Genomic DNA, 288,358 nt, shown 5'->3' with positions numbered 1-288,358 from the left:
CAGCACATCCGGTTTTTACGAAATTTGCGCAGGTGTGCCACAGGGCTCAGTCCTCGGACCCGTCCTGTACACACTGTATACATACGACCTACCACAGAGCCCAGAGATTACTATCGCCACCTTCGCTGATGACACGGCTCTACTTACCTCCAACAGAAGTCCCATTCTAGCCTCTAAAATCCTACAAAATGGCTTAAATAAGGTAGAAGACTGGTTGGCCAAATGGAGAATTGCAGTTAGTGTGTCCAAATCGGTGCACGTCACTTTCACGCTCCAGAAGGAAGACTGCCCCCCTGTCACTCTAAATGGCACCCAATTACCACATCAAAACACAGTCAAATATTTAGGAATGCATTTAGACCGCAGACTCACCTGAAAAAAACATATTCAAACAAAGCGAGACGAAATTAACCACAAATACAAGGGTCTCTACTGGCTAATGGGACGAAATTCAAAACTATTCACTGACAATAAGTTGCTCTTGTACAAAACCATTCTCAAACCCATATGGACATACGGAATACAGCTTTGGGGATCTGCTAGTGCCTCAAATATAATAATAATACAAAGAGCTCAAAATTACATACCCAACCAAATATCAAACACCCCATGGTTTCTCAAAACTACAGAAGTCCATGAATTTCTTAATATGCCCATGGTAAAAGAGGAAATAATTACATATGGGTATAACTACAAACTAAGACTTCAAAAGCACCCCAATCAGCTAGCAGGACAGCTAACTATACCAGAAACTACTCGACGACTAAAAAAGCGGCGAGACATTTTTGATCAGGACAACCCAACAGACTGAGTTTAAATAAGAATAGGCAGGCTCCGCTGGGAGTAGCGCCTAACACGTCAAAAAGCTCTCAACGTATCTACTTATAGTCGCAAAGACTGATTGTATGATTAATAAAAAAAAAAAAAATATTTGACACAATTCTAACAGATGGCGCTGTGTTGAAAGTATCAACGTTTCACATAAGCTACTATTTAATGGCATAACCACCAAAAAAGCATGGTCCCTATGGGTATATATATATAAAAGTCTATCTTTTGCATGCTGTCGCAACATTTTTCATAGATAGTGATGTGTCCTGAAAAATTGTGATACATCATTTTGTTCTATCATTAATAGTTTTCGCAGCGCACACGATTAAAGGAAATTTTTTGTTTATTTTTTTACACCTTGGGTTAGATTATTCAAGTTTTAGTAAGCATCCCTAATTTTTTTGAAAATGAAACATAGCCTTTGTCACTTAGGAATAGTGTAGCTTGCCAACGGTGAAAGAATTTTTAAAATCGGTCCAGTAGTTTCGGAGCCTATTCATTTTAAACAAACAAAAAATCAAACCTTTCCTCTTTATAATATTAGTATAGAAAAGGTTTAGGCGTCTTATTCCCGTTGTGTCAAGAAGTTCGATTGCCTCAGCATTCACGTGGCTATGTAGCCTGTTTAAGTGAGCTAAGGCTAACCGTTTCGCCGTATTAAAACTATATCCAAATTAAGATCCTTGAGGATACTTTCATTTTTAATATACCATGGTGCAATGACAATGTCCCGAAGATCCTTGTTCTGAAACCTTTATGTCTTCACTGTCAACAACAAAGGTTATCCTCAAAACGTGTTCACCTGTGCGGTGCTAGCTTGTTCAATTGGATATTGAAAAGACAATCCGTTGGTACGGGATTTGGGGAGGGATAGAAATAAATAAATGTTCATTTGTTTCAGGGTACTTTTCTGACAGCAAATGTGGGGTTAGGAAACTTCATTGATCCACTTAGAATTATTGATTCTGTGAATATCAAGTATCCAAATGGAAAGGACGATGTTAAATACACGTTATTTATGTTAGGTAAGTAGCAACTGAACGTGTAAGTCGAGTATTGTAAAAGATATCTTTATATATATAATTCTTCTGTGAGTGTGTATGTCACTGAACTTCTCTCAAACGACTGGACTGATTTTGATGAAATTTTTTGTGTGTGTTCAAGGGGATCTGGGAATGGTTTAGATTCAAATCAGCCCGGCAGATGGCGCTGCAGTCGGTACTTTCATACTTTGCTTAATATCCTAATCACTTGAAATATCATGCAGGACAACGTCTGTGGGGTCCGCTAGTCTCTATATACCTATATCAAATTCTCGAGTCACAATGTTCGTTCCCATACTCCCGAAACGGCTCGACCGATTGTTATGAATTTTTGTATGCATATTCAGTAAGTCTGAGAATCGGCTACTATCTATATTTCAAACCCCTAATTGATAAGGGGTGTCCACCCCTAAATTTTTATTTGTTAGATAAAAAGTTTTGGTTTAATTTTTTTATGATACAACAAAATACATACAACATTTAATTTCCGCCTCTACAATCAACCCTTATTTATTAATTAAACACTTATGAATTAACTCTGAGGTTTATACAGAGAACAATTCACAGAAAAAACTAAAAAGTTTGAATTCCGCAAAACCGAACAGTCTCTGGGGTAGCATAGCAAAATATTCCATGTTTGTATGTACTAAAAAGGTAGGCTAAGTAAAATCACATTAAGAAGAATTCGCGGGGCCACCTAGTTTAGTTATAAAATACTATAAGTCGGAGTTCTCAATTAAGTCATAAATATGTCGGGCATGACTCGTAATATCGTATCTGAAGAGAGTGGGATTTCGATTTGTAGGAAATATATATAATAGATGTGATAAATTTTTCTACGTTTTTTTTTTTACGAAAAAAAAAATTCTTCTACGTTTCCAGATTTTGATGCACCCCGAAGTCATCAACCTAATGTGTACATCATTGGGCTTTACGTGAATGCACCAAGTAGCAATCTAATCACCGATAGTGACCACGTTGTTACCTACGTGCCGCCCTTGCCGGGTTTGGGAACTGGTACCCATCGACCAACGGCTCTTTTATATGAGCAAAACGAGCACATAGACCCTGAACAACCTGAATTGACGAAGTAAGTTGTTTGATGCAATGAATATAAAACAAAAGCCTTAGGCCAAACTTCTGTCTTCGCAGAAGTCCCATAGCTAGTGCATGATGAATTCAGTTACGAAGGTGTTAACTAATTATTTTTTTGAAGTGAAACTTCTTTATCGGGGTTGGAAAAAAATTTAGTGTAAAATTTTTTCGTTACGCGTCACATTTTTCCGTTACGCGCCATCTTTTTGAAGTGAAACTTCTTTATCGACGTATGGGAGAAATTTTGTAGCAAATCGTCACGTTTTTCGGTTACGCGCCATGTTGCTTTTTGAAGTCAAACTTCTTTATCGGCGTTGGAAAAAAAATTACCGTCACATTTTTCGGTTACGCGCCATCTTTTTCTTGTCCCTACCATGGTTGATCCGAAGAGATTCGAAGCCATTAATAACAAAAATATATAATTACGATAACAATGATAGTAATACATAATTATATTACAATTAATGAAATTCTGTAATAATCTTAGTAGTAATAAGGTAAAATGAAATAATTGTATTTGTATTCATGTCTATGATAATAAAAGCCTTTTGTTAAACTTTATCTAATATAACTTTATTTAACCAATTTCTGTAAAGTTGCATATAGTAGATAATTTTTCGAAAAATAAGGTCATAGAGAAGTTTCACTTCTTACGTGTGTACACCTAGTACACGCACACATTTTTTAATTTGAACGATGTTCTAATTATAATTATTAAAATAAAGTTTTTAGTTTATATCACTGCTTGGGATAAATGAGCAAAAGTCTGAAAGTAAAAGGGGGGCAACGAGACTTATTTTTATAAATTTATCTAATTTACTAACTGCTAAATTATTATTAGCTTGTTAAGACATTTTGATTCACACCATAATACAATTTATAATTGTTGCAGACTGTTGAAAACTCGTGTATTTCAAGTGGAACAATTCGTAAAGAAATACAATCTCAAAGCTGAGCCTGCAGCGGGGAACTTCTTCACGACTTCATTGTCGCGTTGCGGAGATGTTTAATTAATTAGTGTGGTGTCCTGGAAGAGATCGCTTCTTAGCGATAAGGCCGCCTGTTGAATCTCTTATAATTTTATGTGTTATTTGTTGTTCTTAAAATGTAACGAAGTGTAGTGTAGTAAATTTAGAATTAATATACCAAGTTTTTTATTGGAAAACAAAATTTTTGTTCACTATACCCGTGTCACAAAAACCTTGCTTACATTTATTATTTTTTTATTTAAAGTATTCATATTCTCAGCATATACACAATTAGAGGAAAGAGGTAAAATGGTACAACGATTTGATCTGTTCTAACTATGTCGGAGCAATGGCGCTTGTATAAGCTGCCGTTGTCATTATAATATAATAACATCAAAATAAAATAAGTTCTAAACCGGCTAATATTTATAGTTCCACAAATTCATAGTCTGTAGTAATTACATAGTCTTTATTATTAATGTTGAAGCAATGGTGTTAGTGTAATTATGGTATGTAAAATTTTAATTAAAGGTATGGTTTTAATTAACAAATAAAATTCAGACATATGAATTTACTAATAAGGATTTTTAATTTTCTATGTCACTTAAATAACTTGATAACATTGTCATGACGTTAAAATACCTAATTATTTTAGATATTAAAACATTTTGCTGGAGTATTGAAAAACATATAGTTATATATTTCTTAGGTAATAATTAAAAATATATTAATGATTAAAAATTGTGGTGTATAAAAAGGAAATTCGCTGATGTATAATAACAATTGATATTTTCCTATTCACGTCAATCTACAATTGACAACTGCGAACTGACAAAGACATTTCTGTCAACTGTCATGTCGAGATCTTATTTAGAATATTATAGTCCGGGATCCATCGCCCATTTTTGCACTTGATTACTATCAAGCTAATTTTCCGTGAGTAGCTTTATTTTTATGAGACGCCCAATAAGTTCCTGTACGAAACTCTCGATTGTGGTAGCTAACAGAAGTAGCAAGGATAAAATATGTTGATTTGATGATTCTCAAATATTTATTACTAACTGATTTTTTTTTGTAAAATCTCAAGACAATTATCTAAATTATTCGAAAAAATATTTGTCCTACAAAATCTATAGTTTGATCAAAGAGTCCCCTCCTTCCGACATGTATCGATAACGAGGTCATCATAAATGATTACTAACCAGCTGTTTTTTTTTTTTACTTAGTTAATATCTATGTAATTTAACAGACATATTGTCCTACAAATTGCGCGGTACGTTATCCTGGTCCTACGCTCAAAAGTAGTAGTACAGATCCTTGATGTAAAAATAATTACTATCAAGCTGAATCTTCGTGAATAGCTTCGTTTCGATGAGTCGCCCAACAATTTCCTATGCGAAAATTCTCAATTGTGGTAGCTAACAGAGGTAGCAATGATAAAATATGTCGTGGGTTTCTGTATTTTGCTACTACAGCTGAGTCACACCGGTACGGCGGTACGCATGCGCAGAGCATTGCTTACTGCGAATTAGGTATCCCACGTTAGTGTCGACCATAAGCCTGCAACAATATGTGTGTAATGGAGAATGTGGTAAATCACAAAACAGATTTTTTTTTACTTATGTAACTTTCATGACGTTGTGATGACATTTTCCTTTGAATAATTGTAATGTAGATGGAGGGTAAAACTTGCTGAGTTTCTTGCCCGTTCTTCTCAGAACAAGGTCTAGTAGTTGCGAACGAATGGCGTAGTCTTGCTCTTTCGCGAATTGTATAAACGTTTTTGACATCCATAAGCATGCCCTAAGACGCATCTTAACTGAATAAACGTATTTTTATTTGATTGATTGATTGACCAGGGAAAAAATTACACAAGCAACCACAAAATAAAATATAATTAAAACTAAATAAAAAACTTTTTACCGGATTAAAGTTATGTATTAGTATAAATTTACAATTATTTAACATAATTTTAAATTTATCCGACGTTTCGCGTGCTTTACAGCGTGCGTGGTCACGGTGACTGACTAAAATTGTCAAACACCTGCGATCCAATAATATCCAAATTAAAATCTCAAAAAGAAAAACAATCCGCGAAAATAGAGGACACCGTGAGCCATTTTTGCCAAAACCCTCCATCTTTTAGTCGATACCAACTCCGGGGAAATAAATACAGAAAATGCAACTTTCTCTACAGCTGTGATACTTTTTTGACATCCAACACCTTTCGTCTTCAGTCACCGTGACCACGCACGCTGTAAAGCACGCGAAACGTCGGATAAATTTAAAATTATGTCAAATAATTGTAAATTTATAATAATACATAACTTTAATCCGGTAAAAAGATTTTTCTTTAAATGTGTAAAGGTTATGTTAATCAAAGACAATACTATAATTAAAACTAAATAAAAACTTAAACCTCATTAAGATCGTGATACACAATATTACGATAAGTAGAAAGATTGTTGTAAAATATATAATTATTTACATTAATGTTAGTAATTAAGTTGTAAGAGCGAGATAGCCTATTCACTGGACCATATAAAGTAGTAGATTAACGAGCTGTATGTATGTATAGAAGACTTTTAGTCCTTGTAACTCTAGGATTACAAAGATGTTGCAAGAAGATCACTATGAATAGGTATTTAAGTTAAAAGTAAAAATAAAGTAGGTCAATAAAGTCACGTCGGAGTTTCAGAGAAACTAATAACTTAACTACAAATATAATTAAAAATCTAAAGATTTCATTTTAAATTTTAACTATCGAAGTATAAAATACACACACCCATTCACACATACTTAATGTCTTATAAGACTTGTGTTTACACTAAACCTACTTTTACTCAAAAAACTGTTTTAAACAGTACCATTTACCACTTATTGTTATCTAGTTACGCACAACATAGGGATTCCCTAGTGTGGGGAGCAGCGATATATGAATTTTGCCACACCCCATTTCTCATGAATAAAGTTTTTATTAATATTATTATCTAATACTATAGTACTAATAGTACTTCATCACAACTTATATATTTATTTGCGTATAAATTTCTTAGCTTAAATTTTGAGGATATTTTGTAGTATGACAGATGACGAATTTGTTTCTGTATCAGTACAATTATTGATTTAAAATACAAACGAGAAAATCCATCATTTTTGTTTTCTTGTCTTGCACGGTTTGTGCTTCAGCCAATCCATCATTAAATAACCTAACCACGTCTGTACGTGACAGTTGTTAATAACTGTTATACCCATTCATTATGTGCGTCATAATGGCCATTTGAAGCTATTTATTATATGATAAATATTAATTTTTTTCGCTTGTTACAAATAATACTTCTAGCTAATTAAGGTAATTTACCTTCAGCAAAGGCGAGAGGCTTGGTGGCAACCCTGACCAGAACATGCTACGTGTGACTCCAAGCGTAAAAAATACTGTTTTGTATGCACAGATACAAACATTTGAAAGATCTTTGTAATCAACCAGTAATACTTAGCTATACGAGTATTCCTGAAAACAGTTAAAGGGGTTTTTAATAACATTAAAATTTTATTTTTTACAATAGTGTAAGTACGTGCTCCTATTTGAGCATGCCTACTGCTGATAGAGGACAAATTTTTGTTTTTAATTTTTCTTATTATTAATTACTTAAGATGTCATGTGGAACATGGTGTAATGGTTGCAGCTCCTTACAAACATTGTGTAAAACCAAAATGCTTGCCGATTAAAAAGAGCGACGGTGAGTTTCTTGCCAGTTCTTTTCGTCCGTTCTACGACCTTTCTTTGAGAACTGGCAGTAAATGTAAAATTAGAAGCATTTTGATGTATTTCTTTATTGACGTTCATAAGTGTACATTTTGTTACCTAAATTAATAAATGATTTTGAAAATTTGGAGAACGACTGCCGCCTTTCGACGTTGTTAGGTTGGCGAATTAGTCATATCACAACGGACAGCTCCACATAGTATCTACGACAGCCTTGCGATTCTGTAACTCACTTTTCAAAGATTGTTGCAAAGAGAGAGTTTAAAGCGCTCTCTTTTACTCTCAGTTTTCTCGCATCGCCGATCTCATTGCGAGGTGATTCAAAATGCAAACCAGCCAGAGAATGCAACTTCTATTTCATAGAAGACGATAATTAAACAGTTAAAAAGGTGTATTATCATATAAAAGTTTTAATTTAGGTTTTTAAAAGAGAAAATTCCAAATTAGTTCATTTAAAATCATGTTTATGTAATTACATTCAGCATGATAATAAGCTGTGTAATTCGCAATAGTGATTGCGATCACAACTTTAATTTTGAATTATTGCGCGTTTTCCGCTAAAAACACCTTTTGTCGCTAGGTACTCCTCTTTTCGAATCGGAATGCTTGGAGTTGACATGTCGAACGACATTCAGTTTCTTCTTCAAAAGGGAAGAATTAAATAAGCCTCCAAGAAGCTTGGTCTGCTCAATAACACAAGTCGGTACTTCACTCCAGGCCATCGCTTGCAACTGTATAGAGCGCAAATTCGTCCCATAAACAACGTCCAGTAAACATGTCAGAAGTGAAACTTTTTTGTCATACTAATTTTTAAGTCTTCGTTCATATTTATACAAATCTAAGACATTAGATTTCCGAGACTTAGAGGGAGGGAAAAAGGAAAATATGTTAGGAATTTAATTGTTAAAAGGGTCGAACATTAATACAAATGATAAATTTAATTGTTTTTAAAAAACACGTGACACTGTAATTTACAATTCATCTTTTGAGATTTCAATAAATTATTTTGCATAAAATATAAAATACTAATATTTCATAAATTCTCTTTACGAAGTTTTAATTTAAAAAATAGAATTTCTAAGAAGTAATTCATCCTTCTCACTCTTTCTCAATCGGTCTCAAACGCTCTCTCCCCGTTCTTCGACAAAAAGACTGCACATCTTCGTGACGTTTTTTAAAAAAAATTTAAAAGAAGTTTCACTTCAAAAACCTATTGTGTTATTCAGGATTTTGATCCAATTAAATATATTTTTTTTAATATTGCTTTTTTATTCAAAAGCATATTGGTGCGTAATTTGATTGAGCTACTAACATAATATGTATATTGTATATACATAATATTATCAGAAAGGGTTTTAATGTGCGACAATTTATTTTATGAAAGAGTTATTTATTCAATCCGCAATTTGACGGATACAGAAATAAATAACAATAGTACATAGCCTATTATAAAATGGACAATATGACGTCAATGACAGGTAGATACGTAATTAGTTTTTATTTAGGAAATGAATACGTCAGTCCAATAACAATATATAAAGCGTTGTTCTTAGTTGTAGTAAGCACTATTAATTAAGCTATTATAATTAAAATTAAACATGCGAGTTTTACTCAGTTTATTATTTGTAGTAGCGTCATATGGCGTTCTCGGAGATGAAACCTGTTCTTGTATCTCTGGTAACTTAACAGCTCCAATGAAAAAATCCGCCGCTGAAGCTTTTAAGAAGTTTGGGCTTACTCCAAAACACGTACCCATTGCTCCTAAGAATCAGCTAATGGTAAGGTTTTGAATTCCTTTTGACTTTTATCAGTTGGTAATGGAAAGCAGTGTTGGCCTAGTGGCTTAAGCGTGAGGTTGAATCATGGCTTTGAGGTTGAGGTTTTTTCCTACTTAAGTTTACAAAAAAAGAGTGCGACTTTACATTAATTACAATCTAGTCCATATATATATATACCGTGTGTAGTTTGAACTAACTTAAAAGATAGGATAGCTTACATCTTCATTTATACCCGTAATATTATTTTATTGCAAATTATTTGTTTATTATTTGACAGTCACAATTCTAACAATGTCCAGAAGATCCTTGTTCTGAAACCTTTATGTCTTCACTGTCAAGAACAACTCAACTTAACTTAAATAAAACGCTGTTTTGACCGGATTGAAGTTATGTATTATTATAAATTTACAACTATTTAATATAATTTTAAATTTATCCGACGTTTCGCGTGCTTTACAGCGTGCGGGGTCACGGTGACTCAATCAACTTAACTTTTCTATGAGGTTATCCTCAAAATGTGTTCACCACACAAACTTGTTCAATTGGATATTGAAAAGACAATAGCGTACGGGATTAGGGGAGGGATATAAATAAATAAATGTTCATTTGTTTCAGGGTGCTTTTCTGACAGCAAATGTGGAGTTAGGAAACTTCATTGATCCACTTAGAATTATTGATTCTGCGTATATCAAGTATCCAAATGGAAAGAATGATGTTAAATACTCGTTATTACTGTTAGGTAAGGAGCAACTGAACGTGTAAGTCGAGTATTGTAAATTAAGATATTTATTTATAAAATACCTACTGTTAAGTCAGATTCAGTGGCGTACGTTAAGGGGGCAGGGCTGGCAAAATGCCACAGCCTCCCGACCCAAGAGGGCCCCTGCCTAAGAGATATTATGTTCTATGGATGAATGTGAAGTCTACAAATACGTATTGGGCTAGCGTGGGGACTACAGACCATTCCCTCTCGCCTAAGAGAGGAGGCCTATGGCCATTAGTGGGACATATACAACGTGTAATTGAGTACGCTGAAAATCTCGAAGTTTATTAAAATTAAACTGAGTACAACGTGCATTTGAAGAGGGTGGGATATTATTTTGTAGAAAGTAACGCTCAAACCAAACGAGCGTAAATTTTTGAGTCGTGAGTCGCAGAATTTCGGTCGCGTAATTTCTGCTGCATTCGGTTTCATACAAAAGTCCTGTTTCATTCACAGGGCGACGCAAAATGAGTTGTCTGCCGACTCACACGCATTATTCGGCCCGAATTGAGTTTGCGGGGGGCGAGGGGCCAGCGCGGGCCGAGCAAAGCGTCAGTCAGGACTTACCCAGCATCTTTTTCTGGCATTAACTACTTCTTTGTCTTCTAAATATGCTTCGTAAATACACAAAATTTTCAACGGTTCCATTGCACGACACAAACATCCGCTATAAACGTTCGATAGTAACTGAATAAAAGGCGCTCGTCTGGCATCCCAACAGAATTTCTGCCAGGCAGAATTTCTGTGAACGAAATTCTGCGACTCACGACTCAGAAAATTACGCTCGTTTGGCCTCACCCTAAATATTAATAATATTTACTTTCTACAAAATTTAATTCAGAATATAGATGTAGAAGAAATGATAAATTGTTACCATTAAAAATTCCTTGTACATTTCCAGATTTTGATGCACCCCGAAGTCATCACCCAAATGTATACATCATTGCGCTTTACGTGAATGCACCAATTAGCAATCTCATCACCGATGGTGACACAGTTGTAACCTACGTTCCGCCCTTGCCGGGTTTGGGAACTGGTACCCATCGACCAATGGCCCTTTTATATGAGCAAAACGAGCACATAGACCCTGACGAAACGGAATTGACGAAGTTAGTTGTTTGATGCAATAAATACAAAACACTTACAAACACAGCCTTAGGCCAAACTTCTGTCTTCGCAGAAGTCGTTAGCTAGTGCATGATGAATTCAGTTACGAAGGTGTTAACTAATTATTTTTTATACGCTTTATATTAGCTTCACCTGTATGCATGTATGTACGTAAGCGACTCCTCCGGACTCGATTTTGACCCACTTCTAATGGACAGATTTAATTTAAACTTTGCGCACCTGTAAAAGATCGATGACAATGCAATAATCCGAAAAAAAAATTAACTAAAAAATAAATAATAGTTTAAAAAAATATTGTTGCTTGATAGACGAAAAATATGGCACAGAGCGCCCCACGCTTTTTCACAATAATACCAGTATTTTTTGTTCATTACCATTTTCAGCCTAAATTAGGAATTATTTACATTATTCTCAATTAAAATTTATTAAAATTTATTTTCTGTTTATTAGTTTAGTTTTCTATATAAAGCGTGTGTTCTAGTTTTTTTAAACTGTTATTTATTAATTTGAACGATGTTCTAATAATTATTATTAAAATAAAGTATTTTAGTTTCTATCACTGCATGGGATAAAAGAGAAAAAGTCTGAAAGTAAAAGGGGTGCAACGAGACTTGTTTTTATAAATAAAAACCTTTATCTAATTTAGTAACTATAAAAATTGTATTAGCTTGTTAAGACATTTTGATTCACACCATTATACCATTTATAATTGTTGCAGACTGTTAAAAACTCGTGTATTACAAGTGGAACAATTCGTAAAGAAATACAATCTCAAAGCTGAGCCCGCAGCGGGGAATTTCTTCACCACTTCATTGTCGCGTTGCGGAGACGTTTAATTAATTAGTGTGGTTGCCTGGAAGAGATCGCTTGTTAGCGATAAGGCCGCCTGTCGCATCTCTTATAATTTTATGTGTTATTTGTTTTTCCATAAATATAACGAAGTGTAAATAAATAAACAAAATATTTAGAATTAATATATCACGTATTTTTTGGAAAATAAAAATATATTCACTAACGTCTAAGAAAACCTTGCTTACATTTATTATTTTTTTATCAAAGTATTCATATTCTCAGCATATACACAATTAGAGAGAAAGAGGTAAAATGGTGCAATGGTTTGATCTGTTCTATACTATGTCGGAGCACCATTGCCGCTTGTATCAGCTGCCGTTGTCATTATAATATAATAACATCAAAGTCAAATTAGTTTTACACCGTTTATATGTTTTATTTGATTTGCCCATATTAATAGATCTACATATTAATAGTCTGTAGTAATTACATAGTCTTTATTATTAATGTTGAAGCAATGGTGGTAGTGTCGCTGCCGTTGTAATTATAATTTAATAAGATCAAAGTCAATTTAGTTCAATACCGTTAATTCGAATGGTTGCTTTGTTGACAACGGTCCCTGTCAAAGTCAAAGTCAAATCGTTTATTTCAATTAGACCATCTAAAATGGCACTTTTGAACGTCAAAAAAAAAAATATAAAGATGATTCTAGTTGCCCCTTCCAAAAGGTAGTTTCGTGTGGAGAAGAATGGGCAAGAAACTCCACACTTACTCTTTTAAAATAGGTTTACAATATTTTGTTACATTTGTTAAATAATTATATGTGAAGACAATGTACTCTTAGAATAAACTACTATACTAAAAAAGTTAGTATACATGTTCCTCACATATTTACAAATATCGAAACCGTAGAATATTAACATTAAAGAGTAATAAAAATATTAAAAAAACACAACAAAACAATGTGTGAGATAAAAAAAAAATAAAAAAAAATAATTACATTTGTAGCATTATATAAATTAAAAAAAAAAATAATAATAATAACAAAAATATGTTAAACCAAAAAATCAGCAACCAATTTGATTTTGTCCAGGCTATAGAGCCAATCATAGGACTGTCCTATGGAGCAGGACCAGCATGTTTCCAAGCATTCTTATCTTGAATATAATCATCTAATTTGTAATATGCTTGTTTACAAAGTGTACTTTTAATAAAACATTTAAATTTTCGTTCATTTAGTTTTAAAATGTCACAAGGTATTTTATTGTAACATTTCACACCCCATAAATGAATTTTGAACTTTGGCTAATCTGAAAGATGGTTGAGCTATTTTATCTTTATTTCTAGTACTAAAATTATGTCTTTCATTTATTTTACTAAAAAGATGTAGATTCTTTCTTACATACATAATATTTTCATAAATGAATTGGCAAGGTACTGTCATAATATTAATCTTTTTAAATAGTTCCCTGAGAGATTCGCAACGACGTAGATTATAAATGGCTCTGACCGCTCTCTTTTGCAAAATAAAAATAGATTCTATGTCAGCAGCCCGACCCCACAGTAAAATGCCGTAAGACATTATGCTGTGAAAGTAGCTAAAATAGACCAAACGCGCAGTTTCTACATTGGTTAAATATCTTATCTTTCTAACCGCATAAACGGCTGAGCTCAGCCGCCCCGCAAGAGATGTGATATAAGGTCCCCATTGTAACTTCTCGTCTAGCGTGATGCCTAGGAAAACCGTTTGATTAATAAATTCCAGTTTTCCTTCATTCAACATTATGTCACATTCCCTACTTTTAACATTTGGCAACGTAAATCTAATACATTTAGTTTTTTTATCATTCAGTGCCAAATTGTTTACCGTAAACCAATTTTGGACCCGAAGAATAGAGTTATTCACGTCGTCACGATTTTGTGACCGTCGATCTACTTTAAAAATCAATGATGTGTCATCTGCAAATAACACCATCTTTAGTTTATTCTGAACTAATTGGGGTAAATCATTTATGTATACTAAAATAGGAATGGATCCAATATTGAACCTTGAGGAACGCCCATTGTAATTTCAGACCCTAACGAGTTTATGCCGTTAACCTGAACTTTAACCTGTCTGTTTTTCAAGTAAGATCTTAGTAAGTCCAGAGCTTTGTTCTTAATCCCGTAGTGATTAAGTTTCAGCAGAAGAGTCTCATGGTTTACGCAATCGAACGCCTTCGAAAGGTCGCAAAAGATTCCAATGGCATCTTGTGCTTCCTCCCAAGCGTTAAAAATGTTCTTGATTAGGGAGACACCGGCGTCAGTTGTACAACGCCCTTTGGTGAAACCGTACTGTTGTTCATGAAAGATGGAGTTTTTATTAAAGTGACATAACATTTGATTGAGCATTAACTTTTCAAACACCTTACTGAGAGCTGGCAGAATTGACACAGGTCTATAATTATTGGGTTCTTTACTATCACCGGATTTGAACAACGGAACTACTTTACTGTGTTTCATGAGATCCGGAAAGACTCCTTGGTCTATGCTGGTGTTAAATATGAAAGCTAAATAAGGCGCAATAGTTTCGATGATAGAACTACAGACTTTTACAGACAATCCCCAAAGATCTTCTGTAGATTTAATTTTAAGATCTTTAAAAGCTTTCATAACAGCCTGGGGGTTTGTATATTGAAATCGAAACTCCGTAGGGCATGCCCTTACATTCTTCGTAAGTAACGCAAAAGAAAGTGCGGATGATGAACTTAAAGCTTCGGTAGTTTTAAAGGGAATATTGATAAAAAAGTTTTCAAATTCCTGAGCTATTTCTGCATTTGAGTTTATTGGGCCATGTGCAGTCTCTAAGTTAAATTCAGTATTACGCTGTTTTTTTCTACCAGTTTAATTATTTATTATTTGCCTGGTAGTTTTTATTTTGTCATCCGCTGATTTTATTTTATTACTAATATAAAGTGCTTTAGCAATTTTGCACACACTTTTAAAAGTTTTTGAATATTTCGCAACATGCTGATGAAAGTTTGTATTTTTTACATGTTGCCTTAGGCCATACAGTTCAAAAAGTTTATCCCTGCTCTTACGAATACCTGGAGTCGCCCAATCACTAAATAAGAACTTGGTGTAAATACTTTCTGTCTTTTGTGGAACAATGTCATTAAATTGCGATTTTAACAAGGTAAAAAACTCCGCATAGAACTCATTAGGGTCCCAAATATTATTAAAGTTTTGAACACACAATTTACTGGTCAAGGTATTATTTAATTTCTCTAAATTTTTACATGTAATTGGCCTATACCTTATTTGAATTTTTTGTACAGGTATGTAGGCACCAAACGTTACGTAACGTTGTTACAACGTAACGTTGTCTTTGTATATCTCCACTCTTCCGAACTTCCTGTCGTTAGACGAAAATATTCCTATCGTTTAGTTCCTAACTCTGTATTTCTACCTTCCTTTATCCACGCGTAATTCTACGTGTGTATAAATTTTTTAGGTTCATTGCGCATATAGAAAGTAAGTGCACTGCAAAGCATTGGTAATTTAAACTAACATGTAAATTTAACCCCTTTTTTTTTAATTTTTGGAGAAGAGTTGAAAAGTGTTTTAATCAGTACCGTGCGCGCGCAGGAGTTATATTTGCAATCGAGGTTACGTAATGTCAAAATCGTATCGGATTTTCACAAAGTCATACTTAGTCCCGACTGTATCTTACTGTATCTCACTAAGAATTTGGGCGTACAATCATCAAAACTTATATACCGACATGCAAAAGGCTCCCGAGTGCTATACCGGCCTATAAGAATTTGTTAAATTTTTTCTTGAAGGATGGTTGAGATAATAGAAAAATCACAGCGACTAAAATGCTTCGTGTGAAACTCTTCATCCATTGTTAACATATTATAAAAAAAGGAATTCCTTGTTTTTAAAAATATATATGTAATTATGGTTTGTAAAATTTAATTAAAGGTATGGTTTTAATTAACAAATAAAATTCAGACATATGAATTTACTAATAAGGATTTTTAATTTTCTATGTCACTTAAATAACTTGATAACATTGTCATGACGTTAAAATACCTAATTATTTTAGATATTAAAACATTTTGATGGAGTATTGAAAAACGTATATATTTTTCTTAGGTAATGATTAAAAATTGTGGTGTATAAAAAGGAAATTCGCTGATGTATAATAACAATTGATATTTTCCTATTCATGTCAAGCAACAATTGACAACTATCAACTGACAAGAACATTTCTGTCAACTGTCATGTCGAGATCTTATTTAGAATATTATTATCTTTACAATTAAAATATATTTATATTTTGCCGTCTAATGTTTTATTTTTATTTTACAAACGCCTTAAAAACATAATTAATTAATGATAAACTTATGTTAGGGCTGTATTATTAACTACAAATAGTTATTTCGCATGTCCTTTGAGATAGGCCTCCAAGTGCCTTCCATCTCTCTCTTCGAACTTACATTCTCCATTCCTCGGTGAATCTTAAAAAAACAGAAAATTGCATATAACATTTAAAAACGGATATTTGTTTAATTACGCCGAACATCACTTTTTCATTGTTTATAGTCCATTCTGCCATTGGACCAATTTATGAACAAACCCGCGATCTTAAATATTATACAATCTTTGATAAAAAATACAGAAATGACAAAAGCAATTAGTTTTGAGCTAGGTAATTAATGAGTTACTTTAAAAAAAAACAATATATAAAGCGTTGTTCTTTGTAAAAGAACACATTATATTGTATACTTGGAAAGTAATTTACGTAAAATGCGATTTTTAATTATATTATTTGTCGTAGGGTCGTGTGGAGTCTTGGGAGATATTCCTGAGAGTTTACAAAGAGCACTGCCTGTCCGTACCAAGCCATGTACCTGTATCACTTCATACCTGAAAGCCAAGTTAAATATTAATCCCCCAATTGCCTTTAAGAAGTTCGGGATTTCGCCGAAATACTTGCCCGTTCCGCCTAAAGATAAGCTTGTGGTAAGCCATTCATGTATTTTTTTAAATATTCTATCCCGGTTTCCCAACGCTGGAGATTCAAAAAAATGTGGTATTGAGAATTTCATTTTTTAACAAGGATAATGTAGCATTCCTGTTCCAAAAATCATTATCCTTCTTTAAAAAGTCCAAATCCAAAAAAAGGTTTCTCCACAGGAAAGTGGTAAAACATTTTTTGATAGCAATTGCGACTGTAGTTTTTAAATTTTAAAAAAACATACAAAAATAAAAATAACTTTTCTTAGATTATAATATATTTAATTTATTTTTTTTATTTAAGAAGGATATATTTTTAATTTACGATTTTTGCATTCTTATTTCTTTTTTGATTTATCACCCCTATTACTACGACATTTTTTATTTTAAATATAAATTGCTTTTTATGTAGGTATTAATAATAATGATAAAGATAGATTTTATAATAATGGTGTATTAATAACTGCAGGGGGGTTTTGTGACAGCATCTGTAGAGTTGGGAAATTACATTGACCCAATTAGAACTATTGATCCAGAGTCTATTAGTTATCCAAAAGGAAAGGACAGTGCAAAGTACACTCTAATAATAGTAGGTAAGTAGAGATACTACTCCTACTTATGCTAGCATTATCCCGTCCTAAGATCACGGTCACTAAAATTGTGAACTCTAAATCTTTTTGTTATAGAAAATGGTTAATTAGAAAGAACTATATTGAATTGTGGTGTGAACTTCTAAAAGCCTATATTAAATGCTTAGTATCTACTTAAATCGATCCCACCAGAAAATAATTCTTAGCTCAAAATAAAGAAGATTCGGATCAAAACTGCTTGTTTGTTTCACAGATTTCGATGGACATCAGGGCCCTGCTCCGAACGTCCACCTCATCGCTATTTATGTGAATTTACCAAATAGTAAGAATTTATTGGGTAGTGGTGAGGACGCTGTGCCTTACATCTCAGCCGTCCCAAGCTTAGGAACCGGTGTTCACAGAATCGCAGCCATCTTGTATGAGCAGAACGACCGCATAGACCCTGACCAAATTGAATTTTTAAAGTGAGTATAACTACGTATAATTGTAGATAGTGAATTTGGCTAGATACTTTTTGTGTTTGCTGCACAAATTTCCTTTTTTTAATCCTAGTTCTCAAAGGATATTACAGAAGATTTGTTAATAGGATTAAATGTTAATTTGTATTAGACAAAGAATAAGTAAAAAGACAGTTAAAATAACTAACCTTAAAATATAATATCCAAAATACATTATTAAAAGGAGTCCCTATATTAAGGTTCCGAAGATACTGGCAGCGTGCCCCCTTTGAATAGGTAGTTAGACTAATTCTTTGTCCGAGGTAGCTGCCAGCTCTTAGGTCCCCTGTAATACGATTTATATCATAACTGGTAGATAAGTATAGTATAAGATCCCGCTATACAACGACCTTCACCGAGATGCTTATTTAATGAAACTTATTTTATATTTAATTTAATATGTCAATAAATATCATCCATATGCGTTACCTAGCAAATTTCAGTCCAGAGTATGTTTAATTAATATTTAAAAATAATTTTGCGGGATCTTAGACCAGTAGATCAAAATGCACGTGATGGAGCGGGGCATTATTTATTTCATAGGTATTCATGATAACATTGTAAGAATGACGCTTTGAACATTTATTATGATACTCGCATAGTTATATTATCGTTTTAATACTTATAATGATTTGGGATACATATATTGTTATATTGTTTCTTCACAGATTGGCAAAAAGCCGTGTTCTACAACTAGAACAATTCGCAAAGAAATTCAACCTCAAACCTGAGCCTGTGGCGGGATGTTTCTACACCACTGAACTCAAAAGTTGCGGAATTTCCAAACACTAATACTTTATCATTTAAAATTAGTATATGTTCTTGAAAATAAACATTGTTATTGAATTCAACAGATTTTTATTACCACGAAATTAATTATATTTTTTGTAAATAGTGTTATTTCTTTTAAAATTAATTATTTTTATAATTAAAATTGAATTTTAATTATTATTTTAAAGCGTTCCTTTGTGACCAGCCTTGCGATTCTGTAACTCACTTTTCGAACTCTCACGTTTTCGCAGCGGCGGTCGCGCTCAAATCAGTCGTGAAGCGAAAAGTGAGTTACAGAATCGCAAGGCAGTTGACGTTATTTATATCATCGTTAATGGATAATGAATATCCAGAAACACGCAGATAGCGTCTTCCTTGTTCTGATGCACCAAAATCTGGTAAATATAACCCGATACGCCACATCAGCCTTTCCAATTATCAAGATCAAGGAACTGATAGTTCCAATCAATTAGATACTGCGTCTATTTTATTCATACTTTAGGTCTAGTATCAACGCTTTTCCGAGAAACCCAAAACAATTAATGTTTTACCAAGAAAAGAACCCATACCATGGTGATGTGACTTTCATTCCGCGTGCGATTAACTAAATCACGTATGAGGTACAAAGGTATTTGGTGAAATATTGACATTTCGATTTTAGAATCAAAAACCAATTACAGAGTTATGATACTTAAAACATTAACATAATTTTTTTGCCTTTTCCACCAGATGGCCATAAAATATCTTTTTTTTTCAGACTATTTTAAGATAAAGGCGTAGAGGGATGTGTTCGGGTGTGTTGTGTCCAGTAGAGGTCCAGAGGATTGTATAATAACCGGCAGACACAGAAATCAGTTAGATCACCTACTTGCCTTTAAAATATTTTTCCTATAGACATGTAGGGCCAAATTATTATCATTGGTAGTTTAATTAGTTTTTAAATGTTCTTTTAAACAAGTAAATGCAAAATACAATTGGTGAAATTAATTAAATTTTTAATTACTTTTTCTATGACTGACGTAAGTTACACAATAGTGACATTAAAAAACTTAATTACTTTAAAAAACCTTACAAGTTTTAATTACCTTACAATTATTAGAAAGGATAATTATATGGTAATATATATTTTAAAAAACTCGTCGAAATGTAAACTTTAACTTTACTATATAATAAAACCTTTAGAGCCATTTTTATTTCATCCGAAATTAATTAATTGCTCATAGAAAAATAATTAATTAATACTATTGATGAAACTAGCATTAAACTAAAACTCCTCTACAAGATCACTCCCTGACCGGGATTACTGAAAAGCTTTCGAAAGCTCGATTTACGTAAACCATGTAATAAGTTTTATCAATAAAAAAGTGTTTGCCAGATTGTAGGTAAAATTAGAAGATAAATGACGATGAATTTATATATACATATATAAATACGTTTCATATATATCGTATATCCCTGAAATTATAGAAACCCGTCTCCAAGTCTCAAGAATTTAATATCAATCAATAATTTAAAATACCCAAATTGTAACTGTAAAGTGATGGCCGCGATTTCAATGGCAAATCACGTCGCGGGATGCGAACAGACCTGCCCTGCGATTCCGTAACTCACTTTTCGAACTCACACAGCGGTTTTCGCTTCAGCGGTCCGGAGAAAAGGTGGGAGCTTATAGTTTATTGTATATCAGAATACCAAATCATAAAATGACTGCTTCACGACTGATTTGAGAGCGACCGCCGATGCGAAAACCGCTGTGTGAGTTCGAAAAGTGAGTTACAGAATCGCAGACCTGCACTGTTACCGCGTCCTGCCTCGGAGATTGCTGGTGGCGCGTTGGGGTTTCAGTGGTTATGCACAGTAAAGAGTCCCACATAACTCTCCACCACAAGGCAGTCTTTCCGCGGGATGTGAAACCATTTCCCCAGAGGAGAAATAAAAAGTTGAACAAATCTGCGGTATTTCATACTAAATAAAACCTTAAAAAACAACAATGTTACTTCAATGTTACAAGTAATTAATTTTAAGACCAATTAACTCCAAATACCAAAAATAATGTATAAAGAGTATTGTTTTAAGTCAAAGTGACTGTTCTATTGACGACTTGAAAAGTAATTTTACAAAAATGCGAATATTGTTAAGCATATTATTTGTAGTACTAGGATCATATGGGGTATTGGGAGAAAAGCTTTACACCTGTACCTGTGTCCCTGGATTATTAAAGGCCAAACTAGGGCTGTCTGCTCCAAAAGCCTTCATGAAACATGGAATTACTCCGAGATTCATGCCTGTCCCGCCTAAGGACAAACTTAACGTAAGACTTAAAGTTTGACTATATTTGACTGTATTTTAATGTATATGAATGTATTAGATTGATTATACTTTATTATATAAGACTGTTTTTAACTATATTTGACTGTATTTGACCAGAAAATAAGAGGTCCGATATGGTGCTCTTTAATCACCACATTCACTTTGCATTAGCTGCATTGTTTCACTAGGATTTGAGACATATTTAAAATTACGTCTCGAAGTATAAAGGTTGGTCAAAACTCCTAGTTATTGATTTAAGACTAAATATTAAAACCATAACTATTGTTTCAGTGTGCTTTTATGACAGCAAATGTGGAGTTAGGAAATTTCATTGATCCACTCAGAACTATAGACATGAAGTATATTGCGTATCCACATGGAAAGAGTGATGTTAAATACACGTTATTTATTGTTGGTAATAAGACATTAAACTTTTATTTTAAACTTTATTGGTTATAACATAGTGTGGAGTTAAAGATATTTAATAAAAACAGTTTTGAATAAACTGTCAAAACGTTCTTACATTTAAATATCAGGTTCCTGCCTTGCGATTCTGTAACTCACTTTTGGAACTCACACAGCGGTTCTCACAGCGGCGGACGCGCTCAAATCAGTCGTGAACCATTCATTTTATGATTTGGCATTCTGATAAGGAGCGCGACCGTCGCTGCGAAAACCGCTGTGAGAGAATAGTGAGTTACAGAATCGCACGGCTGTATTAAAAAGATAGGAGTAATGGACTGTAGTTTGTAACAGAATTTCATCAAAGTACGCAATACAATAAGTAATATATTCTATACTTTACAGATTTTGATGGTAAACAAGGCGCTCCTCCGAATGCACACCTTATAGGCCTGTATGTAAATGTACCAAACAGCGAGAACTTATTGGTTGGGGGTGACATAGCTGTACCTTATATTAAACCTGTGGCAACTTTAGAAAGTGGTATTCACAGAGTAGCAGCACTCTTGTATGAGCAGAACGACCACATTGACGCTGATGATATGGAATTGATGAAGTATGCCATTGGTTTATAATTATTTTTTATATAATTTTTTTGTATAAACTCGGTTTTTTGACTGGTTACTGCTATGTTTTGTTTTTTCTCTCGTTATTTGTAGTTAAAGTGGGTGAATGATCAAATGGTCTGAACATACTAAATGCAATAGGTGAATCTAATATATAAAATTCTCGTGTCGCGGTGTTTGTAGTTAAACTCCTCCGAAACGGCTTGACCGATTCTCATGAAATTTTGTGTGCATATTGGGTATGTCTGAGAATCGGACAACATCTATTTTTCATCCCCCTAAAAGGGTAGTCCACCCCTAAATTTTATTTTTTAAAGTTTTTTGTTTGTTATTGTTTTTATATTTTTCAACCCTCTACGATCAACCCCTATTTTTTACTATAGTAATTTTTATTGAGCTAAAAAAGAGTTTCCTAAAAATGATATACATGGCAAAACGACGTTTGCCGGATCAGCTAGTATATTTATATATTTCTTTACAGATTGATAAAAACTCGTGTTATACAACTGGAACCAATGGTCAAGAAATATAATCTCAAACCCGAGCCCATAGCGGGGGCTTTCTACACGAGTGAACTAAATCTATGTATCAATAAGCCACTGAAATCTGATCTGTAGATCTTAAAATTAATGTATATTATAAAAACTTATATTAATAAGATTATTTTTTATTCTATGAACCAATGCCTACAAAACTTGTAGTCATTTAATGAACTAGACATTTATCTTGGAGTCGAGAATGCCGCTAAAACTGTCTTGCTATCTGTAAAAATTATGCATGTCTATCTACATTATACATATATACATTTACATTTTAACTACATGAAAACTTTGTAGGTATAACTGTCACAAAAATAATATTAAACGCAACATTCCAATGTTCCAAACTCTACCCTGTTTTTTGATATCCGAGATTATAGCATCGAGTTAATAGCATCTCCCATAGACTACGAAGGTCTGTGGGACTCCACTCTACTCCTCAGAGAGCTGGATGAGCGAAATCCACTAAAACCATCATGGTTCTCCTGCACTGCTGCGCTCAGAGGCTCTCGGGTTCGCTGCCGTATTTTACCGGATGAAATTGACCTCTGGCCATGTTCTGCATTATTATAATATTGCGACCTACGAAAATGACCTGCATCTGCACCTTCAAATAATTAAACCAAAAAAGATATATTTTTAGAAAGACGTCGTGGGTAACATTTTTGTTTTCCGTGGTGAAAGATTTTGGTAGTTCGTTTTTACTGTGTTGTTCATTTGTTTTATAAACAAAAACGGATAAGTATGTATCGGAGTTTTTCAATTCAAAGTACAGATCTGTTTTAAACATAATAATTTGCATAAACAATTAAATACAGATATTACTAGCTGTCGCTGCCTTAATTTGGTCGTTCCTTGGTGCTATACCAAATTATTAAGTATTCACTTCCTGAGATCGCTCTCAAGATGGGGCGTTCAACCTAACTAAATAAACCTCTTACAAGGAAATAATAATTTTTCAACAACATTTTTTCATTAATACTCCGCTCATATTGATCGTAAATTGGTCATAATAAAAATTCTTTCTGCTTTATAATATAAGTGTAGTAGATATACTCTCTCACTTTATAACGTACCTATTGTACATAATATGAAAGAGACGAAAGAGAGCTTTCGCGTTTAGGTTGGGCTGGCGGGGCAGTACCACTGTCTCAAAGAAAACCGGCGTGAAGTGGTGCAATAGGTTCATCTCAATGTATTCGCGTTTCGTGAATTAGACTCCAGGTGAGTGTCTCTCCTATCCGGAGTACAAATTGGAACATTCCTTTGTGCCCCATGTGTCGTACTGTATCTCACTAAGAAGAGCTACACAATCATCAAAAGTTAAGCAATACAGACACGAAAAAGTCTCTCTACTCTACTATAAGAATTTTATTTTTTTCTTGAAGGATGGTTGAGGTTATACATAAATAGATACCTAGCTGATTTCACAACGACTAAAATGCTCCAAGTGAAACTCTTAATCCGTTTTTAACCGATTACAATAAGGAAGATGATGCTGCCTACTGCTGTATATGTATCACAATAATTGATATTTGCCTATTCACATCAAGCTACAATTGCCAACTGAAAAGGACATTTTTGTCAACTGTCATGTCGAGATCTTATTTAGAATAGTATTTACAACAAAAATGTATTCATATTTTGCCCTATAATATTCTTTTAATTTTACAAGCGCCATCTACCAAAAACATAAGATTTTGGTAGATGGCGCAAAATTTAAACGTTATTTAAATGAAATTTAAAACATTCACTATGTTTTAAAGTTAGCGAAACCGTTTCTACACCAGTAGTGACCTAGCACTAACGGAATCGGCTTAAAAGTTAATAAAAAAAAGTGTAACTATTTGTTTAGCTACGTCAGATTTTTAACATGAATGTAAATTATTTACTTGTATATTTTATAAAGTGTGTTTGTAATTGACCTTTGATATCGACTCTCTTGGTCGACCTTTGAGGTCAATAATTATGTTTAATTGACCTATACCTATTGACCTATGCATAAAATACGTTTAAAATAAATTATAATAATATATAATACCAAGAATTCGATTTTGAATATAGTAACATTGTTTTTAAACAAACTACATAATTGAAAAATTAATTATTGCAAAAGTGTTAAGTACTATACAGTAAATTTGAAGTTACTGAAAAAAGTAATCATAGAAAATATTAAATTATATGACTCTACAGTCTACACCTTAAAAAGTAGCCGAGAATTTAACAAATAATCTCAAAAATATCTCTTAAAACTTACTCACTTTTTTATAAAGAGATAAATAATGATGCAAAAATCGTAAATTCTTTTTGCTGTAAAATTTAGTTCTTTTATTTAATAACGGTTTCGAAATCAAGTATGTTATGTTAGGGCTGTATTATTAACTCCAAATAGTTATTTCGTGTGTCCTTTGACATTGGCCTCCCCAACCGCCTTCCATCTCGCTCTTCGAAATACCATTCTCCATCCCTTGTTAAAGGTTAAAAAAACAGAAAATTTCATATAACTTTTGAAAACGGATATACTATTTGTTTAATCACGCCGAACATCACTTTTTCATTCTTATTTCTCTATTTTGCTATTGGCCCAATTTATAAACAAACCCGCGATCTTGAATATTATACAATCTTTGATAAAAAATACAGAAATGACAAAAGCAATTAGTTTTAAGCTAGGTAATTAATGAGTTAATTAAAAAAAACAATATATAAAGCATTGTTCTCTGTCAAAGAATACATTATATTGTATATATACTTGGAAAGTAATTTACCAAAAATGCGATTTATAATTATATTATTTGTCGTAGGGTCGTATGGAGTCTTGGGAGATATTCCTACGAGTTTGAAAAAGGCACTGCCTATAGATGTCAAGGCATGTACCTGTATCTCTTCATACCAGAAAGCCAAGTTGAAAATATCTGCCCCAATGGCCTTTAAAAAGTATGGGCTTTCGCCGCAATACTTGCCCGTTCCGCCTAAAGATAAGCTTAAGGTAAGGCATTCGTGTATTTTTTTTAAATGTTATGCCTGTCCCGATTTCGCAAAGCTGGATATTAAAAAAAAATTGGTATTGAGAATGACCTTTTTTAACAAGGATAGGGTAGCATTCCAGTGGTAAAACATTTTTTGTTATCGATTCTGTAGTTTTTAAATTTATTCGTTAAAAACATACCTACTAAAATATAAAATTCTCGTGTCACAATGTTCGTTCCCATACTCCTCCGAAACGGCTTGACCGATTCTTATGAATTTTTTTATGCATATTCAGTATGTCTGAGAATCGGCAATCTTTCTTTCAAACCCCTAAATGTTAAGGGTGGTCCCCTGAATTTTCATTTTTATTTTTTAGATAAAATTTAAAAAATAAAAATGATACCGCAAACAAAAATACATACAACCCTTAATTTTCACCCCTCTACTGAACTCTGAGGTTATATAGAGAAAAATTCACAGAAAATATGTATGTATATACTAAAAAGGTAGGCTTAGTAAAATCACATTAAGGAGAAACGCAGTTCGCGGGAGCAGCTAGTACTAAAATAAAAATAACTTTTCTTGGGTTATAAGAATATATTTAATTTGAATTTTTTATGTAATAATGATATATTTTTAATGTACGATTATTGCATTCTTATTTATTTTTTGATTTACCACATCCGGACCACCCCGTCACTACGACATTTTTTATTTGAAATATAAATTGTTTTTTATATAGGTATGAATAATAATGATTAAGATAGATTTTATTATAATGGTGTATTAATAATTGCAGGGTGGTTTTGTGACAGCAGCTGTAGAGTTGGGAAATTACATTGAACCAATTAGAACTATTGATCCAGAGTTTGTTAGTTATCCAAAAGGAAAGAATAGTGTCAAATACACTCTAATAATGATAGGTAAGTAGAGATCCTACTCCTACTAACACTAGCATTATCACGTGCTAAGATCACGGTCCTCCTTAAAATTGTGAACTCTAAATCTTTTCTTAATAGAAAATGGTTAATTAGAAAGAACTACAGGTATTGAATTGTGGTGTGAACTTCTAAAAGCCTATATTAAATGGTTAGTATCTACGCTATAGATACAGCCTTATTTCTATTGAACCAGAAAATAATTCTTAGCTCAAAATAAACTATTCAAAATGAGACAAGTCAGAAACAGCACACAACAAAAGGTTCTGTTTGCATGCTCTCTTTAAGAAAATTGCGTGTTTGTTTCACAGATTTCGACAGACATATGGGGCCTGCACCGAACGTCCACCTCATCGCTATTTTTGTGAATGTACCAAATAGTAAGAATTTAATGATTGGTGGTGAGGAAGCTGTGCCTTTCATCTCACCCGTCCCAAACATAGGAACCGGTATTCACAGAATCGCAGGCATCTTGTATGAGCAGAACGACCACATAGACCCTAACCAAATTGAATTTTTAAAGTGAGAATAACTATGTATAATTGTAGATAGTGAATTTGGCTAGAAACTTTTTGTGTTTGCTGCACAAATTTCCTTAATACTATTTATATTATAACTAGCAGTTTTAATAGTATTCATGATAAAATGTAAGAAAGACGCTTTGAACATTTATTACTTTTAATAAGATACTCGCGTCGTTATATTATCGTTTTAATACTAATAATGATTTAGGATACATATATTGTTATACTGTTTCTTCACAGATTGACAAAAAGCCGTGTTCTACATCTGGCAGAATTCGTAAAGACCTACAACCTCAAACCTGAGCCCGTGGCGGGGACTTTCTACACCACTGAACTCAAAAGATGCGGAAATTTTAAACACTAATAATATATCATTTAAAATTAGTATATGTTCTTGAAAATAAACATATTGCTATTGAATTCAACAGATTTTTATTATTACCACAAAATAAATTATAATTTTAATTTTTTTTATCTTTAAAATAATTCTACTAAATAATGGCTCAGCACAAGGAGCCTCGCATGAGGTTTATTAAAAGAATCCAGATGACATGCTGGTGACTTTTGGTTCCTAAATTAAGTCTATGTCATGATCTGCGACGCAGTTCAGGGCAAAACTTCCAAACCACGATTGTTAGAAGACCAAGAACATTTTTTTAACCGTTCTAAAAGGCGGAAGGTTGCAGGAAGCCATTTTTCTATAAGAGGTCCTTAAAAAAATATAGTTAATTCGTATATGTAGGTATTTGTATTTTGTAATTAGTGTTATTTCTTTATAATTAATTATTTTTATAATTAAAATTGGATTTTAATTATTATTGTAAAGCGTCACTTTGTGAGCAGGTGATGTTATTTATATCGTTTTTTATGGAAATAACAAAAAGGTTAGTCGACATCACAGGAGATCGAAGAGCAGCCCTGCGATTCTGTAACTCACTTCACGAACTCACACAGCGGTTTTCGCATCGGCGGTCGCTCTCAAATCAGTCGTGAAGCAGTCATTTTATGATTTGGCATTCTGAAAAGGTGGGAGCTTGTACTTTATTGTTTATCAGAACGCCAAATCATAAAATGACTGCTTCACGACTGATTTGAGAGAGACCGCCGATGCGAAAACCGCTGTGTGAGTTCGTGAAGTGAGTTACAGAATCGCAGGGCTGGCTACCTCGGACAAAGAATTAGTCTAGTTATTCAAAAGAGGAACGCTGCCAGTATCTTCGGAACCTTGCCTAAAAGGACTCCTTTTTAATAATATTGTTTAGTTATTATATTTTAAAGTTAGTTGTTTTTTTTGTTATTAATTTATTGAGTTATTGTTTAATGTGTGAAATTAAATTCTTGACTTATTAAATAACGTTATGATGTAAAAATATATAGCATATATGTTGTTCTTTAAATTCAATTCAAATTCAAATTCAAAAATCATTTAATCATATGGGTAACACATTGTACACTTATGACTTGCCAGTAAAGAAATACATATTAATGCTTCTAATTTTACATTTAGTGCCGGTTCTCAAATCAAGGGCGTAGAACGGAAGAGAAGAACTGGCAATAAACTCTCCGCCACTCTTTTTAATCGCCATGTTTTTTTTTACACAACGTTTGTATTAAACCATGTTTGATGTTCCACATGACATCTTAAGTAATTAATAATAATAACATAAATTAAAAACAAAGAGTTGTCCTCTATCAGCAGGAGGCATGGTGAAATAGGAGCACGCTCTTACATTCTCGTGGGAACAACACGCAAACACATAGTCGAAATATCTCCTCGTTAATGGATAGGTACTGAATATCCAGAAGCACGTAGCACCAAAATGTGGTAAATATATAACCCGATATGCCACATCAGCCTTTCCAATTATCACGATCAAGGTCTTTAACTTTTATGATAGTTCCAATCAATCAGATACTGCGTCCATTTCCTTCATACTAAAGGTCTAGTATCAACGCCTTTAAGAGAAACCCAAAACAATTAATGTTTTACCAAAAAAAACCCATATCATGGTGATGTGACTTTCATTCCGCGTGCGATTAACTAAATCACGTATGAGGTACACAGGTATTTGGTGAAATATTGACATTTCTATTTTAGAATCAAAAACCTATTACAGAGTTATGATTCTTAAAACATTCACATTATTTTTTTGCCTTTTCCACCAGATGGCCATAAAATATTTTTTTTTTCAGACTATTCTAATATAAAGGCGGTGAGGGATGTGTTCGGGTGTGTCGTGTCAAGTAAAGGTCAGGATGATTGTATAATAACCGGCAGACACAGAAATCAGATAGATCACCTACTTGCCTTTAAAATATTTTTCCTATAGAATTGTAGGGCCAAATCATTATCATTGGTAGTTTAATTAGTTTTTAAATGTTCTTTTATACAAGTTAATGCAAAATACAATCGGTAAAATTAATTAATTTTTTAATTTCTTTATCTAGGACTGACGTAAGCTAAATACAATAGTGACATTAAAAAACTTAATTATTGTAAAAAACCTTACAAGTTTTAATTACCTTTCTAATGAAAGTATAATTATATAGTAATATATATATTAAATAACTCGTCAAAATGTAAACCTTGACTTTACTATATAATAAAGCCTTTAGAGCCATCTTTTTATTTCATCCGTATTTAATTAATTGCTCAGAGAAAAATAATAAATGAATACTCTTCATGAAACTAGCATTAAAATAAAACACCTCTACAAGATCACTCCCTGACCGGGATTACTGAAAAGCTTTCGAAAGCTCGAGTTACGTAAACCATGTAATAAATTTTATCAATAAAAAAGTGTTTGCCAGAATGTAGGTAAAATTAGAAGGTAAATGACGAATTAATTTTAATATACATACCACATTAAAAATACGTTTCATATATATCGTATATCCCTCAAATTATAGAAACATGTCTCCAAGTGTCAAGAATTTAATATCAATCGATATTTTAAAATACCCAAATTGTAACTATAAAGTGATACAAGTAAAAACGCTTTCGTTCTTTATTCTTACATCAAAAAATCATGATGATTAGTTCTGCCGTTAGACCAAATGTGGGCACGCAGACGCAAAGAGGGAACAAGGGTTCATGCGACTAAAAGAAGATCCCTTCTCGCTGGCGCATCCTTGCACCCCCAGCTCTACAAGTCAGGGCGAGTTGGCCGATGTGAGTGGCCACATCATTCATGGCCATAGGGGGACGCGATTTCAACGGCTATCGCGGCGTCGCGGGATGCGAACAGGCCTGCGCTGTTACCGCATCCTGCCTTGGAGATTCCTGGTGGCGCCTTGGGGTTTTAGTGGTTATGCACAGTAAAGAGTCCCACATAACTCTCCACCACAAGGCAGTCTTTCCGCGGGATGTGAAACCATTTCCCCAGAGGAGAAATAAAAAGTTGAACAAATCTGCGGTATTTCATACTAAATAAAACCTTAAAAAACAACAATGTTACTTCAATGTTACAAGTAATTAATTTTAAGACCAATTAACTCCAAATACCAAAAATAATGTATAAAGAGTATTGTTTTAAGTCAAAGTGACTGTTCTATTGACGACTTGAAAAGTAATTTTACAAAAATGCGAATATTGTTAAGCATATTATTTGTAGTACTAGGATCATATGGGGTATTGGGAGCATTGCCTCTCACCTGCTCCTGTATCCCTGGATTATTAAAGGCCAAACTAGGGCTGTCTGCTCCAAACGCCTTCATGAAGCATGGAATTACTCCGAGATTCTTGCCGGTCCCGCCTAAGGACAAGCTTGACGTAAGACTTAAAGTTTGACTGTATTTTAATGTTTATGAATGTATTTGACCGGAAAATAAGAGGTGCGATTAGGCGCTCTTTAATCACCACATTCACTTATAATTACTATATATATAACTATTGTTTCAGAGTGCTTTTATGACAGCAAATGTGGAGTTAGGAAATTTCATTGATCCACTCAGAACTATAGACACGAAGTATATTGCGTATCCACATGGAAAGAGTAACGTTAACTACACGTTATTTCTCGTTGGTAATATGACATTAAACTTTTATTTTAAACTTTATTGGTTATAACATAGTGTGGAGTTAAATACATTTAAAAAAAAGACGGGTTGCACTCCGGGAGTGCCGGCAGAAGTGAAAACTTGAATATTAACGTTGTGCAGTTTTAATATTTCGGAATGGTTAGGGAATAATTTTGCACGAATTTTTTTCATTATCAGTATAAAAATACTATCATTTATGTGGTAGAATACAATATTAATTTATTGCGCTATCGTACACAAACATGACAATTTATATTCCATTAAATACGCCGCGCCAGCTGTCTACTCTCCATCCGTCTTACGAATTATCGATCAGGTCACGTGTCCTGACGCGAGTTTACAACATTTATCACTCATTCCAAAAAAAGTTGTACACTTAGGCCTTAGCCCCTAAAGAAGTTTTCACTTCAAAAACAGTTTTGAATAAATTATCAAAACGTTCTTACATTTAAATATTAGGTTCCTGTATTAAAAAGATAGGAGTAATGGACTGTAGTTTGTAACAGAATCTCATCAAAGTACGCAATACAATAAGTAATATGTTCTATACTTTACAGATTTTGATGGTAAACAAGGCCCTCCTCCGAATGCACACCTTATAGGCCTGTATGTAAATGTACCAAACAGCAAGAACCTATTGGTTGGGGGTGACATAGCTGTACCTTTTATTCCACCTATGCCAAATATAGGAACTCGTATTCATAGACTAGCAGCACTCTTGTATGAGCAGAACGACCACATTGACCCTGATGCTATGGAATTGATGAAGTATGTCATTGGTCCATTTTTTATTTTTATCTATTTTTTATATAATGTTTTTGTATGAACTCTGTTTTTTGACTGGTTACTGCTATGGTTTGTTTTTTCTCTCGTTATTTGTAGGTAGTTAAAGTGGGTTATCGAATGGTTTGAACATACTAAATGCAATAGGTGAATATATTTATATAGTAAGTGTTGTTTGATGATTTGCTGTTTTAAAAGTGTACCGAGAGTTTTTTAAGCCGGCTTTTTCTCTCGGCACACCCTCTGTCTTCTTTGCCGATGAGTAGAGATGTCTACCAATTCAAATTTAATGACGTGGAATAAGTGATACCTGTATCCTATGTTCCATAATAAACATATTTTCTTATTTATTTATTTACAGATTGGTCAAAACTCGTGTTATACAACTGGAACAAATCGCCAAGAAGTATAATCTCAAACCCGAGCCCGTAGCGGGGACTTTCTACACGACTGAACTAAGTCTATGTGGAAACATCATACACTAAGATCTCTGTAGATCTTAAAATAGTTGTATGTTATAAAAACTTACATTAATAAGATTATTTTTTATTAACCTAAGAACCGATGCCTATAAAACTTGTAGTCATTTAATGATGAAAAGAACCAGACATTTTGCTTGAAGTCGAGAATGCCGGTAAAACCTTCAAGAAAATAAAATACTTGTACATTGTTTCTTGCTATCTGTAAAAATTATGCATGTCTATCTACATTAAACATATAAATTTACATTTTAACTGCATGAAAACTTTGTAGACATCGTAAAGTAAAAACTCTGACAAAAATAATATTAAACGCAACATTCCAATGTTCCAAAAATCTCCTGTTTTTTGATATCCGAGATGGTAATGGCATCTCCCATAGAGTACGAAGGTCTGTGGGACTCCACTCTACTCCTCAGAGAGCTGGATGAGCGAAATCCACTAAAACCATCTGGGTTCTTCGCACTGCTGCGCTCAGAGGCTCTCGGGTTCGCTGCCGTATTCTACCGGATGAAATTGACCTCTCGCCCTGTTCTGCATTATTATAATATTGCGACCTACGAAAATGACCTGCATCTACACCTACAAATAATTAAACCAAAAAAGATATATTTTTAGAAAGACGTCGTGGGTAACATTTATGTTTTCGTGGTGAAAGGTTTTGGTAGTTTGTTGTTAATGTGTTGTTCATTTGTTTTATAAACAAAAACGGATAAGTATGTATCGGAGTTTTGCAATTCAAATTACAGATATTGACTATTATTATATTATGATATTGAATATGTCCAGCAGACTCAAAGAACACATTGCAGACATAAGACATAGACGACACACAAAATCAGCAGTCTGTGAACACATACTAGATAGGCCTAATCACTACATACGCTTTGACCAACCGAAAGTACTTGCGAAAGAGAAAAGATTCTTCCCAAGATTGGTACGCGAAGCCATTGAAATCAAAAAACACCCCAATTTCAATAGAGAAGACGGCCTAAAATTGTCAAACACCTGGGATCCAATAATATCCAAATTAAAATCTCAAAAAGAAAAACAATCCGCGAAAATAGAGGACACCGTGAGCCATTTTTGCCAAAACCCTCCATCTTTTAGTCGATACCAACTCCGGGGAAACAAATACAGATAAGGCAACTTTCTCTGCAGCTGTGATACCTTTTGACATTCAACATCTTTTGTCTTCAGTCACCGTGACCACGCACGCTGTAAAGCACGCGAAACGTCGGATAAATTTAAAATTATGTCAAATAGTTGTAAATTTATAATAATAATACATAACTTTAATCCGGTAAAAAGCGTTTTTCTTTAAATGTGTAAAGGTTATGTAAATCAAAGACAATACTAGATATTGACTATTGTTAAATACAGTTTTAAACATAATTTGCATAAACAATTAAATACAGATATTACTAGCTGTGCACTGCCTTAATTTGGTCGTTGCTTGGTGTTATACCAAATTATTAAGTATTCACTTCTGAGATCGCTCTCAAGATAGCGCGTTCAACCTAACTGAGTAAACCTCTTACAAGGAAATAATAATTTTTCAACAACATTTTTTCATTAATACTCCGCTCATATTGATCGTAAATTGGTCATAATAAAAATTCTTTCTGCTTTATAATATAAGTGTAGTAGATATACTCTCTCACTTTATAACGTACCTATTGTACATAATATGAAAGAGACGAAAGAGAGCTTTCGCGTTTAGGTTGGGCTGGCGGGGCAGTACCACTGTCTCAAAGAAAACCGGCGTGAAGTGGTGCAATAGGTTCATCTCAATGTATTCGCGTTTCGTGAATTAGACTCCAGGTGAGTGTCTCTCCTATCCGGAGTACAAATTGGAACATTCCTTTGTGCCCCGTGTGTCGTACTGTATCTCACTAAGAAGAGCTAGACAATCATCAAAAGTTAAGCAATACAGACACGAAAAAGTCTCTCTACTCTACTATAAGAATTTTATTTTTTTCTTGAAGGATGGTTGAGGTTATACATAAATAGATACCTAGCTGATTTCACAACGACTAAAATGCTCCAAGTGAAACTCTTAATCCGTTTTTAACCGATTACAATAAGGAAGATGATGCTGCCTACTGCTGTTTATGTATCACAATATTGATATTTGCCTATTCACATCAAGCTACAATTGCCAACTGAAAAGGACATTTTTGTCAACTGTCATGTCAAGATCTTTAGAAGATATTTAGTATAGTCTTTACAACAAAAATGTATTCATATTTTGCCCTATAATATTCTTTTAATTTTACATGCGTGTTAAAAACATAAGATTTAATGATAAACTAATCGCACCTTTATTTCGAAACCGTCACTTAACGAAACCTTTACTAAATATAGTTATCAATGCCATTTTGTTTAAATCGTCAAAATCTACAGAACGAATTTGACATGTCTATTTAATATCCCAGTATTTTGGCGCTAAATGTAAACGTTACTTTAACCTGAAATTTAAAACATTAACTATGTTTTAAAGTTAGCGAAACCGTTACTACACCAGTAGTGACCTAGCACTAACGGAATCGGCTTAAAAGTTAATAAAAAAAAGTGTAACTATTTGTTTAGCTACGTCAGATTTTTAACATTAATGTAAATTATTTACTTGTATATTTTATAAAGTGTGTTTGTAATTGACCTTTGATATCGACTCTCTTGGTCGACCTTTGAGGTCAATAATTATGTTTAATTGACCTATACCTATTGACCTATGCATAAAATACGTTTAAAATAAATTATAATAATATATAATACCAAGAATTCGATTTTGAATATAGTAACATTGTTTTTAAACAAACTACATAATTGAAAAATTAATTATTGCAAAAGTGTTAAGTACTATAAAATTTGAAGTTACTGAAAAAAGTAATCATAGAAAATATTAAATTATATGACTCTACACCTTAAAAACTCAAAAATATCTCTTAAAACTTACTCACTTTTTTATAAAGAGATAAATAATGATGCATAAATCGTAAATTCTTTTTGCTGTAAAATTTAGTTCTTTTATTCAAAAACGGTTTCGAAATCAAGTATGTTATGTTAGGGCTGTATTATTAACTCCAAATAGTTATTTCGTGTGTCCTTTGACATTGGCCTCCCCAACCGCCTTCCATCTCGCTCTTCGAAATACCATTCTCCATCCCTTGTTAAAGGTTAAAAAAACAGAAAATTTCATATAACTTTTGAAAACGGATATACTATTTGTTTAATCACGCCGACCATCACTTTTTCATTCTTATTTCTCTATTTTGCTATTGGACCAATTTATAAACAAACCCGCGATCTTGAATATTATACAATCTTTGATAAAAAATACAGAAATGACAAAAGCAATTAGTTTTAAGCTAGGTAATTAATGAGTTAATTAAAAAAAACAATATATAAAGCATTGTTCTCTGTCAAAGAATACATTATATTGTATACTTGGAAAGTAATTTACCAAAAATGCGATTTTTAATTATATTATTTGTCGTAGGGTCGTATGGAGTCTTGGGAGATGTTCCTACGAGTTTGAAAAGGGCACTGCCTATAGATGTCAAGGCATGTACCTGTATATCTTCATACCAGAAAGCCAAGTTGAAATTATCTGCCCCAATGGCCTTTAAAAAGTATGGGATTTCGCCGCAATACTTGCCCGTTCCGCCTAAAGATAAGCTTAAGGTAAGGCATTCGTGTATTTTTTTTAAATGTTATGCCTGTACCGATTTCGCAAAGCTGGATATTAAAAAAAAATTGGTATTGAGAATGACCTTTTTTAACAAGGATAGGGTAGCATTCCAGTGGTAAAACATTTTTTGATATCGATTCTGTAGTTTTTAAATTTATTCGTTAAAAACATACCTACTAAAATATAAAATTCTCGTGTCACAATGTTCGTTCCCATACTCCTCCGAAACGGCTTGACCGATTCTTATGAATTTTTTTATGCATATTCAGTATGTCTGAGAATCGGCAATCTTTCTTTCAAACCCCTAAATGTTAAGGGTGGTCCCCTGAATTTTCATTTTTATTTTTTAGATAAAATTTAAAAAATGAAAATGATACCGCAAACAAAAATACATACAAGCCTTAATTTTCACCCCTCTACGATCAACCCCTATTTTTATTTGTTTACTAAAAACTTATGACTTGAACTCTGAGGTTATATAGAGAAAAATTCACAGAAAATATGTATGTATATACTAAAAAGGTAGGCTAAGTAAAATCACATTAAGGAGAAACGCAGTTCGCGGGAGCAGCTAGTACTAAAATAAAAATAACTTTTCTTGGGTTATAAGAATATATTTAATTTGAATTTTTTATGTAATAATGATATATTTTTAATGTACGATTATTGCATTTTTATTTATTTTTTTATTTATCACATCGGGACCACCCCGTCACTACGACATTTTTTATTTGAAATATAAATTGTTTTTTATATAGGTATGAATAATAATGATTAAGATAGATTTTATTATAATGGTGTATTAATAATTGCAGGGTGGTTTTGTGACAGCAGCTGTAGAGTTGGGAAATTACATTGAACCAATTAGAACTATTGATCCAGAGTTTGTTAGTTATCCAAAAGGAAAGAATAGTGTCAAATACACTCTAATAATGATAGGTAAGTAGAGATCCTACTCCTACTTATACTAATATTATCACGTGCTAAGATCACGGTCCTCCTTAAAATTGTGAACTCTAAATCTTTTTGTAATAGAAAATGGTTAATTAGAAAGAACTATATTGAATTGTGGTGTGAACTTCTAAAAGCCTATATTAAATGGTTAATATCTTCGATATAGATACAGCCTACGATATCGATTCAACCAGAAAATAATTCTAAGCTCAAAATAAACTGTTCAAAATGAGACAAGTCAGAAACAGCACACAACAAAAGGTTCTGTTTGCACGCTCTCTTTAAGAAAATTGCGTGTTTGTTTCACAGATTTCGACAGACATATGGGGCCTGCACCGAACGTCCACCTCATCGCTATTTTTGTGAATGTACCAAATAGTAAGAATTTAATGATTGGTGGTGAGGAAGCTGTGCCTTTCATCTCACCCGTCCCAAACATAGGAACCGGTATTCACAGAATCGCAGGCATCTTGTATGAGCAGAACGACCACATAGACCCTAACCAAATTGAATTTTTAAAGTGAGAATAACTATGTATAATTGTAGATAGTGAATTTGGCTAGAAACTTTTAGTGTTTGCTGCACAAATTTCCTTTTTTTAATCCTAGATCTGAAAAGATATTTCAAGAGATGTGCAAATACTATTTATTTTATAACTAGCAGTTTTAATAGTATTCATGATAAAATGTAAGAAAAACGCTTTGAACATTTATTACTTTTAATAAGATACTCGCGTAGTTATATTATCATTTTAATACTAATAATGGTTTGGGGTACATATATTGTTATACTGTTTCTTCACAGATTGACAAAAAGCCGTGTTCTACAACTGGCAGAATTCGTAAAGACCTACAACCTCAAACCTGAGCCTGTGGCGGGGACTTTCTACACCACTGAACTCAAAAGATGCGGAAATTTTAAGCACTAATAATATATCATTTAAAATTAGTATATTATGTTCTTGAAAATAAACATATTGCTATTGAATTCAACTGATTTTTATTATTACCACGAAATAAATTATAATTTTATCTTTAAAATAATTCTACTAAATAATGGCTCAGCACAAGGAGCCACGCATGAGGTTATTAAAAGAATCCAGAAGACATTCTGGTGACTTTGGGTTCCTAAATTAAGTCGATGTCATGATCTACGACGCAGTTTAGGGTAAGACTTCCAAACCACGATTGTTAGAAGATCAAGAACATTTTTTTAACCGTTCTAAAAGGCGGAATGTTGCAGGAAGCCATTACTCTATAAGGGGTCCTTAAAAAATGTAGTTAGTTCTTATATGTAGGTATGAGTGTATTTTGTAATAAGTGTTATTTCTTTATAATTAAAATTGAATTTTAATTATTAATTTATTAATTGTGAGCAGGTAATGTTATTTATATCATTTTTTATGGAAATATCAAAAAGATAAGTTTTACCAAGAAAAAAACCCATATCATGGTGATGTGACTTTCATTCTGCTTGCAATTAACTAAATCACGTATGAGGTACACAGGTATTTGGTGAAATATTGACATTCCGATTTTAGAATCAAAAACGAATTACAGAGTTATGATTCTTAAAACATTCACATTATTTTTTTTGCCTCTTCCAAAAGATGGCCATAAAAGTTTTTTTTTTTTCAGACTATTCTAATAATATAAAGGCGGAGAGGGATGTGTTCGGGTGTGTCGTGTCAAGTAAAGGTCAGGATGATTGTATAATAACCGGCAGACACAGAAATCAGATAGACCACCTACTTGCCTTTAAAATATTTTTCCTATAGACTTGTAGGGCCAAATCATTATCATTGGTAGTTTAATTAGTTTTTAAATGTTCTTTTATACAAGTAAATGCAAAATACAATCGGTAAAATTAATTAATTTTTTAATTTCTTTATCTAGGACTGACGTAAGCTAAATACAATAGTGACATTAAAAAACTTAATTATTGTAAAAAACCTTACAAGTTTTAATTACCTTTCTAATAAAAGTATAATTATATAGTAATATATATATTAAATAACTCGTCGAAATGTAAACCTTGACTTTACTATATAATAAAGCCTTTAGAGCCATCTTTTTATTTCATCCGTATTTAATTAATTGCTCAGAGAAAAATAATAAATTAATACTCTTCATGAAACTAGCATTAAAATAAAACTCCTCTACAAGATCACTCCCTGTCCGGGATTACTGAAAAGCTTTCGAAAGCTCGAGTTACGTAAACCATGTAATAAATTGTATCAATAAAAAAGTGTTTGCCAGAATGTAGGTAAAATTAGAAGGTAAATGACGAATTAATTTTAATATACATACCACATTATACGTTTCATATATATCGTATATCCCTCAAATTATAGAAACCTGTCTCCAAGTGTCAAGAATTTAATATCAATCGATATTTTAAAATACCCAAATTGTAACTATAAAGTGATAAAAGTAAAAACGCTTTCGTTCTTTATTCTTACATCAAAAAATCATAATGATTAGTTCTGCCGTTAGACCAAATGTGGGCACGCAGACGCAAAGAGGGAACAAGGGTTCATGCGACCAAAAGAAGATCCCTTCTTGCTGGCGCATCCTTGCACCTCTAGCTATACAAGTCAGGGCGAGTTGGCCGATGTGAGTGGCCACATCATTCATGGACATAGGGGGACGCGATTTCAACGGCTATTTGCTTCGCAGGATGCGAACAGGCCTGCACTGTTACCGCGTCCTGCCTCGGAGATTCCTGGTGGCGCCTTGGGGTTTCAGTGGTTATGCACAGTAAACAGTCCCACATAACTCTCCACCACAAGGCAGTCGTTCCGCGGGATGTGAACCCATTTCCCCAGAGAAGAAATAAAAAGTTAAACAAATCTGCGGTCTTTCATACTACTTAAAGCCTTGAATAACAACAATGTTACTTCAATGTTACATGTAATTAATTTTAAGACCAATTAACTCCAAATACCAAAAATAATGTATAAAGAGTATTGTTTTAAGTCAAAGTGACTATTCTATTGACGAAAAACGACGACTTGAAAAGTAATTTTACAAAAATGCGAATATTGTTAAGTATATTATTTGTTGTACTGGGATCATATGGGGTATTGGGAGCATTGCCTCTCACCTGCTCCTGTATCCCTGGATTATTAAAGGCCAAACTAGGGCTGTCTGCTCCAAACGCCTTCATGAAGCATGGAATTACTCCGAGATTCTTGCCGGTCCCGCCTAAGGACAAGCTTGACGTAAGACTTAAAGTTTGACTATATTTGACTGTATTTAAATGTTTATGAATGTATTTGACCGGAAAATAAGAGGTGCGATTAGGCGCTCTTTAATCACCACATTCACTTATAATTACTATATATATATAACTATTGTTTCAGAGTGCTTTTATGACAGCAAATGTGGAGTTAGGAAATTTCATTGATCCACTCAGAACTATAGACACGAAGTATATTGCGTATCCACATGGAAAGAGTGATGTTAACTACACGCTATTTCTCGTTGGTAATATGACATTAAACTTTATTGGTTTTAACATAGTGTGGAGTTAAAGACATTTAAAAAAAATGACGGGTTGCACTCCGGGAGTGCCGGCAGAAGTGAAAACTTGAATATTAACGTTATGCATTTTTGATATTTCGGAATGGTTAGGGAAAAATTTTGCAAGAATTTATTTCATTATCAGTATAAAAATACTATCATTTATGTGGTAGAATACAATATTAATTTATTGCGCTAAAGATAGGAGTAATGGACTGTAGTTTGTAACAGAATCTCATCAAAGTACGCAATACAATAAGTAATATGTACTATACTTTACAGATTTTGATGGTAAACAAGGCCCTCCTCCGAACGCCTACCTTATAGGCATGTACGTAAATGTACCAAACAGCAAGAACTTATTGGTTGGGGGTGACATCGCTGTACCTTTTATTCCACCTATGCCAAATATAGGAACTCGTATTCATAGACTAGCAGCACTCTTGTATGAGCAGAACGACCACATTGACCCTGATGCTATGGAATTGATGAAGTATGTCATTGGTCCATTTCTTATTGTTATCTATTTTTTATATAATGTTTTTGTATGAACTCTGTTTTTTGACTGGATTGCTATGGTTTGTTATTTCTCTCGTTATTTGTAGGTAGTTAAAGTGGGTTATCGAATGGTTTGAACATACTAAATGCAATAGGTGAATATATTTATATAGTAAGTGTTGTTTGATGATTTGCTGTTTTAAAAGTGTACCGAGAGTTTTTTAAGCCGGCTTTTTCTCTCGGCACACCCTCTGTCTTCTTTGCCGATGAGTACGGATATCTACCATTATATATATAATGACGTGGAATAAGTGATACCTGTATCTTATGTTCCATAATAAACATATTTTCTTTTTTATTCATTTACAGATTGGTCAAAACTCGTGTTATACAACTGGAACAAATCGCCAAGAAGTATAATCTCAAACCCGAGCCCGTAGCGGGGACTTTCTACACGACTGAACTAAGTCTATGTGGAAACATCATACACTAAGATCTCTGTAGATCTTAAAATAATTGTATGTTATAAAAACTTACATTAATTAGATTTTTTTTTATTAACCTATGAACCGATGTCTACAAAACTTGTAGTCATTTAATGATGAAAAGAACCAGACAATTAGCTGTGAGTCGAGAATGCCGGTAAAACCTTCTAGAAAATAAAATTCTTGTACATTGTTTCTTGTTATCTGTAAAAGTTATGCATGTCTACATTAAACATACATTTACATTTTAACTACATGAACTTTGTAGACATCGTAAAGTAAAAACTGTCACAAAAATAATATTAAACGCAACATTCCAATGTTCCAAAGTCTCTCCTGTTTTTTGATATCCGAGATGGTAATGGCATCTCCCATAGAGTACGAAGGAGTGTGGGACTCCACTCTACTCCTCAGAGAGCTGGGTGAGCGAAATCCACTAAAACCATCTGGGTTCTTCGCACTGCTGCGCTCAGAGGCTCTCGGGTTCGCTGCCGTATTCTACCGGATGAAATTGACCTCTCGCCCTGTTCTGCATTATTATAATATTGCAACCTACGAAAATGACCTGCGTCTGCACCTTCAAATAATTAAACCAAAAAAGATATATTTTTAGAAAGACGTCGTGGGACATTTATGTTTTCCGAGATAGAAGGTTTTGGTAGTTTGTTTTTAATGTGTTGTTCATTTGTTTTAAATAAACATAAACGGATAAGTATGTATCGGAGTTTTGCAATTCAAATTATAGATATTGAAAATTATGTTAAATACAGTTTTAAACATAATTTGCATAAACAATTAAATACACAATACATACCTGTTACTAGCTGTGCGCTGCGGTTTCACCTAGCTTACTACTATGTATAACAAAAGAAAAGCAAGCTAGTATGGGAACCTTCCCTCTTTAGTGGAATTTTAATTTGGTTACATGTTACTAGTATGGATTTTCATTTTAAATATAAATATACTAATAACAACATAATTACAAGAATCAGTATAAAATAAAACGAATGAATGCTATCCTAAACCAAGAAACTGACTAAATCAGTTCAAATAATGCACCACTAGATGGCGCTGACGGACTTCTAAAACGCGCTATCGTATTATTTAAAATAGCGGAAACTACGTTTTAGTGTTACTTCCGTCAGAAACAAAATCTGAGTCCCCTAGTCGCGCCTAAAGAAGTTTTACTTCAATACATATTAAATGCTACTAAATTTTACATTTACTGCCAGTTCTGAGTTCTCAAATCAAGGGCGAAGAACGGACGAGAAGAACTGGCAAGCAGACCACTCCTACAGCCGCCGTACATATGCTTTACAAAGCCACGCTAACCTCTTTCAACGATGTTGAGTCACCCCTGAGATTTCTTTTTTCCTAAACAGATTTTTTTCTCACTCAAAAACTGCATAGATTTTCATGTGGTTTTCACCAAAGAGGTCAGCTTGCGTAGGTTGGTTTACGGATTACGATGGAAACCATTCGCAGGTACCGGTCGCTAGTAATCATTATAATTAAACTATGTAAAACATATTTATATTATTTTTTCTGTTCCTATAAACGATACGAGAGCTATACTCATAATAATGCTCTCGTAATTTTATGATTTATAAATCTTAATATATATAAATTACGTGTCACGTTGTTTGTCCGTATGGACTCCTAAACTACCGAACCGATATCAATCAAATTTGCACACCGTGTGCAGTTTGATCTAACTTAAAAGATAGGATAGCTTACATCTCAATTTATACCCGCAATATAATTTTATTGCAAAATATTTGTTTATTATTTAATAGTAACAATTCTAACAGATGGCGCTGTGTTGAAAGTACCAACGTTTCACATAAGCTACAATTTAATGGCATAACCACCAATAAAGCATGGTGGGCCCATGACTGGTGTTCTCCTACCGTTTCCCTTGAATACTACTTTGTAATATAACATAAACCTTAGCCACAGCAACGCTTGGCCGGTCTGCTAGTATGATATAAAAAAACATCCGAATTATATGGGGCTGTCGGTTCATGGGAGTCTAATAAGAATCTGTACAAAAACGTTAAAAGTTTGAAGAATTCTATTGTCAATAATTAACCTATATTTTATTCGACTCATTTTGTTTCTAGCAATTCTATTGATATAATGTTTGACTATTATCTTTGTAGATTTCTTAGCACATATGCTCTTTAGTTTCTATTCTCGAATACGGATTTGCTGTTATTTTGCTGGAAATAAATAAAAATAGTAATATACCATACCCCTATGAAAATGCCATTATTTTTATCCTAACACTATATATATATATTTAAATACTTCATACTATTGTCGTGTTTCTTTTCTTAACGATAAGGCTTTATTACCTAATATAAATAATGATACATAATATTAATAGAATATATAAGTTAACGATCACTAGTGGCAAATCATTCTAGGTATAGTTTAGTTCGTAAATTTGTCTCAAAGACAACTTGCCTATTATAGCTGGTAATTTAAACGTTCTGTTTATTATTTGGTATCTACCATTAGGTTGACATCGTATCGTACGTCAATCTGTATGTATGAATAAGCAAATGCCTGGTACTGGTTGGGCTCTTCATGCAAATATTTTAGACGTTTTATACTTTGTCAAAGTCGTGGTAGATCTTCGACTAATGATTATCATACTAAATTTCAGAGCTGTCAAAATGGAACTTCTTGTCTACGTGCTGTTACTTACTCAAGCAGTTCTTGGAAATGCTAACTTAGACAGCTGTGACGAAGAGTGTACTTGCATATCAGGGATTTTGAAGACCGAAAAATCTTCTACAAGTGTCCCTGAGGCGTTTAGAAATTTCAACATAACTCCGGACTACGTACAAGTCGCACCAAAGGATTTTCTAGAGGTATTATCAATTTTGTCTAAAAGAAATAAAAACTTTATTATACACATCAAAAAGGATAAATAGAAAGTGGCCCACTCCATTCCTTATGTCGACGATCAAACTTGACAATATATAAATCTCACAATGCTTGTTAGTAAACTCTTCTGAAAAGGTTTGACTGATTTCTACAAAGTCCTTGAGTAGCACAAAATAATAATATAAATATATAAATAAATATATTATTTATGTACTATCTGACTTAAATAGTCCTATGTTTTAGGTGGATTATAGGACGGCAAAAGTTAATTTAGGAAATTTCATACCTCCTCTTAGACTTGTTGACCCTAAAACCATAAGTTACAATAAAGGGAAAAAACGTGGATATTACACATTGCTTTCCATCGGTGAGTACATTTTTTTTTAAATGTGGCAAACTGCCAGTAGGCCCGCAAGTGCGTTGCCGGCCTTTAAAATTTTACGCTATTTTCTTGAAGGACCCTAAGTCGAATTGGTTCGGAAATACTTCAGTGGGTAGCTGGTTCCACATAGCGGTGGTGTGTGGCAAAAACTGCCTTAAAAAACGCTCAGTTGTGGAACGACGGACGTCGAGGTGATACAGATGCATACTGCCTTGACGTCCGATAATGAAACTGAGCTGCAGGTACTAGACCGAACAACTCCTCTGAACACCGTGGTAAATGCGGTAGAATATGCAGAGAAACCCCACATCTCTACGCAACGCCAAGGGATCAAGCCGCACGGCAAGTGACTGGTCACTTTCCACCAGTGTTAATAGATTCTTCAATGAGAACAAAATCGAAAAAAAGGCCAAATAATGTCTTTTTACTATGTATTTGTATATATTGCACATGGTAAAAAGAATTTTAATATTAAGTATCATATCTTAAATGACTTTCCGATTGTAACATCGCTTATAGATTTTTTATTTACAGCTCTGCCTTGCGATTCTGTAACTCACTTTTCGAACTCACACAGCGGTTTTAGCATCGGCGGTCGCTCTCAAATTAGTCGTGAAGCAGTCATTTTATGTTTTGGCATTCTGAAAAGGTGGGAGCTTGTTGTTCATTGTTTATCAGAATGCCAAATCATGAATCATGATTTGAGAGCGACCACCGATGCGAAGACCGCCGCTGTGTGAGTTCGAAAAGTGAGTTACAGAATTGCAGGGCTGGAGTTGACTATTGTTTAGTTGTATAAAATCATGATTAGTTGTTTTTCTAGTTTATAGTACTAAATTTACTTTTTAGACTTTGATGGCGAATCAAATGGAAAAATTATCACCCTTTTGATGAATATAAGGGATGTGGAGACCATAGTACCAACATCTGGAGATGTGATTGTCTTGTTTACTCCGCCCTTACCTGCTTTAGGAAGTGGAGTCCATCGTCATGGAAAATTATTGTATGAGCAAAAAGGACCAATTGATGCAAACCAACTAGATCTCTTCAAGTAAGAACTACTGAAGATCTTTTTTTAAGTTGGTTAAAAAAAGGAATAAAATTAGCAATAACTACTGAAGCAAAGAGTCTTCATGACCAATCTTTTAACATGCTCTGTGGTATATTTAACTCAAAAAATATATAAATCTAAAACATTTTCTTGTCATAAATATACAAAACACGTATTTGTATTTAACAGGATGTCAATTGTCGCTTCCACTAATAAAATAATGTGACTCTCATGCCTGAGGTCGTAGGTTCGATCCCCGGCTGTTCACCAATGGTCTCTCTGTATATGTGAGCATTTAATATTCGCTCGAACGGTGAAGCAAAAAGTTTAAAGTCGACTCTTAGACTCAAAAAGTCGGCGTGTGTCAGACAAAGTAGGCTGTTCACCTACTTGCCTATTAGATTGACAAATGATCATGAAACAAATACAGCAAATCTGAGGCCCAGACCTAAAGTTGTTTTGGTTATTTTGATTTCTATTTACAAGTATGTAATCCGCCATTTGTGCAATGCTGCGATGTTTGCGCCTAAGATATGCCGGTTCCCTTCCGATGTTTTCCCTCGCTGACCGAGCCAATTGCATTGATAAAGAAAAAAACACTAATGCAGCTGTGTTTCGACCGATCACTTAGTAGTCTTAGCACGCTTAGCACTCCGTTTGCAGTAAATGTATATTTGTTTCAGATTATCGAGATATCCAGTAATCCCTAACCTTACGAAATTCACGAAGACCTATCACCTTGGAAACCCCGTCGCTGGTAACGTGTATACAACGGAGTTGAGACGCTGTGACAGTTCTGATAAATGTTCAGACCAGGACGATAGTGTAAAACAATGTGAAAGATTATGTAAAATTCTGTCAAACTGCGATGATGATCAAATAGATCACCTGCAATGTGATGCAGTTGATAAATAATTTCTATTGTTAAATGTGTTTTGAATTTGTTTCTGTGTGTATTAAAATAAATAAATATTGGTTATTTTGCAAATTTCACTAAATATAAATCTGTTGACGTTGTCCTGCATGATATTTCAAACAATGAGTATATTAAACAAAGTATGAAAGTACCGACTGCAGCGCCATCTGCCGTGCTGATTTGTGAACTAAACCATCCAGGGCACCACCCAAACGCATACCCAAATAATTTGCAATAATATAATATTTCGGGTATAAATTGTGATGTAAGCTATGATATCCTAACTTTTAAGTTAGATCAAACTGCACACGGTGTGCGTATTTGATTGAAATCGGTTACTTAACCGAAACTACTTAGTTTAGGAGTCCTTAGAGGACCAACAACGCGACGCGTGTTTTATATATATAACTCCATATTTCGAATGCTTTAGAAATGTCTACCTATTGAAACTAACGCTGAGTTTTGTAATTTATTTTAGCCGTTAATTAAACATATAAAAACTTTTTAGGCTAACTTCATAAAGAAATACCACCTTGTGGACCTCGGAACTTCTATCGGACTGAACTCAACTACTGTGCCAACTGGAAGAACGCAGATCAGGACGATGACGTAAATGAACGATGTGAACGATTCTGTAAATTCGTCTCCTGTAAAGATGAAAACAATGATTTAAAATGCAATAATTAAATAAAGATATCCATTTTGATTTATTTGTCTCATTTTTATTTCGCCTAATTGAAAGCTGATGTATTATGCCGTAATGAGTTTCTTTGTTTAAAAGGCATAGACAGATAAAAGAACTGCCCTGCGATTCTGTAACTCACTGTTAATCCGTGAGTCCACTACGCAGTAACAGCGCTCCCTTCGTCACTGACGTAATTTTTGGAATCTCATGGTATTCTGTTAAGAAATTTTACATTACGTCTTGATAAGTGGAGGCAGGTAACCTAGTAAGTTGTTGTCTATTAATATCGTGACAATTGACTCATTTTATTTTATAAAAAGAGTAAATTGTCAAAATTTTCATCATACATAAACAAAATATTTTTAATAAAACAAAATAGAGAACAAAATGGTCGACGTTTGAAATAAAATTAATAATATTAAAAAAAAGATAAACTGCCCTGCGATTCTGTAACTCGCTTCACACACTCTCAGCGCTGAGTTTTGCTGTCAAATCGTTCGTTTCGGTGTCATGTTACAATTTGGTATTCTGTTAAACAATAACCGCGACAAAAGCGCCGCTCAAATAAGATTGTTCACATTTGGAACTAAAATTTGGCACTGCTACACTTACGCTCCAAAATTGTTGGTATTTGGTATTCTGATACATACCATTTGACATCTCATCTCATTTAAATGTACATTTTGTACGTCGAATTAAAAGTTGCTCTTCCCTCGCTGAAATCGTCATTTACCAGTGAGTTAGCCATTTTTAGCGAAGTTAAAACTTGTTTTATGTGAAAATATTCTAACATAGGACAATCTATATGTATCTTGGGGTAAGTTTATAAAATAATATTTATCAATACAGCATTATTTTACGAAAAAAATTATATATATAAACATTAAGCTTCGTGAAATTGAACTTTGTTATTGTTACAGAAGGCCCGTTTCCACTTTTAAAGTTTAAACCTCTATTTCAAGAAATAAATGATGTAATCCATTAAAAAATACTTAATATAATATCTATAGATGGCGAAGAAAATGTAGGCACGAAACGACCAATTGGTTTCTCGGCGTTGGTTATTATCGCTTTTTTCCAATACTCAAGAAATTATATGGTATTGACGAAACCTAGAACAATGCTGCTGAGATGAACGAAGAGTCTAGTAAATACTAAATAGATGATCTAAGGTAAACATTTTGATTACTTTAGCATTAAAAATATAATTTTTATCCAAGAACCAATTTTTCGATGCAGTCTTGATCATGTCTTGTCTCCAGCAGAGATAAGTCGAACAAAAAACGATAAATAAGATAGGTAAATATTGTAATATATGTATTTGTATTTTTCTACTATACTAAAATTATAAATCTAATAATTTCAGAGATCCCCAAATTTTCAAAATTCCTGATAGAAAAATACATTCTGCCTTTGAAGAAGAAGAATATTACATGTGTATCATACAACAAGGCCCCTGGATATAAAAAGACACAATAGTGCAGACATTTTCAAATTATTCAATTTCGACTATCCTTCAATTTATAATAAATGATAACACAGTACAATTTCGGTTCCTATATTTTTATAAAATATATTGATATAACATTAAGGTTTTGGATAAAAACATTATTCTGCTTTACACAAGTATGAAATACCATCATTACATACATGATGGTTTAAGTACTTATTAAGCTTTTTTAAATTTATCGTTCATAACTATTACTTTTTACAAACTAATTAGAAAATATATTAAAATAAATATATGTATCTACAAAATAAAGTAGAGGTTATTGATTAGCTCTATGTGAGGCTGTGTTTTAATTAGTTTTTATTATACTTAAGTTTGTTTTACTGAAAGTTATTTTGTAGTGTGTTAAAAGTTTACTATAATCATTAAATTAAATGTTTAAAGTTATTATATTGTTCTTTTATTCACCTATAAAGTAACATGGCTTATATATTTTTCATTTCGGCTTAGCTATGTATTTAACTCGGTTACTACGTTTTCTATAGGCAGTCATTAAATAAGTGGTAGATTTAATTAATCATTTTATTAATATAATATTATTAGATACAAAAAAAAATATTATGAAGTACACAATTATCTTAAACACGGTAATACAATTTTTCATATAAAAATCATAGTTGTCCAAACTGCATTCAAAATAGATAAGTGGTCTCGGTTTAATATCTCTTCTTAACATTTCAATAATTGGTCATTTTCTTCCTCATTCTTGACAACTACCACTGATGGCTGTAATACAAAGATTATCTGTTAAAATTGTAAATAGGAAAATGTGGTAGGTCACTGTACTGACACAATAATATTGCATAGCAATTTAATTATTGTAAAGTTAAGGTAAATAATAAAAAAACTTGCATAAAACACACAAAAACTTATATATGGGATATCTTTGTATTTCTAAGTAAAGTATCTTAAAAACATGTTTGATAATATTATAACTAAGCCAAATATTATTAAAAGTTTTATGGTAACAAGGCTTAGTAATTTCGCACAGTATTTGATTCAGTACTATGAATAAAAAAAATCTTGAGCAAACCTATATTTAGACTCAAAAATCCAAATCCAAGTATGTACTTTAAAAACAATTATTTATTAATGAAACAAATCCAAGACCCATAAAGGGTATGTTTAGTTTTAAAGTGTAGTCAGCAGCAATAACTATCTTTTGATTGCTTCATTAAATAAGTTATGGCAATGTTGTTTCCAACATTTAAAATTAACGTTGATCACTTGAAATGGTATGAATTTGAGCAATTGAAAGCTTATATATTTGATCCAACATACCTAACATGATTATTTATACTTGTATTCTGAAATCTGAACAATTAAATTAAATTCAACTTGATCAGTTAAAATTAATACTTCTTATATTTCATGAATGGAATTTGAAGTTAGGAAACCTAAAAATATTTTTTTATTTGACATTTTTAACCAACAATTTCATTATTCTTTACAATGTCGCTTCGATTTAACCTATTACATTTGACTTCAAATTTGCCATCAAACAAACAAACTTTGTTAACTGTTTTACTAGTCACTACTTATTCCTATTTATTTACTATGATAGTTATTATATTTCTAAAATAGTTTTAATAGAATTCAGTTTTTATGAGTGTTAGTAAAAACATAGGTAATATTGTTGTTGTGTGTTTGACCTCTGAATCACTTAAAAAGGTTGCAATAGTAGTTTCATGGCATCTAAAAAGTACCAACACTTGCACTTACACAAATGAATAAATATATAAACACTAATTTTTCTTCTTTATAGATAGGTACCCTTTTATTTTATAATTACTCAACAAAATATTATATGAAAACATTGGTATTATTATTATTAACCTTGGTTACCTTTAGTAACATTTTGAAAATTTAAAACACCTATCCATCCTGTTTACTTTGAATCCGTAGCCCATTTGCTGAGAGAATCACTTTTAGCGTGACATCATCTTTTATCTTTTTGTTAAGATAATATTCTTAAATTTTTTACAATATATCCAGATGTTAGGTATCCCTTGTTTCGTGCTGAAACATAATTAATATTTTTAAGTTTCTGTCGCTCATATACACCACGGCTGGTCAGTTGTCGGGTAAATACGAAATATAAACTCTTAATTGGAAGTTATAAACAAAATACGTAACTTACGATTGACTAATAAATAAACTCACTACTTACCTTTAAGCGGCCCCATTGCCAGATGGGTTTTAATAATTTTCCTCGCTATTCTATTATTTTCCATCAGATAAATCATTTTTGAGATATTTTCACGGTTTATCTTTTTTTTTAATATTTTTTTTAATTCAAACGTCGACCTTTTTGTTTTATTAAAAATATTTTGTTTATGTATGATGAAAATTTTGACAATTAACTCTTTTTATAAAATAAAATGAGTCAATTGTCACGATATTAATAGACAACAACTCACTAGGTTACCTCCCTCCACTTATCAAGACGTAATGTAAAATTTATTAACAGAATACCATGAGATTCCAAAAATTACGTCAGTGACGAAGGGAGCGCTGTTACTGCGTAGTGGACTCACGGAATAACTATTATTTTATAAAAAGAGTTAATTGTCAAAATTTTCATCATACATAAACAAAATATTTTTAATAAAACAAAATGGTCGACGTTTGAATTAAAAAAAATATTAAAAAAAAAGATAAACCGACAGAAACTTAAAAATATTAATTATGTTTCAGCACGAAACAAGGGATACCTAACATCTGGATATATTGTAAAAAATTTAAGAATATTATCTTAACAAAAAGATAAAAGATGATGTCACGCTAAAAGTGATTCTCTCAGCAAATGGGCTACGGATTCAAAGTAAACAGGATGGATAGGTGTTTTAAATTTTCAAAATGTTACTAAAGGTAACCAAGGTTAATACCAATGTTTTCATATAATATTTTGTTGAGTAATTATAAAATAAAAGGGTACCTATCTATAAAGAAGAAAAATTAGTGTTTATATATTTATTCATTTGTGTAAGTGCAAGTGTTGGTACTTTTTAGATGCCATGAAACTACTATTGCAACCTTTTTAAGTGATTCAGAGGTCAAACACACAACAACAATATTACCTATGTTTTTACTAACACTCATAAAAACTGAATTCTATTAAAACTATTTTAGAAATATAATATTGTTTAAAGAACTTTATTTCTCATTACAAAAATTATTTTTTATTTACATGAGAAATTTAATATTAAGTATATACGAACGAGATACACGTCGTCATCAGCTAACCCAATTTTAGTCTAATGGGCCCATTCTGATGTGTGTCTTTAATGCCCTTTTGAACTGATCAAACACGCCAATGTTACGAACCTTAGACGGCAACCGATTAAACAATTGCACACCCTCATACCTAATAGATCTCTTTAAATAATTTGTGCGCGGCTTTGGCAAGATAAGCAAACTCGCTCGACGAGTATTGCGTGTAGTGGTGTATTTGATTTTATTAAATGATAAGTTACTATGTAGAGAGTTATTTAAAATTTTTTTAATAAGGATACAGGTACTATAAACATATAGTTGTTTAATCGTCATAATTTTAGTTTCTTGGTAGATTTTATTAGTAGGTGTTAAAAAATTGTATCTGAATAGTGCTTTTATTAATTTATTTTGTAGTGTTTGTATTGTAGAAATTTTGTTTTTGCATGCTGTACCCCATATTTCAATTAGGTATATGAAATGTGGCTTGACTAAACAATTATAGATCAAATGACGTACAGATTGCGAAATGCATTTAGATATTGACCAAAATCTGCCTATAAGTGATTTTAGTTTGGTAATTATGTGTGATATATGAAAGTTCCATTTTAAATTTGTATCCATTCTAAGACCCAGATATTTCTCCCATTTTTTGTTATTGATTTCAACGTCTTGAACTTTAAGCGGTTGAAAGATAGGAATGAGTTTATTTGTTGCCTTGAATATTAAATAAGATGTTTTTGAAATATTAATTGTTAGAAGATTTTGTTGAAACCAAGAAGATAGAACATTTAGGTCTGACTGAGCTTGAGCAACCAAAGTCTGGATATTTGAACCAAAGTAAAATAAGCAGGTGTCATCAGCGTAGAGAGTGATTCGGCCGTGTAAACCGAGTTCGTGAATGTTGTTAATATATATTAAAAATAACAATGGACCTAATATAGATCCTTGTGGGACGCCGCATGTTATTGGTATTTCTGAACTTTGAGCATTACCTATTTTTACTATCTGGGTTCTGTTTGATAGATAAGATTTGAATAATTTTAGTGCACAATCTTTTATTCCTATGCATTCTAATTTTTTAAGCAATAAGTTGTGGCTTACGGTGTCAAACGCTTTTTTCAGATCAATAAAGACACCCAGCGCCATTTTCTTAGAGTCAATATTTTGTTTTATGTCGCTAACGAGATCGGCTGTGGCTGATAAAGTGCTGCTTTTTGATCTAAAACCATATTGGCGTTTAAAAATGAAATTGTTAGTTTGCAAGTAAGTGTCAAGTCGTGAGTAAATAATCTTTTCTAATATTTTTGATATTGTAGGTAGAATAGATATTGGTCTGTAATTGCCGGGTTCGGTTTTGGGGCCAGATTTATGGATAGGAGCAACTCTGGCCTTTTTAAGAGAATCCGGAAATTCACCTTTATGCAGCAGCTTATTAAAGCAGATCGAGAGATATTCAGAAATATGATCAATTACACATTTTATTGTTTTAGTATTGATCCCATCTATTCCAGTACTACAATTCGTGTTTAGTGTTTTTATTATATTAGTGATTTCAAGTGTTGTGCATGGATTAAAGTTAGATAGTTCAGAGTTAAGACTTTGAGGAAGTGCTAGTGTAAAATTAATGTGAAATTGTGTTGGTATTTCATTGGCTAGTTTTAGCCCTATGGTAGAAAAGTATGTATTAAAAGCAGCACAAATATCAGTTGTTTGAGTTAACTCTTTAGTGTCTATAATAAGTTTGGAAGGTGTGCAATCTTTATTTAGCTTGTTACTAGCCAATTTATTTATTAGACTCCACATTTTTTTCGGGTTTTTAGCGTGTTTAATAAATTCATTGGAGAAGTAATTATCTTTAGTTTCCCTTATTTTCCTTTTGACCGTATCTCTTGTAGTAGTATATTGTGCTTGAACAACTATATTTGTAGGATCTTTTTTCAGTTCAGCCCATAATTGGTTTCTAAAGTGAATTGCACTAATGACTTCTCCACTTATCCAATCTTTCTGAGGTGGATTAAGTATCTTTTTCTTTACTTGTTTGCATTTCCTTACACAGTCCTTAATCGTATCTTCTAGTAAAGAATAATCAAGTGTTGCTACATCTAAATTGTAGGTCGTGAATAGTTTGTTAAATTTAGCATAGTCAATGGCTTCATATTCAGAGTATATTAACTGCGGGGCTTTGGATTTTTTTAACTCGATATTAAGTTGCCTATGGTCGGACATTCCTGTCTCAATAAATGCCATATGAAAACGGTCACTTCTTAAATTTGAGCACACGTGGTCGATTATTGATTTACGTGTTTTCGAGTCACGTGTACAATATTTTTTCCTAATTTTATTTATGATGTTATATCCAGCCTCGTCCATTACATCCATATACTGCTTAGTTTGTTTTTCATTCTTTTTCACTAAATCTATATTAAAATCCCCAAAGACTACAGTCCTCTTTCTTTCTCTTAGTTGCAAGCGAAGTTCTTCCAAAAACTTTGAGAAGTTTGTATCTCCAGGATTATACACAAGTCCAATTTCGGTGGCATATCTGTCTAATTTGACCCATAGGTAGTTGTTGCCATCTTTATATGTTGACTCCGACAAACTATGTCTAATACTGTTATGGACATAAGTTGAGACTCCACCACCTCTAAAATCCGATCTATAATTGAAATAATGAGTATAGTTTGGTAGACTCATCTCTTGGGCCTGAGTTTCATTAGTGATCCATGTTTCTGTAATGAGTACGATATGAACAGTTTTAGAAATTGTTTTTAAAATGCATTTGAGTTCATTAAATTTGCCTTTTGCTCGGATACTCCTAGCATTAAGGTATAAAAACGATAAGCGTGACTTGTGTGGTTGTAGCTGATTATGGTTTTGCAAAACTTCATAGGTATTTGTATCTGTGTTGAGGCGTTTGGTTGTATTTGTTACTTCGAGTTTTTTGGAGACATTTTGGTAATAGTGGGTATTCCAGATCTGTATTTAATAGTGATGTCAGTATCTCCCGCAGCCTGACGTCGCACTAGTTCATCTTTTAAATTTTGCAAATATTTTTGCTGAGCTGGAGTTAAGTCTGAATAAATTTTAATGGCTTCTGGAAATTTAGACTTGTTACGTAATAAGTATTTAGCCGTAGTATTTGTTTCGTAACAAACTTTGATTCTACGGTTTTTGCCTGGATTAAATTTTCCTATACGAAAGACCTTAAGGGGTTTTGGTAGACTGGGGTTTATGGTGGAAATCAGTTGTATTATCTTATCTTCATCCTTTAACGGTCCTTCCTCTGCGTTGATCGCTATTTGTTCAGGTATACCTGCAATAATGAGGTGTTTCTCCCTTTGATTACGATCTCGAACCTCATTGATCAGATTTTCATTAGAAAGATGCTTGTCGATAAAATTGTTTGGCAAAGATTCATTGTTAGCCGTTTGATCTTCCACTTGCGACAGTCTGCCCTCCCAGGTACTCATACGAGCTTCAAGAGAGATTATGTCATCCCTAAATTTCCGCGTCACTTCGAAAATTGCAGCGTTGAGGTCGTCCCGCCATTGCTGTCTCAGATCTGCGAGTTTAGTATCCATATATTTTGTAAGCATTTCAGTATCGACGTTTAATGATGATGCTAAACTTGTTTTCGGCGACACGGATGAAGTAGGAGCAGTCTTTTTGCTCTTGCACGCCGAGCACTTCCACTTTTTCCTATTCATCGGAAGAATTTTTTTAAAATCAGCTTCAGATAGATCAGCGCAGAAGAAATGCAACACCGTGAGACAAGATGTGCATTTAATCAATTCAGTATCAGAGGCATTTTTTAGGCATTTACCACAATCCATCTTGGAATATTAGAAAATTAAAAAAAAAAAAAAAAGTATTCGTTTCGTAGGTATGTGCGCGCCAGGATTTGATCCACAATTGACAGTGTGTATGATGTTCCTAACAACTTGTTACATGTGCTAATCAATTCATTACTTGACTTGCGAATAAATCGTATATAACACAATTACGATTTGTCCAAAACAGTGTTTAGGTTTTATTTTAAAGTACTTGATTAGCACAAGACACTTTTAAAAGTCACTTCACTATTTTATGTCAGTTTTTTGCAACAATTATTCTGATGTTTAACCACAAACAAACGAGAAATGTCCATCGCAGTATGGCGGATAACAAATTTGTTCGATCACGACTAACGAATCACTGTTTAATACACTGTATTGATTATTCACAATTTATTACGTGAAACTGTTGCTTAAAATGTCATAGTTCCCGTGTTTTAACCTGTTTTACACACTAGTTCTATTTTTAATTTAAATAAATTTACAGAGGTATGTTAACTGTGACGCGGTACCCGCAAAATAGTAAACTAATAACTATCATAGTAAATAAATAGGAATAAGTAGTGACTAGTAAAACAGTTAACAAAGTTTGTTTGTTTGATGGCAAATTTGAAGTCAAATGTAATAGGTTAAATCGAAGCGACATTGTAAAGAATAATGAAATTGTTGGTTAAAAATGTCAAATAAAACAATATTTTTAGGTTTCCTAACTTCAAATTCCATTCATGAAATATAAGAAGTATTAATTTTAACTGATCAAGTTGAATTTAATTTAATTGTTCAGATTTCAGAATACAAGTATAAATAATCATGTTAGGTATGTTGGATCAAATATATAAGCTTTCAATTGCTCAAATTCATACCATTTCAAGTGATCAACGTTAATTTTAAATGTTGGAAACAACATTGCTATAACTTATTTAATGAAGCAATCAAAAGATAGTTATTGCTGCTGACTACACTTTAAAACTAAACATACCCTTTATGGGTCTTGGATTTGTTTCATTAATAAATAATTGTTTTTAAAGTACATACTTGGATTTGGATTTTTGAGTCTAAATATAGGTTTGCTCAAGATTTTTTTTATTCATAGTACTGAATCAAATACTGTGCGAAATTACTAAGCCTTGTTACCATAAAACTTTTAATAATATTTGGCTTAGTTATAATATTATCAAACATGTTTTTAAGATACTTTACTTAAAAATACAAAGATATCCCATATATAAGTTTTTGTGTGTTTTATGCAAGTTTTTTTATTATTTACCTTAACTTTACAATAATTAAATTGCTATGCAATATTATTGTGTCAGTACAGTGACCTACCACATTTCCCTATTTACAATTTTAACAGATAATCATTGTATTACAGCCATCAGTGGTAGTTGTCAAGAATGAGGAAGAAAATGACCAATTATTGAAATGTTAAGAAGAGATATTAAACCGAGACCACTAATCTATTTTGAATGCAGTTTGGACAACTATGATTTTTATATGAAAAATTGTATTACCGTGTTTAAGATAATTGTGTACTTCATAATAATTTTTTTGTATCTAATAATATTATATTAATAAAATGATTAATTAAATCTACCACTTATTTAATGACTGCCTATAGAAAACGTAGTAACCGAGTTAAATACATAGCTAAGCCGAAATGAAAAATATATAAGCCATGTTACTTTATAGGTGAATAAAAGAACAATATAATAACTTTAAACATTTAATTTAATGATTATAGTAAACTTTTAACACACTACAAAATAACTTTCAGTAAAACAAACTTAAGTATAATAAAAACTAATTAAAACACAGCCTCACATAGAGCTAATCAATAACATCTACTTTATTTTGTAGATAAATATATTTATTTTAATATATTTTCTAATTAGTTTGTAAAAAGTAATAGTTATGAGCGATAAATTTAAAAAAGCTTAATAAGTACTTAAACAATCATGTATGTAATGATGGTATTTCATACTTGTGTAAAGCAGAATAATGTTTTTATCCAAAACCTTAATGTTATATCAATATATTTTATAAAAATATAGGAACCGAAATTGTACTGTGTTATCATTTATTATAAATTGAAGGATAGTCGAAATTCAATAATTTGAAAATGTCTGCACTATTGTGTCTTTTTATATCCAGGGGCCTTGTTGTATGATACACATGTAATATTCTTCTTCTTCAAAGGCAGAATGTATTTTTCTATCAGGAATTTTGAACATTTGGGGATCTCTGAAATTATTAGATTTATAATTTTAGTATAGTAGAAAAATACAAATATATTACAATATTTACCTATCTTATTTATCGTTTTTTGTTCGACTTATCTCTGCTGGAGACAAGACATGATCAAGACTGCATCGAAAAATTGGTTCTTGGATAAAAATTATATTTTTAATGCTAAAGTAATCAAAATGTTTACCTTAGATCATCTATTTAGTATTTACTAGACTCTTCGTTCATCTCAGCAGCATATGTTCTAGGTTTCGTCAATACCATATAATTTCTTGAGTATTGGAAAAAAGCGATAATAACCAACGCCGAGAAACCAATTGGTCGTTTCGTGCCTACATTTTCTTCGCCATCTATAGATATTATATTAAGTATTTTTTAATGGATTACATCATTTATTTCTTGAAATAGAGGTTTAAACTTTAAAAGTGGAAACGGGCCTTCTGTAACAATAACAAAGTTCAATTTCACGAAGCTTAATGTTTATATATATAATTTTTTTCGTAAAATAATGCTGTATTGATAAATATTATTTTATAAACTTACCCCAAGATACATATAGATTGTCCTATGTTAGAATATTTTCACATAAAACAAGTTTTAACTTCGCTAAAAATGGCTAACTCACTGGTAATTGGTAAATGACGATTTCAGCGAAGGAAGAGCAACTTTTAATTTGTCAATTGTCGTACAAAATGTACATTTAAGTGAGATGAGATGTCAAATGGTATGTATCAGAATACCAAATACCAACAATTTTGGAGCGTAAGTGTAGCAGTGCCAAATTTTAGTTCCAAATGTTAACAATCTCATTTGAGCGGCGCTTTTGTCGCGGTTATTGTTTAACAGAATACCAAATTGTAACATGACACCGAAACGAACGATTTGACAGCAAAAATCAGCGCTGAGGGTGTGTGAAGTGAGTTACAGAATCGCAGGGCTGAGTTCGTAGATTCGAACCCCAGCTGTATACGAATGGACTTTCTGTCTATGTGCACATTCAATACTCGCTCGTACGGTGAAGAAAACATTGTGAGGAAAACGGTATTTCTTAGAGTCTAAGGCTTATAATAAATCGTTTATTTGCCAAGATAGTGCTACAATTAGATCGATTAATTATGAAAATCCGCACAATCAGTCATAAATAAATAGGCATGCAAATGTCATATTAATTTTAATAATGTCATATAATATGAACATTAACATAATGTCATAATAATCAGTTAAGTTATTTATAATCCATGTCAAACTTATGGTCTAAATACTCGCCCACGCTGGCCTCTTGCCTTGCCATTAATAACCTTCCTCTTGAAACAATTACACGATAGTGATCTGTAACTTTTAGGTATGTGACTGAATAGTTTAATAATAGTTGAATATATCGTAATGCAGTATGCAAGGACCCACAGCCGTGTTGGATCGATACAGACAAGTTTCTTCGAATGTTTTGAACAATTTTGGATGCTTTTTAACAGTCATAACTAGGCTTCAAGGATATATAAACTTCTTAACTTGACTTCATGTCCTAACCCTAGATGGGGCAGAGGGCGTGAGTGACAGTGAGTCTCCATCGTGTTCGGTCTTGAGCCTCGTATTTCACCTCGCTCCAAGTCTATCCTCACTCTTTGCCTGCGACTGTACGGCGCCAGGTTTACTTGGGACGGCCAGGCTTCCGCTTTCCTTGCGGGTTCCAATTATGCGCCTGCTTGGGAATATGATTGGGATCCCTTCGGAGTGTCCAATCCAATTTCACTTGCGTCGCTTTATCTGCTGGCTGATCGGGGTTTCTCGGCAGCGCACCCAAAGTTGTTCAGGGCAGTAGATGCCCAGAATATGGCGAAGACAGTGGTCGATATATAAACTTGGTACTGTCAAAATACCGAGTTCGTAAAAAAATGGCCTAAAGCTTACTTAATAAGACCGAGAACGCTGACCATCTTGTCTATTAAGAAAAATCATCACGAAATAGATACAGAAATCTGAGGGCCAGACCTAAAAGGTTGCAGTGCTATTGGTTGAAAGGCTCAGTAGGATCTCTTGACAGTCCACTCCAACAGCATGCTTTACAAAGCCTCTGTCAACGATATTAAATCACCCGTAAGATTCATTTTTCCTAAAACAAATTTATGAGGACAAATACACGCGGATTTATTGTACCTTTATTCATTATATTACATTGATATTCAAGTGCACAAGGTCTGATATGAATCTGATGTGACACGAGTTTCTACCATAGCTACAATTTAAGACTACATTAACAATCATTGTAATAATAATTCTACAAAAAATTAGTTTGAATGAAAAGTAATCCATTTTCCGACTATTTCTCAATTGATGAAAATTCTATTGTGCAATTCCAAGCAAATATTTTTAAGCTATACTAATACATTTTTGTCCCACGTTTATTTAACTTATCATACCAACTGTAGATGAACTAAATTCATATTTTTATTTAAAATTCGTCATAATATATGTATAACGTATAACGACATAGATAAAAGTTAAATAGCTTGTTACAGATAACAGCTACTGTCTGAAAAATAAACGAATTCTCCTGCATATTTTTCATTTCCAAATATTTAATTAAAATAATTTTCAATTCACATTCAAAACTATCTAAATCATCTTTGTATGATATTAATTTACATAATCGTTCACGCATTTGGTCTTGGAGCTGACAGAACACTCGCATTTGATAAGTTCAGCCTTGCGATTCTGTAACTCACTTTTCGAACTCACACAGCGGTTTTCGCAGCGGCGGTCGCTCTCAAATCAGTCGTGAAGCAGTCATTTTATGATTTGGCATTCTGATAAACAATAAACTACAAGCTCCCACCTTTTCAACGAGTATTTAATTTAAAAAAAAAAACAATCAAATTTTACACGTCCTTCGCGTCCAAGCACCCGAATGAAAAAGGAGGTGTGATATTTAACGCTTATCCCCTTCCGTCAAAATGACATGAGGTGATCTAGTCAGCAAAAATTTATCCTCTGGGGGTAATGATAACATTATTTAAACTTACCTAAGTTTCTTTCTCTTTAAACCTCAAAGACATTTATTCTCATAACAGACAATAGTCACTTACATGAGAACTTATATACTAAAGATACAATTTATCACGTCGTGGGTCATTGAAGAGCTTTAAGGATGAATTAGCGAAGTAGAACTTGGGTGGACTTTCATTTGCATAGAGAACTGGGATCACTCAAGAGATGGTCTTTTAGTCTTAATTTAAATATTTCCAGGCTGTCTGCTCTTTTTATATTTTATGGAAGTCTATTATACCGCAGCACTCTCCTAACGCTCAATGTTTTTTTACCGTCATTGGGTCTATACTTAGGTAGAATTCGATTATGAGGGTGTCGTGAACTGCGCCTCTGAATTTGAATTATTTTAGTGAAAGTAATGTTAGTGTATAGTCATTTAAAATTTTGTAGATTAATAAGCTGTATTAATCTAGCTATATTTGTTCGCAATTAATGTAATTTAAGATACTTTACTTAGTTCTTGTTTGTCAGGATTTATCCAATCTTTCTGTTCGTACAAGAGGCGAGTGGGGCGATGTTTTCCACTACCTAAAGATATTTTTTTGTGCACTTATAGGTACCACGATATCACGATACCAGTTTCCAACACATGTAAGCGACATTTGGTACATTTAGAGGCAGGTGCTTTAAGAACTACAATATAGGCTTGCGAATAGTCTTCGCATCCCGCAGGATCAAAGTCTGAAAGAAGTTTCTCAAATTACCTAATAAAATAATATGAATCTACTTGAGTACAGTAAAAAAAAATACTTTGGGTAACCATGGTAACTGGGGCCACATTACACGTTCAATTAACTAAAAGGAATAAATACAAAAAACACAAATATGAAAAACAAAGAAGGAATGAAATTGATAATATTAAAATAAAGAAAAACATTTGTTTACGTTTTTCTCTCTTTAGAAAAGGTTCGAGGTGTAATTCTCGAAAAATTAAATAGCTTTCTTTTAAATTAATTTAATTACAAAAATTGTCGGGGCCGCTCAAGTATTAAGCAAGTAGATTTACTGCAATTTATCCCCCCCCCCCTGCTCTTGTCAGTAGCAAAAGTAAGCAAAGCTCTCAAAAATAATAGTCATAAACGTACTAATTTTTTGTATGAATCCTCTAAAATGCTCGAAATTCTCCTTATTTGCATTTTTAAATATATACTCGTAGTAATCAGTCAACAATAATATATTAGCGTCGGGATGTGATAAGGCAAATTTTATGTAAAATGTAGGGAAACGTAATAGATATATTTCTTTTTAAATAATAGACGTACTAGTTGATGCCCGCGTCTTTATGCAATTGGTATAAAAGTGATGGATGCTACATGTCATAAGTCCAACTCGAAGTGTTTATATTCATGGAGGTAACGTATTGTGAGCTTCAAAAAATTTCATTTCTGGTTCGTACATTTCGTTTATCCCTGAACGCACTGCCTTGCGATTCTGTAACTCACTTTTCGAACTCTCACAGCGGTTTTTGCAGCGGTGGTCGCGCTCAAATCAGTCGTGAAGCAGTCATTTTGCGATTTGGCATTCTGATAAACAATAAACTACAAGCTCCCTCCGCTTGTCAAGACGTAATGTGAAATTGCTTAACAGAATAATGAGATTCCAAAAATGACGTGAGTGACGAAGGGAGCGTTATTAGTGCGAGGTGAACTCACGGATTAACAGAATCGCACGGCTGTCCAAATTCAAGATGGCGCCTCGAATGCCCACACGAGACATTTCCTCGGCTCTGATTGGTCGTAACAATATTCGTTAAGTAATGATTCTAAATTATGAAACAAATAAATAATAACAAAACAAAACGAATCAAATTAAATTATGATTCATAAAAGAAGAAGGAATTTACATTATTAACCAAAGTAACAATAATAATCAACGGTCAATTGTTTTGATCACAACATTTCCCGATAATTCGAGCATTTTCCGACATATATTTTTAATTAATATCAGAAGCTATCCCAAATTAATGGGTGCGAAAACTGTTGACAGGACGTTATCACATCGTACAATACGGATTTGCTGTTATTTTGCTGGAAATAAATAAAAATAGTAATGTACCATACCCCCTGTATAATATAATAATAAGAGCATAATAATAAAATGTCAGTATTTTTATCCTAACACTATATATATATTTAAATAATTCATACTACTGCCGTGTTTCTTTTCTTAACGATAAGGCTTTATTACCTAATATAAATAATGATACATAATATTAATAGAATATATAAGTTGACGTTCACTAGTGGGACATCATTCTAGGTATAGTTTGTCTTAAAGGCAACTTACCTATTAATAGTGGTGATAATTTAAACGTTGAATTTATTCTTTTGTATCTCTACCACAAGATTGTCAAAGTACGTTACGTCAATATGTATGGATGAATTAGCAAATGCCTGGTACAGTTTGGGCAAATGTAAAGCATTTCAAATATTTTAGACGTTTTATACTTTGTCAAAGTGGTGGTAGATTTTCGACTAATGATTATCATACAAAATTTCAGAGCTGTCAAAATGGAACTTCTTGTCTACGTGCTGTTTCTTACTCAAGTAGTTCTAGGTTCTAGCAACTTAGACAGCTGTGACGAAGAGTGTACTTGCATATCAGGGATTTTGAAGACCGAAAAATCTTGTACAAGTGTCCCTGAGGCATTTAGAAATTTTAACATAACTCCGGACTACGTACAAGTCGCACCAAAGGATTTTCTAGAGGTATTATCAATTTATTCTGAAAATTGAAAGAAAGATTTTTAGGTAAAAAAGTGCCCCTACACTAGCATTCCTTGTGCCGTGAGCAGCCAGTCTCTTCCTTTTGACATGTAAACACAACACTTACATTAAACTATTGTACCTATATCTATGTATAATTTTCACAATCCTTGTAAGTAAACTCTTCTGAAACGGATCGACTGATTTTTACGAATTCCTTGCGTGATTCTAATAATAAGTCTATCTTTTTTATGTCTTATTTAAAAAAAAACAAATTTTATTTATTAATTAAATTTTATTTTTTATAATTGCTGGCTGATTGTGCGGATTTTAAAAATTCATCGAAAAACGATTTATTGTTATTAAAAATACAGTACAGCCACGGCACACACGCATTGCACACTTGAAACGAACCGAAGGGAAAACAACTTTTTCTTTATATATCTCTCATTATATTTTTATTTCATTTTATTCTTTGATTAATGTTATTTTGTGTATTTATATGTGTGTGTGTGTTTTTGTTTATAATGAATGATATGTATATGTCTATCTATTGCTTGGACAAAGCGAGAATCGTATATCCGTAAAACATTGATTTTATTTTGTAAGTAAATCAATAGATACACACATATTACATTCATATAAACATATTACATTCATATACACATATTACATATTATTATTGTACTACCTGACTCTAATAGTTCTTTGTTTTAGACGGACTATGCAACGGCAACAGTGAATTTAGGAAATTTCATACCACCTCTTAGACTTGTTGACGCTAAAACTGTAAGTTACAATAAAGGGAAAAAACATGGATATTACACATTGATATCCATCGGTGAGTACGTTCCACTATTACATAGTGAATAGATTTCACTTAAATGAGAACAAAATCTAAAAAACTAAAAGGCAGAATAATGTTTTTGTATGTACAATTGTACAATTGTACATGTTGGTTATAATTTTTATAGTATTACTGGCTGACCCCGCGAACTTCGTTTCTCCTTAATGTGGTTTTACATAAACTGAGTTCAAGACATAAGATATATAATTAACAAATAAAAAATAGGGGTTGATCGTAGAGGGGTGAAATTTAAGGGTTGTATGTATTTTTATATGCTGTATTATAAAAGTGAAAACAAGAAAAATTGTCTAAAAATAAAAAAAATTGTGGACACCATTTTCACTTTGTGGTTTGAAAGATAAATATTAGCCGATTCTCAGAATTAGTGAATAAAAAATTCCTAAGAATCGATCGATAAACTCTAAAGTTGATCTATTCCTTACGTCTCTCATAACGCAGATGTATAAATTCATAGTTAAACACCTACATAGTTATATTTATTTTATTCTAGTTTGGAATAATTTAAAAATATTCTTTTTAGACTTCGATGGCGAATCAAATGGAAAAGTTATCGACCTTTTGATGAATGTAAGGGATTTGGAGAACGTGGTACCAACATCTGGAGATGTGATAGTCTTGTTTACTCCGCCCTTACCTGCTTTAGGAAGCGGAGTCCATCGTCATGGAAAATTGTTGTACGAACAAAAAGGACCTATTGATGCAAACCAACTAGATCTTTTAAAGTAAGTACTTATTTTTTAAGTTGGTTAAAATAAGGAATGAAACTTCTTTGACCTGATTAAATATATAGTAATAACCACTGAATGGATTGAAGCAACGAGTCTTCATGACGATAATCTTTAGCATGCTCTGTGGTTTATGTAACTCATTAAAAAATATATAAATCTAAAACATTTTCTTGACATAAATTTACAAAACACGTATTTGTATTTAACAGGATGTCATTTGACAATTTAAAATATTAATCTAAATAGCATTGCAATGAAAATTTTCTAAAACTCTATCACTTACACTAATAAAATAATCCTACTATCCCTGAGGTCGTAGCTTCGATCCCCGCCTGTGCACCAATGGGCTCTCTGTCTACGTGCGCATTTAATATTCGCTCTAACGGAGGTCGTTGAAGGAAAACATCGTGAAGGAATCGGCTTGCCTTAGACCCAAAAACTTGGCGTGTGTCAGGCAAAGAAGGCTGATCACCTACTTGCCTATTAGATTTACAAATAATCATGAAACAGGCCCAGACCTAAAAGTTTCCCTTTCGACGTATTCCTGCGCGGACCGAGAAAATTGCGTTTATAAAGAAAAAATCACTAATGCAGCTGTGATTCGACCGATCTCTTAGTACTAAGTGCGTGCTAAGAGTAGGGTCGGTTGTTGAACAGTGAACCAACCAGGAACATTGAACCACCACCATGTTTAAAAAACTGCGAGGTTGCCAATTCGACCGATCGTGTTAAAACTTCTCTCGTAGGCACCCTTCCCCTCTCCCGTAGTTAGCCGGTGGCCGCGGCTTGAGCGTGACGTGTGACAGCGGTTTGTTTGTTTCTCGCCAAAAAAACATAGAATTCTCACGTAAGTATCTCGATTTTTATATATTTTGATATTAATTCTAGCACCAAAAGCATTATGGTGTCGATATTGTTGTAGTTTTAGACGTTTTATGAGCATATTGCTTTGTGACAATTCAGCCTACAACTTATTTTTTTTTAATATTATATGTTGAATAGTGTGTGTATTGAACAGTGAACCAGGTTCGCATAGTACACAGTGAACCGGTTCACTGTGTACCTTACGATCCTGGTTCACTGTTCAATGATAGTGTTATGCTGAAAATCAATAATATTTTTGATTGTTTTAGGATGCCAAGGCCAAGAAATAAGGAAAGAAAAATTGGAAAACACAATAAAGACGAAATGATGTCAGCATTACTAATGATAGAAAATGGTAGCTCCATTAGGACGGCGGCAAAAACCAGTAAAATTCCCTACCCTACATTGCGCCGTTACGTTAAAAAAAAGCGTGAACATGGTGATAATATATCACTTGAACCGAGGTATGATATTAATAAAGTGTTTACTGAAGAACACGAACAAATATTATTAAAATACTACAAAGACTGTGCACTAATGTTCTACGGTTTGACCATTAAAGAATGTAGGAAGGTGGCTTACGAAATGGCAAAGGTTAATGGCATTAAAATACCCAGCTCATGGGAAAGGGATAAAATGTCAGGTTTGGAATGGTTTCGCTTCTTTAAAAAAAGACATCCTGATATTTCAGTAAAGAAACCAGAAGCTGTAAGTCTCGCACGTGCTACCTCATTCAATCGGGAAGCTGTGGCAATATTTTTTAATAATCTGGAGGAATTGCTAAAACGGGAGCCTAGATTCGTGGATGGAACTCGAATATTTAATCTTGACGAAACCGGCACAACAACCGTCCAGAAACCACAGAGAGTTGTGGCTCCAACAGGAGCTAAAGTAGGTAAAGTGACAAGTGGAGAAAAAGGCACTCTTGTCACTACTTGCTGTATCGTTAGTGCCGCAGGACATGCCCTGCCCCCTGCTTTAATATTTCCTCGGAAAAACTTTAAATACTTAATGATGCACGGTGCACCTCCAAGTAGTTTAGGTCTTGCGAGTCCTTCAGGTTGGATGACTAGTGACTTGTTCGTGGAGGTAATGAAGCATTTCATTAAGTGTTCAAGCACGACACCAGAAAATCCATCTCTGCTTATAATGGATAATCATGAGTCACATTTGTCCATTGAGGCTCTAGACTTAGCGAAAAAATCGGGTGTTGTAATTCTTACTTTTCATCCTCACACTACTAACAAATTACAACCCTTAGATGTAGGTTTGATGGGCCCTTTAAAGACATATTATTATTCCGCACTAGAGTCATGGATGCTGCAAAACCCAGGAAGACCAGTTACAATATACGAAATAGCAAGATTTATTGGTCATGCTTATCCCAGATCTATGACTCCACTAAATATATCGGCAGCTTTCGCAAAATGTGGGATTTTCCGATGAAGATTTCATGCCAAGTAGCGTGACAGATCGCCCCGTAGTAACACAAAGATCCCCTGATGCTGAAACATCTGCAAATTTAGACAAAAATAATCTGCAACCCCATTCTACTCCTCTAGAGACAAGTCGTTCAAGTTTTTATCACGCTATTACCCCTGCTCGAGAAAGTCCATCTATATTATCAGAAGAACAACACAGCTACTACCAAAACGTGACACCGTCAAAGCAACCAGATGAAGAATGCAAAGATGAAATTCATCAATCAAAAGAGCATATCATCACTCCACTAATGTTCCGTACTCTGCTAAAGGCTGGTCCTCGTTCCAACAAACGGAAAGGTAGAAAATTGGGTAAAAGCATGATAGCAACGGACACTCCAGAAAAGGAAAGAATAGCTGAGGAACGCACTGCAGCATTAAATAGAAAAGGTCAGCATAAAAGAAAAGTTCTACAAGACTGTGGAAATAAAATGCTTCCATCAACAAGTAAAATCAGAAAGACACCATATAAGAAAAACATGAAAAAAATAGTTATACCAGATGAAGACAGTGAAACCAGTGCAGGTGGAGATATAATTCTTGAAAGTGAAACGGACCTAGAATCGGATGAAGAGGAAGATAACCAAGGATATGAAATTATTGATGAAGATTTTCCTGATTTACAGCGTAAGCCAATGATTAACGAATACGTCCTAGTCTTGCTGCAATCTAAAAAACGAGCTGTTTATTACGTTGCGAAGATTCTGGAAATAGAAACTGACGATGAATATTGCGTTTCGTACCTAAAATTGAAAGATCGTTTAAATAAAACCTTTATGTTTCCTCTAGAACCCGATATGGCTAATGTGAAAGTCAGTGACATTAAAATGATTCTTCCTCCTCCTTGTGTGTCAGGTACAAAACGTCTGATTAAATATTCCTTCAATGTAAACTTATCTTTACTAAATATGGTGTAAATAATTACCTACTTTGACGCATTTTGATGTTACGAAAGTTAAGAAGCTAACTGCTGTGAGAAGAGAAGAAGAAAACCATTTTTTTTTGTTATTAGAAGTAATATTTTTTTTATTGTATTTTGTACAACAAAAATAAAAGACGATTATCAAAAATTTAATGTTTTTTTTTCACAAATAAGGATTCTTGCTGGTAACGAAATTGTGGTTCACTGTTGAAATACAGGTGGTTCAGTGTATACTCCCTATAGTACACAGTGAGCCAATTTTTGTTTTTTTTTTAAACTTAATTTACGGTCTTTATTTTATTCTCTGGCTTTCTGTAACCTGAATATGAGAAACTGTATAAAATTGCCTAAACTATGACACCAAAACGAAATTCTTAACTTGAATTTCTTACAAGTTATATGACTTAGAAAAAAGGTTGGTTCACTGTTCAACAACGCACCCTACGCTTTTCACTCCTTTTGCAGTAAATGTATATTTTTTTCAGATTATCGAGATATCCAGTAATACCTAACCTTACAAAGTTCACGAAGACCTATCACCTAGGAAACCCCGTTGCTGGTAACTTGTATACAACGGAGTTGAGACGCTGTGACAGTTCTGATAAATGTTCGGACAAGGACGACAGTGTTAAACAATGTGAAAGATTATGTAAAATTCTGTCAAACTGCGATAATGATCAAATAGATCAAATGCAATGTGATGCAGTTGATAAATAATTTATATTTTTAAATGTGTTTTGAATTTGTTTTTGTGTTTATTAAAATAAATAAATAATGGTTATTTTGTAAATTTCACTAAATATAAATCTGTTTCTTCGAAGACAATTATTAAGGCCATCAGATCATTTTGGGCAGTGCAGGCTGTCCTTGTCTTGTTAGAAAAAGGTACTACACGAATAATTTCGAGCTACATTTATTCCTTTGTAAATTATTTGAGCTGGAACTTTATCCCAAGCGAACACAGATCTTGGCACCCATATATACCACGATTATTTATATAATAAATATAAACATATAATGTTAATATGTTTATTATGGAATATAAGATACACGTATCACTTATTCCACGTCATTAGATGTGTCTCGGTAGACATCCCTATTCAGCGGCAAAGAAGACAGAGGGTGTATGCCGAGAGAAAAAGCTGGCGTAATTACTTTTGGTGGCATGTAACATGGCTCTATATTATTTTTAATTATTTAAAAATTATATTTTATCTTAAAAAATGCTGTATTTATTCATATTATTTTATAAATTACCCCAAAATACCTATAAATTAACAAATAAACTTCGCTCAAAAATGGCTAACTCACTTGTAAATCACGAAGTTACCGTAGACCAGTGCCGATAATTTTTGAAACCAAAAAAAATTACAGTAGGATGAAACCCATTAGAAAAGCAGGGGAATATGATCAAAATGAAAGGAAAAATAAATTACGGTCGATCTGAGGTCGGGAAGGGGTAGGGGGGGAGGTTTAAGGGTAAAAAACGGTTTATCTCGATTTCCGGCAAAACTAAAAGTCCTATCGAAGAAAGTTAAATGGCAAAGTTGTAGGTAATAAAAAGATCTAAAACTTTTGTATTCACACATTTTTCATAGAACCTCAAAATTGGTGTGAAAAATTCAAAAAACCAAGTTTTTGGTTTTTTATTTTTATCTTTTACAAAAGTTTATTTTTTTAAACGAAATTTGGTGAAAACTTACCTTATTATGTCCCAAATATACTGTAATTTATTTGAATAAAAATATTTATTTTTTCACCTTATTTTGAATTAATATCGAAAAAACACCCTAATTTTCAATCGAAAATTCTGACGTCAAAATTTCAGCTTTTTTCAAAAAGTTGGTGTGCTTTCAGTTTGTTGAAATCTCTACTTTCCTATGGTAAAAAAATATATATATATTACCATAGTAAATCTTCTCAGAAAATGCAAAACATCGTATGCAGTAACGCCCAGACCCGTCATACCCTTCCCTACTTCTCTATGAAATACGAAAATTTTAGCTCATCTAAAGGCTAAAAAATTTTTTTAGGTCACTCAGGTATATATAAGTTATCTTAAAATAGTAATAAATAGGCATCTAATTATAATTTAAAGAAGATTCATAGAGAAGTAGGGAAGGGTATGACGGGTCTGGGCGTTACTGCATACGATGTTTTGCATTTTCTGAGAAGATTTACTATGGTAATATATATATATTTTTTTACCATAGGAAAGTAGAGATTTCAACGAACTGAAAGCATACCAACTTTTTGAAAAAAGCTGAAATTTTGACGTCAGAATTTTCGATTGAAAATTAGGGTGTTTTTTCGATATTAATTCAAAATAAGGTGAAAAAATAAATATTTTTAATCAAATAAATTACAGTATATTTGGGACATAATAAGGTAAGTTTTCACCAAATTTCGTTTAAAAAAATAAACTTTTGTAAAAGATAAAAATAAAAAACCAAAAACTTGGTTTTTTGAATTTTTCACACCAATTTTGAGGTTCTATGAAAAATGTGTGAATACAAAAGTTTTAGATCTTTTTATTACCTACAACTTTGCCATTTAACTTTCTTCGATAGGACTTTTAGTTTTGCCGGAAATCGAGATAAACCGTTTTTTACCCTTAAAACTCCCCCCCCCCCCCGACCCCTTCCCGACCTCAGATCGACCGTAATTTATTTTTCCTTTCATTTTGATCATATTCCCCTGCTTTTCTAATGGGTTTCATCCTACTGTAATTTTTTTCGCTTTTTATTTATTTTGAAGGCTATCTGCACTGGTCTACCGAGGAAAGAGAAACTTTTAATTTGACGTAAACATTCGACTTCACTTCCGATTTTAATTCACGTTAGATGTCAGATGGCATCATCAGAATACCAAATGCCTTCAATTTTTGGGCGCAAGTGATTTGAGTGTCGAATTTTAGTTCTCACCCGAACGGTGCTTTTGTCTTCAGAATGCAAAATCGTAAAATGATTCTTTCATGAGTGATTTGAGCGCGGAATCCACTGTGAGAGTTTGAAAAGTGAGTTACAGAATCGCAAGGCAGGTCTGTCTTAAAATTACAATTACGACAGGAACACCTACTATGTCGTTTGAGGATTGCTCTTTATGGTTGGCTCTTCTCTTAACAGGCTCTTAGGTCCACAGTCTAGTATGAAAGTAGGTACGTAGTCATCAGAAGTCATGGGTGAGATAGATCATATTTTTTATGTGCAAGTGGCGGATTAATGTAAACAGTTTTCTTTTTATATTACACCCCTTTAGGTAGGTACGCAAATACCAATATTTTATATCCAACTATATTTTTTTCAGACCTTAAAAATTTTGCTTGTGCTGTAACTGGGAACTCTAGGTAAAGACTAACGCTGACAATTGTAAATATGATTGCATTTTCAAAAATCTGAGGTCCAAAAATAGCAGTTTGAGTCTTTCAAAGGCATTTAGAATCGATAATATAACTCCGAAGTCCCAGTCGCTTTGCAATAATTATCAGTTGTAAAATTAAGATTTCGGTGTAAACAATTTTTAAGACGCGAAACAATAGGATTGATAGTATTAAAATGAAAATAATTAATTTTTTATATATTTGTCTCTTCAACCGTATTTATTTTCAAGTGGTATTGTCGTTTAGAAATGGTTCGGGGTTCTCGAAAAATTAAACATCCTTCTTTTATATTAATTTAATTACAAAAATTGTCGCATTAAAGGTTTATGTTCATTCTATTTAAAATCTAGGTATCAAAAAAGCTTTTTTTACTTCATCGAGAATTTGGAGCCGTTTAAGAAGATTTACTGAAATTTATCCCCCCCCCCTCGCCCTTCCTCTTGTCAGCAAAAGTAAACAAAGCTCTCAAAAATAATAGTACACGTATTTATTTTTTGTAGGAACCCTCGAAAATGCAATTAGTTTTCAAGCACAGACAATGTAATGTATTAGCGTCGATAAGGTCATTTTTTTGTAAAATGTATCGAAAACGTTATAGCTATATTTATTTTTAAGTAATAGATGTACTAGTCCATGCCCGCGTCTTTATCCAATTGGTATAAAAGTGATGGATGCGACTTATCATAAGTTCAACTCGAAGTGTTTATATTCATGTACATAGGTACGTATTGTGAGCGTAAAAACGTTCGTGCTTCGTACGTGCACGAATTATCTGCGTAATTCGCCAATATTTCGGTTTTAGCTAACTACAAATTACAATACAATTTATGTAGATGTAGAGCAGTGGTGGCTTTAGCGTGCAGCATTCATACCTGAGGTCGTAGATTCGATCCTCGGCTGAGCACCAATGGACTTTCTTTCTATGTGCGCATTTAACATTTGCTCGAACAGTGAAGGAAAACATCGTGAGGAAACCGACATGTCTTAGACCCAAAAAGTCGACGGCGTGTGTCAGGCACTGGAGGCTGATCACCTACTTGCCTATTAGATTTAAAAATGATCATGAAACAGATTCAGAAATCTGAGGGCAAGACCTAAAAAGAGATTTTTATTTTTTTAGACACATTGTACAATATGGATTTGCTGTTATTTTTCTAGAAATAAATAAAAATAGTAATATACCCCCTGTATGATATAATTATCCAAGCATAATAATAAAATGTCAGTATTTTTATCCTAACACTACGTCATATATATATGTTAATAACTTCACACTATTGTCGTGTTTTTTTTTTCTTAACGATAAGGCTTTATTACCCAGTATAAATAATGAAACATAATATTAATCGAATATATAAGTTGACGATCACTAGTGGGACATCATTCTAGGTAAACCGAAATTTAATTTTTAATACAGTTGCTCAAAAAGTGGCGCATTACAGTACAGGTACATCAATGCAATGCAATATGTGAATAATTATAACTATTATAAGAAATAAATGATTATTTAGGAGTTCATTGTGTTTTTATTATTTTATTAAATTGCTTCATTTTTTCGCAACTATTAACAATAGTTGTTCTGCCCTGCGATTCTGTCACTCACTTTTCAAACTCACACAGCGGTTTTCGGCGGTCGCTCTGCAATCAGTCGTGAAGCAGTCATTTTATGATTTGACATTCTGAAAGGGTGGGAGCTTGTAGCTTATTGTTTATCAGAATGATGCGAAAACCGCTGTGTGATTTCGAAAAGTGAGTTACAGAATCGCAGGGCTGTATTAAAAATAGTTGATCAGTACACGTGCGGAACCATCATTGCAACTTGTTCCGACTGTCAACCCTCACCTTTGGCTGCGCCTCGGTTTGGGTAGACATTTGTCGGAACTCTTTGCAATGACACGCTTTCCGCACTTGTAATGAAAGATACTATTTTATCTCCATAAGATTGACATCGTACATTACGTCAATCTGTATGTATGAATTAGAAAATGCCTGGTACTGGTTGGGCAAAACTAAAGATTTTCATGCAAATATTTTAGACGTTTTATACTTGTTCAAAGTCGTGGTAGATTTTCGACTAATGATTATCATACAAAATTTCAGAGCTGTCAAAATGGAACTTCTTGTCTATGTGCTGTTTCTTACTCAAGTAGTTCTAGGTTCTAGCAACTTAGACAGCTGTGACAAAGAGTGTACTTGCATATCAGGGAATTTGAAGACCGAAAAATCGTCTACAAGTGTCCCGGAGGCATTTAGAAATTTTAACATAACTCCGCACTACGTACAAGTCGCACCAAAGGGTTTTCTAGAGGTATTTTAAATTTAAATTTTCTGAAAAGAAGAAAGAAAAAACTTTATTATACACAATAAAAAGAATATTAAATTAAAAAGAAAGTGCCCCTACACTAATATTCCTTGTGTCGTGGGCAGTCAGTCTTCCTTTTGACATGTAAACGGAACTTGACAACACTTACATTAAACTATTGTATATCTTTATTATATATAGTAAACTCTTCCGAAATGGATCGACTGATTTTTATGAATTCCTTGCGTGATTCTAATAATAAGTGTACCTTTTTTATATTATTAAAAAAAAAAAATATTTATTGATTTATAAAATTTATACATTTATTTTTTATAATTGCTGGCTGATTGTGTGGATTTTAAAACGTAATCGATAAACGATTTATTATTATTAAAAAATACGAAACTCAACCTATCGAGCTGTGGAGCATTCTGTTCCTTAGCATAATGCTGAGCCAGGGCCAATTACAGCCACAGCACACACGAATTACACACTTGAAAGGAACCGAAGGCAAAACAACTTTTTCTTTATATATTTCATTATATTTTTTATTTAATTTTATTCTATGATTATTGTTACTTTATGTGTTTATGTGTGTGTGTTTTTGTTTATAATAAATCTGTCTGTCTGTCTGTCTGTGTGTCTGTCTATCGCTTGGACAAAGTCGAGATTCGTATATCCGTAAAACATTGATTTTATTATGTAAGTAAATCAATAGAAACACATATATTACATATAATTATTGTACTACCTGACTTAAATAGTTCTATGTTTTAGACGAACTATGGCACGGCAAAAGTGAATGTAGGAAATTTCATACCTCCTCTTAGACTTGTTGACCCTAAAACTGTAAGTTACCATAAAGGGAAAAAAAATGGATATTACACATTGCTAGCCATCGGTGAGTACATTCCACTATTACATAGTGCATAGATTTCACTTAAATGAGAACAAAATCTAAAAAACTAAAAAACGGAATAATGTATTTGTACATGTTGAACTTGGTTATAATTTTTGTAATATTACTAGCTGCCCCCGCGAACTTCGTTTCTCCTTAATGTGATATTACTTAGCCTACCTTTGTACCAACATGGAACATTTTGCTATGCTACCCCAGAGACTGTTCGGTTTTCTGTAATGAAAACTTTTTAGGTTTTTCTGTGAATTTTTCTCTACATAAACTTCAGAGTTCAAGACATAAGATATATAATTAACAAATTAAAAAATAGGGGTTGATCCAAGAGGGGTGAACATTAGGGGTTGTGTGTATTTTTATATGTTGTATCATAAAAAAATAAAAACAAGAAAAATTGTTCAAAAAATAAAAATATAAATTTTTGTGGTACCCTTATCACTTTGGGGTTTAAAAGATAGACAGTAGCCGATTTTCAGACTTACTGAACTTAAACTACTAACTATTTATTTTATTCTAGTTTGGTATAATTTAAAAATATTCATTTTAGACTTCGATGGCGAATCAAATGGAAAAGTTATCGACCTTTTGATGAATGTAAGGGATTTGGAGAACGTGGTAGCAACATCTGGAGATGTGATTGTCATGTTTACTCCGCCCTTACCTGCTTTAGGAAGCGGAATCCATCGTCATGGAAAGTTGGCTTACGAGCAAAAAGGACCAATTGATGCAAACCAACTAGATCTTTTAAAGTAAGTACTTATTTTTTTAAGTTGGTTAAAAGGAATGAAACTTCTTTGACATGATTAAATATATAGAAATAACCACTGAACGGATTGAAGTAAAGAATCTTCATGACGATAATCATTACCATGCTCAGTGGTATATTTAACTCATTAAAAAAATATATAAATCTAAAACATTTTCTTGACATAAATTTACAAAACACGTTTTTGTATTTGAAAGGATGTAATTTGACAATTTAAATAGCATAATAACGAAAAATTATTATGCTATTAATAACTCTATATCGTAGATTCGATCCCCGGCTGTGCACCAATGGGCTCTCTGTCTACGTGCGCATTTAATATTCGCTCTAACGGAGGTCGGTGAAGGAAAACATCGTGAAGGAATCGGCTTGCCTTAGAACCAAAAACTTGGTGAAGGCTAATGACCTACTTCTATCTTATTAGATTGACAAATGATGATCATGAAACAGATACAGAAAATCTGAGGCCCAGACCTAAAAAGTTTCCCTTTCGACGTTTTCCTGCGGCGACCGAGAAAATTGCGTTTATAAATAAAAAATCGCAAGAGTACGCTTTTCACTCCTTTTGCAGTAAATGTATATTTTTTTCAGATTATCGAGATATCCAGTAATACCTAACCTTACAAAGTTCACGAAGACCTATCATCTTGGAAACCCCGTCGCTGGTAACGTGTATACAACGGAGTTGAGACGCTGTGACAGTTCTGATAAGGACGACAGTGTATAACTGCGATAGTGATCAAATAGATCAAATGTAATGTGATGCAGTTGATAAATAATTTCAATTTTTAAATATGTTTTGAATTTGTTTTTGTGTGTATTAAAATAAATGTGTGTATAAAAATATTTTAGAGTTATTCCTGGTTATTTTTTAAATTTCACTTAATGTAAATCTTTCTTCGAAGACAATTTTAAGGGCATCAGAACATAGAACATAGTACAGGTTATCCAGTCGTGTTAGAAAAAGGTACTACACGAATAATTTCGAGCTACATTTATTCCTTTGTAAACCATTTGAGCTGGAACTTTGTCCAAGCGAACACAGATCTTGGCACCCATATATACCACGATTATTTTGTCGGTGAAGCCAGAACGACGCATGATTTCATACCAATTTAACAAGGCTCTATAATTTTTTACTTATTTTAAAATGACAAATTATATACTCATAGATATATTTTTTATTAAAAATGCTGTATTATAATATTATTTTATCACTTACCCCAAAATACGTATAAATTGTCCTGTTAGAATATTTTCATATAAAACAACGTTTAACTTCGCTAAAACTCACTTGTGAATCACGAATTCACCGAGGAAAGAGAAACTTCTAATTTGGCGTAAAATTTGACTTCACTGCCGATTTGAATTCACGTGTGATGTCCGATGACATTATCAGAATACCAAATGCCTACAATTTTTGGGCGTAAGTGATTTGAGTGTCGAAATTTAGTTTCAACTCACCAGAGCGGCGCTTTTGTCGCGGTTATTGTTTATCAGAATGCCAAATCATAAAATGATTGATTGAGAGCGGAATCCGCCGTGAGAGTTTGAAAACTGAATTACAAAATCGCACGGCAGGTTAGTCTTAAAATTACAATTACGCAAACACCTTTACTTTTCTCTTAACAAGCTTTTCAGGCTTCACAGTCCAGACTTGTGGTGGTGCGTGCCCAAGATAGCTCTGTAGTCAACAGAAGTGATGGGTGACATAGATCATGTTTTTCATGTACATGTGGCGGATTTATGCAAATAGTTTTTACTCCTAGTTTAGACCCCTGCCTTGCGATTCTGTAATTCACTTTTCGAACTCTCACAGCGGTTTTCGCAGCGGCGGTCGCGGTCAAATCAGTCGTAAAGCAGTCATTTTATATGAGTTTGAAAAGTGAGTAATAGAATCGCAAGGCTGTAGGCAAAAAACAAATATTTAATACTCAACTATAGTTTTATTTCAGAATTTAAAAAGCTGCAACTTCTGCTTGTGATATTACTGCGGTCTGGAAACTGGTCTAGTTTAAGGTAATACTAATGTAAATGTGATTGCATTTTAAGAAATCTGAGGTCCAAAAAAAGCAGTTTGAGTGTTTCAAAGCCATTTAGAATCGATAATATAACTCCGAAGTCCCAGACGCGACAAACGAATGATGTAATGTTAATTAACTTTTTCATTATATCAATTGTTTAAAAAACTTAATGCACATTTTATTAATATTGTTTAAATTGCTTTAATTTACATATTATTACACTTGATAATACTTTCCCTATATACCTAGTATCAGTTGTTTTCTGTTTTACGCGAATTTCGATACGACAAGAATTATAAGATTATTCCATACCTCCACTTAGACTTGTCAATCCTAAAAGTATAAACTACTAGCTGGTGACCGCGACTTCGTCTGCGCAGGGTTAAAATAATATTTGTCCATACGATGTAGCGTGAAAGACATATTTTATCTACTTTAAATACCAGAAGCTATAAAAGTATCTACAAATTATCCTTTGTAGATACTTGATACTTATCCTTGTTCACAATTTTGGCTGTAATGGCTTACACATAAGATATAGATAATAGATATATAATGCACGGGGCTTTTTGGTAGGACTATTTAAGATAAACATTTCCATCATACATTACATATGTGTAACTCTAGCGGTTTTGGCAGCGCACGCCAGAATATCTCGCAGATGGTACATTTTTTCCTGCTTACATGATATTTTGGACAATTCACACAATATCTTTATAAATTGTAACCTATGTGTTATGCTGATGTATAAGTTATATTATTGTACAGTTTCATTAAAATCAGTTGTTTTTAAGCGATAGAGTAACAAACATCCATCCATACTCACAAACTTTCGCGTTTATAATATGAGAAGGACTATAAAGGGATGAAAATGGTTACTACACAGTGTATCGGTAAGTAGTGTTTACGAAGATGATGTTGACGGCGACTTCTTTACTTAAATGCTTTGCTTATAAATTGTTTCATTGCCCACAGTAACATTAACATGTATTGGTTTTCGTCAACGAGCAGTGTTGGCCTGGAATATCTATAAAATAAATCAATGGCGCTACAATCTTTCTTGGTATGGGCCTCAGATTTCTGTATCTGTTTCATCATCATTTGTTAATTGAATAGGCAAGTAGGTGATCAGCCTTCTGTTCCTGCCGCACGCCGTTGACTTTTTGGGTCTAAGGCAAGCCGGTTTCCTCACGATGTTTTCCTTCACCGTTCGAGCGAACGTTTTTTCAGTTTAGCTTAAGTTAACCGAGTAGATTAACAGCCTGGCCACGGGACATTTGCCGACGCGAATATTCGCGCGGTGCGAACCGCGATGCGTCTAGCGACTGAAATAAACTCATAGCAATGTACTAATCAAGCCACGCGCAACGGCGACCAGCGATGCGACCGGCGAAATGTACCGAGCGAATCGCGCGGGCGACTGACGTCGCGACGGGCGAGCGAAACAAATGCATGAATCAGTACGGTGCAAGCCACGGAGTCGAGCGGCAGTCGCGGCGAATAGAGAAGGGAATAAATAAGTTTAGTCGTGGTCGCGGCGAAAAATGAATACAGAGTTTTTGTTACTGAAATACTGGCTAGACCAGCTATTTGGAAGTCTGGCCATCCACAGCATTAATTTAATATACCTTAATCTCAAAAACAATTTTTCAGCGGCACTTAAAATTCTATTTGCATTAACTTTTTTCTCCAATTCTGGTTGAATATTCATAAGAATATAATTGAAGGTTTCAATACTCATTCTGGTATACTCAAAAAAATAATTCTGGATATATTCTGAATTTCTCATACTTCTTGTGGAATTCTCCACAATTTCTCCAAATATTAGGTCTTGCACCAAAAGCTATTACTTTCCAAGCAATATCGAGATGATTTCGATAAAGACATTTCGCTGTCGAACTTCCTTACTGGTCGCGGCGGCAAACGTGACTGGTCCGTGGCCTGCAATCGGCCCCGCGCGAATGGTCGCCTCGCCTCCCGCATCGCAGTTCGCGCCGCCGATCCCCGTGGCCAGGCCGTAAGTGTTTGGCATTGTGCTGTTATGAAATGCTTTGTAAAAGTAGGAATAAATCAATCAAACAATTAAGATGTTGAATTGGTAATTAATTTTTGTTCAATAAAACTTCTCTATAACATGTATGTTATTGACATAAATTTAAGTCTTATAAAAAATATAATTATGTCTTAAATTCATAGGAATAATATTTGAGCTCAACGATTCCGATTTGGTCCGATCAGTTGAAATAATTAGAACACATAAATAATGATGTGTACACAGGTGTGTATTCCAAAATTTTAACACAATACCTGTAAACCTAGCTAACACTGCGAGTTTTACTAAAAATATTTTTAATTAGAATAAGGTATTTTCCGCATTGTGTATTAAATAAAGTAGTCTCACTCTCTTGAATCGGTAGCTCATGTCGGAGCGTGATGGTCAGCAAGGAAACATCTGGAACGAACAATCTGTCTCCAACGGTTTCTCTCCAGCGCCTCTCTTATATCAGTGTATAGTTTTGAGGACGATGTATATGTCAACGTAAAATTGTAAAAACCGTTAGATTGTAATCTATCTCACGAGATTGTAAACTGTCGAAAAATTGTGAACTCAACGTACTGCTTACAACTTAACGTATTATTATTCGGTAGATTATAATCTATCGAAGTGAAATCGTCAAATTGTGAAACGGTACGCACCTCGCGCGCTGATTGGTTATTTTATTTTTATTTTTTCATCATGTGATGTCAGAATGATTGATTACCTACTAAGTAATAAATACTAATTTTTGAAGTGCATTCATTTTATTTGACCGATACCCTTGTTTCATTCCTAACTCTATGGACATATAACGGTCTACTATAAAGCCGACCAATCAGCGCGCGAGGTGCGTACCGCTTCACAATTTGACGATTTCACTTTGATAGATTATAATCTACCGAATAATAGTACGTTAAATTGTAAGCAGTACGTTGAGTTCACAATCTTTCGACAGTTTATAATCTCGCGAGATAGATTACAATCTAACGGTAACGGTAACAGAAGGTTTCATATAAAAAGAATGTGCGTAATTCATACTACATTTCGTATTACATTTGACACTTGAAAGAGAGCGCTATGGTGCCTTTATTCGTTCTTGTTTTGGGGATCGTCGGAGCGCAGGCGCAATGTAGCAATGATTGCTTCTGTATTCCTGGAAGGCTTGAAACTCCAAAATCGCAGTGTTCAGTACCAGACGCGTTCCGTAACTTCAATATTACACCCAATTACCTACCGGTGCCACCGCAGAACTTTTTGGAGGTAATATTATCATTACAATCTTATGATTTTGTAAGATTTCTAACACAGGGCTATTTCATACCCTTCAGATTTAAAGTATTTAAAGAATCTTGTTGTAAATAAATAGCATAGAAGAAAATATATGGAAATAAATGTTTTGTTGCTTTGTCATCTTCAGATGGCGGTAATTGTAATATTTTATAATAAATTTTACAATAAAGCGGAATCTAAAGCCTTTTTTCTAAAACAATTATAATTCTTACAATCAATGCTATGTATATTGTCTTGATGTTTTGATTTGCAAAATCAATTTTAAATAATTAATTATTTTAAAATTAAAAAAATATACGAAGAAGTCCACTCTCCATTCAAGGTTCTTGCTACAAATTCGCAATTTTTTTAACATTATTTTTCAAAATATTTTTCTTCCAAAAATGGAATATGTAGGTTGTATTTTACTTTTTTTAGGCGCCATTTTCTTCAGTAGACGTAAACTTGGGGACTTTCATTTCTCCTCTTAGAATCATAGATCCAGATACCTTTTCCTTCGGAAATGGTAACGCGAACAAATTATACACATTGATCGCGATCGGTGAGTACGTTTTTGTTTTTATTCTTTGTAGAAATACTTCGTGTTTTAAATGTATCTCTTAACATTTTTATTTATTTCTACTCTTCAACCTTCCTGTTGAATTCGTTCCAGCGATCTCTACCGAATTAATTAGAAAATGTTGTAATTCAATTAAGGTTATGAAAATTATTCGTTTAAATCACACCATTTAAAAAGGTCTCTTTCTTTCAATTCTGTTTACACTAAAGTGAAAAAGAGATGTATATACAACTTTGTCACATACAAATGCGAGTATTTTAAATTATTTACATAACTAAGTTTACTTAATTTATAAGTTAAATATTTTTTAGTAAAAAATACATTACGTAAATAATACAACAAACTAATCTGTAATCCTATTAATACATTAAAAAATATATACCCTATATTTGTTCGCTTCCAGACATTGATAGTCCAACGAATCTGCCACGACATAACAGAGGCTTTGTGAACCTATTAGCGATGAACCTTCCAAGCACGCTGGACTTCTGTTCTGGCCATATCATTGTTCCCTTCACGCCAGCCTTTCCTCAAATAGGAACCGGCTTACACCGGGTAATTGCGCTTGTGTACGAACAAGAACGGCCAATAAACACTGAAGATATAAATCTTTATAGGTAAGGTTTCAACTGACGGGTTGATTATCCATTTTACTGTACGCATGTGTTTTGAAAAGGTGGGAGCTTGTAGTTTATTGTTTATCAGAATGCCAAATCATAAAATGACTGCTTCACGACTGATTTGAGAGCGACCGCCGATGCGAAAACCGCTGTGTGAGTTCGAAAAGTGAGTTACAGAATCGCAGGGCTGCAGCTAGTTATTAACGACTTTATCTATTGCCAGGTTGGCCAGGACCCGTATTATAACGCGCATAGCTGATTTCGCAGAGACCTATCGCCTTGGAAACCCACTCGCTGGTAACTTCTTCACCACGCAACTTAATTACTGCAACAACTAAGAACCTATTGAACACACATGTAATAACAACATTGATGATTTATTTTCTAATAAACTCATTTTGAAATTATAACGTTTTTATTACCCTATGCGAAAACTAGGAGTTAGCTGACCCGGCAAACGTCGATTTGCCATGCTTTATACATTTATACTTTATATTTCTAGGAAAAAAATTTTAGCTAATAAAAATAACTATCTACTATAATAAAAAATAGGGGTTAATGGTAGAGGGGTTACAATTAAGGGTTGTATGTATTTTTGTATGCTGTATCATAAAGAAAGAAAACAAAAAGTTTTGCCTAAAAAATAAAAATCTAGGGGTAGGTATATGAGGGACCACCCTTGACATTTTGGTACATTCTCAGACTTTCTGAATATTCATACAAAATTTCATAAGAATCGGTCGAGCCGTTACGGAGGAGTATGGGAACGAACATTGTGACACGAGAATTTTATATTTCAACTATAAATTGATCAATGCCAAAAGATTCGGGGTATTTGTTGTGTTTCTCCGAGGGAGTCGGTACGGAATAAGTTTAAGGAATTAAATATTATGACACTATCTGGTCAATATATTCTTGAAGCCTTGTTGTATGTCCAAAAAAATATAAACGATTTTAAAACAAATGGTGACTTTCACCAGTATAATACGCGAATAAAACTAATTTGAGTGTACGACCAACCAAGCTCCAAAAGATAAACCACTCCTTATATGGAAATTGTATTCGTTTTTACAACAAACTCCCAAGCGAAATTAGAGAATTATCACTAAATAAATTCAAAGCCCTCGTTAAACGAAAATTAATCAACAAAGCTTTTTATAAATTTGAGGACTACTTAAATGATCCTAATCCTTGGGATTGAATTGCTCCAGTTCAAACGATTTGTATGACAATACTTGGCGATTAAAAAGAGTGGCGGAAAGCTTCTTGCCAGTTCTTCTTACCCGCTCTACGCCCTTGACTTGCGAACTGGTAGTAAATGTAAATTTACGATTAATTTAACTTGACGATTCAAAAGTGTACTTGGTTACCCACTTGAATAAAGATATTTTGAGTTTGAGTTTGAGTTTGATGGCTGGAGACAGAAATTAAAAAAAGAAATCTGTATGTTTATGTGTCTATGTATATGACGGCGCGCTGAACATTAATTATTAATTATTATTTAATTTTTTGTTATTGTATAATGTCAGCTGTAGAGGCGTTCCTTTGTAACATTCCAGTACTTTACACCGCATAATAGTAACTTTTAGGTCTAAAGAGTCACTGGGTGGTCACGAAAGGTTTTACTATTGGATAAAGAAAAACGTTACGGCGCGTTACATGAGGGGGGGGTCAATAATCTCCAAAAATTGCTTGACGTAATACTAGAACGCTCCCAAAGAGGAAAATCACTTTTAAGGCGGAAACATACTACCAAAACGCGACGCCACACCACGCCATCCGACGCATGTCAGTACTTATCAATCCCATATATTTAATATGATCAGATGCACATAGACAACACGCCATGTGATCACACGCGGTAACATCCAATCGATTTGGATCGGCGTGTTGTGGATGTTGTGATGATGACGTCATGCGTCAGTCTTTCTAGTTTTTGACACGAATGTCAATTTATATACTTAGATATTTTTGGATTTATTTGGCGAAATGAACGACGAACAATTAATTGAGTTGGTGAAACAATATTCTGTTTTATATGACATGAGATTACCTCAATACAAGGACAAAAACAGGGAGTTAGGATGTTGTTAGTTTAATACAACAACATCCTAACTCCCTAATATAACCTGCTAATCAATTCAGTATATTAGAAAAATACAGGGTGGGCTAGAAAGATATGCGAATTTGAAAAAAATACAATAAAAAAGCTAAATACAATTTTTTATTTCAATTAAAATAGACATCTGGGAAATTTATTTCTTAAAAATAACATCATCCAGGTGTGCACCATTGCGCTGCAAACATTCCTCGAATCTGAACCTCAAATTGGTAAAAACTTGCTGGCACATTGCACGGGGAATAAAAAAATAAATAAATCAGCTAAATGACTTCTGAATTTGCAAGCGTGTCGTGGTGTCGCGTATTGGTAATGTGCACGATGGACATCGGGTGTCGACACGACACGTCGCGTCGCGTTTTAGTAGTATGTTTCCGCCTTTAAGCTCTGCGCCAAAACAGCTCATATGGATTAAACACAATATTAAAATAACCCCGTACACAAACATGGTGAACGAAGAATAACATTTATTTAAGATTAATAAATCACTCAAGGCGTTACGAAAATATTGGTTTATAACGTTTATGGAACAAGGTTTTTATTCTGATTAAACAGTTTAGTATTAAATTCTGATAAAATGTGTGAACACAAATACGTTTTAAAGGGTGCTTTAGGGCTACATTTGAAAATATCGCGTGTTTTTTGTGTTGCCCCGATTACAGTTACGCCAAACGGAATTAAATATTCGAGAATTTATGGTATTTTGAGCAGATTAATTGTACTAGCTTTGAGTAAGTATACCTTTTGTTATTAATTCATATAAGTTACTAGCTGATCCGGCAAACGTCGTTTTGCAATGTATATCATTTATAATAAAAAATAGGGGTTGATCGTAGAGTGGTGAAAATTAGGGGTTGTATGTATTTTTTAATGCTGTATCATTTTTTTTATCTTAACATTAAAAAAAATAATTTAGGGCTGGACTAACATTAACATTTAGGGGGATGAGAAATAGATGTTGTCCTATTCTCAGACATACCCAATATGCACACAAAATTTCATGAGAATCGGTCAAGCCGTTTCGGAGGAGTTTAACTACAAGCACCGCGACACGAGAATTTTATATATTAGATGTTAATTTGGTAAAATTTCTATGATTAAATTCTTGGGACCGAGAACATTTGAGTTTTAACTTTATAAATTATTATTTTACCACATGCATTTTACTCACTACCCCACATGGAGTACTGTTCTCACCTCTGGACGGGAGCTCCCACGTACCAGCTTCTTCCGCTTGACCGTATTCAACGAAGAGCTATTCGAATCGTCAACGACCAGTCACTTTCCTTGCGGCTTGATCCCTTGGCGTTGCATAGAAATGTGGGGTCTGTATCTTCTACCGCATTTACCATGGAGAGTGTTCAGAGGAGTTGTTCGGACTAATACCTGCAGCTGAGTTTCATTATCGGACGTCACGGCAGAATACAAAATACAATCCGTATCACTTCGACGTCCGTCGTTCCACAACTGAGCGTTTCTTAAGGCAGTTTTTGCCGCGCACCACCACTATGTGGAACCAGCTGCCTACTGAAGTATTTCCAAAGCAATGCGACTTAGGGTCCTTCAAGAAAAGAGCGTTCTTATTCTGGCTACATAGGCAACGGTATCACTTAACATCAGATAAGCCTCCTGCCCGTTTGCCTCCTATTACATTAAAAAAATACGTTTTTGCTAACGAGTAGGTACTACACTTTGTATACATATTTTAATACATAGCGACTGACCACGATTTGAAGAAATGCTTAGAAGTTTAATAAATATACATGTTTGTGTCGCAGAATTTTTTTATTTCCTTCCGTAAAACGTTATATATGTTCAAGTATTACAGAAAGTTTCTTATTTTACAGCAATCGTAATGCTAGTTGGCTTCAGCGTTGATCTGTCTGATACAGAACATTCGATTCGTGGACACAGTATTACTTCCCGGGCAGTGTGGATTACTAACATTACCCTCATTACAGCTATAACATTTGTCGGTGTGAATGACGCACGCGGTAGATTCAAATGCGTTATTCATGCCTTGAATATGATCGAAAAGGTATATATTAAGTAGTAAGACTAACTAGTGTAGTGGTCCAGCGGGTGATAGAGACCTGTGCTTTTGGGATTCTTGCCGGTTCCTCCCAATTTATAATGACGTGTATTAGAAAAACAAAGCGAATTTTTAATTTTGTTTATCCTCAAGTATGTTGTTTAAACCCATTTTTCTGTGTCTTTTGTTCTTATCCAGAGGACAAATGGGTAAGAGGTTTACCTGATGCTCCTATCAAGTGATATCGTTGCCTATGGTTATAGATCAGGGGACAAATGATGTCAAACATTAGGTGACAAATGTTAGGTGATGCTGCTGCCCATGGATACTTTCAATCTCAGAGGGCTCGCAAGTACGTTCCTGGCCCTTTAAAGATTGGAACGCTCTTAAAGGACCATAAAACGTCTTAGATAAAGTAAAATATATATTATTAAACCTGCTTTAACTTCAATCTTAATTATTAATAAGGCCACCAATGGATTTGTTAACAATTCAGTTCCGCCATACATTATTTTTACGTAACGTAAAGAACGTAATATTTTTAAGCATATTTTATTCCTCACGTAATACTTGTTTCAGCTCAAGCATAAAATTGGAGCTAAAAAGCGTTCAGAACGAGAAGAGTTTATGACACTCTACGTCTGCTATGTACTAATCAGTATTCTTGTAGCTCTGAACGAGTATACAGATATATCTAAGGAAATTATCGAGAATTACGATGGTATTTATTTAAATGCAATTTTTTTTAAATCGCAATTTTTTGACCTAAATTTTTTAAAAGTAAGGTATTTTCAATATGTCAACATTTTGGTAGTCTATACTAATATTATAAAGGGGAAAGGTTTGATTTTTTGTTTTTTTGAAATGAATAGGCTCCGAAACTACTGGACCGATTTCAAAAATTCTTTCACCGTTAAGCAAGCTACACTATTCCCGAGTGACAAAGGCTATGTTTCATTTTCAAAAAATTAGGGATGCTTACTAAAACTTGAATAATCTAACCCAAGGTGTAAAAAAATAAACAAAAAACTTCCTTCAATCGTGTGCGCTGCGAAAACTATTAATGATAGAACAAAATGATGTATTACAATTTTTCAGGACACATCACTATCTATAAAAAATGATGCGACAGCATGTCTCTATCTTTTATAGTTACGTCACAATAAGCGTCCTTTTATAAATTTTTTTTTATTAAAATACCACCGCTAGAAAAGGATCTTTATTCATACCTAGGTATTGATCCTTATCAAAATAAATACCAACGTTTCACATAAGCTACAATTTAATGGCATAACCACCAAAAAAGCATGGTGGATTGGTGTTCTCCTGCCGTTTCTCTTGAACATTTTACTACTATGTAATATAACAAAAATCTTAGCCACAGCAACGCTTAGTCGAGTCTACTAGTATTCAAATATGTCAACATTTTGGTAATCTAATCATAATTTCAAATCATTATCTGTCAACCTCATCAAGGGGACCACAGTCTATGAATTCAGACGTAGGATAGAAGCACAGTTCTTTTGGGCGCTTAACTTTCGTCGTTCGACTTTAAGAAATAAAGTTTCACCAGATATTTTAAGGAAAAAGTTAATAGAATTAATTAAAAAGTTATTGCAACTTCTTACGTATTGTCGTACTGACATTCCGATATTATATAAAAACAATTCCATCTAAGAATAATATTCACACAATTACGTCACTTACGTAATTTAATGTGCTTGTGCGAGACTTTTTTTCTCTTTTCCTCTCATAATGAAATGATATAACCATCCTGTTTTTGCGTTTCCTTAACAAAAACGTATTAAAATGTTAGCGGGCTCTTTATTATATTTTTATTAAATAAATTTACTTCTATAAATATTTTAAAGTGCCTAAAGGTTAATTTAATATTTTTAGTGAAACTGATCGTAATGATTTCCACCTTCTCATTTGGATATTTGACCCGTGAGGTTTTATTACTACAGTTCACATTACTTGCGGCAGAGGTCAAAAATTTACTAAAACAGATGAACGATAAATTGCAGGATATTAAAGGTAATCAATTTTACTTTTATTAAAAGGCATACTACACATAATAAAATTATGTTTATATCGACATGTCAGGCGTTAATTATAGAAGTATTGAGTTACAATAGACTTTTGTTTAAAATCAGTGGCGCTACAACCTCTTTAGATCTGGGCCTCAGATTTCTGAATCTGTTTCATGATCATTATTCAATTTAATCAAGTAAGTGATCAGCCTCCAGTGCCTGACACACGCCGTCGACTTTTTGGGTCTACGACATGTCGGTTTCCTCACGATGTGTTCCTTTACCGCTTGAGCGAATGTTAAATGCGCACATAGAAAGAAAGTCCATTGGTGCACATCCAGGGATCGAACCTACGACCTCAGGGATGAGAGTCGCACGCTTAAGCCACTAGGCCAACACTGCTCGAATTTAATTTCTATAGTCTATGGTAAATTAAAATTTATCTGTGGATGTGCTTTGTTTGCCACCATTCATATAATTTACTAGATTGGCATGATATTAATTCGGTTAAAACGTGTCTTAAAAAATATTCAAACTCCATTTTAATAGTATTTATTAATCATTTTAGATGAACTTGATCGAGAAAGCACTTTTTTCTCTTACAAAATAAAATCTAAAAATATAAATTGGATTATTGATTCTATGACTATGGAATACAACAGATCGGGTACGTACTATACGAGCTTTCGGGTTCATAACTAAAAACTGCCGTGGCACTATAACTGGTGACTTTCACCAGTATAATACTCGAAACAGAAAAAAATCGTACGTACGACCAACCAGACTCCAGAAGATAAACCACTCCTTCTATAAAAATTCTACACGTTTTTACAACAAATTCAAAAGCGAAATTAAAGAATTATCGCTGAATTAATTCAAAATTCTCATTAAACGTAAATTAATGAGTAAAACTTTTTTTAAATTTGACGATTTAAAGAAAACATTTTTTTAACGAATTGAAGTTATGTATTTATGTATTATAAATTTACAATTATTTTACATAATTTTAAATTTAACCGACGTTTCGTGTGCTTTACAGCGTGCGTGGTCACGGTGACTGAAGACAAAAGGTGTTGAATGTCAAAAAGTATCACAGCTGTAGAAAAAGAAATTATGTAGAATAATAGATTATGTAAATTTATAATACATAACTTCAATCCGGTAAAAAATTGTTTCCTTTAAATGTGTAAAAGTTATGTCAATAAAAGACAATACAATTTGACGATTATTTAAATGATCCTTTGGATTGATTTGCTCCAGTTCAAATATTTATGGCAGCTCTGCCTTACAAACAATTTGTATGACTCAAAACTTGTGGATTAAAAAGCGTGGCGGATAGTTTCTTGCCGTTCTTGTCCGCTCTACGCCCTTGACTTGCGAACTGGTAGTAAATGTAAATTTAGAAACAATTTAACATCTTTTCTGTTGACGTTCATAAGTGTCCTTGGTTACCTATATAAATAAAGTTGTTTTTAAGTTATATACTTCTCTTTCTTATCACAAACTTCAGTGATGAAATAAAACCGTGGAAGTTACGCAAACTAATATAATTCCCTTTTGCTACATATTATACACATTTGAGGGGTAGTTCTTTAAAACTTAAGATCACTCAACATAACACAAATTCCCTTAAGAACTTTCTCCCAAACCGAGTAGTGGCCGACTGGAATAGGCTTCCGGAAAGTGTAATCAGTGCACCATCTTTGAACTCCTTTAAAAATAGATTGGATAGTTTCTCCAAATCTCAAAATACACGTGCATCAGCTTATTAAGCTGCTAGTGTGTTTATATACATAATAATAATAATATATATATAATATTTTGTATTAAGTATCGATATCTTTACTGTCGAACTATAATGACGTGACAGTGTAGTCACCATAATAATACTTTGCTTTTTGAGAAATTATTGACCCAAAAAGCAAGAACCTAATATAACTAGCATGACGTCATCTGCGTACTGTTGCAATAATTAGTGATTTTAATTTGCTTCTGTAATATAAAAACATAACGAATGCACTAGTAACAAAATTGGTGGCAAGAAGCGATAAGAATAACCAGTGGCCTTTAAATTGCTTCCCGATGAAAGAATATTTCTTTTGGAGTTGTAAGTTAAATGGGCATATTTGCGTTGGAGGCTCACTTTTTATTGGACAAAATAATACTTTTAAGATTGTCTTATGTTTCAGAGAAAGAAGTGAATCAAAAATATACACAATCAATTCGAGAGCTGGTTAATATATATTCTTCTATATGTGATATTATAGAACGTCTTGGTACCAAACATGAACCGTTACTTCTACTTCTTTTAGGTTCTTTCTTCCTCTATATAGTTGTTACACCGTACTATCAGATATTTTCGAATATATGTAAGTACTATATACGAACTTTTTAATGTAAAACCAATAACATATCAGAATATTATATGCGCTACAAAAGCAACGGGTATTATTAGATGCTTTAAATTATTATTTATATTTACGCGTAGTAACGTTAACAATAAGTATGTTATACTATTAGGAAGGAAATGAGTCTCCTTGTCGCGATCCCTTCCCTACTTAGGATAAAAACACTAAGTCCAAAGTGCAAGCAGTGAATTACTAAACTAATCAACGTGTACATAAAGACGCAATTCGCTTTTTTTGTAATAGAAGGCAAACGGGCAGTAAGGCTCATCTGATGTTAAGTGACACCGCAACCCATGGACACTCAAATTGCCAGAAGGCTCGCAAATGCGTTGCCAGCCTTTCAAGAATTGGTACGCCCTTTTCTTGGAGGACCCTAATACGGGTTGCAGACCAAGAGCTAAGCTAAGTTAGTTTATCTTAGCTCGCTTAGCTGACGCAGTTTTCCATACTTGTGTGCAGACAGCAAACTATGTGAACTAAGCTATATGAGCTAACTAAAATATGCGAAGCTAAGTTAGTTGCCGATGCGCAGCTACACGAGCTAAGCTAAGCCCCTTCCGATACCCCGCACACCCTTTGCACATCCTTCGCCAGTGCTAAGTAACACTGACTGAGCTTTGGCTTAGCTTTTGGTGTGCACGCTATTTATTTCTAGCTTAGCTTAGTCTAGCTTGCTTGGCATAGCTTAGTTTAGCCTTGGCATAGCTTAGTTTTCTGTCTGTAACCGCCTTAAGTCGAAGTGGTTCGGAAATACTTCAGTGGGCAGCTGGTTCCACATAGAGTTTCTGCTACGTTTATTATACTATTTCTAAATAAAAAAGAGGACCATGATCTATTTATAAGATGTATAAAAACAAGATCTTCAATACATTAATTTCATACACTCATTAATATGACAATTTAAAACTACGCGACCGCAATTTGAAAAAAACTATGGAGTTGTGAGTACTAAATATAAAACCTTGTCCTCCAAAAAACTACTATTATTAAACACTAATATTTAAAAAAAGTTGACACAGATTTAAGTGGCTATTTCCAGCAACACACACAACTATTTAATTATGACCCTTTATTAAGATAGGTGTATAACGAAACAATATAAAGAAATTTTTAAAAAATCTTCTACGCTTTCTACGAAACGCTACGAATGTCTACGAGTTGCTACAAAATTGCCCCTACTTTTTTTTTTTTTTTATGTAATAAGAGGCAAACGGGCAGGAGGCTCACCTGATGTTAAGTGATACCTCCGCCCATGGACACTCACAATGCCAGAAGGCTCGCAAGTGCGTTGCCGGCCTTTCAAGAATTGGTACGCTCTTTTCTTGAAGGACCCTAAGTCGAATTGGTTCGGAAAAACTTCTGTGGGCAGCTGGTTCCACATAGTGGTGGTGCGCGGCAAAAACTGCCTTAGAAAACGCTCTGTTGTGGAACGACGGACGTCGAGGTGATACGGATGGTATTTTGTATTTTGCCTTGACGTCCGATGATGAAACTCAGCTGCAGGTATTAGACCGAACAACTCCTCTGAACACTCTCCATGGTAAATGCGGTAGAAGATGCAGAGAGATCCTACATCTCTACGCAACGCCAATAGTCTAGTCGACAAGTTGAAAATGGAACAAAATAGAGATACTGCTCTTAAAATTATGTACGATAGCTCATTGGAACCGGAATGACGCCTAGAAAAATGTGCTAAAAGCGTGTATTAGCACATAAAAAATTGCAAAAGTTATAGACAATTAAAGATGAAAAAAAAATGGCATTTAGTTTTTTGCCAATATTTAATAAACTATTAATATTTAAGAAATTTCAAATAAAGATTCTGAAAGAAGAGGAAATTTCCAATAAAATACTCCTAACTCTCGGAACTCTATCTCCATTATTTATAACTTTAATTTAACGCTGAAAATAGGTCTGCGGGTGACATTTTTAGGATTCGCGCGTGGCGTCAAAAGCGACTACGGCACATTAATTAATTTATTTAAGGTATAGAATATTTTTTTTTAAATTTGAAAAAATTATAGTGTGTTCTGAACACTATAATTAATTTATTCCCGTTGAAAATTTTATTTAAAGTTAATTTTTCAACAAGTTAAATAATTGTTAACAAACGAAATTTTCTCGAACGACCGTCTTAATTGTAAGTGAAAAAAAATGTTTAAATAATGGTCGTAAAAATATTTCGCTTCGTAGAGCCTTTCTTACATACATACTTAACAAGATCGTGCCATAAAAGTTAAAAAAATATTTATACTTTGTTTATAACATTTTTTTTACTTAAACAAAAACTTAAAAATCCATGTAATGTTGTTAAAAAAATTGTCTTTTTTCTAAATCATCATATAATCGTTTTTTTATTAATACAAGATATTTATTGATTTGCAAAAAAAAAAATTCCCGCCATTTGTTGATAAATTTTTTTTTAACAAATTGAATAAATAAATATTTTTAAAAAAAATTTTAACACAACTTCATTACATTAAAAATTTTATGATTTTTAAAAAAAATTTTTTTCCTAAATAACAATTTTTAATTGTTTATAATAGTTTTTTTTAATTTTCTATTGTTTAAATAATTAGTTAAAAAAATTTTTTTTTCTAAAAGTCATAATTGACAGTCCTCTATAAAGTAACAGAAAAAAAATTTTTTTTTAATCAACAATTCTATTGTTTATTAACTTACCAAGTTGTTATAAACAAATATTCAACTTTTTTTTATTTTTTTTCTAAAACTTCTAAAACTAACAAAAACAACCATATATAACAAAGTATAGAAAAATTTTTTTTGTAAATTTTTTGATTATCATGAATATTACTTTTATTTAAAATTAAAAATTTTTTTTTCTGTACTTTGTTATATATGGTTGTTTTTGTTAATTTTAGAAGTTTTAGAAAAAAAATAAAAAAAAGTTGAATATTTGTTTATAACAACTTGGTAAGTTAATAAACAATAGAATTGTTGATTAAAAAAAAAAAATTTTCTGTTACTTTATAGAAGACTGTCAATTATGACTTTTAGAAAAAAAATTTTTTTTAACTAATTATTTAAACAATAGAAAATTAAAAAAAACTATTATAAACAATTAAAAATTGTTATTTAGGAAAATTTTTTTTTTTTTAAATCATAAAATTTTTAATGTAATAAAGTTGTGTTACAATTTTTTTTAAAAATATTTATTTATTCAATTTGTTAAAAAAAAAATTTATCAACAAATGGCGGGAAATTTTTTTTTTCAAATCAATAAATATCTTGTATTAATAAAAAAACGATTATATGATGATTTAGAAAAAAGACAATTTTTTTAACAACATTACATGGATTTTTAAGTTTTTGTTTAAGTAAAAAAAATGTTATAAACAAAGTATAAATATTTTTTTAACTTTTATGGCACGATCTTGTTAAGTATGTATGTAAGAAAGGCTCTACGAAGCGAAATATTTTTACGACCATTATTTAAACATTTTTTTTCACTTACAATTAAGACGGTCGTTCGAGAAAATTTCGTTTGTTAACAATTATTTAACTTGTTGAAAAATTAACTTTAAGTAAAATTTTCAACGGGAATAAATTAATTATAGTGTTCAGAACACACTATAATTTTTTCAAATTTAAAAAAAAATATTCTATACCTTAAATAAATTAATTAATGTGCCGTAGTCGCTTTTGACGCCACGCGCGAATCCTAAAAATGTCACCCGCAGACCTATTTTCAGCGTTAAATTAAAGTTATAAATAATGGAGATAGAGTTCCGAGAGTTAGGAGTATTTTATTGGAAATTTCCTCTTCTTTCAGAATCTTTATTTGAAATTTCTTAAATATTAATAGTTTATTAAATATTGGCAAAAAACTAAATGCCATTTTTTTTTCATCTTTAATTGTCTATAACTTTTGCAATTTTTTATGTGCTAATACACGCTTTTAGCACATTTTTCTAGGCGTCATTCCGGTTCGAATGAGCTATCGCACATAATTTTAAGAGCAGTATCTCTATTTTGTTCCATTTTCAACTTATCGACTAGACTACAAGGGATCAAGCCGCACGGAAAGATGATGATGATGATTTAAAAATATCAACCACTATGAGGTGGTTTCGATATTTTTAAATGTTAATTAATTGTTTCAGATAATCTTATTGATAATCCTTTTATTTTACTACTACGCGTTGCATGGTTTATATTTAATTTATTTAATCTTGCAATATTCCTTGAACCGTGCCACCAAACTCAAGTCGAGGTAAATTTTTAAGTGTTATTTATAAAAAATTCCAGTCCATACTTAAGCTTAAGCTTTTGATGTCATAAAAAAGATATTTTTTATAAAAAATTAAATTAATCTTAACATTGCTGGAACTTTGTTTAGCCTGACTCGATTAGTTATATTTGCTATTATATTGAAGTCTTTCGGTTAAATGATACTTTATTTCTCAAAGAATTACATTCACTTAGTAAGAAAATGTAGCGTAGGTTAGTTATGTACATCGTGTTATGGCGCGTCTAAACGGGCCATGTTTTGCTGCAATTGATGGCTGCAACACTGTGGCCGGCAACATTGCAAACAATAGCAGCCACACTATGCAATATTGCAGTAATGTCCCGGCCATATAGCCAAACATGTTTTGTATAGCCACATATGGCCGATGTTGCCCCGATGTGTGGCCGGACGATCGCTAGGCTATCGAATTCAACTGCAATATTGCACAGCCAGTTCTCGTGTTGTTTCAGTCACTCTCTTTGTTATGGCATAGTGTATCCTTTTCTACGCGTCATGACGTTTGCTTTGAGTGAAGTGTGCCTGTTGCTTTATTCTGTGTTTTGCGATCAGCTGTATTTGACATTAGATTACTACGTAAAAATGACTACTTTTGACATTCTAGTTCTTGAATAATTTATTATCAAGACTTGTTTCTAGACTCAAATTGTCTACAGTTTCACGCCTATTTAAGTAAGGTCGAATCCAAAATCTCTTCTTTTTCTGTTTCTTTTTTAAAACAATATAAGCTGCTGCGACAAGTGTGATTTCGTCAGCCATTGTTGCCGGTTTGTGTGGCCCGTTTAGGAGTCTGCATCATGGGCCATACTATTGCAACCCATTGCCCAGCCATAGATTGTTTGGCCATCAGCTGCATTAAAATATTTTTGTAATGGCCGGGCAATTAGTGGCCAACAGTGCAGCCATCAATTGCAGCAAAACATGGCCCGTTTAGACGCGCCATTATGAAATTATTTGAAAGTAAGCTATATAAAATAAAAATATTAGTTGCTAACAATATGCACAATATTTAAACAAAAGTGCAGGTAAGTTGCAGGCATTTTGTGACTAATGAATAGTAATCATTTCTTAGACGCTCGTTTACGTTTATCGTTATCGTATCGTAAACGAGCGTCTAAGATTTTAACTGCCTTTTTTGTAATTTATACTGATTTTTTTTATTTATTCATTAATTATATTATATTATATTATATTATATTATATTATATTATATTATATTATATTATATTATATTATATTATATTATATTATATTATATTATATTATATTATATTATATTATATTATATTATATTATATTATATTATATTATATTATATTATATTATATTATATTATATTATATTATATTATATTATATTATATTATATTATATTATATTATATTATATTAAATGTTATACTTACTCATTAAAGTTTAGCTTCTTAGTAATATATTTCAGATACAAAGAACACGGCTACTCATAAGTCAGTTATTCCGGCGCGTGCACACCTATGACACTCTGTATGAGGAGTTGAATGTCTTCTACCGAGTTCTTATGCTGAAAACAACTGTGTATTCACCTTACAGCTTGTGCATACTGGATAGACCATTGATAGTTACGGTACGACCGATATTTGAAATAATCAAATATATATTCATACATATTTATCCCCTAAAAAACCAGTAATGCTACTTGAAGGTCTCAGATTTCTTTATCTATTAATCAGCCTTCTATGCCTGACACACGCCATCGACTTTTTAGTTGAAAAATGCCAGTTTCCTCGCTTTTACCTCGAGTGAATGTTATTCGCACATAGACAGAATGTGCATTGATGCACAGCTGAGGTTCAAACCTACGACATAAGGCCAGCGAGTACGCAAGTGCGTTGCCGGCCTTAAAATTGGTACAGCTTTCCTTGAAGGACCCTAATACTTGTGTTTTCTTGGGGTCAAATTGGACTAGATTTAGTCGACAGTCCGAGAATAGACGTAGCAGGTTTTCGACTTCAGACACAAAATTGGAGATGAAAGTCGCAACGCTAAAGCTACTCCAACACGGCTAACACTAGTCGATATATTATTATGGGGCCAATAGCGTGAGTTTAATGCCCATAATATGCGACACTGTTTCGTACTTGACACGTCTAAGGTGCTACGTTTGCAAATAAATTTGCATTATTTATTTGAAATTTCACTATTCTATAAACGTTTCATGTATTCTAATAAAACAATAATAATTTTGTTATTTTCAGATAATGGGCGTCGTAACAACGTATTTAGTTATTATTTTTCAATTCCGAAGCCCTAATGACAAATAATTGAATGTCAATTATGCAATTAATGTTGTACTAATTATAAGTATGGTGGACTCTCGATAATTGAATGTATCCATAGTTTTTCCAGTCGATTGAAAAATACTCGTCGAAGGAATAGTCGACTGTAAATATATTAGGAGCCGAAAAAGTACGAGTATAATATGACAACAACAATTGATGCATTAAAATTTTTCACGTAATAGGCGTAGCGCCTTTGCAAGTATAAAAAGAAATTTCCTATATCACTGCCACGATGTATGGCTACATTTTCATGTAATAGTAGCCAGTAACTGATATTTAATAATAGTTAATGATTATGGCACAACAATCTTTTATGGGCCTCATATTGCTAATTATTTTTTTTTACGTTTACTGTACGAGCAAGTGTTGTATATAAGGAAAAATGCATTGCCCGTGATTTTTTAAGCTTTTGAGATGTTAACATGTCATCAGAACCTGTCATATGTCATAAGTATTACTCATTAGACGATGATGATGATGATGTTAAATATTTAAACACTTATGATTGTCAAAGTTAAATGTCAAATTATTATCACGAGACATTTGTAACAAAATTTATAGATTTTTGATCAAAGCTTGTATTTTAGTTTAGCGTCATCTATGATTTTGACATTGTATTAAAGTAAATATTGTCGTTGTAAAATTCTACAGCGAGAAGTCTGTCACCATAAAGTAAATTATCGCGTTACTATAAATAATACATAGATGTCGCTTTAAACAAATTATATATGAAATGTAATGACATTAAATATATTAAAACTATGTAAAATTTTATTATGGTGGGTATAAAACTAAGACAAACTTATCTCTTATGATCTCAGTAAATCTGCTACCCTTTTTAATTCATTTATTCAGAAACATTTATATATAATTGCATTTTGGTAATGGTAATGTTTCGTTTTTATCACACAGTACACCCGACAATTAGCTCATTAAATAAGAATAGACGAGTTAGAGGATCAGCCAGATAAATCGGAAATGTCATAGGCAGAAACAGCAACCAAAAATAATGCATTACCCGTCTTTTACGAAACAGCTTGTGGAAGATGGACAGTGTACTGTTTCTCCACCCTAAAGGAAGAATCTTCGACCAGCCTACCAACTGACTGGCCAAAAGGCAATAGTGACTAAGGTCGAAATCACTTTGTTAACGCGTTTCATGTGATGACGTCGTCGTTCTGAGTTGTAGCGAAGATAATAGGTGTCGCTACAAGCGCTTTTATTGTAGACATACAAATCGTCTCATTGGGAAGACTTCCACAGATTTCACAACTTGCTAGCATGTAAGAGAGCATTCTTATTCATGCCTTAATGACAAAAAATGTCAAATGAAATAGTTCATTTCTGAATTTTATATTATTAAAAACAATTTAGAACAAAAATGCTTTAGTTGCACTGGAATGAAAGAACTGACACAATGTTTCACCATATGATGTTATGAACTTGCAAAACTTTAATATTAGATTTTGTGCAAACTATACGCAGGAAAACGCAGACTTTTGGAACGTGAACAATGATATCATTCTTAAAATTACTTGTCATCAGGGCCGCGTTCACCAGGCCAGGATTTTATATGTGCGACGTTAACGCTTGTACGGTAAAGCGAAACATAGTGAGGAATGTGTAGGCACAAATTTACATGTCAGGCACAAAATCACGATTGAACAATTTAAAATTCGAGAAACAGATACACCAATCTGTTTTTTGTAATGTATATACTCATAGAACCACCTAATACCAATCTTTTATTTAAGCGGCAAGGTGATAATGAAGCTTTAAAAATAGCCTATTGCTCTGAACTCTTGTATTGTAAACTGCTATGCAATTACTCAAAGCTTTAACAGACAGAAATAGACAACCAAGAGAAAGCTTTAAGCGTTCTATCTATCTAATCAGCACTATTGGTGCAATTAAAAAATTACGTATTTAAATAATATGTATTTCGGGAATACAAAGCACAAAGTTACCTTTTGATATAGCCTAAGGCTAAGTACTCATGAAGCGGCCCGCGCCCGCGCCCGCCGTGGTTGCGGAATTAAGTTTTATTTTCAAAACTCACGAGACCGGAGTTTTGTGCGGTTACGCAGCCGTCACGGTTCCGATTATCGCTCGAAAACTTGGCGGTAGATTATCGCAAAATGGGCGGTTAGACGATCAGTTGTGTTCTAGACCCCCATGGACGTGTGTCTAGAAACCAGCTGTTGTTGTTGTTGTTGTTGAGCTGTTGCGTTATACTTACTTCACACAAGAATTAAAAAAAGAAGGCCTAAAAGGTTCTGGGTACATCCACTGATTGCGGAAAGAAATCATTATGAATTATTTGTAACTCTTAAAGATAGATGAAGTTCAAAAAAAAGTTCTTTAATTATTTTCGAATGTCCGTATCCGTAATGTGCGGTCGCCCGCCAACCGATCGAAGTTCGCGCGGTTGCAACCCGCCGCGGCTGCGGGACCGCGACCCGCACCCGTCGGTACAAGATGACCGCCAGTGGAGCGGGACTCGCAAACAATCGCACACCCCGCAGGCGTAAAACGCGTCGTGAAATGTGCTTTAAGTTTTTATTTATATATTTAGTTATTAAGCTTACGACATCACACACAGTACTTAATCTACTAATTATTTTACAAAATCTTACATCTAAAATGTGTGACAATTAAATGAAACATACATATAATTAAAACATATACAAGATAATATAAGCACACAACAAAATGGAATAAAATTATAGAAACTTGTTGACACTTAAAGCAGAAAAAAAAGAAAAATCATTAGCAAAACAGCGAATTAGGTTCGAGAAAGGCACCCCAAAATGCTTTCTCTAAAACCGATCAGCCCACTACCGAATAGGTATATCCAGCTCCGGATAAGCTGTGTTCAATCCGTTAAACTCGCGAAGAATTCGAACGAGAGGTGCCTGAACTCTTAGGTTAGTTTTGGCAGAAGGAATTTGGAAAATATTGTTGATTTTATTAAACCTAGGGAATGAGTAAGGTACATAAATATCTGTACAAAGGCTGCGGGCCCAAAACCACGGCGGGTGCGGTTGAAAACCGCTTCGTGAGTCCTTAGCGTAACAGCCTGCAGAGACCTCGATAATACACTTTAATGCCTCAATTTGCGAACTAGCTTCCAACTATTTGGTATGTTCTGGAACTATTGAATAGCTTTCAATAATTTTCAGGATACTTGAGACTTAGAAATTCATAAATAGGTTAAATTTCTATTGCGGTACAAAATGTGAATGTTGTTAGGATAGGGATTTTTTAAGTCTTATTTATTTATTAAAGTTCACCACATCATATATATAGGGTGGCCAAAAAGTCGTGGATAAAACGCAAATAGGGAATAGATGAGGTCATCAGCTGCAAAAAATTGTTCTACGGGAGGTCTCTAAGCTTAACCCCTGCAGAGTTATAATTTATTTTGCGTTTTTCTAAGAAAATTGATTTTCTAACTACTAAATATTTTCATTTGAATCAGATATTTACAGTTTATAAGTATTCTGTTAGTTAGCAATAGTTATTAAGTATAAAGCTTGCTGTTATGTGTGTGTGGTGACAATTCGTTTTATTGTTATTTTTGTGTACCTAAACTTTTATGTCCTAAAACCATTTTTAAATAAATATTTTTTTGATTTTAGATAGTTTTGAGTAATTTTTCAAAATTTGTTATTATAGTTACTATAAAAAAGTCTTAACCTCTCATACCTGAGGTCGTAGGTTCGATCCCCGATTGTGCACCAATGGACTTTCTTTCTATGTGCGCATTTAACATTCGCTTGAATGGTAAAGGAATTCGCCCTAGACCCAAAAATTCAACGGCGTGTCATGCATAGGAGGCTGATTACCTACTTACCTGTTAGATTGACAAATTATCATGAAACAGATACAGAAATCGGAGGTCCAGACCTGAAAAGGTTGTAGCGCCACTGATTTATTTATAAAAAAGTCTACATTTGTTTTGTTAGTAACATACATGATAACTACACAAAGCTTACAAAATAATTCTTTACAATAAAAAATATTGATTGTAAAAGCTCTGCTTTTCAAACATAGTCGTTGTAAATCTTTGTTGCCTACAGCATGCACCGTCGTAAAATGGCGGCATTCGTTCTCGAAATAGTGATGGCTATAAACATCGATAAACGTTTTCATCGTTAAATAAAATGATAAATCGTAATGCCACCTGTCCCATACTCCAAGGAAACAAAGACATTCTATCCGGCTGCCAGCCATTTTCCCTAGCGATGCCTGTTATAATTAATTAAAAATAATTAGATAAAATATATATTTTATCTCTCAATATTCCAGAGGCAAGAGAGCAGCTGAGCGACGAGATGTTGCTGAAGGCAGAAAAATGACTTGCACTCTTTTGGCAATAGAGGCCATGATTTCTAAGGCTACATACTTTAATGGCAACTCCGAAGCGAAGTCTGATGTGCAATTCGAAGTGATTCAGTACTCAAAGGGGTTCCAGCGTTTGGCGACGGACAAGTATTAAACTAATGACCGGCTTCCTTAGACTACTGCTACTGCTAAGAGCCTAATGTGGTGTTCTCCTACGGTTTCCCTTGAATAGTTTACTATTATGTAATATAACAAAAACCTTAGCCACAGCAACGCTTGGCCGGTCTGCTATCTGCGAAAACAGATATATAAGTATATATATCTGTTTTCAAAAAAAAAAGCCGCTGTCGATCTTCTTGCCAACCGAAATTAAATGTATTTTTGACGCCAACCATCGCACATCAAATTTATCATTACTAAAAAGAGTGTGTAAAACGTGTATAGCGGCCTCACAGCCTTTAGTACAAAGCCAAGTTTGTTTTGTTCAATTTATTAATTATACGTTTTGCTGCAATTTTCGAGATTAATGCGAAAACTGCTTTTCAAATAAATTGGTCTGTCCCCACCCTGATATTGCTAAGAGCCACCAAGATTGCCCCATAGAAATTATGGGCAATAGCTGGGTTTATTGCGTGAGATTTTAAATCTTTTAGATGTTCAGTGGGCCGTTCCAGGCCTGCAACTGGACCTGGTTTTGTAGAATAATATAATTAAAAGATGAAATATATTTAAATATTATGTATATTTGATAGTTTGTTGCACGGGAAAAATTTCACTAGAAAAGGAAGCTACGACATGAGTAATGTTAAGTAAGTAGTATGTCAATACAAGTTTAGAGTAATTTCTTAATAGTAATTTGAAAGTTATAGAAGTAAACAGTAAGTAACATATGTTGTAAATAATGTTGCTAAGTCAATAAAACTCTATCGATATCGTATGCACATCACTAAACCTAAACTGTTAAGGGTGCCGCAGAATGTCAACGATGTTATGACACAAAATTGATCACATTTACATACATACTAGATGTTTTGTGCTATAAATAAACATGTAAAGACATTTAACCTTTTGTGAGGCATTTTGTAAGTAAAATTATATAATATGGAATATTCTGGTCTTTTTTTTTTTCTTTTTTTTTATAAAATAGGGGAGCAATTCACAGAGGGATTCACGCCGACGTACAACCCCTTTTTGGTCCCTTATATGCCTCCAGGCAGTTTTCATATTCTAAAATTAAAATAAATAATTAAGTGATTTGTATCGCGATCAAATCCTATAAAATGTTTTCATATTTTTTTTTATAAAAATATTCAGTTTTAAAATATTTTCCCCCCAATTTATAAGTAATGAAGGTTTCTGAAACAACTTCACACTTTATTGAATCTAAAATCGTTTAATGAAAATATACAGTGTCCTTTATTTGTACTTATTTTATTAAGTGGAAAGTTTTGTATTAATCTTACAACGAATAAACACCAAAACCTTTTTATTATAATTCTACATTATCCTTAGTAGGATATAATTCTGAAAGAAAAACAACATCTAACCATGTTAACCGAGATAATCCAGTCATAAACTAAACAAACCGTGAACATTGCCTAAAGAAAATTAAAAAAAAAACGACGAAATATGTTTGCCCCATATACTAATACTACAATGTGAGTAACGTTAAACACTTAAATTTGTCTTTTAGATAGAAACAATTACGATTTTTTAACAATTTTACAATAATCTATAAAAAAAAAATGAATTGCTGTTCGTTTGTCTCGCTAAAACTCGAGAACGACTGGACCAATTTGGCTAATTATGATCATGCAATGTTTGTGGATCTTCAGGGAAGGTTTAAACGTTGGGAAATATAAATAATAAGTAAAGAAAAACACTAAAAAAAGACAGTTGATTTTTCCAATAAAGACTGTTCACACAAATATTTGATGTCTTTTTAGAAATTTATAATTGTCACTTGTGGTCATTATAGATGCCACAAAACAATTTGTGTTTTATAGCTTTAGTATGAGGTCTGATCTCTTTAGTTTTTTTTAAAGTTATGTTGACACAAATGTTTGAAGGTGATACGAAGTTCACTGGGTCTAGTATTATATAAATAAGATATAGGCCAATGTTGCTAGGTAAGAATTAAGCGGCGTAGATACTAGATAGGCTGTAGATGAGCAAGTAAAATTTTTGCTCCATTCTTAGAAGAACCGTCCGGGTTGTGACAATCACGGAAGAGAAAGGGCAACATGTGTCTACTTCACTAATTTTCTCATCAATTGTCAATATGATTAGCCAACGTCGACTCAGAAAAAAAAATGCAGAACGATTATCATACGCATATATTTATATGAAGTTTGCTAGCGAAACCTATTTAATACTTATATATATAATATTATTACGTAACAATACTAATACTAATACAAAAGAAAGCTTATTAATATAAAAATTAAACTACAAACATGTAACATGAAAACATGAAACCTAAACCTTTTTATAACTTATTATAAATAATGCAATTCTTGTGAATTCAGCCAGTGTGCTACGAAATATATCCGTCTCACATGCAATAACATTCAGGGTGCGCAAGACACGCGTAAATGGTTCTCTGAGTAAATTTGTACGCGCTCGAGGCACTGCAAGCAATTGCGACCGCTTACCACGCCGAGTGCGATTATTTGGAACTCCCAGTCTCTCCAACATTTCTGCATTATACATTCTACCTCTAACCTTAAAAAATATAATGTGATATTAAGGTCCCTCTTTACCACTTACTTGTTGTAACCTACTATACCCAAGACTGGGTAAAATGGATTTTTTTTTTTATTATGGGACATAAGATACAGGTATCACTTATTCCACGTCATTAAATTTGAAACTGTAGGCATCCCTACTCATCGGCATAGAAGACAAAGGGTGTGTAGGCGGAGAGAAAAAGCCGGCGTAAAAAAGTCTCGGTACACTTTTAAAATAGCAAAATCGTCAAACAACACTTATTTTTAAACAAATATCACAAATTAATTAGAAGTAGCCTGTCTAGCACTAGTCCCAGGCCCTTTTATCAACTAGATAATCGTTAACTTTAAAGTAAGCCTTTTTACACAGCTTTCCTTTAATACATTCTTAAATTTATTAAAGAAGAGTATCCCTTTTCCCAAAAAAGAATGACTAACTTTAGATAGTCTACTACGGGGAAATTGCAGCCTGCGTTTGTTCCGAGTATTAACATTGTGCGTATGTTCTATTCTAGTAAACTTATCACTATTTTTATATACATACATAATATTTTCATAAATATATTGCGAGGGAAAGGTAAGTATATTAATTTCCTTGAATTTATCTCTCAGATATTCCCTTCATTTTAAATTATAGATTGCACGAATAGCCCTCTTCTGCACACTCGATAATAACCCAAAGCTCGTAAATTTATTTTAAATACGCTCCACCATTAAAAATTTTTTTTCTGATGAGGCCCATATCATAGAGATTGTAGGAAAGTACAACCATTTACACTTTACATATCTTGTTATAACTCAAAACTTACATTTGACATTATTATTATTATATTATTCATTATTACGCCACAAAAACGACGTAACTAAGTTTAATTTTTCTTAATTCATTTGCACGGTGAAGGAAGACAGCGTAAATTGAGCTTGAGCTTCAAAATTATTAATAAATGTATAAACTATAATAATAATACTAATACTATATAATAAATGTGGAGATGGGGTTGTGGGACGAAGCTACAGCTATAGCTAAAACACTGCTTGAAATTCTTAAAATACATAAGTCAGCGGAGTCATAGCTTCAGTTTTAGCATATACATATGTCGCAAAATCCTCTTGAGTCATGAATACCAGACTATTTGCCGACGGGGCATTAAAACATACGCCAGTGTAGACCTTAAGAACAACTGTAGTTACAATATATTTTCCTGTTATAATAGACAAAAGTAAATCCTTTTTTCAGTTACACGTATTTACTAAATTAATAAGCTCCATTTTAAAATTACGTTGAAACAGCCGTAGGCCTTTGTTTACGCTTAACTTGGAGCAATTCTTTTCATTCGCATTTTAATTAATTAAAATCGATGTTAATAAGGTTGAAATTTCCATGAATTATTAGGAATGTATGCATTCAGTTTGTCGAAGGGTGTATGTCTATACATCCCTAATTTATTCTGTTTCAGTTCTCGCGTCGCCCTCGAGTTGATCGGGCGTGTCGCGTGCTCCTCTTGGAAATATTACGGTAATTTAAGGTAAGGTATTAGCTGTTTATATGTTGCATATTGAGACGTTTAAAAAAGCTTTAGATGATATTGTTAAACCCTTTGTTTGAGGTTTTCAACTGAGTAAAATTGAATGCTTACAGACGCTGCATTTATCATTAATTTTATATTTCTCATTCAAGTTGCTATCCTTTTTAACCGCTTAAAAAGGTGGTTCGCTCCATTTGCATGTACTATTTCTGTACCCAATTTAAGACTGCATTTTTTTCGTATTTGTATATTGCAGATAGATTTTGGAATAGTATTAATGTATGGAATAAATTAGCCGTTCACTATCCGGTATAGTCGCTTTTCTTGTGATAAAGATTTTTAACACATAATATTGTAATTTAAAAAAAAACAATGGCGCTACAACCTTTTTAGACCTGGGTCTCAGATTTATGTATCTGTTTCGTGATCATTTGTCAATCTTATAGGCATGTAGGTGATCAGCCTCCTGTGCCTGACACACGCTGTCGATTATTTGGGTCTATGGCAAGCCGGTTTCCTCGCGTTGCTTTCCTCCACCGTTCCAGCGAATGTCAAAAGCGCACATAGAAAGAAAGTGCAGTGCACAGCCGGAGATCGAACCTACGACCTCAGGGATGAGACGATTTTCATATTATATTTATTTATAGTTCTTTAAATAAAACTTCATACAATTTATGGTGATATAGGACAAGTACTCGAAGATTTTCAATTGGCAAGTACACGCCTTCTTCAGCCAAACGACATAAACTGTGTTGCCAGATCCAATGATTTATTTAAAAATAGTTTTTATTCAGAAAAAATAATTTATATTATTTTAAATTTATACCACAACTAACACGTTCTTGTTAATTGGCAGGATAAGGGTTTGATTAACGTACGAAAATACAGAAATGTAATTGTGTTAGGAAAATCCTCCTTTGTATAGAACCTTGAGTTTATTATTATTTAACTAACTTGAAAAGTCTTTTGTTTAATGGATCAGTCTGAAATTCATCTTAAATCTGACTCCATTTCATAATTTTTAAGCACACCTTTATAATATATATATATATATATATATATATATATATATATTATTCTATCGTACGTGTGTATGTCACTGAACTCCTCTTACACGGCTGGACCGATTTGAATGAATTTTTTTGTATGTGTTTGGGTGGTGTTCTGGATGATTTAGGTTCGCAAATCAGCCCCGCAGATGGCGCTGCAGTCGGTACCTATCTAGGTTATTTATATATACAGCAAATAAACAGCTGGTATCTATATATGTTTATAAATCTTCTTAACTCCTAAACACTGAAAACTGGACAGAATTTGATGAAATTGTTTGTGTGTTTTAAGATTTTTATGTATGTACGACGTGTGTATAGGACAACGTCTGTCTGATTAGCTTGTATATGTAAATAATATATATCTTAAAAATGTTTTTATAGCATTTTGGTAAATGTCATGATCCATTTACTATACATTGTCTCTCACGATAAATCAACACAAAGGATTTTGTTAACCTTGGTGTTTCTGAGATTAGCGCAATCAAACACACAGGTTTATGATATATTTTGTATCCTTTTTAACGACTGATATTCTTATTGATAACATTGTTTACTTTTATCATTTGAATTAAATTAATAATAACTGTTATTACAGAGTACTAAGCATTTATTTAAATTTAATTAATTAATTTTTTACATAACTCAAAAACAAAAGACATATTTTTCTTTGTCCCAGAATTATTGCAAACGTCAGTTTTGCGACAATAGATGGCGTAAATATGGCATTTCAATATACTTATCAAAATATATTTGTGAAATTGATGTTGCAGTCCCTTATGGGTCCTATTTATGGGTATTTGTTGGTTCTGGGACATTCTGTAGGAGTTGGCATAACACGTCTCTTGTCCACAATTGCTGAAGAGCATTCGAAGTTTTAATTATTCCTCATTTCGCTACGTTTAAAGTTTCATTTATTTTTAAAAGTAAGTTATATGTTTTATTCACTACCTGTAGCTGAGTTTCATCATATAACGTCAAGGCAGAATATAAAATACCATCCGTATCACCTCGACGTCCGTCGTTCCACAAATGAGCGTTTCTTAAGGTAGTTTTTAAGGTACCACCCATATGTGGAACCAGCTGCCCATTGAACTAATTCCGAACCAATTCGACTTAGGGTTCAAGAAAAGAGCATACCAATTTAAAGGCTGGCAACTCACTTGCGAGCCTTCTGGCAATGTGAGTATCCATGGGTGGTACCATACACACGAGTTGAGGTTCCAGTAAGTTTGCCTGCTGGTATATAAAAAAATCAGGAATTTAAATCGCGAAATTTTACCCCAAGTTGCGTTTAAATCGTTTTGACCTGACCCGACTTCAGAATTGAAGTGTGATTATCTTCTGACCTACATCTACTTTTTGGTTTAATGTCAAGAATTGTTCTCGCTTCAGGGGGTTTTAAATCGCTTATATTAAAATTTTTTCGGACACAGAAGTTTAAACTTAAAAATTCGTTCTAGTTTCATAACCCCATAATATTAATATAAGTAAATTAGAATTAAATTTTGTACTTCTTGCACTCCGTGATAATTCTTTTCATTCGTTTTGCCTGGAAGAGATCGCGATATAATTCGCGATAAGGACATTTAGAAACCATTATATTTTTCATTATTTTATTAAAAGTATATGTATTAAAATATAAATACTAAATTAATAAAACCATAGCTTAACGCTACATAAAAAAGTCTTTATTTTTCATGGGTCTTGTTCAGTTCAGTTTGACAATGTTTATACGTTTATGAATGTCTACTCTAAAAATATCAGAAGAAATTAACTATTCACGATAAATCACAGATTTCAATTCGACAGCTTATAATATATTAATCTGATACTATTTTTACCATTTGTAACAAAATTTATGAAACAAAAATCCTTTAAACCATTTTCTTGGTCAATAACAGTTAAAATTACATATATGTACAATATACATCACACATGTGTATCATATACACCAGAGACAATGCTTTTTTGCAGACATAATCAGCATAGCGATGCAGCGAAGAAATTCTGGTATTCTGCCATCTAAAAAAAATATTGTAGCATTTTTATAAATAAAAAATAAATCAGTGGCGCTATAACCTTTTAAGAGCCTCAGATTTCTGAATCTGTTTCATGATCATTTGTCAATCTAATAGGCAAGTTATCAGCCTCCTGTGCCTGACACTATTCGTCGAGTTCTAAGGCCAGCCGGATTCCTCGCCATGTTTGGAAAGGAAAACTCCTTCACCGTTCGAGCGAATGCCAAATGCGCACATAGAAAGAAAGTTCATTGGTGAACAGCCGGGGATCGAACCTAAGACCTCAGAGATTACAGTCACACGCTGAAGCCATTAGGCCAACACTGCTTTGTAGTTTTTTTATAGTGGTATTAAAAATCATAAAATTATTATAACAAGTTTTATAACTCTAAGTTTTGCGTTAAAGTATGTATAGAACTTTTGTAGATATGATACATGGAGTTGATGACATAATGACGGTATAATGTCCGCATGAAGGACAGATGATCGCTCTAACAATGGAATAATGAGCGACATTGCACTTTATATACTGGGTGTTCTTTGATAACTTTCAATGTATTTTAACGTATTGTTAAATTTATATTAATAATAATTATTATTTATTTATTGCAAGAATATGGTACAAAAATGTGTAAGGTGGTACAATCGTAAGTTCGCATATTCTGCCACACACAATGGCGCGCAAATTTGTCTTTCAAGGAAATTTACATTTTACATTATTAGTCATACTAATTTTGTCAATTCTTATATTATTTGTATCGTACATATCTTATCATACTTTATTAAATTTTTATCAACTACAGTGTCTTACGCAAATAATCATTAATTGAATAGTACATTTTTTCCAAATGTAATACACCAAGTCGCTTTTTAAAGACTCTAGTCGGAAGATGTTTTAATTCTTTTGGTAATTTATTGTAAACCTTAATTGCCATGCAAAAGGTGTTTTTCCTAAACAGATCCAGATTGATTTTTTAAATAATATGTATGTTTCTGTGCACGAAGGACATTTCTAAAATATAAATACAGAGAAGAGATAAAATAATGAGCTTCTTAAATAAAGCTACGCAACTATCAAGACAGTTTGCTCCACAAATTGCTTTAATACATTTCCTTTGACCCTTCAATACCTAGTATTATTAACAGCTTAAAGATGTCTGAAGTAATCTGTCTGTTTTATGTACATTTTTGAAGGCAATTACCCTTTTTTTCATTCAGTTTAAAGAAGAATAATGTATATATGTGTCAGAGAAATATCCCCTCTTCATCGATATTGACATCATTAGCAGGTTTAGTGAGCCTCATGTGGGTAAAGTTCGAGCACAAATGACACGGATAATTATCATACACTATTTGATTTAGATTGATTTCTTTTAACACTACAAATAACACTAAAGCTTAAATTATGAGCTGCGGTTTCAAGGCACCGATCTCACTTTTAATCACAATCTCGGTCTAACCTCATCACCGCACTGCTCCATTGAATACTCAATCAGCACTGTCCCTGTAAGCACGACAAGTAAATTGTCAAAATGGCGCCTCGATTTTGACAATTGACTTGTTGTGCCTTTGACGTGTCGACCGCCTATTTATACTCGTTAAGTAATGATTTCAAACTACATAAAAACAATATAAAAACAAATGAAATTATAATATGACTCCTAAAAGTTAAAAAAGAGATCTCAATGATAAACCAAAGAAACAGTTAAAATCAAGGGACTCGATCATAACATGATAATTCCCATATATGTTACAAGTCCGACTATTAAGCGACAGTGTAGAACAATCAACAACGAGTATACTAAAAGCCTCTGATCCCTTCTAATCCGAAACAAATATAGATTCAAAAGCACCCCCGCTATCAAAGCGCGGTACGTATCTCTGACGTTGAGTAGATAAGTAAAATTCCTATAAATCTCCGCAATGTATGTAATGCTCCTTGAAATGTTTCGTAATTCTTTATATTTGATTTGCGACAATTTAGTTTGATACTCTTGAATCTTAAGAGTTTTATTATGTATGGCGCATGAATTTTATTGTCATGATGTTATTGCAGCAGCATATATATGTGTTGGGTTTTGTGACTTCGGCGTGCGACCTCAGGTCGTAGATCCCTGGTCTTTCTGAGTTTTATGTATACGCATTTATTACTTGCTCTTACGGCGATGTAAAGCATCGGGACCGTCATGCCTTAGACCCAAACAGTCAGCGTGTGTCAAGTACGGAAGGTTAATGACCTTGTTACCGAATAAAAAAACAAATGATCACGAAACAGATACAGAAACAAGCCCAGGCAACTGCATTTTTTATTGTGTCATTGCCATTACGTCTTCTAATTCGTGAAATCAATGCTGGAATACATGAAAGAAAGAAGGTTCTGGAAACATTTGCAATGTTATGTATTATTATCATTTTTTGTTGTTAGGTCTTATTGATGCTTTAAGTTAGTTAATGATACATTAAACAATAAGGTTATTTGTTATTATTAAAGAATTTTATTTTTTATATAGAACAGGAGCAATGATGTTAAGTGATACCGCCGCCCATGACACTCTCAATGCTAGAGGGCTCGCGAGTGCGTTGCCGGCCTTTTAAGAATTGGTACGCTCTTTTCTTGAAGGACCCTAAGTCGAATTGGTTCGGAAATACGTCAGTTATTACTGAGTCACATAGTTTGCATGAAGACAATTTACAAACAATGCTACACTAAATCGGACAAATGAAAATGAATATGGTTTGGTTAAGGACTAGCCTAGTGACGGTGACGGAGTAAAATAAAATGAACGCTTATAATGAGCTCAATTTTTATTCTACACGTCTACCTTTTTTAATAATAATTTCTTGGACAAGCTGGGGTGTGATTTCTTGACTCCTTCATTATATTTAAATGTTTAATGTATATTTTTATTATATTCATTCATTTTGTCTTTTCTCTTTTTATTCGTTGAAAGGAATTTAATGGTACCAAGGTTAAACATTTGTGGGTTTTTTGTTGCTGTACCTTTAGTTAATTAATGTTTAAACAATAAACGAGAAAAAGAGTAACGCATGAATTTTTTTTAATGTTAATCATGTGTCATGTGTCAAAACTGACGGGTTATTAAATTGTAATATTGAGATTTAGTTAGTCTGTGGAAAATGACGCGTGTTATTGCCATTTGCCTGTCACTAGAATTTTTAAAAGAAGCATTATTTGTTAGAATATTTTCGGATTTTAATTAGGAATTTGATTAAAATCATTGTCTTAAAGAACTTTTATGAAATAACAAACTCTAAATGTCCTTAATATAACAATTTCTTCTTTTATTTTACTTGTCTTCACGTATATTAAGTTTTTGGTTAATTATTAATAATAAAATCTTTTGTTTAAATATTAAGGTTAGAATAAATCTATAGTTATTTCAGCAACACATTGGAATTTTATTTATCATATATACTTACAACATTATTAGTCTTTTATCATATAAATGAAGAAAAAAATACATCTTTTATTAATAAAAGACAATTCTAAAATACCTCATATCGTAACAGCTGTGTGCGAATGAAGTTCGGTAAATATTTTCTCATTTCTAAGTATTTTCAAGATAAAATATATCTAATAGCGGTACGTGCTTTAGGTTTCAGTATTAAAAGCTTAAAATTATATAGAAGACTGCTTTTGAATGATTATTATTGCCACAGAGTTGTTTGCGCTATTGTATCACAAATATATGTGATTAAATTACCATAAATAATAAATTTTGCCTGAGACATAGACATCGGAAATACTTAATGCAGACCAACTTAGTAGGTACTTTTAAAAAAAAAACGGAACATTAGTTAATCAGAGTAAAGTAATTTTTAATTGTACAACCTTTATTATAACAATGGTGTAATGGCCTTTGGCAGAACTGTAACAAGAGTCGCAGATATTAGACATAGACATAACATTTATTACAAACGAAAACACACACACAAAATAACAATACTTAATAAAATAAGACATATCAAAAACAATAAAAATTAAAAATTAAAATTAAAAATTCCCTTTTGCCATTCGATTCGCTTCTAGTGTGCAATGTGTGTACTGTGGTTGTAATTGGCCCTGGCTCAGCATTATGCTGAGGAGCAAAAAGTTCCGCAGCGCTGGTCATTCTGCCAGAGTCCACAACAGCTAGTTTGCGCCTCAGTAGCAAAGAAAAATAATAATATTAAAGTTAGCAGTGTGAGCAATGAAAATGGTGTGTAAGGGTGTATAATAAATTAAATTAAATTAAAAGTTAAAAATAAGAATAATTGTAAATAAATAAATAAATATATTGTATAAACAATGCAACCGGCAACGCACTGGCGAGCCCTCCGGCGTTGAGAGTGCCCATGGGCGACGGTACCACTTAGCCCTCTGCCCGTGTCTATAAAAAAAACAATGTGAAATTCATAAGAAGTAAATAAAAATACAATGTCATCACAATACAATCATGTTCATTAGTGAACGTTATGTCACCGATATGAATAGATACACTTTTGTATAATGTATTCATTAAAATCTTCCGAGAAGCAAGTACACACACGTGAGTGTGCTTTGAATGCTATGGATAAACTTAAAGAAAAATCGGATACATTTATAGCATCCGGCTCACCATTGTCTTTGAGTCGGTTATGTTTCGAGAGAATATCCGATAATGATGTGGTAACTGACATTATTAACAACTATACTCCGATTTTATTCCGTAGAATTCTGACAGTTATCATTTTTAGACATGTCAGAGATGGCAAACCTTTTAGGCCGGGCACATTTTTCAATTACAATACGAGTCTGAACATCTGCGTCTATACATACATTTTATTTGTTAGTAAATGTATCCATTTTATTAAGTGCGGTGCTCCATATTAAAAGTGGTTTAACTGGGAGTGATAATTACGTCCCTTTTCATTACAAACAGTAAAAAATGCACAAGTTTAGATAACATTTTATTTTATTAAAAAGTTTTACTAAACCTGGAATTAGTAGACAGTGATGCCAGCTAAAGAACAAAATAAAGTAATTAAAGTTAATTCGATATTTTGTTCGTGATATTGAAATATTTGTTGTTTTTGTATTAGGTCACTTGAGTAAGTAAATATTTAGATTTACCTTTTTGTAGGTAAAACTTAAAAATACGTAGCATTTTATTTTTTATTGCAAATGGGTCAAATTTGTGGGTCAAAAAACTTTTTTAGTAGCAACACTTATGAAATGTCAAAATTCTACGGAATGAAAAATCGGAGTATATTACATTTATTTTTTATCTGTAGTACGAATAAATTAAGCAGTGTTGGTCTAGTGGCTTCATCGTGCGACTCTCATGGAGTCGTAGGTTTGATCTCCGGCCGTGCACTAGCACTCGCTTACGTGATTGAAATGATCTTGAATTCGCCAAGTCTTAAATCCAAAAATCTACGAATTGTGTCAGACAATTGTTGTCCATGGGCGGCGGTATCACTTAACATCAGGTGAGCCTGCTGCCCGTTTGCCCCCTGTTCTTTAAAAAAAAAGACGCCTTATCTCTTTATTAGGGCGGATACAGGTGTCCCTTCAACCCGTTTGTCCACTGCATCTATTATTATATGTTTACTAATCCAAAACGATTATAATTTCCACCGAACTCAATTATATATAACATATATGAAACAGGCAAAGCAATAGGAATACCATCCGTATCACCTCGACCGTCGTTCCACAACTGACCGTTTCTTAAGGAATTTCTTCTTCCACCACTGTGGAAGCTGCCCACTAAAGTATATCCGAACCAATTCGTCTTAGGGTTCAAAAAAAAGAGCGTACCAATTCTTAAAAGGCCGGCAACACACTTGCGAGCCTCCTGGCAATGTGAGTGTCCATGTTACATAAAACATACATAGAATTATCTTGTATAGTAAATAATTATGTACGTATCGGCGTGAATGTTTTTTGTAAACAAAAACTCATATAAGTCTCCCCTGACAATGCGCCATTTTTCTCGTTCCAGCCATAATGGTTGTTAACGGATGCTTTAAAAGCTTCTGGTCCGTGTGATAACGAAAAATGTACGTGAATTTTTAATTTTGCCTACCTGCCCATACGTTGTATACAAATGTAAAAGTCTTTGTGGGCTTCACAGCTTTTATGTTTGAAAACAAAAGTTTCGAGGTCTTAAAAGTAAAAATGTAATTTCATTTATCATTATTTATTTAATACACCTTTTGTTGTATAATCGTTCTATACGCTTTAAGGTAAAGAATGTTACATTTTCTTGACACTTGCAAGAAATATCAGCTTAGCTAAGCGTGTACTTAACCCTAAGAAAACGCGTTTGATTGGCGGCTATAAACCAATGGTTAATGACAATATCGTAAGATTAACACGACTTAGAAATTAAAGTCAAAAGTCAAAATCATTTATTCATATAACACAATGTACATTTATAAACGACAAAAATAAAAAAATATATATTTCAAATGCTTCTAATTTTACATTTACTGCCAGTTCCCAAATCAAGGGCGTAGAACGGAAGAGAAGAACTGGCAATAAACTCTCCCCCACTCTTTTTAATCGCCAAGTTTTTTGTTTTACACAACGTTTGAAAGGAGCTGCAACCATTACACAATGTTCCACATGACATCTTAAGTAATTAATAATAATAAAATAAATTATAAACAAAGATTTTTCCTCTATCAGCAGGAGGAATGGTTAAATTCGAGCTCGTGGAATTAAATCGATTTTTCAAAAACATTTTTCAGAAATTGTTCTCTCTTGTACTAGTTTTCTCTTCAATTCCTAGAACAGCACTGAATTCTCTGTTGGAATATTACGATACAAACGTTCGCCGATGTCAGCTTAGGTTACTCTTGATGCAAAATACACTATAGTTTCTGTTGTTGATTATAAAATAAAATATTCATTTAAATAAAATGTAGAGCAGTGTTGACCTAGTGGCTTCAGCGTGCGACTCTCATACCTGAGGTCGTAGGTTCAATCCCCGGCTGTACACCTATGGACTTTCTTTCTATGTGCGCATTTAACATTTGCTCGAACGGTGAAGGATAACATCGTGAGGAAACCGACATGTCTTAGACCCAAAAAGTCGACGGCGTGTGTCAGGCACTGGAGGCTGATCACCTACTTGCCCATTAGATTTAAAAAATGATCATGAAACAGATTCAGATATTTTTAAAGTGTATCATAATGTTTATTCAATAAAAAATATAATAGGTTTTTTGCACGTGAACAAAGCCATCGTTGCTTATAAAAAAATACATTGAAGCTCGCCGTTCTCGCCCCATGCGAACGACCGAACAGAAATTAGCAGCATTAACATAATAATAAATAAAACATCAGTGATTCATATTATACACGTCTAATACGATGTGGTATGATTCAAACGATTTAATAATTTTTCAAGTAAAATTATACTGTGTTTAGTTTTCATATATAAAAAAAATATTTCCTAATATCCACTTAGTATAAACTAATTCATCATTATAATTTCCACTTAGAAAGTCGGCAATATCTATGGGCACTGGTTAGCACTTTCTTCAAACTTTGGCTCCTGTCTCATAAAAACAACCAGAATCCAGGGTAGCATGCAATTTGGAATCTAGTCTAAATAATTTCCACTTAGAAATTTGGCACCACAGACATTAGTGGTTAGGTGTTGTAGGTTAGTGGTAGGTTAGGTGGTGGTGGTTAGTACATTCTTCAAACGCCTTTTGCCTCCTGTCTCAGAAAAACAACCGGAATCCACGGTATCCACATTATGATAAAATAATTTTTTGACATCGGATAAAATCTCTGAAAATCTTTAACAGTTTAATAGGGATTTACTTTTACGAACTAGTGAACTATCTTCCCAATCTCCAGGTGTTCAAAAAACAAGCGAATTCCCTCAAAAGCAGACAACGCACTAACTGAGTGTCCATGGGCTGCGGCAGTTGTTCTTTATCACAGCGCAAACAGAGTTTCACAAAAAGGACGGAGTTGGTTTTTATTTCATGAAAAACATTTCTCAATAAAACGTACCCTTATCAAACCCTGAATATTATGTCACAAAATTTTCATTGGACCCTTGGTACCTTTCATTTAAATATAGAGTTAATTGAAAAACGTATCTCGTAATTTACAAGATAAAGCTTCAAAAAGAGTGTTTCGATTTTAATAAATTAAAATAAACCTCACTCGACTTCCGGATAGTGGCTTCCGGTTTAATTACAGACGGAAGTTTAAATAGAATCCTTTGAGAAGTTTGAGCTTAAAGAATTCAACTCAATTAAGTACATTTCACTAGGTTTTTATGTCGCTTTTTAATTGACAAATTACACAATTCAAAAATAAACACTTAAAATTACGTAAAGCACTTGAAATGTTACGTAAATAATTTAATTATTGAGCAATTTTTATCGGCCAAATGTTTTTAAAAATTGTAGTAAATCGTGGTGGCCATGAATGTTGACAGTAAGACTGATTTAATATTAGAAATGTTCATTGCAAACTGCACATTTTACAACTTCTCTATAACGTTTTTATCCTAAAACTCCTAGTTACTTAAAGCAAAATTTTATGTTCCTCTCTGGCGGTAGTTTTGATTTGCGTGTCAATCTAATTCTTGAAACCCCTACTCATAAAACTGAATTCTATCACTCCTCCTTTACAGTGCAAAGTATCCTGCTTTGGAACTTCTTACCTCTTGATATCAGGCGAGCTCAGTCTTGTTATTTATTTAAAAATCCTCTATTTGATAATTTATCTTCTGACTCGTAATTAGCTTATATATGTTAACGTAAAATTGTAAAAACCGTTAGATTGTAATCTATCGGTTATCGGTTATCGGTATTCGGTAGATTGTACTACACTAACTTAGTTATCATTCAAACTTCTTTGGTCAATTACAGATTAATTTTACTTCCCAACAATTTCATATAACTACCGAATAATAATACGTTAAATTGCAAGCAGTATATTGAGTTGACAATCTTTCGACAGTTTACAATCTCGCGAGATAGATTACAATCTAACGGTTTTTACAATTTTACGGTGACATATATATATATTAATTTTGACTCATTAACTAACTTTTACATTTTTGTTTATATTAGATTTGATTTTCCTTTATTTTAGTTATAGTTTTACATGTTATTTTATGTTCTTGTTAATTATTTATGCTTGTACTTTACATTATGTAAGTGTTTCTTTTTTATTGATTCATACTAGGGTTGCCTGGAAGAAATCGCTTGTTAGCGATAAGGCCAAACAAACAAAAAACAACAAAAACTAAATATTATTAGTTAAAAATGGAATATTGCTCATTACTAAGTAAGGTTCTTGTTTACTTAAATAATGTAAACGTATTTTTTAAATTTATGTTCTTTTACAAGTGACATAATGTATGTTTTATGAATTAAATGAGATTTGTTCTCACTATGTTGTAAACCGCTAATACTAGACTGATGTACACGAGTATTTATTAAAATATATCGCCAGTACAATAAAGAAAAAATATCTAAGTACAAGCATTTCACGTATTTCTTAGAGAAAACAATACATCTTCGTATTTGTAGCAATTGTGCTCCAACAAAGAGTATAAAATTCCTTTCTTTAATTCACGGAGCGGAAGGAAGTGAAAATCATTAGTCAATGTTTCTATTAGAACGGAAAATGGGAATATGAAATACTGTTTTAAGAACTTCTTTCTTAAGAGCCGTGAACCGACTTTTCTCCTGCATATTCATTATCCTTCCCTTTCTTTACCTAGCATATTAGATAGGCATAGGTTAGCAATGCAGTTTACATAGTAAGTATATAACAGATCTTCAAGAACTAAATCTTAAGACATCTTTTCAAAATTTGCTGTAAATATAATACAAAAAGTCCTTAACAAAAATAAGTGGTACTTAATCGTACTACTTACAAATGCTATTTGGCTAATTATTATAGCTATACGCACATAATTTAATAAATCCCACGACACTTTAGTCGGGGAATTAACTAAAAATATATAAAAAACGAGTATAACAGTACGTTCATGCAATTACTTTTCTATGAGACACCAGGCAATAAACTCTTTGAAAGTATTTTCGTTTGTTAACTGTGTACTAGAAACTATGTAATAATGACTTAACACAGGAATTGAAATTCATGGAATGAAATATTTAAAATTATTCTTTACGCAAAAATAGATTGGCTAGTTGTAACTCTTTTATTTATTTAATAAGAATATACAACATAACGAATACAAACATAATATGTAATAAATAATTAAAACGATGTATTTCTTTAATTACAACAAAAAACATGTCTCAGTATAAAGAATAATAATTAAAGACGAGATTCAAAACCATTTGGCGGTTCTCCAGTTTGACCACAGACTCACTTAATATCTTCTATTGTCTTTGCTTTGACATTTCTGTAATTATTTTTGCCACAGAGTATCATAAACATTAGCGTCTTGTGATGTTGCCAATACTTATTCGAAATTGGATTCATACTGTAACTTATTGGCTTAATTTCTTTAAATAAAATAGGATTAGTGTGCATGTATGTAAATAAAGACGAAACATCGAAACATTCTAATATTTTCCATAACTGTTGAATCGTGACTCTAAGCCGGGTTTTATCTTCTAATTATAAACAATATACTAAATAAAAATCTAGGGCCATCTTATTTTTAATTAATTGGAGCAGTGAGTGCATAAAGATGTATATGTATAGGCTGATCTCTACTTGTATATAAAATAATATAAGAAACGGATGTATTCTCAGGCCCATGTAGGGTTGCGTCATTGTATTATTATTTATGTACTAGTTCTTCGACATCAACATGAGCTAAAAACATTATTGTTTAAACCTAGTTTAAACAATTTAACAGTGGGCACTTTATTTCAATTATATAGATATTTGTTAAAAACGATGACCAAAAGGCATGTTTTTATACCATAGACAATCTGTCTACGTCTACGTCTATAGTCTAGTATAGATATACTTCCCGCTGTACATCTACAGAAAAAGTGCATCACACAGATTAATTACGTTACGCCAGTGTTAAGACATGATCATAAAAGGGAAGTTCAGAACAAAATCCAGCAGAAAGTTCGAGTTCTTTCAACGAAAGCTGAAGTTAAAATGTTCGAGCATAATCCAGAGTTCTTTGTTTCATTAATAATGAACTAAGTTCTGAATTGCGCATAACAGGTGTTCTGGGAATCGATAACAGCTGTTCACGAAAAGGTTCGTTCTTGTTTAGCTGATGTATACATATACCCTTTGTCAATAAGTTTTATGTATCGTTTTACATTCCCTATTAGCATTTTCTTTATTTATGCTTTTGATATCAAATAAAAAAATCAATTAAATTAATTTTGATCTGCGCCCGATCTAAAGCAGTGTTTCCCAAAATTTTTTTTCCTTTAGTCTTTCGAAAATTCTAATGTAAAATTCTAAATTTCCCTATATTATAATTATGTCTATTATAACTCTTATACATAATTTATAATATTAAAAATAATAATAATTGTTCACTTAAGAAACTTAGTAGAAAATTGGTAACGAAACACAATAAGTAAGTAATTATTCAAAATATATAACGAACTTACAACAAAACATATACCATTTTCGAATTTCCCCCTCTGTGGAGCGTGGGCCCCACTACCACACACTGGAAAACTCTGCTTTAAAGTAAATATTGATAATCGCCCGACGTTTTTCTATGCAACTTTCATCCTCTCACTATCCGGAGCGCAGATCGCAATCTTGGATTCGCGTGTTCAATATTGAAGACAGTATCGCTATCGCTATTGAACGTTACAGAGTATCGGTAAAACCTTCTTTTGAATCAGAGTTAAAATATTTTTCTCACATGCGCTATCGACCGTACATTTCCATTGTTTCACTGCTTGAGACGTGCATACATAACACACACTTACAATGAGCGTCAGCAGATAAATTACTAAGCGATTTATAGTTTTGCCAATAATTCTGCTAAATGAGGAAGACTAAATTTCTGGGGCATCTTCTATGTGTTTGAGGAAGTTTAATTCTTTAGATTTTATTAAAGTTGATGGGAGGACAAAGCCGAGCCACAAATGTTGAAAGGAGTAAATTATATTTAATTAAAAAATATTTATTTTTTATATTAAAAAAAACATCATAAATACGTATGCACGACATATCACAACAATCCACAATCAGAAGAATCAGAACAGACCACAAATAACAAATAAAAATTATATCGTTTTAGAAGGGAAAAAATCCTTGTTCAGAACCAGAAGCAAGTTCTGGGTTCCCAGGATATGTTTGTTATTATATAAACGACTGAGAACTATATGTTAACCGTGTCTTCTTTCCACTTATCAGGCTAGAAAGTGCGGGCGCATCGCTGCTAGTGAGGATAAAGGCTTTAGTGGAGAAAAAAGGATGCATTTTTATTACAACCTTAAAGAATTGAGATAATTTTTTTTTCATAATAACGCTCAAAAATTAAAAGTTTCAAAATGAAAGTATATATCTTGATTCAGCCTTCACGCCATATAATGAAAGAGACAACTATTTATTTTGCTAACCATACTGCAATCGCTTAAGCCGTGTGGGTGGCATTATGCCAACGTACTGTATCAGATTTGCTAATAGATAGACCGCTAGTGCATTCGCGACACCTGTTCATTAAATTATATATAACAATTATTAATTTACGAAAAAGAGGAAGACAATTTAGTTAATAGAACAAAGTAAAGATACAGAAGTTACATGGCAGAGTGCGAAGAGGAATGGCAGGATTTGGAGGAGGCCTTTGCCAAAAAGACCTAAAAGATACAGATACAGATACCTAAAAGATGATTGAAATAGAAACGTATTAAAAAGCAGTGTGGCTTCAGCGTGCGACTCTCATACCTGAGGTCATAGGTTCGATCGCCGGCTGTGCACCAATGGACTTTCTTTCTATGTGCGCATTTAACATTTGCTCGAACGGTGAAGGAAAACATCGTGAGGAAACTGACATGTCAGGCACTGGAGGCTGATCACCTACTTGCCCGTTGGATTTAAAAAAAAAATATCATGAAACAGATTCAAAAATCTGAGGCTTTTTTTTATCTGAATTAAAAGGCTATTATTATTATTAATTTACGTTAGAATTGATTCTTAAGTTCATTTTTAATTTCTTCAATATTATGCTTCTTGATGTATACTTATGAACGTCAATGAGAAAGCACGCGAAAATCATAATGCAGATCACCACATACTGAATATCAATTGTGTTAATGTCAATTATTGCATAAAATTATGAGAAAAACAAATATATAGTCATATAAACGAATAAACCTTTAAAAATAATAATATAATAACTAAAATATATTATTAAAAGAAGTCCCTTTAGGCAAGGTTCCGAAGATACTGGCAGCGTTCCCCCTTTGAATAGCTAGACTAATTCTTTGTAGCTGCCAGCTCTTCAGTCTCCTGTGATGTCGACTAACCTTTTTGCTATTTCCTTAAAAACCTTATAGCGCTAGAATATTAACGCTTTAATTAATAGCGCTATTTATTCAAATTTGAAATGTTAATTAGTTAAATTGCTTTAATAAAAATATGTATATGTGTTCGTTGATTTTTTTAAAAGTCCCATGGACACATTAATCGCCAGAAGGCTCGCTACTATGTTTCGGTACTAAGCTTCTTCCATGTCTGTCATGACTCCACGTGTATCATCAGCATTCTTTATAAGCCCACTAACAAATATACTTTAAAAAGGTGTTTACATAAATCTGTATCATTCAAAATTGTATGCATTACATATATAATGCAAATACGCTTCTATAAGTATATATACGAATGTTCCAAATTCTCTCTGAAAACAAAAACTCATCCTAGTTATTATTTTTTACGTTATTTCATGAACTAGTCTATTCAGAAGCTGTGCATATAGAGTGCTTTTACAATTGCACATCGCATGTTATTTAATTCAAATGTAAGTGCATTTATACAGCTGGTAACGTTTTACTGTTTTACTAACAAGTTTTATATTTTTCAGTGTTTTTTAGATAAGTATTATGTTGTTGAGATTTTTTGTAAGATGAGCGCATATAAACTCAATTGGTACACAGCCGGGGATCAAACCTACGGCTTCAGAGTTGCATGCTGAAGCTACTAGGCACTCCTTACTGAAAATAGTCTTAAAAACTAAGTCGTAGCAAAAAAGCCATCACGTTATATTATTACTAGATTTATTAGAAAAAGTTGTTAGGTATGAGAATAGCGTTCATGTATCACTCGTTGAATTGTGATACCTTAGCAATATACCAGTGCTACTAACTTTTAAGGGATAATCCTCAGATTTATCTTTCGTAATCATTTGATAGTTCTAATAAAAAAGTGACCAGCCTTCCCTGTACCTAATCTGTACCTGTACAATCTGTGTGTATAATCATAATCAATGTGTATAATCTGTACCTGGCGCACGCCTGACTTTTTGGGTCTAAGGTTTGTTTTCTCGCGTTTTCCTTCACCGTACGAGCGAGTGTTAAATGCGCACATGGTAAGAAAGTCCATTGGTGCACAGCCGGGGATCGAAACTACCTACAACCTCTGGGATCAAAATCGGGAAAAGAAAGGAAAGACAAAAAAATAAAAGAAAGAAAAAAGAAAAGAAAAGAAAAGACAAGAAAAGAAAAGAAAAAAGAAAAGAAAAGAAAAGAAAAGAAAAAAAGAAAAGAAAAGAATAGAATAGAAAAAAAAGAAAATAAAGTACATAAAGGAAAGAAAAGACATAAAGTATATAAAGGAAAGAAAATAAAGAATGCGGTAAAGTCTAAACTATCCTCATCCGAGATGGATGGGGGAGTCCAGTCATTGCTTCTAGATGTCACAACCGCTCTACCAATTGACATGATATATTATTGTCTTATCAAGTATTGTAGTACAGCAAAGGATGAATGAGGGAAGAGAGACGCCATGTTTTTTTACAATTGCCAAATCCAGACTGTCTGTAAGGTGTACCGCAATTCACAAAAAAGGGTTTTAAAAGTCACAGAAACCAAGTTTCATATTATTTAATAATTTTGGCCATATTGAATGTTTAGACATGGAAAGATTATGATTTTTCACTGAAAGGTTTTTGTCGACTCTTCGTGAGCGGTGGCGTCATCAATATTCAGAGAACGCACGTGTGACGTCATTAATTGCGAATACGTCAACGGCGCGTTTTAATAGACGACTCTCTGATTTTATCTGTATTTTTTATACAATCGCGTATATTTTTAACTTTTATTTGAAATCATAGCTAGCATTTAAAAGAATTTATCGACGATTCATTTACATATTTTTTATTTATTCACAAAAAATATATACATAGATAATGTTGAAAAAAAAATTATAATATTAAAAACCTCAATATCGCTACTGTGAACTAACTCTGCGAACATATACATATAAAGTCGATAGTCGGAGACAGCTCGCGTTTCTGAATCTCCCGTACATATCAAAAAGTTCCTTGGATCATAATTTAAATTGTCCCATATTTTTGCAGATTCGCAGCAGATACGCTGTCAAGAAAAAGGCTTTGGTGAGTACCTTATGGCAGTTTTATCTTGACTTTACGGAAAGTTCTAGTACAATTTATATATAACTGAATAAAAATATATTACTTTCATCTTTATAAAGACTAATTATTTAAGATAAAATTTTAGTTACATTTTTCAAGTAATATATAAAAATGTAAAAATATTCCATGAGCACAGGATATAAATCTTGATACGCCATCTTGGTGCATTTCCCGCGTAGGTAATTTTCTCTGCTGACAACATTTATCACAATTCAACGGATGATACATTAATGCCATTTTCATACCTTTTTATGACGATTTTTTATGTTATTTACTATCCTTATTAATTTCGTGGAATTTATTGCAAATTATAACTTTTATTAACAAATAAATAAAATGTGCAACACGACGTAGTTTTTAAGCCTGCCTGGATATTCTGTAACTCATACAGATAAGGAGGGAGCTTGTAGTTTATTGTTTTTCAGAATGCCAAATCGTAAAATGACTGCTTTATTACTGTTTTGAGCGCGACCGCCGCTGTGAAAACCGCTTTCTGAGTTCGAAAAGTGAGTTACAGAATCGCAAGGCAGACTATTTAAGTGAAAAGTGTTGGCCTAGTAGCTTCTACGGGCGACTCTCATCCCTGAGCTATAGGTTTGAACCTGGGCTGTGTACTAATGGACTTTCGTTCTATATGCGCATTTTACACTCGCTTGTACGGTGATGGAAACGATTGAGAGGAAGCCGATATTTCAGACGCAAAAAGTCAATGGTGTGTGCCAGGCGTTGAAGGATGATTATGAAAACAGATACAGAAATCTGAGGCTAGAAGCAAGGGTTGTAGCGCGGGTGTTTCTTTTTAAACTAAACTATAAATCCTCAATTTACTTAGCTAATTTGGAAAACGAAGTATTGGCCAAATTTCCACTACTAGTATTAATAAGAAATAGTACTGTATGTTAAATTATGTGAAGTTTGGGTGGAATATATAGACCTACCTGCGCCGGTAATCAATGTTGAGATTTCTTACCGCGAGCTGGCTTTGAATAAAGCAACAGCGCTAAGTATGATTCGATGTAATTCTTTCGTTATATCATAAATGTATTTCAGAATACTAATTACAATTATTTAATTAGCCCTATAAATACCTCCGAGTTTATAATTGTAAACAGACAAATTGGTAAAAAGTCTTCTGTCAGACGTAAATGCCACACAACAAATGGAATTGCGAGTATTTATAAATGTCAGATATTATGTCAATGATAAATGATTTCATTACGCTCTAAATATATACATTGTAGAGTATAGTGGTATGCTTTAATATGCATACATTTAGAAAAATCCAAAAACAATTGTACAGAGTTTTAAAAGTAATGAATCATATTTTAAGTCTGTGTTATTTTAGACTATGGTAGTACGTCATTACCATAGACTAGAATAATCAAAGGAGGTCTTACATCAATCTGTAGACTATTAAGGCTGAACATTATCGACTTATAGTCCTTTTCATGAAAGAAGTCCCCCAGACGCGGCGCTGCAATCGCAGAACGTAATGTTGCCATTTATGAGTAAAAAATTTACCTATTTTATTTACATTTAGCAGATGTAATTTATCAAATATTATTTTCTGCATACTTCGATGAAACAATATTTCTGTTATGTAAAAAGTATATTTTTATTTACTTATATTAGCGGTGTTCTACCTACTTACATGGAAAAGATGAGAAAATAGGGTAAAGAAAAGCAATACAATTTTTTATTCAGAGTTTTATTGCATAATTGTTGGGTTACAATTTTTTTCGAAGTACACGCCGCTATTATACCTTCGTTTTTAATTCTTGTAACAGTTTTCTCTGACACACCTGCAATTAAATTATGAACAATAAAAAATAATAGGAACTTTAAGTTTATAATGCTTATGTACTATGTAATAAGTACATGTTTTAATTTCAGTTACCTAGTTTCATCACGTTAAGTATTTATTCAATTTTGTCGCAAAAACGAATTTATATCATAAAAGTCCCATCAATACAGCAAAAAATTATTAAATGGCAACTCTAAAAAGTACCCGTTATGGCGCCAACTCTCTTCCGAACATTGTTTAGTGGTATTAAAACACCTTGATTCTTATGTTCCGCTTCACAGAACTCTTTCACCTTTATATCATTTCTCGAGCCGAACTTTTTACAACTTTTGGCATTGTAATCAATCTTTAAAATGCACTAAGCTAGTTAAAAATTCACAAAAATCTACCACAACAAACGAACTTGATAACATCGACGAATGACAACATTGCCGACCTGTCAAATTTAGTTCCAAAAATCACCGCGGGACTTCTTTCATGAAAAGCACTATACAGCTTCATGTTAAGGTACTACTGTTTATGTATATAGGCTTAACTACTAGCCTGCAAATAGAATCACAGTAACATTCCTAATTTGAATATTCCGAGCTTGAAAAAAATTCCAATAAAACCTCTTTGTTTAAAAATGCTTTGTAACCTAATTCAATTGTTCATACATTCAATTTGCTAATTGACAAATATGATAGAACCATTACAAATTTGATTAGTTTTCAGTCTTTGTTCGTGCCTTCGATCCATTTGTTAATTACATTGTAAATTAATAACTTATGATGCTTCACGTTAGTTTAAGACATGTACGGTACGTCAGTCAACGGGATGCTTCAAAGAAGGAGGATTCATTTCACTCTATATTCACTTCAAAAAATAAAAATAAAATAAAATATGTTTATTATGGAACATAAGATACAGGTATCACTTATTCCATGTCATTAAATTTGAATTTGTAGGCATCCCTACTCATCAGCAAAGAAGACAGAGGGTGTAGGCCGAGAGAAAAAGCCGGCGTAAAAAACTCTCGGTACTCTTAAAATAGCAAATCATCAAATAACACTTATTTTAAAACAAATATCGCAAATTAATTAGAAGTAGCCTGTCTAGCACTAGTCCCAGGCCCTTTTATCAACTACATAGATATTCGTTAACTTTATAGTAAGCTTTTTTGCTAATTAATTAAATACTATTAATGCTAAATTAAATACTATGCTGTGCTTATAAAAAGCTTAAGAGAGTGCCCACGTCTGGCTACACTCTCGGGGCGTAACTCCAACGATTTTGGTTATAAAACTAAGCAAGCCAGCGCAAAATATACAACCTTGGCTCGTACAAGACAGTTCATCTACCTTTTGACGAACAAATATTTTGTTATAAATCAAATTTTGAAAAGGAAACTTTTATTGCTCAATTATATTGTTCACAATATAGGTAATCCAAATTAAATACAATCTATATTAAAATCAATGCAAATTAAAAAAAAAGCACAATCTTAAAATTCATAATTTTTAATTAAACACTGCAATTTTTTGCATTATTGTTGTGAGTTACAATTTATTTAAATTGCTTTCACCCCAAAGTTATTACGAAATTACTGTTGTTTAACAAGTTCTTAGGATACTATAGCGGAGAGATAATAATATAATTAATTAAAATTCATACAAAGTAAATGCGAGTTGGAACTTGTACACTCTCCCGTTTATATTCGCCTGGTACCTCGAACTTGTGAATGAATTAACTTTTAAATAAAATGAAACTTCCGCGACAAGGAAGTTCCTCTTATTAAAAATATCACTAATTATTTCAAAAGAAAGCCTTGCTTTATAAAAATCGTTTAGAAATCTCTGCATCTTCTATCGCATTTACCATGGAGAGTGTTCAGAGGAGTTTTTCGGACTAATACCTGCGGCTGAATTCAATCATCAGACGCAGGCAGAATACAAAACACCATCCATATCACCTCAACGTCCGTCGTTCCACAACTTAGCATTTCAGTAGTGTTTGCCGCGCACCACCACTATGTAGAACCAGCTGCCCACTGATGTATTTCCAAAACAATCTTATAAGGCCGGAAACGCATTTGCGAGCCTTCTGGCAATGTGAGTGTCCATGGGCGGTGGTATCACTTAACATCAGGTGAGCCTCCTTCCCCTTTGCCTCCTGTTACATACCAAAAAAATCACTTTCAAACTTATGGCTGTTTCATGGGCCATTTAACGATAGTAAAAAAAAATATTTGCTTCTTAAATTTTACAGGTTTACAGAAGTTATTGATCTTTGTGCCACCAGCCTTCCATCACGAATAAAAATATCCAAGGAGAGAACGACATACTATGACTAAACTAATGTAACAAACGAAATAAAACTAAAACATGAGTGGTTGTGTGTGTGTGAATTTTGTAAGGATGTGTGATTTAAAGGCCTATATTCACTTTGATTAGTGATTAGTGCAGGTGATTAGTGATTAGGAGAAAGCAAGTGAGAACAGCGACTGATTAATGCAGGTGATTAGTTGGCTGTGTAGTAAAGTGATTAGAAGCGTGTTCAATTTTTTTGCGAGTGAACTGCGAGTGGTGACTTCGCGTGCCCTCCCTTCCCCCTCACTCGCAGCGTGCCTGCCAAACTACCAACAACTGAATTTACTTAACAGAGCCACTAAACAATAATTTGACACTACTTGCACTACACACCTGCACTAATCAATGTCAATTACTAATCACTTGCACTCGCACTAATCAAAGTGAATACAGGCCTTCAACGTGTGTTAAAGAATTTAATTAAAAGTCGACATGGATAACAAGTTTTTTGTTGCATCGTACTCAAGGTTTTTAAGAAATTTAGAAACAGCCATTTTAAGTTTTGCTGTAAATATTTAAGGAAGAATTAAGTTTATTGTTAAAAGCCCAAGGAAGCAAAGAAAGTTAAACGCGAATCTTGTGAGCGAAATAGATGTGCTTTGGAAATTGTGTCCTTACGCCGTGTGATGGGGTCAAACGTTAGTTAGGAATGTTGCTTTAACATAATCGTGAGAATTTCTCGCTTCAAAAATACGTATTTGTTACACGAGATTCTTGTATCTTAATTTAGTATATTAACACTAAAAACTATTAACTAATTTTATCTGAAAAAGCTGACCCGGCAAACGTTTGTTTTGCCATTAACTATATATCCATTCCATTCTATGCACTACACGGTCAACTGCTGCGAACTATAGACGCCTTTCACTTTATCCCTACTCCGCGGCCAACCGTCACGCGACATGCAACACACAGACGAAATAGTTTGAGACGATGTAATAAAAGTATCACTTTAAAAAGTTTTTGGGGTGGAGTTATCACTTAGGAGTTTAAAAGATAAATAGTAGCCGATTGTCAGACTAACTGAATGTGCATTAAATATTTCATAAAAATCGGTCGAGCCGTTTCGGAGGAGTATGGGAACGAACACGAGAATTTTATTTATTAGATTTTGATACAAAAGATTTCCTAACGTGACATATTCTTATAATAAACGTCCAGTCAGGGTTATTGTTAGTACAAATATTTTTAAAGGACAGCCAAATATCAGAATAATATTCAATAAGAAGCAGAGGGTCTATTACAGAGGGCGAAAGCGTAAATATCGGCCGGCAGCTGTCTCTGACATCTGATTGGCTTCAAGAAAATTGCTTACTGAGCAAATTGTCGGGGAAATCACTCTCTGCCCCTTCAACCTTATGAATATAATTACTTTTTCATGACCACATTAAATTTTAATGTGTTCGAAATTACTAACCATATTTTGCTGGAAAAAGTGTTTTGAGAACTTATTTAAACCAAATTTTGTGTCATTTGAGAACGAAGCTTAGTATTACGTTTAAAGTTTACCTGAATTTTCATGGTTGTATTTTCGTTACTTTATTTATTAGCCTACAGCTTTTATGATATATCCTTTTCAAAATATGTTCACAGCAGTTGATGGCGTTAACAGGGCAACAATTCCTTAAGCTTCTACCTAATATAATATTTATTTATTTGTTTACAGTTGTATATTAACTTGATGTGGCACTCATAACGAAAGTTAAATTCAGTGGCGGTTGTTAGAGAGATGTTCAAATGTATGTTAAATGAAACTCTTTGTTTGAAGCTGGGTGTCAACTGTTTTAATCGTCTTAAACACGAGCTTATAACTAACATACAATTAGGTGTGGAGTGGGGTTGCGACGCTAACAAAAAACAAACTTGACTTATTTAAGGGTTCTTAAATATAAGTGCAGTGTTGGCCCAAGTCATGCTCATTTGTCAATCTAATAAGCAACTAGATCAGTCTCCTGTGCCTGACACATTCGTCGACATTTTGAGTCTAAGGCAAGCCGGTTTCCTCACGATGTTTTCCACCGTTCGAGCGAATGTTAAATGCGCACATAGAAATACAGTCCATTGAGAGTCGCAACCTGAAGACACTAGGCCAGTACATTAAATAGTAAGTTAAAATCGAAAAATAAATCAATTAAACTAATAACGAAACATTCACTTTACATAGCTTCTCTTTTTACAAAGGGAACGTTGATCGACTGCAATTTCCGGTCGTCTTTGAGCGAGCCGATACACGATTAATATCGAATACAGGTATTGTGTTGGCAACACTTGATTGCTTCAGATTATTGCCAATTAACGTATCGGATGCGAAACAAAAGACTGTGTAAATTGACCATCGATTTTTACCCGCGTTTACATATTGCCAGTAATATCATGTTTGTTTAGGAGTATGAAGGTGCCGTATAGGGGCCTCATAGCCTAGCGGTCTTATTAAGTGGCAGCTAGGTGAGGGGTACCGGGTTCGATTCCCGGTTCGAGGGCAAGTTTTAATTTAATTTAAATTTGTTCTCGGCCTTTGGGAGGGTTGTGCGGTACCGGGCGAGTGCTTAAACCGTACATGGAGGACACGGTCGAATTTCTAAGGCAAGCACGAATTATAAAAATCTTATACTTGACGCTGTCTAATACACAAATCGTGCCAGATCCATAAAGGGAAAAAAAACGTATCGGATGCGAAACAGAAGACTGTGTAAAATTGACATCGATTTTTACCAGCGTTTACATATTGCCAGTAATATTATGTTTGCTTGAGTATGATGGTGCCGTCGGCTGTTAAATAAATAAAAGTGCGTTAGAAGTTATACGTCTTTGGCGTAACAAGATAAAAATCTTTTCAACAATTTTATTCTACGTTCGTAGAAAAAACGACACTAACAATAAAAACAACTCATAATTTTTCCCTAACGCGCCAAAAGTATAACTCAAATAAACAAGTTCTATAAACTTATTTAATTAAACTTATAATTCAATTACAAATTGTGGCACTGTGTGGACTGATTTGAGCGCGACCGCCGCTGCGAAAACCGCTGTGTGAGTTCGAAAAGTGAGTAACAGAATCGCAGGGCTGGAGGCTGATCAGCTACTTGCCTATTAAATTGACAAATGATCATGAAACAGATACAGAAATCTGAAGTCCAGTGAAATAAATCAATGGCGCTACAACCGGTTGTCAGATTCAGTCAGTCAGTCAGGTTGATTTATTTTTTAACTATAATTTTACGGTGGTAATTTATATACAGATTAGCTGATCCGGCAAACGTCGTTTTGCCATGTATATCATTTATAATAAAAAATAGGGGTTGATCGTAGAGGGGTGAAAATTAGGGGTTGTATGTATTTTTAATGCTGTATCATAAAAAAATAAAGAATAAAAATTTTATCTAAAATTAAAAAAAATTTAGGGGTGTACTACCCTTAACATTTAGGGGGATGAAAGATGCTGTCCGATTCTCAGACATACCCAATATGCACAGAAAATTTCATGAGAATCGGTCGAGCCGTTTCGGAGAAGTTTAGCCACAAACACCGCGACACGAGAATTGTATATATTAGATTAAAAATACAGGAAATACACTTGATCAAAGGTGCGACGTTTTCATGTGAAAAAGGTTAGTAAAAACAATTGAAAAATATTTTTCAAAAACTTCTTTGAACAATTTAATCTTAAGTTTAATTATGAAACTATTTTGTGAAATGAGATATTTTAGAGGGGCGCTTCAAAATTTTAATGCAAATCTTTGTTGGATGCTTAAGCAACCTCCCAAAGTTGCGAGGGTAAAATTCGTTTTACAAAATGCTTTCAACTTTCGGGGCTTTTGTGTTGTTATTGCATAAAGATGTCACAAGAAAACATTATATTCTTTATTTAATATTAGATTATACAAGATATTGTAAAATTAAACTTGTTAATTACATATAAACAATTTTTTTAATTTACAAGCAAAGCAAAGCAAGATCAGAAGGCCCTATAAAAGACGCGGATAAAAATATATAAATCAGTGTTAATTGCACATAAAATTATTCCTAATCTTTTTTACCTGCTTGTGACAGTGCTTTTCTCTCGTAGACTTACGGGGAAAACGCCTCCACATTTCACACCTCAATATTCAAGAAAAACCGATAAGGTATGCGTGCATTTATTTGTTTTATACTCGGTTATAATGCGAAAGTTGAATGAAAACTCAGAGCCCTTTCTCTGTAACTTCTAATAGAGACAGCGATCCCAACGATTTTGTATGCAAGTTCGATGTTGTTCTAACATCCGTAGTTCTGTAATCGGAACCTCAAGAAAAGAGCCTAGAGCCTTCAAGAAAGGAGCGTACAATTCCATGAAACGTCGACAACACTCCCGCTACCTTCCAGCGTTGCAGGTGTCCATGGGCGGTTGTTTACACTTTATTCAAAGTGATCCGTTTGCCCCCCAATAAAAAAATCTCGATATCACTCCGTTATAGACATATTGCAATCAGGCTCGTTGTCGGCATCGTCACAATTTACCGAATGTGGTTTTAGATCCTGTTATCCTGTATATAATTTTGAGCGAGTCACTAGTTAGATCGTGCGGGAAATACAAATTGTGTTTCAATCTTAAATGTAAAAGCAGTATCGAAGAAACTGAATTTCACACCACACACTTCAGGAACATTGTTTATTTATTTCATAATCCTACAGCTAACATAAAGTATATATTTAATTGGTTAAATTTAAAATTATGTAAAATAATTGTAAATTTATAATACATCAATCCGGTAAAAAATTGTTTCCCTTAAATGTGTAAAAGTTATGTCAATAAAAGACAATACTACATGTAGTTACTGTTAAGCACTGCATAACACTGTATCTAATCCCCGAATAGTAATTCTGTGAACAAAGCCAAAACATTTAAACTATTTCAAACACTTAAGATAATTATTAACCCCTACGAAAATTCCTCTTGAAATAATTTAGGTCAGATACTGATCAGACACGACACTCCATTATTGCGACCATCTACTGTTTCAATATTTTCAAGAGCTCTTAGTTCGACTCTAAAAGCATTTTGACCCTTTAGTAAAAGGTTTTATCAGAATAAAACGAAATGGTAATGAAAGGTAAAATTGTAGCGCTTTGAATGGTTCTTGCATTATTAAATTAAAAAGCCTGTCTACGTTTGAACTAAAGTAATTTGGTGGATAATAGAATCATTTCTTCTTGAAAAAATTAGATTTTGATTAATCTGTAAGAAGAAAAAAAGGAAAATTGAACCGACGGAATACACCAGTTACCTAGTAAAATCTTTATATATATAATTCTTCTGTGAGTGTGTATGTCACTGAACTTCTCTCAAACGACTGGACCGATTTTGATGAAATTTTTTGTGTGTGTTCAAGGGGATCTGGGAATAGTTTAGATTCACAAATCAGCCCGCCAGATGGCGCTGCAGTCGGTACTTTCATATTTTGCTTTACTAATCGCTTGAAATATCATGCAGGACAACGTCTGTCGGGTCCACTAGTAGTATATAAAGTATTAACAATTGTCTTAACTTAATAATAGTAATAATTTAAAATGAATGTCTAGGATAATTTTACTATTCATGTCCCCTCCTATCTCAAAGGCTAAACGGATTTTGATGAAACTTGTCCTATTCTTTAAGTTAGTATGACTTTTAGTTTCCATGTTGGACTCAAATATTTTGGATTTAACAATACATACTGATAATCTCTTTTTTAATACATTTTGCTTTGAAAACCCTGCATTTCTCAATTTTCGTTAGCTACTTTAAATTTAAAGCGGTAATATTTTTATTGTTTCTCCATCCGTCGCAACCACGATTCAAACTCAATGAGAATTTTCTTTTGTTTTAATTTTTATTGATTACTGCCATATTTTTTCGCAATTAGATAAACAATCGTCGAATAGCGTCTATTCCGTTTCCGTTTTTGATATGTCTTATTTTTATTTTTTCTTTAAGTATTGTTATTTTGTGTGTTTATGTGTGTGTGTTTTCGTATGTAATAAATGTTATGTCTATGTCTATGTAATGAGTCCACCAACCCTAACCCCTAACCCCTACACTGTTCAAGAATGGACCCTGTAAAACATATTCAATAAATCATTAAGTACTCAAGGCGTATTATTTCATATTATAATTATGAAGGCAAACAAGGCTATAAATAACGTGGGTATGTTGGGTCACGCCTGGCCGCTGATCAAACGCGGGATAACGAGCACGGTCTGTCGGGTCTCCCTTCGATTTTCTTCATGTTATATACCTTTTATCCATTGAAACATGCGATATAATATTATAAATAAAGCCAAGCGCTACAACGCTTGATCTTGCTTTTTCTGTTACTAATAGGCAAGTAGATCAGCCTTCAGTATCAACGCCGTCAACGTTTTGGGTCTAAAGAATAACATTACGAAATAAGTGGCATGCATGGAAAATCAGTTTCACAAAAGTAGTTTCGATATATGCGAAAGTAATATCGTAAAATAATTAGTATCGTGAAATCAGTATCGCAGTAACCATGGCACAAACAGCATCAAAGCTTTATTTTTCTCTATTCACTGTCGCTAATGAGATGCTTCTTTTCTAAGCAACTGGAAATAGCTTTTAGTCTTTATCATAAGAACTCAGGGCGGCATCATGTATTAGCATCAAAATAATCCCTTTCACAATACATTGCTTCTCGTTTGCCCTCTTATCCTATAAACAAAACGTTTACATTTAAAAGTTTGGTCCAAGTGTACCTTTAACGCTGGCAGCATTTTCTCGATGTATTGCGATACTTATTCGTTGAGCGAGGAAAGCACCAGCTCTGGGATCACCAGTAATATCTACCAGGCGCCAACTAAAATCTTCATTTAGTGCCAATGCACTTGAATCCCACGGCCCAAGAGTCTTACTAAAAAAAATATATGTAAATGAATGTCAGAAATATACTAGCTAATTACTAAGTAAAATTTCACTCTATTGTATCTACACAATATATACGTATACATTTAACCAGCGTTTACTTTACATTGTAACTGGTAATATTCGATGCTTAACCAGAGCACAAAAGGCTCGGCCGGCAATTTACATTTGTCAGGCGCAAGCTGAAGGCACGTATTGAATCTGAAAGCTTCAGCGGTCACAGACTATACAATGCCTGCACCATATTGCCTACTGCAAAGTATTTGAATTAAATGGAGATTGAAAATTGTTAATATCGTCGCACAGAATATACCGGGGATATTATCGGAAATTTATGTGATTCTTTTTCGTGAATTGAGTTAAATTCATACATTTTGCTTATTTTTAACTCAGTCTGATAGTTAATTATGTTATATTCGATGCACAATATACTCTTATTATATTAAAATTTGCTTATTATTAAGCATTTTGATGTTGTGTTGAAATAAACAGCATTGTATAAGCTTTTTCAAATCGCGCGAAAGTTTCAAACATATTTCTGCATTTTTTTAAAATATATAATAAAAATAAAGCCACTTTAAAATAATAATTAATTCCATAATAAAAACTGCAAATCAGATGGGTGTTAGTTTACACGTTAGTTATTCAAATCAAATCAATCAATCAAATCAAAATACAATTATATGAAAAATAAAAGTAACAAAACAAAGGCTCCAAAATATATTGTTTCGTACTCAACAAACTTTCTCTCCCCTTTAACTCAAACAATAATTTCCAAAGTGTATTCCTTATCCTTTGACGTCAATTTAAATTGATTCTGTTTCAGTTAATTCTTAAATACATACAAGCGCATATAGTATTTCTACTGAAACATAGCAAATATCACCGACTCTCATATATCACAGAAACTGCAGAGTACAAGTGTCCTAGACTAGCTATTCATTCGCACTACTGATAAATGTTACTGCCGACTAATCTACTTTAAAGTGCACTGTGCATTACGGCGAACACGAGCATTTGCCCAGCTATACCATAACGTTGTAATATAGGTTTTTATATATATATCAATAAAATATCATTAACGCTATGGCAACGAATGATAATGATATGACTATTTCCCTAAAATAGTGAACAATTAAACACGATGTTGCTTGTGGCGTCTACGCAAGAAAGGCGTAGCGTTATGTAGCACCTTGCGTAGCTTTGCGTAGCCAATATAATTTGTATGTATAACAATACTATTTTTTATCGACTTCAAAGTTACCAGCATGACATATAGGCATATGATGTTGAAATTGGAAAATATTTACATATCTTTTGTATAGGTTAGTAGCTAGTAATTACAAAAAAATTACATATTGAAAATTATAATTAATTTATGGATTAATATTATTAATTATAAAGGTATTAAGTTTATCAACGCAAGCATATCAGAGGAAACTTATCAGAATGAAACATCTGTCGAGATCAATTGTTAAGGAATTGTTCAGACTTACTCAAAGTATATATTAAGTAGAAAATGTATATATTACTATGTTTTATAGTATTAATAATAATCAATACACTCAACTTGATTTTGTTAAAGTTATTTTTGTTATAAATGTATGTAGAACAAAGAATGTATAATCTTAGATTACGTATGTCTTGTGTTCTTAAACAAATTATAACTTAAATTTTCCTTTACACACCAAACAAAATAATTATATGGTTTTCTTACATGGAAACGAACCAACGTTACACGTATTTGGGGCTCAAGTATAAAGTGTTGGAAGAAAGTTTGATTAAATTCTCCTTGCGTAGCCATTGTTTAGACATGGCATTCACATTTGCATTATGTACAAACTTTTTTCATTTACCAACACGTTAACATTTGCTTTCATTTTTTTTTTATGTCTCTGGCACGGTTTGTGCATTAGCCAGCGTCAAGTATGAGATTTTTATCATTCGTGCTTTTTGCCTTAGAAATTCGATTATGTCCTCCATGTACGGTTTAGGCACTCGCCCGGTACCGCACAACCCTCCCAAAGGCCGAGAACAAATTTAAATTAAATTAAAACTTGCCCTCGAACCGGGAATCGAACCCGGTACCCCTCACCTACCTGCCACTTAATAAGACCGCTAGGCTATGAGGCCCCCCTTGCTTTCATTTATATATGAATTTTTATGTAGGTATAAGATAAAATTAATTTGATCTGACTTGCTTTACTTGACTCTAGGGTAGAATGGGTAGAATGGGTAGGTCTCTAATCCTTAATTAAAAAACTATATGTTTATAGCACCTGTATGTAAAACAATTTTAAATAACTCTCTCCAGAGTAGCTTATCATTTAAAAATCAAACACACCACTACACGCAATACTCGTCGAGCGAGTTTGCTTATCTTGGCGAAGCCGCGTACAAATTATTTGAAGAAGTCTAATAATTTTCTGAGAAATAAAGTTCTTTAAACATTAATTTATATTTTATATTAAACAATTAGTTAGTGACTTTATATTTTATATTAAACAATTAGTTAGTTACTTTATTGTTGCAAAAGATAAGTCTATAAAAACCAAACTATAAATCATCGCTTGTTAGATAATTAACCTTCCTTATTTTTACCTGCACCACCACTATGTGGCACGTGTGCTCGTACCCTTCAGGGTATATCCAAGGGTCCATAAAGAAAAGAACATTTGAAATAGTAAGTATTATTTGTTGTTTCAAATGTTAAATTTCAGTTTTCTTTAGTTTTTTTTTAAATATTTTTGTGTATTAATGTACTTTTTTCTGTTATATATTGTTTACCTATGTAATCTGTTTTGGCTTTCTGTATTGTCTAAGTGTTATAATATGTATGTTAGCTGTAAGATTACTTATAATTAAATAAATAAACATAGTAATAGGTTGACGACGCACCCGCAAGCCTTCTGGCATTGTTAAGATCTTGATGGACATCACTTACCATCATGAGCCTTGCACATTTCACCCCTGCTTTATAATGTGAATTTTGAAAATTGTTGCAATATTATTAAGGTACAGTGATTTCTAAGAGTTGAGCAATATTATAAAAATGAGATATAATACTTAAATCTAGGTTACACTGGAAGAATTTTCTTACAAAATATTTGTACCAGATAGAAGATATCATACAAAAGATTCTTGAAATATTGAATTGGAAGTCATCTTGAAAAATCGTTTTCACGAGCTGAACCTTTTGGTATTTTATGAATTTAGGCAAAAAGGTCGCTCGTTAGTCTAGATTCCGTAATTTAATTAAACTTATAGAGATTAATTATTTGTAATTAAAATATTTTATTATAAATTTAATTCTAATAACAAACTTATAAATTTGATACGGAAAAACGAAACCCAAAAAGATTGGTTTGGTGTGGAAAAATATTAATATATTTTCAGTTTAACATTTGTCATTTCTCTCGAAATGTATTTTAGTGTTCGACGATTTCAGGTAGGATTTTTTTTGAGGAGTTCTTTTTAATTAAAAAACTTGGCGATGAAAAAGAGTGGCGGAGAGTTTATTGCCAGTTCTTCTCGTCCGTCCTACGCCCTTGTTCTGAGAACTGGCAGTAAATGTAAAATTATAAGCATTTAATATGTATTTCTTTAAGTTCATAAGTGTGCATTCTGTTACCTAAATGAATAAATAATTATGACGTTTTGATTTTTTTTGACTTACTAAATTCTACAGAAACGTAAGTACTTTAAAATCATCCTACTATCGTGCACAGGCTTAAGCATCAACCAAACAGTTTTTATATGACCTATTTCATATACTGCGCATAATGAAAGCTTTCACTGACATATCTTTAAAAAGAATTTAAAAACTCGCTCGCGTTTTTGAAAACATATTTGACTCGCGTTTCAAATACTATTAATCATCTTTATTTTCACAAAATGGGTTATAAAATTATTTAAACAATCTAAAACAAAAGACGCGTGTGTTGCTTATTTGGTCCACAGATTCACTAGATCAATCATAGACAAGCCATTCTATCCATCATAGAAAGGCCGGCATAGCACTCGCGAGCCCTCAGACATTGAGAGTGTCCATGGGCGGCGTTATCACTTAACATCAGGTGAGCCTCCTGCCCGTTTGCCCCCTGTTATATAAAAATAATCATCTATGTCGACAGCACATACAAGTTTGCAATTATAAATATATAAGAAATTCCAGTCACTACTGAAGGTAGACGGAATAAAAAGTTTTATACAATAATAACTTCCTGTCTATGCTCTTTAATTTTTTTTAAATAATTTAGGATTACCTTAGATACGTAGCAAACACACTTTAGAGAAACCTAATTTTGTAACAAATTATTCTCGCCCTTAGATATTTAAAAATCTTATTTTTAAGCGCCTATAAAATTAAAAATAATTGTCAGGAATAAAAAATATTGACCATAAAATTATTTTTGTATTCATCCCCTTGAATTCGTCCTCACTTTTACTCTATTCAAGTCAACAGACATATTTATTATTTTACCAACAATTATGAATTTGAATTTACGGGTTTTACAAACTTTTGTGTTAAACAAATGTTATAATTGGTTCATTCTGCGGTTTTTCCTGATTTCCAGAGCAATTTTTAGATAGCAGATCCCACAATAAGCCAGCACGACATTCTGGCATGCGGCGAGGAAATTAACTCGTTCGCTGGCCCCGGGATTTTCACATTTTTCTCGCCAACTCAAGGAAATATCTACATTTGAATGTCCCAGTCATTATAAGGCGAGACTTTAGAACGTTTTATATTTCTACGAGTGACTCTTTACAGAAATAGCAGAATATATCTAGTTGTGCTTCCTCAAGTAAATACCCAATGTCAAAAAAACATCAACATCTTCATTATTTTTATAGTTTAACGTTGAGCTATTATTGCCTCAAAATTTCCATTACCTTTATATTTACTTTTATATTATTACTATTTATTTACCCATCAGCCCTGCGATTCTGTAACTCACTTCACGAACTCCACGAAAAGGTGGGAGCTTGTACTTTATTGTTTATCAGAATGCCAAATCATAAAATTACTGCTTCACGACTGATTTGAGAGAGACCGCCGATGCGAAAACCGCTGTGTGAGTTCGTGAAGTGAGTTACAGAATCGCAGGGCAGGAGTCTCGCCGAGGATCGATTCGCTATAGAAAAATGTCGCTAATAACTTTAATTCTGATTTTACTGGTACCTAGGATATTATTGTTTCTTCACTTTTCGCAATTTTAGTTATAAAACTATTCACACTTAGTTTCATAAATAAAAATTTTCACTAGATAATAACTCGAATATAATTTCCTATATTAACTATGCGATTATCATTAAGGCGAGGCCAAAACCGTCTTCACCATAAGGGCACACGGGGCCCATGCCCAGGGGCCCTGAAGGACTGACAATTTCTCTCCCACATTTATTCTCAAAACATTTTTGTTGGGCACACTTTTTACACAAATCAGTAATCAAAAAAGTTATCAGAAGGTATTTACAAGGCATAATATACCTACTACGCCATTATATCGAAAGAATTATCGTAGTCGTAACCAAAAAACCAGCAGCATTCTAATATCATTAATGACATAATATATCATACTGTATTTGATGACCTAAATGGTCATACTTAGTAAAATTTTTTTATTATAATTAAATTCAAAATTCAAAAATCATTTATTCACGTAGGTAACACAATGTACACTTGTGGTTCGTCATTAAAGAAATACATATTAATGCTTCTAATTTTACATTTACTGCCAGTTTTCAAATCAAGGGCGTAGAACGGAAGAGAAGAACTGGCAATAAACTCTCCGCCACTCTTTTTAATCGCCATGTTTTTTTTTCTTTTATTAGCTTTTCACTTTCCAAAAGGGCCCCAAATTCTTGTGCCCAATGGCCCCAGCCTAGTTTAAGACGGCCCTGGGCGAGGCTTCTATGTAAGTACAGATTACCCTTCAAAGTCAAGCCGTTGATTTTTCAAGAAACTGGCTTTATCAAGAATCTACGTAATCCTGAAAAGAATTGACTATTTCTCGGTATTATAAGACTTGCAACTGTAGAAGTTTGTCCTGTCTCATGTCACAATGTTCGTGTCCATACTCCTCTGAAACGGCTCGACCGATTCTTATGAATTTTTTTATGCATATTTGATAAGTCTTAGGATCGGCTACTATATATCTTTCTTTCTAAGTGATATATGTTGTCCACCCAAAATCCAAAATTTGATTTCTTATTTTTTGGATACAATTTTTTGGTTTTATTTTTTTATAATACATTATATTAATTGTCACCCATCTACGATCAACCCCTATTTTTTATTATGGTAAATAGTTATTTTTATTGAACTGTGAAATGTTTCCTAGAAATAATAAACATGCCAAAACGACGTTTGCCGGGTCAGCTAGTTATTTCGCATAATTTCCATGTATGCATGAATGCTTTCGTTTAGTTCTGTCAAGGGTTTTTCATACGTGTATCGTTACTTTTCGATTAGATTTAACATACTGCTCCTGGGAAGCCCTCTGAATTAATGTAAGAATCTATATAATTCTGCCTTAAAGGCGGTAATTCATCATCAAACGCAAAGGATAATAAAACAATAGTACTTATAACAGAGATTTGATTATTAAAACTAGTTCCATTTTCATATTATGTGTTTCCACGAATGCTATTTTTGTCTATAAATTAACATATTTTCTTTTACAAAATCTCTAAAACTAAATAAATCTCAAGTCAAAGAAAACCACAATTGATTTAATTTGTTATAAGGAGTAAACGTTATTCAAAAAAATTAAATTGACATCAAATCCTGTCTACATTATTTACCTGTACCTTCAGGAATGCATGTCGATGAAACTTGAATAAAGGCAGGCATTCTCTCTGCTGTTCAGAGAGCCGGGTCACAGATACCCACTAAACTAAACTCGGGTACCATCCACCGAACTGCAATGGAGACGCGGCGTTGCATTCTCTTCTCTCGGGGCCTCCACGGCTTAGCCTTCTGGCTATCTCCAAAATTCGTTACTTAGTTAGTGCTGATAAGAGTTGGTCATGCCGTAAGGCTTTTCTTACTTTTTAAGAATAATAATTTATTTGCAAGAATGTGGTACAAAAATATGATGGTGGTAAACTAAACTTTGAATATTCTACCACACATAATGGCGTGTTAATTTGTCCTTAAACGGTAAAATTTTACATAGTAGTTACATATTACCTTACATTATCAATAATATCATAGTTAATTCTTATATTATTTATCACAACATTTTCAAATTATTAAAATATATTCTTAAATCATCATTTGAATTACTATCCAATTAAAAAATACAGGTCAAACGGATACAACAAAAGAAAAAGATAGAAATACTGTATAACGATATAGATCTCGTAGATACATGGAACTCATCAAACACTCTTGAAACGAGCCCTCGTATTCTTGTTATCAAATACTCATTAAAACAATACGAGTCACCCCACACAGCCTACTAATCCACTAGAACAATGAAACAATACTGGTGGGGATATATGGCAACTATAAGATTTTACTTTAAGCTTTGTTAAGCGCATACATACACACACACACACGTATACGTCATACGATTACGTCCGCTCAATCACAGTTGAACGCAACGTTCCGTCTTACGTCTTTCATTTTAGTTTCTTGCTCATAAGTTGAATAAATATTGAATTGCTTTTAGAATAGCCATCTACAGGGTCCTAAAGCCTTTTAAGATAGATCTTTCGAAAGCTAAAACCTTTTCCTATCCTTCCTCAATTCTGTTGACGTGCCTTAGTCCGTTCTTTAAAAAAATCAGTGGCGCTACAACCTTTTTAGGTCCGGGCCTTAGATGTCTATCTGTGTTTCGTGATAATTTGTCAATCTAATAGGCAAGTAGGTGATCAGCCTCCTGTGCTTGACACACGTCGTCGATTTTTTGGGTCTAAGTCAAGCCGATTCACGAGGTTTTCCTTCACCGTTCGAGCAAATGTTAAATGCGCATATAGAAAGAAAGTTCATTGGTGCACAGCCGGGGATCGAACCTACGACCTCTGGGATGAGAGTCGCACGCTGAAGCCACTAGGCCAACATTGCTCTGCAACTGCTGTTCTTTAAATATTTATTAATTTACCAATAGTATTGAATGACACAACGGCAATTTGTATCTACTTATATAGAAAAGAATTCTTGCGGGCCATTAAAAGATTAAATGTTGGTTTTTTATTTAATTATTAATAATATTTATATAAATTGTAATAGGTTTACATCAAAATAAAACGATTATGTATCGGTTCGGAAATCACACTTCAAAACTCCTGATATAATATTTTATATCAAATATGCATCACGTTACGCGCAAGTCAATAGTCAAAAGCTGTCACTTTGACATTCGTAACGATTTCTGTAACATACAGATGTATGATTTGCATATCAAAAGAGTTTAGAATCTATGTCGAGTGCAACGATACAGTACAAATGCAGGCAAAGAGCTTTGTTCTTGCTTCCTATGTGCAGCATTGTTCGACATTTTTAGCGAACGTAGAAGGATTTTTCAGTTTTTTCAAGCGTTATGAATGGACTAAGTGTGCTAACTTTTGGAATATTCGAAGTATTCCTTTGTTACCAATGTAAATTTTAATAAAATTTTGTCATTTTGAAAGAACTCATTTTTTTGATCTTTGAACTTGAATAAAAAATTTTCCTTACACGGGAATGATGGGGAACTTCTAGACATTGTTTATAATTATGTTTTGAACAATTTCACTGAAATTCAGCTTGTTGGGACTTTATGTAACTTCACTCTCATTTTTTGGTCTAAATTGACCGGACTAAGAAGCATTTTTATTGAATTTTTATTCTCATCATTCGAAATGGACTTTACAGTATTGGTAACGTTATGTATAACAAATTTGGATTTTTCACGTAAGTATTCTATTATAAATCTATTGGATTGAAATACTTTTAATTATTAATAGCGGCCTTGTCCGGCTGTACATGGCTGGACATTTTTAAGCTATTGCGTAGATTTTATCGCGGGCTTTGAGCGCGGCGACCGAATCAAGAAATTCCGTAACGAAATAGGTTTATTTGTTCATCCGTTCATACACACGATGACGTAATATAGGTGCGGCCAATACGCGTTAGAGCGGGACAGAACGCATACTGCGTCTCACATCGCTTTAGCCTGATCGGATAGACGTGTTAGTCTGAGTCTGGTAGAGTGGTAGATTGAATTAATATCAAAGAAAAAACTTGAATTAATATCAAAGAAAAAAAATACTGCAAAAAATATATAAATAATTATATTGCATAAGTTTATAAAAAATGCTATGCAATAGCTTTACCGCGGCAGTCCCCGAGAGCCACACGTATTTTTTTTTGTAATTGTGGTAAAATAATTTTTCAAACAACAGTTTTTGAGTTGATCCGTATCAAACATACAACAACACAAATCTGTTATATATATATACAATAATTATTTACGCGACTAATAATACAGAAATACTTTTTTATTTTCTATCATTATATTAAATATATTGTACAGACAACTTTCAGTCCAGTTCAATTAATTCAAGCGAATATTTAAAACTTTAAAACAATTTCTCAAGATAACTTCGTATCTTTGAATAAACTCTAAATTACGGCGTCGCGATTCAAAACTTTTCTATTACTTCACTGCTTTTTCCATTTCTTTAAAGATACAATTTCAGCTCGTCTGGCATTAAAAATAAATTTCGCTGTTATATTTGATTTATTTTTTATATTTGAGTTTAAGTCCTATGTACCTCAGGTGGGCCAGGGGCCATACAGAGTAGAACACCAACCTGATTGGTCTTGGGCAGTTCTTTTAATTTCTCTCCAGGTCATTCTATGTTTCCTTTTGCTTTAGGAATTTTAGTCAAGTCCTGGCTTGGCAATGTGACGTGGGTGCCTCTGGAAACAACCCAGTTTAATTTTTTTATAGTTCTTAGTTCTATAACAAATAAATAAATAAAATGATTTGCTTGATTAATATAGGTACCAGTGGCATTAATATCTCTAGGTGTCAGATTTCTGAAAACGTAGAAAATACGTCAAACTTAAATAAATCTTATTCCAAAAATAGTTCTTCATTACGTTAATAGAGTTACAATAAAAATGTACATTAAAACAAATTCAAATGTTGGTAGTATAAAATGTAATGAATTGTGACGATACTCGCTTTGAAGCGCAATTATTATTAGAGATAATACTATGACTTCAAATTTCTTCGATCAAAACCTAATGGTATATTGTACATAATATGTTGATACTATATCTACGAGGATATTAAAAACGAAAGAAATGAAACAATAATGTGTGGTTATTAGTTTTTTTTAATGTAAGTGGCCAGTATCATTGCACTTGGATATAAAAACTTTTTTCATTATCAAAACAAGAAACCCGTTTGAAATGAATTATCATATAGTTTTCTCACTCGTGAGCAATCGCTGGTACGGTAAAGGAAAACATTGTAAGAAAACTGGCGTTTGTCAGGCAAAGAAAGCGACAGGCGTTTTAGAAAAAACAAAACATCATTTTGTGAGAATCAGATACAGAAATTTGAGGCCTACAAAGATTGGCGCCACTGGATTTTTTTTCTCACTCGCTCAGCACATTTTTATACAATTTTATCTGTAACACGCTTGTTAAAAGATATGACGTATATCCGGATTTTTATAAAACAAAATCAATATAAAATCATCTATTTGTTATAACAGTAGGTAGTGTGGCGTCTCAATAAGAAAAATAGGAAGTTCAATCGCATTTATTGCCAGAGTGCAATTTCCTGTTAGGCTAGACTCCTATTTCACCTGCCAGTTGCAATATTCTTTGTGTTGTTGTACTCTGTGTACTTTGATTTTTACACGCGGTTTTGAAGAGCAAATAATACGCTTTATTGGGAGTTGTGTTAGCCTGAGAGTGTTGGAACTCCGGCTGCAAGCGTAAAGTTTACTCTCTACACACGATGAACCAAATAGGTACCTACTGATACACAAAAAATTGTGATTGATTGGTAAGGCCGAAAACAAGAAAAGGATTTTAAAAAATCTCAAAACCAAGGGTTAATTTTTTTTGTATTCTAATGTTTGAGATTGTTGTCTGACTGTTAAAAAGTTATTACGTTAAAACGCCTTTTTATATAACATTACAAACTGAAAATGATAGTTAGTTTAATAGTATTACTTTTATCGCGAGTACATAACTACACACACATGTTTTTTATTGTTTTATTTATTAATACAGATAACCATTAGTTACCGAAGAATATATTTTAGGTGGAAATTATTTAATGTCTGCGTATCTCGGATAATGCCTTTATGAAAATTAAGTACATCCCAAAGTAATTTATAGGACGCTCTGGTGAGGTAAAACTCATGTGGGATTATTAAGTTTAAATTTAATTTAGAAATATGGAATTTATTATTATAAGTATTAATTATAAAAAAAGAAAAAATTGCATTACTACAATTCTACTACAAACTTGTATAATATCTTTTCTATGGAATTTTTTCGTACGAAGGATGTCTGTTTTGGCCATGTACAATTGTACAGTAAGCCATGGAAGAAACCAATGTTTCAATGCATATAGACAAACATTAATGAACTTAGAAAAACCTTTGGAATTAAAACCTAATTTTCTAGAATATGCTAAAAAACAACGTAAAAAGGAAGCAACAAAAACTAAGAAATCGAATCAAATCACTTCAATTTGTGCTCTATTGTCCGAAAAATATCGAATAAAATTAGGGAAAGATGAATTGTGATCAATTGAGTATCCCTTGCCCCCGTTTTATTTGGGTTTTGATTGATCGGATCGAGATTTCTTTTCGTGCCTTATGATATACTGAAAACGTTATACGGGAATTGTAGACGAGGGTCGTACAGCCATCAATATAAAATCACTTATTACAAAATATCTAATATATAAAATCGTGTCGCGGTGTTTGTGGTTAAACTCCTCCGAAACGGCTCGACCAATTCTCATGAAATGTTGTGTGCATATTGGGTATGTCTGAGAATCGGACAACATCTATTTTTCATCCTGCTAAATGTTAAGGGTAGTCCACCCCTATTTTTTTTTTAAATTTTTAGATAAAAAAATTTTTTTATTTTTTCATGATCCAGCATTAAAAAATACATACAACCCCTAATTTTCACCCCTCTACGATCAACCCCTATTTTTTATTATAAATGATATACATGGCAAAACGTCGTTTGCCGGATCAGCTAGTATAAACATATAGTTTCGTTTAGTTTATATCACGGCAAGGCGACGAAAACTTATCGCTTAAAACCTTCTTTTGGGTTTTTGAAGTCATACTTCTTTTGGCGCGTTAGGGAAAAATGATGAGAGTAAATTTTTACAATGCGCGCGCACACCGTCACAAAAAACCGACACCCTGAAGTTAGCTATGGGAGCGTTCAATTTACGTAACGAATGTTGGGAGGGGGGGTCCTTTTGTAAAACGTTACGATGCGGGGCGGAGATTGAATTACGCGTCATTATTAATATTATTTTCGATTTTCACGTACTTTACACCACATAACTGTAACTTTTAGGTATAAAAAGTCACTAGGTGATCACGGAACGTTTTACTATACTTGGGTACAGTACTGTACTTGGGTACTAAAAAACGTTACGGCGCGTTACATGGGGGGGGTGTCAATAGACTTCAAAAATTGCGTGACGTAATACTTGAACGCTCCCAGTCAACATTTTAGTTTTTGTGTCGTTTTTTCTACAAACGTAGAATAAAAATTTTGAAAAGATTTTTATCTTATTACGGCAAAGAAGTAAAACTTCTAACGCGTGTACATAAGTACACACGCGTTTTTTATTTAGAGTTGATTCAAAGAGGACTCTGTACGAACCTTCAGGGGTCGCTCTAGGCTTTCTACCTAAAAGGCCCAGGCATATGTCTGACTAGGGAATTACTCATGCAACCTCTACGAAATTCATTTTAGTCCTAACAGGGTAATTTTTACGAAAATAAAATGGCTGTAGAGACGCCCCGAGAGATGTGTGGCCATTTTGTTTGGTCTTACAACCCACCAGAGAACCTATTACAAACTTTTTTTTTTTGTTTTTACAAATGCTTGCCAACGCTCGGCACACGGATACATAAGAAAAATAATATACAGGATTTAATGTAACATAAAAAGTAGAGGATAATTGATTTCAAAGGGGCCTCATAGCCTAGCGGTCTTATTAAGTGGCAGCAGCTAGGTGAGGGGTACCGGGTTCGATTCCAAGTTCGAGGCCAAGTTTTAATTTAATTTAAATTTGTTCTCAGCCTTTGGGAGGGTTGTGCGGTACCGGGCGAGTGCCTAAACCGTACATGGAGGACACGGTCGAATTTCCAAAGACAAGCACGAATTTAAAAAAATCCTATACTTGACGCTGGCTAATGCACAAATCGTGCCAGAGCCATAAAATAAATTGATTTCAAAGTGTGAGGGTGCAACTATGGATATCCAGACCTAGCTCATTTATCAGAATTCTCAATCTGCATATCGGTGAATTTTGATCAAAACGCGTTCTGAAAGAGACAAATGGGATGATGGGCCTAAAGCGTCCATGAAATTTAAATTTAGCTAAAAGGTTGGGACAGTTGTAGAGCAGTGGCCTAGTGGCTTCAGCGTGCGACTCTCATACCTGAGGTCGTAGGTTCGACACCCGACTGTGCACCAATGGACTTTCTTTCTATGTGCGCATTTAACATTCGCTCGAAGATGAAGGAAAACATCGTGAGGAAACCAACATGTCTTAGACGCAAAAAGTCGACGGCGTGTGTCAGGCACTGGACGCTGATCAACTACACACCTATTTGATTTAAAAATGATCATGAAACAGATTCAGAAATCTGAGGCCAAGACCTAAAGAGGTTGTAGCGCCACTGGTTTATTTATTTAAAAGGTTGGGATAATCCTGATTCATAAATATCTTAAACGATATATCAACTATTTTTAAACTTCGCCGAGACCTTTTAATTTGTCGTCATCGATGTTAAATATTTGCCTTTTAAAACGTGAACTGAATAAAATATCGCATGTGTTATCTTGGTAAAGATTTCTAATAAAATGGTAACCATGGCAACAAGGTCAACTTTAGTCTACGTGAGTCTAAAAAGTTCGTAATATACACTTTTATTCATAGATCTCAATTGTGTACGGGTCACGATTTATAGGAGAGATGTATGATTATTAAGTCCAAACCGTTTACGACGACATCGTTTAGAACAACATACCGGTTTGATTAAAATCAAAGGTCCCGGCAGAATTCTATTAATAACAACGTCATCGGCTGTTACGACTATCGATTTTTACGAACTAATATTAGTAGTCCCTTCGATGTCGTTATAATAGATTTTGACTGTACTATTAAAATAAATGTTACTCGTAATGACTAGGGAAAAACAGGCACAGACAATAAAAATTGAATGTATATTTAATAATTGACTTGTCAATGTTTTGACATTGATTAGTGCTTCTCACATTCAATATTGTATTTCTTGTACCAATGTATCAGTGTGCCGAGGGTTGGCAAACTTTTATAAATCAATAAGCTCTATTCAAACACATTTGACCAGTTAACAATGGAACGCAACATTTTGTCTTTGGTTTTGCACTCTCATCCTGTTTGTTTATGGCCGTAAATTTATGATTCCAATAACCAGCAATGACTTTGATGATTCATATTAGCGTGTCTTGGCGTCGCGCCAATACTCTGTAATTTATAGACCGTGTAACTATTGACAATCAGTTACACGTATTAATCTATGGTTAGCATAACGCAGTGTCAAGTGACAGATGACAAATCATTTCACACCTAGATTTTGATAAGTACAGATTCACCCTGTTACTAAAATAATAAATAAATCAGTAGCACTACAAAGTTTTTAGGTCTTAGATTTCTGTATCTGCATTTGTCAATGTAAAAGGCAAGTAGGTGATCAGTCTTCTGTGACTGACACACGCCGTCGACTTTTTGGGTCTAAGGTCGGTTGCCTCACGATGCCTTTACCGCACGAGTGAGTGCGCACATAGAAAGAAAGTCCATTGGTGCACAGCCGGGGATAGAACCTACGACCTTAGGGATGACAGTCGCACGTTGAAGCCACTAGGCCAATACTGCACTAGATTATAAAGAAAATTATGTAGATTATTCCATTGCTACTGAATATGTGGAGATGTAGGAGATTGCAATTAGCACTGATTAACCAAATTCGGGACGTAATGCACTGTATAGCGTGTTCACGATATAAATTGTGCCGCGGGGCTATAATCGACCGGCAGGTAATTGCGTACTAGGCTAATTTGGCCCGGATTCCTGCAGAGTCAGGTTAATTATACGAATGATATGTATATTTTACCAATAAATATAATGTCAGGTATCAAAAAATATTATATATAACCTGTAACCTGCAAATTCTTTAAGCAACGCACTTGCGAGCTTTCTGGCAAGGTGAGCCCATGGGCGGTATCACTTAATATCAGGTGAGCCTCTTGCCTGTTTGCCGTCTGTTATATATAAAAAAGGTGCGTGTACGCGCGTAAGAAGTTATACTTCTAGTTATACTTATCTTGATTATGTAGTACTCGAACACAGGCTATTTTTATTTATAAGTTCTGTTATAATCTTTAACTTAAAATAAGTTAGTTATTTTTAATTAGCCAAATATTCACTACATACATATATGTCAAAACGTTTGTCAGGTCAAGTAGTAAGTGTGTACAAAACATCACTGATTACCGAGAGAAAGTAAGAGAAGGGTGTTCAGAAGAGTTGTTCATATATACCAGCTGAGTTTCATCATCAGACATCGAGGCAGAATACGGAATTCCACCCGTATCAAATCGTCGTCCGTTGTTCCACAACTGAGCGTTTTTTAAGTATTTGCCGCGCTCCACCACCAGCTACCCACTGAAGTATTTTCGAACTAATTAGACTGTTTAACGAGCCCTCTGGCTTTGAGTGACCATGGGCGGCGGCATTACTTAACATCAGGTGTGCCTCCTGCGCCTGTTCTATAATAAAGCATACTGTCGCCTTTGAACAGAATGAATCATTTGGTATATAAATCCAAAAGGTTACAAAGGTCAGTCAAAACCCCGTGTCCCTCGAGGATCGAATATTTTTATATGACGACGTGACTTGACTACAGTATGTGATATATAACAAATGTAGTACCTTTTACCTTAAAGTCATCTTTATTTATTATAATAAAATAAACATAAGTAGAAGATGTGAAAACGGCTAAAATAGCGATGGGCAAAGCAAACATATAAAAAAAATACTCCTTCCTCAAAGGCCGACAACGCACCGACTAAAATAGGTATCCATGGGCTGCGATGACTGTCCTTTTTGAGCGTCGCGTAGGTATCGTCTCCATATTAAAAAAAAGTATACCCCTTCCTCAAAGGCCGACAACGCACCCACTAAAATAGGTATCCATGGGCTGCGATGACTGCCCTTCTTGGGCGCCCCATAGGCTCGTCATCATATTAAAAAAAAGTATACTCCTTCCTCAAAGGCCGACAACGCACCGACTAAAATGGCCGATTTTGGGCTGCGATAACTGACCTTTCCCGGCGTCCTATAGGATTGTCTCCCAATTGCAAAAGCATGACTAGAGAAAGTCGTGAGAAATGGTCACGAATCACCCTGGAATAGGATGGATTAGCCACGAGATGGAAAAATGAGGGTCAGGTGATACATATTATTTGGAAACCACAGGGGCTGTGTAGGCTAGAGTTAGCTATCCCGGGATAAAAAAGGGAGCGTGTACTTATGTACGCGCGTAAGAAGTTATACTCCTTTGGCATTATTAAAAAATAGTTTTTGATTGCATGCAAATAATTAATTATTTAACACGTTGAATGCTCATACAGGAAACCAGCATGTGTCAGAATAACTCTCACCTATCACCTACTTGATTAAGAAAACACAAAATCAAAAAAAAGATCAGAAAACGGATTCGGAAATCTAATCTAAGCTCAAACCTAAAAGGTTATATCGCATTTTTTGTATTTCTTTGTGTTTGTGTTGATGTTAAGTGATACCGCCGCCCATGGACACTCGCACTGCCAGAAGGCTCGCAAGCGCACTACCGGCCTTTTATAAATTGGTACGCTCTTTTCTTGAAGGACCACAAGTCGAGTTGGTTCGGAAATAATATGTTTTAAATTTACTTTTAACTGGCATATAAAATTTCTACAACAAAGAAAGCAAGTAGGTAGATATTCTAGCTCTCATTCATCGAATTTTTTCACAAAAGGCCCGTTAAACGTGATAGCGAGCTCAATTTCGAAACATCAAATATTCATGGCTATAACGCGTATAACACATGCAAATATGCTTATCGGTGTATGTAAAATATGCATTAGTGTGTCGAGGGAAGACAGCTATTTACATTTTTACCGCAACAATCGCCCCCTATGTACCATAGATATAGAGAGCGAGCTCCGCTTATCAGCGGTTTATAGATAGATCTACAAGGGAGGTACATTAAAAAAAATAAAAATAAGCTTTTATTACAAAACAAAACAGCAAGCGCCAACTTGCGGCCCAGACTGTTTTACCGACGTTTGAACAGATATTCAGGGTGTCGGTTTTTTGTGACGGTGTGTGCGTGCATCGTAAAAATTTACTCTCATCATTTTTCCCTAACGCGCCAAAAGCAGTATAACTACAAAAAGGAGTAACTATTGTATGTTATAATATTATTGTCACATGCCAGTTTAATCATGGTTATCTTTATAAGCAACGATTCTTTAGTATAAATCTTCTCCTAATATTGTCATATCCTTACGAAGGTTGGCAATCATCATGGCTACTATAATTTTGGATGCCGTGCTTCTGAACAATGACTGGGTGCTTTGACTAAACCAAACCATAGTCTAAGTTGTATGTAGTATAAATCTAACATTTTGTGAAGCTGAAGTCGTATTTAAATCTAATAGCGGTAATACCTTTGTGCTCCTTGATAGATTGTGGTGACTTATTCAGTTTCTTATTATGTTTTTTTTTAAAGTTTGCTTTCTATAAATCATTCCTCAAACTGTCAGCAATTTCAGTTCATATATTATTATAAAATTGGTGCTCCTCCAAATGAAAGGGAGGATCCTCGATCAGTCAGAGAAGTTCATATCCTTAGCAGCCGGAATAACTTCGCTAGCGCGTTTTACGTCAATGCATTGATTTGTAAGATTTTCGACGCTGCTACAATTTTATTTTATTGGGTTAATATAATTTTATTTTTTAATATACTATTAAAAGAGTATTTGATGTACAAAACAAACCTGACCTATCACAAGTATATCGCATCCAAGCACCCAATTTCAACCGTCAAATCCAACAAGTGACATAGCTGAGGAAGTAAGCACGCAAATCTCCTCTACAGATACAGGATAAAACAAAGGGAGCTTAATATGTTTTGCTATTAAAAAAAATTTACGGGTCTTCAGTATCTTTTTAAAAGTCTCAAGACACTCACTGTATTCCAGATTTTATTCAACATCATAAAATATAGATTTAGTAAGGAAATAAGCAGTAAAATTCGTTCATACTCACTTTGAGCGCTCTATAGGAGTCAAAGTTTAATATGTCTATTTATGTCTACGCTATAAGTCTACATTTACTCCCTTGTGCAATTGAATACCACGTATTATTTTATTACAGACCACAGACAAAGCTAGCGTAATGCAATTAACATAATCTTTAGATATATATTTGTTACTGTCATTTAAAAAAAAGTAAAATATATGGTATCTATTGTCTTACGATATTAATCTGTGGTTATAGGTTAAGCTCCTAGCTTTCTTAAAAGGTAAAAGAACATACAGAAACGGGCAGCGAATCCTGCGATTAAAAACAGTATACATTGAAATTAATTATTATTCATAATATCAAACTATTGTTAGTGTTTTTTTAGGAAACCCATAAATGAGATTGTATATGAATTTGTAATACATTATTAAAACAAATAATGTTTTAGGCTATTTATAAACGAACTCATAAATTCATTATTTTTCTGTAACCCTGTTATATGTATAAACATTTATTTGCCCGAAAACCTTGAATTAGTCAAACGGAACGACAGATCGTGTAGCGTCTGTGATGGAACTAGCGCTGTTGACCAATCATAATCAAGCGAAACCGCATCGTTTTTTCTTTTACATTTTTGCCCGCGTTTCAATACCATACCATGGGTACTGCCATCTAAACAAGCAGTCTTGATAAACAGACTGGTATCTATGGAGGATGCCTAATGTCGGTGGATACAGTCTTCCAAGTCATATTGAAATTGTAAACAATTAACAAGCAAAAATAGTACATACGAGGTGACTGCAAGAAGCTATGAGACTGTAGAAGCTTAGCTTCTACAAGCTTCCAACTTATGATTTTGCGAAAGAGTCCACGATCAATAAACATGTTTGATTAAATAGTATGACAGTATGATTTTTCTTGAAAGTGATTTGTCTTAAGCAAGGCTTTACAAAACGTTATGAAGTGAAATAACTTAAATAATCATTAATGTATAAAAAATCCATAGTTAAAATATTATTTTTAGTAAGTCGTAAGTCACGTGACACAAAATGGTAACAGATTATCGAACGACATTTTCACACTTATAAATAATCTGTTCGCCTATCTATTTATAATACTTTCTTCAAATTTAATTTCATCAAAGACAGTTTTTAATCGTAATTTTATATTTATTTCTGTAATTTAAGAATACTGAATAAAAACTTAAAGTTCCTATACAGGCTTATCTTCTGTTATAGGGACTGGGTACGACGCCATCTTGCGTAAAGAAGCGTTACGAGTTCTCAAAATTGTAAATGTTTTTGCATTTTATAGCCAATACTTTAAATAATTAAAAAATAACAATTCGTGTAGGTTCTATAGTCACGAATTTATGTTTTTAAAATCTTGTCAAATAGCCCATTGTATAAAGCCTTCTGATAACCGCGCTGTACGCGCTCGTGTACACACTTGTAAGGCCAGCAGTGACTAACAGTGCGGCGCTAATTTTCCGTCTGCTGCACTAATTGAAGGGCCCGCCGGCGCTCGCCCGTGAAACCCTGAATTAAACACGCTCTAACTCGCCTACACGCCTCCTGGTTTTTATATTAATTAATTTTTAATCGCCTTTCTATATTCAGGCCTTGATTTTAATTATGGTTTGTCAAAGTATAAGAAATATCGTACGGTAATAGCTTAATTATAATATTTGTTTAGAAATATTCGCAATAAAATTCTTAAGATTCATCGTTTCTTAGCATTCTTATAAACGAGCTAGGTCTGGATATACATAGCTGCTCACCTCACAGTATAAAATGGATTTTTGTTTAGTTTTTTGTAATGAGAATTTTTTCTTTGATAAGTAATTGCTTTGTTTTTTTTTGTTTTGTTTAATAATCTCTATATGATCACTATATGTATGTCATGTTTGCCTATAAGTGCTTGTCACATTAAAAATTGTATTTTGTGTTTGTTTTTACCAATGTCTCAGTGTGCCAAGCGTTGGCAAGCTTTTTCTCAATAAAAAAAAAATTAAGTATACCGTGATACTATAAAGTAATGAAAATTTTATAATTTTAAACACAATTTCGATTGTTTATATTATTTGTATAACAATGGTTCCTTTGTTATACAAATAATATAATAGGATCTATTATCTCATTTTTAAGAAGCTACATAACCAAAAGATCAGAACAGGAAATTGAGGTATGGAAAGAAATATATAATGTATTTTTGTACATAAAAACTGGGCCAAAAATATTCAGAATACTTAACAAATTATCCGATTTTTTTGGGTTCTTTTACCACAATTATTCAAATCATATCAGAATTTCCATAACACGGAAAAATCGCAAAATATGACGCCTTCAATCTGATATTGAAGAAGTATTTCCTTCGTAGCATTTTTATTCAGTTATTCACCTGAGAATCGTCTGTTGAAAAAGCTCTTTCAAAGAGATAAATTGTACTGCAAATAGCTCGGAAAGAGATTGGTTAGGTCTTTAGGGAAAATGCAGCCTTAGAAAAATCGACGATGTCATCTGGTAATCTGTGTTTATGACTTTATTTTAATTCTTAAGGTGCGTACAGACTATATAACATAACATGTTTCAGATAATGTGGACACTGAATGTTATAAAACATGTTATAATAACATGTTATTGATATGTATGCTAGGACGAACCCAGCATCTACGTTCTTTTGTTTTTCTTTTGTTATTTAAAATGGTTATATAACATTGTTATTTTGCATTGTTATTCTAATATGTACAGTATTGTTTTATGTTATAATGTTGAATAACAAGGTTACATAATGTGGACGTGTTATAAAACACAAGTTATATAATATGTTACATAGTCTGTACGCACCCTTAGAATAAGAACAAGATTCTTTTATCATATTTTGACAATGATAATCATTCAAAAATATGATAAATATTACAAACATGGCTGACATATGACACTACCTGTCATGTCTTGAAAAAAAATCTTGACGTTTACTTGGCATTTTGTCAGTAAATCGATAGAGTATTTTCGCGGGAAAACAGTTTGAGTTGTCATTTAAATTATTATGGCGTCATAAAAAACAAACATAATTTGTAATTAATGTGTATTTTTGACAGGTCGCCATGTTGCCCAGCGTTGTGTTATCGTTAGGCCTGCTACTTTTGGTGGCTCCTGGAAAGGCGCAAACTGGTAAGTTATAATAAACAATATTTAGACAAAAGCAATTAGCTATTTCCCCAATACATATTAAATATCTACACGTTGCTGTTCGTAAGAGTTTTTATATTATATTTCACAGTAGCTAACAATTTTTTTTTTTAACTTTTTATTTTATCAAAGCGGGGCGAATGGGCAGGAGGCTCACCTGATTTTAAGTGACACCGCCGCTCATGAATACTCTCAATGCCAGGGGGCTCGCGAGTGTGTCGCCAGTCTTTCAAGAAACTTATTGCATTGTCCCATGTTTTCTATGTCTGTTTAGTTTTATTATTTTAATTCTTGTATTTTTAGTGTGTTTGCATAATGGTTAAAGCTGTCAGCTCCAAAATGGGCCCACTGAACGTAATGCCTACTAGAGATTAAGACATTTTATAAATATTATACACGAAATAGCTTTGAATCTTATTTATGCGGATCCTAAAAGCAACTTCTTTTTGAACTTTTCAAACGCTAAAGTCCGTAAAGAGTAAGTTAGTTTTGGAAACCTCTACATTTTCTTATAAAGTTAAAGGATTCAATTTTGTTAGCAAAACTACATCTTTATATATATAATTCTTCTGTGAGTGTGTATGTCACTGAACTTCTCTCAAACGACTGGACCGATTTTGATGAAATTTTTTGTGTATGTTCAAGGGGATCTGGGAATGGTTTAGATTCACAAATCAGCCCGCCAGATGGCGCTGCAGTCGGTACTTTCATACTTTGCTTTACTAATTGCTTGAAATATCATGCAGGACAACGTCTGTCGGGTCCACTAGTTTTCTTATAAAGTTATAGGATTCAATTTTGTTAGCAATATGCGACGGGCATTTATGACGGAAAGATTTTATCAGCAAGAGAAGAACAATGGCAATAATTATAGTTTCTTTAAATAATAAAACATATGAACGCCGCCAGAACCTATTTTTTATCAGTTTAGATGTGTATATGAAACCTCTTCATAAGGAAATAATAAATATTTGAGTAATCAAAAAAAAATAGAATCTTTTACCAAAAATGGGCTCAAAGCTTGAAATCGCTGGAATATGATTTTCAGTATCCCCTACAATTTTGGTGAAACTATATTGCCCGCCTTCCACTGCGAGCGGAACGGACCCATTACGGACTCCGCTATACTCGTAACGATGATTTTCATACATTTTTATTTCCGTGGGAAACTCGGTAAACTCGCTTACCTCATATGTGACTCTTTCAACTCGCTCTCTCCGCTGCGCTCGTCTCCACTTTGGTGTATGAAAATCATCGTTACGAGTATAGCGGAGTCCGTAATGGGTCCGTTCCGCTCGCAGTGGAAGGCGGGCATATTACCTATATACCCACATTACAAAAAAATATCAAATTAAATAAAATTACCATCCCAGAAACAGATGCACCAACGACGTTAACAACCAAAGCCCCAAGCACCACCACGCTACCATCAAGCACTGTAGTCTGGGTGACGGAACCGTTGAACGAGGGACAGGCTATCCAGAAGGCTCTGCAGTACCTCCTCCAACATCGGCAACCTGATTGGGGCTGGGCCAATGACACCCACCATGTCATGCTCACTTTACAGGTATGCTTTCAAGTGTTCATTAATAATAAAAAGTGCGTGCGTACAAAGTACACATATCAGAAGTGAAACTTCTTTGGCAAACTAATTTTTAAGTCTTAAGTTCTTTAAGTCAGTCAGTCGACTCAGAGGGAAAATAAGACAATAAAAGTGTCGAAAATTAACACAAATTTAATAATGAATTTAATTTTTTAAATTCGATAATAAAAACACGTGTCCAGATTCAGCATTCTGATAAACGAGCTGGGTCTGGATATCCATAGTTGCTCCCCTTTGAAATCGATTGTTGTTTAGTTTTTATAACTTAATTGTTTTTATAATCTCTTGTATGATATGTTTGCCTACAAGTGCTTCTCACACTAAAAATTCTATGTTATTTTTCTTGTACCAATGCCAATCAGTGTGTCAAACGCAATCTTTTATAAATAAATAAACAATTATTTAACGACTAAGAAGACTGACAATTCTGATAAATCTCACGAAATGTATTAATAGAAAAATATAATAACTATCTTTAATTACAGTTGGCAAATAACACTGGAAAGGAAATAGAACAACAAGGCATGGAGATGCAGCTGTCGGCTAAGCAGATGGAAATTGAGATCTTACTTATGATGTCCAAGTCAGTATCTAACGATTTAAACAACGCATATTGATATTGTAGCGACACCTAGAACCTGCAGTTCCCAATCACTTCGATTACGTCATACCCTGAAACTGTTATTCCGGATATATAATGTTTAAAAAACTTTATTTCTCATTACAAAAAATGTACTTTTATTGACATGGGAAACTTAATTTATACGAAAGAGATACACGTCGCCATCAGCGGTGTCAATTTTAATCTACTAGGCTCATTCTGATATGTATCTTTAATGCCCTTTTGAATTGGTTAAACGCGATAATATTACGAATTTTAGACGGTAATTGATTAAATAATTGCACACCCTCATACTTAATAGACTTCTTCAAAAAATTTGTACGCGGCTTCGGCAAGAAAAGCAAACTCGCTCGACGAGTATTGCGTGTAGTGGTGTTATTGATTTTTTTAAATGATAAGCTACTATGGAGAGAGTTATTTAATTTTTTTAAAATTAAGATATAGGTGCTATAAACATATAGTGGTTTAATCTTTACGACCTCAGGATGCAAGGGATGACAGTCGTACGCTGAAGCCTACACTGCTGAGCTTTACATATATTTGCAACGTTAACGTCCAAAAACACTTACACAGTCTCTATTAGGTAACAACTTTACTAACATAAAATCTAAATAATATGGCCATAGACTAAAGAAATCAAGAAACTAACTTCTTTATTCATAAAAAATAAGCCACTCCATCTGCGCCCTGTTAATTAAAATACTATGTCACTTTTTACACAACATAAACACGATTTACAAGAAAGATTACTTTTGTTAAAGGTCTTCTATGATCTTTTTTTAATACCGCTCTCTAAGCTTTGTATCTATTTCGTGATCATTTGGTCTTTTTTCTAAAATGCAAGTATGAATAAGATGAAACGATAGTTGCTATCGGTCAAGCGCAATTCATCTCGTCTCTTAGAGATGCTGCTGACAACAGTCAAACTAAATGTCTAAGTAATTGAACCCAAATTATTTCGCGGTTACCATCACAAAACAGAACTTCTCCATCACAAAACGTTAAGTAAAAGGCAGCGTTAGCCTGAGGTCATACCGAAAGCATTTCTTTATATTTGCACTTACAAAACTATTTATCTATTACAGAAATACATACATTATCCTTTCAGACTATGCCAATACGATAATGTCAAGACAAATAAAATAAAGTATATAATATTAAACACATAACACATACCTTGCATGGTGAAGGAAAACATCGTGAGGGAAACGGTTAAGACACAAAAATCAACGGAGTCAGAAAACTGATCACCTGCTTGGTTATCAAGAACCATAAATGTTTACCACAGATAATAAATCAATTCATGACTTTAAAATATGAAAATTAATTCACACTCGGATATTCAAGTATGCGATAATGTTGATTAAAACCAGGATGGGGGATTTCCGCCTCACTGGGCAAATTAAAAATATAGGTCAGATGAGATTGCTCTTCCATTGTTTGCTTCTTGCCTCTCAACAATGCGTATTATAAGGTCCAAATTAGCCCAATTGAAAAAATTGCGAAGAGACTTCGATCTGCCATTTTGTTACTGTATTATTATTTCGCTATTATAACGGATTAAACAGCCTTGCGATTCTGTAACTAACTTTTTGAACTCGCACAGCAGTTTTCGCAGCGGCCGCGGCGGTTGCGCTCAAATCAGTCGTAAAGCAGTCATTTTACGATTTGGTATTCTGATGAAAAGTGAGTCCGGAGCTGGATATATTCGGTAGTGGGCTGATCAATTTTAAAGACAGCCTTATTAATAATAATAAAATTAAAAAAAAAAACAAAAAAGCATTGTTTAGAAAAAAAATACCAGAAAAAGTTTTTTTTGTAACATTTATGTTTACCAATATTGTCAAATATTTTAGAAAAGATAGCTTGTAACAAATACTGTAGATAAAGCAATATGTATGATGTGGTAAACTTCAATATAGAAAGAAATAAATACTCGCATGTCTTTTATTTTTTTTTATTATAATATATAGTATGTATATTGATTAGCCTAGTATATTAATATTTTTTTTTAAATTGTCGGCCTAATTGCATTGTTTTGCGAAAAGAAACCTATCTCTTATTATTATGCGTTAACACAATTCGAAAGCAAGAGACGAAAGTATATTTTGAGGGCAATAAGAATGATTATTTGATACTGCATTTTCATGATTTGGAATCGATTAAGCTACGTATAACTAAGCCAAAAACGCTTTGACTTACAGGAGTTATTTTTTATATATTTTTTTTTATTTTAAGTCTTAATTTATTTCTTCATACACTTATTATCTAATTATCCTGCCCTGCGATTCTGTAACTCACTTTTTGAACTCACACAGCGAGTAAGATAAACAATAAACTACAAGCTCCCACCTATTCAGAACGCCAAATCATAAAATGATTGCTTCACGACTGATTTGACAGTGACCGCTGATGCAAAAACCGCTGCGTGAGTTCGAAAAGTGAGTTACAGTATCGCAGGGCTGTGTTAGTAAATTTATATATTTTATAACCCTCTATAAAATCCTCTCCAGTAAAGGCCTCTTGCAAGGCTGGTGGTGATTGTATCAATATCCTACTCTTTACAGGCACCATGAATCTCCACCCCCATTGGGACGCCTTGCTGCCTACACTTTAGCTCTGGGCGCCCTTTGCAAAGACCCTCGGTCGTTCCACGGCAGGGACCTGGTATCTGCGCTCCTTCATCGTGAACCACCCCATGACCTGGAGTTTGCGTATGCCACCCTTGCTGCCTGCTCTTCCGCAGCTCATGTCCGCCGGCGCCATATTCGTCGACTACTGGATATTGCAAATGCCGCTGCTGATCACAGTTTAGGTATGTACTGTGGCTAAGATATAATGAGATGAATAATTATTTATTGATTTACAATAGCTTGTTAACGCTCGGCACACTGGGGGCCGTTCAAGTATTACGTAAGCACTATCAATAATAAAGGCCTGTATTCACTTTGATTAGTGCGAGTGCAAGTGATTAGTAATTGACATTGATTAGTGCAGGTGTGTAGTGCAAGTAGTGTCCAATTATTCTTTAGAGAGTTATTAATTATTCTTAACAGAGCCATCTGTTAAGTAAATTCAGTTGTCGATAGTTTGGCAGGCACGCTGCGAGTGAGGGGGAAGGGAGGGCGCACGCGACGTCACTACTCGCAGTTCACTCGCAAAAAAATTGAACACGCTTCTAATCACTTAACTACGCAGCTAACTAATCACCTGCACTAATCAGTCGCTGTCCACACGGCTGAGATTCAGAGATGGGCAGACGGTGCGGACGAAGCCGAGTCGCAGATTAACAAAATCGTATTCAGAAACATTAGACCAGGGTAGATAGGCCTTTAAAAAAATTAAAAAGTGAAAAAAATAATAGTAAGATGAAACCTATTGGAAAGGGGGGGAGAATATTATAAAAATAAAAGGAAAAATAATTTACGGGCGATCTGAGGTCGGGAAGGGGGAGGGGGGGGGGGGGGAGTTTTAAGGGTAAAAAACGGTTTATCTCGATTTCCGGCAAAACTAAAAGTCCTATGGAAAAAAGTCAAATGGCAAAGTTGTAGGTAATAAAAAGATCTAAAACTTTTGAATTTACACATTTTCACATAACCTCAAAATTTATGTGAAAAATTCAAAAAACCAAGTTTTTGGTTTTTAATTTTGATCTTTTACAAAATTTATTTTTTTCCCACGAAATTTTGTGAAAACTTACCTTTCTATGTCTTTAATACGCTGTCATTAATTTTATTTGAAATAATAATTTTTTCACCTTATTTTGAATTAATATCGAAAAAGCACCCTAATTTTCAATCGAAAATTCACCCGTCAAAATATCAGCTTTTTTCAAAAAGTTGGTGTGCTTTCAGTTCGTTAAAATCTCTACTTTCCTATGGTAAATATATAAATATATATATATACCATATTAAAACTTCTCAGAAAATTCAAAAAATCGTATACGGTAACGCCAGACCCGTCATCCCCTTCCCTACTTTTACGCGAAAAACTCTCCGTCACTCTGTTCAATCGCAAAGTTTATTGTCTTTTAACATTCATTATTATCTGTATTTTTAATCAAATGATTGTCTATTATAACAATATAGATAACTAATAATATTATTTTCACAGACACAATATCTATGGTAATACTGGCGCTTCGCTGCGTGGTTCAAGACCATAGACACCGTAGTCTATTGCACTTCGTCCGTCGCCCCATGGCCGGTCTAGCTCGTCAGCAACATCCCGACGGCAGCTTTGGATCACTCACCACTACAGCTCTTGCTATTCAAGTATGGTTAATGAATAAGTATTTTTGTCTATATAACTTCGACTCTCTAAGTCGAATTTAAAGCATTGTTTCAGAACTTAATAAGACAGAAATAAATGTGAAACGTAGGTATAAACAAAAATAAAAAATAAATTTGGTAAAAACCAGTGACGCACTAAGAAATAATAAATTGAAAAGATAAATCTGTTTCTATATATAATATTTGACACTATTAAGAATAGTAAAAGATATAACTAGAATACACACAACTGTAATAACAGTAGTTGAATTTAAAAAAATATATTTATTTATTTACAAAATATACACAAACCTAACAGGTGACCCTAAATCGACAAGAATGCAAAACCAATGAAAAATTTACGAACTGTAGGCACTAACAAATAGTAGAACTTATGTCGGTTCACTCAACGGACAATAAAAAATCATATTATTATATAATATAAAGTATATTTATATGATAAAACTTAAGGAATGAAACCAATTCCACAAATTTCTATTCTATCTCGACACCTTTTGCCATACCTCCAGATAACTAGTAACATTATTAGATAATTCGCGTTTTTATAAGTTACGAATATTTATAAAAACTAAAACAGTCCAAAGCTTTACTGTATTCATCTATCTCTTTCCGTCACAGCATAAACACAATTTGTCAGAAAGAGACGAAAGCATATTTTGATTTTGATGTCTTTCCAGGCCCTCGAAGACTCAGACAGCGGTCCAGGCGCTCACCAGCATTGGAGTCTACCGGCAGCGCGTAAGTGGCTTCTTGAGCGTCAGGAAGCAGACGGAGGCTGGGGAGATGTGGAGAAGACCGCTGCAGCTGTTGCAGCATTGACACCTGCGTCTTTAGCTGCTGTACGGCCACCGCACTGCAGTGATAAGCTATTGGACAGTCGTCATGAACCTTTTGGTATGTTATTTAATACTATTATCACTGAATATAACCTATCTCTAAAAACACTACTTAGTAAAGCTATGAGACGCCCATGGACACTCACATTTCCAGAAGGCTCGCAAGTGCGTTGCCGGCCTTTTATGAATTGTCACGCCCTTTTCTTGAAGCAGTGTCTTTGTTCACGTCACAATAAACAATTGTTGTACATTTAAAAATATGATAAATTAATAGTAGAGTAATTACCTCCTTAATTCCAGAGAATGGAGGAGATGGAAACTTGAAGGTGGCTTATCAGTCAGGGCACGCCGGCAACGAATCTGACGCTCGCAACGTCTCTTTTACATACACACTGTGGTTAGGCACAAATGTCACTGAAAATTACACCCTGTACATGGTTGCTCCAAGGTATGTTTCAAACAGTAGTATTACAATCTCAAGGCATTTTTTCTAGGCAACTAGGTGATCAGTCATTTGTGCCTGACACAATTGAATCTAATACCTCAAGGTTGACGTTCAAGACACGAATCAATTGCTCTTTTAATTACTGTACATGTTGCAGTGTTGGCCTAGTGGCTTCTGCGTGCGACGTGCGATCCCCGGCTGTGCACCAATGGACTTTCTTTCTATGTGCATTGTGCGCATTTAACATTTGCTCGAACGGTGAAGGAAAACATCGTGTGGAAACCGGCATACCTTAGACCCAAAATCGACGGCGTGTGTCAGGCACAGGAGGCTGATCACCTACTTGCCTATTAGATTGACAAATGATCATGAAACAGATTCATAAATCTGAGGCCCAGACCTAAAAAAGTCGTAGCTCCACTGATTTTCTTTCGTCCATATGGAAATACTATAATTTTAGGAACGTATCGTTCTACCACGTGATGCAAATGGCGGCTGAGCAAGACCCGAAGTTCAAGTTCGAGGCCAGTGAATGGCCAAATGGCCACTACGTCCACACCTTGGCTGGTCACAAGGAGGAGCCCATGGGATATCACTACTGGCTCCTCTACCGTCTCCCAGAAGTGCCTGACCCCGCCAGCCCACCTGGAAACCAGCTCGTCGCCCCCGTTGGTCAGTTTTGTTAAAAATTTTTCACTGTTTTTTTTCTTATTTATATATAGACATATATATTTTCTATAATATTCACTAACTTTTTAATTTTAATAGAATTTAGACTTAAATATACATTATACAAGGTGTTTTATTTTTTACAAAAAACATTATATTGTATGTGGCTATAAGACCAAATTTTAATTTCATTTTAAATTTTAATTCAATTTCGCGTGATTTGAAGATTACGCCCGAACCCAATAACCTATCTCAATCCATTTTACCTGATCTGAGATAATCTTAATCTAAATGTAACAAGTGTGCCAATAACCAATCCACGGATTGTAACATCTGTCGATTCAAGCTATCCATGGGAGGTCGTATCGGTGTCTGTGGATAGACATTTGTATGAAAATGACAGATTTTAACAGTTAATTATTTTAACAGATTTTAACTTACACCAGTTTTTTAAATACTTAATTAAAAATTACTGTTTGCAATGTTTTAAATATACACATGTATATTTTAATGTTATTTGTACGGTTTTATTTACTTTATTTGGTTTACATTGATTATCAAATATGAGTAAACTCGATAAAATCGACAAAGAGCATTTTATCCGTCGTCAAAAAAGGATTCTCTTCGTAGGGTTTGGTTATTGGTATGCAGATAGAAGATCAATCGAATATCACGGTCTGAATCTGAGATTGTGGATTAATTATTGGGTTCGGGCGTTTAAGTTAGATTCCGAAATATTTTTGACATACGGGAGTCATACATAAGTCTGGTCTCTTAAGTTGTCCTTAGCGTACAGTCTTACAACTTATATTGACTTACTAACTTAAATTGTTTTCAGGCGTTGACGATTTGCTGGTTGAAGACGGCGAACACTATTTATTCTGGTATAAGAAATTGTAAAAAAATAAAGTTTCCCAAATCGAAGTGATACCTTGTAGCATTAGAAAATAACGTATTACAACTCGTAATAACATTCTTCCAAACATAATATAGATATACCAAAGAATGTTAATTTTACTCAATTTACTGTAGTCATAGTTTAGTATTTTATTTACTTAATGCAATTACGAATAGAACGCAAGTATGCCGTGAAGTTAGCGTCAAGTTGGAAGTTGGCTAACTTCGCAGCTTCGTAGGTTTGAATATAACGCGTAAATCGAAAAATTTCCCTACTGAAAGAGCACACCAATTACAAAAAAATATTTTAACGCTACGGCGATGTCGTCACGCTGCACCGACTCACACGGCTAAGTCTACTAAGTCGGAATTTTCCGTGGACCTTTAATATCTCAATGATTTTTTATTTTAGGACTAAAATGAAAACATTGATTTTCAAATTACAAAACAACATGATGCAACAATATTTTAGAGCGTATATTATTGCTGTTTGTCTATTATCTGTCAGATTACAAATTATAAATACTGATGAACTAATAATTATCCAGTAATCACATACAGACAGATTTAATTTACCAATTTTCATATATTATTGTTTTATTATTTGGTCTTGGAAGGGTCGTTCACAAAAAAAAACCTAATGAAAAATGTTCCATAAAAAACTGTTATTGGTGTGATGTTAAAGGGAGCTTTATAGAAATAATAAGTGGCAAAAAGTGTAGGCTCGAACGTCAAATTACACTTGACAGCCATTGTCACATTTCACGTTTGACACCTGTCAAACTCAATGTAGAGTTGGGCAACGCAGATGCAACTTCACGGCGACATTAACAATTTCTCTAATATTTTAACTGTACATTCCATAGTGTTTAGTTGTCACTTTCTAGGACATATGGAAAACATAGACATAAGTTTAAAAACTTAGTAAACCTCTCTGATCATATCAACGTTCAATAGTTGTTAAATTGTTACATGTTGTTACTCGTAGGGATATGTTTTTCACTTTGAAATAGCATGTAGAACACATAATATTTAAACAAATTAGTTGCCCCTAAACCTACCTATTGCAAAACTTTATTCTATCGTTTTAGTTCAAAACTGCGTAATAAACAATACGCACAAATACACTTGAATCTCTGCTAATATAAAAGCACCCCTACACTGTCAAATATATGCCAATTTTAATAATTAGTACAGAATTTAATACCAAAGAGAATTTTGCCATACAATAATTCGAAAGAAAGCAAAAAACAGATGTTTGTAAACTTTAAATATTATGATGACTCGTCACATTACGTGTCTTGCTTTATAGTGAACGTATAGAAACGCTGATAGACTAATTTATCATTATTTAGCAATCCAGAATATTCATTTATAATAAATTATTGTAATCTTTGCTTCTATAAGTTAATTTTAAGTCCTAATTTTATAATCATTTTAGGAGACTGAATCCCTTCATGTTAACATTAGTGTAACATTTTTATTGTACCTTTTAAATGATTCTTAATAAATTATTAAACTTATACGTGTCTTATTTAATTTACCCCTCCTAATGTGTCCCTGAGTTAATTAAGTTTATACAGTTCACATTAATTTTGAATTTCGAACAACCGCTATCGCTGTTTGGAGGTACCAAGTACCCCGACGAAGAAGGTTTGATTTGACAAGGAAAACAGTTTATTTGTTATGTAGGGTGAAATCGCCTTTGCAAGGTTTCTTGTATATAGATACATATTTAGACGACTCATTGGTCTAGTGGTTAGTACTTCTGACTGCGAATCCATGGGTCCCGGGTTCGATCCCCGGCTGAGACGAACAGCGATGTGATGAGCATTTGGTGTTGTGCTTAGGTCTTGGGTGTTTAAATATGTATTTATATGTCTATCTATCTATACTATGTATGTATATCCGTTGCCTAGTACCCATACCACAAGCTTCACCAGCTTAGCATGGGACTAGGTCAATTGGTGTGAATTGTTTTAAAAAGAAATATATATATATATATTTACAGCGAGCGTTCATAAGTATCGAAATAAGCACAAAACTTTAGTAGGTACAAATAATTTTATTGACAATGACAGAGGTCTCGCGAGTGCGTTGCCGGCCTTTTAATAATCGATACACTAAGTGTGTCAAATTGGTCTGAAAATTCTTCAGTGGGTAGCTGGTTCCACGTAGTGGTGGTGCGTGGCAAAAACTGCCTCAAATATCGCTCAGTTGTGGAACAATGGACGTCGAGGTGATATGGGTAGGTAATATTTCGTATTCTGCCTCGACGTGCGATGATGAAACTCAGCTGCAGGTTTTCATCCGAACAACTCATCTAATAAAATAAAAAATATTCAAAAGATTGCGTAACCGTGAAGGTTCTTGTTGGGAATTAATTAAAACCTGTTCTTTAAACACTTTATCACTCATTACAATGAGGCCTCATTATCATGACTCCAAATAAGAAGAGTCGCTTTACAGCTACTACAATTTCTAAGTCAGCAGTGCTGCCAATATCGAGAGGAATCGGAATCCTTTAAAAGCGTGTAAAAAGATTCATCTTCTGACTTTTAAAAATTTTTTTTTCATATTATTTTTAATTTTAGAATTTTCGTATTTAATGAAAAAATATTATTAAATAAACAGTCATCATTTTGTAGAAACAAACTCGGAATGTTATATTACGTGTACAAAATAATTACGAATATTTTTATCTCACTAGGTCCTAGCTAGACAAAAGGGTATCAAATAAAAGCCAATATAAATATTATAAATCCAACATTTATTAAATTTTTGTACATTTGTATTTAACATACCCGTTACAAAATCGCGAAGTGCACAAAGCTTGACAACGTGTCAAAAAATTTTAAATCACATAAAAATTATTTATAAATATAATTATTCCATTTCATATATTAAAGGGCTTATCAAAACTGTTCAGCAAAAACATTTAAATTTAGAATTATATTAATTTCTGTTTAAACTTCCCATCCTTTGGCAAGTTTTACGTGTGATTACGCAAATACGCACAATCATTTACTAAAATCAAAGTAAATGATTGTTCCGTTCTAAAACCTAGTACTGTAAAGACAATTTTGGGTTGTTTGGTTTCGTAGTGAACAGCGGCTGTATACACCGTTTTTATATATTTCTTTTGAAAGTTTCGTTCGAACACGCTCAGTAAATCGTAGAACGAAAAATTCACAGACCATTATTGCATGCTACAATGTCAATAAAATAACTGGGTAAAAATGTCTTTTATTTCAAAATCTTATTGGTAAATATTTATCATAAAACAAATTTCAGTACTCTTGAATCATCCAATACGACTCGTAATAGCTACAAATTATAACTTTACGCTGTAATTGTTTAGCTGTCAAAAAATCTAGGGAATGCTTGAAAGCGGGCTTTGTCTTATGGCGCGTCTAAACGGGTCATGATTTGCTGCAATTGATGGCTGCACTGTTGGCAACTAATTGTCCGGCCATTAGAAAAATATTTTAATGCAGCTGATGGCCGAACAATCTATGGCTGGGCAATGTGTTGCAATATGTCTGCAATAGTATAACCCATCATGCAGACTCCTAAACGGGCCACACAAACCGGCAACAATGGCTGACGAAATCACACTTGTCGCAGCAGCTTATATAGTTTTAAAAAAGAAACAGAAAAAGAAGAGATTGTGGATTCGACCTTACTTAAATAGGCGTGAAACTGTAGACAATTTGAGTCTAGAAATAAGTCTTGATAATAAATTATTCAAGAACTAGAATGTCAAAAGTAGTCATTTTTACGTAGTAATCTAACGTCAAATACAGCTGATCGCAAAACACAGAATAAAGCAACAGGCACACTTCACTCAAAGCAAACGTCATGTCGCGTAGAAAAGGATACACTATACCATAACAAAGAGAGTGACTGAAACAACACGAGAACTGGCTGTGCAATATTGCAGTTGAATTCGATAGCCTAGCGATCGTCCGGCCACCCATCGGGGCAACATCGGCCATATGTGGCTATACAAAACATGTTTGGCTATATGGCCGGGACATTACTGCAATATTGCATAGTGTGTCTGCTATTGTTTGCAATGTTGCCGGCCACAGTGTTGCAGCCATCAATTGCAGCAAAACATGGCCCGTTTAGACGCGCCATTAATTCAATTCTTCATTGACACGAATATTAAATAAATAAAAAAAAGTATTCAGTGTATTACGTCAAAGTAAACAAAAACATAAAATATGATATACATTTTTATTGAAGTCAAAGCTTAAAATCTTCAAGTAAAAAATGAAGATCTCTGGAGAATTTAAAGACAAATCTAAGGAAAATTCAAGGACGCGCTAAGTACGACTCTCGTAATATCGTTTTTGACAGATGGAAGTCAAACTTAGCGCTGTCTCGAAGCTTACCAAAAATCCGTAAAACATTATATGCTTAAATAACATTATACGCCCCTTTGAACTCAACTCAAAACGTTTAATAATCTATTGCGGGTGTATAATTGTCAAAAATTCACACAACCATTTAAAAAAAATTGTATATTGCATATAAAAATTCATGTATTTAAACCAAAAGGCCGCTTGCATTACTTAAAGTAGGGTGCAAATTGTGGAAGTCTTACCTAAATGTACCAAGAACTCAAAAATACGTAGACTGGTTACCATGGTTACCATTTGACATGAGAAAATTTCCTAATAATCATAATCAATTAAGGCGATTCAGCACACTTGTCTAAATCTGTCAAATAACCTGTCAATGTCATAATAAACTACAGTCTGTTATTCTATAGTTTATGATGACTCTTAAGTCTTAGGGTGAGATCTATAGTGCGCACTTGGACTTTGCTCAGACTTTACTTACGAAAAACACTAAGGTTAAACTATGATTTAGTATATTTATAGACATTTTAACGGTGAGATTAAGCTAAGCTCAAGCTAAGACAGAAATTGATATTTCATGCAATACCTTCTTTATTATCCTTTAAAAAAGTAAAGAATGGTTATAGTTAAGTCTGAGCAAAGTCTAAGTGCGCTCTATAGATCTCACCCTTAGAGTCATAGACTATTTTTTGGAACACGACATCGATCTATAGTCATGTCATATTAATAATTATAAATATAAAATAATTATTTTGTCAAATTAAAACTTGGTACATTTAATATAAATTAGATATTCACTAAGCGGCCGGGGCCGTTGTTATTTTGTTCATAGCCGTCGTGTACGCCAGCCCCAAAGCCCACGACACTTCGTGACCGTTCACTTTCTTAAACAGCTGAAAATTTACAAATTAATTAATAATATAACAAAAAATATTAATGTCTATTTTACATTATTCGTTTATACACGATTGGAAACATAGTTTATTAACTACATATTTAAAACATATTCTTGGCCTGTAATTAGGAAGTAGTATTCTAAAAATGAAAAAAAAAATTGATTTCGATGCCGGAGTTTTTGAGTTGAATCGTTTTATATAAAACAAAAGACAAAAATACATAAAATTATCCTTTTTTTAATCCTAAGTATTCTACGCATTAGAGCAAGTGGTAAATAGCTACTTGCCCCGATATGACATATTTTTATCCAATTGTTAGTTAGTTAGTTTATTTATTAATTTGGGAAACAAAACAGATACATCTATTCAATAAAAAAAGTTAAAAAATAAAACATAAAATAAACACATTGGATGTATCCACAAAATGTTTCACTGATAAAAAATATGATACAGAGCAAACCAAAACAAAACATGACAACACAAAATTTATAAATCTGGAGAACGAAAAACATTCTAGTATCTATAATATAGAATAAAGATACAAGGATTAGGTCATTAATAGTTGTTTTAAATGTAACTAAAGCAGAACACATCCTGTGAAGAGGAACCCAATGTTGTTTCTGGGAGTCGGAAGGTTAAAGGTTAACGATATAAGCGAAGAAGTTAAAAATCGGATACTTAACTAACTAGCAACTACTTAGTCAATATATGAAAAAGATATCTGAAATTGGATACAAAAACAGCTTTGGATTTAGAATTTTTCGTAATGAATGTACAAAAACTCACCGAAATAGGTTCTTCATCGCGTATCTTATAGGCATCGTGCAATAAGGCAACCATATACACCAGGTCGATGCAGGCCCATGGCTGTTCCACGTTGGACGCGGAACACGCCCGTCTCGCCGCCGAACGGTACGCAGTCACTGACACTTGCCCACCCGCCATTACGTCTACGTGAAATATTTATTTTATTTATTTATTCACAAAAATAATAATCAAGATTGGTTAAAAAAACATTTTTGAAAGTTTAGTCAGGCTTCACAGATTAGCAAAACAGTTTTCTCTGTTATCATACCAAAAACAATAGAAACCAGACGTGAAGTTTGACAAGAACAATGGTTTTGTTACGTCAAATTGGATAGTCCGCGATCCGGCTTAGTCAAGACCGTCTAACAATTGCAAAGCCTGATTCTTTATAAAACTGGGCAGACTGGCAGGTAATATTCAGTAACGAGACGTAAGTCAGAAAACGATTTTGACATACGGGAGTCTCGTTTCATTAAGCTTGACGTTTGTCTACGTATAACATGGTTTGTAATAGGGACTGGTGCGACGCCATCTTCTCTAGAGAAGCGTTTTATTTCCTTATCGATTAAAAAGAGTGGCGAACTGGTAGTAAATATAAATTTACAATTCATTTTTTTGACGTTTATAAGTGTACTTGTTTACCTATATGAATAAAGATATTTTGAGTTTATCTTTAAGTTCCATTTCAGCCGTGCGATTCTGTTACTCACTTTTCGAACTCACACAGCGGTTTTCAAAGCGGCGGTCGCGCTCAAATCAGTCGTAAAGCAGTCATTTTATGACTTGGCATTCTGATAAACAATAAACTACAAGCGCCCTCCTAATCAGAGTGCCAAATCATAAAATGACTGCTTCACGACTGATTTGAGCGCGACCGCCGCTTTGAAAACCGCTGTGTGAGTTCGAAAAGTGAGTTACAGAATCGCAAGGCAGATGTTGTTAGTATTTACTTATAGCTAAATTTTAGTAGTAATGTGTTCTTGGTTCTTGGAAGGTTCTTGAAATTGTGAAAGTTTTATTTGAATTAAACATAACAATTTGTACAAGTTCATTCAGTGAGAAAAATTATTTGATTTAATCTTTTCAAAAAGCGCATTGATGGGTGATATATTATAATTTTTATTTATTTTTTACTTTATCCAGTTTTTTTATATTAATTCAATCTACCACTATAGTCTGTCTCACTGTAACGCGTACCGGCTGCAGCGGCCGAGCTTACGCTACGTCACCGATTACACTAGACCGATGTGAGACGAGTATACGTTCTGTCCCGCTCTAATGCGTATTAGCCGCACCTATATTACGTCATTGTGTGTTAGGTTTTTATTTTCGTTACGAAATTTCTTGCTTCGGTAGCCGCTCTCAAAGCCCTCAATGGAATGCAATAGCTTCAAAATTAAAACCAATATTATTTCTAGAAAAATCTCACCTATGAGTCCAGCATCAGCGGCCACGTCATAGAAATAGCTCATGGCCGCGACGCTTCCACTTGGAGCCCGACGCGGGACCCAGTCGAGTGTCCGCTCCACGTATCGTGTCACAGCCGCGTGACATCGCTTGTACACAGCTTCGCGCTTCATGCCTTCGGGCCGGGGGGCGCCGCTATGACATATTTTCATATCAATAACAGCACAAATACAGGATATATAAAAAAAAAATGGGTGCTTGTACTAGGTGTACACACGTAAGAAGTGAAACTTCTTTATGACCATATTTTTCGAAAAATTATCTACTATATGCAACTTTACAGAAATTGGTTAAATAAAGTTAAATTAGATAAAGTTTAACAAAAGGCTTTTATTATCATAGACATGAATACAAATACAATTATTTCATTTTAACTTATTACTGTACTACTATGTAGTTAAAGATAAAGTTTAACAAAAGGCTTTTATTATCATAGACATGAATACAAATACAATTATTTCATTTTAACTTATTACTGTACTACTATGTAGTACTAAGATTATTACAGAATTTCATTAATTGTAATAGAATTATTAGTTTGTATTACTATCATTGTTATCGTTATTATATATTTTTGTTACTAATGGCTTCGAATCTCTTCGGATCAACCGTGGTAGGGACAAGAAAAAGATGGTGCGTAACCGAAAAATGTGACAAATGTGTGTAAAATTTTTTCCAACGCCGATAAAGAAGTTTGACTTCAAAAAGCAACATGGCGCGTAACCTGCTACAAAATTTCTCCCATACGTCGATAAAGAAGTTTCACTTCAAAAGATGGCGCGTAACGGAAAAATGTGACGCGTAACGAAAAAATGTTACACTAAATTTTTTTCCAACCCCGATAAAGAAGTTTCACTTCAAAAATATCCTAAAGTGTCCTTGGGAGCGTTCAGGTATTACGTCACGCAATTTTTGGAGTGTATTGGCCCCTCTCCCCCATGTAACGGGCCGTAACGTTTTTCTGTGCCCAATAGTAAAACGTTTCGTGACCCTCCAGTGACTCTTTACACTTAAAAGCTACCATTATGTGGTGTAAAGTACTGCAAAGTCAAAAATAATATTAACAATAACGGCACGGCTTAAAGAAAACACTTTTTTACGGGATTGAAGTTATGTATTATTATTAATTTACAATTATTTTATTTCCTTAAACTAGAAGGTCCCAAGCTCGACTCCCAAGAATACTTTAAAAAATTAAACAATAAATTTTGCATTTAAAAAAGGTTTAAAATAAGAAATAAATGTTATTTACCTAATAATATACTGTTTGTTAGCGTACGTCCATTTCTCCTTTTGGACGATAGGGTCAACGCACACTGAGACAAACTCATTCGTGTCATTATCGCCTGCTTCTTGCTTAAATACCCCGTGTCTAGCCGCCAGAAGACCCAAGTTCAGGTAACTGAAAAAAAAAATAACATTTTAAATATAACTTACAAAAATGTAAGATTTTAATTAATAAAAAAATAAGGTATTAACTTGACTTAAAACTACTTGATCGTCGAGATAGGCAATTTTCTTTAAATAAATTGTCTTTACATAAAGACATCATTTAAGATTACGATTTAGTCTTACTTAAGACTATTAAAAAATTTAAGTCTAACCTAATAAGGATATTAAATGTATAATATATTATAATTTAATATATTATATATATTTAACATAAGAAAGTATGTGTCCAATAACACAAGAAGTGCAAAACTACAATGCATATGTGACCGTCAACCAATCAGCCAATCAGCGCGCGAGGTGCGTTCCGTTTCACATTTTGACGGTTTCACTTCGATAGATTACAATCTACCGAATAATAATTGAATTGTAAGCAGTTCCGGTTTACAATCTTTCGACAGTTCACAATCTCGGGAGTTAGATTACAACCTAACTATATTTACAATTTTACGGAGTGACACATATAATAATAATAATAAAAACTATATTCATGGAAAAAAGGTTGTGATAAAATTCATCTATCGCTAGTTCACACATATGGAGTTCCTGTGTTGTGGTTGACTCGATAACAATTAGTCTAAAACAGTTTTTTTTTAGAAAAAGTATGTTTAGTGTTACGATTAATCAATCAAACTTGTAAGACATTAAGTATGTGTTAATATGCGTGTTGTTCCCACGAGAATGTAAGTGCGTACTGCTTTCACCATGCCTCCTGCTGATAGAGGACAAATCTTTGTTTTTAAATTATTTTATTATTATTTTCTTATTACTTAAGATGTCATGTGGAACATGGTGTAATGGTTGCAGCTCCTTACAATCATTGTTTAAAACAAAAAACTTGGCGATTAAAGTATGACGGAGAGTTTTTTACCAGTTCTCGTCCGTTCTACACCCTCGATTTGAGAACTGGCAGTAAATGTAAAAATATAAACATTTTTCTTTTTTGACGATCATAAGTGTACATTGTGTTACCTATATGAATAAATGATTTTGACTTTTTGACTATGTAAGAGTGTGTGTGCATGTACTTGAGAGTGTAGCTAAGAGTTGTTATAAGCGTGCGCTGTGTCTGTGTTAGTTTTTGGCACCTCAAATCATGCCAAGATACGCAATACCTCCATAGATTCGAAATCCAATTCAATTTATGAGTTTGTATCGGGATAGTTTGACTATCTCAGAATCCATAGACAAATCTATGTAGAGAATGATAAGGACAATAACAGGACAGTTATATACTTAAAAATGCCGTATAAATTATATTTAAAGAGAAACAAACACACAAAAATACCTGTGAGTGTACAAGGTAATGTTATCACCAGCTGGTACCACGAACTGATCAGCAGCCGGATACAATTTTGTATCCTCATCACTCAGTTGGAAGGTTATCTGAGTGGAACCGCCACCAAGGTCCAAAGCAGCCATAGTTTCTCCTCCTATCAGATCTGTAAAATTACACATCAAAATTAAATCTCATTTAACTTTTTTGAATTTGGCTATCCATCAAAATATGGATGCGATAAACAGCCATAAAAGGCAGATACAGCTCATGGACACCCATGTTAGCGGGTGCGTTGCGGACCTTTTAGGGAGTACGAACCAAGGCTAACTCAGGCTTTCTCAAACTTTCCCATGAACACCCATATTAGTAAATGTGTTGTGGACCGTTTGGGCAGGAGTATGCGTGTAGGTTCCAAGTCTGTACATTTTACTCAGACTTTTTTAGTTTTTTAGGCGTTTTTAGTTTTTTAGGCGTTTTTAGTTTTTTAGGCGTTTTTAGTTTTTTAGGCATTTTTAGTTTTTTAGGCGTTTTTAGTTTTTTAGGCATTTTTAGTTTTTTAGCCTTTTTTAGTTTTTTAGGCATTTTTAGTTTTTTAGGCAGGTTTAGTTTTTTAGACTTTTTTAGTTTTTTAGGCATTTTTAGTTTTTTAGGCGTTTTTAGTTTTTTTTGGCAGTTTTAGTTTTTTAGGCATTTTTAGTTTTTTAAACGTTTTTACTTTTTAGGCATTTTTAGTTTTTTAGCCTTTTTTAGTTTTTTAGGCATTTTTAGTTTTTTAGGCAGTTTTAGTTTTTTAGACTTTTTTAGTTTTTTAGGCATTTTTAGTTTTTTAGGCGTTTTTAGTTTTTTTTGGCAGTTTTAGTTTTTTAGGCTTTTTTAGTGTTTTTAGTCTTTTTAGTTTTTTAGGTATTTTTAGTTTTTTAGGCATTTTTAGTTTTTTAGGCAGTTTTAGTTTTTTAGGCTTTTTTAGTTTTTTAGGCTTGCCCAGGGACACCCATCTGACGTACGTCAGAGTTACGCCCCGAGAGTATAGCCAGACGCGGGCACTCTCTTCATTTTATAGCATTCATGTAGCATTTATTTATATATAGAACAGGGGTTAAACGGGCAGGAGGCTCATCTAATGTTAAGTGATACCGCCGCCCATGGACACTCTCAATGTCAGAGGGCGTTGCGCTCTTTTCTTGACCCTAAGTCGAATTGGTTCGGAAATACTTCAGCTGGTTCCACATAGTGGTGGTGTGCGCAAAAACTGACTTAAAATCGCTCAGTTGTGGAATGATGGACGTTCATCAGATGCCCGATGATGTTACTCAGCCAGGTATTAGACCGAACAACTCCTCTGAACACATGGTAAATGCGATAGAATATGCAGAAAGAAACAAAATTTACAAATATTTAAAATAAATTTTTGTTTTTATAATTTTTTAATCGGTGTTTTCTCCCTCGGTGATTGTTGTTGGCCTATAAAAAACCATAACTTTTTTTAATTTGAGATTTAGCTTTTAATCTTACATAGCATACAGCTAAATCTCTTACAGGTGATAGAATGAAAAGATTAAGCATCCTCCAAACCCAGTAACCGTACCATGCTGCTTTTCTTAAACAGTTGAAGGTTGTCCCATTGAAGACCTCCCCTGAGAGACAATTCAAGAGCTCACTACTTCGCAAAAGGAAATGCCTAGTGAAGCGAAAATTATTTGACTTACTATGTAATAAATTAACGGTGTACCAAATGAAGATTCCTTCATCGGATCCGTCCATTATTTCAACACTGTTCGGTCCCACATCGTAGCCAAGTCTGAAAAATATTAAATATTAAAGATATCAGTTTTTTTAGCTCTTAAACCAGCCCTGCGATTCTGTAACTCACTTTTCGAACTCACACAGCGGTTTTCGCATCGGCGGTCGCTCTCAAATCAGTCGTGAAGCAGTCATTTTATGATTTAGCAGTCTAATAAACAAGAAACTACAAGCTCCCACCTTTTCAGAATGCCAAATCATAAAATGACTGCTTCACGACTGATTTGAGAGCGACCGCCGATGCGAAAACCGCTGTGTGAGTTCGAAAAGTGAGTTACAGAATCGCAGGGCTGTCCTGGTAGAATGTGATGGCGTCCCCGGAGCCTCTGTAACGTGGCTTTGTAGGAACTACTCGAGGTGGTTTTAGTGGGTATTGCTCACCCGGTCTCTGAATAGCAGAGATTTTGGCGTGGATCGAGTCTCACCTCTGCAACTATTGAAGGCGCAAATGCATTTCGACCTCGGATACCAAAAAAAAAACTCTTAACCCTGAAGTTCACTGGAAATATCAACATGTGTCAGAATGGTGATCACTCTTTTAAATGTTTTTTTTTTATATTGGCTGACCCGGCAAACGTTTGTTTTGCCATGTATATATAGGAAACATTTTTTTAGTTCAATAAAAATAACTATCTACTTTAATAAAAGATAGGGGTTGATCGTAGAGGGGTGAAAATTAGGGGTTGTATGTATTTTTGTATGCTGTATCATCACTTCACTTAGGTGTTTGAAAGATAGATAGTAGCCGATCCTCAGACTTACTGAATATGCATAAAAAATTTCATAAGAATCGGTTGAGCCGCTTTGGAGGAGTATGGGAACGAACATTGTTACACGAGCATTTTATATATTAGATGATAATGACGTGTGCCCACACGAGCTTACGGAAGAGCCACTGGACACTCTTATTAGTCGGTGCGTTGTCGGCGTATGAGAGAGTTTGACACTAAAATTTAATTCTACAGCTCCCCAGTTAAAAAAAATAATAATAAATCAGTGGCGCTACAACCTCTTTAGGTCTTGGCCTCAGATTTCTGAATCTGTTTCATGATCAATTTTTAAATCTAATAGGGAAGTAGGTGATCAGCCTCCAGTGCCTGACACACGCCTTTTTGGGTTTAAGACATGTCGGTTTCCTCACGATGATTTCCTTCGCCGTTCGAGCAAATGTTAAATGCGCACATAGAAAGAAAGTCCATTGGTGCACAGCCGGGGATCGAACCTACGACCTCAGGTATGAGAGTCGCACGCTGAAGCTACTAGGCCAACACTGCTCATCACAGCTTCACAGTCACTCTGACTTAAAGTTAACGTTATTATAGAATTAATATCTAAATTTTGCTTTCCGGCAGAAGGACTTGTATCCATGACATGCAATAAATTAAAAAAAAATACATACTTGGCTATTGCATCGGCGACTTCTAGTACAAGTTGTTTGGCTTTATCAGCGGGTAGGAGCCTCAACCCGGCCGTAGCCCGAACGATAACGGGCGTAGAGCGACGCTTCTCTACCGGGGTGAGAAATTCCGCCTTTTTTATCAATTGGACTATTGTATCGGCACCCTGAAATGTGAAATTTATTTAGGATTTTATCTTTAATACAACTAAGCAAATTTACAAATATTTAAAATAAATTTTCGTTCCTATAATTTTTTAATTGATATTTTCGCCATTTGTGATTCATTACGTATCTATCACAATATACAAGTACAAATATAGTACGTAAATTGGAATGTCATTGTCATCCTTACTTGTTTATGGCAATTTTAGAACTCTATGGATTTAAAAATCTATGTCGCAACACAACGGTTGGCACTGAATTTTGACATTTAAGACCGAGTGAGGTGCGAAATGTTGACGTCATACTTATTACGTCATTCTTAAAGACGGCAACGCACTCGCGAGCCCTCGGGCATTGAGTGTCTATGGACAGACTTAACATCAAGTGAGCATCATGATCATATGCCCTGTTCTATAAAAAATCTCGCTATGGTTCTAGAACGTCGTTCTAGTTTCAAGCGCTATCAAACCATTTTCTAGAAGTTTCACATGTTTGACAGCGCTCATGAAGAGAATGTGACTTCGATGTTTAATATGGAACTATGTGCTTCTAACCTCAGAGTATGAAAGAGACAGATGAAAGATCATCCCTTTACTTAAACACAGATTATTCGCTTCTATGAATTGATTTATGGGTTGATGGATTTGATTGACAATTAACATTAAAAATAAAATGTTAATTGTCAATCAAATATTATATGTATTACCTTTTTAGGGTCGTCGACATAAGAAGAAAGTCCCGGCTTGCTTTCTTCGAAATATTCATCTACTAGATCTAGGCTGGTTTGACCGAATACTGGAACAGAAGAAATAAATTTTGTATTGCTAGTACAAAAATAAATAATATGACTTGAACTGTTCCCTAGGAATTTACTTTAGTCTCCAATTAATCAGAGTTGGCCTATGAGCGCCTCTCAACTATGAGATCGTGCGCACACCAATTTTTTGTGTAATAATGTTAATCTAATATAATACTGAACTGGCCTTGCAATACATTTTATGGAAATAAATATTGTTGCAAAAATGATATCAAAATAGTACAGAGACATCTGTCAATAATTAGGTAAACTGTCAATGTCAAGTGACATTTTGTTATTTGTCTCTATTCTGTATTTAGTCGTGGTTCTATTTTATATCTTGCTCTGGTAAAAGTTTTGAATGTTCTCTTTCTTTTACATTAGCTATGGAAGTATATATAGATAGATACTAGCAGAGTCGGCCAAGCGTTGCTGTGGCTAAGGTTTTATAAGGTTCTAATCTAACTAATCAAGGGAAACGGTAGGAGAACACCAGTCATGGGGACTACTATCCATTTTTGTTGCTATGCCATTAAATTGTAGCTTAACAGCTTACTTTCGACACAGCGCCATCTGTTAGAATAATTGTGACTATCAAATAATAAACAAATATTTTGCAACAAAATAATATTGCGGGTATAAATTGAGATGTAAGCTATCCTATCTTTTAAGTTAGATCAAGCTGCACACGGTGTGCAAATTTGATTGATATCGGTTCGGTAGTTTAGGAGTCATAGCGGACAAACAACGTGACACGTAATTTATATAATATATTAAGATATAGATATGGAACTATAGAAATGAAAACTAAAAATCCTTAGTGTTTCTTATATTATTAATGGGGTTTCAAACGAGAATGATAATTAAGAACATTTTTATATATATACTCTACCTGTGAATGGCACCCTAAACTTATAAGCTAGAACCCTGGACCCTGAGGATCCAGCGTCAATGATGACAGCGTGGTGGGTGATGCTCTCGTAACCGAGACTCTTCGCGATGCCATCGAACCACTGTGTCTGGCCCGCGAAAAGACCTGAAATTAGTATTCATCTGTTAAATTCAGAACCGAATCCAGTCGCAAATATATAATCTAATTCGGAGCGGGTCTTTATAACAGCTTGCCTTCTGAGATACGGGAAATTGTAGCAATGGAACCGTTTCAAATACGCCGAGTTTTTTGGTAGATAAAATATGAATATGTTTATTGAAAAAAAAATATGTTTATTATGGAACATAAGATACATGTATCACTTATTCCACGTCATTAAGTTTGAATTTGTAGGCATCCCTACTCATCGGCAAAGAAGACAGAGGGTGTAGGCCGAGAGAAAAAGCCGGCGTAAAAAGCTCTCGGTACTCTTTTAAAATAGCAAATCATCAAACAAAACTTACTTTAAAAAAAATATCGCAAATAATGTAGTAACTGCGTACGACAGTAGCGTATATTTTACTATTTTTTTTCTAACGTATATTTTTGACGAGAATAAACTCATTTAAACCTAAATTTCTATTCTGGCGTTTTGACGTACAATGTAAGAAAATGAAGATGGACTAGTTAGCTGACAAAATGTCGACATTTATAGCAAAAAAGATAATACGTGTTAATACTAGATTACAATTTGTTTCTTAAACATGGACTTAAGAGTCGATAATATCGCATAAACATTTCTATTGTTTTGTCAATAATACACGTTAAACGTTAACGTACCTGCATATACCACGAACTATATTTTCGTTACGTATTTTGTACATATATGCTATTAGGCATTTCAAAAGCAGTCCAAAAGCATAACCATACTCCTATTACGCATTCCTATTACCCAAAAAACAACGAATGTTTTTTTTTTAAATTCTCATTCTCAAGTGCAAAAACTATATAAACGAAACTGATAATTATAAGACGATGCTTTTGAATATTGAAAATTGTATGGTCTGGTAACGAGAGACGTTGCTTATTAGCATCCATAAACAATTGAAGACACAAATTTTTATCGGAAAAAAGATCGACTTCCGCGAAATGTTTAAATATACGAAAGTGATAAATTAAAAGACGATGCTTTTGAATATTGAAAATTGTATGGTCTGGTAAAGAGAGACGTTGCTTATTACCATAAACAATTGAAGACACAAATTTTTATCGGAAAAAAGATCGACTTCCGCGAAATGTTTAAATATACGAAAGTGATAAATTAAAAGACGATGCTTTTGAATATTGAAAATTGTATGGTCTGGTAAAGAGAGACGTTGCTTATTACCATAAACAATTGAAGACACACAAATTTATCAGAAAAAAGATCGACTTCCGCGAAATGTTTAAATATACGAAACTGATAATTAAAAGACGATGCTTTTGAATATTGAAAATTGTATGGTCTGGTAACGAGAGACGTTGCTTATTAGCATCCATAAACAATTGAAGACACAAATTTTTATCGGAAAAAAGATCGACTTCCGCGAAATGTTTAAATATACGAAAGTGATAAATTAAAAGACGATGCTTTTGAATATTGAAAATTGTATGGTCTGGTAAAGAGAGACGTTGCTTATTACCATAAACAATTGAAGACACACAAATTTATCGGAAAAAAGATCGACTTCCGCGAAATGTTTAAATATACGAAAGTGATAAATTAAAAGACGATGCTTTTGAATATTGAAAATTGTATGGTCTGGTAAAGAGAGACGTTGCTTATTACCATAAACAATTGAAGACACACAAATTTATCAGAAAAAAGATCGACTTCCGCGAAATGTTTAAATATACGAAACTGATAATTAAAAGACGATGCTTTTGAATATTGAAAATTGTATGGTCTGGTAACGAGAGACGTTGCTTATTAGCATCCATAAACAATTGAAGACACAAATTTTTATCGGAAAAAAGATCGACTTCCGCGAAATGTTTAAATATACGAAAGTGATAAATTAAAAGACGATGCTTTTGAATATTGAAAATTGTATGGTCTGGTAACGAGAGACGTTGCTTATTAGCATCCATAAACAATTGAAGACACAAATTTTTATCGGAAAAAAGATCGACTTCCGCGAAATGTTTAAATATACGAAAGTGATAAATTAAAAGACGATGCTTTTGAATATTGAAAATTGTATGGTCTGGTAAAGAGAGACGTTGCTTATTACCATAAACAATTGAAGACACACAAATTTATCAGAAAAAAGATCGACTTCCGCGAAATGTTTAAATATACGAAACTGATAATTAAAAGACGATGCTTTTGAATATTGAAAATTGTATGGTCTGGTAACGAGAGACGTTGCTTATTAGCATCCATAAACAATTGAAGACACAAATTTTTATCGGAAAAAAGATCGACTTCCGCGAAATGTTTAAATATACGAAAGTGATAAATTAAAAGACGATGCTTTTGAATATTGAAAATTGTATGGTCTGGTAAAGAGAGACGTTGCTTATTACCATAAACAATTGAAGACACACAAATTTATCAGAAAAAAGATCGACTTCCGCGAAATGTTTAAATATACGAAACTGATAATTAAAAGACGATGCTTTTGAATATTGAAAATTGTATGGTCTGGTAACGAGAGACGTTGCTTATTAGCATCCATAAACAATTGAAGACACAAATTTTTATCGGAAAAAAGATCGACTTCCGCGAAATGTTTAAATATACGAAAGTGATAAATTAAAAGACGATGCTTTTGAATATTGAAAATTGTATGGTCTGGTAAAGAGAGACGTTGCTTATTACCATAAACAATTGAAGACACACAAATTTATCAGAAAAAAGATCGACTTCCGCGAAATGTTTAAATATACGAAACTGATAATTAAAAGACGATGCTTTTGAATATTGAAAATTGTATGGTCTGGTAACGAGAGACGTTGCTTATTAGCATCCATAAACAATTGAAGACACAAATTTTTATCGGAAAAAAGATCGACTTCCGCGAAATGTTTAAATATACGAAAGTGATAAATTAAAAGACGATGCTTTTGAATATTGAAAATTGTATGGTCTGGTAAAGAGAGACGTTGCTTATTACCATAAACAATTGAAGACACACAAATTTATCAGAAAAAAGATCGACTTCCGCGAAATGTTTAAATATACGAAACTGATAATTAAAAGACGATGCTTTTGAATATTGAAAATTGTATAGTCTGGTAACGAGAGACGTTGCTTATTAGCATCCATAAACAATTGAAGACACAAATTTTTATCGGAAAAAAGATCGACTTCCGCGAAATGTTTAAATATACGAAAGTGATAAATTAAAAGACGATGCTTTTGAATATTGAAAATTGTATGGTCTGGTAAAGAGAGACGTTGCTTATTACCATAAACAATTGAAGACACACAAATTTATCGGAAAAAAGATCGACTTCCGCGAAATGTTTAAATATACGAAAGTGATAAATTAAAAGACGATGCTTTTGAATATTGAAAATTGTATGGTCTGGTAAAGAGAGACGTTGCTTATTACCATAAACAATTGAAGACACACAAATTTATCAGAAAAAAGATCGACTTCCGCGAAATGTTTAAATATACGAAACTGATAATTAAAAGACGATGCTTTTGAATATTGAAAATTGTATGGTCTGGTAACGAGAGACGTTGCTTATTAGCATCCATAAACAATTGAAGACACAAATTTTTATCGGAAAAAAGATCGACTTCCGCGAAATGTTTAAATATACGAAAGTGATAAATTAAAAGACGATGCTTTTGAATATTGAAAATTGTATGGTCTGGTAAAGAGAGACGTTGCTTATTACCATAAACAATTGAAGACACACAAATTTATCAGAAAAAAGATCGACTTCCGCGAAATGTTTAAATATACGAAACTGATAATTAAAAGACGATGCTTTTGAATATTGAAAATTGTATGGTCTGGTAACGAGAGACGTTGCTTATTAGCATCCATAAACAATTGAAGACACAAATTTTTATCGGAAAAAAGATCGACTTCCGCGAAATGTTTAAATATACGAAAGTGATAAATTAAAAGACGATGCTTTTGAATATTGAAAATTGTATGGTCTGGTAAAGAGAGACGTTGCTTATTACCATAAACAATTGAAGACACACAAATTTATCGGAAAAAAGATCGACTTCCGCGAAATGTTTAAATATACGAAAGTGATAAATTAAAAGACGATGCTTTTGAATATTGAAAATTGTATGGTCTGGTAAAGAGAGACGTTGCTTATTACCATAAACAATTGAAGACACACAAATTTATCAGAAAAAAGATCGACTTCCGCGAAATGTTTAAATATACGAAACTGATAATTAAAAGACGATGCTTTTGAATATTGAAAATTGTATGGTCTGGTAACGAGAGACGTTGCTTATTAGCATCCATAAACAATTGAAGACACAAATTTTTATCGGAAAAAAAATCGACTTCCGCGAAATGTTTAAATATACGAAAGTGATAAATTAAAAGACGATGCTTTTGAATATTGAAAATTGTATGGTCTGGTAACGAGAGACGTTGCTTATTAGCATCCATAAACAATTGAAGACACAAATTTTTATCGGAAAAAAGATCGACTTCCGCGAAATGTTTAAATATACGAAAGTGATAAATTAAAAGACGATGCTTTTGAATATTGAAAATTGTATGGTCTGGTAAAGAGAGACGTTGCTTATTACCATAAACAATTGAAGACACACAAATTTATCAGAAAAAAGATCGACTTCCGCGAAATGTTTAAATATACGAAACTGATAATTAAAAGACGATGCTTTTGAATATTGAAAATTGTATGGTCTGGTAACGAGAGACGTTGCTTATTAGCATCCATAAACAATTGAAGACACAAATTTTTATCGGAAAAAAGATCGACTTCCGCGAAATGTTTAAATATACGAAAGTGATAAATTAAAAGACGATGCTTTTGAATATTGAAAATTGTATGGTCTGGTAAAGAGAGACGTTGCTTATTACCATAAACAATTGAAGACACACAAATTTATCGGAAAAAAGATCGACTTCCGCGAAATGTTTAAATATACGAAAGTGATAAATTAAAAGACGATGCTTTTGAATATTGAAAATTGTATGGTCTGGTAAAGAGAGACGTTGCTTATTACCATAAACAATTGAAGACACACAAATTTATCAGAAAAAAGATCGACTTCCGCGAAATGTTTAAATATACGAAACTGATAATTAAAAGACGATGCTTTTGAATATTGAAAATTGTATGGTCTGGTAACGAGAGACGTTGCTTATTAGCATCCATAAACAATTGAAGACACAAATTTTTATCGGAAAAAAGATCGACTTCCGCGAAATGTTTAAATATACGAAAGTGATAAATTAAAAGACGATGCTTTTGAATATTGAAAATTGTATGGTCTGGTAAAGAGAGACGTTGCTTATTACCATAAACAATTGAAGACACACAAATTTATCAGAAAAAAGATCGACTTCCGCGAAATGTTTAAATATACGAAACTGATAATTAAAAGACGATGCTTTTGAATATTGAAAATTGTATGGTCTGGTAACGAGAGACGTTGCTTATTAGCATCCATAAACAATTGAAGACACAAATTTTTATCGGAAAAAAGATCGACTTCCGCGAAATGTTTAAATATACGAAAGTGATAAATTAAAAGACGATGCTTTTGAATATTGAAAATTGTATGGTCTGGTAACGAGAGACGTTGCTTATTAGCATCCATAAACAATTGAAGACACAAATTTTTATCGGAAAAAAGATCGACTTCCGCGAAATGTTTAAATATACGAAAGTGATAAATTAAAAGACGATGCTTTTGAATATTGAAAATTGTATGGTCTGGTAAAGAGAGACGTTGCTTATTACCATAAACAATTGAAGACACAAATTTATCAGAAAAAAGATCGACTTCCGCGAAATGTTTAAATATACGAAACTGATAATTAAAAGACGATGCTTTTGAATATTGAAAATTGTATGGTCTGGTAACGAGAGACGTTGCTTATTAGCATCCATAAACAATTGAAGACACAAATTTTTATCGGAAAAAAGATCGACTTCCGCGAAATGTTTAAATATACGAAAGTGATAAATTAAAAGACGATGCTTTTGAATATTGAAAATTGTATGGTCTGGTAAAGAGAGACGTTGCTTATTACCATAAACAATTGAAGACACACAAATTTATCAGAAAAAAGATCGACTTCCGCGAAATGTTTAAATATACGAAACTGATAATTAAAAGACGATGCTTTTGAATATTGAAAATTGTATGGTCTGGTAACGAGAGACGTTGCTTATTAGCATCCATAAACAATTGAAGACACAAATTTTTATCGGAAAAAAGATCGACTTCCGCGAAATGTTTAAATATACGAAAGTGATAAATTAAAAGACGATGCTTTTGAATATTGAAAATTGTATGGTCTGGTAACGAGAGACGTTGCTTATTAGCATCCATAAACAATTGAAGACACAAATTTTTATCGGAAAAAAGATCGACTTCCGCGAAATGTTTAAATATACGAAAGTGATAAATTAAAAGACGATGCTTTTGAATATTGAAAATTGTATGGTCTGGTAAAGAGAGACGTTGCTTATTACCATAAACAATTGAAGACACACAAATTTATCAGAAAAAAGATCGACTTCCGCGAAATGTTTAAATATACGAAACTGATAATTAAAAGACGATGCTTTTGAATATTGAAAATTGTATGGTCTGGTAACGAGAGACGTTGCTTATTAGCATCCATAAACAATTGAAGACACAAATTTTTATCGGAAAAAAGATCGACTTCCGCGAAATGTTTAAATATACGAAAGTGATAAATTAAAAGACGATGCTTTTGAATATTGAAAATTGTATGGTCTGGTAAAGAGAGACGTTGCTTATTACCATAAACAATTGAAGACACACAAATTTATCGGAAAAAAGATCGACTTCCGCGAAATGTTTAAATATACGAAAGTGATAAATTAAAAGACGATGCTTTTGAATATTGAAAATTGTATGGTCTGGTAACGAGAGACGTTGCTTATTAGCATCCATAAACAATTGAAGACACAAATTTTTATCGGAAAAAAGATCGACTTCCGCGAAATGTTTAAATATACGAAAGTGATAAATTAAAAGACGATGCTTTTGAATATTGAAAATTGTATGGTCTGGTAAAGAGAGACGTTGCTTATTACCATAAACAATTGAAGACACACAAATTTATCAGAAAAAAGATCGACTTCCGCGAAATGTTTAAATATACGAAACTGATAATTAAAAGACGATGCTTTTGAATATTGAAAATTGTATGGTCTGGTAACGAGAGACGTTGCTTATTAGCATCCATAAACAATTGAAGACACAAATTTTTATCGGAAAAAAGATCGACTTCCGCGAAATGTTTAAATATACGAAAGTGATAAATTAAAAGACGATGCTTTTGAATATTGAAAATTGTATGGTCTGGTAAAGAGAGACGTTGCTTATTACCATAAACAATTGAAGACACACAAATTTATCGGAAAAAAGATCGACTTCCGCGAAATGTTTAAATATACGAAAGTGATAAATTAAAAGACGATGCTTTTGAATATTGAAAATTGTATGGTCTGGTAAAGAGAGACGTTGCTTATTACCATAAACAATTGAAGACACACAAATTTATCAGAAAAAAGATCGACTTCCGCGAAATGTTTAAATATACGAAACTGATAATTAAAAGACGATGCTTTTGAATATTGAAAATTGTATGGTCTGGTAACGAGAGACGTTGCTTATTAGCATCCATAAACAATTGAAGACACAAATTTTTATCGGAAAAAAGATCGACTTCCGCGAAATGTTTAAATATACGAAAGTGATAAATTAAAAGACGATGCTTTTGAATATTGAAAATTGTATGGTCTGGTAAAGAGAGACGTTGCTTATTACCATAAACAATTGAAGACACACAAATTTATCAGAAAAAAGATCGACTTCCGCGAAATGTTTAAATATACGAAACTGATAATTAAAAGACGATGCTTTTGAATATTGAAAATTGTATGGTCTGGTAACGAGAGACGTTGCTTATTAGCATCCATAAACAATTGAAGACACAAATTTTTATCGGAAAAAAGATCGACTTCCGCGAAATGTTTAAATATACGAAAGTGATAAATTAAAAGACGATGCTTTTGAATATTGAAAATTGTATGGTCTGGTAAAGAGAGACGTTGCTTATTACCATAAACAATTGAAGACACACAAATTTATCGGAAAAAAGATCGACTTCCGCGAAATGTTTAAATATACGAAAGTGATAAATTAAAAGACGATGCTTTTGAATATTGAAAATTGTATGGTCTGGTAACGAGAGACGTTGCTTATTAGCATCCATAAACAATTGAAGACACAAATTTTTATCGGAAAAAAGATCGACTTCCGCGAAATGTTTAAATATACGAAAGTGATAAATTAAAAGACGATGCTTTTGAATATTGAAAATTGTATGGTCTGGTAAAGAGAGACGTTGCTTATTACCATAAACAATTGAAGACACACAAATTTATCAGAAAAAAGATCGACTTCCGCGAAATGTTTAAATATACGAAACTGATAATTAAAAGACGATGCTTTTGAATATTGAAAATTGTATGGTCTGGTAACGAGAGACGTTGCTTATTAGCATCCATAAACAATTGAAGACACAAATTTTTATCGGAAAAAAGATCGACTTCCGCGAAATGTTTAAATATACGAAAGTGATAAATTAAAAGACGATGCTTTTGAATATTGAAAATTGTATGGTCTGGTAAAGAGAGACGTTGCTTATTACCATAAACAATTGAAGACACACAAATTTATCGGAAAAAAGATCGACTTCCGCGAAATGTTTAAATATACGAAAGTGATAAATTAAAAGACGATGCTTTTGAATATTGAAAATTGTATGGTCTGGTAAAGAGAGACGTTGCTTATTACCATAAACAATTGAAGACACACAAATTTATCAGAAAAAAGATCGACTTCCGCGAAATGTTTAAATATACGAAACTGATAATTAAAAGACGATGCTTTTGAATATTGAAAATTGTATGGTCTGGTAACGAGAGACGTTGCTTATTAGCATCCATAAACAATTGAAGACACAAATTTTTATCGGAAAAAAGATCGACTTCCGCGAAATGTTTAAATATACGAAAGTGATAAATTAAAAGACGATGCTTTTGAATATTGAAAATTGTATGGTCTGGTAAAGAGAGACGTTGCTTATTACCATAAACAATTGAAGACACACAAATTTATCAGAAAAAAGATCGACTTCCGCGAAATGTTTAAATATACGAAACTGATAATTAAAAGACGATGCTTTTGAATATTGAAAATTGTATGGTCTGGTAACGAGAGACGTTGCTTATTAGCATCCATAAACAATTGAAGACACAAATTTTTATCGGAAAAAAGATCGACTTCCGCGAAATGTTTAAATATACGAAAGTGATAAATTAAAAGACGATGCTTTTGAATATTGAAAATTGTATGGTCTGGTAAAGAGAGACGTTGCTTATTACCATAAACAATTGAAGACACACAAATTTATCAGAAAAAAGATCGACTTCCGCGAAATGTTTAAATATACGAAACTGATAATTAAAAGACGATGCTTTTGAATATTGAAAATTGTATGGTCTGGTAACGAGAGACGTTGCTTATTAGCATCCATAAACAATTGAAGACACACAAATTTATCGGAAAAAAGATCGACTTCCGCGAAATGTTTAAATATACGAAAGTGATAAATTAAAAGACGATGCTTTTGAATATTGAAAATTGTATGGTCTGGTAAAGAGAGACGTTGCTTATTACCATAAACAATTGAAGACACACAAATTTATCAGAAAAAAGATCGACTTCCGCGAAATGTTTAAATATACGAAACTGATAATTAAAAGACGATGCTTTTGAATATTGAAAATTGTATGGTCTGGTAAAGAGAGACGTTGCTTATTACCATAAACAATTGAAGACACACAAATTTATCAGAAAAAAGATCGACTTCCGCGAAATGTTTAAATATACGAAACTGATAATTAAAAGACGATGCTTTTGAATATTGAAAATTGTATGGTCTGGTAAAGAGAGACGTTGCTTATTACCATAAACAATTGAAGACACACAAATTTATCAGAAAAAAGATCGACTTCCGCGAAATGTTTAAATATACGAAACTGTTAATTAAAAGACGATGCTTTTGAATATTGAAAATTGTATGGTCTGGTAACGAGAGACGTTGCTTATTACCATAAACAATTGAAGACACACAAATTTATCAGAAAAAAGATCGACTTCCGCGAAATGTTTAAATATACGAAACTGATAATTAAAAGACGATGCTTTTGAATATTGAAAATTGTATGGTCTGGTAAAGAGAGACGTTGCTTATTACCATAAACAATTGAAGACACACAAATTTATCAGAAAAAAGATCGACTTCCGGGAAATGTTTAAATATACGAAACTGATAATTAACCCAGCAATGCCCAGTTTCTTTTTAAATTATTATTTTTGTATTTGATGCAATAACCTCACTTAAAATAACATTAATAAAGAGAAAAACAAGTTGTTTTAAAAAAAAGTTGTTTATTTTGCGAAAAATTAAACGTGTCCATACGGACACGCTAAGCGTTAAGGTGTACAAATTAAATTATATCTTCACTAATTTAAATAACAAATAGAAAAAGAAAAAAACAAGAAAGGACTTAGTTGTTTTTGTGGTAATCCCTAAATTAGTCGACGCAAAGGCAAACAGTACATTTGCAGCAAGCTTTTCGAACTGCAGAAGATTTAGTCTTGCAGTACGGACTCACACATCTCCTCCTTTTTCTGTTTTAGTAACAAAATGTTTCATTTTGTCAAAGCGCGAAGTGTTCGCTATCGCTGAACTAGAAGTACTAGATCTCCCTAGCCCTTTGGGCATAGAGTTATATTTGCTCTAATAATGTGACACAATCTCCCTTCTGAAATCAAGCTGTGCCACTTTAGCACCTGCTTTCCATTGTAGTTGCCAAGCGTTGTGAATGCAAGTACCCAGCCTCCAGCTGAATAGGGCCCAATACCATTTTTTGCTTCTAATGTGTATTCGATACATATTTATATACTCGTCAAAACGATCGACGCCTCCCATGAACCGATTATATTTACTAAAAAGATGAGGACGTGGGACCTGTAGGTACATTCGTTTATCTTTCTGTGAATAACGCTTCACAGTACTTATGGGTACCCCCAGATTACTAGAAGCAATAAACACTATACAGCATCTTCTTTGCTTATCGCTGACTCATAATACTCTCATTTCTCTTTTTTATTTGCTTGTTTGTGGTGAGCTTCGGGCATTTTCTCAAACGATTTTCACGTACGGAACTTGTCGCGCCATAGCCATAGCCTTATCGAAGATAATTGAGCAACTTCAGACTTGTGAAGAGGCATTCAAAATATCACTCAATGTTCTTTGGTTTTTGAATATTCCATAATCCATATACCTGATAACAAGAAAGCGGAAGCAAAGTAATGTCAGCTCATTCAAGTGCTTAGCGTGTCCATATGGACACGCGAACAAATTTGTTCTAAAAGTCGATCGAAACAATGTTTTCACTTAGGTTATCATTTCAAACGTCAGATAACACTATTGACCACAATCCTATGCAAAAAGCAGTTAGCGTTTGAAATAATTTATAAGAAAAATTACTTACTTTCCACTGCCATCCATGTTTTTTCCAAAGATCAAAATCAAACTAAAACTAGAACCTTATTTTACACTCAATAATCACTCGGGCTAAAAATAAATGTCATTTGATACTTTGATAGTAGTTACATGGCATTACCAAAATAAGAAAACAGTTAGTCTGACTACAGTCATCGCTTAAATTTTCTACTTACTGCGTGTCCATATGGACACGCTGGGCATTGCTGGGTTAAAAGACGATGCTTTTGAATATTGAAAATTGTATGGTCTGGTAACGAGAGACGTTGCTTATTACCATAAACAATTGAAGACACACAAATTTATCAGAAAAAAGATCGACTTCCGCGAAATGTTTAAATATACGAAACTGATAATTAAAAGACGATGCTTTTGAATATTGAAAATTGTATGGTCTGGTAAAGAGAGACGTTGCTTATTACCATAAACAATTGAAGACACACAAATTTATCAGAAAAAAGATCGACTTCCGCGAAATGTTTAAATATACGAAACTGTTAATTAAAAGACGATGCTTTTGAATATTGAAAATTGTATGGTCTGGTAACGAGAGACGTTGCTTATTACCATAAACAATTGAAGACACACAAATTTATCAGAAAAAAGATCGACTTCCGCGAAATGTTTAAATATACGAAACTGATAATTAAAAGACGATGCTTTTGAATATTGAAAATTGTATGGTCTGGTAAAGAGAGACGTTGCTTATTACCATAAACAATTGAAGACACACAAATTTATCAGAAAAAAGATCGACTTCCGCGAAATGTTTAAATATACGAAACTGATAATTAAAAGACGATGCTTTTGAATATTGAAAATTGTATGGTCTGGTAACGAGAGACGTTGCTTATTACCATAAACAATTGAAGACACACAAATTTATCAGAAAAAAGATCGACTTCCGCGAAATGTTTAAATATACGAAACTGATAATTAAAAGACGATGCTTTTGAATATTGAAAATTGTATGGTCTGGTAAAGAGAGACGTTGCTTATTACCATAAACAATTGAAGACACACAAATTTATCAGAAAAAAGATCGACTTCCGCGAAATGTTTAAATATACGAAACTGATAATTAAAAGACGATGCTTTTGAATATTGAAAATTGTATGGTCTGGTAAAGAGAGACGTTGCTTATTACCATAAACAATTGAAGACACACAAATTTATCAGAAAAAAGATCGACTTCCGCGAAATGTTTAAATATACGAAACTGATAATTAAAAGACGATGCTTTTGAATATTGAAAATTGTATGGTCTGGTAAAGAGAGACGTTGCTTATTACCATAAACAATTGAAGACACACAAATTTATCAGAAAAAAGATCGACTTCCGCGAAATGTTTAAATATACGAAACTGATAATTAAAAGACGATGCTTTTGAATATTGAAAATTGTATGGTCTGGTAAAGAGAGACGTTGCTTATTACCATAAACAATTGAAGACACACAAATTTATCAGAAAAAAGATCGACTTCCGCGAAATGTTTAAATATACGAAACTGATAATTAAAAGACGATGCTTTTGAATATTGAAAATTGTATGGTCTGGTAAAGAGAGACGTTGCTTATTACTATCCATAAACAATTATTGTAGACACACAAATTTATCGGAAAAAAGATCGACTTCCGCGAAATGTTTAAATATACGAAACTGAGAATTAAAAGACGATGCTTTTGAATATTGAAAATTGTATGGTCTGTTAAAGAGAGACGTTGCTTATTACTATCCATAAACAATTGTAGACACACAAATTTATCGGAAAAAAGATCGACTTCCGCGAAATTTTTAAATATACGAAAGTGATAAATTAAAAGACGATGCTTTTGAATATTGAAAATTGTATGGTCTGGTAAAGAGAGACGTTGCTTATTACTATCCATAAACAATTGTAGACACACAAATTTATCGGAAAAAAGATCGACTTCCGCGAAATGTACCTATAAGTATGTACTTGTTTCAGTAACTTTAAAACATAAATGACACATACATTAACCGGAATCAAATCATTCATGAATCACTATTAAGTGTTGTACTTCAAGAGTTAATAAAAATCATTGGATTTGTGACCTTAGAGACTAGGCAACTCAACCAACCAAAATCCCTGTTGTGGACCAATGAATATTTCTAAGTGTGCACGTGGGTAATGTCAAACATCGTGAGGAAACCGGCAAGAAATTCAAACTAAAATATAATATCGAAAAAGTGAGTGTTACAGGAAGCGAAGAAACTTGGCTGGAACGACGATTCCGATTCAATTAACAATAAAAAATATGTTTATTATAGAACATAAGATACAGTTATCACTTATTCCACGTCATTAAATTTGAATCTGTAGGCATCCCTACTCATCGGCAAAGAAGACAGAGGGTGTAGGCCGAGAGAAATAGCCGGCTTAAAAACTCTCGGTACTCTTTTAAAATAGCAAATCATCAAATAACACTTATTTTATAACAAATATCGCAAATTAATAAGAAGTAGCCCAGGCCCTTTTATCAACTAGATAATCGTTAACTTTATAGTAAGCCTTTTTACACAGCTTTTCTTTAATACATTTCAATTTAATTACAATAATATAATTGACAGCCAATTTTTAATATAATACTGTGTATGTAAACAGGATACATTTTGATATGAAACTTCCCGTTTAAAGTATTGTTTTAATTCCATGTAAAATAAATGTTGGTTAAATAATATTTCTCATTCTGTTGCGCTGACATTTTAATATTTTAATGGTCCCCTTTGGGTTCCTACCAAAGTTAGAAAACATCGTAAAAAAACAGTTTAGCCAAAAATACTGCGCTTTGGTCTCAGATTTCGATATCTGTATCGTGATCATTTGTTTTTTTATTAGCAAGTTGGAAAGTACCTTACATCTGTACCTGACACACATATTTTTCTGGTTTAGACTTACAAAAAGTAAATATAAATTGTAATTTAGTACAATGCGAATTTTAATTAAAAGCCATGTTCTAATTTAAAGAACTTCAGTTAATACTAGGACCATCTGTTTCTCTTTTTAATTTACTTCTCGCAATGATAATGTGAAACATGTGTGATTGAAAGCAAAAACAAAATAAATCTACCTGGTATTAACAAAGTCAGTGTACGCACTACCGTAGCGTTTGCCATTTTTTTCACATCACACGTCCAGTCACCGTACCAATCAATAACTACTGAGGCCGCGTGTGCCAATAAAACAAACTTTTAACTATAACAATCTTATTACATAGACCATAAAGCTTATTCAATTCAGTTAAGGCAGGCAGAAACAATTTCAAATCATTTATTTTTTTAACAAAATTTCTTGTGTTCATCAGAAATTATGGTTACCCTTGGTAAGAATCTATACTAATATTATAAAGAGGAAAAGATTGATTTTTTGTTTGTTTGAAATGAATAGGCTCCGAAACTACTGGACCGATTTCAAAAATTCTTTCACCGTTGGCAAGCTACACTGTTCCCGAGTGACATAAGCTATGTTTCATTTTCAAAAAAAATAGGGATGCTTACTAAAACTTGAATAATCTAACCCAAGGTGTAAAAAAAAATAAACAAAAAACTTCCTTCAATCGTGTGCGCTGCGAAAACTATTAATGATAGAACAAAATGATGTATTACAATTTTTCAGGACACATCACTCATCATCAATCTATAAAAAATGTCACGACAGCATGTCTCTATCTTTTATAGTTACGTCCCAATAAGCGTCCTTTTATTAATTTTTTTTTATTAAAATACCACCGCTAGAAAAGGCTCTTTATTCGTACCTAGGTATTGATCCTTATCAAAATAATTACCAACGTTTCACATAAGCTACAATTTAATGGCATAACCACCAAAAAAGCATGGTGGATTGGTGTTCTCCTGCCGTTTCTCTTAAATAGTTTACTACTATGTATTATAACAAAAATCTTAGCCACAGCAACGCTTGGCCGAGTCTACTAGTATGCTTATAAATAGCAAAAATTTCTGATGGCTTCGGTTTTGCAATATCTTGGGGACTTTTAAAAACTACTTTTTGGTGCCTACAGAATGTATTATGAACAATGCCAGATTTACAGGTCTGGAGACCCCAAACTATTTTTGAAAAGTACTTAAATAGAATTTTTTTTTATGTCAAGTATTCCAATAAATAATTTATTGTGAAACCAAGTATCGATTCTATTGTAAAGGCACTGGGGCTGAGGTCCTGGTTGCCTTCCAATAATTCTAGAGCTAATAATCATGTTATACATGAAACAGAGGAGGAATTGTGTACCCTTGTCATAACTCACTACAGCAATGTGAAATTGTTTGAATTTTTATTCACCTACACTGTAAGAAATCATAAATTGAAAACTATCAGGGCATTATTAAAAGAAAGATCAGTGAGGACCATATTTAACATCCCTCAATACATCAGTAATAAGAACATATACCTTGATTTAAATATACCAACTGTCAAACAGGAGATAGAAAGATATAGACCAGTGCCGATAATTTTTGAAACCAAAAAAAATTACAGTAGGATGAAACCCATTAGAAAAGGAGGGGAATATGATCAAAATGAAAGGAAAAATAAATTACGGTCGATCTGAGGTCGGGAAGGGGTGGGGGGGTTAGGTATAAGGGTAAAAAACGGTTTATCTCGATTTCCGGCAAAACTAAAAGTCCTATCGAAGAAAGTTAAATGGCAAAGTTGGAGGTAATAAAAAGATCTAAAACTTTTGTATTCACACATTTTTCACATAACCTCAAAAATTATGTGAAAAATTCAAAAAACCAAGTTTTTGGTTTTTAATTTTTATCTTTTACAAAAATATTTTTTATTTAACGAAATTTGGTGAAAACTTACCTTTCTATGTCCCAAATACGCTGTAATTTATTTGATTAAAAATATTTATTTGTTCACCTTAATTTGAATTAATATCGAAAAAACACCCTAATTTTCAATCGAAAATTCTGACGTCAAAATTTCAGCTTTTTTCAAAAAGTTGGTGTGCTTTCAGTTCGTTGAAATCTCTACTTTCCTATGGTAAAAAAATATATATATATATTACCATAGTAAATCTTCTCAGAAAACGCAAAAAATCGTATGCAGTAACGCCCAGACCTGTCATCCCCTTCCTTACTTCTCTATGAAATACGAAAATTTTAGCCCATCTAAAGGCTATTTTTTTTTTTTTAGGTCACTCAGGTATATATAAGTTATCTTAAAATAGTAATAAATAGGCATCTGATTATAATTTAAAGAAGATTCCCCTCCTTTTCTAATGGGTTTCATCCTACTGTAATTTTTTTCACTTTTTATTTATTTTAAAGGCTATCTGCACTGGCCTAATATAGCATCAATTACCAAAAAAGACTCTCAAACCACAAAAATGAGCTTGCCGTCAAACTCAGTGGAGATCAAAGCCTTCAACACAAAAGATTGAAGAGTCATAGTGTCCCAACCCTAAAAAATAGATTCCTCAGGATGGAATGAGACACCTACTGGAGAAGTGTCTCACGACGCTAAAAAGCCTAAGGAGATACACTCGTATCGGACAAAGTAGTGGCTTATTGTTGTGTTCAACAGATTGCCGCGGAGCAGAAAGAAAGAAAAAAAAAATATTACAAGAATTTCAAATCTAAAATGCAATTAGCATGAAAATCTCTTTTTGACCTAAAAACTTCAAACCTAACAAGGCTTTCGTAAGTTACATGTTCTAGTTAAGGAAACTGTGCCATCTATATAAGGGAAATTATACTTAAAGTAATAATTAACATTAGATCAGCTTATCCTAAATGCTTATGTTAATTAGTTATTTTAAAGTATAATTACAATGACAAAAACCAATTGTTTGAAGTACAGGTTTTTAGAATTAGTAATGTTAATACAACTTGATAATATTACTTTATATTGTAAAGGAAGAACACAGTAATAGCAAAAATAATAGTTTAACACGAAATGAAGAAACAAAGCCCATGGAGAAAATATGTAATTTAGTTTTTAAATGTTCTGTTGGAAATTCTCATGTTGACGATAAAAACTGTTCGATTGAAATTTGTTACTAATATTTTTATGCTTCAAACAAAATTCATCTAAATGGATGAATTAACTAATTATAGTATTATAATAGTTTGCTAGTTATAGTCAATACTGTCTTCACCATAAGGGCACACGGGGCCCGTGCCCAGGGCCCCCATTCTCAGGGGGCCCCGAAGGACCGACAATTTCTCACACACATTTATTCTCAAAACATTTTTTGAAGGGCACATTACACTTTTTTCACAAATTAGTAATCTTATCAGAAGATATTTACAAGGCATATACTACGCCATTATATCAATAACTGCGCCTATTCCTACTGTACTAATTTTATTAATAAGGATATAATAGAAGACTCAACAGAAATCTCGAAAGAAACCATTATCGTAATCGCAACAAAAAAACTAGCAGCATTCTAATATCATAAATGACATAATATATCATACTGTATTTGATGAACTATAATAAATGATCAATCATACTTAGTAATTTTTGTTATTTTTACTTTTTTTTTATTTTTTTACTTTCCAAAAGGGCCCCAAATTCTTGTGTGCCCAATGGCCCCGGCCTAGTGTAAGACAGCCCTTGTTGTAGTATTATAATAAAATAGTTTCAAGATAGCATATATTACTTTTTTATCAGACAAGATATAATCAGTTTGACTTGCCTTAAGTTAAAGTGCTTATCAAGTATATTGTTCAGAAAAATTTCAATATCCTACTTGATTGAAAACTCTTGTAAACATTGTATGTGCACATTAGATGATGAGATGATATACATCCTCAATATTATTTACACTACTCATATGAACAACTTCACTATGATATCAATTGATAATCAATTTCTAATTAGAAGGTAAGTGTTTTACTGTACAATTTCCAAACAGATATTAGTACATTACTTTAATAAATTGCTAAGGATTGGTTAATGAAAAAACTTAAATTGTTGTAAAACTAAAACTAAGTCTACATAACATATCTCACTAGCTTTATTAGGATGCAAAAAAATGTGGCAAGTGTAGAGAAGCTGCGTTAAATGAGTCCTATTAAGTTCATCATATATGTATATGATATTAACATAAGATATTTATTTACAACACCAATATGTTTAATATACATTTAAATAATATTTTAATTGTATGGTGTATTCTAATGTGTACTTATGATGAATTTAATAAATATACATCTGTATATAACTAAAATCTATATTTTATGGAAATAGACTTACCCAATAAATATGTGCCGCATAGTCCTAAAGCTATCAAAAAAATGAAGACCTTTTTGAATCTCCGAGGCTGCTTCAGGCTTCTTCTTACATTGATATGTGAGTTTGAGGTATCATCTTTTAGCTAAAAAATTAAAATATAGTTTTAGACATTAGTTATAATAACCCAACACCATATAGTGTTGCTATATAGGTCTTGGCCCCAGATTGCAGAATTCTTAATAGACACTACATGACCACAATTATAGAAAAACATACTTTTCGTGGAAAACTCATGTAAAGTTAAACCATTAATGTCTGTTATTTACAAATAAGGCATAACATTAAACTGTATCTAACGTAGCAATGTTAAGGGCTAATTAACGATTAAAAATATTATATTTAGCAAATACCTACCTCTAAATACCTGTACGTACTGAATTTTCCCATAATGGGTAAACATCACAACCTGTACGCTTAAAACCAAGGTATTATGTAAATATAATAATTTTATCAAATAGCTGGACTACATTTAAATATTTTTTATTAATACTCTAAGTGCAATACTAATAAAGTTTTATCTTAAGTTTTGAATAATAAAGATAAATCAAGATTAAAATAAATTCTTAATTCTTGAATTGGTATTTGGTATATAGAAAATGTCATTTATGATTTGGCAATTGGCATTTACTACTAACGTAAAACGTCTTACGTCGAATATATATGGGGATGTATATAATTGAACGTAACAAAACGTGACTTTATGTCAAGTGTCATTTTCAAATATCAATTTGTTGTAACGTCATTTTCAAGTCAGACAAAAACTTGTTAATATGGTATATTAGTGAACTTATCACCTTATAATTGTAATTTCATTCCTTTATTTTCATAACGTTTTGTTATATTATGTCAATAAAATTTCAGTAAGTATTCTGTTATGTCTAATTAGTTTATTGATACTGAGTACTAACAAATGACATTTAATATTTGTTAACTGTCAAGGTCAAAAATAAAAACTAGTATAAGTCGGAAGTGAACAAAATATTAGTAAAATAATAATTTTAAATTTTTTAAGTTACTGAAGAGCACACAGAATTGTGATATTATTAAAGAATTACAATATCATTTATACTATTCCATATGACTTGTACTTTGCTGGTTATAAAGTTTACCTTATTTTCGCTCTAATTCCGTTAGTGCAATCTTCAATCAAGATCATCAGAGAAGTTAAAAGGTAAGTTACAGATTCATTAGGCAAAATAAAATTTGAGTTAATTCATTTGAGAGCCTTTTTAATTCATTTTATTCTGACTTAAATAATTTTACCTTAAGCTACTTGCTCTTGAGTTTTCACTTATCGCTCTGATTTCAAACATTGTTTACACTTTAATACATTAACGAACACCTACCTTTCTTTGTCGTAACTCACTCATTATAATAATTACACAGTCCTTACTAAGAAAAAAATCTACTTTTAAGATATATATATATTATCTTTGTCACTTGGTATTACGTAATATTTCTAATAACGAATAGGTATCGTGTGAAGCAAGGCCGCGCGCGTTTTGAGACACCGGCACCGCGACTCGTCGAAGTCAATAGTAATCTTTATCTAAGTATATTATGATGTACATTAAATAATGAACATTAATGTTACAATGACCTTCATTACTTCATTACTGTAATTAGTGATGAAAATGGTCTATAATGGCATTTATGTGCATGATAATAATTATTGCTCTATCAGTTTATTTAGAAAAAAATAGATAGATTATTTAAATAAACTCTTTACTACACTATCATAATTTGAAAGGTGTAGACCTAAACATTGAGATTCAATCCAAATAATTATACAATTTGCAAGCAAATTTCTATACACGTGTATTCTAAACGTACATGTTCGTAAGTCGAAGTGGTTTTTCCTATAGTATAAACTAAAACACGAATTACACTTCGCCAATCCTGGCCTTTGTACGAAACGAGAATAGTAATAAAATAATATAGAGCAGCATGGATAATAAATGATGTATTCATAAATTTATCAGGATAAAGAAAGAATGCTTTATGTCAAATTTATTCTCCTAATAACCTAAAGGCCTTATTTCAAACTTATTTTTGTTCATCTAAGTGGATAGTCATGGTAAAGAGTTAATGCCTGGTATTAAATTGCAGACATGCCGTGAAGTGACCTTGTAACGTCAAGTTTTTTACGCTTTATAATTATTTATTTCGCTCTCATTCTAAAACACATCCATAAAAACAATCTGGTAGGTAACTCGAAAAATACGATTTAAAACACTGTCAAAACGGTGGCAATATTGCTTTATTTTGTTTTTCTTTATTCTTTATTAATGGTTAATAGTTTCTATGATAAAATAATATTCAGTCTGTAGCCAATTGTTCCGAATGCAAAATGTAAGTAACGTTCCTTCCTATAAAAAAATTAAAATCAGTGGCGCTATAGCTTTTTTAAGTCTCTCTGTGTATGTTTCATGATCATAATATTATGTCAATCTTATAGTGTAGTAGGTGATCAGCCTCCTATGCCTGACACACGCCATCGACTTGCAAGCCGGTTTCCTCACAATGATTTCCTTCACCGTACGAGCAAAACTTAAATGCGCATAAAGAAAGAAAGTCCGTTGGTGCACAGCCGAGGTTCGAACCTACGTCTTCAGGGATGAGAATCGCACGCTAAAGCCACTAGGCCAACACTGCTCTCGTTAAAAAATTTACTGAAGTAAAATTCATTTACCTTGACGAGACTAATTGTTTGGTTCAGTACATTTTAAACTATACAATTTTCATCACGTTATTCGGCTAAAAGAGAGCTTGTAGCGTTATGAAGTTCAGCTCTAATTAGGGATGTGACATTCTGCATAAAAAAATGTTTTTTTTAGCATGAAAAGTCGATTAATAAATAATAGATTTTTCTTAAAAAAAATTAATCGATTTATTTGTATTAATCGATTTTTTCCTAATTTTTGAATTAATTTCAAAATAAACACCTTAAATATTTTATTTTTCATGGTTTTATTAATTAAAAATAAATAATAGAAATTATAAACACAAATTAAAGTTTTACAATAATCAAAATTGAAATTAACCTAATCTCGTTTTGATAGATTTTAGGTGAAATTTGATAGATGCTGTGTGCCTTTTCAGTAGCACATTGCAGTATTTTTGTTGTTTTTTTTTGTAGGTAACCTTGTGCTGCTGAATAAAGTTATTTTACTTTTAAATGTGTTAAAGTGTTCATTATTCAAACTTGAGTTTTTGTGAAATTCACTGGTTATATCCATCTTTCGAATCTCCCTAATAGTTCGAGGTCCGGGTTATAAAGAGCAGACGTTATGTCGAGAGGTGGCAGATGAAAAATAGACTACGCTTTTCAATGATAAAAAGAATCGATTATTTTTAATATTAAAATCGCGTAAAAAATTGAATTTCACTAAACACAACACTAAATACAAAAAATCTATTTAATCGATTATTTCCATAATCGATTATTTTTTCACATCCCTGGCTCCAATGGTTTAACTCTTTGTAACATTTGTGTAAACTGGGATTATACAAGTGTTATTTACATATCGTATTGTATGTTTTTTTTCTACGAATGTTATATATGGTATACTATATACAAATGTAGTCGAATATCTTTAAATTACTCACGTCATCCGACAGCTGTATGTGGTCAATGATTGATAGTTTCCTGAAATTATAATATAAATGTACAGCCAATAGCAAATGCCATAATTGTTTAACTTTTACAGTAAGATGTTATCTACAATTGATAAATATTATTTTAATAACCAAGAACATAATTTAATCAAAATCGCTACAGATAAAACTAACAAAAAAGAAACAGAAATGTTGCTTTTAGATTTAACTTAAGTAAAAACAAATGCGCTGCGTCTGTACGTGACTCTAAGTAATGTATATTTACCCAAAATCCATTATATTCGATAGATATTTCAAAATTAAACGTCTTCTAATTGCAATGATTTAAATACTAATCAGCAAGATGATGTTCTAGAATGGTATGTCTACATTGTTTGATCAAATATATATTACCTACTTAATAAATGTACTTACTTATTATCATGTCATCTAACCTCAGAATGAATCATTAAACAACGGTTAAGGTAACTTCAGTTAGAAAATAATTTATATTATTTTCCTCGATATTAAGGCAGTTGTGGATAGATCTCTTACAGAGATTGTCGTCTCTTGTTAATTTTAATTTTCAGCATAATAACCTAGGAGCTCCGGCACATTTTATTATTTATTTTTTGTTTTAGGTTTCGATTACCTTTCAGCAATCGTGGTAAGAGACTGAAATAATTCATAAATTCGTATTTTTATCCACAAAGTAAGAAACATTAAGCTTAATTATAAGTTTTATACTCGCGTAATTAAAAAATATATCTAACATGGTTGTTATATCGTTCAATAAATCTTCATTAATTGTCCCAAAAGAGCGAATGACCATCTAAGTCAATACCTACAAAAATAGTCTAGGTGAATTAATTATTTTTTTATTAATATCCGCATAGAGAAATATTTATTTTCCAATTGTACAAGAACGTAGCGCTAAGAATATGAATATTACCCGTAGAAGGTTATTGTTATTAATTTACCGCCTCTACGCCTCTATTTTGAACGCGTGTATTACTGTTGTGTGCTCCAACGGCTGATTGGGGATGGGACAAAGTACCCTCGCTGACAGTGCGGTACCTTGGTGGAGGCGGTATAGCAATAAAACAAATACTTTTCTCAAATGATACTATCTATTCAGACAACTAATGCATCTAGGTTGACATGACAAGATAATACAATGATTCACTATTGCAGTGCTACTGTATCTCTAAAATAGTACCTACATTAAATTCTTAGTTATCTAAGACATACAGTTTGTATGGAGATGGGTTTATTTATTGTATTAATAAAGGTGAAAGACTGGAAAATATTAGCGAAGAAAAAAAATTCAAAATCATTTATTCATATAGGTATACTTAAACGTCAAAAAAGAAATACATAATATGCTTCTAAATTTACATTTACTGCCAGCGTAGAACGGAAGAGAAGAACTGGCAATAAACTCTCCGCCACTCTTTTAAATCGCCAAGTTTTTTTGTTTTACACAACGTTTGAAAGGAGCTGCAACCATTACACGATGTTCCACATGACATTTTAAGTAATGAATAATAATAAAATAAATTAAAAACAAAGATGTTTCCTCTATCAGCAGGAGGCATGGAGAAATAGGAGCACGCACTTACATTCTCGTGGGAACAACACGCAAAAACATAGTTGAAATAACTAACTATCACAGCAAACGAATTCAAGTCCGACCAGTCACCACCGCCTCTAATTATCATATATCAAATCATTAAAAAAATCTCAAACAAATGCGTAGTAGTATTACCGATATTATTATCATTTCCTATTTATTACATTAAAATTATAAAATATTATTGTTTACAGATCTATAACTATATTTACTTAAGATTAGATTACAAGTTAAAAGAACCCTGACAAATAGCACAGTCATTTTCTTGTTGGATAACTACTTATTTAATGTCATGATTAACAATTAGTTACACTTATATATTTTATAAGAAATATTAGCGATTTGTAGAGCGTCGAGTGTAATCATCACTGGAAAATTGCTCAAAGCAGGAGAAAATTATATGGAAAGATGGCTTGCCATCTTTAATAAAAAGCTTAAATGTAAAATAATAGAAGTTAAGCTGTAGATTGAGGGAGATCCGCTAATTAATTCATCATCACCAAATAAGAGAATCAGTTATTAAAAAAGATGACAAGAGATATAAAAATAGAATTTCGAAGATCTTCCTAATTTAAGTATTGGCCTAGTGGCTTCAGCGTGCAACTCTCATCCCCTGAGGTCATAGGTTCGATCACCGGCTGTGCTCCAATGCACTTTCTTGATGATGGATTTAACACTTGCTCGTAAGTTGAAATAAAAGATCGTGAGAAAACCGGCTTGCCTTAGACCCAAAAAGTCGTCGGCGTGACTGGCACCGGAGGCTGATCATGTACTTGCTCGTCACCTATTATTAGATTGACAAATGATCATGAAACAGATACAGAAATCTCACCTAAAAAGTTGTAGCGCCTCTGATTGTTTCTATCTTTAACGTTATTAAAAGTTTTTAATAATTGCGTTTTATCCTGTTTGTATTCGTGACAGTGCAAATAAATAAACGTGACGAAACATGTTTTATTAATTGTAACTGTACGATTATATAAATCTTATCATTACGTTTTTTATAAATAGATACCTAATTATACAAATCATTTATTATAAGTTTATAATAATGTTATTAAGCAGACTCATAAATACTTTTTGTGCTAGTTACAATATTGTCTTCAATATTATATAAGTAGGTTAGTTTTAAGGTATTTTACAAATGGTCTAAGATCCCGCTGCAGGATTGGTGCGCTCATCGACTATTTGCTTAAAACCAAATTTTTATGTTTATTTATAATTAAGAGAATATATATTTACTAGGGTGCCTATCAAAATTTGGCCGCCATTATTTTTAATTGATTTTTGGTAAAAAATTTCGTTCATTTATTATTTAAATAAAATAACGTCTACATCACGGTAATTAATATGAAGATTCTAAAAAATCACGGGTGCCGTTGCGCACCTGGCCGCACCTCTTTGCAGCCAGGTGTAAACAGGTATGATTTCGATAAATTTATACGTTTATAACCTATTTTTATTAATTATATGTCAAATTGAAGCTAATTTTTTTCTATTAATTATCATATAAAGTTGCCTAATTAAATCTGGCCGCAAATAAGGGCTACTGGCTGTTAAAGATAATAAATATTTAAGGTAGAGTGAAAGAGAGTTAGCGCGTAACATCATTTGTCAGACGAGGACAGCGATTGTCGGCTGTGCGGCGCTTTTAAGCCATTGCGCATGCGTCGAACGTTAGTGTTCTCAACCACCGAGGAGTAATAGAGACGACTTATAATAAATACTCCAAAAAATATGTAATTTTTTTCAAAATGACAAATTTAAAAATTGCAACAAATTCAGCCCAGAAAATAATGGCTGGTACTAGATGGTTTTTTAAAACCAACATGGTTCCTGCGAGACTCAACTCCAACGCAAGTTAATAGTGTGCTATGTGAATCCACGAACAAAGCTTCCGATAACGACGATTCTGATATTTGTAGCGATGAAAGTGATAGCTCCGATGATAGTACAACAGAAAGCTCCGATGATTCAGATTATTAAATAAGAGTTACGGAAATATAAGAGTTATAAGATTATTTATTAAGATTTATTTTTTTATTTGCTTAAATGTTTAATTAATATGTAATAGACAATTAATTACTTGAATAAAATCTAATACAATTTTTCAATAATACTTTCGCAATAAAATTTTCTTTTCCTTCACCTTGGTTTTATTTTTTTATTTTTTAAATTAATATTAAATATCGACGTTCTAATTAGCAAATTATCTAACTCCATTTTAGAGAATCTTTTATTTGTACGAAAAAACAATGACTTCATAATTTATTATCATTTTAAAAAACCATTTAATATCATTAATATCTAATAGAGATATAATATTTAAGTTTGAATCATTCGAATAATTTGTAATTGGATTATTGCTTCATCAAAATGTTAAAAAAATCACCCTCTAAAAAATAAGGAGTTAGACAAATTGCTAGCTAGACCGTCGATATATCAAATCAATATTAATTTTTTGTTGCAATTTTTAAAATTGTCATTTTGAAAAAAATTACATATTTATTATAAGTCGTCTCTATTAATCCCCGGTGGTTGAGAACACTAACGTTCGACGCATGCGCAATGGCTTAAAAGCGCCGCACAGCCGACAATCGCTGTCCTCGTCTGACAAATGATGTTACGCGCTAACTCTCTTTCACTCTACCTTAAATATTTATTATCTTTAACAGCCAGTAGCCCTTATTTGCGGCCAGATTTAATTAAGCAACTTTATATGATAATTAATAGAAAAAAATTAGCTTCAATTTGACATATAATTAATAAAAATAGGTTATAAACGTATAAATTTATCGAAATCATACCTGTTTACACCTGGCTGCAAAGAGGTGCGGCCATGTGCGCAACGGCACCCGTGATTTTTTAGAATCTTCATATTAATTACCGTGATGTAGACGTTATTTTATTTAAATAATAAATGAACGAAACTTTTTACCAAAAATCACTTAAAAATAATTTAATTAAAAATAATGGCGGCCAAATTTTGATAGGCACCCTAGTAAATATATATTCTCTTAATTATAAATAAACATAAAAATTTGGTTTTAAACAAATAGTCGATGAGCGCACCAATCCTGCAGCGGGATCTCGTACTAAAAGTACACATGTCAGAAGTGAAACATATTTGGCAAACTAATTTTTATGTCTTGTTCATATGTATATAAATAATATAATACAAAGTCTCGGAAAGCAAATCTAAAACTTTAGATTTCCGAGACATCTAAGTCTCCCTTCCTCTAGGGAGGGAAAGAGGAAGATATGTTAGGAATTTAATGAATTTAATTGTCATTAAAATATTAAGTGTCGAAAATTAATAGAAATAATTAATTTATTTCTTAATCTTTATATATATATAATTCTTCTGTGAGTGTGTATGTCACTGAACTTCTCTCAAACGACTGGACCGATTTTGATGAAATTTTTTGTGTGTGTTCAAGGGGATCTGGGAATGGTTTAGATTCACAAATCAGCCCGCCAGATGGCGCTGCAGTCGGTACTTTCATACTTTGCTTTACTAATCGCTTGAAATATCATGCAGGACAACGTCTGTCGTGTCCACTAGTAAAATATAAAATACTAATATTTCATAAATTCTCTTTACGAAATTTTAATTTAAAAAATATAATTTCTATAAGGTAATTCGCCATTCTCACTCTCTCTCAATCGCTCTCTCCCTTTTCTTCGACAAAAACGCTACACATCTTCGTGAAGTTTCCAAGTTTTAAAATCTAACAAAAATTCTACCGTGTATCCCACGTACAGGAGGCTGATCACGTACTTGTCAATTAGAATAAAACAAGTGATCTAAAAACTAAGGCCCAGACCTAAAAAGTATCAACATTGTTTTTTTTTTTGAACTATTAAAGATTGAATTATATTCTACTTGATTTCAGAAAATGCAAGATTTGCTGGAAAAACTCATAGTTTACGGCGTGGGGAAACGGAAACTTGATGATGTTTTATTCGTGAACGAGTTTCCGCCTAAGGTTCTCGGAGTTTATGATGATGATGAGGAAGAACTATGCCATGAGATGTAAGTAATCAGTATCCATCATAATATAATTATAATTCCAAACCATCTGATCTGTCATCTTCACAGTATTGACAGAAATCGACAAATGAGTACTTTAGTTAAAACAGTGGGAATCAGTAAACTCATAGAAATTCCGCATTATAATTCCAAAATCTCAATATTGAGTCGCTTCTAGAGTGTATGTTATATATTTCAGCTCAATAAAATACTATTAATAATGGCTTACAAAAATATATACAACAAATTAATTAATATCACTTAAGTATCAGATAACAAGAATGCTATAGACACATTAATACTAACCATGGTTTTCTAATTTTAATATAAATCAAAATATATAAAACTAAGTTGTGTTAGTTACACCACTTATAACTCAAGATCGGCTGGACTGATGTTAGTTATCACTTTTTTAGTGGATTCTTCTCCGCTCCGAATAGCAGAATAAGTAACAAAATATCGGATAAGTTATCGAATAAAAATAGAGAAATTAATTAATTTTACGAATGCAAACATCATGTGGTGCCATCTGTTGACAAAATTACGCATATAAAAGAAACCTACAACTTTGTTCTTGCGCCGGATAACAAAACAAAAAATGTTGTATATCAGAAAGTGCTTTAACATGCAGTATCGCAATATTGGCGCTAGAGAGAAGAGGCCTAATGTGTAAAACTGCCATTTGTATTCGCAATGGCAAGCAATAAAAAAAACTGTTTTTGCAAAAAAAGTTGTATTAAAGTTACCTTCATGAAATCCTAAATTAAGTTTAACTAAAGTAAACACAATATTATAAGAATGTTAGGCGGAACGAAGTTCGCCTTGCCCACTAGTAAATGATAAAATAAAAGATAATAACTCCAATAATTCAAGTCTCGACTTATAGTATTTTAATTTTTATATACCACTAGCTGACCTGGCTAACTTCGTTCCGCCCTACAACCTTATAATATCGTTGTTACTTTAATTTAACTTATTTTAGGATTACATTAATGTTAAGTATTACATAAATACAATTTTTTTGCAAATACAGAAATGTTTTATTGCTTGCCATTGCGAAAGAAGAATGGCAGTTTTCACATTAGGCATCTTCTCTCTAGCGACAATATGGCGATACTGCATGTTAAGCACTTTCTGATATCCAACATCTTTTGATCAGGATCAAAGCATGGTTATGCATCTCCTCATTCACCTCAAGATCGGAATTTCTTGAACTGACACGAATTCGACGTAAATGATGCGTAGTTTTGTCACAGATGGCACCATATGGTTTTTGCATTCATAAAATTAATTAATTTATTTATTGTTATTCGATAACTTATCCGATATTTTATTGCTTATTCTGCTATTCGGGACGGAAACAAATCCAACAAATCAAAAACCATGGCAATCGGTCCAGCCGTTCTCGAGTTATAAGTGTTGTAACAAACACGACTTTCTTTTATATATATAGATTTTACCCGCCTTTATTCAGTCATTTTATTATTAATATTTAGCCATAAACAAAAAGCTGACAGCTAGGCTACAGAAACAAACTCGTCATTATAGTACATATTGTTACGAGCTAGGGGATCGGATAGAAACGCCGTAGATTTCTTCAAGGGTTTATTTTCTAATTAAATCTATGAGGAATTTGTTAACACTAAAAACTGGAAATTACGCTCAAAAATTCACTAAACACACACACAAAATACTGTCACTAATTACTCTAATAACACGCACTTCACACAGTACTTGTATTCACTTTTCTTCACTATATTCGCACTTTTTCACTCCGGTGTTTATCGCTTGGTATCGCATTCAAAACTGAACTGACTGATCGCGTTTCGGCTCGCTTATATATCCCTGGGATCGATGTTCGAGAACTCTCTAGGCGGCAGCGCAACTGAGTAGCGATCGCACAATTCTAGAACGTGCGTACTAGCAGCTATCTCTTTCTCACAATGCTCCGTCCTTGTCGTACGGCGTTCCAGAGTGCTCGGTCTAGCTTCGAGAAGGTTCCGATCTTCCCTCTCTCTCGCATATCATTCCGTCCTTGTCCCACACCTAGAAAATTCGTTCTAGAACATTCCTTCATCAAAGGGGTATAACCAGGCCTGAAAACGCCTGAAAACGGGTTTCCTGAAAAGTGTACCATTCGACTACATGTGTACTGAAACGACCTGAAAAAATGTTTCAGGCTCCTGAAAACTAAGGTAACATTATGTAAATTACGATTTTCTAATATGTGATTGACCCTCTCCTGAAACGGTCAGAAATCACATTTCAGCCTGCTGAAAACTTCTCTAAGTAGTGGAAAAATCAAGAAACATTGCAGTCGACCCGTCTTCGTAACACTACCCCCTCCTTAGACATGCTCGTCCCGAGCATCATTACTTCCTTTATAGGGAGCCAATCGATTTATGTGAACGACTTTCGGTTTGCTTCTTAAACCACTCATTTTCTTTATCCGGTAAGTAACGTCATTAATCTTCGTGATTATCGTGTATGGACCATCCCAGTCAGCTTGAAGCTTTGGTGATTTGCCTTTGCGTTTTGTTGGGTTATGGAGCCATACTTGCGAGCCTTCTTTAAATTCTATGTGATTCGTCTTTCTGTCATACCTAATCTTCGTAGTCTCACTTATTTTGCTTTGTGATGCTCGTACGTGTTCATGGATTTCATGCAGTTTATTACGCAAATCCGCAGCATATTCTGTAACACTCTCCGGGGTGTCAGGTGGTCGTCCCGTTACAAGGTCTGCTGGTAATCTAAGTTGTCTCCCAAACATGGCTAAAGCAGGTGTAACATTCGTGGTTTCATGAACCGCAGATCGGTATGACATTAAAAATAATGGAATATACTTGTCCCAGTCTTTTTGATGGCTGTCCACCAATTTTGCCAAGTGCCTTTCCAAGGTTTGATTAAAGCGTTCCACCATTCCATCTGACTGTGGGTGATATGGAGTAGTCCGCGTCTTATGAATTCCCATTAGTCGGCATACTTCTTGAAACAATAAAGACTCAAAATTTCTTCCCTGATCACTGTGAATCTCCAAGGGTACTCCGAATCTAGAGAATACGTCATTTACAAGTATCTCAGCTACTGTAACTGCCTCTTGATTGGGAATAGCGAACACTTCGGGCCACTTCGTAAAGTAATCCATAACAACCATGATGTACTTATTTCCTTTTTCTGTTAACGGAAATGGTCCAGCTATGTCAACGGCTATCCTCTCCCATGGAGCTCCGACATTGTATTGCTTCATACCAGCTCTAGTTCTCGTCTGTGGGCCTTTGACTGCTGCACAAGCTTTACATTTCCGAATCCAGTCTTCCACATCTTCACGGCAATGTATCCAATAAAATCTCTCTTTAATTTTCAGAAGAGTCCTTTTTACTCCTAAGTGTCCACCCGATGAGCCATCATGAAACATTTCCAAGATGTTGCGAACCTTGGATCTTGGCACAACTAACTGTAGATGATATGCATCCCCTCGAGTGTTTTCCCATTTGCGACATAATACTCCATTATGAAGAACTAAGCTATCCCATTGAGCCCAGTAACTCTTGGTCGTGGTGCTAGTAGATGCAACATCATTCCACCGCGGCTTGATAGCTGAAGATTTCATCCAGTCCAGAATTGGTTTAATGTCAGAATCTTGTTGTTGCTCTTCCTGAATTAATTTCCCACACCAATCTGGACTAATGGTGTCTGTCCTGAGTATCCTCACATGGGCTACCTCTCTACTTTCGTGTCTTGTACAATGTTTGCAATCCTCCTCACATGGCCTTCGAGACAATGCATCTGCGTTCCCGTGGGCTCTGCCCTTGCGATGTTCAGTAGCAAAGTCATACTCTTGCAGTTGTTCGATCCATCGAGCCACTTGTCCTTCCGGATTCTTGAACTGAAGTAGCCATTTTAATGCAGCATGATCTGTCCTAAGACGGAACTTGCGACCTAGCAAGTATTTACTGAAGTGCTGCAGCGTCTTCACAACAGCCAGTAGTTCCCTCCGAGTTACACAGTAGTTCCGTTCTGGTTTCGACAATGACTTGCTGAAGTAGGCTATTACTTGCTCGTGCTCTCCTTTTACTTGTGATAGTACACCTCCAATGCCAATTCCACTGGCATCTGTATCTACCACATATTCGCCATCTTGATCCGGGTAGCCTAGTATTGGAGTCTCACACAGTCGGTTCTTGAGCTCATTAAACGCATCTTCACACTCTCCATCCCATGTGAATTTCCTCTTCTGTTCGGTGAGTCTGTGAAGTGGTTTTGCAATATCCGCGAAATTTTTCACAAATCTTCGGTAGTAAGAACATAAGCCTAAGAAAGCGCGGGCTTCAGTTTTATCTTTAGGTACTGGCCAATCCTTCACCGCAACTATCTTCTCAGGGTCTGTTCGAACTCCGTCCTCTGATATAATGTGACCCAAGTAGCTCACTGCTCTTTTGAAAAATAAACATTTCTTTGCACTTAGTTTCAGGTTGGCTTTATGCAGTCTGGAGAGCACCCGTTGCAGATTCCGTATGTGATCATCAAAATCCTTCCCAATGATGACTACATCATCCAAGTACACTAAGCAGGCTTCTCCTATCAGTCCTGACAGTACTTTTTCCATTAGTCTTTCAAAGGTGGCAGGTGCATTGCAAAGCCCAAACGGCATAACTTTAAACTGCCATAGTCCTTTACCAGTTGAGAACGCTGTTTTCTCTTTATGACTTGGGTCTATTTCCACTTGCCAGTACCCACTTTTCAAGTCTAAAGTTGTAAACCATTTTGCCCCACTTAAGGTATCCAAGGTGTCATCTATTCTAGGTAACGGATAACTGTCCTTCTTCGTGATATCGTTAAGACGACGGTAGTCGACGCAGAACCTTAAACTGTTATCCTTTTTCTTGACTAAAAGTGGAGAGCACCAAGGGCTGGAAGATGCTTCAATAACATTATGGTTCGACATTTCTGCAATCATCTTGTCTATATTCTTTTCATATGCGACAGGTACTCGTCGCGGTCTTAAACGTATGGGCGCTTCGGTTCCAGTCTCAATTCGATGTTTAACTACACCTGTCCTTCCTAGATCTCCATCGTGTGTAGCAAACATGTCAGAAAATGTTTTTAAAAGTCCCTTTGCTTTCGACATTTCTTCCCTCGTCAAGGTTTCCTTACAGTCCTCCAGTATTGCTTGAACTATATCTCGTTGTTTACTAACTGTACCATCTTCAATGATAGCTCTATACATGTCGTACCCGTTCTTCATTGTGTTATCTTTTAGGGAAACTACTTCATCTCTACACTTGAATGTGCCGTTCTTCAGGTCAATCTTACAGTTGTAATGCTTCATGAAGTCTAAACCGATAATACAGTCATCCACGATGTCAGCAATAACCACCTTATGTCTGTATGTTCTTCCACCAATCTTGAAGGTAGCGATTCCTTCTCCTCGAACGGTTATGTGCTGACCAGTAGCTGTAAGGAGCTGTACATTTCCACCAGAAAGGCTCTTGTAAAATGACTTCAGAAGTTGGTATCTGATTACTGTCCGGGAAGCTCCAGTATCAAGGGTTAACTCACACCTAGTGCCGTTAACTTCTCCGTCGATGACAATGGTATTCCCATCCTGAGTTTGAGAGATCATAACTTTTGGGGCCTTCCTTACAGAACCGGCCAGCACCCGCCCCGTGTTCCTGGCTTCTATTCGTTTCCCTGCCGCTTTTCAGCGGCAGTCACATCCACGTCATCGGGCTCCCCACGTCTTGTCTTCATTTCGCCTCGGGGATCTCTCTTAGGGCACGAAAACCTCATATGCCCTACTTCCCCGCAGAGGTAACAGGTGGGTCCACGTTGGGAACTACGTTTTTCCGAGACAGCCCTAATGCGGTTAAATCGAGAATCCTTGCAAAATGCTTCCACTTCCAACGCATGAGCAAGAGCATTCTGGAGGTCCTTATGGTGAGCTAGGTTCACAGCCATTCGAATTTCACGGTCTCGAATACCGTCAACGAAGGCTTGAACCAACATCTTGTCTGCAACGTCTGGTGAGGATGCGTAGGCTTTCCTAACCAGCTTCTCTATTTCAAATCCCCATTTTTGCAAACTTTCATTTGTCTGCTGAATTCTATCCTTTAATTGAGCCCTATAGACGTGCTCATAATGTGCGTCTCCGTACCGAGATTCCAGGGCATCCAGCAGTTGCTTTAACGTCACTTTACCGGTCTTGGTTTCTAATATGGTGAGGGCTTCATCTCGCAGTCCCATAATAAGGGCGGTGACAGCCTGATCGTCATTCCACCCATTTGACTCTGCCATATTCTCAAACTGTATTTTGTACGCGCCCCAGGAAGATGTACCGTCAAAGGGAGGTACTTTAAGATTTCCAGATGGTGCTACAGTCGTTACGACACCTTTGGTCTTCAGGCACTGCATCTCTTGTTCTAATCCGAGAATACGTTTGTCCTGTTTCGAAAATTTGCAGTCCATATCAGATTCCAAGTTTTCTATTTTTTTGTCTACTTGTATTTTCAGGTCACCAAGTTTTTCTCCAATACGGCGGGCCTGTTCCTCCATCATCTGATGAGCCTGCTCCTCTTGACGCCGTGCCTGTTCCTCCATCATACGACGTGTCTGAGCCTGTTCTTCCATCATTAGGCGTGCCTGTTCTTCTTGACGGCGTGCCTGTTCTTCCGTCAATCTTCGAAACTGTTCCTCCTGATGACGTGCCTGTTCCTCTTGCCGGCGTGCCTGTTCCTCCATCATTTGTCGTGCCTGTTCCTCTTGACGTCGTGCCTGTTCTTCCATCATTTGGCGCAGAGCAAAAAGCATGTTGGCATCGTTGCTTTCACCCATCCCGCGGTTTGCATCGAAACTTTGTCGTCGGGCAGCGTCGCGTGCTGATTGCGCCCTTGTCTGGACTCCCTCCGCAGCTGGAGACTCTGCTACAAACTCCTCTTGATTCTCCCTTGGAGTAATTGGCATTTTTCTATCCCACTTCTGACACCAAAATGTTACGAGCTAGGGGATCGGATAGAAACGCCGTAGATTTCTTCAAGGGTTTATTTTCTAATTAAATCTATGAGGAATTTGTTAACACTAAAAACTGGAAATTACGCTCAAAAATTCACTAAACACACACACAAAATACTGTCACTAATTACTCTAATAACACGCACTTCACACAGTACTTGTATTCACTTTTCTTCACTATATTCGCACTTTTTCACTCCGGTGTTTATCGCTTGGTATCGCATTCAAAACTGAACTGACTGATCGCGTTTCGGCTCGCTTATATATCCCTGGGATCGATGTTCGAGAACTCTCTAGGCGGCAGCGCAACTGAGTAGCGATCGCACAATTCTAGAACGTGCGTACTAGCAGCTATCTCTTTCTCACAATGCTCCGTCCTTGTCGTACGGCGTTCCAGAGTGCTCGGTCTAGCTTCGAGAAGGTTCCGATCTTCCCTCTCTCTCGCATATCATTCCGTCCTTGTCCCACACCTAGAAAATTCGTTCTAGAACATTCCTTCATCAAAGGGGTATAACCAGGCCTGAAAACGCCTGAAAACGGGTTTCCTGAAAAGTGTACCATTCGACTACATGTGTACTGAAACGACCTGAAAAAATGTTTCAGGCTCCTGAAAACTAAGGTAACATTATGTAAATTACGATTTTCTAATATGTGATTGACCCTCTCCTGAAACGGTCAGAAATCACATTTCAGCCTGCTGAAAACTTCTCTAAGTAGTGGAAAAATCAAGAAACATTGCAGTCGACCCGTCTTCGTAACAATATTAATATAGATTTTAAATATTAATATTTATTAATATAATACCTAATATTTATACATAAATATCTTTAACCAATTCTCACATAACACTTTAAACTGAATTAATTGTCCCGTGAGGTCATTGGATCTTGCGCTAATAAAAATTTATTGTATTTGTATTCTTAAAAAGTTACTCAACTGTATCGAAACAGATATTTAATCTTTCAAAATTATTTTTTAGAATAACAACAACATGCTCAATACCAGGATGTAAATACACGACGGACTCCTTGTTGGATTTCGAGAATCATTACAACTCTAGGCATAGGTACTCATGCTGTGAATGTAAGAAGATACTGCCTTCGCCACACTTGCTCGATCTGCATGTACAAGAAACGCACGACTCATTCTTTGCTGTTAGTGCTTTAAGGAAGCCATCGGTAAGTCAGAAAAGGGAGCGTTCAAGTATTACGTAACGTATTTTTTAATACAGTTGCTCAAAAAGTGGCGTATTGCAGGGACGTATAGCGTTCGGGATGTGGGCTATTACACATTCGTGCTTTTTTTTTACCTTTTCCGAACTAGTGCGTTTTCTTTCCCAACTGTCAAAATAATGTCTATTAAAAAGAAAAAACCAACCACGAAGTTTTTACTAAAAAAAATCATAGAAATTTTTATGATTCATGCAAATATTTCTTAAAAGAAGCTACTGCTTTGTTTCAATATAAGATTTAATGATTTGATTCAATGAGTTAGGTTAGATTTCATTTCATCTCCTTAAATTTTATTTCATATCAATAAAAAATTGTACTGAAGACTTGGCTGTATGGGCATAGTTCCCTTTGCCTACCCAGAATGGGTGAAGAAAAAAAAAATCTGCTTATATTCTTTTACCGTTGGCGCCATTTTCCAAAAATATTCTTTGCGCGTTTAGTTGTTTGTTATATTATATATTAAATATACATGAAAAATCATACGAAATAAATAATAGTGTGTCTCAAACAGTAAATAAATATTATGCAACCTAAAACTTCTCCAGTTAGTATAAAAAACTGTACCAATGTATATGTGAACAATAATTTGTATAAGAAATACATTTATTAGTGAGTTGAGTTTATTGTTTTTTTATTATTTTATTAAATTGCATAATTTTTTCGCAACTGTATTAAAAATAGTCGTTCAGTACACGTGCGGAACCGTCATTGCAACTTGTTCCGACTGTCAACCCTCACCTTCGGCTGCGCCTCGGCTCGGGTAGACATTTGTCGAAACTCTTTGCAATGACAGGCTTTCCGCACTTGTAATGAAATATACTATTGGGAGGGGGGGTCCTTATGTAAAACGTTACGATGCGGGGCGGGGATTAAATTACGCGTTATTGTTAATATTTTTTTCGACTTACACCACATAATAGTAACTAAAGAGTCACTAGGTAAACGTTTTACTATACTTAGATACTGAAAAACGTTACGGCGAGTTACATGGGGGGGGGGGGGTCAATAATCTCCAAAAATTGCGTTACGTAATACTTGAACGCTCCCAAAGATAAAGAATTTTTTCGGACAATTATTGTATGAGATACATATTATTAATTGATGTCTTAAAATATTCTATAAAAACAATAGTCCGATATGGTAAGTGTTTAGGGCAAAAAAAAATTTGTCTCGTGTGGTCAATAATTTCTATTAGCGATATCGATTTTGTATGCAAGTTTGATTTAGTTCCCTCATTAACCGTGGCGTTGATGTCGCAACCAAAATATTAAAAGTTTTATCATTTCAAAATTATTATAAAGTTTTGTTTTTGCCGCTTTTTGTGCGTTATAAATATTGAATTAAATACAATTTTACATTTATCCAGGTGTCTACTGTAAGTTTTTAAATATATATTGTTAATTCAAGTTGTAATAATGAAAATAACTTTAGCAATTTCTTAGCTTTGCATGACTGGATATTTATTTAATTAAATATTTGGAAATAAGTATATATACAATTTTTTGCAGTATTGCTGTTACATAGAAGAGTGTAAAGAGAAGTTTTTATCACCAGATGAAAGAATGGATCATTGTGTAAAAGTTCACAAAATACCCAAAGATTTCAGATTCGATCAAAAGCCAAAGCCAAAGAAAAAGAAAAATAAATCTGATGCAATGGATGTGGATAGTGAGAAAAAATTCATGTTTTGCAATAACAAGAGCAAAAGTTTTAAATACTCGGGCAAAAAGTTTACAAATGACACAAAGTCGAACAGCTCAGTTGACATTGATATGGTTGTGAGTAGTTTGAGGGATAATTTACCACAATAAATAAAACATTATTTCTGATTTTTTTACTGAAATTCATCAGCTTTGTGAAGAAAGTATTTTTTACACTGAAATTTTATAACTTCCATATTATTTCCTAGAATAATTATCTGGGCAACATCAAATTTTCTCATTAAATATTTTGTTCATACGGGCAGCTCCTATATACTGGTGAAATAAAAAGAAATTCATAACATCACTTTTATTTACAGTCAACATCGACTATTGAATAAATAGCTATTAAATAAACATAAATTCCAGCTGGTTTACTTAAAAATCACTTTATATGATGGAAATAGGATGAGTATATAATTATTCTGAAATCTCATACATTTAATTATTAATTTTATGTAATTGTTATATAATAATATGATGTATGACATTGTATTTAACAAAACAAATATTTTTTCCATCATATCTTCACAAGCATACATTACAGATTATACACAATTCAAGACTTGATCTATACTTGCAAATCAAGTAATAGCTATATAAGGACTGAATTCCTAAGTTACATATCGGAATACAAATCTACTTTGCCTTGCCTTGAGCTGCAACAGCCGCCATGGCTTTTTTCACTGTTTCCTCATCTCCAAGAAAGACCATGGAATCAACTGGCTTCATGTCTTCATCCAATTCGTAGACAAAGGGAATACCAGTTGGTAAATTCAACTCCATGATGGCTGCATCACTAAGATCTAAAAATTGGTAATGTGTTAAATGGTATCTTCATCGTGTTCTATTAATAGGGCTCATACAGTCTTGGAGAATATTGTAATAAAGAATCCAAGAGCCATAAATCTGTATCTTATACATAAAATTCTCATGTCACAATGCTAGTTACCATACTCCTCCGAAACGGCTTGACCGATTTTTATCAAATTTTATATGCATATTCAGTAGGTCTGAGAATCGGCTGCTATCTATCTTTCAATCCCCTAAGTGATAAGGGGTGTCCACCCCAAAATTATTTTTTAATTTTTAGAATTTAGAACTTTTTTCTGTTTTGATTTTTTTATGATACAACATAAAAAAAATAGATACAACCCCTAATTTTTACCCCTCTACGATCCTTACTTTTATACGAACTCTTATTTTTATTATTGTAGATAGTTATTTTTAGTGAACTAAAATAATATTTCCTAGAAATAATATACATGGCTAAACAAATGTTTGCCAGGTCAGCTAGTAATCTATATAAATATGACATGCCTATAAAGAAAAATGAACAAGGAACCGGGAAGGAAGGAATCGGGAGTGAAAAATATTTCTTCATCTGCTAATACACCTTTTTTTAAGTGTGTCTTGCAAATTGTTTTGGTCGTAATGAACTACATAAAGTTTTAAATTTAGCACTTATTAGCACTTTCTAATTAAACTGAACCAAAAATACATGCCGTTATTTAAATGTTAATATTGTTAAATACTCACTATCTAAATGCTTGACAATCCCTCTAAGACTGTTGCCATGGGCTGCAATGATTATCTTTTTCCCTTCCTTTATCTTAAATTTAAAAAAAATTGTATTAAAGGTAATTTTGAGCATTTGACTGGACCAAAACTAGACTTTAGATTTAACTTATTTCAATATTCAAAATTAAATGAATTTAAAAATGTCTAATACTCTAGATTTCAAATACTTCAGAAATTAAAGATAATTTCATTGATTGATTGATGGATTGAAGATAAATAGAAAAGTAGAAGTAAACCATAATATGACTAAAATAAGACAGCAGACACTTAAAAACTGTACTGGCAAAGCATGTTGTTGGATACCCTGCTTATATCTGTACATCATTAACGTAAACACTAATTTAAAACAGTTTTATTATGTTTATTTGATAAAATTAAAATAAATTACCTGCGGCACAATAACATCATTCCAGTAGGGTAAAGTCCTTTCAATGGTAAGTTTTAGACTTTCAAACATGGGGAACTCATCTGGTTTTGGGTCACCAGCATAGCGGGGATCATTCACAATAGTATCGTAGTAGGGATGATCTTTCTCCATTGCTGGTGGAGGTACATCAAAACTACGACGCCAAATTTGTACCTAAAATTCATTAAATTTGCTGTGAAGATTTATCATACCGGCACTTATCATATAATTTATTTCTTTAAAGAAAAGAAAACAAACTTGGTTTAAATTATATAATTTTTACAGTCTTTATCTTTACTAATACAATAAAGAGGAGAAGTTGTGAAGTGGCAATCTCGGGACATATGGACCTGAATTTGATAATTCTAATAGAAAGCCGAGCAGGTTGTTAATGTTAAATATTTTACAAATTACTAATATTTAACAAGTTTATCAAATTGCAGTTAAACCCATTTATTAGTAATTTGATAAACTTGTCCCTAAATATATAAATATATATAGTATATTATAAAAGCTTATTGATTTGAAATTTGTTTGAAATTAATAATATAATATACCTGAGCTTCACCATATTTAGCAGCAGTTTCAGCCTTGTTTAAGCCTGTTAGACCTCCATAGTGCCTTTCATTCAGTCTCCAAGTCTTATTGATTGGAATGTCTGTTTGACCAATTTCCTTCAAGACAGAGTTCAATGTAATTTGTGCCCGCTTCAGTACAGATGTGTGGGCGACATCAAACTGATAACCTTCGGCTTTCAAAGCTTTACCAGCAGAAAATGCTTCTTCTCGTCCTGATAAAATAATTGCATAATTTCTGAGTAAAGTGGCTGAATAATATAAATACTAAAAAATAAATTCTTATCGTTAATAATACTTTTGAAGTAAATAGTCATAATATTTTTTTTTTTATAAAAGTAATTAAATTTTACTGCTAATCTGTTCTTAAGCATTATTGTAATAGATAAATAACAATAGTCCCTTTAAAATTAATAAAATGCATAAAGGGCAAAAAATAATAATTAACTAAGGTTTTTTATTTATGAAGATGATTATTATGAAGGATATTTTACAAATTTGAAGGAAAATATTGTCAGATTTTTTATTCAGATCAAGAAACAATATTCAAATGGTTTTAAGAAAAGAAATTAAACTTAAAAGAATTACCTTTGTCACTGAGGTCAGCATCGAACCAGCCACAGAATAAGTTTTTCTGGTTCCATTCGCTTTCGCCATGGCGGATCATAACAATTTTATACTTTCCACCCATTTTAATAATTAAAAATTAGACGATAAGTTTTCACCGGCCGGAAGATTTAGATTAGTTGGGTATCGTTTTACTTTCGTCCTCTATTTTGACATAGATGACCTTTTTGACCTTAATTCTAATTGAGAAGAGATTTGTGTTGCCAGCCGATTTTTAAAATGTTTTATTATAATATTATAGTTGTTTCAAGTTCTGTTATTTAAAGGCATCATTAAAACTTTATATGGTTTTTTTTCGCGAAGAAATTATTGTCGAAATTTGATTGACTGTCATATTAGGTAATTGTCAATAACAAAACATTGACTATCGCCGTTTGAGTTTTGACTTGAGTACAGATTTGTCAATTATCAGATTTATCACTTGAAAGTTGAATTTACGAAGTGCAAACTGTTTTAACATTTTATTGAGACTTATATAGACGAGAATAATATAATTATTAATTATTTTATGATATTATTAATGATAGAGAAATGCCTCCAAAGAAAACCACTTCCACCAGGTCCGTTTCTGGTGACAAAAAACCAACTCGCAGACGGAGAAAATGTGTAGTCAAAAAGTCTTCCAAGGTTTGCAAGGGTAGGCACATTGACAATATATTTTATAAAGATATTGTATTATTACTTCTGTAATGAAATTGTATTATTTATTTGATTTAACTTAGAGTCTGGAATGTCTATTTATGCTTTTCAAGATGATTTAGGTGCCGATATCGCGATCAGTTGCATAAAAGATGTAAAACCAGTGACCAGAGGCACAAAAAGAAAAGTTACCCAAAATAAAATTGAAGCTGTTAACAATGAGAAGGCAGCAAATGACAGTAAAAATTCTGAAAGAAACTCTTCCAATTATAATCAACCTGTTGCTAAGAAAAGAAGAATAACTCGTAAACTAGAAATTAAGTCTACTAAGGTTACCAGAAATTGTAAAAAAAATCCTCAAGGTTTGTTTTGCTTAAATAATATTATATATTAGATTTGCAGTACATTTATGTTGCCGAGAAATTGAATGTTTCATATCAATTATATTTGCAGCATATTATTTTTAATAAAAAACTTAGATAAATTCTGCTAAGTAATCAGTTTGTCTTAAATTGAAATGCTTTATTATGTAAGTTTATAAATTTAATCAATCTAAAGTTAGGCAGACAGTCGTGTGAGTATTAGTTATACTGACAATAGAGTTACTAGTTTAATTACAAGCTAAGTTGAATATGAAAACTTTAATAATTGAACCTATGTTGTGTAATACTTAAATGTTATTCACAGTAGGTTCTATGCTTAATAACAGTTTATGCTTATAAACAACTTCAATAAAATTATCTAAATTAATTTGTGAAGTCAATTGTATTAATCCTTCTTACATATAAACTTCAATTAGGAAGTGATGAGTGCCTTCACTATTATTCTATTTTCAGTTGAGAAACAAGGAAAGCGTGATGTAAAATCGAAAATTCTGACATTAAGACATAAAGTATTTCCTAAAGATCTTAAAATTGTAAGAACATTTGTCAATGATTATGTACCTGATGAAGTTACTTCAGTAAATGATATAAACTCAGTGATGCCAACAATAAATACAACCACTAAATGTTTTGAAGCTTTAACATATGATCTTAAAAAAAATCCAATTGTATTACTTGAAAACCTTGCTATAAATGATAATAGCATTAATATAAGAGATGAATCTAAAAAATCTTTGGAAAATAATAATCATTCGAATATTACTAATGGACAAACTAATTGTGGAAATAATAATAGTGACCTCAGTTCTGATGCTTTATCGCAAGATACTTTACCCATTAGAGATGCATCTCAGGTATTGGGATTAGACCAGTTGTTATTCTTAGATAACTACATATCAATGTTACACCAATATTCTGGATTCAGCTCTGAAAATAATGTTGACTTTTCAAAAAAAAAATTGCAACTAAATGTACAAACACAAGAATTAAAAAATATTACATTTGGAGGACTACTTAGAAGTGACTCTTCTTGTGGTGATTATGTTGGGAAAGGATCAATATCACTTCAAATAGATGAGAAAAAATTAAACAACACACCTGAACCAAATGCTAAAGAGCAAGTACCTGAAGCTGGTATAGAAAGATCGGATTATTACCCAGACAGTTTCATTTATACTGACGATGATGATGATGATGACACTATATCACTTTTTGCTGAAAGCCTTTCAAGTTTTGAAACTAACCCTATAATGTCATACAACTCTAAAGTAGGTAAATATGAACCTATTGTAGATAATAGAGATGATACTGCCATCTTCAAAATCCCAAAACCAGTAGTACTTAAACAGTGTATCCAGGTTTGTGAGAAACAAAAAGCTGACTCAACATCATTTGGATTATCTGAAGATTCTGGTACAAAAGTGGAGTATATGAAACCTGAAACAAAACTCGACAACATGTTTACTACTAAAACAACAAAAAGTCGCGTTTTATCCCCGGTCTTGCAAGGATCACCCTTACCATTTACATTTGTAAGAAGTGCTGTCTTTAGAGGCGTCTGCATTTTCAACATAATGAAAAATTGCAAGAAAAGCAGGTGCAATTTTCCACACACTCTTCCGACACAAAGTTTTGTAAGTGAAAAGTTAGTTGAATTGACTGAAGATCAATTCCACCAAGAATATCTAATGGTATGTAAGAAGGCTCAATTATTAAGGTTGTATGGACTAGTATATATAAATGAAGGTATTCGTCGAAAATGTTCTAGAATAGTAGTGGAAATAACATTAAATGCTCTAATTATTTTTGAACAGACCCAAGAAAAGGTAATAATAACTGAAATAGTGGAAAGGACATTGTTATATTTGAATCAAGTGAATTTCAATGAAATTTGTGACTTGCTGATATCAGAGGTTAAACCAGGTGTTCAAGTGTGTGATAAATTTTTGGAAGTAATAGGGCAAACTCAAAACTTCTCTAGGTTTAAAATAGTATTTGTGAAGTTGGCAAAGTTAATGTGTGAACAAAAAAGGACTTTTAACAGTGAAACAGTGTCTCAGATTGTAGAAAGGTTGTGTATTTTGCCATATTCGTTTGATTTGGCGCGGGCGGTATTAGATATGTTGAAGAAGACTGATACGGTAGTGTTTTGTAATTCAATGATTACTGTTTTCGAGAGAAAACTTTTGAAATTTGACAATCAATTGCATAAAGAATTTGTTAAGTTAAAAGACCAACCCAATCAGTGCATAGATGATGGTGAAACAATGTGGAATATATCTGATAATGCCATCAGGTACTCTCCTGATACAACAAACAGAGACAGTCTGGTAAGATTTATTTTATTTTTCAATTTATTGAAAGGTCTGTCAGTAGCAATATTATACTTAGTTCTATAAATCCCATTATTAATTTTACTATACTTATATATACAAAGACTTCCTCTTTATTACCCAACATCAATTTTAAAAAAAATTGATCTGTACACATAGTTAAAAATTGGATAATACTTGACTATGATTATCTATTTAGAGTAATTTCTTTGATTTGAATCAGTTTAATTCCTATTGAACAATTCAAGTTCATCAAGATCAGTTCAGTAGTATGTGAGATTTTTTTTATATTCATATCAAGATAATCCTGAGAGTTTTTAAGATATGGGTGTCCACAAATTTCTGTTAGGGATATGTGTAATTTATATACCTAGCAAAATGTTGACTAGTATCATCTTCCCAAGAAGATGTGGGCTTAATTTTTCATAATCACCTTTTATTGCTTAACTATTGAAAATTTTGCTTATTGCAATATGTTGAACTAAGTCTCATACACAATAGGAGATATATCAAATACACATATATGTCTGTTTTCAAAAACAGATAACATCACAGTGATATACAAATTTTAAACATTGAGGTAATTAAAAAAATATATTTTTATGTGTAATGAATTTTACCCTCTCAACTCGCGGCGTTTTCACAACAAAGTGCCTGTAAGGCATTACTTCCCTCGCACTCGAGGAATCAGCTGCCAGTAGAGCTATTTCCGAACCGATACGACTTAGGTCTTCAAGAAAACAGCGTACCATTAGGCCGGCAACACATCCGTAAGCTGCATTTTTTGAGTGATCCGTCTGCTTGTTTGCCCCACATATCCCATTAGGATCTCTGAATTACCTCGAAATGACTTACAAAAAATTTCTGAACACTTATCAAGAAAGGGTTTTTCGATTCTCTAGCGGCGTCAAGCTGATATCCCCCTTTCTTTGAAGCTGGTTAAATGTATTGTACTTTACAGGATAGACATGAGCATGTGGAAGTCGGCCTACCAGACCAATCTCAACAAAGTAGACCGCGTAGGCTATATCCTAAATTCGATTGGGGCTCTTCCAATCCTATGAAGCAACTCCCCAGAACATTCAGACAAGTAAATTATGGACAACCTTCGAGTCTAAGACCCCATAATCCATGGCAAAGACAGCCAAACCGGCATGTACGTCCAACGCCACATTTACCATCTCTAATTAACCTACGTTTTCCCTCACAAGTAAGTTGACTTACTCTATTTCCTTGCTTTGTGTATTAAACCGTGATCCATGTTGTATCAAATTATTTCAGTATAATTATTGAAGTGAAACTTCTTTATCGGGGTTGGAAAAAAATTTAGTGTAACATTTTTTCGTTACGCGTCACGTTTTTCGGTTACGCGCCATGTTCCTTTTTGAAGTCAAACTTTTTTATCGGCGTTGGAAAAAAATTTACCGTCACATTATTTATTATTTATTTATTATTTGTTATTTATTATTTATCATTTATTATTTATTATTCGACACTTAATATTTTATGACAATTAAATTAATTAAATTCCTAACATATCTTCCTTTTTCCGTCCCTATAAGTATCGGAAATCTAAACTTTTAGATTTGTATAAATATGAACAACACTTCAAGATTAGTTTGCCACTGAAGTTTAACTTCTGACATGTGTACTTTGTACACACACACTTTTTTTATTTTTTTATGTTGCCAAGTTCACATTTCAAGGATCGTCATGCCGAATGCTCGCTTAAATGTCATTGCTTGTGGCGGCGTCCATGCGTCGGGTTGTCTCTCTCCCTAAAATATACTAAATATGCGACATACTCGTGAACGGGTGCTACTTGTGGTACTTAAATTCGTGAATGCGGTGATGTTAGTTATTTCGACTATGTATTTGCGTGTTGTTCCCACGATAATGTTAGTGCGTGCTCCTCTTTCACCATGCCTCCTGCTGATAGAGGACAAATCTTTGTTTTTTAATTTATGTTATGATTATTAATTACTTATGATGTCATGTGGAAGGAATATGGTGTAATGGTTGCAGCTCCTTACAAACGTTGTGTAAAACAAAAAAAGTGTGTGCGTGTAACCTTTACGCGCGATTGAAGTAAAACTTCTTTTTCGTTGACGGCATATATCACTGAAATGATTAAATATTAAATTAAATAATAAATATCATATTATAATTTAATTATATTTATTATTCATGTGCTTTACAAAGATTATTCAAATACGAAGGTTAGATCAGCACATGTCAATATAGCCTTGTTATTGAATATTATAGTATGTCGCAATCGTCAGAATATTTATTATTAATTTACTTATTTTAAAAGTAGTAATTCAATAAGTATGAGATTTTCAAAAAACGTTGCATATTAATTTTTTTTTATTCACTTTGCTATTCTCTTATACAACATTGTTTTTTTATATAAAATAGACCAGATTTTTAGGATAAGTAAAATACGAAATTAAGCGAAAAAACTGGCCGTATGTATAACAAAAGAAAAGCAAGCTAGGATGGGAACCTTTCTGGTAGGGAGGCCCACGATGCTAAATGGGGATTTACTCGAGCGTCGTAGAGACCTATTGGGATGCAAAGCTTAGATAATAAGAAGAAAAAAATGCTATATGATATATACCTTTTCATCGGTGGGGGAAGCGGCTATAGATTGTTAAATATGTAAAAAAAAACTGTAGCATGGACATCCTCGAGCGCATCAGATATTGATAGCATCAATGCCCTACGTATTTTTAATAATATACGTATTGTTACGAGCTAGGGGATCGGATAGAAACGCCGTAAATCTCTTCAAGGGTTTATTTTCAATTAAATCTGCGAGGAATTTGTTAACACTAAAAACTGGAAATTACGCACAAAAGCTCACTAAATACACACACAAAACACTGTCATTAATTACTCTAATAACACGCACTTCACACAATACTTGTATTCACTATAATCGCACTTTGTCACTCCGGTGTTTATCGCTTGGTATCGCATTCAAAACTGAACTAACTGGTCGCGTTTCGGCTCGCTTATATATCCCTGGGAGCGATGTTCGAGAACTCTCTAGGCGGCAGCGCAACTGAGTAGCGATCGCACAATTCTAGAACGTGCGTACTAGCTATCTCTTTCGCACATTGCTCCGTCCTTGTCGTACGGCGTTCTAGAGTGCTCGGTCTAGCTTCGAGAAGGTTCCGATCTTCCCTCTCTCTCGCGTATCGTTCCGTCCTTGTCCCACACCTAGAAAATTCGTTCTAGAACATTCCTTCATCAAAGGGGTATAACCAGGCCTGAAAACGCCTGAAAACGGGTTTCCTGAAAAGTGTACCGTTCGACTACACGTGTTCCGAAACGGCCTGAAAAAATGTTTCAGGCTCCTGAAAACTAAGGTAACATTATGTAAATTACTATTTTCTAATATGTGATTGACCCTCTCCTGAAACGGGCAGAAATCACATTTCAGCCTGCTGAAAACTTCTCTAAGTAGTGGAAAAATCAAGAAACATTGCAGTCGACCCGTCTTCGTAACAGTATGTTAATCTGATCGTTTGCATGATGCGGGTGGTTGTATTTAAGGGTTGAAAATGAAAAAAAAAATAAAATTATCAAGCGCGTCAGATTTTCTAAGGGAGTGTTAAGTGCACCAAAAAAAAGCTCTCATCTGACGATTTCGATTTCGGCAAACCCACGGCCATTTTCATAATTTGCAAAAAAAATCGCAATTTTGAAATACTCAAGCGCGTCAGATTAAGATATATGTGGTTCATCTTTATGTTCTAAACGTACTGTCTCATAATCTGACGATTATCTAGAGGGATTCGCCTGGGCTGACAAAAAAAATTTTAGAAAAACGGTTCACCTAAAGGGCCATCCCTGCAACTTCCCGCTAATTCCATTCCTGGGCGCTTAAAATTGATATTTTGAGCTCGCTGAGTTCAAAGAAATAACATTTCTATGCATTTGAGCTCTCCCAGCTCGAAAGTCTGATAGAAGTTTCATAGAACACTATTTTTGGAATATTCAAACCGCAATAACTTTTGAATGGATCAAGCAATTTTCACGCGGTTGGCGGCATTCGACGCAGTTTTATCATCATCATAAGTAATTTAGCAATTTTATTTGATCGAACCACAAATTTCGGAGTAATCCCGAAAAAACACTTTTTCGGGTTTCTTTCGTTCACGATATCTCTCGAACTAATCAACCGCTTTTGACCAGCTTGGTGGCGATCGACGTGGTTTTTCAAGCTCAAAGGCGGATTAGTTTTTGAAGTTGATCGATAAAGAAACCACTTTAAAAAAAAAAACTTATTTTTTTAAGAATTTTCAAAATCTATCGGTCCGAATCGGTTCAAATTCACAGGAAATGTAATTTTGAGGGAAATATTTAGAACGCCGTTTAGTAGATTCCGATCGGTTAAAGGAAATGTAGGCATCACGCAGCTGCACGCATTTAACTTTATCGACGATTTTTTGTTATTTCGGCTTGCGGAAATCGTCAGATTATATATTTTTCATTATTCTTGAATTATTTCCTTCAAAATTAAAAAAAAATTAGCTACGCTCGAGAATGTCGAGATGACGTTTTTTTTTACAACTTTGTTGCCCTCCCCTTTTTTTCCGTCACTCTCAAATTGTCAGATTAGTGGAATATACACTTTTTAGGATGTAATTAACTCACCCTACCTTAATCTGACGCGCTCGGGAATTTCTGATGGTCAATTTTTTTTTACTAATCTGATCCTGTCTCCTTCACGGGTGGCCTTATATATGGGCCTCTTATTTTTTTTGGAGGTACTTAACTGGGTACAAGGTATCCCCCTATATATTAATCTGCCGCGCTTTAGTGAATCCCGAAATCCCCTCTTGGGCTCCCCTACCATTCCTCTTTTGTGGAATTTTTATTTTGTCACATGTTACTAGTATGGATTTTCATTTTAAATATAAATATACTAATTATAACATTATTACAAGAATCAGTATCAAATAAAATGTGTGAATGCTATCCTAAATAAACACTACCAAGTAACTGACTTAAATCAGTTCAAATAATGCACCACTAGATGGCGCTGACGGACTTATAAAACGCGCTATAGTTGTTATTTTTAAATAGCAGTAACTACACAGACGCGACTAGGTTGTAAAAAACCCGAGCCACTCCCTAGTCACGCCTAAAGAAGTTTTACTTCAAAAACTTGGCGCAAAGAGTAGCGGAGAATTTATTGCCAGTTTTTCTCCTCCGTTCTACGCCCTTGATTTGAGAACTGGCAGTAAATATAAAATTAGAAGCATTTATGGGAAAAAAATGTATATTTAATGTTGTATTTGTTTTCTTTTAATAATCTAGTTTAGCTTTGATAGATATCATCCTCTTACATAAATAAAAAATGTGACAAATGGGTTAAAAAGCCAAATAGAAGTAGGTAGTTTTTATGAATGAACTGAAAAATTTACGTCATTATACAAACGTTTCGACGTTTGTATATTACGATACGATATACTTTCTGCTAAATATTATTAAAACTCTACCGTTGTTTCAAGTGCTCGCATGGATTGTGACCAAAATGAACCGGTTTAATTAAGTTTTAATAACAAACGTAGAATCAGGTTGATTGTCCCAACATTTTAACTAAATTTAAATTTCGTGTACCCTCTAGATCCCTCAGGCATCCCATCCCAGAAGATGATGTTGATAACCAGATGGAGCATTCTCTATATAGCAAGATAGCTAGGTCAAGATATCCATAGTTGCTCTCCTCACTCTTTGAAATCGATTTTCCGTTAGTTTTTATATTTTTTTGTCTCTTCGTGTTTGTTAAGTTTGCCTATAAGTTATTTTTCTTTTACCAATGTGTCAGTGTGCCGAGCGTGTTGGCAAGCTTTTATTTATAAATAAATAAAAAAAATGTTAACCCAATATATGCATACCACAAATTACTTCTTTTTGTTCTAAAAAAATCAAATACATATTCATTATAATAATAATTGTTGACCTGTTATGCTCTTATATAATGATTGTTTATCACCATTGTTTCAGAATATACCTCGAAGGAAAGGGCCGTATCGATAGGTTGACTTTGTAATTAATATGTATATTAATTATTATGGTACAATTGTTTATAGCTCTGTGGTGATAAGTGTCTGTGGTGTTACGTATGAACTGTCTCTATTATCTTTGTAAAGTTTATCAAAGTGTGCATAGACAAATAGAATTTAATTGTGACATATTTTTTTTTATCTGTACCCTGAACACGAACTAACAAATTGTCAAAATTGTTTTAAAAAAAATTTGTCTACTGAATTCCCATCAGGCATAAATTTTTGTTGTCAAGACAAAGTGTTGCTCAATCTCATCAAATAATCATACAAAATAAAATTAAATGCAATGCAAATTCATACATGTAATATTTATTAATTCCTATTGCACTTTGTTCTAAAATTTAAACAGCCAACATACTAAACTGTATATACATATATAATACGCGTTACGGGTACTGTATGTTTATATAATAACTTGTTTTTTTCTATATTTGTTTATGTGATGCTTTATGTAGAAAAAAGGTTCGAGGTTGTACACCAAATATCTGTAAATATTTTTAATTTTGACAAGATAAAACTAACCGTGTATAAAACCTGGGACCTTTGCCTAGGAAGGAATAGGTTTTAATCTATTAACATGATGTGAATCTCTTTTCCTATTTTTACATTTAACTTCTGCAGTTTTTAAACACTTGACTAAAATTGTCGGCTTAAAAATTAACGAAAATATTGTTGTCTTTATTACATAAAATTTATAAGCTGTGAGAAGTTTTTTCTTTAGTGGGTCTTAGAGATAATTTTTTTCACATTTGTTGCCAAATGTACGTCTGAGTTTAATTCGTACAGTATTCAAATAGAATATCATTAAGCGTTAACTAGTCTTAGGATAAGCATTTTCTAAGAGCTTTATATTTTCTTACCATGGATATGCTATAAATTTAAATACCTCAATACTATTTAACTGGAAATGTTCTCTGATCCGTATTTACGGTCCAACATTCGTAGAACGAATTACGTTAAAGGGAGCGTTCAAGTATTACGTAACGCAATTTTTGGAGATTATTGACCCCCCCCCCCCATGTAACTCGCCGTAACGTTTTTCAGTACCCAAGTATAGTAAAAAGGTTTCGTGGCTCTTCAGTTACTATTATGTGGTGTAAGTCAAAAATAATATTAACAATAACGTGTAATTAAATCCCCGCCCCGCATCGTAATAAAAGAGGACGCACACGCGCCCATCGTCGAAACGGTGTGCGCAACGTCGTGTTGGAATTTGTCCCTCAAGCTCCGGGCGTTGATCGTATCTAGTGCGTGTAATGCCAGCCGAGTTTTAATTACAGTAACGTATTAAATAAAAATTGAGAAGTTGCGTTTAGATGAATGTTCAATTTTCAAACTGTCACAATATCGATACGCGAGAGATCGCGGTCGTGTTTGATGCAGTTTTATGTCCCTCACAGTGGTCGAGCATCGAACGTTTTACAAAATGACCCCCCCCCCCAAAATTCGTTACGTAATACTTGAACGCTCCATGTACGGCATTGGAGCGTTGCCAAGGTTGTGTAGTAACTAAGGGTAGGTATTAAACGAGATTTTTTCATTTATTCATTGTCGTCGATAATTTCATTTTCTTCGTTAATACTCCTCCAGTCGATGTCCTGGTCTTCTTCAATATCGCCTTATTCGTCAGTTTCTGATAAAAATAAAGAATTTTATACAATTCTGAATAATTAAAAAAATATGGACAATAATTTGTCATAATAATAACATACCTGATTGAGTTTTGAGCGAATCACTAACATAACTTGGTAGTTGATCTCCTGAAAACCATTTGAATTGGTATTTGCCATTTTTCAATACCCAGCCGTTATTGTCTGGTTGATATGTGGATGGATTTTTCAGATGAGCATTATTCCAAATGGTACATACATAATTTGCTCGCAGAAATTGCTCCAATAGCTCGCTTTTGCAAGGTGGTAGATTGCTAGCGTCTAAATTTTGCAACTTCTTCCGGTCAAAATCTTCATGTACATCGGAAACAGTATATGAATCGATCTATTTTAAAAATGGAGCTGTCAAAGAATTACATTATCGTATGCTTGACAAAACAATCGAAGAGTTTCACAGAGGGACAGATTTAACCTAACATAACACTAAATTTATGGCAACCTAGTCAAACTCCAGAACTTTCCATCTTGTTTCCCCCATCATTTTGTCCTTTTTCGCACGAAGGCAGATCTTTTATTTAATATAATCGTTTATATATTGTGTTGTAAACATCAGTTGAAATAAACTGGCAATTTTTCATAAATAAGAATTAACGAGATGTTACCAAGCATCCGGTACCTACATAGCATCGACCAAGAGTGCTTACTAGCTATTACTTATAGTTCCTACATATAAATACTTTGACATGTTAAAATATGTATAGTTAGTCAAAAAACTCTTGGCAATGGCTGTTAACAAAATGTATATTTAACAGGACACACAAAATTATTTAACCGATGTAAATTCAACACAAAAGCGGTATTATTTTTTTGCCATAGGTTTTTTGACTCAATGAAAACGTTTGAGCTTAAAACCTGTTGAAAATCGTGTTATTTTGAAAATAAATTATTTTCGTATTTTTTTCTTTTATTTAAAAAAAACCACATACACATGTAAAAATTTATTAAATACACAGAGCAGTAGCGTTGGACAATACAAATATTCTTAAGTAGGATACTATTCAGCTTGAGAATTATTTGTGTACAAATTATGATTTAACTTAAAAATATTGTTATAAACATGTAAATCTTAACAATAAAGTAAAAATGGCTTAGTATTTATTTAAGTTTTGTCATAGTGTGCTAGAAGGTAATTTTTTTGTGCGTTTTGTTGAGCCGTCTCAATCCTATTTCGAAGGCTTTGGTGAAAAGAGAATAACTCTTAATAGAAAATGAGTTACTCAGACCTCAATAGCAGATTTACCAACGCCAGTACATATCATAAATAGTTTATTTTAATTTGTACACAAATTTTACCAATACCTAAGTTATATCAGTCCATATTCAGTTCTATGCCATGAAACGTGCTGACTCGTTAATTCGTTTGTTCACATAAGTAAATAATACATAATTTAGCATATACTAGACATTTAAATCGAATAACTAAATAGTAAAAAAATACTTATGCCATTTCTTGTAGTCAGATTGATAGACATTACAAAATAAAACATCAGGTAGATCATAGAACTAAATACAGAGTACCAGTCGTAATTGCTACGGGTCGTAAATATTTCTAGATACAGATTTAACTATACGTAAAATCGAACAGTTAACGTAATATAATAATCATTTAGGGAGTGAAATCGAACCTACAAAGTTCTAAGGTACACATAGTTATATATGTGTTGGTGCTGAGATTGCCGAAGCATAGTACATTATTAAAGCATAGTATAATTTACTACACGTATTATATTCGTTCGAACCGTTTCAGTTCCAAAATAGTTTTTAACTATACGATTTCGTTCTCACATATATACGTCTCGTAACAGTTACCATACGTTTTTAAATAGTCGCTGGGCCTTAGTTACACAATCCTTAATACTTACCATCATTTATATTGTCATAAAAGCGTAGAAAACCTTAAAACTACAATACACGAAGCGTTTTGGCGTATATAATACTGGATATGATTAATTATTGTTCTTAAGGGCAGTGTTTTATTCTAACACTTAAATTTCAATTAAACTTATTCAAGACGCAAATTTATTCCTCACATACGATGATTTGAAACAGTTAGTGATTTTTGCAAAAAATCTAGATTTTGCTATATTTTTTTCTGAATCAAAATAATAAATAGATAACTGTCAACCTATCAAACAGTCTCTACTCTCTAGAAAACTATAAGTTCTGTCCGCATTCTAAAACCTTCAAACTCATTCAAATCCAGTGTCAAGAGCTGTTTCTCTATATGATGTTTGACACATTTGACAGGACGCAAGACGAGACAGAGACTTAAAATACGAATTAGGATAACCTATGATTAAAAAAAAGCCTCACTAAAAAACATACACGAAATGTTATCCTCCTAAAGTCGGTTAAATTCAAAATGCTTAAAATAAAAATGTAATTTAAAAAAAAAGGTACGTGTACTTATGTACGCGCGTAAGAAGTTATACTTCTTTGGCATTATTAAAAATAGTTTTTGATTGCAAGCAGATAATTAATTACAATTAAATAATCAAAGACTGGAAAAGGAGTCATTTAGTCAATAAAGTTCAGTTTACATTTGAAAAATTAAATAAATATTTATTATTATTCTCTTACATTAAGTGTAACATAAATTCTATTATTATTCGAATGTTGTTTTTAAATTATGTCCAATGCCGTAGCATCTTCCGTGGGCAACTTCATTCTGTTAATTTTGTGTAACGGTGCGTGCGCATCGTATAATTTCACACTCATCAATTTTTCATAACGCGCCTAAAGAAGTATAACTTCAAAAACATTTAGGTAATTAAAGTTTCTCCATACAAATTGTAAAGAGTCTAAACACGATCAAATAAATATTAACTAGCCGTTACAATATTGAGCAGCTATGTTTGTTTGTACATAAGTATATGCTATGTAAATATCACTGCACCAAGGCATACATATTACGATATGACAATGTAAGCACGCTAGTAAAAAATATACCCAAATATTTACAAAATAAATTAATTTATAAATTATTACATATCTGCAAAAAATATTACTTAGATTTTTACTGTCCTAACTGATCGGACCAGCCGCTGGCGTGTTTTAAATAAAATACACAACATAAAACAATTATTATATATAAATTTTTATTTTTATGTAACAGGCAAACAGGCAGGAGGCTCACCTAATGTTAAGTGAAAGACACTCACATTGCAGAGGGCTCGCAAGTGCGTCGCCGGCCTTTTAAAAATTGATAATTTCTCATATTTAATTTTAATATGATTTTTCATTGCTAAAAATACATGCCATTATATTTATCATGACGTGAAGTAACGAAAGCAATCATAACTGTATGTTAAGGATACACGCTTCGAGCATATTATTGTATTCGCTTGTCTATTGTATTTTGCTGTTAGTAAGTTGAATTAAAAGACTCAGCAGTATGGTAACAAAGGTGGTTTAAATGAGGTGGGTATATTTTTCACATCAGTCTCAGTCACACATAGCACCAATCACGTATTCTTACATCTTGGGTTAGCTAATAAATAGTTAATATTAAGCGGTGGGAATTGTGCGTTGGAAATATCTTACTGAAAAAGGGCTCTCGGTTTCTTTCCTAAAAGGTGCCAATGAGCGATTCCCTTGCGCCGTTTCGGTGAAATCCTAGAAATATAATCATATTAAAACATAAAGTACCTTCAAAAATTTACAAAAGATCAGTTCTGTTGACTATATAAACGAATCAGTGGCGCTACCATTTTCAGGTTTGGGCGTCAGATTTCTGTGTCCCTTATACAATGACATTTTAATCTAATAGTCAAGTACATGATCATCCTCCTTTACCTAGCACACGCCGTCCACTTGGGTCTCATCTCAAATAATTTTTAATAATTTCTTAAAAAACCCATGCAGATATTGCATCTGGACCACAAATTTTCAGATTTCAATTTATTAAGATGATACCTATTATATGAAGCGGTAGTGCATTTGCAGAACATAATTTAATTAGTACTTTTTCACTTCAAAAAACTTACTCATGTTCTGGCGTATTAGGCATGTACGGAGATATCCGAAAGTCCCTACTCCTTGGTGTTTCAATACCAAATGGACTGTATAATTTGGTGGGACTGCGGCCTAGGATCTGAAAATAAGCAATAACATATATTCAATAATATATATATTCCTTAAAACTTACTAACCTTATTGTAACCTTAAAATATGTTTACTTCCTACAATAGCAAAATCAGACTGGAAGCTGAGCTCACATGAATGGTGGCTACAATCTACCATTCATAACAATATTCACTCAACATATGAATCAAAAGTCAGATTTTACATTTAAAATTTTACAGTAATTATTTTAGATTACCTGTTTTTTCTTTGTAACAGGAGTACATGGTGTTCTACATGGTGAGGTTGCTTCAGCCAATCTGTGCCTCCTTCTTCCACCGAGCCTGAAATGCTGAAATTTAATTTTCAATAAGTCTAAGGGTGAGATCTATAGTGCGCACTTGGACTTTGCTCAGACTTTACTTACGAAAAACACTAAGGTTAAACTATGATTTAGTATATTTATAGACATTTTAACGGTGAGATTAAGCTAAGCTCAAGCTAAGACAGAAATTGATGTTTCATTTCATGCAATACCTACTTTATTATCCTTTAAAAAAGTAAAGAATGGTTATAGTTAAGTCTGAGCAAAGTCTAAGTGCGCTCTATAGATCTCACCCTAAGATGTTAACAACACTGTCATAGATTATTATAAGGGTTGGTGCAGAACTCATCAGCTATAACTCTGACAGCATTTAGGTTCAATATAATATTAATATATGTATTTTGCTATCTGCTTCACATCCCTAACAGTATTTGCAAATGTATGTAGTATATAAACAGTTTATAATACAGTTACTGTACTATGGAGCTTTCGTTACAAAATAATATAATTAATTGAACAAAAGATATTAGTCTATTCCAAAAGTAAATATTTTAAATATTTACTCTATTGTAACTTTGACATTATATTTAAATCTTACCTGAGACAAGTCTCCAAAAGTATTCCTCATATTCTTGAATGTTCTTGAGATTTTATCAGCACCAGATTGTAAGGCACGACGAGAATTCATGAAGGATTTGTTTTTAAATAATTTTTTACTGTAACACCCGTCAATATGCTTTAAACTGTCCCGTGTAGGCGAATCAATATAGGAGTCGGTAACAAAGGGATCCTTCATTTCTCTGTTTTACGGTTTTAGCACGGAAATAAAGAATTAATCTTATAACTTGTAAAATATAGTAGCAAAATATACACCCTTTAATTCATAATATAAAGTAGTTATCAATATTTAATTCATAAAGAATAAAATAAATACGTCCGCGCCGCACTGAATTCGTTTTCCGTTTTTGATCGTTATTTTTTTATATTGTACCGGCCGCCCATCTCTAGCGCGTCTGCGCCTGCCACAGATAAAGTCAAACAACACTTATGTCAACTGCCAATTATATTGTCCAATTAACCACAGATGCAGGATGACATAATTTACAGTTAAAAATAAATTGTTTATTATGTGTTAATTCTATTAACAATATTATTTTATTAATATTAAAAAAAAATGTTTAACTGAAAGCAGTGTTGGCGAAACGGTTTCAATGTGAGACTCTCAATTCTCATCACTATGGTCGTAGGTTCGATCCCGGCTGTGGACCAATGGACTTTTGCTATGTGCGAGTGCTAAACCTGAAGGGAATCATCTTTTTGACAAAAACTCGACAGTGTGTGTCAGGGACAGAAGGCTGATCACCTGCTTGCCTATTAGAAATGATCACAGGACAGATACAGAAATCAGTGGCCAAGACATAGAAGGTTTATTGAATAAATTGGAATTGGTGTGAACTTTAACTATGTGTAACTTTACTATAGGTACTAACTCGAAGGTAGTGTTTTAGGAATAAAAATTAATTTGGTAACTAATTTAATTTAATAACATATTGTCCTAATTAAACTTTTCAACGTTGATGCATATAGTAATCAATTACAGTTGAAAATGCGGCAAATCCAGCAGCACCAAACACTCCGGCCCTTAATCCACCTGAAATATTATTAATTTAACTCACTTGATAATATAAAAAATTACTGTGAAATAGAGAGAAAGTTGTTAATTTCATTATATTTGGAAAGTATCTATTATTAAAACAATATCTCTGTTATTGTAAAAACATAACATTAGCTTTTATATAAACTTACCCCGTAACCCAATGAGACCTCCTGTTACACCACCTGCGTATGTTCCGTTTTTCCAATCAGACTTTCCTCTAGCTGACTCGATACAACATTCTACTCCAGAGAAAACTGCTCCGAGTATTGCAAAATTCTTAGCATAACTTAACATTGATGTTTTCATTTCTCGTAGAATTTCTCTCGCAGTCTGGTTTTGTTGCGCCATTGGATCAGTCATATTTGGCATAAGAGAGGATGTGAACAAACCAACAGCAAGACCAAGACCATATCCTGCAATCATTTTAAACTGAAACGTCATTGAAGAGAAACCTTTCCAGATTACCTTTATTAGAATTGCAATAATATTATCAAACACATCATTTGTGTTTCAATAGTATTATGTATTTGACATTTGAGTTCTGCGGCTGGTACTTTATCTTATTAATGTAATGTGGAAAATATTCACAAAATAATCTTACTAACCTATAATGCAACTGGTCAATGATTTAAAGGGGCAACTTTCGATTGTGGATTCAATCATTTTCTCTTCATTTGTTTTAATAATAACAGGACCTAACACTCTTGGAATTATTATATTTTCACGATATCTATAAATGTTTCCAATGAGATACTTTGCGAGTGAATCGTAATCATTTTTTTGCGAAAAGTTCACTAAATCTTTATCAAGAGGAGGTTTAGTATATTCCGCCATTATTTACCAACAATAATTCTACATCAAATTTTACTGTAATACTTGTACGCTCTTATAATTAGTCAAATTAGTTTAAACTTTAACCAGTTTGCACACTTTTATTTATTTTAAAATTGTTTGAAGTATGACAATTTACAGTAGTAAATATTATAGAATAAAACGTAATAAAAGAAGTGAATCTTTTACAGTGTATCTGTGGCTCTCAGCTGTTTTTGACACTGAAAACTTGAAGTAAAATTATAGTTAGTGATTAATATTATTAATAAATAATAAGTAATAACCTTAAAGTTTAGACCTAGTACGGCATCGCAAAATGCTGTCGCCTGTTTTAAATTGTAATGATTAGTTTCGGATAAATTAAAAATCACAATGTCCATGTCGGATTCTTCAGAAGAGGAAGATTTATCTCGGTTTAAAGAAGTTGTAGATACAAGTTTCACCAACGATATAAAACCTGCATACAATACAACACCAGGTATATTCCTAACTCTTAATTTTATTCACATGAAAATCAAGTAATTGATTCGAATAGAACATAAATTAAGATGTCCATGTGTGATGTAGAAATTAAGATTCCAGTTAGGTCTAGCCTTAATCAAATAACTGGACAATTTAATGAATGTTTCAGAAGTTAAGAAAAAATCTGAGAGGTATTTAGCAGATTCCACGCATTATAATGATGTGAAAGTCCCTAAAGAATTACAAATTCAAATTGGCAAGAAAATTTCCTCCATCATTAGCAGAACTGTTGAATTTGTTGACATAGAACCAAAAAAAATGTAAGTACTGACAGAGTACTACTATACTGGTTGTATATTTGGCAAGATTAAATTATTTTTATGTAGATTTCTCATCAGTTGTAATAATTTCAGTCTTTTAAGTTACGTCTTACTATATAGAATGTTTTAGATTTTTAAATTGTGATAAGTTGGTATAAGTTTTGCTTTGGAGGCAAAGGTAATACTGATCGAGTACATTTAAAAATAACAAAGTAAGGTATTTTTAGTTACTTTTATTCTGCTTAAAAAGGGCCTAAGACCTGATTAGAAAAAACATTTTTTTTTGGAAGACCCAAACAGTTCACCACATGTCTTATAAAATATGGTCAGTACCTGAAATGGAATTAGGCAGAATTCAGGATAAAATCTAGTTTTGTACTTTTTTTATAATTATGTACTTAATTATTAGCCTCTCAGTATACATTATAATCATTTAACTTTTGAAATTATTGCTAGAATCTTGCAGCACCCACCTAAGTGATAAATTGGTATATTATTCAGTTGGCTCAAAATTCATATATGTACATACTCATTCTATATACAGTCAAAATCTATTATAACAACATCGAAGGTACTACTCTATATGGGTTTTTTCTAAAAACTGATAACAGCAGATGACTTTGTTATTAATAGAATTCAGCCGGGACCTTTGATTTTGGCCAATATAACCAGTATGTTGTTTTAAACAATGTCGTTGTAAACGGTTTTGACTGTATCTATATTTTTTACATACAAAGAGTAACCGTCAGAAATACTTATATTAAAAAATCTGTGAATTATAGTAGTTAAAAGTGAAATTTATTACATACGTTACAGCTGTAAAATATAATAATCCTGTATTTTGTATTATTTAGTAAAAGAAAAATAAAAGGTGGTGTAAGGCTATTCAGCGATTCAGATGACTATTTATCATGTCATGAAGCTGAAGACAAATTTACACAAAATCATAATGTAAAGGCAAAAAAGTTGAAACAAATAAAAGAATGTGTGGAAATTGATGAAGGTAGTATACAAAACAAAGTTTATATCTGATTTACTTTTATTTTATATTATTATTTTAAAATCAACAAAGGTATTATTTAATGTAATTTGATTTTTTTTACTATTCTGCCCTTATCTTTATTAAATTACATAGAAACATTCACCATATAAACAAAATATTCTTCAAGATTAACCGTCAGAGGAACAGAAGCATTTCCCTGAACAATACATACTGCGAGAGTATCTACATCTTTAACATGTTTTTAAAATTATTTTTCAGAAGTAATAAAATCAGTTGCAGTGAGTGGCGAATATGTTTTATCAAAAGAAGAAATTAAATGTTGGAAGTCCCGAAGAAAAGAAAAAGTTTTTAAATATAAATCTAATGGTAAAGGTACTCTAATTTCTACCGAATAAACTTTTTAAATTGAAATTTTGTCTTCATTATTGTTTCCTCATTACAGTTTAAGTATAGTTAAATATTTTGTTCTATATATATATATGCACTATACTATGCAGATGTGAATATTTAGGAAAAATAAAATTTAATTAATATTCAAATTAATTTATTTACAAAAATCTTAACAAATAAATATTTACAATATCACAAATATAACATTTGTTATAAAACAAATAGATTCCTATAAGGCGGTTCAAGGTACACTTTTAATTTAAAAAAAATTTGCTTAACTGATAGGTTGAATATTTAACACCAGATTGTGAGATAATTGTGATAGAAATAAAAACATTTTTTTTCCAGATTAATGCTCAATAGTTTTATCGATTTTTATATGGTGTGAATAAGGTTTGATCCTTTCTATATTTTGAAAGGAGACCAACACAGTAGGTAGATGTGACTGGCAGCCCTGATATTAAATGTAATATGTAGTTATTGTAATTTATCAAGTTGGTTTACTAAATATTTTTGTTCAATTCTATTACAAATGTTAGGTCTGATATTTACAGCGCCCAAGATGTGTCTTCGCAATAAGGCAAGACTTGGCTGTGGAAATAAATTTGTTTACAATACAAATATCAACTGTCAAAATCATTACAGTTTTTTCTTCACATATTTTCTTGTTTTTCGATGTGTTTTGTAGTCGCCAGAATAAATATTGAGAGCTACAACTAAATATAATAAATATAACAACATAAATAGATACTAATCATTACTAATCTACATCTTAAAACTAAATAAAGGAACGGTGCAATATCACTTCATTGTTCATTACGAGTTCTAGAAGGTAAATCGTTATTTTTAAGCCATATACCCTGTCTCATAATTTTATAGCTCAATTTTACATTAGAAAATAAATGTATTTCTAATTTTATTATTCTTAAGACAGCGGTAAACTAGCACGATTAAACAAATATCGAATTCGAATGACATGAATTGGCGCCAAAATGAAACTTCATTCCATAGATAGTAGCGCCAGAGATACAAGTACAAATAAAGACGCAAACGCCATCTGATGGCGATGTGTTGAACTCATCGTTTATAACCTCGCATCTTGAATGGGCTTGTGTCGAGTTTCGTCTTGTATGTATGCAGAATTATCTAGACCATTCGTTTTGTCTTCTGGCTTCTCCACCGCTCCATCCATAAAGAACATTGTGAGGAAGAATAAAATGCTACCTGTAATTGAAATACGAGTTTTACATATACACCTTTATAGAACTTATTAAAGCGCGTTGATTTCCCGATGCTTCCGACTTCAAATTGCAAATTATTGTAAAATTACCAGTTTTATTCAAAAAAACATAATAAGTTAATCTCTTGTAATTCTATTTTACTTTAAACTTACTAATGCCATAGAATCCAGCGTAGAAGATCATGATAGCCTCTCTGTAGCCTATAGCCTTAGATACAGGGTCGACCAAGATGGGTAAGTTACCACCAACATTGTTCATTACAAAGAGAAATACTCCAACTGTTGTAGAGCGGACAGACAGTGGTACGATCTCTACTAAGATCGCGAATACAATTCCGAACCACATTTCAGCTGAAAAAAAAACATTATCGAATTAAAGTTGTGTACGTTTTCTTTCTCTACTAAGTAGTCAAGTTAGTATTTCATAAAAATATCGAATCAAAAATGAATAGCAGATACAATTGGTGCGTTGAACATATGTCTCTTTTGTTCATAGTATTTTTACCATAGGTCTATAATTAATCTGAACGATTTTTTTTTCCGACTATCCATCCAGTGAAGTACCTACCGCTCAATCATTATTTCGCGGGTATTTAAATGTGTCATATAGTTTTGGCAATTTACGAAAAGAGAAATTACACAATTATTTATATAATTGTCCCATAAGTTGAATATACGTACCGAAGAAATAGGAGAAGGCCAGCGTGATCATAGCCCACAGAGGACCAAAGATAACAGATCCAAAGGCTGGTAACGTAGCAATTAATTGTGAGACAGCCAATACCAATACTCGCGAACGAACACCCATACGAGATACGAACCTGTAATACATTAATGTAATCGTATTATTTTATACGAACAGTCTGTTCCGGCTTCATATTATTTTTTATATTTTAAAAATGTATAGTCTATGTTATGTAGCGATACTGTAGCAATTTGGCTTAAAGATCTCGTTACCAGGCCATAAAATTAAAAAAACAAATAATACTGTAGCATTGATGAAATAATTTTTTAAATCGATTAAATCTTTGCTTTTGAGTTTATTAGTTTTAAAAATACCAATCTTTAGACTTTATCATATTAGTATATATATTTTTGTAAACAGCAAGAAGGATAAAAATGTCAACTGTCATTTATATCCATAGTGAAGTCCATAAAATTGCGTTGCCGACCAAGAGTAAGCTTTTTACAAGTTTCAGAAGTCTAAAGTAAATTGCTTTTAATAATAATACACATAAAGATGACATTGCCAACGTTTACTGTAAAGCGATACGTCCAGCCAGCTTCATAGTTTCATTTGCAAATTAAGTAATATTCTGTTAACCAAACGCACTAACTATAGTTGTCAGATGTCTCCAATACTACATTCTCCTTAATAAAGATAAAACTGCTTGAAACATACAATCTACAGGATTTAATCCTACATTTTAATAAAATACTGTACTTACTTATCAGAGACAACTCCCCCAACCACGACTCCTACGGATCCAATACCTACGGTGACAGCGAACAGCCACCAACCCAAATCCACATCGGGGAAGTAGTCACGGTAGTAAAGATCTGCGTTGTATGCGAAGGTCATACCACCTGTAATTTATATTTTATTAGGGGTTTATAGAAGAATGTCCGAACCCGCTAGATTTACGCATATGTAATGTATTATTATTATTTACTTAACACACTGGCAGCTTTTAAGCTGATGCGCGTGTATTATGGGATTTGGAGAAACTTATCCAATCTATTTTTAAAGGTGTTCACAGATGGTGCACTGATCACACTTTCCGGAAGCCTATTCCAGTCGGCCACTACACGGTTTGGGAGAAAGTTCTTTAGGGAATTTGTGTTGTTGAGTGGTCTTAAGTTTTAAAGATGTTGGAAATGTTTATCTTAAATAGTCCATATCTTCAGTAGTTTTTTTCACGCTATATGCTACTAGAAATACTAATCCTGCGCAGGTGAAGTCCCGGGCACCAGCTTGTATTATAATAATTAAATTAGGGCATTAAACATTTAAAAAGTAAAGGATGAATTATGTTTAAGGTACGAACGTACATATAGTAATTGACTCATTTCATAATTGGGGAAACGATTATTGGAACGAAGTTCCTTATTGCGCGTTGTGAAAGGGGGCTAGACGGAATAAATTCTTACGAAAAGTTGTCACGACACTTTTTTGCTATTAACTATTGTAATACACCGGTTCTCGTCCGATCACCGAAGTTAAGCAACGTCGGGCGAGGTCAGTACTTGGATGGGTGACCGTCTGGGAACACCTCGTGATGTTGGCTTTTTTTTTCGTCGTAAGATTGGTGTCGAGAAAATCTATCATACTGTTAGACATAGACATAGACATAACATTTATTACAAACGAAAACACACACACACAAAATAACAATACTTAAAGAACCTTATGGTACCAATTAACATATAAATTAATCGAAAGGAATTTCGTTCCATCCGGGTGTCCCTTGACACCTCTAAAGCTTTTTATTTATAGATTTAGTTTTGCAGGTCTGGTCTCTTTTCATTCACAATATGAATCTACAATCAAGCAACGACGTGTAAAAGTTCTACATACCGCAGTGCCTGATAGATGCAGCCAGACAGAGAAGGATAATTCTAGGTTGAGCAATCACGTGCCAGATGGTAACTTGGGGCATCTTCTTGCCAGACTCAACACCGTCTGTAGGCTTTCCTGTACCTGAAAAGAAAATGTTATATAGATCTTACTTAAAAAAGTAGTGTTTACTTTACTAAGGGCATTCTTTTAACTAAAGTTCTCTTTCGTGTCTTTCAGTCAAATTGTGTTGACGCTTTGGTAAAAAGAGACGGGCATACTTTAGTTAATACATCTGCATCTAAGCTGATTGATGAATAAACGTTTTTATCAGTCATGTATTGCAATAAGGGAACGCATAGTGGGAGCAAAAAAGCTATTTTCTTCTATTTTCAGCAAACTATTTTTTTCGAATAAAGCAATAAAGAATAGCGAACATAGAACACATTATGTTTTTTTGATTTAAAAGGGAAAAGAAACAAAACGCTAATTTAAAATATAGGTAATTTTCATTTGAAATTAAAAAAAATCTACTAGAAAATTACTGGAACGAGTTCCGGTTCTGAAAAAAGGGAACGTCGTTTCACCGCGTTCCCCTCCCAATACACAACTGGTTTTATTCATTCCTTTTTTAGTTTTTTTTTAAATATAACGTTAGAACATTATTTTTTATTTAAGTTTTTGTGTTGTAAGTGAGAAGTGGTATATTTATTACCTTCTTCTCCAATAGTAGTCCTTTCCGGTTCGCGAAGAGTGAGAAATGTAAGAGCAGCAATTACCAGACCCACAATACCGGCACTGTAGTAGCATAGTCGCCAGCTCTGCAAATTTTATTAAAACCATTCAATATTTATAACCCGTACTTCTTTCTACTTTTAAAACGCAGTTAAATATTGTTTTTTTTTTGCAGTTAAATATTGTTGTCACAGATTATAACGACAACCCAAAAACAATAGACTATTTTTGAATTTATTTTTCTAAAGATTTACAGCGAAAGTACACTTACCAGTCCCCAAGCGTTCAAAATTGGAACGTATCTGCCAACCGGAAATGCGATTCCATATCCTCCATAGATTCCCCAATTGAAGATGGACAGTACCAGAGCCCTCTGGTGTTCGGGGAAGAGATCCGTCAATATACCAGTCGCGAGCGGGTTGCAGCCTGATTCACCAGCCGCCATTATCATTCGAAGTATCACTAGATGCCAGTATTCCTTTACACTGCCCATCATCAGAATAGCGACCACGAATACCATAGTACACACTGATAAAATTCTTGCTCGGTTGTACCTGAGTGATAAAATTTGAGATTGAAACATTGTGATATCATTTTTGAGTCGCCGTTATTTAACGAATATAGCGACAGTGTTAATTAATTAATTTGTATAATTTCTTAAAACTGCATTTCCATAATTGGTAATTTTTACTTTTTTGAAATCTATATATGAAAATATATAAATTGTGTGTATGTAATGAAGTGATTATTTTAATCCGTTATGGACGTTTCGACGTGTATACAGTATTGGTTTTTGAAGTGAAACTTCTTTATCGGGGTTGGAAAAAAATTTAGTGTAACAATTTTTCGTCAAGCGTCACATTTTTCCGTTACGCGCCATCTTTTGAAGTGAAACTTCTTTATCGGCGTTGGAAAAAAATTTACACACATTTGTCACATTTTTCGGTTACGCGCCATCTTTTTCTTGTACCTACCACGGTTGATCCGAAGAGGTTCGAAGCCATTAGTAACAAAAATATATAATAACGATAACAATGATAGTAATACTAATAATTCTATTACAATTAATGAAATTCTGTAATAATCTTACTACTACATAGTAGTACAGTAATAAGTTAAAATGAAATAATTGTATTTGTATTCATGTCTATGATAATAAAAGCCTTTTGTTAAACTTTATCTAATTTACCTTTATTTAACCAATTTCTGTAAAGTTGCATATAGTAGATCATTTTTCGAAAAATAAGGTCATAAAGAAGTTTCACTTCTTACGTGTGTACACCTAGTACACGCACACATTTTATTGAATGTACGATTCGTCATGTACCAATCTTTTTACTAGTGTTGGCCTAGTGGCTTCAGCGTGCGACTCTCATTGCGTTCGATCCCCGGCTGTGCACCAATGGACTTTATTCGTATATACGCATTTAACGTTCGCTCGCACGGTGAAGGAAACCGGCTTGCCTTAGAAACGACGGCGTGTGTCAGGCACAGGAGGCTGATCACCTACTTGCCTATTAGATTGACAAATGATCATGAAACAGATACATAAATCTGAGGCCCGGACCTAAAAGGATTGTAGCGCCACTGATTTATTTTAGCAGCAATTAACATAAACCATATATTTATTAATTTACAATCTGTAGAAATGTTTCATTAATTTTATTATGTATTTATCTGCAATACCCTTCAGGGGCAGGAGTTGATTGAAAGCTCGCTATTAAATTGAAGGCAATTAAGACAGGGTCAGATTTAAAAGAGAGATCAATCATTTAATTTATTACTGTACCAAATAATTTACAGATAAAATTTTAATTTACTTTTGCACGACTTTGAATTAAAAGTTCATGACAAAAGAAAATACTTTGTGGAGTGTTTGAAGGCTTTTATGAGCTGTGAACACATCTTCATACTTCGTTTTTAAGTGATGACCACGCGTAATGTATTACATGTTATTAATTAACACTTCATTGCAAGTTCACAGGAATATAGTATAATTAAAATAATTCGATAAAAAGGAGCACTGGCGGCAATCTCTGATATAAAATAATAAGGTGAGCACAAATTGAAAACCACATAAGATATAGTTATTTAGACGAAACTAATGGGTCATGAGAGTAATTAAAAAGATATCCTATTTAAAATAACCTTATTATATTATATATAATATATAATATGGTTATATATATATTAATTAGGCTACTAGCTGACCTGGAAAACGTTTCTTTTGCCATGTATATTATTTCTAAGAAACATTTTTTTAGTTCCATAAAAATAATCTACTATAATAAAAAAATACGTGTTGATCGTAGAGTGGTGAAAATTAGGGGTTGTATGTATTTTGTATGCTGTATCATAAAAAAATAGAATACATTTTTTTTTCTAAAAAATAAAATTGTGGTGGACACCCCTTAACACTTAGGGGGTTGAAAGATAGTAGCCGATTCTCAGACTTACTGAATATGCATAAAAAAATTCATAATTCCGTCGTTTCGGAGGAGTATGAGAACGAACATTTTATATATTATATATATATATAATATATATATATAGAGATAGAGATGACGCTAACGGGAAACGGGGCATTTAGTGCTCGTTCAGACACAGCGGGAACCGCGTGATTGTCAGATCGTGCGGTTTGAACCGCAAAAATGGCGACTGTTCAAACAGTGGCGGTTAGTTAGCGATCAGTTTCAAGATGGAAGTCGAAGAGTAACTAACGTGTCTGTGGTTGATACAGAAAATAAAGAAAAGGCAGATTCAGAGAGGATCTTAAGAGGATAGTAACACTATATCCCAATTTAAGAATGTTTGAGAGAAATTTTTTTGACTATTTGAGAATGTCAATAAAATCTTTTGATGAACTCATTGAACTAATCAGGTAAGATATTTCAAGCTCTGAAACACATATGAGGGCAAGCGTGTTACCAGAAGAAAAACTCTCCACTTCATCAATAAATAACTCACGGTGCTCTTGTTATGACGTGTTAATAGCGCGGTGCCCGCAATGCTAATGAACGCTGAGTAAGATCTTCATAGTAATAGAACCGCGCGGGAGTATCGCGATTCTATTTTCTGGCGGTTGGGTTGCGGAAACCGCGCGGTTTGATTAACCGCGCGGGTATGTCTGAACGATTACTTAATAACTCATACAAATAAGACCCGCGCGATTTCCATGCGATTCTCAAATCGCGCGGTTCCCGCCGTGTCTGAACGAGCAATTATGGTACGATAATACAAAAATGGAACTTTAGCTCCCGCTGGATCATGAAATCATTCCACCTTGAGATTTGTCAAGTATTTGTATACCTAGATATTTTTACATAAGTTTCTGACAGCTCCCATACATTTTTCAATTTGTATAGTAATAAGCTATTGTGTTCGTGCTTCCGTTCATTTCCAAATATGCCTTCAGGCTGCTATTCAAGTCATAACCCATATAAACACTTGCTATTGGCATTAGCATGGCTATCATTTGTATACAATAGCTAAAAACACAAAGCATTTCCGCTCGTGTATTGGTAATATTTAAATTTCGAACTTACTTGTCAGCGACCACGCCCAGTATGACACCCACAACCGTGAAGACAGCCATGAAGGCAGGGCCAGCCAGGACCTGGTAGTCTATCCCAAGACCATTGTAGCCCCACTCGCAGTAGTAAGTGCCGTTTAGGGAAAGAGATTCGCATCTGAAAAACACATATTCGTTTAAAATTTTTGGTATTGACAACATATACGAAGTATTTCTAGAGTGCTGCATGTGATTATACCAAAGCACATATGTTTTAGTGGTGGCAAAGGTGGACGTTGACTGTTGGAAAACTCGATAGATCTCACTGGGCTCTGGAATTTTTGAATCATATATATTCCATGTCATGTGAATTATAATAATAGTTGCAGCTTCTTAATGATGTAAAACAAAAAACTTGGAGATTAGAAACGAGTTACTTGGGGGGAGAGTTTCTTCGCCTATAAGATTTAAAAATGGTGGTGAAACAGATTCAGAAATCTGAGGGCGAGACCTAAAGAGGTTGTGGCGCCACTGATTTATTTTAATTAGATTTCGATTCTACAGAGGCTTACTACATATTTTGGCATGACTCTGAGGTTTCAAAAACTAACACAGCACTATATGATAATATAGCAAATACATATGCTCCTAAACCTACATTCACGTACAATTAAAGTTTTATACGACTTTTGCGAGACTAAATGTAACACTAAGACTACTTTTATTTAAAAAATGTAATGAATATGTACCACGGAATAATTAGTACCCACAACACAGGGGCTCCCTAGTGTAGTGTATGAGTCAGTAACTAGATTCTTAAAAGGCCGGCCTAAATTCTTGAAAGGCCGGCAACGCACTTGCGAGCCTTCTGGCAATGTGAGTGTCCATGGGATGCGGTATCACTTATCATCAGATGAGCCTCCTGCCCGTTTGCCCTATTACATTTTAAAAAAAAACTGTCATGTATAAAGTTTTACTATCATTATAGTCAGTCACATAATACCAATTAACTCTTATTTATTACTACGAGAACAATTGATGTGGTTTCATTTCTATTGTCGGTATCGTGCGAAAGTTCAACATTAATCATTGACAATTGTGAAGGTTTTAAGTCAAGTATAGGAGATGTTTTTTTATTGACAGCCTCTATGAAATAATTTAAGCCGCTTTATTGTATCCTGTTTACTAAACTTTCACGTATTAAATTATATTTTTAGCAAACTTAGTCTTTTTTATATCGAGGTGTAAATGCATATGCGCATGCCCGAGAAGTTTGCAGGGGTATGTGGGATTCACGACAGAAATACGAATAGTTCCTACAAAGCCGCGTTACAGAGGCTCAGGGGTCGCATTCTAGCGGGGCATCAACGGTCTAATTGTTACGCTCCGACCGGTGCAGTATACACTACATACGAGGAGGAGATGGGCATATCTTCTCCTATTTACTCCGCGTCATCCAACCATAAGATTTGTCCTGGAGCGCTCTGTCTCTCGTTCTGTTGTCTCCTTCTGTAGCATTACTTGCTCACAGACGAATACCACTGTATTCCATACCTCGTCACTGCCGACCATTTTTAGTATAACATCAGGAAGAGCAAGGTTACCCATCACAGAAGAAATATGACGTAGCTGAGACCATCGCGGACCCTCCTCCAACGATAACACACTTAGTCTAGCTAAGGTAATGTATTATTATTAAAAACATTATTAGTAACACACAAACGCACACACTATTAAAGTTTAATAAATTGTACTTTATAATTTATATTTGATAACAAGTTATAAAATATTCGCTCCATCATTTACTGAAGCAAAGCTATCAAAAATGGCATTGAAATGTCATACTAAATAAAATAATTAACTTAGCTCTTGGACTTGTCGAGGGATCAATCATCATTATGATGACGGGACTATGATATCATAGTGATTATTACCTTTTATAAAGTAATACCTCATTGGACTGTATAACAGTTTTTTACACGTTCGAAATAGCCTCTGAATTTTTTATTTAAAGTGTACTATTTTAACATACATTACGCCTAATTGTGCTCTATAGATGAGATTCATAACACACTGATTTGAGCGGGACCGCCGCTGCGAAAACCGCTGTGAGAATTCGAAAAGTGATTTACAGAATCGCAAGGCAGGACTTGCAAAAGCTTTTTCAATATATTATATATCTTAGTGGCGTTGCTATCGCTAAAACATGACAATTTAAAACGATTTATATATACGCGGAAATTCCGTATGCAAATTTTATTATTTTAATTGTATCTGTACCTAATTGCTTAGCTATTGGAATTTATGAATTATGGATATTAATTTCCTGATTTCCACCTACGATACGTGAGTCGGCTGTACTGCCGGGTCGCTTAGGGCTTGTCAGCGGTCGTTCAAAATAATAACGCCAGTAGGATGCTGTTGGTTGCCACGCTTTGCAGTGCCTCGGGCATGTTTGTCCAGGCTCATATGACTTCTGGGCGATCGAAAAATGGCATCACCTTTACCCAGATTACGAGGTAGTAGGACCAGTATCCTAAATACAACAGAATGTAGTCGGTTGCAAAATGTTCGGCAGTTTCTCGGCTTTAGGAGACAAGAGTACGCTTAGGCTGTTTATTTATTTATTGAAGTCTTTTGCCGCGCTAGGGAAAAATGATGAGAGTAAAATTTTACACGCACACCGTCACCAAAAACCGACACCCTGAAGTTAGCTATAGTTAGCATTTCAGTTTTTTTTTATACAATTATTGATACTGTATTGGTACAATATTTAGACAATGTTTCTACATTCTACAAGAATATTTGTATCATACGAGTACTTAAGCTATAGCTCTTGTAACTCACATGTGACTGAACTCCAACCAATGGACGTGAATTAAATAGTAAATATAAGTCCATTTCTTTAACTATGTAGATATAATTTTGTGATATTTAAATAAACTTTATTTAACTAGATAATGCGTTATAATAAAACTTTAAATGTTTTAAATACCTTTATCCTTTCGTTGGTGTCGTTTTTTCTACAAATGTAGAATAACATTTTTGAAAAGATTTTTATCTTGTTACGCCAAAGTTATATATAACTTCTAACGCTTGTACATAAGTACACACGTTTCTTTTTTATTTATTTATGTACTGACATTTGTCTTTACGTTGTACTAAAATGGATCTGTGTTATCTTCATAGAAAAATTATTACGATTAATATTAAGTTATGATTGATTACATTTCGGTGTTTGATTCATTGCTACCAGGTAACGATTTTTGTCTTGCCGGAAATCGTGTCCAGTTCCACTGAACTTGTATTTGGTATAAACATTTAACTGTACTGTTTATTAATTATTCGTTAAAGATTCATAAGTAGTTTAAGAAGTTATTGAACGTTTGGTGTAATAGTTAGTTGGAATAATTATAGGAAATATACCAGGTTCACTAAATTTATAACGACGCTACATATCCAATCAAACCATTTGTACCTCCTTTCAAAAGAACGCGTTTTGGCTAAAATTCAACGATATTCAGATTGGGCTTCTGATAAACGAGCTAGGTCTGGATATCCATAGTAGCTCCCCTTACAGTTTGAAATCAATTTTACTTTAGTTTTTATTATTTATGATTCGCTGTATTTTTTCTCTGTCTTCATGTTTGTTTAAGTGCTTGTCACATTAAATCTTGTATTTTGTTTTTCTTAAGTATTAATGTATCCGTGTGCTGAGCGTTGGCAAGCTTTTATTAAATTAATTTTTATAATATAAAAGACAATTTACACCGGAAAACGACAGAATATTCGGTACGGCGCTATTAACAATCAGGAAGTACATATAATGTATATTTACTCACAATTCGCTGGAGTTGACCTTTTCGCATATAACTGGGAGCTGGCTGAGATGCAGATGGGTAGCGTTCAGCATACACGACCTGTCACCATAGTGTAGATCGTCAGCTGTTACTTTCGATGTTGTTCCTGGAATCACACAATTTAGCTAATTTAAAAAAAAAAACTTTTAATTCAATCGCAAATGAAACTATAAGCTCCTGTATAAAATAAATAAATCAATGGCGCTACAACCTTTTTAGGTCTAGGCCTCAGATTTCTGTTACATGATTATTTGTTAATCTAATAGGCGAGTAGGTGATGAGCCTTTGCCTGACGCATGCCGTCGACTTTCGGGTCTAAGGCAAGCCGGATTCCTCACGACGTTTTCCTTCACCGTTCGAGCTAATGTGAAATGCGCACATAGAAAGAAAGTCTATTGGTGCACAGCCGGGGATCGAACCTAGGACCTCAGGGATGAGGGTCACACGCTAAAGCCACTAGGCCAACACTGCTCATCATGTACCCTTATTAATGCTGGCATTTCATCGCTGTATTACGATACTTTTTCGTTGAGCGAGGAACGCACTTTTAGTTTTCTTGATTTTATTGTCTGTTATTCGTTTACTGAATTTTTTGCTTCAGTTTAGCTGACTTCTGTCTGGGTTATCTCGAAGAGACTGCTATCAACCGTAAGATTCTTATTATGCAAATACATCTTCTGCATAGTTTTTACTATTATCTATTATTTTGTATTCATGTTTGTGATAAAATACTCCGTTATTTTCCTTTTTTACTAAACTTGTTTACTTAATTACTTAATTTTACTTTTAAACTTTAGCATTGCTAACTACGTCATATATACATAATTCTACTGTACGTGTGTATGTCACTGAACTCCTCTTAAACAGCTGGACCGATTTGAATGTTTTTTTTTGTATACGTTTGGGTGGCGCCTTGGATGGCTTAGATTCAAAAATTAGCCCGGCAGATGGCGCTACAGTCGGTATCTAGGTAATTATGCAGGTATCTATGCAGCAAATAAACAGCTAGTATATGTATGAATCTTCTGTGCATATGTTTGTAATTAAACTCCTAAACTGCTGGACAGATTTTGATATGTTCAAGTGGAGTCGACAATGATTTACATTATTAGATTTCTTTTTTGTATGTAAGACGTGTGACAACGGCAGTCGGATCCGCTAGTATACATATATATTGTATATACCCCTTTTAATATTGTTATTATTTTTAATGAAAGTAGTTTTTAATGTTCCTTTAAAAGTATGATTGCTAAAGACTAAATAAAAATACTCGTAATTTTTTTATTTGTTTTTATTATGTAATAAACGGATAATATACTTTTTAATCTAATATACCTAGCCTATATTAAAAAAAAACTATTTTCTAAAAATCAGCGAAAATTCTTATGCAACGAATTAAATTAGCGTTCTCGTATCATTTCGACACAGCAAACCTTGACACAGTTGTTTGATTAGGATCACAGTCTCATGCGCACGTGATCCAGAATGCGCCTATAATGTGTAGAAAATTCTAGACGTCTAGAAAGTTGCTAGGGCATTGAGTTCATTCACTCGGGATTTTCCAAGCAACATTTGAAGTAGTGGAAATTCCTTATATCCCTTCATGTATAATTAATAGATATTTAAGATAAGCTAATTCAAGAGAGCAGTGTTGGCCTAGTGACTTGCGTGCGACTCTCATCCCTGAGGTCGTAGCCTCAGTCCCCGGCTGTGCACCAATGGACGTATGTACGCATTTTACACGCTTGTATAGTAAAGGAAAACAGTATCATGGAATCCATCGTGCAAGCCTGAGACCCAAAAAGTAGACGGCGTTTGTCAGGCACAGGAGGCACAAGAGGCATATTTTGTGAATATGTGAGCACCATGTATCTACATAATAATTTAGTTGTCTGCTGCATTGGTTTTTAGAACATCATGCACCTACTTTATTTTAAAATAGTAGTTTTTTTTAATTCTAGGTACATGGTCTTTATATATAAATCAATGTATAGAAAATATACTAAACTATAAAAGCGTAAGTATGGAGTTTCTTGCCCATTACTCTCCATATGAAACTACATTTTGGAAGGGGCAACTAGAGTCATTTTTTAATATTTTTAACTCGTAATTTCGACTTTCAAAAGCGCATTTTAAATAGTCCTAATTGAAATTAATGATTTGACTAGGAGTGGCCTATTAAAAAAACAAATAATCACGAAACAGAAATCTAAAGCTTACCTATAAAGGTTGAAGCGCCACTGGGTATTTTTATACGCTTTATATTAGCTTCACCTGTATGTATGTATGTATGTATGTAACCGACTCCTTCGGACTCGATTTTGACCCACTTTTAACGGACAGATTTAATTCAAACTTTGCGCACCTGTCAAAGATCGATGACAATGCAATAATCCGAAAAAAATAATGAAAAAAAAATAAAAAAAATAAACTAAAAAATAAATAATACTTTAAAAAAACTAAAACACACGCTTTATATAGAAAACTTAACTAAAAAACAGAAAATAAATTTTAATATATATTAAGAATAATGTAAATAATTCCTAATTTAGGCTGAAAATGGTAATGAACAAAAAATACTGGTATTATTGTGAAAAAGCGTGGGGCGCTCTGTGCAATATTTTTCGTCTATCGAGCAACTCACGCTTTTTTTTTATTAAAGAGACGGGCTAGGAAACTACCGCTTACTACTAAGCCCGGTACTAGTATATTACCATACAAACCGTAGCTCATTATTAAAACACACACACACACACACAGTAGACCTTTTACAACATTCGTCATACAGTCAACGGATTGTGGATTTTTTACTGATATTCCCTTTCACTTAAAATTGCCTGAGGCTTCGAAGTATACGGCGGTCAATGTCAAGGAATGCCACTTGAAGGTCACTTGAAGGTTAATTTAATACGTAACTGAAACGGAGGTACATGTATGCGTGTCTCCGTACTGCTTACTCAAAGCCTTGTCCAGGTTCGATTACCGCAAACGTAAATTAATGGGGCAAGAATGTTTTTGCGTCTGTGATTCGTCATTTGAATCTTCGGCTTAGATGTTTTAAGTAAACAAAGCGATCGACAGCTAAGCCATAATGGTGATTAGACTCTTGCCTATTAAGGCCGATTTACATTATCTTAGTGTTTAGGAGAGTGCTTTAGTACAACTTGAAAGGCAAGTTCTTTAGTGCTTTAGTGCATTGCGAGTGAACGTTTACATTTCTTCCAGTAGAGTATCATAACAGCGCCACAATGAACGCGCAACGACGTCGGCAAATACGCTCTATTCTACGCAAAATACTAACTGTAGTTATGGAACAAATAGAAGACGAGATTTTATTCGAAATAAATAAACTAAATATAAATAATAAACAAAATAGCTTCTTTTAAAGCAGTGTATGCCGAATGCCTAGCCTGTTTGTTTTTGTATAAATTGTTTTTAACGTTCCACAAACATTCGTGAACAACATATTCAGACACAAATTCGATACTTGTACCTTCCGACCATTTTAAAAATCAAAAATCACGCACGCGTTTCACGGCACTTATGCACTCTCCTAAAGATTTTACTAAATTACGTGTTTACACACAACGAGGGAAGATCTCGGGGGGGTGCGCGGGCGCGGGAGGGGTATCACTTGAAACAAAAATAAAAAGCGATTCTATTTTGATTCAACTTGAAAGTCAAGTAGAACCGTACTAAGGCAAGTACATGTTTCAACTAAAGTACTATCCTAAAGCACTCTCCTAAACACTAAGATAATGTAAATCGGCCTTTATGTTTAGTGTTTAGTAGATTACGGTCCTAAACACATATAAAAACTACTTGTTGAGTAGGCGCAATAATCGGCTCAAATATAACAGTATTTCCTTCAACTTCGATTTTGTTCCCTTTGAAGTACAGATTCTTGAACCGTGGGGTTTAAGTGCCAGGCTAATTAAGTTGGCGCCTGGTAGATGGAGCTGGTGCTTTCCTCGCTCAGCGAATAAGTGTCGTTGGAGGCGGTGAGTTTCTTGCCCGCTCTACGCCCTTAACTTATGAACTGGTAGTATATGTAAATTTAGAATCAATTTAATATCTTTTCCGTTGACGTTCATGAATTTCAAGTGTACTTGGTTATGTTTACATTTATTTTGAGTTTTGAGTTTATAGCAATACAGCGAGGAAATGCTGCCAGCGTTAAAGGTACTAGTGGGTTTTTAAGTTTTAATTATTATTATTATTACTATGTTGGTTAAGAACCTTTTGAAGTAGGACGCAGGTTTTAGACATTTAAAATATTGTGAGTTGATACATTTTTCAAGAAGGCAACCTTTAAGGAAAGGTTTTCGGAAATTCCAATACAAACAAGGTAAATACCAGACGGAAAAATATTTTTTCAAAGCAAAAATTACCCGCGATCCATATTTTATCGCTTTTACACCTGCGGAAGGGTTCTTGCAAAATAATAATTGGGATAGATACAAAAATTAGGAAAAAAAAAATTTTTTAAATTACTTTCTTAAAAATATATTTGTAAAAATAGTATTAAGTTTACTCTGTTCTTTTGCAAGAAATAAAAACGCTTTTTTATTTTATTTTATTTTATTTACTCACCTATGAGATAATGTCCTAGCTCTCCAAGGATGTATCCCACAGACACCAAACCCAGCACATACCACTTGTAGAATCCACGCAACTTTGTCAGAAGGCCTCCGTGAAACATTGTGTATTATTCTGAAACAAACAAAACCTTCGGTTTATTAAACGTTATTAATTTTCGTCTAATATATAATGAAAAATGAAATGAATAATGATGGGGGCCGTTCAAGTATTACGTAAGCACTATAGGGGCGAGGGGGTCTTTAATTTTCATATTTGGTGATTACGTCAACAGTAATTATTGGGTAATGTACGCACTCATTGTCTATGCTTGAAAACGAAATGAATTCTCGAGGATTCCTACAAAAAATTAATACGTTTATGTACTATTATTTTTGAGAGCTTTGCTTACTTTTGCTGACTTTTTGGGGGAGGGGGATAAATTGCAGTAAATCTGCTTACGTAATACTGGAACGGCCCCATGCCGCTTGATTGCAATTGGTCTAACGGAATGAAAAATGTCTTTTGGGTTTAGGCCTAACTAAAAATCATATTGAATGAACACTAGTAGCGCCATCTATGTGTCAGCCTACGAACTTTCGAGCCCACCTAATAGACATATTCTTCTTTAACAAACTAACGCGTTTAAAGTTCTGTAAACTTAGTTTTGGCCTAGTGGATTCAGCGTGCGACTCTCATATCTGAGGTCGTAGGTTCGATCCCCGGCTGTGCACCAGTGGAATTTCTTTCTGTGCGTATTTAACATTCGCTCAAATGCATTCAATGGCGAAGGAAAACATCGTGAGGAAAACCGACATGTCTTAGACCCAAAAAGTCGACGGCGTGTGTAAGGCACTGGAGGCTGATCACCTACTTGCCTGTTAGATCTAAAAATGATCATGAAACAGATTCAGAAATCTGAGTCCAAGATTTAAGAGGTACAACCTCGCGCCACTGATTTATTTTAAACTAAGTTACGATGCAATTGATATTATAACTAATGAACATACAATTTTGTATTTATAACGGCTAAGTAAATGTTATCTGGTTTTTAATTATATTTTAAAGTCAAGTTAAGTAAAATATCATTTGTACTTTTGAAAAAAACTTACGACGACAACATCCAACGAAACTGTTCGTCTTCAAACAAATTTATTAGCACGAAATCTTTAATTGGCATGAATGCCAAAAATTGACTTTAGCTTAATTTCTTTACTTCGTCATTTAGATAATTAATTTGTTTTGCATAAAATACATCTGTTGATGCATCTCATCTGAATGAGCAGTTTCTTATGGAAAATTCCAGCCAATTTATATACCTATATATCATTATTGTTTATTTATTTATAAGTTCTAAAACAAAGTGTACTTATGCATAAAATTATACAAGAAAAAATGACATCACAAATTTTACGTATACCTATACACATCAATTATGAACATAAGCAAGTTAGCCAGGGAAATAAATAAATAAGCAACCACAAAATAAAAATTATAACTAAAACTAAATGGAAACTTAAACCTCATTAAGTGCGTTATAGATGTAGTCACCCTGCTGTGCATAAAAATCAAGTCATGTATTTGCAAATATTTTTGTAAAAGATCGGTGTCACGACCATCAATAAAATTTCCATATTAAGCATGCGATTTTAATTAAGTAAACCAAATGTATGGCTCAGAATGCGAGGAGGAAAATTTAACGTGAAAACTAACTAATTATTTTTACATTTTTAAAACGCGTTTTATAAATATTTCCTCGAATGTATATGTTAAAGAATTTATGCAATGGGATTAGGTTATAGCTTCTGTGTTTTGCATGCATTGATATATCCTATTTCACAATTAACAAGAATGTTTAGGGTTTAGGGCGAAAACAAACTTTCTGCGACCCAAATTGCCGCTTGGCGGCGTGACAGTCGCGCTGCTGCAGCTGTCTCTCTCTTACGCATTGCATGTGTGTATTTTAACAACGAGAGCAAGAGAGACGGAAACCGACGCCAGCGCCGCCAACTACGAACTAAACTTGGGGCAGACCCCACTTGGTTCAGGGTAAGCTTTAGAAGAAAGACTTACGTGCAGTGGCGTTCCACAACACAGCCCTTTTTAAGGTTCTTTCTGCCGCACACCAGCTCTTTCTGGAACCGCTGCCAGTAGAGGTATTTCCAGACCGATACGACTTAGTGGCCTTTAAGAAAAGAGCCATTTCCTGATAGGTCGGTAACGCGGTAGCCCCCGGCGTTGCACGTGTTAACATTTTATTGAAAGTAACCCGCTTTCTTGTTTTCCTCCTGTCCCATTAAAACCCCGTTTCTGAATGTCACCCGTAGAGTCCATACTTGCTAAGTATGATTCCCGTATATCATCACTTAATTTTACTCTTAGGAGATGACTAAAGTTGTCTTTGTGGCGCAAATACTCTTGGTCTTCTAGTTTAGCATGTTTCATTATAGCTTTTTGTGCCGCGTACGCCATGAAATTACGTCCGTTTTTAATGTTTTTAATTACGTTGCGGAGTTTGCGCTTAGAAAAGTTTGTATGAACGTACGAACCCAGGGTTAAGATTCACAGATAGTAGGTTAAAGCTACCATAGAGGTTGTCTATGTATAGAATATTTTTAATACACGAATATAGCAACATACTTATTACGATAATCATCTGTCAGGTTAACTTGTCGACCTTGTACAGTTATTAATATGTACTTAATATAATGACGTGTTATATTAAAAATATATGTAATCTATATATAAATACTGTCCTGGCTGTGGCATTGGTCTCGTCGCCTTTAGAATATTCCAGTATTATTTCAGTTCGAATCTCGGGTGTGCCCTAATTAAGACGTAATTTTCGGTTTCAAAGAACAACGTTCAAACTATATAAGAGCGTATTTGTTACAACACTTTTGTCCGCGTTGTACTTTTGGCCATCAATTTTTTAGGATACTTATTTTGATGACGAATATCCATCCTCTATTTCAATCCCGTTTTTAGTAAAAGAAGTAACCTATTTTCTTACAAAATTAGCTTCGGTAGTTTAAGAGCGTAACAAACAGTCAAGTTTCCAGATGTATAAAGAAGTTGGTGGAGAAGATTGGGAGAAAAATGCTCGATAGAGACTTTTTTGACGACTCATTGGTCTAGTGGTTAGTACCCCTGACTGCGAATCCATGGGTCCCGGGTTCGATCCCCGGCTGAGGCGAACATCGATGTGATGAGCATTTGGTGTTGTTCTTAGGTCTTGGGTGTTTAAATATGTATTTATATCTATCTAAACTCAAGCCACCCATAACACAAGCTTCACCAGCTTAGCATGGGACTAGGTCAATTGGTGTGAATTGTCTTTAAAAAAAAAAAAAAAAGAGAGAGATTAAGACAGTTGGAGGACTACTCGATAGTACATTGGAAAAAAAATCTGTATAAAAATTTCAAGGAATACATGAGGCTTAATTATTATTATTTACAATCGTGTTCAGCGAGGCAACGTAGACCATAAATCATGTGATTAACTTGCGTTTATTAATGTTTCATATAAATGGGCGGTACTAAAAACACTTTACTATAAAAAAAAAAAAATAAAAAAAAAAATGTTTATTATGGAACATAAGATACATGTATCACTTATTCCACGTCATTAAATTTGAATTTGTCGGCATCCCTACTCATCGGCAAAGAAGACAGAGGGTGTAGGCCGAGAGAAAAAGCCGGCGTAAAAAACTCTCGGTACTCTTTTAAACTACTAACAAAGCCCTAAGCAGTTTGGTGCAGGATTAGAAGTCGAGGCGATTCTAAAATCATCGTGTCACGTAGTAGCACTGACCCAAATAATTGTAATAACATAATAAGCTAAGGCCACGTCCTATTGTTGTCTGCACGAGACATCATAAGTAATCTTAAAACTATTATTTGTCAGCTAATAATTATGTTATAACAGCGTGGGCAGTGAATTAATTTAGTGGTTTTTTGTCACTGGCATTCGGCGGACAGTTATGTCACGCATGTGATTCTGCTGCGGTGGTTGGCACTTAATTCTAAAGGCTGCTAATTTTGCTTGTAATTGTAATGCGTTGGTTTCATTGACAGTTTTTCTGTGTTTCGGTCCGAACGTACCAAGACGAGAGCCTTCTCTGTAACTTCTAGTAGCGATAGCAACGACAAGTAGCAGTGTAATATTATTAAATATACAATATATAATAAATAGTTAGTAGGATATTTTAAGCGATATCTCGTGACGGTTTTGAACATTTCGAATTAAGGTAAACTTCTCATTTTGATACAGCTTGTTTTTTGTTTTTTGATCATCTGATGTTAAGTGATACCGCCGCTCATGGACACTCTTAAGGCTAGAGGGCTCGCGAGTGCGTTGCCGGCTTTTTAAAAATTGGTACGCTTTTCGCTTGAAGGAACCTTAGTCGAATTGGTTCGGAAATACTTCATTGGGCAGCACATAGTGGAGTGCGTAGCAAAAATGGGTTAAGAAACGCTCAGTGGAGGTGATATGGGTGGAATTTTGTATTCCATCTAAACATCTGATGATGAAACTCAGCTGCAGGTATTAATCGGAACAACTGCTTTGAACACTTTTCATGGTAAATGCGGTAGAAGATGCAGAGTGATCCCACATCTCTACTCAACGCCAAGTATGTAATTTATATAAGAAATATCACACCGCTTACAGGTTTCCTTGACTATTTTGACAAATTGTCTTTGACAAAGTCAATAAAACAATATATAATTATGACTTTCTTATTCAATAGCAAGAGAAATAAATGGCTAAAAACATAAACAATAAACAGCGTTCATATGGATCGATTATTGCCTGAAATTCAAGATTCAAAGCCTTTATTTTTAACTAATACAAGAGAACAAAATATAAATGTATAAAAAAAAAGAAAAAAAGTTTAACAAGCACAGCTGTCCTCTTGTATAGCTTGCCTTTGTGGCACAAAGGCCTCCTCCAACTGTTTCCATTCCTTCCTATCCCTGGCAAGTCTTTGCCACAGAGGACCAGTGGCTTTTTTAAAGTCGTCAGCCCACCGGGCACATGGTCTTCCTCTCTTTCGCTTGGTGTTGTAGCGAGGTGTCCATTGGGTGACTTTTTTCGACCATTTTGCTCTCTGGCCTCTGAGCAGGTGTCCTGTCCATCTCCATTTAAGCCTTTTGGCTCTGGTCATTGCATCTTCCCAGTTGGTGATCCTTCGGAGATCTACAGCTCTTTTCCTATCATTCCGTGTGTACCCTAGTATGCTCCTTTCCATACTTCTCTGGCAAGTCACAAGCTTTTGACTTGTGACTTGCTTAGTGGTCCAAGTTTCGCAGCCGTACGTTAGGATAGGTAAGATACAGGTGTTGAAGATGCTCCTTTTGATCCTAAGTGGGTAATCTTTATTCTTTAGGATGTGTTTTAATGACCAGAATCTTTTCCAGGCATTTGAGGTTCTTCTCTCTATTTCCTGATGGGCTTGTTCTGTCATGGAGATGAGTTGTCCCAAGTATATGTAGGTTGTCACATATTCTAGGTTTTCGTTCTCTAGGATAATAGTATCTGGTGTTCTGTTTGTCATGGCTTTTGTTTTTGATTTGTTCATTGTTAAACCCACTTCTTTGCTTTTGGTTGCCAGTTCTTCGATCATAGTTTGTAGTGTTCCCGGGTTGTCAGTTATGAGCACAATGTCATCTGCAAATCTCAAATGGTTGATCCTTTCTCCATCTATGTTTATACCGCAATCTTCCCAGTGTAGGTTTCTGAAGACTTCTTCCAACACACTAGTAAAGAGCTTAGGCGAAAGAGGGTCTCCCTGTCTGACTCCTTTTTTGAGTGGGAATGATTCTCCCAGCATCTCCAGCTTCACCCTGGCTGAGCACTGGCTGTAGACATTTCCGATGAGTCTTATGTATTTCCCTTCAATGCCTTGGTTTTTTAGCGCTCTCCAAATGCATGGGTGCTCCAAAGAGTCGAAAGCTTTGCTGTAGTCGACAAAAGCCAGATACAGGGGATATCCATATTCCTGGCACTTTTCGACAATTTGCTTCAAGGTGTGCATGTGGTCTATTGTGGAGAATCCAGACCGAAATCCGGCTTGCTCGATAGGTTGTTGTTCGTCAAGTTGTTTGGTGATGCGGTTGAGAATGATTTTTGCAAAGACTTTATACACGTTGGACATAAGACTGATAGGACGATAGTTGCTAAGGTCTTCTTTGTCTCCTTTCTTGTGGATTAGGATTATTGTGCTTTGTGTCCATTGTGTAGGTATGTATTCAGTATCCAATATTTCATTGAATAGATTTGTTAATGTTGTTAGTGTGTCCGGAAGTGCAATTTTGATTGTCTCATTTGTTATGTTGTCGGGGCCAGGGGATTTTTCATTTTTCTGTGTCAGGATTGCATATTCGACTTCCCTTTCTAAAACAGGTGGGATAGGTTCTTCGTGTTCTGGGTCAGGGTTGGCATATGTTTCGGAATTGTTGTTACATGAGTACAGTTCTTTAAAGAAGGATGTTGCAGTATCTAGTATTGTTTTTCTATTTGTAACTAAGTTTTTGTCCTGTTTTTTGAGTCTTGGTATCCATTGTTTAGGTGGTTGTAGTTCTTTTAGGGCTTTCCTTATTCCTCCTGTTTTAGTAATATGATTTATTATGCAGTCCATTGTTTTTTTTGCTTTATCCTTTTTTATACTCTTGTTAATTTCTTTGCTGATCATTGTTATTTCTTTTAATATGTCTTTATCCTTTTTGTTCTTGAATAATTCTTTTCTTTCCGAAATTAGTTGTTTGGTCTGTGTGCTTAATATTTCCTTCGTCTGTTGTTTTGGTTTTTTAGCTTGATACATTCTGTTTATTTCTTTATTGTATCTTTCCTGCATTGCGTTCGGCGATTCTAGCAGATAGTTTGCGTCTAATTTGGTAGTAAGGGTGTATTCCTCAGAAGGTAGCACTTGTTTGTAGCGTTGCCTAGATTTAACCTGGTTTTTGGAGTGTAAGGTTGCTCTGACCATTCGGTGGTTGGTGTAGAAGTTGAACTGGTTGATTACCTTTACGTCTTTGAAAGCTTTGGGTTGATTGCTTGTTATGAAATCGATTTCGTTATGGTAGCTACCGTCTGGTGACTTCCAGGTCCATTTTTTGCTAGGTTTTTTCTTAAAGAATGTGTTGAGGATAGCCAGGTTGTTTTCGTGACTCAGATTTACTAGTCGTTCTCCGTTATTATTTCTCTTTCCTATGGTGTATTCGCCGATGATATTTTCTTCTCCTGATCTTTGCTTGCCAATTTTCCCATTGAAGTCTCCCATAATTATTAAGTTTTTTTCTGTTACATCTATTGTTTTGGATAGTTGATGATAGAATGAGTCTTTTGTGGCTTCTTCTGCTTGTTCTGTTGGTGCATACACTTGTATCAAGGTCCAGTGTTCTCTGTAGCCTGTTATCTTTATTTTTAGGATTGCTATTCTTTCTGAGATGCCTGTGAATTCTAGTATGCTGTTCTTGAGTTCCTTTCTGACCATGAAGCCTACTCCGTAGTGTCCTTTTGTCTCTCCAATAGAATATAGAATGTAGTCGTCATGTTCAGTGATTTCTGTTCCTAGTCTTCTGACTTCGCTAAGGCCTAGAATGTTCCATTTAATGTTCTTGAGCGCCTCTTCCAGTTCCATAAGTCGATCGCATGTTCTTAGTGTTAGTACGTTGAGCGTGCCGATATAAATATTGGTGTTTATTTGACTTCGTTGCTTAGACTTTGGTAGGTTGGGCTTTGGTGGGTTTGGATTTGGTAGGTTGTGTTTTGGCCGGTTCGTTTGCTCCAATGTGATTTTCAGAGATCTCTCTCGAGGGTCAGCTGGAGGGCTGCGGTCGCGCTTCCCCACGGAGACCGCTGTCCGGCTTGGGGAAAGGTATATTTTGTTGGTTGTTTGTATTTGTTCTTTGGTTTTATTTTTGTTTTGATTCCGGGGACCGCTGTGTACTAATTGTTATTGGTTAGATGTTTCTGAAATAGAATTTGTTCTGTGGCGTATCATTTTTTCAAATGCATTGGTTACAATCATTTTCTTTGGCTCCGTCTGCCTTGTACCTTCATAGCAGTCAGATTGCGTTGGTGTTTTAGATGGTGAGCGCTTCCTTTTCTCAGTTGCCTTGGTTGAGTTTGTTTCCTTTATTATGAGCCGATCATATCGGATGAGAGCCAGATTTCCTTTCTTTCTTTCTTCTTGTTGTAGGGACTTTAATTCTTTTCTCTTCTGCAGTACTTCTTTGGGGTAGTCTTCAGACACGTATATGTTTGCAGGGAATCTTTTGTTGTTTTTTAAGATTTCTATTTTTCTCCATGCTAGAGTAAACTTTATGAGAATAGGCCTGCGTTTCTGGTCGACTTTAGAGCCAAGTCTACGAGCTTCACTTATTTCCCATTTATCAAAGTTGTCCAACTCGCAATCTTTACCCACCTCGTTAAGGACCTTCAGGACCAGTTGTAGGAGTTCTGCATTATTGCTTTCGTTTTCCTCTACTCCGTGGAGTATTAAATTATTTTTTCTGACTTCTCTCTCCAGATTTTGCACCTTATTCTTCATAATTGCCACGTCGTTTTTAAGTATTTTATTCTCTTCTACCAACGGTTTCAGTTTTTCTTCTATTGTCGACGCCATACTTTGGGTAAGGCTTTTGGTAAGGGCAGTTGTTTGCTCACGAAATTCGTCCCTAGTATCCTTTTTGTTTTTATTCAGCTTCTCGTCAATTTCCATTATTTTTTCTAGTAGACGTGCCAGCTGTTTCTCCATGGCTGTGAGTTAGCGTTAGTACGTGTGTGTAAAATCGATTTTTAGTTGGCAACACTAAGTTAGCAGCACTGGTTGGTAGTTGGTATCACCGGTTGAAATTTTTTTTTTTTCTATGTAATATTTATTACATTAATCTTGCGGACACTGCCCTCTATTGACAATTAGTTAGATTAGTTACTTTATATTATTATTAAATATATTTCCGTAATTGCACAACAATAAATGCTCTCTTTAAAAGTGCCTCAGTAAAAATTGCACTGCAATAAATGCTCTTCACAGTAATGTACGTTTCAGTACTTATACTTTATATTTAAGCAACTCACAATAACGGTCGTTGATCCAAAATAAACACGTATTAGACAGAAAAAACTGTCAATCTGGGATCTCAGTTCACTTACACAAAGTTTTTTTTTTTAGTTCACAATTTATAGTCACCAACACAAAATCAGTTTTGAAAAGTCGAACTATTTGTATATATTCCGTACTCCACAAAGGACCTATCACTTCCAGAGATGGACAATTCACTAATATTGCCTTATTATTGCTATTTATGATATATTTCTACTTTTAACTATATTTAATTAATTATGTTATGAGGACACGATGTGTCTGTTATGACTACCCGCCCCGGAATCCTGAAATTATTATTTATTAAATCTCGAATAAAGAGAATTCAAAATATACTTTTGACATTAATTAAGATTTCATTCCTATTATGAGTTTTTGTTTCCAGTGGTCATAATTTTCCGTCCATTTCACGGATTTTTACATGATCAGTCATCAAATAGTTATTGTTCCGGGAATTAGAATACTGCTTCTAGTAGCACGCAATGTCCTTTAAGAATATTTAAAACATGACTGTATAATGTTATCGGTGCAAATCAGTATTATATTCAGTTCCTAAGTCTTATGTGCAAGTCGTGAGGATATTGTGCATATAAATTAGGATCATGGCAATTTATAATTATGCTATAATAAATTATACTTCGATTCCTTCCGCTGGACGACTGGTAAGGCTACTGCTAAATAAACACTTTTCATTCACCAGCAACGCACGCGCAGGCCTTCCAGCGTCGCATGTCCATGAACGCATACAGCCCTGCGTCAGTTAGCAGTCATTTTATGATTTGGCATTCTGATAAACAATAAAGTACAAGCTCCCACCTTTTCAGAATGCCAAATCATAAAATGACTGCTTCACGACTGATTTGAGAGCGACCGCCGATGCGAAAACCGCTGTGTGAGTTCGTGAAGTGAGTTACAGAATCGCAGAGCAGTACTTGATCGATTTGGTATTTCATAACACTTTTCTGATTATGAAAGTTTGAAATAAAAATATCGATTATTAGCATATTTGTATATTTCTATAACATTAATAAAGCGCGCAGTTAAAACGTCTTACTTGCAATTAATATATCTCCCTGACCAGTCCAGTTATTACATATATTATACGACTACATTTTATACTATGTTAATTGCGTTATAATTTTTTAATGATATAATTAAATTTAAAGTAAACAATAAAATACAAGGTTGCTTAAGTTGTCATAATTTAAAATGCGAACAGGTTGTAACGCCAATTGTCAATATTAAGAACAAGGCTGGGAAGAATATACAGCCTCTTTGCTGTTCAAATATAATAAAACATAAAAAACAAGTGTGTGCTATTTGATTAACCTTCGATATGAACGTGTTATGTAAGTAATAAAATTCGAGGTAAATAGTTTAAGATTAATATGTTTCCGTGTGTGGTTTTAAGATAAAAATATCAATGTGAAAGGGGGTTTCTAGAATTTTCAACGAGCAATCGATAACAAATAATTGTGTAGAGTCATTTGAAATTGCTTTTATATTTTTTTACATTGTAGAAGAAAAAACGTTAATTTGAATAAAGCACACACACATTTAAAAGAATTACTAACAAACACTTTAATAAAAAATGGGCCCAACTCAGCTTTAAGCTGCTGTCACCACCAACAAATCTTGGAATAATAGTTTTTATTCAACAAACAAGATTATCTGTCTGTCACACAGCTGTAAAGTTTTTCCCTTTTTTTTTTAAATTTCCTTGTGTTACCTAAATGAATAAATGATTTTTAATTTGAATTTAAGAATAACAATAATTTAACGGTGAAAGTATATCTGTGTTAATCATTTGTATTAAAAATCGAATCAAGATCGAGGACGGTTGGTTGAGGGATGTCAAAGTAAGCTGTTTGTCAAGAGAGTTGCTATTAATGAATTTAACACCAAAATAAGAATAGTTGCGACGTCGGAGGAACAAAAGCTTGTTATCTTGGTGATCTGCATCTTCTCAACAAAAAGAATAATAATTTCTTGACACGTGTAACCACGTGTAACAGCTTTTATGCAAATATTTTACACAAATGTTAAACAGTTCTTACATGTACTAGCTAGTAGAAGCTACTGAAATCAAAGCAAATCTATTCTTCAAAACTACGAGTTTCAATTGTTTTGTAGAAGAATTTTTATGAATGTAATTATTTTGTTTTAAATTACAGAAATATGAATTATTTTTTTATTCGTATGATGTTTTCTGGTTTAATTAGGATGTTTGAGCAGTGCTGGAGAATGCAGGTTTGTACCTCAGCTGTGCACCAATGGACTTTTCTGTGTGTGTTAAACACACTCGCTCGTATGTGAAGATGAACATCGTGAGGAGAACGGGCACGTCTTAGACCCAAAATGTTGATGGCGTGTGCACAGATATTTTCTCTAAGTAAAGGATGTTATCATGATAATTATCTTGTATGAAATATTTTTATGTTCACTTTTTAAGGCCATGAACAATAGAATGTCACCTGTGGATATCCGCCTTATAGTGATATTAAATACAAATTTATGATAATTACATGTTCCTATAGATCTTTATTATAGATAACTAGTCTTAAGTACTGGTAATTGTTGGTTGCATTTTACACTAAGTACTGAAATAGTTTTTACATTTGTCATGTAGGGTGATTCACCTATAAAGTAATTTAAAAAACTTAATACATAATATTCCTAGGTTTGGATTTCCCGTAAGTAATAAGTAAGAAAATAAAATGCTTATTTACAATTAATTATCTGTGCAAATTCGAAGAATTCTATTACCTTCATAACAGTGAGTAACAATCTGATGAAATGTCAATTGTCACGGAAGGGGTTTTACCGTTTGACGTTTGGACCGGGGCTATTATAACTAGTTTCTTAACCAAGGTCCTTTGGAGTAAACTTGGCGCATTATAATTTCCGAATATCGGAATTGCACAATTTATTTTTTCAATAACTACTTATAAGATTATAATTAAAACATGTTTTATCAATATTATGACAAACACGATTAATGAGCACGCAATTATAAATAATTCCAGTGTTAATAATTAATTGGTAAATAGTACCGCTTCTCTCATTTGCATTGTATTAAAGACATAGGTAAATGTTATCAAACAATCTTTATTGTTTGTTGTGAATTGTCAATCGGTCTTCGAAGTGGTGTTCGCGAATTTATTTTTCTAAATCATATTCGTATAAGAAATCTTTTAGAATTTCGTCCGTTAACTAACTAACAATTTTGAACTAGATTTAAAATTGTCACAGTGATATAGTTTATTTAATTTTTAGAAGCTTTTAAATTTCGAATAGCGATTGTTAATGCATTAAGCGAATTATTAAATAAAATTATTTTCTTAAACATTTGTTTGATTTTTTTAAGATTTCCAACACACATACAATATTTACAATATTCTCAACCCACATAGTAATCATAATAACTAAAAATTGATAAATAAAATTTAAAATGCCTTTAACGCTGGCAGCATTTCCTGGCTGTATTGCGATACTTATTCGTTAAGCGAAGAAAGCACCAGCTTTGGGGTCACCAGTACCATCTACTAGGCGCCAATTTCAATCCATTAGTTTTCTGCAGTAAATTTGCTAATATTAAATGTCGTTAACATTAGTTGATACAATTCCACTCCAACAATGGTATATATATAGGTCAGGTGGGGTAAATGCGAGTACCATAACTTGATTGACTTGTTATTTTGTGGTCTTTTACAATTTACAAATAATTTTTACTGTGAATATTAAACATGTTTTAGGCTTTTGTTTGATGACTTATATTTAATTATGGATGATTACAGATTAACTCTCTATTGCATTTTCCCGGTGTAAAGGGTAAATGTAAAAAATATGTTAAATTTCTAATAGTGTAGATAGTTACTAATCTGGGGTAATAGCAATAAAATACGCAAATTGAAATATACTTTGGCTTTTATTGCAACAAGATCGGTGAAAATCTGTCAATCCATCAGATTCAAAAAGTTGTCAGAGTGTAGTGAAAGAAGTACTTTACGTGTATAAGAGATGCTAGCACTAGTTTATTTTGAGTGTAAACAGTTAAAGTTATGGTATTACATTTGCCCCGTTCATGCATTTACCCCACCTGACTATAATATTTTTTCTTCGTAGGATGTCCTTGGAAGAACATGTTCCCATAGAACTGAATCATAATATATGTCATTATCACTCGGAAGCCATTATAAAAAATTCGTGTGATGAAAAATATAATTAAAACGACACAAATTGCGAGGTTAATTAACGAACGGCCTTAAATGAATGAACTCGTGTTTGTATAAGTAATTAGTGTCTCAGGTTGCCATATAAGGCCGTACTTGTTGGCCGTTGTCCATTATCTCTAATTCTATCTAAAAAACGGTAGTGCAATGAAATATATAATCATGAGGGTTTATTAGGGGCCGCTCAAGTATTACGTAAGGACTATAGGGGGAAGGGGGTCTTTGATTTTCTTATTTGGTGATTACGTCAAGAGTAATTATTTACCTTTTTACACATATCTATGCTTGAAAACGAAATGCATTTTCGAGGATTTCTACAAAAAATTAATACGTTTATGTACTATTATTTTTGAGAGCTTTGCTTACTTTTGGTGACAAAAGGAAGGGGATATAATGCAGTAAATCTGCTTACGTAATACTTGAACGTGAATAATTATGATTAAAGTATAGGGCAATGACCTTTCTTAACTTCCGATTAAATTTGGAGTGAAATAAAAATCAAATTAATATAAAGGTCAATTTTAAGTGTTAAATGTTTTTAAACTTCGTAGTACCAACCAGCCTTGCGATTCTGTAACTCACTTTTCGAACAGCGGTTTTTGCAGCGGCGGTCGCGCTCAAATCAGTCGATAAGGAGGGTAGGCTTGTAGTTTATTGTTTATTAGAATGCCAAATCGTAAAATGACAGGTAATATTATAGTATATATACGATGGGTCTATAGCCATTTTCTATTGGTAATCTAACTCGTAACTCCTTTAAAACTACAATTTCAAAACAGGTCAATGTAATGTAACAATTAACTAATTGTTTTTATTAAGATGATTTATTTATTTATTAATATACAGCAAATCACGCCATTAAATTCCTTAAAATCTGAAGTATGAAAAGTTTATTTTTAACTAATAGTTCTTTCTTTTTCTTTATTCAAAATTTGCGAGGTCGACACGTACTTGACCGTTGTGATACCATCGACAAAATGTATGAAGGTTGCAAACTATTCGCCTTTGTTTAACACTTAGAACCTATTATATAATATACAAGCTACGTCCGGATAAACATTGTGAATGATCTATAAACAGATAAAACCGTTTTACCGTAATTTTAGTCGCACTCGTTTCATCATTCATTTTCCTATGCAAAAAAGGATACTTCGACTATTTATTAATAATCTCGTAAGGAGCTAAGGACCTTACCTTCTTGTAAAGAAAAATAAAAAGTCAAAATATATTTTTCTATATAGCAAGAGGCCTGACTCTTTGATACATTTAGAAGAATAGACAAGAACTGGAGAACAACTCTTCGCCACTCTTTTAATCGCCTAACCCGATGTTTGTCAAGTAAGTTATGCTAATATATTTTTTCCTTGACAGGTCATTGACGACACAATGCCCAGTTTCAGGACCAAACTACAACTTTTTAAGAACTTAGGATAATAAACTGCAGTTCCCTTTTAGTTTTCTTTCTAATCCACAAGCCTACTAGCAAAGAATTCGAAGTATGATTCAGGTCTATGACTCACAAATCCATAGCTAACTAGATCCTGTCCATAATCTAGTCTGTTTTAGATTTGAAAGATTCTTATTTTAAACTTTAACAGACTACATAGATAATAAATACTTCTTTGATCAGCTGCAGTTTTGATTTATTAAAGTGAAATAGCAGATTAAAAAATATGTATTCATTTGCATAAAAAGCTATTGAAATTTATTTTATATTATAAAGTAGACAAATAATCACTAAAGAATGTTTTATGACTTCCGGATATTGACAAATTGTATTTTTTTCTGTTCTAGCAAAAAGATGTCATATAGCAAAAAATTTGAACGCGTTTTTAGAGGATATGAATGGTCATAAAAAGCTAAAGCTGTTTTGCCTGATTGAGAAATAGAAGCAATGTTTTACATAGGTTTTCTGAAGAGATCAAATTTATTAAGAAAATAAGAATGACTTTGGTTCAAATTGCAAGATGTGCTTTATTTTGTCAGTGCATGTATGATTCTCCATGAGATCCTAAGAAACATCGACAATATGTCAAGATGAAACCTTATTCATATTCTAACTTAGGGAACAGTCAAATATATCAAAATAAGTTTTTTTTTGTATATTTAGCTTTTCAGTTAACACGTTTTTGAAGTTTGTTAATGTTTAATGAACTGAAAGCGACATTCCTGATAGGGGACCCATGTAATAAACACTCCAATATGCGAAGATGAGTTGTCATTCCTATCTATGGCTTTTTTTGTATTATTTAATAATAAACGTCATTAATGTTTATCAGTAGTCTGTGCTGGGTGTGAACATCACACAATATAATGAATTATTATTACAAGGTAAACGAAAAAAATTCATTAACGATAACAATTATTCTATTTTTATTCAATTTTATATCTACTTAGCTGGTATGCTACTAAAACTAGATAAATTCTTCTCTGTGTAGTTTAAATTGAAGTTAAAATTATAGTCTTAATATAATCTTAATATACATACATTACGTGTCACGTTGTTTGTCCGCTATGGACTCCTAAACTACTTAAACGATTTCACTTAAATTTACACACCGTGTGCAAATTTAAGTGAAATTTTGTGTTGATCTAACTTAAAAGATACGATAGCTTACAACTTAATTTATACCCGCAATATTATTTTATTGCAAATTATTTGTTTATTATTTGACATTCACAATTCTAACAGATGGCGCTGTGTTGAAAGTACCAACGTTTCACTTAAGCTACAATTGAATGGCGTGACCATCAAATAAGCATGGTGGTCCCCTACCGTTGTTCTCCGGTGACTGGTGTTCTCCAACCTTTTCCCTTGAATAGTTACTGCTATGCAATATAGCAAAAACCTTAGCCACAGCAACGTTTGGTCGAGTCTGCTAGAATACATATATTTTAAAACAAATTAACCCTACTAGCTACTAGGAACGAATTTGACGGCCCTGAACTTCGCATAAAAGTGAAAGGTGGACGGCGTTAAGCAGTACGTAATTTAAAACAATTGCTTTTTTTCCCTTCAATTCACTCAAGCGAATCATGATAGAATTTAAAAATAGCAACTAATGATATGGCAATTTGAATGTAATCAATGCTGATTCATTAATGCATCAATAATTATGTCTATAAGTTTGTTAGGTATGTTTTAGCATATATATAGATAACTAGTAAAGTTTAAAATTTAAAGAATAATATTTTTATATTTATAATATTTATGTTCACTATAATTGTAATTTTTTAGAATAGCTGGCTTGTAACATATACCTACTGTAGATATAGCAATACAATACATTATGTGGTGAACTTTAATAAATGAATAAAACGTCTATTATATCTATCTTAATCAAAAAGATTCACAAAATACATACAGTCACATAAGAAACTAAATTCACAGACGCGCTAGCCCACGTTTTATGGCAGAAATGGAAATGGGTAAATATTTCAAGGTGTACACTACACAAGAAGGATCGCCGAAGCCGATGGAGGCTCTAAGAAAAAAACACGTGGGATGACCACAAAAGCGATGGGCTGAACACAAAAAGGTTTCTGATTAGAAATCGAGAGCGGAAGCAAAGAACAGACTGTAGAACATGAGACATTGGAAAAAAACAATAACTAATTTAGACTAATAATAGCAAAACGAACGCCCATTTGATTTGTAATTACTATTGTACTTAAAGTGGTTTTATTTTTTATTATATTTACTATCGTTTTTGGATTTTACACAATTAATCGAAATAATATTCGTCCTGAATATGCAAATTGGATAATAAATTAGGGAAAAAGAGGTTTCTTGTAGAGAAATGCAGGTCATATATAGCTCAAGTCATTGGTCAACACGCGATAGAGAACTTAATAGTTGATGTAATTACAGTATTTAGATAACAACTAGTATGTCTAGTTGATTCAGCTGTTTAGTGTTTATAGACTATAAGATATTTAACCTAAACTGTTTGCCTAGCTAACATAATATATATAACAAAAAAAAATTACTAAAGATATAGGCAAAGACGGAATACATAATGTATGGAAAAGGTTCAAATATTTACCAAAGAAAAAATCTATAAAAATTATTAAAAACGTAATACCCAATTTACATGGTTCTAAGTATGTTGGTGGCATTCTGTTTTTTGTTTTGTGATCCTATAGCTAACATACATTTTATAACCAAATATATAGCCAAAAGAAATACATTACATTATTAAGCATACAAAAAGGTTCTATTATTTACGAAAGGAAAAAATCTATTAAAAAATTTAAATCGTAATTCACAGTAGAATATATTATTTCATATTTCAAGGATCATTTATTCATCATAAGTACTGATGACTGATGTAAAAATCAATAATACATATTTATGATTAACAATAGCAAAAACCGGTTTAGTATTCCATTTAAACCATTCTGATTGAAGTACGTAATTTTTGGATTTAAAATTATTCGTATCTATTTTTATTTCACGGACAAGTAATTGCAACACCAATGTCATTAGGAAGGAATGTCAAAGGATGTATTATGAATTTAAATTAGGGTAGAATTATATCACGCATTGGTCACGGATCTGTGTTACAAGGATACAATATCCTGAATAATTGTAACGTAATCTTACGTAATATGTGACTAAATGTTTAATGAAAGAAATAGAGCAGATTTTACTCAAAATAATTCTTGTGTGACGCAAATACTGACCGTTTGTTGTCTAATTTTTGTGTTGAACTTATCGAAAGTGTCTGTTCGTAGACGTATTTGTATATTGCTTGAACCAGATCCGGACAGACTTGGGGCGAGATAAAGCCAAGACGCCCTCTACCCCATGTAGGGAATTTATTTATTTATTAAAGCTTTATTAATAAATCCATACAAAAATTGGTTAGTGAACATTTCATAATATAAGTATTACTTGTGTTGTTAAAGTTGTATAAATTTAATTAAGTTTTTTTAGCGGTCTAGTATTGTAGCTTTTGGGTAAAAGCCTCCTCCATTTCCTCTTTCTTTTCTTCTCAGATATTTCTCAATGCATTGTTCAGATCTAATTGTCTTGTTTTGATGGTCTTACGTTGAAAGTGCATAATATTTATTAATGTCCTGTTCTTCGTTTTTCATATGTAATGGAGGATGGTGCAAGCTATTTTTGCATTTAGGGAATCCGTTCTTTATAATAAAATTCTCTTCTTGGATAGTCGTACGTACGTCTACGTATTTCGGCATGACTCTGAGGTTTCAAAAACTAACACAGACAAAACTACACACAACTAAAACAAACTAACAAATACACATACGCACACACACCGATTCACATACTTATACATCCACGCACACTTAATTTCTTTTTCTAGTTACAAATAATAGATCAATTTTGTCACAACCATATATCTGTCGTGAATAAAGTTTTTATTAATAATAGAAGACATTCGTATAGGCCGGTCACGCTATATTAATTTAAATAAGAACTATATTCATACATCAGAAGAAATTACGGACTAATCAGCCCTTAAGAGCTTGGCCACAGTTTCTGGCGGTGTGGAGCGCGGCGCGGCGAGAGGGTCTGTGAGAGGCGCGGTTTGCGGTGGTATGCCACAGCTCGACCAGCTGCGACCGCGGCGGCATCAGCGGTGGACGTATTTAGAGTATATTAGTTAGTTTTATTTCGTCCTACAATTTTTTTATAACATGCCTATATTTATGATGTGGATGTTTTGATATCCATATTGCTGGTCTACTCAGTATTTCACTAATAAATTGTTCTGTATCCATTATTTTATATGAGCTCAATGCGCGATAAAAACAAAATTATTTGTTTTGGTCGCGCGATGCTAAATGCATCCACCTCTGCCGCTGCGCGCGCCGCTCTGAGCTGTGGCCGCCTCGATACTCCCGAGTGCATTTGTTTCACTTGCACGCCGCGCAGGCCGTCGCCGCCGCCGACGCGCGGGTAGCCACCGCGCCGCAGGTCGCACCGCAATGCGCGTCGCCGATAGCTGTGGCATACTTCATACAATTTGCTCAATTTGTTTTTACCGCTCACCGCCTTGCGCGCCGCAAACCGCACCGCAAACCGCGCCGCAGGTGACTGTGGCCAAGGGGTAACGTTCGTGTAGCTTGTTCTTGTTCACTACCGCATAAATCGGCCCACACTGTTCCGGATATTGACCCCAAGCAGCTGCCGCCGTTCACGGCTCAATGCCAAATACTTTTTATTCGCTGCATTAATAATCTAATTGTTAGCGTAGATAAAAACATTGACATTGATATACGTGCGTGCTTTTATGTTTGTTGCTACTGGGTTTTAACTACAACTTATTTCTGGTTTTTATGATAGCCACGAAGGTTGAAATGTAGTCATTATCAACTATAGTTTATATTAAAATCCAGACTGCATTTTTAACCTTGACATATACAAGGTGTACGGTCTAACCTAAAGTTTCCTTTATCAGTCTAACCACTGACTGGTGGTGGGTTCGATAGCAGGTAAATGAATCAATAAAGCTTTTTATAAATTAGACGATTATTTAAATGATGAATCCTTGAGATTGATTTGCTCCAGTTCAAACAATTTGTATGACTGAAAACTTGGCGATGAAAAAGCGTACCGGAGAGTTTCTTGCCAGTTCTCGCCCGCTGTACGCCCTTGATTCGCGAACTGGTAGTTAATGTAAATTCAGAATCAATAAACATCTTTTCTGTTGACGTTCATAAGTGTACTTGGTTATCTATATGAATAAACTCATTTTGATCTTGAGTTTAATTTATTCCAATTAGATAACACAGATTTATTTTAAATTAAACACTAATTTTAGCACGATAAAAAGGTGCGGCATTGTACTAATTTTAGCCACAGATTATATATTACTAACTAGTTAACTTTAAAGTTTACAAATGAGATTTCGTCTTTAAATGAATGAAAAGCTCATACAATAATTAATTACTTAATTTTCTGCACTACTAGTAAATAGTTGAAACTAAGAAAACGCTGTAACGGTCTTGTGTTCTATAATATTGTGGTACTGTGCTCGTGCGTCCGAGATACCGCACCTGAACTGATATTCAATACATTAGATTATCGTTTCTCAAGCGGGGGTTTGCGACCCTTGGGGGGTCGAGTTTGTTTTAAAAGGAGGTCGCAGTCTGTTGAAAAATAATAAATACAAAGTAGATATAAAAGATTCGTTACAGTGACGGGGTCGCAAGACTGTTTTACTTAACTTTTTGGCTTTTTCGTGGGTCGCGACATAGAAATGCTTGAGAAACCATACACTAGATTGTAAATGTCGCTAATAAACTACTTGAATCAGATAATTCTCTATAATAATTAAATGCAATTGAACGATGTATTAATCGCGTCTTGCAATCAGTCAGCGGTTTTTAGCGCGACCACCGCTGTGAAAACCGCTGTGTGAGTTTGAAAAGTGAGTTACAGAATCGCAAAGCAGATCTTAATGAAATAAGTGATTTTTTTTATAATAATACTCTCTCCTACCATTGTGCCCAGGGACTTTTTCTATCTCTTACATATTTACTAAAAAGATTAATAAATGAATTACTCATTCGTGTTACGCGTCGCGAGATACGCTACCAGCTAAATCGGAAATATTATTTACAATATTCAAGGGCGAGCCGGAGCTCAACTGCTTACCCGTTCTTTCATTTTTGTTTGCCTTTATATATTTAATAATTTTTTCGCAGAACCGTTCCAGGCACGGTCTGTGCTTTGTTAACGACCGACCGTCCGGCCTACAGTCATATGTGTTTGTTGCTCCAGTATAAATGAGTTTACTCGAATAGCGTTCAAGTTCAATTAGAGAATCACCCTACAGTTGCATAGCAGTCAATTCCCGTTATCCAATGAAATATGAGGTAAACACTTGTTACTGTTCTGCCCTGCGATTCTTTAACTCACTTTTCGAACTCACACAGCGGTTTTCGCATCGGCGGTCGCTCTCAAATCAATCGTAAAGCAGTCATTTTATGATTTGGCATTCTGAAAAGGTGGGAGCTTGTAGTTTATTGTTTATCGGAATGCCAAATCATAAAATGACTGCTTTACGATTGATTTGAGAGCGACCGCCGATGCGAAAACCGCTGTGTGAGTTCGAAAAGTGAGTTACAGAATCGCAGGGCAGGTCTGTTTCAATAATTATTTGTTACACATGATCTGTGTCCATAAATGATTTTAATTTAATATCTGTGTATCTTCACAGAGCATGTCTCCATGGAGGTTGTTCAATTGAAAGCGTGACTTCAGACTTGGGAAGTGTGATTCCCTTGTTGCGGTTGCGCTGTTATTTGCTTATAAATACTGGTTATGATTAATTTTTTTGTGAACCACACGATGTAAAATGTGTACGCAGTACATGTATGTATATTATTGTTAACACAGAACTGGTTTCATGTACTTGCAAAAGGAATACGTCCATTATAATCAAGGTTACATAGTCTAGTATACTTTTTGCCATAGACTAAAAAGTAAGATGTTTTTTTAGTCTGGAAACAACCGCATTCTTTAGCTACAGTGAAATAATGCTTTTTTCATATTATTTTCTTATAGTATATAAGTTTAAATTCAACTTTAGCTAGGAGGTCCTGGATTCAATTCGCGGCTAAACAATATTGTTTCAGCTTAATAGAACAGAGGTCTAATTACCTTTTTTCTTTAAGGATGATACCCCTGAGATAACGGAAATTATTTGTTTTGATCCCAGGTTCGAAATTTTACATAGAATAATTTGTATCTGGGATATGGCGGTATTTGAATACTTTCAAAAGCACATAAAGCTAGGTATATACTTGCAGCACTACAATTACTTTCCACTTCCTTATTTAATTCACATTTTCATTAAATAATTATTGAAGTGTCAAATGTCAAATCATGACAACAAGAATCACGAGAACAATTTAAATTAATATGTAAATAATGTTGGTTTATGTAATAATATGTTTAGATTGCCAATAAAATATACCAAGATTTTAATTATCATGCCTATGTATTTTAATGTATTTGTTTGCGTGGTGATTTTAGTTTTGATTAATATATTAATTATATAGCTTAATTGTAGTATGCTGTAGAAACTTGAATATTTAATGTAGTACATAGATAAAAGACATGACAAGACTGAGATTGAGAAATCTTTTACGGATATTATTCAATTTCAATTGTAATATAATTTTTACATTACTATCTAGCCTAACTTAAGACTAAAAAGTAATTTAAGTCTATAATTATTATATTAATTTATTTAAGTGAATTTTCAAAGAAATTTAATTGGTGATTTCCTCGCCCAGAGATGGCATCATTAAAGGTACACTGCCACAGGGATCAAACTTTTTAAATTTGTTTTTAATTTGCAACAAAGACGTACGTGATTTTTCGGGTATATTCTGCAGAAGTCTATAACATTACACCACTTAACATATACATTATTACTGAGTGCATATTTAATACAAAATTTCCTTTTACGTACGAAACGCGTACTTACTGACAATAAATACGCTGTTTATTATCATAATTACATTATCTTAATATGTCATATCTAAAAGATACGTATAAAATTGAAAGTTTATTGTGTAATATTTGGCAACTGTGATCATGTGATATATATATATATATCTAAAATTTGATAATTGCAACATATATATATGTTGATATATATGTTGCAATTATCAAATTTTAGTTAGACTGTTTCACTTAAGTTGTTTAGGATAATGTGGGCTTTTTGTAGGTTCAGCTAAATAAGGTTGTTATAAATAAATTACTATTTAATCAGCCTTGCTATTCTGTAACTCAAGCTCCCTTTGTACCTTTTCAGAATGCCAAATAATAAAATGACTGCTTCACGACTGATTTGAGAGCGACCGCCAATGCGAAAACCGCTGTGTGAGTTCGAAAAGTGAGAGAATCGCAGGGCTGTGGTGTAGTAAATAATAAGAAAAGTACGAAATGTATTATTGTCACTAGCTAAACCACAAACTAAAAATATTTTTATGTTATTTGATATTTTTAGTCTAGAATAAGAATTATGAATTTATTCATAGTACAAAGTTCAAGTTCTAGTTTTAAAATCTTAACACAAAAAGGCGCTAAATAGATGAGTTTTTATCGAGCTGTAAAAAACTGTATACAAAAATTAAAACTTCGTTACTTAAAAAAAACAACAGATAACAGTTGTTACAATAAAAATAATTTAACCAGTGGAAATGGGCGGGGCACATGTCAAAAGGAACAGAAAAGTGGAGCAAAAAAGTACTAAAGTGGTGGCCAAGGTACAGTAAACGAAAAAGCGGGAGACAACTAAGAAGGATAGACCGAATTAAGAAAATAGCAGGTGGTACATGCCAGAGAGGAATGGCAGGAATGGCAGAAAAGGGGTATACAGATACCTAAAAGGAGATTGAAATAGAAACGTGTTTAAATATATTATTTTTATATTAATATAAAGCGATATTTTCCATGTAACTTTATAAAAAGGGAAATATTAATTTAAAAAAAAAAACAATTAATAGTCTTTGTAAATACATTTAAAGTGAGCAGTGTTGGCCTAGTGGCTTCAGCGTGCGACTCTCATCCCTGAGGTGATAGGTTCGATCCCCGGCTGTGCACCAATGGACTTGCTTTCTAAGAGCACATTTAACATTTGCTCGAACGTTGAAGGTAAACATCGTGAGGAAATTGACATGTCTTAGACCCAAAAAGTCGACGGCGTGTGTCTGGCACTAGAGGCTGATCACCTATATGCCTATTAGATTTAAAAATGATCATGAAACAGATTCAGAAATCTGAGGCCAAGACCTAAAGAGGTTTTAGCGCCACTGATTTTTTATTTTTTTTATTTTAAATACATTTAAATAAAACGTCTCAATAATTAAACTGTAATTTACATTTTATGATGAGTCCTTTTTAGCTTCGCTGACTGCGTAGCTTCATGTTAATAATTATTAATTTATTTAACTATAATTTATGTACACAATTCAACTTAATTAAGTATTCGTACATAATACACCCAGTGTTATCTGTATGGCTTGAGATCGTGGGTTCGAATCACGGACGTCGACCAATTTTCTTTCTTAACAAGGGAAATTGAGGAAACTGTGATCACTTACTAGCCGAAGAACAAAATTATCACAAAACATATACAGGAATCTGTGGCTAAAGATTATAGCGCTTTTTAAGTGCTTCTGAGCTTTTTGAGCTTACAATAGACAAAACATCGGTTTTCTCTGTCTTTAATATTTCTGGTTTATGTCAGGAATACTACTAAGACGGGTCTGGGCGTTACTGCATACGATTTTTTGCATTTTCTGAGAAGATTTACTATGGTAATATATATATTTTTTTTTACCATAGGAAAGTAGAGATTTCAACGAACTGAAAGCCCCCAAACTTTTTGAAAAAAGCTGAAATTTTGACGTCAGAATTTTCGATTGAAAATTAGGGTGTTTTTTCGATATTAATTCAAAATAAGGTGAAAAAATAAATATTTTTATTCAAATAAATTACAGTATATTTGGGACATAATAAGGTAAGTTTTCACCAAATTTCGTTTAAAAAAATAAATTTTTGTAAAAGATAGAAATAAAAAACCAAAAAGTTGGTTTTTTGAATTTTTCACATAAATTTTGAGGTTATGTGAAAAATGTGTGAATACAAAAGTTGTAGATCTTTTTATGACCTACAACTTTGCCATTTAGTTGTCTTCGATAGGACTTTTAGTTTTGCCGGAAATCGAGATAAACCGTTTTTTACCCTTAAACCTCCCCCCCTATCCCTTCCCGACCTCAGATCGACCGTAATTTATTTTTCCTTTAATTTTGATCATATTCCCCTGCTTTTCTAATGGGTTTCATCCTACTGTAATTTTTTTTGGTTTCAAAAATTATCGGCACTGGTCTTTAAATGCGAATCCTTGAAATACGATACGTAGCAATTATGATTGGAATTTTGAATATAGACCCGGAGATAAGTTAATTAAAGGACATTTAAAAAAAATGCATTATATGTTTTTTTTTTAAATATGTTACTTAATCGGTATGTCTATTTTTGTAACGATTGTGTAATTACATTTACAGACAATAGTTGCTCTACAAGGAAGCTTATTTACATAAATAAGCAAGCAAGGGCATTTTAAGCACCTCACTTTATTATTTAATATATCTTTGTACCAATTTGATAGTTTTATACAAAAAACCACTAATGTTAGGTTAAAAACTTTTTTATCGCTAACCATAGGTAACAAAAGCTTATGTCACGTTTATTCTTATTATCCCTAAAATACATTTAAATTAAGAACATCAACTCATTATGGATAATAAACAAAAACTCACCACAGACTGCACAAAATCACAGAGTATAAACACAACTAAATCCCGCCAAAATGCACGCGCGGAATTAAAATGCACGACTCGATTTCGACTTCGTTTGAACTTCGAATTCGATTCGCAACCTCTATGGAGGTATTATGATGGCACGTGCGTTGCTGCAAAGTGCGCGGTCTCCACTGACAACGCTTGTGGTCAGCGGAACCTTGAAGGCTTCGATCCCCTACATTCCTCGATTAATTACCGCTCTAGTGTCGTCCTTTGTTGTTTAGGACTAGGTCTGACATGATTGTTGAAAGCAAGGATTTTCGATCAGATATTTGTCACGACGGAAGTGCGTAAGGAAATCATAGAAGTTATTAATAAATTAATTTTTACACGATCGAACTTAACAAAGATTAAGCGAACTTTATATTAAATTTAAAAATGAGTTAATTTCTTGCGTTTATTTATGTTATTTTTATATTTGAGGAAAAGAGTTCAACGCGTACTATGTATTTTTTATTTTAAATAATTGATAATAATTATCGATTGTGTTACTTAAACATTTAAGTAGTATTTATATAAACATCTGTTATTTCATTTATATAATTTTATTAAATAATTATTGAAATAGAATTCATACTAGATATTTAATTATAGATTATGCATTACATTTAAAATTATTCCATATTTACGGAAACATATTAGCAAAATATTAGCATATTATATTTATTCATAATATTTTAGTGAAAATTTGCATAGAACTTGATGCAGCCAATGCGCGGGAGTGCCAGGAACAGGTAGTTTTGTGACGTTTCCGTCTTTTGTTGATTAATGATTTGCTGTTATACAATTAATATATTACCTATTAACCCTCTAAGAATGTATTAAGTCCCGTAGCATCAGATATTTATAAACCATTCCCTGAAACCCGGCCAGGTACACATCGTAGATTTTTAATCAAACACATTCCATTCCCATATAAATACGATTTCCTTCTAAATAATTGAGAATATAAAGGATTACTATTTTCATATAAGAGATCTGCATCACGGGCCACTGTCTCCTTAATAAACATCTCTTTGTCCTAGCCCCAACAGACAGTCCCTAGTGGAGAGGCTGTTTCAGCGCAGAGGAATCAGTCACCCGTAGTCGTGCAATGCATGGCTGTGGCTTCCCACAGAAATCCTCGGAGCTGAGGTTGCTTCATGAAGCCTGCGAAGTGCCCAGGAAACTTCTGAGCTTCTGGAAGGTGCTAAGGAGCTTTATTAGCCAGGATATTTTTATGTAATAGGAGGCAAACGGGCAGGAGGCTCATCTGATGTAAAGTGATAACGCTACCCATGGACACTCACATTGCCAGAAGGCTTGCAAGTGCGTTGCTGGCCTTACAAACAATGCACCAAAGTGTCTAAGTGCGGAAATTGAGTCCACACTACATACAAACATAGGTCTAGGCTAAAACTGTTTCAAAGAGAAAACCTTTAATCTATGGTCTGACAAGGATTGCTATATGCGATATCTTATCTGTAGGTACCTAAACAATGAAAATAGCTGAAAGAATAAAGATTTTATAGAATTTGCTTTAACTTTTTTGGTTGAAAGAGGATATGGGATACAACTAGTCGACACCACCTGATGTACAAGGTACACGG

The 288,358-nt window shown here is 33.5% G+C and overlaps 20 protein-coding genes, 2 long non-coding RNA genes and 1 pseudogene across 33 annotated transcripts in view; 16 read left to right on the top strand and 7 right to left on the bottom strand.

The window, feature by feature from the left end:
• LOC125054055 (phosphatidylethanolamine-binding protein 1-like) overlaps positions 1-12,302 on the top strand; it is a 14,254-nt gene extending 1,952 nt beyond the window's left edge. The window contains exons 1-4 of one of the 3 annotated variants that reach the window (XM_047655724.1): positions 9,262-9,481; positions 10,097-10,220; positions 11,146-11,353; positions 12,091-12,302. In XM_047655724.1, the coding sequence (XP_047511680.1) occupies positions 9,302-9,481; positions 10,097-10,220; positions 11,146-11,353; positions 12,091-12,208 (630 nt within the window). In that variant the 5' untranslated portion in view covers positions 9,262-9,301 and the 3' untranslated portion in view covers positions 12,209-12,302. Of the gene's footprint in view, positions 1-1,732; positions 1,857-2,756; positions 2,965-3,861; positions 4,486-9,261; positions 9,482-10,096; positions 10,221-11,145; positions 11,354-12,090 lie in introns of those variants that run through there. The other 2 variants (XM_047655725.1, XM_047655726.1) reach the window with 2 other exon arrangements.
• A 4,611-nt stretch (positions 12,303-16,913) lies between these two features.
• On the top strand, positions 16,914-19,101 carry LOC125053687. The gene is made up of 4 exons (XM_047655186.1): positions 16,914-17,174; positions 17,638-17,761; positions 18,012-18,222; positions 18,924-19,101. Exons 1-4 carry the CDS (start codon positions 16,959-16,961, stop codon positions 19,045-19,047), a joined length of 675 nt encoding a protein of 224 aa, XP_047511142.1. The 5' UTR covers positions 16,914-16,958; the 3' UTR covers positions 19,048-19,101.
• Positions 19,102-21,056: 1,955 nt separating this feature from the next.
• On the top strand, positions 21,057-23,022 carry LOC125053688 (39S ribosomal protein L38, mitochondrial-like). The gene is made up of 4 exons (XM_047655187.1): positions 21,057-21,337; positions 21,628-21,751; positions 22,144-22,354; positions 22,846-23,022. The coding sequence occupies exons 1-4, from the start codon at positions 21,149-21,151 to the stop codon at positions 22,979-22,981; spliced, it is 660 nt and encodes a 219-aa protein (XP_047511143.1). The 5' UTR covers positions 21,057-21,148; the 3' UTR covers positions 22,982-23,022.
• Positions 23,023-25,656: 2,634 nt separating this feature from the next.
• Positions 25,657-27,755, top strand: LOC125053685 (39S ribosomal protein L38, mitochondrial-like). Its single transcript, XM_047655183.1, has 4 exons — positions 25,657-25,892; positions 26,673-26,796; positions 27,123-27,333; positions 27,576-27,755. Exons 1-4 carry the CDS (start codon positions 25,677-25,679, stop codon positions 27,697-27,699), a joined length of 675 nt encoding a protein of 224 aa, XP_047511139.1. The 5' UTR covers positions 25,657-25,676; the 3' UTR covers positions 27,700-27,755.
• Positions 27,756-30,841: 3,086 nt separating this feature from the next.
• On the top strand, positions 30,842-32,698 carry LOC125053692. Its single transcript, XM_047655190.1, has 4 exons — positions 30,842-31,107; positions 31,237-31,360; positions 31,934-32,144; positions 32,521-32,698. The coding sequence occupies exons 1-4, from the start codon at positions 30,919-30,921 to the stop codon at positions 32,642-32,644; spliced, it is 648 nt and encodes a 215-aa protein (XP_047511146.1). The 5' UTR covers positions 30,842-30,918; the 3' UTR covers positions 32,645-32,698.
• Positions 32,699-36,066: 3,368 nt separating this feature from the next.
• LOC125053686 lies at positions 36,067-38,273 on the top strand. The gene is made up of 4 exons (XM_047655185.1): positions 36,067-36,325; positions 37,148-37,271; positions 37,596-37,806; positions 38,091-38,273. The coding sequence occupies exons 1-4, from the start codon at positions 36,110-36,112 to the stop codon at positions 38,212-38,214; spliced, it is 675 nt and encodes a 224-aa protein (XP_047511141.1). The 5' UTR covers positions 36,067-36,109; the 3' UTR covers positions 38,215-38,273.
• Positions 38,274-40,276: 2,003 nt separating this feature from the next.
• Positions 40,277-41,851, top strand: LOC125053691. Its single transcript, XM_047655189.1, has 4 exons — positions 40,277-40,509; positions 40,651-40,774; positions 41,093-41,303; positions 41,678-41,851. Exons 1-4 carry the CDS (start codon positions 40,321-40,323, stop codon positions 41,799-41,801), a joined length of 648 nt encoding a protein of 215 aa, XP_047511145.1. The 5' UTR covers positions 40,277-40,320; the 3' UTR covers positions 41,802-41,851.
• Positions 41,852-44,180: 2,329 nt separating this feature from the next.
• Positions 44,181-47,100, top strand: LOC125053684 (protein D1-like). The gene is made up of 5 exons (XM_047655182.1): positions 44,181-44,274; positions 44,465-44,672; positions 44,932-45,055; positions 45,920-46,121; positions 46,805-47,100. The coding sequence occupies exons 2-5, from the start codon at positions 44,475-44,477 to the stop codon at positions 47,034-47,036; spliced, it is 756 nt and encodes a 251-aa protein (XP_047511138.1). The 5' UTR covers positions 44,181-44,274; positions 44,465-44,474; the 3' UTR covers positions 47,037-47,100.
• Positions 47,101-49,928: 2,828 nt separating this feature from the next.
• Positions 49,929-51,396, bottom strand: LOC125053693. 2 transcript variants are annotated; one of them, XR_007117610.1, is made up of 2 exons: positions 51,069-51,396; positions 49,929-49,958 (listed from the first exon to the last, which is right to left on the bottom strand). It is a non-coding gene; the product is annotated as an uncharacterized LOC125053693 (long non-coding RNA). The 2 variants fall into 2 exon arrangements; XR_007117611.1 differs by having other exon boundaries at positions 51,078-51,396.
• Positions 51,397-58,924: 7,528 nt separating this feature from the next.
• Positions 58,925-59,171, bottom strand: LOC125053695. Its single transcript, XR_007117612.1, has 2 exons — positions 59,069-59,171; positions 58,925-58,965 (listed from the first exon to the last, which is right to left on the bottom strand). It is a non-coding gene; the product is annotated as an uncharacterized LOC125053695 (long non-coding RNA).
• Positions 59,172-63,806: 4,635 nt separating this feature from the next.
• LOC125053682 (protein D1-like) lies at positions 63,807-69,865 on the top strand. 4 transcript variants are annotated; one of them, XM_047655180.1, is made up of 5 exons: positions 63,807-63,829; positions 64,071-64,278; positions 64,993-65,116; positions 65,664-65,865; positions 69,624-69,865. In XM_047655180.1, exons 2-5 carry the CDS (start codon positions 64,081-64,083, stop codon positions 69,853-69,855), a joined length of 756 nt encoding a protein of 251 aa, XP_047511136.1. In that variant the 5' UTR covers positions 63,807-63,829; positions 64,071-64,080; the 3' UTR covers positions 69,856-69,865. The 4 variants fall into 4 exon arrangements, with proteins under 4 accessions (XP_047511136.1, XP_047511134.1, XP_047511135.1 ...); XM_047655178.1 differs by having other exon boundaries at positions 63,810-63,924; XM_047655179.1 differs by having other exon boundaries at positions 63,810-63,941.
• Positions 69,866-74,242: 4,377 nt separating this feature from the next.
• Positions 74,243-77,347, top strand: LOC125053689 (protein D1-like). Its single transcript, XM_047655188.1, has 5 exons — positions 74,243-74,266; positions 74,618-74,825; positions 75,597-75,720; positions 76,283-76,484; positions 77,093-77,347. The coding sequence occupies exons 2-5, from the start codon at positions 74,628-74,630 to the stop codon at positions 77,226-77,228; spliced, it is 660 nt and encodes a 219-aa protein (XP_047511144.1). The 5' UTR covers positions 74,243-74,266; positions 74,618-74,627; the 3' UTR covers positions 77,229-77,347.
• Positions 77,348-81,623: 4,276 nt separating this feature from the next.
• Positions 81,624-83,393, top strand: LOC125054006 (protein D1-like). The gene is made up of 4 exons (XM_047655656.1): positions 81,624-81,823; positions 82,271-82,394; positions 82,816-83,029; positions 83,256-83,393. The coding sequence occupies exons 1-4, from the start codon at positions 81,641-81,643 to the stop codon at positions 83,368-83,370; spliced, it is 636 nt and encodes a 211-aa protein (XP_047511612.1). The 5' UTR covers positions 81,624-81,640; the 3' UTR covers positions 83,371-83,393.
• Positions 83,394-106,748: 23,355 nt separating this feature from the next.
• On the top strand, positions 106,749-169,145 carry LOC125054014 (uncharacterized protein CG3556). 2 transcript variants are annotated; one of them, XM_047655664.1, is made up of 11 exons: positions 106,749-106,812; positions 125,389-125,424; positions 158,168-158,240; positions 159,632-159,825; positions 160,347-160,444; positions 163,051-163,298; positions 164,597-164,757; positions 165,453-165,669; positions 165,912-166,059; positions 166,517-166,728; positions 167,564-169,145. In XM_047655664.1, the coding sequence occupies exons 3-11, from the start codon at positions 158,174-158,176 to the stop codon at positions 167,623-167,625; spliced, it is 1,407 nt and encodes a 468-aa protein (XP_047511620.1). In that variant the 5' UTR covers positions 106,749-106,812; positions 125,389-125,424; positions 158,168-158,173; the 3' UTR covers positions 167,626-169,145. The 2 variants fall into 2 exon arrangements, with proteins under 2 accessions (XP_047511620.1, XP_047511621.1); XM_047655665.1 differs by lacking the exon at positions 125,389-125,424 and having other exon boundaries at positions 106,750-106,812.
• Positions 169,146-172,742: 3,597 nt separating this feature from the next.
• On the bottom strand, positions 172,743-205,996 carry LOC125054032 (nucleoside diphosphate phosphatase ENTPD5). Of its 4 annotated transcripts, XM_047655689.1 has the most exons (12): positions 205,926-205,996; positions 205,652-205,691; positions 202,004-202,124; positions 182,940-183,083; positions 181,958-182,046; positions 181,090-181,253; positions 179,597-179,688; positions 177,900-178,053; positions 176,415-176,564; positions 175,125-175,297; positions 173,675-173,838; positions 172,743-172,885 (listed from the first exon to the last, which is right to left on the bottom strand). In XM_047655689.1, exons 1-12 carry the CDS (start codon positions 205,934-205,936, stop codon positions 172,790-172,792), a joined length of 1,398 nt encoding a protein of 465 aa, XP_047511645.1. In that variant the 5' UTR covers positions 205,937-205,996; the 3' UTR covers positions 172,743-172,789. The 4 variants fall into 4 exon arrangements, with proteins under 4 accessions (XP_047511645.1, XP_047511647.1, XP_047511646.1 ...); XM_047655691.1 differs by lacking the exons at positions 205,652-205,691; positions 205,926-205,996 and adding an exon at positions 203,389-203,580; XM_047655690.1 differs by lacking the exons at positions 205,652-205,691; positions 205,926-205,996 and adding an exon at positions 202,397-202,652.
• LOC125054034 (zinc finger protein 511) lies at positions 202,988-221,369 on the top strand. The gene is made up of 4 exons (XM_047655695.1): positions 202,988-203,213; positions 211,169-211,308; positions 219,293-219,491; positions 221,054-221,369. Exons 2-4 carry the CDS (start codon positions 211,172-211,174, stop codon positions 221,354-221,356), a joined length of 639 nt encoding a protein of 212 aa, XP_047511651.1. The 5' UTR covers positions 202,988-203,213; positions 211,169-211,171; the 3' UTR covers positions 221,357-221,369.
• A 171-nt stretch (positions 221,370-221,540) lies between these two features.
• Positions 221,541-224,645, bottom strand: LOC125054033 (phosphoglycerate mutase 1). Its single transcript, XM_047655693.1, has 5 exons — positions 224,396-224,645; positions 223,790-224,022; positions 223,215-223,406; positions 222,785-222,857; positions 221,541-222,051 (listed from the first exon to the last, which is right to left on the bottom strand). Exons 1-5 carry the CDS (start codon positions 224,496-224,498, stop codon positions 221,885-221,887), a joined length of 768 nt encoding a protein of 255 aa, XP_047511649.1. The 5' UTR covers positions 224,499-224,645; the 3' UTR covers positions 221,541-221,884.
• A 120-nt stretch (positions 224,646-224,765) lies between these two features.
• On the top strand, positions 224,766-234,577 carry LOC125054031. Of its 2 annotated transcripts, none has more exons than XM_047655688.1 (5): positions 224,766-225,071; positions 225,196-225,435; positions 225,910-227,786; positions 228,751-228,999; positions 233,811-234,577. In XM_047655688.1, the coding sequence occupies exons 1-5, from the start codon at positions 224,966-224,968 to the stop codon at positions 233,841-233,843; spliced, it is 2,505 nt and encodes an 834-aa protein (XP_047511644.1). In that variant the 5' UTR covers positions 224,766-224,965; the 3' UTR covers positions 233,844-234,577. The 2 variants fall into 2 exon arrangements, with proteins under 2 accessions (XP_047511644.1, XP_047511643.1); XM_047655687.1 differs by having other exon boundaries at positions 225,187-225,435.
• A 3,599-nt stretch (positions 234,578-238,176) lies between these two features.
• Positions 238,177-241,326, bottom strand: LOC125053561. The gene is made up of 4 exons (XM_047654958.1): positions 240,528-241,326; positions 239,864-239,956; positions 239,529-239,635; positions 238,177-239,157 (listed from the first exon to the last, which is right to left on the bottom strand). The coding sequence occupies exons 1-4, from the start codon at positions 240,723-240,725 to the stop codon at positions 239,082-239,084; spliced, it is 474 nt and encodes a 157-aa protein (XP_047510914.1). The 5' UTR covers positions 240,726-241,326; the 3' UTR covers positions 238,177-239,081.
• Positions 241,327-241,450: 124 nt separating this feature from the next.
• Positions 241,451-242,554, bottom strand: LOC125053559 (mitochondrial import inner membrane translocase subunit Tim22). Its single transcript, XM_047654956.1, has 3 exons — positions 242,192-242,554; positions 241,736-241,999; positions 241,451-241,580 (listed from the first exon to the last, which is right to left on the bottom strand). The coding sequence occupies exons 1-3, from the start codon at positions 242,418-242,420 to the stop codon at positions 241,498-241,500; spliced, it is 576 nt and encodes a 191-aa protein (XP_047510912.1). The 5' UTR covers positions 242,421-242,554; the 3' UTR covers positions 241,451-241,497.
• A 116-nt stretch (positions 242,555-242,670) lies between these two features.
• On the top strand, positions 242,671-244,613 carry LOC125053560. Its single transcript, XM_047654957.1, has 4 exons — positions 242,671-242,895; positions 243,049-243,199; positions 244,054-244,202; positions 244,461-244,613. The coding sequence occupies exons 1-4, from the start codon at positions 242,790-242,792 to the stop codon at positions 244,595-244,597; spliced, it is 543 nt and encodes a 180-aa protein (XP_047510913.1). The 5' UTR covers positions 242,671-242,789; the 3' UTR covers positions 244,598-244,613.
• Positions 244,614-244,729: 116 nt separating this feature from the next.
• On the bottom strand, positions 244,730-286,913 carry LOC125053558 (probable 4-methylmuconolactone transporter). Its single transcript, XM_047654955.1, has 11 exons — positions 286,728-286,913; positions 261,089-261,208; positions 256,478-256,601; positions 252,670-252,813; positions 249,396-249,678; positions 249,105-249,210; positions 248,411-248,533; positions 247,281-247,419; positions 246,514-246,653; positions 245,986-246,183; positions 244,730-245,816 (listed from the first exon to the last, which is right to left on the bottom strand). Exons 2-11 carry the CDS (start codon positions 261,195-261,197, stop codon positions 245,677-245,679), a joined length of 1,506 nt encoding a protein of 501 aa, XP_047510911.1. The 5' UTR covers positions 261,198-261,208; positions 286,728-286,913; the 3' UTR covers positions 244,730-245,676.
• LOC125054248 lies at positions 248,008-248,120 on the top strand (annotated as a pseudogene).
• Positions 286,914-288,358: the final 1,445 nt, after the last annotated feature.

Source organism: Pieris napi, chromosome 11 (assembly GCF_905475465.1).
Source record: "Pieris napi chromosome 11, ilPieNapi1.2, whole genome shotgun sequence".
NCBI lineage: Eukaryota > Metazoa > Arthropoda > Insecta > Lepidoptera > Pieridae > Pieris > Pieris napi.
Note: the sequence above shows the minus strand (reverse complement) of the source record. Positions and strands in the feature narration are given on the sequence as shown.

Bases quoted from the DNA above. Each gene is read 5' to 3' on its own strand.
- LOC125053687 (XM_047655186.1), top strand. From the start codon at position 16,959: ATGCGATTTTTAATTATATTATTTGTCGTAGGGTCGTGTGGAGTCTTG. The intron at 17,175-17,637 runs GTAAGCCATTCA...TAATAACTGCAG, and splicing joins CGCCTAAAGATAAGCTTGTG to GGGGGTTTTGTGACAGCATC. The intron at 17,762-18,011 runs GTAAGTAGAGAT...TTTGTTTCACAG, and splicing joins GTACACTCTAATAATAGTAG to ATTTCGATGGACATCAGGGC.
- LOC125053688 (XM_047655187.1), top strand. From the start codon at position 21,149: ATGCGAATATTGTTAAGCATATTATTTGTAGTACTAGGATCATATGGG. The intron at 21,338-21,627 runs GTAAGACTTAAA...CTATTGTTTCAG, and splicing joins CGCCTAAGGACAAACTTAAC to TGTGCTTTTATGACAGCAAA. The intron at 21,752-22,143 runs GTAATAAGACAT...TATACTTTACAG, and splicing joins ATACACGTTATTTATTGTTG to ATTTTGATGGTAAACAAGGC.
- LOC125053685 (XM_047655183.1), top strand. From the start codon at position 25,677: ATGCGATTTATAATTATATTATTTGTCGTAGGGTCGTATGGAGTCTTG. The intron at 25,893-26,672 runs GTAAGGCATTCG...TAATAATTGCAG, and splicing joins CGCCTAAAGATAAGCTTAAG to GGTGGTTTTGTGACAGCAGC. The intron at 27,334-27,575 runs GTGAGAATAACT...GTTTCTTCACAG, and splicing joins AACCAAATTGAATTTTTAAA to ATTGACAAAAAGCCGTGTTC.
- LOC125053692 (XM_047655190.1), top strand. From the start codon at position 30,919: ATGCGAATATTGTTAAGCATATTATTTGTAGTACTAGGATCATATGGG. The intron at 31,108-31,236 runs GTAAGACTTAAA...CTATTGTTTCAG, and splicing joins CGCCTAAGGACAAGCTTGAC to AGTGCTTTTATGACAGCAAA. The intron at 31,361-31,933 runs GTAATATGACAT...TATACTTTACAG, and splicing joins CTACACGTTATTTCTCGTTG to ATTTTGATGGTAAACAAGGC.
- LOC125053686 (XM_047655185.1), top strand. From the start codon at position 36,110: ATGCGATTTTTAATTATATTATTTGTCGTAGGGTCGTATGGAGTCTTG. The intron at 36,326-37,147 runs GTAAGGCATTCG...TAATAATTGCAG, and splicing joins CGCCTAAAGATAAGCTTAAG to GGTGGTTTTGTGACAGCAGC. The intron at 37,272-37,595 runs GTAAGTAGAGAT...TTTGTTTCACAG, and splicing joins ATACACTCTAATAATGATAG to ATTTCGACAGACATATGGGG.
- LOC125053691 (XM_047655189.1), top strand. From the start codon at position 40,321: ATGCGAATATTGTTAAGTATATTATTTGTTGTACTGGGATCATATGGG. The intron at 40,510-40,650 runs GTAAGACTTAAA...CTATTGTTTCAG, and splicing joins CGCCTAAGGACAAGCTTGAC to AGTGCTTTTATGACAGCAAA. The intron at 41,304-41,677 runs GTATGTCATTGG...ATTCATTTACAG, and splicing joins GATGCTATGGAATTGATGAA to ATTGGTCAAAACTCGTGTTA.
- LOC125053684 (XM_047655182.1), top strand. From the start codon at position 44,475: ATGGAACTTCTTGTCTACGTGCTGTTACTTACTCAAGCAGTTCTTGGA. The intron at 44,673-44,931 runs GTATTATCAATT...CCTATGTTTTAG, and splicing joins CACCAAAGGATTTTCTAGAG to GTGGATTATAGGACGGCAAA. The intron at 45,056-45,919 runs GTGAGTACATTT...TTTACTTTTTAG, and splicing joins TTACACATTGCTTTCCATCG to ACTTTGATGGCGAATCAAAT.
- LOC125053682 (XM_047655180.1), top strand. From the start codon at position 64,081: ATGGAACTTCTTGTCTACGTGCTGTTTCTTACTCAAGTAGTTCTAGGT. The intron at 64,279-64,992 runs GTATTATCAATT...TCTTTGTTTTAG, and splicing joins CACCAAAGGATTTTCTAGAG to ACGGACTATGCAACGGCAAC. The intron at 65,117-65,663 runs GTGAGTACGTTC...TATTCTTTTTAG, and splicing joins TTACACATTGATATCCATCG to ACTTCGATGGCGAATCAAAT.
- LOC125053689 (XM_047655188.1), top strand. From the start codon at position 74,628: ATGGAACTTCTTGTCTATGTGCTGTTTCTTACTCAAGTAGTTCTAGGT. The intron at 74,826-75,596 runs GTATTTTAAATT...TCTATGTTTTAG, and splicing joins CACCAAAGGGTTTTCTAGAG to ACGAACTATGGCACGGCAAA. The intron at 75,721-76,282 runs GTGAGTACATTC...TATTCATTTTAG, and splicing joins TTACACATTGCTAGCCATCG to ACTTCGATGGCGAATCAAAT.
- LOC125054006 (XM_047655656.1), top strand. From the start codon at position 81,641: ATGGTGCCTTTATTCGTTCTTGTTTTGGGGATCGTCGGAGCGCAGGCG. The intron at 81,824-82,270 runs GTAATATTATCA...TACTTTTTTTAG, and splicing joins CACCGCAGAACTTTTTGGAG to GCGCCATTTTCTTCAGTAGA. The intron at 82,395-82,815 runs GTGAGTACGTTT...GTTCGCTTCCAG, and splicing joins ATACACATTGATCGCGATCG to ACATTGATAGTCCAACGAAT.
- LOC125054014 (XM_047655664.1), top strand. From the start codon at position 158,174: ATGTTGCCCAGCGTTGTGTTATCGTTAGGCCTGCTACTTTTGGTGGCT. The intron at 164,758-165,452 runs GTATGGTTAATG...ATGTCTTTCCAG, and splicing joins CTACAGCTCTTGCTATTCAA to GCCCTCGAAGACTCAGACAG. The intron at 166,060-166,516 runs GTATGTTTCAAA...CTATAATTTTAG, and splicing joins CTGTACATGGTTGCTCCAAG to GAACGTATCGTTCTACCACG.
- LOC125054032 (XM_047655689.1), bottom strand. The intron at 175,298-176,414 runs GTAAATAACATT...AATATGTCATAG, and splicing joins AACAAACAGTATATTATTAG to CGGCGCCCCCCGGCCCGAAG. The intron at 172,886-173,674 runs GTGAGTTTTTGT...GTAAATTTTCAG, and splicing joins GCGATGAAGAACCTATTTCG to CTGTTTAAGAAAGTGAACGG.
- LOC125054034 (XM_047655695.1), top strand. From the start codon at position 211,172: ATGCAAGATTTGCTGGAAAAACTCATAGTTTACGGCGTGGGGAAACGG. The intron at 211,309-219,292 runs GTAAGTAATCAG...ATTATTTTTTAG, and splicing joins GAAGAACTATGCCATGAGAT to AATAACAACAACATGCTCAA. The intron at 219,492-221,053 runs GTAAGTCAGAAA...AATTTTTTGCAG, and splicing joins GTGCTTTAAGGAAGCCATCG to TATTGCTGTTACATAGAAGA.
- LOC125054033 (XM_047655693.1), bottom strand. From the start codon at position 224,498: ATGGGTGGAAAGTATAAAATTGTTATGATCCGCCATGGCGAAAGCGAA. The intron at 223,407-223,789 runs GTATATTATATT...AATGAATTTTAG, and splicing joins CTAAATATGGTGAAGCTCAG to GTACAAATTTGGCGTCGTAG. The intron at 222,052-222,784 runs GTGAGTATTTAA...ACCAATTTTTAG, and splicing joins GATTGTCAAGCATTTAGATA to ATCTTAGTGATGCAGCCATC.
- LOC125054031 (XM_047655687.1), top strand. From the start codon at position 224,966: ATGCCTCCAAAGAAAACCACTTCCACCAGGTCCGTTTCTGGTGACAAA. The intron at 225,072-225,186 runs GTAGGCACATTG...ATGCTTTTCAAG, and splicing joins GTCTTCCAAGGTTTGCAAGG to ATGATTTAGGTGCCGATATC. The intron at 225,436-225,909 runs GTTTGTTTTGCT...TTCTATTTTCAG, and splicing joins TTGTAAAAAAAATCCTCAAG to TTGAGAAACAAGGAAAGCGT.
- LOC125053561 (XM_047654958.1), bottom strand. From the start codon at position 240,725: ATGAAGGATCCCTTTGTTACCGACTCCTATATTGATTCGCCTACACGG. The intron at 239,957-240,527 runs GTAAGATTTAAA...ATTAAATTTCAG, and splicing joins CTTTTGGAGACTTGTCTCAG to CATTTCAGGCTCGGTGGAAG. The intron at 239,636-239,863 runs GTAATCTAAAAT...GCTTATTTTCAG, and splicing joins CTGTTACAAAGAAAAAACAG to ATCCTAGGCCGCAGTCCCAC.
- LOC125053559 (XM_047654956.1), bottom strand. From the start codon at position 242,420: ATGGCGGAATATACTAAACCTCCTCTTGATAAAGATTTAGTGAACTTT. The intron at 242,000-242,191 runs GTTAGTAAGATT...AAATGATTGCAG, and splicing joins ATTGACCAGTTGCATTATAG to GATATGGTCTTGGTCTTGCT. The intron at 241,581-241,735 runs GTAAGTTTATAT...ATAATATTTCAG, and splicing joins AGGTCTCATTGGGTTACGGG to GTGGATTAAGGGCCGGAGTG.
- LOC125053560 (XM_047654957.1), top strand. From the start codon at position 242,790: ATGTCCATGTCGGATTCTTCAGAAGAGGAAGATTTATCTCGGTTTAAA. The intron at 242,896-243,048 runs GTATATTCCTAA...TGAATGTTTCAG, and splicing joins TGCATACAATACAACACCAG to AAGTTAAGAAAAAATCTGAG. The intron at 244,203-244,460 runs GTAGTATACAAA...ATTATTTTTCAG, and splicing joins ATGTGTGGAAATTGATGAAG to AAGTAATAAAATCAGTTGCA.
- LOC125053558 (XM_047654955.1), bottom strand. From the start codon at position 261,197: ATGTTTCACGGAGGCCTTCTGACAAAGTTGCGTGGATTCTACAAGTGG. The intron at 249,211-249,395 runs GTAAGTGTACTT...TAAAATTTGCAG, and splicing joins TTTTGAACGCTTGGGGACTG to AGCTGGCGACTATGCTACTA. The intron at 248,534-249,104 runs GTAATAAATATA...TTTTCTTTTCAG, and splicing joins GACTACTATTGGAGAAGAAG to GTACAGGAAAGCCTACAGAC.